At 40.9% G+C, this 210,757-nt stretch overlaps 2 protein-coding genes across 4 annotated transcripts in view; one reads left to right on the forward strand and one right to left on the reverse strand.

The window, feature by feature from the left end:
* Window positions 1-4,832: 4,832 nt before the first annotated feature.
* On the reverse strand, window positions 4,833-136,769 carry CERS6 (ceramide synthase 6). Of its 3 annotated transcripts, XM_075028528.1 has the most exons (12): window positions 136,666-136,769; window positions 136,036-136,305; window positions 93,182-93,287; window positions 90,524-90,654; window positions 67,184-67,241; window positions 43,466-43,516; window positions 39,259-39,351; window positions 32,294-32,422; window positions 28,009-28,115; window positions 11,119-11,275; window positions 10,074-10,097; window positions 4,833-6,921 (listed from the first exon to the last, which is right to left on the reverse strand). In XM_075028528.1, exons 2-12 carry the CDS (start codon window positions 136,203-136,205, stop codon window positions 6,760-6,762), a joined length of 1,188 nt encoding a protein of 395 aa, XP_074884629.1. In that variant the 5' UTR covers window positions 136,206-136,305; window positions 136,666-136,769; the 3' UTR covers window positions 4,833-6,759. The 3 variants fall into 3 exon arrangements, with proteins under 3 accessions (XP_074884629.1, XP_074884627.1, XP_074884630.1); XM_075028526.1 differs by lacking the exon at window positions 136,666-136,769 and having other exon boundaries at window positions 136,036-136,389; XM_075028529.1 differs by lacking the exons at window positions 10,074-10,097; window positions 136,666-136,769 and having other exon boundaries at window positions 136,036-136,389.
* A 42,595-nt stretch (window positions 136,770-179,364) lies between these two features.
* The window catches only part of STK39 (serine/threonine kinase 39), a 109,044-nt gene continuing 77,651 nt past the window's right edge, over window positions 179,365-210,757 (forward strand). Inside the window, exons 1-4 of the mRNA XM_075028530.1 lie at window positions 179,365-179,533; window positions 202,924-203,036; window positions 208,128-208,236; window positions 209,581-209,722. Coding sequence (XP_074884631.1) covers window positions 179,419-179,533; window positions 202,924-203,036; window positions 208,128-208,236; window positions 209,581-209,722 — 479 coding nt within the window. The 5' untranslated portion in view covers window positions 179,365-179,418. The remainder of the gene's footprint in view (window positions 179,534-202,923; window positions 203,037-208,127; window positions 208,237-209,580; window positions 209,723-210,757) is intronic.

Here is a 210,757-nt window from a genome sequence, read left to right on the forward strand (position 1 = left end):
CCAAATGACAACTATCCCAGATTCCTCTATACCTGAGCACAAACTGGCACCCTGCTTTACAAAATCCACTTAAGGTATCTCACTGACAAGGTTAGGCAGTATAAAATGTGACAAGGGGCAGGACTAGCATCCTGCAGAACAGAGCACAAAGACGACCAAAAATCCAGCATAAATTAGGGAAACAGCAACCCTCCACCCACACTAGCCGCGCTGTGACTAATGGCATGGAGTGGGAAGCCCCTCCACAGAAGCTCCCAGCCTCTGTTCATCACAGCATGATGAGCTATTGAGTCACGTGGCGATTTGCCCATCCGGCACAGTTACGCATTCGGATTCCTTCCACTCACCTTCTGTACCACAGAAGACTGTGTCACCGCCTTTTAGCTCTTCTAAAGCAGCACAGACCTCCTGTTGTCTTCTGAGAACCACTGTGTTTCTTGTACAGAAGGACCTTTACGGACTTATAGGCAGCACATCAAAAAATTCTTGTTCTTTTTCGCATTATCCTGAACTGTTTCTGTACACAATGGCTCTCCCTTGTGCTATGCAAGTTGAGGGATATACGTGGAATAGGAAGCAAAATGCATTAGACATACAACTGGACAAATTTCCACGTAATTAAATCTCTTCAATAACCAAGAATTTAAATGCCATATTAAATGCACTACAAGATTCTCGGTACGTATTATTATGGAGACATATTAATTAGTTCTTTAAACACAATGCAAATCACCAGGTTTACCTCTCTCCTGGAGGCAAAACTTCAACTGATGTGTGAAGACTCCTATATAATTGGTATTTGTGTTATGAGAACTGTTGCCTTAATTTTCTGCTGAAGTTGTAAGAATGTTTTCATGCATCCCATTTCTAAGTACTTCCTCATCATCTTTTAATACTGCACCAGAGTCTGCCTGACAATGGTATTTTGTAGGCTTTACTTTGGTGAGTGTATGAAAGCAAGTCCAGCTCAGTGCATTGCTACACATAGATAGCTCGTTTAAAAAAAAAAAAGCAAAATCCTTTACCACTCTTCCTTTTAACAGTGATGAAAAAACATAGAATCCTATCATAAATAAGCAAGCAGATTTGGTCTACTGTAATGGCAGGGGTCTGAAAGATGCAGCTTCCTTTGCAAAATCAAGGGCTGCAGCTTTTTCTCAGGAGAACCACTGTACAAGAGTGGCCCTCTTCTCTGACTTCCAGAAGTGGTTAGTAGGTGGCGCTTTGCTGACTGACAGTTTAGCCCGAAACATCTGAATGAACACCTACTTTCAAGAAACTCTGACTACCTAGACTGAAAAAGACAGTTTTTTCAAAGTGGGTCCAGCTAGACATTCAGAAATGATTAACAGGCAAAATTTTACTTTTGAAATCCTAGCAAAATGTCTTTTTTTTTTTTTTAATAAAAATATTTTAATTTGTATAGAGAGAACTTGTCCTTCTAACACTTACTGTTACAGTTTCATACAAGAAATAACATAAAATACCACAGTGACGAAATCAGCAAAGACATACTTGGATCTGCTCTAAAAGTGCTGCAGTCTGCAGCGTGGATAACAATCTTTGAGCTAAAACAAAGGAAAACATTGTTCGCATTTCATAGAAAAGAGAAGAAAACTGACACTACATTCCTAATACTTATGTTTATTATTAAAGTGTCTCCAAATTAAAATAGCCCACAATACTGATTGGTTCCAGAGATTTTATGAGGAATAATTATTTTCCATATTAAAAAAACCCCAAACCAACCGAGCTAAACACAAAATAACTCCCAAAGTTCTACACAACAGCTATACAAGAAAGGATTTCTAGCTAGCACATCACTGTGTCTGGGACAGTGGAGTTCCTACACATCACTGCATTTCTGAAAGTGTTGCTCAAGCACAGGATTGTCATGAAAACACAGGTGAAATAGTGTCATCTGCCTCACCCTGACTTGCGACAGGCAGCCAACATATACAGTATGGTATGAGAGCTTGTGTATAAAAGTTAAACCCCGGAACTGCAAGAAGCTGAAGCTCAACAGAAGCCAGAAAATGTGTTTGTTGCACAGGTCATTTCAGGTCATTTACGACAATCATTTTTGTCTTTTGTCTGACGTGTGATCAATTGTCATGGCTCCAAAACACCATTTCATAGTATCTCCTCCAGTTTTTTAATTGAAAGCAATTTCAAAGCCTGAGAATTCTGTACAGACACACTCAAACACTGTGTTTTCATTGCAACTACAATCAGAAATCTTTACAATTTAAAGGCTATACAGGTACACCACTCCAAACTTCCACTAGTGCTTTTTAAAAAGAAAAGAAAAAAAGAGGAAGGTTGTCTTACTGAAGTTCCCATTAGGTCCCTCTTCCAAATCAAAACCAGTCAAAACAAGTAATACAAACTGGTTTTGCTTTATGGTTTAAAGGCAACTGTAGTTTGCAGAACACTGAAGTTAGGCCTAATAGGGTCTACATTACAGGAAGGGTAAAAAGTATTCGATAGCTCCTCTCACACAAATGTCACAAGAAGTAGACAATAGAGAGACGTACAAAAATGAGTTGTAGCAAAGAGATTAAAAAAATACCAAAGCATCAACTGTAGAAAACCAATGGTAGCCCATATTTCTCTGAGAATATGGAAGGCTGCAGTAATGAGTAGATGAATGAAACAGGCATTAGGCTTCCTACTAGAATACTCTGCATAAAACAAACGTGGTGTCTATATCAACCAGTGTTGATCATCATTGACGTTTGCTGCAGGGTAACGGCTTTTGCCATCGTGTCCTGTTCAGAACCAGAAAGTGATTGTCACCTGAAACAGATACAGATTTAAGACAGGAATCACTTCACTGTAAGCAAAGCTTTAGTCCATGTACTTGGGTCTCAGAAAAAGGATTTGGTATTGTCAATCACACAGAATGGTCACAGGCTGAGACAAGGAACATATGAAGCTGTCACACCTGTTCCAATTCTGCTGGAATCATTAAATAAATAACACATAGAAAAAACTACAAAATGGCAACAAGGAAACAGCATGGGACACTTTGGTATTTTAGAACTAGCACTATTTAACATTGATCAAGATCCAAAAGACTCCAACGTCCACCCTTGTTACTCAATCACATATTTCTACCATTTTCTGCAGTGTTTGGTTTTAGTTCCTTATGAAAAAAAAAACCCCACCATATATTTTTCTTTTGGTACAAAATATGCCAATATGGGAAAAAGTAAACAAAGGGAGACCTGAATCTTATTTTACTATATTCTGGGCTGGCTAAGGAGAGAAGACAAATTCTTACTATTTACTAATAAACTCTACATATAATTTCCTCATTTTTCTACTTCAACATCTCAACCACTGTGTCATATACCATACTATAAAAAGGTAGCATAGAACTTGAAGACAAATTGGTTATAGAGTACAAACCATCATTTTTAAAATGACTAAAATGACAATTCTACAAAATGTACGAATATACGGAACATTTTAAGATCTCGCATTTACCACGAGCCATGCGAATCATTTCAATCAATTTCCTGGAATATACGCAATTATCCTCTAAATTCTTGATGGCCTCCAAAAGCACCTTGCAAAGCTCTTCGGCAGAGAAGCAAACAAATACAAATGAAAAAGGAAATAGTTGCATGACATTCTCTCTGCAGGGTGGAAGATGAAGCCAACGTTTTGACATCCACTGGTTAACGCAATGAATTAAAACATGCTGCCATGTATGGTCACTAGAACGCTTGGTCCCTCCCAAGAAAGACAGAAAGAATTGTGTGAATTTTTAATTTTCATAAAACAACTGTAGCTTGAAAGTTTAGTGATTGTTTAGCAAAATTTAGTGAAGTTCTCAGTGCTTCCTTACTCTTACCCCATTTCCCCAAATGTGTCATCTGAATCTCTCATCTCACCTATTTTCCAGACATATCTGTATTAAGTTTATTCTAGGCTGCTAAGAAAGGACTCCAAAACTCAGGTTTATAGGAGATAAGTAAGTCATTGGGAGTCAGCTGAACCATGGTAACTGTGTACATGCTTTAGCGCGTCAAAGATGCAACTGAATTTAAACCTTAAAGGAAGAGTTTCAATCCAAGTTGCATTATTTAAGAGTGGGGATACACTAAGAGCATATGTAGCCAGTGATGGTAAATCATTTCAAGGGTTGTAGCCTTGACTGTACATCTGAATCAACACTATAGAACACAACTGGGGAGGACCAACAGGGACCAAAGGTCTCCTGCCTCTTCCACAGGGATTGTTATTGGGAACCGCTCTCTGTCCTGGTATCAACAACATTACAGTACTATTGTATGTTGCCTATGTTGATAGTTCAGAGCAACATTCTGTCCCCATGTAAGACAAAATATTTTGCTAGAATGCCATTTTTGCAACCATCTTTGCAGATGGGAAATGGTCCAGTGGAGGTAGTAATCAACACCATGAGAGAGGTGTGTTTAAACTGCTATTCTCAATTATCATCCTAGCAGGTCATATTTCAGAAATTATAATGTTCATTGAAAAAGTCTCAGGATGGTTTTGTTTCAAAATCTTGGTATCATTTTGACAGTAATTATTAAACAACCACCAGTTCAAATACTGTGGATAGGATACTTTTTCTTGCAATCACTGTATTTTCACATGTATAACCTGCCCTGCAGATAACTGTATGAAATCAGAGGCACAGGAGACAGATGAGAAAAATTAGAGGCAGAGAAACTTCTGGGGGAGAAGGAGATTTAAATAAGATTTCCTTGCCCCCTCAGATATACTTGTGGACATAGAAGCTATGCAGCTTCTGAATTACAAGGTTACCTGGCTTTTTCAAAAGATGCTCTGTGGGTAGTAAAACTGACAGCTCTTCTATGATTTACAGTTTTTTGGTTTCCTTACCTTCATTGTCTACTAAGTGGAGGTATTATTTTCATTCATGCCATTCTGCCTTTACTTTTAGCACATTTTTTGCTAACACACAAGGGTCCCTATGGATAATAAAGGTTTCAGAAGTTTTCAAGAGTGACCAGTAGAATAGGACAAATCTCAGTTTTTCAAAAGAAAGAAGTGGCAACACAACTTTCTTCCATGGAGTCTGTATAAAATAGAGCCTTTAAACATGTTTTATGGCATCAGAAACCATCTATATTTTGCTATTTGCATAGGTGGAAGGAATCAGAAAGATCTCCTGGCTTAGAGTTCCAGCTGAACACGGCACTCCAATCTCTTTGTATATAGAAGACACACTGTTACATTTTTTCCTGGTTTGTTCCTTCCTTTTTTTTTTTTTCCTTTTTTTTTTTTAAATATATATATATAAGTCTTTGGTCTATAAGCACATTGGTTCTGTGTGCACATAAACAATACTGTTGAACAGTAGGTTGCATAGAGTCTGTTACCCAAGAACCTTGCCTACTTTTGGCACTGCTGTCAAAAAAAAAAAAGTGTCCTGCAAGAGTTGGTTGATCCTTAGCATCCTACATCAAACTTTGATCTAGAGACTGGAAGAAGTGTGTATATAATGTTTAAAAAGATGTTTATTTTGGGTGTTACTTTGTCTTCTTTGGGACAGTTTCTAAATCTTGGATGAAAAAGGAGTGCAAAATTATTTTACAGACACCCTTAATTTTATTTGTAGAGGTGATGAAATACTGCTGAGCATTCAAAGTTTGCTGTGAATTACATTAACTGAATTTTGCTTAAGTTTTCATGCATTTAAAATAAACTAATCCTAGTAATGTATGGCATTCTGCCTTCTCTCTCTTCACCCTACCAAGAAAGTGGCAATAATTATAAGAACGATACCTAGACTGAACTGTGTCCGAGGAAGCAATGAACTTTTCATCTGCTATTTTTTCCATTACACCCCTGCTCTGATCCATCTGAACGTGCAAGAACAGTTTCAGGAGTGATGTCTGGATTCACAATGGTGTACTTGAACAAACACCTTTCAACATGGAATCTCTGCAAAAAGCTAAAATCTGTAGAGGTCAAAAATTGCAAGGCAAAAAAAAAAAAGTGAGAATGACTTTATCCCAATCATTGACATCAATGCTTTTGGGTATTTGCACAACAAATCAAGTCTACTTCTAATGCAATTAACCACCAAATTGAATTTTAAATTATGCTAAAATAATATCCCACAATTACCACAGTTTTTTTCCCCAAATTGCTAATCGACCACATTACCTACTATTTAAAATATCAATCCAGTGTTTTAAAACTTTATGTTGGAGGAATGGCCACTGTGATTTGATAGGCAATTTCAAAACCAGCACTTTAAAACACAAAGATAGCAAAAATATCTGAAGCAGATCTAGAATCTATAAAGCTATGTTCTATCTTACTGTAAGTAACAAATCAAGCAACTATTACTTATAGCAGACTCAGCAAAAGCAACAGGGATGGACAGAAGAGATCTGAGCATGATGCTCTCTACCACTGAGAATCTGAAGAGATAAAGGTTGAGAATGGATATTCCCTTTTGTCCAGAAGTTCCCAAAAGAACACAAAATAAATAATATTTCAAAGACAGTACAAGTGAAAATACTGCTCCCATTGTGTCAGTTACATACACATACAGCATGCCTACGTATACAGAATGGTGTGTTGTCTTCATTCACAAACAGGAAATATGGCAGTGCGCTATCAGAATGCTTTGATACTCCTAATTTTTTCTGATGCTGAGATATATGAAGAAACCGCATTCACAACTTATAATTTACTTCCAGTAGCAAACAGTTCATTCTGTTCGTGTCTCATGATTGAACTCAAGGATTAATGCTCCTCTGAGCAAGTGCCACCAGTAAGATACCCATTTGTCCCATTGGCACCGCTAGTCCCATTAGTGGTGATAGTGCTGTGCAGGGTCTTTGAACGAGGTACTGTTTCTTCCTCATCTGAGCTTGACTCAATGTCACTTCGGTCATCCTTTGCTACCTGTAGAATTTGAAAAAGCAGCAAGCAGTAGGTGATTGTAAGAAAACAACTGAGCTTTTTGGTTCAAGAGAATCAGAGAATTCAAACATTTTTCAATTTGAGCTTTGAAGGTGGTCTCAGCTCTGGCACACTTCTCTGCCTTTGCCTGCCTGGACTCACTTCAAACACAGATGCCTGTACACATATATGCCATGTGCAAAGGCAGGTTGAGAACTTTGCACTGGTGTGTTGAAGGTAGTATGTTCAAGTGCAGGCACAGTGCTCAAAGCAAAGGGTTGTGCACAGACTAAAGGAACCAATAATTCAAGCTCCCAAGTTCAACCTAGCCTCAGTCCTCTCTGCCCTCCTACTACAACTTTATTTCCTTTGCTTCCTTTGGGGTGTTTCCCTTTGACCTGATAATACAAAATATTCAACCCAACTTCCTCCCCTCACCTCCCAACTCATCCTCTAGAGGCCACATGGCTCCAGGGAACAGTGCTACAGGCTGGCAGTAGGAGACAGGAGTACTGGCCAAAACGTAACTCACTGCACCAGGTAACTCCAGTCTCTGACGTCAGGCAAGTGGTGAGAACAAGGTTTGGAAACCGTAGACATAGTCCACTTCAGTCCCTACCACAGGAACCACAAACGTACTTCAACAGTTCAACTGCCTGCCCCATTGTGTCACTGGAAAGCTGTTTCAGAAACTGACCTTAATTGCTAGGGATTTCCTGCTAATTTCCAGCTGACTTCTTTCCTGCCAGTTTATACCCATTTCCTGGGTGAATGCTGTTCCTTATGTTAAGGAGTCCACTCTCCTCCTTTGTAGAGCTCTTTCACTAAGTTTGAGAACTGAGTCCCTTCAGAATCCCTGAGGTGACTTTGCTTCACCTTATTCAGTCAGGTGCACCCAAAACAAGTGAAAACATGTGGAAGCCAACAACAGGCAGGTAAAGGAGACCAAACAAGGACAACAGAAAAGAAAACCCTGCAAAGAAAAGGCCCTGCCTGCCCTGGTTTTAATGGGATGTTTTTCCCAGGCAGGTGACAATGGCACCTGCCAACATGTAGGATCGTAGGATAACTCGGGTCAGAAGGGACCTCAGGAAGTCTACGTCCAACCTTCTGCTGAAAGTAGGGTCAGCTGTAGAGCCAGGTAAGGTGACCCAGAGCTCTACCCAGTCTGACCTTGAACATCTCCAAAACTGGTAAGGGTGCCTCAGATGAAGTAAAAAAAAGCATCAATGGAAAGAGGTCTGAAGTCTAAGCTGCATGCAGCTTTAAAGATGCAGCTTTCCATGCTTGCTTCTACCTGTTTGTATAGCTGAGATTCCTAATTCCTTCAGAGTCTATCCATGCTGTGCTGGTTGCCACATCGGGCAATTACAATTGACTTTACTATAGCGAATTGAAATAAAGGGGGCAAAACACATGGCAAGTCTTTTTCCCCCCAAATCAAAACAATTTAAGAACAGGGCCACTGCGTGTAAATTTTTGCTTACAGTAATCCTCCTCTACACCAGAAAGCCCTCATGACAATTCTGTTCTCCAGCTGTTGCCTCAGAAACAGCCATTTGCCTTTGGGGCTCCCAGTGTTGCTACCATCCTTGCAATATCATAACACCTGACTGACACTTGCTTGGGAACAGAGAAAAAAGAAACACACAGTTCCCATATACCTCCTAATAAGTAAAGTTTTCAATGTCAATGTCTAGCAAGCCTGCAATTCTGACACCCATGAAACTGGACTTCAGCTGAGGTCAGAAATTTGATTCCATACTTACACAGCTTCAATTAACAGATTACTTCAGTCTCTTTTATATAAAGGGACTTTTATATTAAAGCTGTTGGGGATACAGAAATACACTTAGAATTATACTTTTATCAGACAGAAGAGAATGGGCCCAATACAGAGTACTGAGTACCTGTGATTGACGTGAGGGCAGACAGGATGATCAAAAAATTCCGTGTCATCTTAAATTCTCTTAATATATTATATTCACTGCCAATTCTTCTGCTAGGGTCCTGCCTTGAAGCCAAACAATCAAAAGAAGATTCTATGCTGCAGCCACTTCTGTTAAACTCTGCTTTCTTTATTTTTAAAATGCAGCAACATACCAGGGTCTCTGCACTTAAAATCTGATATGAATGCAACACATCCTGCAGTACTTCATTCTCTTTGTTTATTCCCAAAAGAACCCACTGGAGTAATTTCTACAGAAGTAGTCTAGAAAATATATATCTAGGTTTATAAAACTCCTAAGCAGAACAGTGAGTAAGAAATAGATGATCAGGATTAGTTACAAATTTAATGATAATAAATTGCTTTATCAGCTGAGCTGTTCCAAAGGTGGATAATAGTAGTACAAAAATAAAACAATAATTAAAGATGAAGATCAACTGTAAGATATCTGTAATGTGTTGTGAAAACACTGCTTATTTTACTGCAGAAACGGAAAGAATGGGGTTGTGAGTGAGGAAGTTAAGATCTGAAGGAAGAAGAATCCTCCGTGTATATGTCATATGTAGGGTTCGGCGTTCGGAAGATCTCGCGATGTCACGGAAAGATGGAGGGTTAGTCGCAGCCCTATGACGTATCTGTAATCCTGCCTACCCTTGTTAGTATAAAAGGAATTAACTGCACAATAAAAGGCGGAAGTTGGTGCTCACACTGTGTGTGTTATCTGTCTCTTTCCCTGGTCTGGGCCGACCAGTGATCTAAGCGTGGCACCTTGATATGTAGCGAACGCTACAGTCATACATGTGCATCTTTAACCTGGTCACTGTCTTACTGAGAATATCTAACTCTGCTCTCGTACAATCTAAATTTTCTCCTGTGCAATTGTGTGAACTACAAGGCAGAGGACTTAGGCTCTCAAGTATGCTTCCTGAATGGTGACAGAGCACCTGCTTATCCCGCTGTTACATATGTGTAAAAAAGGTTATAACATAATAGCACCCAGATACTACAGGCAGAAGTGGGTTTGCATGGTATTAGGCAATGCATAGCCAAGAAACAAAAATGGCCGTTAAAGGTAGACTTCATTTAAATATATAAACACAAACAATGGATAAAAATACCAAGCAGAAACCAGAAATTAAAAAACCACCCACAAACACCAATATTGTGCAGAATAAATCTTTTGCATAATAAATTGGAAGAAACTTACATGCAAGGGGTTCCACTTCCCAGCCTTCCAGCACAGCACAAGGGAAAGGATAAACAAGCAGAGTAAGAGACAGTATGAAGCGCTCTTTGAAGTCACTGGTGTGATTCAGACAGGACAGCTGAGGCTAATAATCACTAAAAGCAGAGGAGACTGAAGTGTGGCTTCCAGGCAAAATACAGTTCATGAATGCACTGTCTTTCATATAGAGCGAGTGGTAGATTCTGGGCTCCGTCCAGTGCAAGGCTAAGCTCTCCAGTACATTCATAGAAAGCAGTTTTCTGCAGAACAATCCCATTCACTTTGGGGGCGGTCACATGTCTAAAACATCCACTCATGCGCTCTACTTTTTAAGGGCAAAATGCCCTGTACCTTACATGATCTCTAAACATTAGTTCTACCATCTCAATGTGAGTGTTGTATCTGCACAGCAGGTATAATGGGGCTAGCATTTCTGTGAATTATATCTTCCTGTCAAAGGTAACAATGGCAGCGAGACACTAAATTTTATCCCAAGTGGTCTTGCTGTGGGAATCCTAGAAAGAAAGTACATAGCCCTTTGCCGAATGTCATTAAAATCAAAACCCAGAAGAGGCAGTGATTTGTAACTTTGCCACTAGCAAAAGTAGCAGAATTGCAATTTGTATTACTACTACTATCACTACCAGCTGTGAAATGAACACTTTGCTAACAACTACTATAAAGAAAAAAACCAGATCTGGCAGCCCCAAGAAAGCATTTTGCTTAGGTTTTTTTTTTTAATCCAATTTGCCTAATGTAGTTTGGTTCAGTGTACCAGATTATAAAAAAGAAGTGTGGAAGCACATATAAATACAGTCATTATAAAGAGTATATTAACTTATCTGACACGTGTTAGAAGGAGGGGAAAAAAGCTTCCATGAAAGGAGGGAAAAGTTTACATAAAACAACATGTGTCTTCAGTATGTGTTATGGGTTAGAAAGAAAAAGTAAGCAAAAAGTCAGTGACCCTGTATTGATACTGAAAACGTTAAAGTCCTAAACATGAAACAGAACTGTGCTGTCTTACCTTGCCCTTTGAAATTGCTTTGTAGGCTGCCTTTATGATTAGGTAAGACCAAAAACAGTGCAGAATTTGAAGAATCACAAGCAGTACATTGAAGATCCACAAGGCAGGAAAATTACCCAGAGCTTCATACAGTTCAAATAATGTTGTGTTTAATATCCTAGAAGAGAAAGGGACAGAAAAATAATAACACTTTCCTTAAGCCAACAACCTGAAAAAAGCCCTTTTTTAAATCAAGATGACAAGTACTTGATTAGATGGGATCCACATGGATAGTTGGTTCTCAGAGTAATAGTGTCTCGGACTGAATTACACAGGTGTCTCCAGAGAGAAACCACATCAAAATGTTGCTTTCAGTGTTTAACTTCATTTTGCAAACATCACATATAGAAAAAAAAGATCCTAAGTGTGCATTTCTTCTCTTCTTTTATAAAGCTGGCAGGTGTTGGTTGTCTCAAATAATTCCTTCCCTGATTAATAACAAAGATAATTTTATTCCATTTTTTTAAATAAAGCTTTTCCAACTCAACTGCCTCCAGTAGGGGTTTGGTGCCCCCACATCAGCTCAGGATAAGTGCATGTATGAGGCTGTTATACTACAGTGCAACCCACATGTTCTTCAAACCGTGTTCCCAGGCCATGACAGCGAGCTGCAACCTCTCCCATGTTACACGAGACAAATCTGTATCATGAGCTGGGCAACGCTCCCTATGTACTCCCATGTGAAGCCCTCTTTCCCAACCCCAATCTCAAAGCCGATGGGTTTGTTTCATTGTAAACAGCTATGGATGTCTTTGCCCTCTTGGTATCAGCAAGGTGAGTGATGTGCTATGTGGAACTGAAAACAGTCTGAGACCATTCAATTAAAGTGAGATTTCAGTGGCATGTGGAACAATGGCACATCTGTGGCAGGATTCAGCCTCTTATGGGGTTTTCTAAGAATGGGGACGGGGGGCTTTGGCTGAGTGCCCCAACATAAACACTTATTCAGTGGAAACCTCAGCACCAACAGGAATCCAAAGTCAAAATAATCAACCAGTCAAGGGGCTTAACCCTGGGTCTTGAACATCCTGGGTGCCTGCGCTAACCGCTGAGGTACTGGGTAGCTCTGGCGGCCACTTTTTTCACAAAATCCAATTTGCACACCGCTTATGTACAAGCAAGTGCAAGGTTTAGCAGTTACATAAAGGACAGGTGGACAACAGGGATACTTGGGTGCGGCAAGGGCTAGGAGACCTTATTGCAGCTTTTCAATACTCATGGGGGCTTATAAGAAAGATGGGGACAAACTTTTTAATAAGGCCTGTTGTGATAGGACAAGGGGTAATGGTTTTAAACTAGAACAGGGTAGATTTAGACTAGATATAAGGAAGAAATATTTTATGATGAGGGTGGTAAAACACTGGAACAGGTTGCCCAGAGAGGTGGTAGATTTCCCATCCCTGGAAACATTCCAGGTCAGGTTGGATGGGGCTCTGAGCAACCTGATCTAGTTGAAGATGTCCCTGCTCATTGCAGGGGGAGTTGGACTACATGACATTTAAAGGTCCCTTCCAACCCAAACCATTCTATGATTCTATGAAATTTGGGAAGTTCTAGACATTTGAACCAATTTTTTGAGAATCAACATTTCAGATGCAGGCAGTAACAGAGATGTTACAATATGACTTCTGAAACTTTGTGAATACAGCACTAATTATTCCACCCAAGTACTCTGCCATAGCAGACAATTCAATGTGGACCTCAGCAAACAGCCTGAGAGCAGAGAGTGGACGACAGTAGAAACATCAGCATTTTTGGAAACAAATAATGATATATGAATGCTTGTTAATTAGGGGGAGAAAAAGAAGGCAATATAAGGATTTGTAAACCTGCATCCATTTTCCCTGCTGGTGTAAAAATTCATTAAGAAGTCCATTGGCTTTATGTTCTTTCTTTTTTTAAATTAACTATCACCTGCTAGCCACTAGATGGCACGTTTAATCAAGCAACCGACTGCCCAGGTCTTGGGCTGCACCAGCTTTGTCTGAAGGCAGATGTAACTGAGGTCCTGTAAGGGCTTCTGAACAGCACAGCTCTCATTTGAAAAGTTAGAGATACTGGGCTCAGCTTTTTAAGAAGCGATCACATTTGCCACAATCCTTTCCAACAACATAAAAATCAGCTCAAGTAGTATTAGTAAGAAGTATGCACAGACAGCAAACCCAGAATACAACATTTAGTGGTAATTTATGCATATAAACAGCATTGGTCAAAAATCAACCAGTGATTTCTAATACACTGGCCTTAATACTGTAGGGCATTTCATAATAAATTTTCTACCTTTTTATTTTTGCCTTCTTACACTAAACTGCGTGTTTGCTTCACAATTTATTGAGGAGTGGATGTTTTATAACCTTACTATACAGCTGTGTTTTTACACTCTTCTGTTTATGGAGTGAACATCAGAAAAAGGAACTGTTTTCCACTTTGCAAAAACCCCATCATAATATTGCTTCTGTCAGCTAAAACTCTTCAGTCTCAGCTTTGTGTAATTTGTTCTGCCAATGGTAGCTCTACACGGCACAGCAATACCCCACTTTATAATTCAAGGAGATGCTCTCACACATATCAAAACACAGCTGTAGTCAGCACTGTTTTACTTCACCAGTACTTATTTCAGTTCTAACCACTATATCAAATTCAAACTTGAAATCAACAACTCCTGTATGTAAAGCTACCATTGTTTACATCCAACTGTCTCTTTTATGTCTAAAATTTTATATGCTCCAGAATTATAAATGCAGTTTCTACAGGTTTCTGTTTGTATTTTCATTCACTGGACCAAATTCACCTCTGGGGACTTCCACAGGAGTCAAGTCAAAAAAGCAGCATTAGAGATGTAGATGGTCTGTTCTTGCACAAGTTCAAAATATCAGGAAGACAGCAAGGCCAAAAGGAGTGTTTCTGGTTCCAAAAGCAGTTTCACTGTGCAAATGAGTCATCTACTGTGTATTAGAGATGGGAAACAAGCCTTCATTGAAAAAGCAGACCTCTTTCTAACCTGCTCATGTCTGGCAAGCTAAGGACAGGACTGGAACTCTCCATTAAAGCTGCATAAAGGATCTCACTAATTGCTCAGCAATGCTAAGAGGGGTTAGTGACCTGATGTGCAGGCTAGGTGTGCAGATGGAGCTAAGGCTATATCTAAGCAGGTAGGGCTGAGGAGGAGCTGAATGAAAAATACAGGAAAGAAAAATACATGATAGAAAAAATGGAGGAAAGCAAATAAACTTTATCTCTGAGAATAAATCAATTATTCCATGTCACAAGTCTGAAACGGGGGGAAAAATCATACGGTTTGTGGGCAGAATACAGAGAGAAATTCTACTTGTAGAGACTGAGGAACAGAGGGAGGGAAGAAAGGTTAGACAACTTTCCACCAATTCCACTGCTGAAAGGATTCAACAGAAGCATTTTACCCAACTACACAAATAAGGGGGACTGGAAAAAGCAGCACGAGAATGGTTTATAATGAAGGAGAAAGTGCCTATAGGATGTATATGCAAATAATTCTTAGGTTCAAATACTCAAAAAGGCATTCAGGCACTTAAACCTGCAAACATGCTTGCTGGAATTTTTCAAAGCTCTCCAGTGGTTAAATCCGGGTTTTCATAATGAATGGTAGAAACTGATTCTTGGCTATCTGACTTGAAACAGCTAGACTTGATCTCACAGGGAGAAATTACTTTAAGCTGCAAGTGCTCTACTTCTCTGAAAACTTTGGTCAGCATTTCTCAGGTCTCTGCAATTTGAAACAAAATGTTAGCTTTTGCTTTTGAAAATACGTTCTGGACTGTAGCAATCTTTCTGAGGCCCTGAAAAATTCTGATAGCTGGATAAAACAACACAATCTCATGAAAGGTACTCTACCCTTGTTAAATGCATCCCAAGCAGGGCTGTGCACCTGGCCGCGGGAAGCTCTCAGTTTTGCATCTTGAATTAAGTAATGTGGCTGATGAAGGCAAATGAAAACAAATTCACCACTTAAGGTCCAATCTACTCTTACAGAAATCTGTGGTAGACTTTCAGGAATGCTGCCACAATATCTGAGCCACTGGGAGAGGTAATTCTGTACTTACTGTACTATTGCTCTAATTGAACACTCAGAATAAAATTAACACATTTTCAACAACTACTAAACAATCAGCTGCATCACATCAATGATAACAGAGGTTCTTCCTCTACTGTTTAACTCTTTATCTAGCCAGCAAAGCAGTACTTGGGAGGCTATCAGCAACAGGCCCATACACTGACTCAGACAAGTTTACACTCCCTCCCCTCAACTTAGTGGGCACAAGTCTAGGCTCTTGGATAACAGTTATTAATTCCTGGTAAGATGTTCACTTGTCTTGCACCAGGGATGGAAGGACAAAAGGGAGATAAAGCTTCAAAGAGAGATAAAGAAAGAGAGGGATGGGTGGAAGCATAAATGCTTATTTACATTTGTCTAAGAATTGCCAAAAATGTGCTGTGTTTGCTTCTGAAAGGATCCCGAGAGGAATGAAAAGAGGTGAGAAAGAAGGCCATGTGGAAAGAGCAGGCATTCTTCCAGACAGGCCCGAAATTCATGATAAACTCTGCAGAATGAAGCATAGCAAGGTGATGGGCGCTATTATCACATCCAAGGGGAGCAGAAACTGTGCAGCTGAAATGAATGCTACTGCAAGTTGGCTTAACTTCTGCAGCACTGACCAGTGACCAACATACTGTGCATGCAACATGCTGAATGAAAGGCATGTTGTTACCATAGTGCAATAGCCCGAAGTCTCAAAGTATATCCAAGGAAAGCGAAACATGATACCAGCTTGTCTAAATAATTCAGAATAAATGTCTTTATCTCCTTTACCAAGTGTATATTAGACAACAGTATTCTATACTGCACCATAACCAGCTGTACTGGGACATCCTTCAATACTGCATTCATTACAGAGCAAATAGATAATTACATCTATGTGGGCATTAATGAAATTCAGATCCTATTTAGTGCAAGTAATCTGACAATACTACTGACAGCAATGCTTCAAAGTTTCTGCTTTTTTGAAATTTTCCTTTAAAAAATAAACAATTGCACTTACTTCTGCCCAAAAACATATCAGTTTATTCTCCATTATACATGCTAAGAAATTACCAAGACCGGAGAACAGCCAGGAGTCCTAAATTCTGGATTTAGCTCTTCTATTAACTTATGTGATCCAAAAAATTTTCAAATTTCTTTACATAGTTTACTTTTTGTTAAAGTTGGGCAGAACGTATTCATACATCTTGTCTGCCACATAAAGATGCTGGGAAAGTGCATTCATTAGCTTGTTTATAAAACACCATGGACTACTTGCTTGAAAGATGTCATAAAACTGACAAGTAAAAAAAAAATATCACTGAGATTCACAGATAAATAAAGAGGCAGTGGAGTGCGAAAGCACACGTATGTGCACATGTTGATCAGCCACAGGATGATAAATCAGCTACATTTCATCAGCAGTCAAGATTTATGTCTGGGATTTAGTCCTTGACTGAAATCTAACAGTACTTCATATCCCAGGCTGTCCTAGTTACTTATAATGACAATGCTAAGCTAACTTTACACAAGTGACCTGACGTGCAGATGTTTCTGCATGAGAGACTTCAGATGAGTTACCCAACTTTTTACCTGAGAAGGGTATGAAATGATATGCAAAATAGTCATTAAATTGAAGAAACTTTGGCCAATAGCACTTGTATGTCCTGGAGCCCTCAAGCTGCAGCACAGCTAAATATTTAATTATAGCAAATCCAATACATAAAGGGCTGTACTGCCAACTTCTTCCTCTTCTGAGTTTCAGCCTGGCCAGCTGCTGTGTCTGTATCACTGCTCTGCTCTGAATAGATGCTTCTTGGTTCTTGCTGAGTGGAAGAACATGCTGGTTTCCCTTTTCAGATCCTGCTGTCTCTTAGGTTTTCAGTCCCCCAGAGTAGGATTTATGCTACTAATCAGTGAATGGCAAATATAAGGGGAGTAGCAGAGACCCACTGTGAACTGAGAAGAGCCAGATGAACCAGTCACCCACACAGCATCAATGAAACAGAGAAGGAAAGATGGGGGGGAGAGAGAGATGATCTTTCAGCAGCATCTCAAACTGATTCCTCAGATTTTTGGTTGGTGATGCTCATTACCCTCTTATTTTAGACAGTAAGTTGATGAAAGATCTCTACAAAATGCAGCAACAGAAGGGATATAAACTCTTGAGTCAGTATTCAGAGCAACATTAAATCCACACACTTCAGTTTTATCAGTGAGCTCAGCATCATGTGGAGTTCTGCTCACCCATACCAGCCCCTCATCAGAGGATTTCCTGACACAGTGCTAATACAAGCTCAGCTGCTGTAGAGATGGGTGGCTCCCGTCCTAATACTAATTAGGAACAATACCTCTTTGCAGAAATCACAGCCCTGCCACTGAGACTGTGTTATTTTAAGCCCTGCGTAGATCAATAGGATTTCCAATTATTTAATTAAAATGATGGAACAGGCAGGAAATTATTCATGTTTGATGTACTGTAAAAGAGACCATTCTGATCAAGCTGTCACTCTCCTGGGTTCAGCTGTGCTTTTCTCTTCACTCAATTCCTTCTCATCAACAGCTACTGCCCATTAACTGATTTTGCAGCCACTGGTATGAATAATAGTATTTCCACTCTTGTAGATAGAAAAAAACAAGAGTACAAGGTCAGAGACACCTTCACAATCCAAGCTCAAATCTCAGGAGAGTCTTTCAATAGACATTAGGATATGGAGAGAATTCAAATTTCCTAGCAGAATGTAATTATACTCAGCAAAATGTTGTATCAGTAATGTGTTCTGGCAAAATGCTTGTGTAAAGGCCTGTGATCATAAAACACAGGCACAGAGAAACTACATTATGCTAAGAATGACACTTCCAAATCTGAAAATCTCCAGGCACACTTAAAATTTTTATATGAACAACAGAGAATACATATCAAGATCCATTTGCCTGGAGTTCATGTTGTTCTCCAAATAGGAAAGGCATTTGTTGTAAACTGTAGGAGGCCAGTTTCCAATCTTTGCAAAATGGCGTATCAGGGAACAAAAGAGCCTTCCCCAGGCCTCTTTCTGTTGACTAAAAATAAGTGCAGTACCTCTGCTCAAGGAATATTTCTTCTTTTTGCTTTTGGACCACACACTGACACACTGCCTTGTGTTTAGCAATATGCCATGGCAGACATTTCAGGGGAAAAATACGCAAACTTTCTGTAAATGCAAGAATGAAACAGAACTAGTTCAAAAGCCCACAAAACATCCCAGAACAGCTGCAGCCAGCTCTCTGTCAGGTACCCAATGTCTTTCAGGTGGCTTACATACCATCAACAGTAGGGGTACCACACTTTGGGTTCATCAGTCTAGTCCTGAGAACATGTCCCTCGAGTAATGGAATAATTATAAAATCCATAAAAGTCATGCAGCTTAAGGAAGTGTGGTGGCACAGTGTCTGCCAGGGACTCACCTTTCAAACAACTGACTCAAGCATTATGGTCCAGTTGTGGAAGAAATGCCAAAAGATGTGGATGGGGAGAGAAAAAAACCAACACCAAAAACCCAATCAACTGTACCTTTGCCCCCACAAGCATCATAAGAATTTCCTCCACACCAAAGCCTGGGAAATCAGCCTTAAACTGTTTTCAGTTTAAATCCAATTTTCTTAATCATGATCTCTACTTTCATAGCTATTATGCATCAAACTCTGCCATCATGCAACACTGATGAAATCAACAGAATGAGCTCACTTACATGGGTGCTGAGTTTCTCCCAAAGTGTTTAGCCACAGTGACCTCCTCCTAGCTGAGCACCAATGAGACCCTAGCTGCATCATGGCTGTTGATCATGGTGTTCAAAAGCCACTTACTATTTCAAGCTGGTAAGTTAACTGTCATACTCCATGCTTTTGTACAGCTATGATTTTTATGTCCCGCATACATCAGCAGCTTACAGTCAAACAGTAGCATTATTCTACTTTTGTATCGACTCTGTAGCACTACAAAATATACTCCACTAACAGCAAAACCTGGTGCTACAGATACAGCCTCTAAGAGAAAAGGCATTGAGAAGAGGCAGAATGTTTGTGCGTGCTCAAACTACCTATAGCCACCTAGACTGTCAGCACTCGTATGGGCTGTCTGTAGTACTACTGTACCAGCACAACTCTCCTCTCCACAGAATGGGCAACGCTTAAAGATGTACTTTGGGGCTAAGTTTCCTCACAACCCTCTCTTTTAGGAAAAAAACCAGTCAAACTGCAAATTCCTATGGCCAGCCTCTTTTTTTCTCCCCTCCTTCCTTCAAGTGATGCAACTTCAGAGGATACTTGGACAACTTCAGCTGACTACAAAGCAGCTTATACGGGAAGCTGACTACCATGCCAGAAGCAACCCTCAATACAGTCTCAATTCGGTCATCCATACTCTCCAGTCACCATGCCTTGCTGAGCTGATTTCAAAGTGGCTAACATGTCTGGCCACAAGAAAAACACCAAAACCACCAACCCTTCCTCTGAGACATCTACACTCATGGGAATAATTCTGAGCAAAAGAAGTGCCACAGCACAGGTTTCTGTCCTGTTTTCAATCAGAGCACAGGTTTTAGAAAGGACATAATTCATAATAAAAGGAGGAAAGTGAGAACACTGACCGAACAGCCTACCCTTGAAAACAGAAAGCATTATTACAGCCACAAGGTACAGTCTGTAGAAACAAAAATGAGTATAAAAATCAGCTTTGGAAGTCTGATTAAATCCTTTTTCATATAATTTTTTCCTGTTGTGATCACATGAAAATCTTAAAAATGGAAACACTGAGCAAATGCCACTTTTTGTTATTTACACTGCAAACGCACAATGGTGAATGACACCTCTAACCTTTCCATTTCTTACAGCTTCCCTGTAAATAGCTGGATCAGTATTAACCTTGCACTCCAAAGACTTCAGCTTTGCTTCTTGTTGCACTCAGAGGCCTGAGTTCACAAGTGCTGTAAACAATTTGAGGAAATAAAATAACCAGGCATTAGAAAGGACATCAGATAATGTTTTGTCAAAAGCAAATGGGATGACCACATTATATATGCTCTGCTAAAGAGCTAAGACAAGAGTTGTGAGTAAAGTTATGGAGACTTAGTTAATTAAAACTTCTTTCTAATCCATAAATTGAAGTCTATGAGCTCTTCAAATATACTGTAGTTAGCTTGCCAAAAACTTTTTATTAAATGCTCTTGATAAACTGATGGGTTATAAGTTGCCTGCTGAAACTACAAACAGCCTGAAATATAAGCACATTAGATAATTTTTGTTAGTTCTACATTATCCACTCAGTGACAGCATCAGTAACATCAGGAATCAAGTATCAAAATCATAATTTATTCCTTCAGTATCTGCTACCCACAAACAACTTTGATTGTGCTCTGGTTTAGACAATATACTGAGAAAAATGAACTCAAAACAGTATCAGAAGAGATTTATTTTCTTAATAAAAAAGTAAGTTATTTTACTGTAGAAGAATCAGAGATGTTTGTCCAGCTCTATATATAATACTAGCCAGGCTAGAAAGGTTTTCACTGACTTCAGGATCCAGCGAGAGTAACTAAAACCATCACAAAACACTGTGTTCATTCAGAGTCCAGACAAGGTCTGGGCATTTGGGATTTATCTGGCTACCTAAATTCTTACCATGCCTTGTAACTGACCAGGATTCTTGCTTTAACTAGTGCCTACATGTTGCTCTGACATACTAGGATGCTTTTTAAGGGTAGTTTTGAGCTTTTTGTTTTATCAATATGTTCAGAGGAATGAAGCAGGGTGACTTTGCCAGGGTCCACATGCTGCCTTCCCACAATACACATGCTCCAAGGGCCAAACAGGAGAAAATGTGCCAGGAAAGAAAACCAGTATGAAAGACAACAACTCAAGTTCCCTGCATGTTAAGAGCTGTAAAAAACCAGTAAATATCAGCTAGAAAAAGAACAAAGCTAGGAAAAAGAGGCTCAGCAAATTTTTGCAGCAGCTGCTACTCAGGGAGACTCTGTGCTGCCCTATTCGTAACTCAAGCTGCAATATTGCCCAGAGAGAAGCTGGTTCCAGGATGAAAGAGAGAGAACAGTGCAAACTGGCATACTGGATCACTATTCGGAGACTCAGTGTGTGCATTAACAGCATGGCTATATCCCACGCTGTTGTTCAACCAGTGATGAAACTCGGGAACAGCTATTCAGCCAGTCATGCAGAGATGAGAGAAAGACTAGTAATAAGTAACTAGGGTTCATTAAAGCACACCATGGTGAACAGAACTTAATTTTAACCCAGCGAGGATCATGCCATGCTTGTCTGGTTCATGTAGATACTCATTGCCATGAAAAGGCAATTAGAAATCAGCCATGAACCAGACTGTGTGTATTCTCAGGAGCTTTAAAAATGAAAAAATAACAAGGAACAAAGTTGTTCTTCTGAGGACTGGCGGACCTATGCTTATACAGGATTTGTTGGCACAAAAATCCCATTTAGCAACCGTACATTGCAGTTGATGAGGAGACAAGCACCTGAAACAGCTTTGAGTTGTAACAGTGAGAATCATTTTTGCCATCTTTTTTTTTGACAGAACCTTTCCAAACAGACTCACAAATGGAATATCCAGTTAAGTCATACCTACCAACATTAAACAAGACCATACCAACTAAACAAAGTAGCTGATTGTCTGTCCTCACAGTTTTTAACATGGTACAGTAGACCCAGCACTGACAGTATCTGAAGAGATCAAGGACAAGAAGGCATACAGACTACCTGGATTATACCAAATTTGCCTAGATGAGAATTTCGGGGACAGCACATGCAGACCATAACCTGTGTTCTTTATAATCAGCTTAAATCAGGCTTTCATTTACATTTGTACAGTTAAGCCACTGTTTTACATTTGTCAAGGCATATATGTAATATGTGCATGCTGAGATGTCACAGGTTGTGTGAATGCCAATGCTGTTTCCCTGCTTCCTCGCCTTTTGACAGCAGTACTTGTCAGCAGCACTTCCCTGAAACCCACTGTGTTCTACCTCTCATACAATATAACTGATCATAAAAATAATTAGAAGTAGTGAAAAACAACTACATACTAATACTAGTCAGAGCAATCTAGAAGAACCTTAATTTACCCAGCTTGGTGCCTTTACCTGCTAAACATCAGCCTAGCTTTGCTGGAAGCCTTCTCCTTACTCTTTCAAATCCCAAAGTTACACCTTTACCTGCAGTTACCTTAAGCTATCTTTTGAAAGAATGAACAGGTTTAGTAACCTTGTATCTCCCTCCATGCCAACCACGTTTCTTCCATGGAAGCTCTTGGAAATACCCTGGTTCATGGTCACTCTGTGAAACCAGTTTCAGATACCAAACTCTTCACAGCATTAGATTTATTCAAACTGCCCTGTCAAAAAAAGTGTGTATTCCAGAAGAATAAGCAAAGCAAGTGAGTAGTCTTTTGCCTCCTATACAGCCTAGACTTGAGGAGTTTCACAGTTCTCACATGAACTCTGCAGCTAGCAATGAGCAAAGAAAGACTGGAAAATGCAGTGCATTACCTTCTTCACCCACGTCTCCTGGAATGGAAGATGCCTTTTTGTCCTCTGCACACCTCAAAAAATGATTAATAAATACTACAACCCTACTGAGTTTCCCTTCCTGGATATTGAAAGAAAAACAAAACACCAGCAAAAAGCAAACCATTCCTTTTATCAACAGAAAGAAGACTATGTCCATGTAACTACAGCAAAAACAAGCATTTGAAGTCTGTGGAAGAGGAATTGCAAGGCTTATTGAAATAAACGCTTGAGGTGACTGCTTTGCCCAGCCTGATTAGACTAGCCAAGGGTTCACATAATTTATATAAATTCTTTAGCTGAGATTGCTTTAATTCTCCCTACAATCCTGTATCACCTGAGAAGGCATCATGTTCCCCCTGACTCATGGAGAGTTGTGTTTTATGTTAGCGTTTTCTAGAACAGTGATTATGCGCAAGTGGGAGAATTTCACAAGCAAAATGTCTTGTCAGTGAAAATAGCAGCTTTACTCCTACATCCACTTAGCAGCAGGAGGCAGAAAGTGTCCTGGGGTTTTTGAATTATTGCTGAAATGAACTCCAGATGCCTGCAGAAAGGCTGCTAAATATATACCTAATTGCCAGTTTCTTTTGTCTTAGCCCCACTGCTAAACAACTTTCAAAAAACAGCATTTGATACATTCTGAATTCTTTATTAGCACCTTTATGCAAAATTAAATGGCACTTGTGCAAAGCCAGAGCACAACAGCATGCCAGTGCTTCATAAGCAACATCTCTGGAAGCCTGTCTTGGGTATTCGCCTTCCTGTGTGGGGGAAGTTTTCTTATAAATTATAGTCTTCCTTTTACATTACATGCACACCAATTTTATACCTCTCGGTTTTTATGCTAGAAAAATTTGCATATTTATGTAATATTAATCAGCCACTAAATTTTGCTATTTTGAATATTCAGCAAAGGAGAGCAAAACTATGCTTCCTGGCCTGCTGCCATGCCAATGACTCATCTTTGCTGACGTGCAAGCTAATGGGGGTGAAGATTTAGAATTGCTGTTTCATAGAGAAAAAGGATTTGGGAGAGACAAGCTCATACATCCCCATGTTTCATCCCTGCTAACCCTGAGTTCCACACACAGTGCCCACAGTACAGCTGAGAACTACGGAACTGCCTCCAGGCTCTGTAATTATAGGTGTATGTAAGGGTAACTGTTAGGAATACATACATCAAGGCTTTGGTCTGGAAGTAAGATGGTCTTAAAAATCAAAGATCATATACACCACATTGAACCGTTTGCATATTCAAATAAATAAATGTGTTCTTTCATTGATTAAGCGTCCTTTCCCAGAGAGGAAACAGAGAGGCAGAGGGATCGCCAGTGTAACCACTCCATCTGTGACATGGGAACACACAGCACACTGTTGGCTGCTGCATTCCTGTCATGCACAATCCTTCTGCCTTCACTGTCTTCAAGAGTCTATGCTGATCTTTTCCATCCCAGCAGCAAACCTCACCCACGGCTGTAACCTGCTGCCCTCATTAGCCCAATACTCAGTATCAAGGGAGCCAACATCAACAACAGAAGCTACTGTGCAGCCCTCGTCCCTTTCCCTCTTCCCCAGATCTACTTGCCTCGATTTTTACCCTGCTTTCAGCACACTGGGCCAGTGCTACTCTATTCAGACAAGGTTCAATCTAAAGTGGCATGGAAGTGCTGCTGTAACGTAATGTATATGGGAACGGATGGGCACATCCAGAACACCAGCACCAAATGCCACAGCTGTAAAGCAGGGCTCAAGTTTTCACGCTTGCTAGATAACTTATCACTGTGCTGGTAATCTCTTCTGGGACTCTGCCAGTCAGACAGCATGAATGTGTATTAGGGATACTTACACAGTCTTCAGCTCTATGATGCCTGATTCCCACTAGCCATGTCAATCTTTAATTTATAATTTGCGTAGTCCTTGCAAGGGTTTCCTGCACAGTGTGACACTTGGCTGCAACACTTCACAGAAATCACTTGGGACAGCATGAACCTCCAGTTTCTGAGCTTCAGTTCCAGTTATAAACACACAGCGTTATTTTAAACACTTCAGGTTGAAAGCGTGGACTTTCCAAAACTTGACTAGCATAGTAAGGATGTAAAGGATGGGAAAATCTGGACCTTGCTGATTTTCAGATGTCTCATGAGAAAAAGCATATTGGGCAGCTGTTTCTAGTTAAATGTGTGAAGACTAATGACCTCCTTCAAAATCATGCACTCTGGACAAGATTAATCTGGTCTTTGTTGACTATTCAGCAAAGCAAGCACATAGCAGTGATCTGGTAAAGTTTGTGTTTGAATAACAAAAAATTTCAAGTCAGCAGCTCCTTCTTTGTCATTTCAAATAATACAGAGTGAGATTTAAATGCTGGAGTCACAGCTAAACACATAAGGCAGCTCACAGAATCACAGAATGGCTGAGGTTGGAAGGGACCTCTGGATGTCATCCTGTCCAACAGCCCTGCTCAACTTGGGTCACCTCTAGTAGGCTGCCCAGGACCATGTCCACACGGCTTTTGAGTATCTCCAAGGATGGAGACTCCACATCCTCTCTGGGCAACCTGTGCCAGTGCTCAGTCACCCTCACAGTGAAAAAGTGTTTCCTGATGTTCAAATGGAACCTCCTATGTTTCAGTTCATGCTCATTGCCTCTGGTCCTGGCCCTGGGCACCACTGAAAGGAGCCTGTCTCAGTCTTCTTTACACTCTCCCTTCATATATTTATATATATTGATAGTATCTGTCCTGAGCTTTCTATTCTCTATGCTAAACAGTCCCACCTGTTTCAGCCTTTCCTCATGTGAGCAGTGCTCCAGTCCCTTAATCTTAGTGACCCTTTGCTGGACTCTCTCCAGTAGCTTTGTATCTCTCTGGTACTGGGGAGTCCAGAACTGGACACAGTACTCGAGGTGTGGCCTCACCAGTGCTGAGTAGAGGGGAAGAATCATGCTCCTCGATCTGCTGGCAACACCTCTCCTAATTGCAGTCCAGGATAGCATTAGCCTTCTTTGCCGCTAGGGCCCATTTCTGGCTCCTGTTCAATTTGGTGTCTACTGGGATCCCAGTTCCTTTTATGCAAACCTGCTTTCCAGCTGGTCAGCCTCCATCATACAGTGGTGCAGGACTTTGCACTTCCCTTTGCTGAACTTCATGAGGTTCCTGTCAGCCCACTTCTCCAGCCTGTTAAGGTTCCATGCCTCTGGATGGCTGCACAACCTTCTGGTGTATCAGCCACTCCTCCCAGGTTGGAATATGAGCAAACTTGGTGAGGGTGCGCTCTGCTACATCTTCCAGATCATTAATGAAGATGTTGAATGGGACTGGACTCAGTATTGACCCCTGGGGTACACTGCTAGTTAGTAGCCCCCAACTAGACTTCCTACTACTGATCACCACACTCTGGGTCTGGCTGCTCAGCCAGTTGTCAATCTGCCTCACTGTTTGCTCATCTAGCCCATATGTTATCAGCTCCCCTCTCAGGATCTTCTGGGAGGCAGTGTCAAAAGCCTTACTGAAATCAAGGTAGACTATAACCACTGCCCTCTCCTCATCTACCAAGCCAGTCATTTCATCATAGAAGGTTATCAGATTGGTCAAGTATGAATTGCTCTTTGTCTTCCCCTTTGTGAACCCATCCAGTCATCATCTGACTGAGCCTTCCCTGAAGCAGAGTCATGTACTGCAGTCTCCAGTGGCAGAACTGCACTGGTAGAATTGGGTCCTCCCTCCATTTCTCAATATAAACCAGAATGCAACAGGCAGATGAAATCCTATGAGCTGGAGTGCCACCGTTTTTCCTATCTGAGACCATTCTGAGATCATGTAAGTAGAAAAACTAGCTTCCTTCATTTACAGAAGTTCAGTGAATCGCCAAGTTAGCTTCAAGGAAGGACTGAGGAAAGGGAAGCAAAGCTGTTTAAGAAACAAATAATTCCTCCTTGGAAACAATAACAAGCATTTTTAAACACACAGTTTGTGTGTCTATCCATTTTCTCCTTTTGTCATGGTCGGTCACCAACTCAGTGCAGTAGGGACCACACATTATCACATTATCTTTGGAGTCATTAAATGCTAAATGAGACTTCTACATTGCACTGTTAAGCAGAGCTGATGACACAGCTCCCTAAGGGCACCTTGGTCTTATCCTGTTTGCATTAACAAAACCCCAAAGAGATATCATTACAGAGGATTTGAAAGGAAACTGTAGTGGAGATGTTGATATTGGCATCTGTAAATCCTTTGCTAAGGCGCTTGGTGGTAATCTCTCTAAATAAAACTAAAAAGGGTAGTGTTTCTGGCATTCTTCATGCTTCCCAAAACCAAAACTGTCACTGTTATCTTCTGATGCAATGACAGACCCCTCCTGCTCTCATAGGGATACAGAGATTTGGGTTATTTCTGTTCATATGAGAGAAAGGAAGGATCCAGAACACAAAAGAGTGAGGTCAACGCCTTCTCCCAGCCCTCCTCATATATAGGGCACAGGTTACAGAGAAACTTGAATGGGTTTCCACAGTGAAGTACATCAGTGTATTTCCTAACTAGCCAGCTGCCTTCTGGATGTTGAAGAGCCTAGCAAAAGAATCGAACATCTATGTCCTGTCTGTATGCATACCTAGAAGAAGAGTATGTGCACATGCAAGCATCTGCCTTTGTCTGGGAAGAGGTGAGATTACTGTATAACTACCTTATAGATGTATGTATTACACAGCTTCTCCAGGACCCTCAGTGCAAAGGAGGGGTGGGAAAAGAGTAGCCTGCAGTACTGCAACCTGCATGGCAATAACATCCTTATACCGATTTCAGCAGGCCAGACATTCCTTATCTCACTGTGTTTTTCTTTAAGATGAATACGTTCATAAAGCATGCACTGAAAGCTAATGAGAACATCCCAGCTTCAAGCTTAGCCTCTGGTCAGTGTCTTCAGTGACATTTTATTTCTCCTCTAACTTCTTGCCAACAGAGGTGACCAACTGCTAACTTGAAGCTATGTGGTCTCCAACCTACTTCTACCTTAAAACCAGCAGATGCCCCATATGTTTCTTGTCTAGCACACAGTAAACACAATGGCACTCTAGCAAATAGGCTATTTCAGCACCTAGTATTGTCTGAAACTCTCCTTGGTGCTTTGGGAAACAGAGTAATGTCAATGAATCATGTTCAATTACAACATAGTTATTTCCAAGCTTGTTTGATGCTTAGCATTTGAGGAAAATGATATGCTTACTCACCATAAGGGATATATGCCAAGCCTACTGACAATGAAGACAATGGCAAATGTAAGGAACAGAAGGTCACTCAGTTTTTGACACTTGCAATAGTTTGCCATTTTGGCAGCCTGTAAAAGAAAGAAATGTCTGTTTACTTCTGTGAGGACAACTGAGTTCTCTTGTATTGTGTATAAGCCGTAAGAAGAAGAAATCAAACTTTTATGAAATTGTTAACATTTTCATTGGGCCACCTTGCAGGGATCTTGTAACTCCTCTCCACCAAGCAGCTGGAAAATGTCTTCTCAGAAAAAAACCCAGACTGCATAAACCAGAGTACATCTCTCATTTTTTCCTTCCCCATTCAATTTCTTTTTTTAAATTCTACAATTTCAGATTCACAAAACTCTTCTAAACCTTTTATTGAACCCCACTGTGTTTATGTTGCCCTTGTCCCCAACCTCTTTACCTACCTGTCTCTCACCTTTCTAGTATGCTCCACTTGCATTTTCAGCATCCATCCATCTTCCACCTGTACCATGCTCTCTGACCTTCTAGTGTCTGCTATATATAAACTTTGTCTCAAATCCTCTACCATGCCCCATATCCTGCATTCCCCTACAGCATCTCTTCTTCCTCTCTGGCCTATACAGAACAGTTTCCACCTCAAAGATTATATCCCTTCCCCTCAAATCTTTTTCCAAGGCTTTCTTCCTCTCTCTTTCCAACTTTTGCTTTTCAACTTGTTGCCCTACGCCTATTTTTACATGCTTCTCTCATTTGTCTTCATGCAGTCTTTCCACTCCTCTTCAATGAAGAAGTCACTAATTACTCTTCACTTAAACTGCTCATTAAAACACTGATCTTCCCTGAAGTTTCTTTGCCGCCTTCTCCCTGAAGAAAACAGCACGTACAAGCAAGCTTGTTTTAAGACATCTCTGCTGCTTCCACAGCGTTCATGTGTACAAGCAGTTACTTATTTTCTAACATCTGCTTCAAGGCAGAGTCAGTCTTTCTTCATGCTTTCTGTCAAATGTATCCAGAGTCACTGCACAATGAAGTACATGAAAAGCCTGTTTTAATGTCCACTTAAGCCACTGGGAACCCTTTCAAAGCCCCCTTCTGAGGGGACCTGTATCCAGCTCCCATATTGAGAAGATGCTTACTTGTACAGACTTTCCAGAGGGCTAAGAGGGAGCAAAATTGCCACAACTATGCATACAGAATACTATTCTGAATGCAGAATTCAAACCAGGGAATTGCCTAAAATGGTGAGAGGGATTCTTGTATTCTGATTTTTTTGGTATGAATACACTGAATCTTAAAGTACTCAACGCTCATGTCGGACAATCTGGATGCCAAAACCAATTTGCACTTTCGGGTGTCACCTAACTTCCGCAATGTATCCACTCAAAACCTGAATATAAAGGATATTCCTCACTAACAGAAAACAAGTTAGGAAGCTCACAAAACATGAGGAAAGCCACCAGTGCTGCAAAGAAAACATAACCCTTCCGAATCAGCCCTATATTCTAGTGGACGCAAATGAGTTTCCTGGCAGTTTGTACTCAAAGTCTGGTTTAAGGAAAAGAGAACAGTCTGGTGCCAACATGCAAAACAGAAGAGTTACTAGCACCTTGATTTTCAGATGACTGAAAGTTCAGATAGGAATTTTGGATGTATTTCCATGGCGGCAGTCTAAAAAAGCTGGTTTCATAGTGTGTGGAGATGATATCGCTACAGCAACTTGTAGTAGTACCATGCCATTTCTCAAAAACAGTACAGCTGCTGGGTCATCAGTTCTCAAATAACAAATCTACAAATGATATCGATAAGGAAGGACTACAAAAAAAGCAAGAGAGTATGTTGTTGTTGGATGGAATCTGGCCACCTAAGACAATACAACACAATTTTCAAAGCTTAAAACTGTGACTACAACTGAATAACACAACTCTTCCAGATACTCTTGCTAGTCTATTTAAATCCATTTATTTTACAGCACAGCTATTTGCCTTGGTTTGAAATGTCCATTCCTTGCTTCTTTAGAGAAGTGTGTTAGGAGACAGCTGGAACCTGACAGAAAGGATTCAGGTTGAACTGTCAGCTACGTGAGGCTCATACACCAGAAGTATACCAAATTGGCAACTATTCACATCCATACACTGGCATCAAAACTGTCACAGTGTTCATTAATTGAAGTTGAAAAGCCTCAAGGTCCCCATATAGGTGGGATTTTAAGTGCTTCAGCTGGTTAGGTCACAGTGTTTCCAACCCACAGTCTGTAGTGCAGTACAAAGATACCCAAGATCCCATAAACAACTTAGCTGGGATTCTGAAAATTGCCTCTCAGTAGCCTAGTTTTCAGTTTAAGCTAATGTAATGGCTTCCTAGGCAAGCAAATTACTCTACATTTGGTCTGTCCTGCTATGGCTAGGCTGCTTTGAGTATCCAAGATAACTTTCCCTCAGATCTAAGTGAGCAGCTATGTATTCCTGAAAATCCTACTATGACTCTTTTGTATCTGCAGATGCCTTAAGACCTATGGAAAAAACCTCATCTCCAGTATTCCTACCAATATATAATACTTTCTGCAATGTGAATAGCAAAAACGTGTCATTCCAGTTTTCCACTGGACATGTTTCATTATGGTAGGTGAAAAGAGCCTAGTGGCCTCCGGAAATAGCTTTTCATTTTTTACAAATACAAAATACATAAAACAGTTGAGGTGCACAATTGACCTACCATGGTAAGGTATTTTACCATCTTCTTTTGCAGTTTGCTAATTTTCTTCCTCTGCACTGACTTTCCCCTCAGTAATGTCAGCAGTGTGTAAGAGTCCATCTTCTCTCATATGGCACCGGGGCTGTGACCCACTGGCTTAGCAGAAGAAAGCCTGTTGAGTGAGGCCCTCCTAGTAAATGCTGCTTGGGGCTTGTGATTCACTTACACTTCAGAGTAGCTTTAGTATTTCCAGCCAGAACAGACTGAACTAATTGACTAGAAAGACCACTAAAGTATATGCCTCATGGGGAAGTGTATTTGCTGAATGTTTGCAAATCATGCGATAATACCAGCAATTTCTCTTTGTCTTAGCCAGTGAATGAACAGAGGAATTGAGCAAAAATATGCATCTAACTGTGTTCAAGCTAAGGTTTTAGCTAGCCTATTACAGCTGCTCTCCAGTGGTTTTAGAGTCCGACAGACACTGATCTGGAATGAACAACTTCAAGCACGTCCTTCTGGTGGTGAGAAAAGATGAATGAAGAAAGTTTGGGTGAACCCACAGCTAGCAGAATAGATCTACACACATTGCTAAAACAGAAGAATAAACTTGTAAAGATGTAATTATTTCTAACAGGATAAATCCAGATTCTTTGTTGCTTTCTATCTCAGGCAGTCATGTGCATTCTAGATTAAAAAATAAGCCCAGGTTTACAGCACTACCGAATCTGAATGGCAGGATTTTGATTCTGCAGTAGATGACTCACACAGTGAGATTATATTCTTGCATAACAGGATCCTTGCAACTGTCTTAATAAAAAATAATTTCAGACAAAATAGTTATTAACTTTAGTTTGATCCTGATGGGGTGTTCACAGACAGCCCAATCCCAGCATCACCCAGAGCTGTCTAAAAACTGATGCAGATACAGGATAACAATATCTCTAAATTGCCACTAGGGAAGTTACAGACCATCTTGACTTAAAAGAATTTTAATCGCCCCTTCTTCTCCAAAGCCAACTCCTTAATACTGGCATCTGGATGCGGAGGCACAGGAACCTGGAAAATCCTGGGGACCAGAGGCCAGCTCACTGCCCATGCACAAACAGCCACTGAATTGTCCAGCACCCTCTGCCCAGCCAAGCACAGCAGAAACAAACCGTGACATCTTGATTCTTTCCAGAAACAGGGGTTTTGCCCCACACACCACATCAGAGGGGTCAAGAACCAGGAACTTCTATCCCACAGTCACCACTTTCCAGATTTTGCAACTTTGAGCTTTTGACTTTACCACGTTACATCTAAAACCAGTGTGTAACCCTCCCTGGCATGCAATGCATTACCAGTGCTCTGTACAAGCAACTTATCAATGGATAAACCAGCCTGAAGTCACAAACATACACTGCTACAGGTGTAAGATATTTCAGCAAGGAAATACACTATATTAATCACCATTACCATCTTGAACTGGACTCTTTGCTTAGGAAATCCTTCTTCTGCGTAGCAAATAGGTTCTACCTACTGACATGCTAGCTCTCTGAATAGTGAACACCATGTACAGACACTAATGACATATGTATTATCTCACCTCTAGGACAACATCAGCCGCATCATGGAGACATAAGGTCAAGGTTCCCACTCTTGTCAAATTGGTTACATATGAGAAGGTTATCAGGGTGACTGTTACAATGTGATGTGTAAACATGATGCCAAAATCCTAGAGCAGCAAGAAGCAAGGAAAAAAACAAAAAACGATGAAGCAAACAGTGATACTCAGTACTCTTATACAAAAATGGATGGATGTTTTTTAAACCCAGAATTATGGTTATGTTACATAAAGATCCTACTATATAAATGCATTAAATAGTCTGCTATATATTTCACTTAGACTGAATACAATAATCATCGTATGTTAACAAAATGCAAAAATATTACTGAAAGCTAGGCAATATCTACACTTCTCAATTCATAGTAATTTAACGTAATGAAGTAAACATTGGTGGCTGAAGTTACTTTGAAAAGGCATATGTACATACAAATCAAATTACATCATATTTTTTATACACCAAGCAACATACAATAGGCAAAATAACGCATCATTCACAAGAGTTCAAATAGCTGCAAAGGAACGGGAAACACATTTCCACCGCACTTGAAGTTATCAACAGTCACCTGCCAAGCACAACTGAGAGCTTTCACAGAGCTGAGAATCCCAGTTCCAGTTCTTTATTTGTTTGTTTTTAATGAAGCTGCTTTGCCTTCTCACTGTAACAGGGTCAGAAAAGTCTGCAAATGAGCTGGTGCAGCTCCTCCTACTCAGATCTAATCTGCTGCCTCCCAAATGATGCAGGTTAGCTGGTCTCCAGATCAGTAACTCTGAGTTATTTGGCCAGCAAGTAACTGTTACTACTCAAAAATACTGGAAGTCGTGAAGCTCCTGTAACATCACATTCCCAGATACATGCCAAGGGGCAGGCAACGCAGAGGGAACGAACGACCTGTCTGCCTGGCCTAGACTCCCAGATTGATTACTGAGAGAAGAGGACCCACAGAGATGAGGCTCTTGTCTGCAAGGCACCAGGTCAGTCAAAAAGAAGTCTTGCTGGAGTTTGCTGAACGACCCGCACAGCTTTGAGAAAGTGGTATCAAAACCCTGAAGAAAAGATCACAGGCATCATTTGCCTGGAGAGTTTTTCCATGCACCGGGTGTAAAGTTAGTACCACAGCTCTCAGCAGATTTAGCAGCTCTCATGCAGGGCTGTCTGAAGGGAGAGAGATGCAGGCAGTCAGAAGCAGCAGCTCTTCCAGGCAGCCTGCTTGCCAAGCATTTTGGGAGGTGGAATTTGGCTTTCCGGCAGCTTTCGTGGGTCAGTCCTGCTGAGCTGTGGTAGTCTTCAGCTAAGCGGCCCACAGCAGAGAAACCAAAACTGAGACCCTGCAGTCTTTAGAGAGGCAGCACCTGGTGTGCAAAGGGACTGAAGGTACACGTCGGGCAGGAGGGCCCTACGGAAAGTGCTGGTGAGCTCCCACTAACACAGGGTCAACTCCAGAAAAGCAGCAGCTACAGCTACTGACTGCTCTGTCTCTCCAATACTGGGAAGAGTAACTGCCTGGTGTCACTGTACCTCTCTCTGGGAATGCAGTGGGCACATAGCAGGCACCACTGTATTCAAGGACATGCGGTGCCACTGCCTCTCAGTACCAGCACTTGGCTTCACTGCAATGTACACCTGGAGTCCGTGGAAAAACCTGCAGCTTGAGCAGTCTCATTAACCGAATAGGGACAGGACCAGCTCCCTGCCTATCACTTTATGCTTAATGCTATCAGGTGCTATAAGGACCTATTTCCTACCCATCAATGGGCATTGCCAGTTTATCACCACAAAGCTGAGGGGGATGGGGGAAGGGAGAAAAGAAAGAAAAAGACTAAAAGCAGAGAACCATACCCTAGCCTGGTATACACTCGAGATTTCTCAGCCAGGTTATGTGGTCCCCAGCAGTGTGGAGCACAATCAAATACATTTAGCAGTCATACCAAGCCATTGCTTTAAATTCATTTTCTTAAAGCAGACTGAACAAAAAGAGAATTAAAGGCTGTTTCCCTTTCTAATGGTCTTAAGGGAAAGCAGGGGTACAGCATCTTAGTCATTTCAGTAACTACAAACCCCCACATGGGGACCATTTCACCATGCCATAATCAAAACAGCAAAGCACCTACCTTGGTCCCTGGGATTAGAAGAAAGCTACTAGCATTGCCATATGGCCATACTGCAGCCTAACTCTTTACCTGCTTCAGCTGCAAATGCTATGGCACTGTTCTTCATTTTCCTTCTAACAGCAATTATGTTAGCACATAGGCAGTCCAAACAGGGGAAGAAGCCAAGCAGAAAATCTCCTCTGTTTTTATAGCTGACACATTCATGTTCTACAAATATGAGATTTCTAGTCCCTCTTGGGAATTCTTCAAGGCATTCCTGACAATATGGATTATTCCTAAGCAGCCCTAATGCTCTTGGGCAGCAGTCTTCTGCACTTCTGCATGAGTCTACTTACAGAAATGCTGTCCAGGGAACTCCTTCTCTAATAATGTTTCTTAAAAGAGACAGTTATCTGACTCTGCCAGCTCTGAAACAGAGATGCTGGACTGACCTACTGAAAATTGTTAGAAAAAAGTAGCAGTGATATAAATAAGACTACTTATTTCAGTCCTTTCTTTCCTTTTGTGACATTTCTTTACATCAGTAATTAATACTATACTTTGAAGATGCTACCTGTTAGATTTTAATTATACATAAGGGTAATGAATACATAGAAACTAATGGTACAAGTCCCCATAGTGTCAAGTGGTACTTGCAGAAAAGCAGCTGTACAGGAATGGGCTGCTTCTTTTTTTAAATGTATTTCAAACTGCATATATGTTTGTGCAAGATGCATTTATTTACAGCAGATATGTAGCCTCCAGTTGTAACTGCTGAAAGATGTCATGTGCCTGTGTCATGAAAATATGTGGCTAAGAACAGGAGAAAGAACGTACTCCTGACACCATCAGTGAGAAGAACATAGGTCAGACAACAGAGAGACCCCATGGGTCTCAACTTGTAGACAAGCCCTCTGGAATCAAGGCTTCTGCTACCCATGTTTGTTTAACATGTCACGCTCATTGACTAAACTGCCAAGTGGCTATGGAGCATTAGTGCCACTAAAGGGCAAAACATCATCTTCATTAGTCACCCCAGCTTCTGGAAATGGGCTATGTTATAGATCACTAAGGAAAGGGAATATCACCAGCTAAAGGTTTCAACCATTACAATTCTAGTAAAGGTCTGCAAAATGTACACAATCTACATTCCTTTCCTCTGAAACAAAATAAATCAGCTCTATGACTTTTTTTACTGAGTTTGAAGAAAGAGATGTAGGATCCAGATTTAGTGAAATATAGCATAAATTTTCTAGAATCAAAATGGAATATTCAGGAAAATTAGCAGCTACAGACTATTTTATTTTGGGAATGAGTGAACTGTCATTTTTTTAAAAAAGTAAAACACAGAAGCTCTAGGAATTGCCAACTGCTTGGAACTAAAAGGTGTGAATACACAGAAAGGTCTCCTCGATCTTCTATAAGCCTGTTAAAACACTGAGTAGAAATTTTGTACATTCCCTTAAATACACCTGTCAAATATTTTTCTATTAAACAATACTTCAGGTATCCAGAAAGCATGTAAATAAGCCTCACTGCTATTAAAACTCATCAGGGGCTTGAGAGAGTAACAAAGTTCCCTGATCTAGTTTTTTTAGTCTATGTTTTACAAAAGAGGGGTATCGGAAGCTGGAGAGAGATGATAAGAAACCAGATCATACTAGGTTGCAGTCTTTGCAAATGAAAACCCTTAAGGGTAGAACATCATTACAGCAACATAGTAGATACTTATGAAGCAAACAACATGCCATTTTAAAACCGTAAAAGTTAATCTACTCGGTTTGCTGCCTTAATGCCAATAGTAGGTATGTGCAACAGCCTAAACAGTTTGCTCACACCTCTTCAGCCAGGCAAAGATAATCTGGTGGAATTTATAACACCTAAATAAAGATAAAAAGGTATTTGAAAGTCAGCAAACCATTTGGAAGTCACTTTAGAGTCAGGAATTCGCTATTAGAGAAGAATAAAATGGAGATGGAAAGCAGCAAGTACATTTCTCTTGAGCTACAGTGAGTAAAAGACCAGTGCTGGAGTTAGGCCAGTGCTGAGTGCTGGTGCTTTCAGAGAACACCTACTGCACCTCACCTTGAGAGAAACCTGGCTACATAAAAGCGGTTGGCTGAATCACCGCAGTGCAGGAGGCTGCCAGGGCACTTTTGATCATCCCAGACTACAACACAGTCACTGCTGAATTTAAAGTAACTAAAATGATAATGAAGACTTGGATAAAAGTATTCCTCTCACTGTAACATAAAAACATCAACAGGTTTCTTAGGCTGAGAACTGTTAATCTGCTCTGTATAAGCTGTCATGAAATATTACAATAGTGTCTGGCATTAGCTGGCAAATTTCCTGCTTCTTCTAGTTAAACAGAGCCTTATTTCACATGGGCACCATTTCACACATTGCATGTTGGGTACATTAAGAGGTTTCCACATTTTTTAAACTAAACCTGCTCTTTAAAAGAGAACTATTATGGTGCTGCAAGAGCTGGGGTCTCTGTCAAGCTTGTACTACTTTTTGTCAAATACTGTACACTCCCAGTGCTAATATTTTTCAACTCACGGGTTTTCTTGACAGCTTGCACTCACCCCTGGCCACAGAACAGTTTTACTGTGTGACACCAGCGCATGGCCACATTTCTCCAGTCTGACCTTCTTAGTTATCAATTTTGCTTACACTACAAGGAGAACTGTCTCTACAGTCCAAACTGGTCAGTGATCTAGTAAGTTATTTGTAAACACGGCATCTTCACTGCCTCCTGCAGGGTGCTTATAATGAAAGGCTTTTGACTTGCTATCATCGCATTGCAGATATTGTGCTCCTGCTCTCTGCTGAACACAGGACATTCTCAGACGCAGCAGATGCACGGGACACTGCTTTGATCTGGTGCTCTGGGTTCAAGCACTGCAAATCTGCCGCAGGGGTGTTACTTAGCTGTTAGTGATCCACTTCCCCACCTCCATCTCCCATTCTGTTTCCACAGTAGGCTGCTGCAAAGTCTTCCTGATAACAAGTACAAGTCATTTATATATAACTGAGAAACAGACTTGCAAAAGATTGGTTACTTGCACCTGTACTATGGACAGGATGAGGCTTTAGCTCTGTGCCCAGCTTACCAATGGGAACAAACTCTCCAAGTCACGAGGGAAAAAGCTACAGCATTTGCTCATGAGATACTTAAATGAGAAAGGTATTACTGACCCTCCCAATGGCCCTTTTCAGAAGTGTACATCAGTGCTGAACCTAGATGCTGTTCAGGTAGCCTCCAATTACTTTTCACATGAGCAAAGCAACTAGTCAGGAATCAATTAAATATTCTTTAAAGATGTATTGTACGGCAAAATTGCAGTACTGTTGCAATTGCAATGCTGTTACATTTTCCTCTCCCTCAGGAGGTACCCAAAGAAAATAAAATATAACCAATGGCACAGTGCAGAGGGCTGAATATGAATGTAGGGGGACTGATTAGACACACTACATTTCTGCAGCAATAACCTGAACAATTCTGTAACATTGCTGCAGAGATTTGGTTTTAGTTGATATATTGACAAATGGCTATTCAGCATTGCTGGCACCTGCAGCTTACATATATTAGTCAATCTTACTCATGATTTAAATTCATCTCCACTATCATACAGCTCCATTGAGCACTGTTTTTCTACATCTCTGTTTTTTGAAACAGTAAAGTTGTACTCATTTCAAGCTCATGATTAATAGAATGTTTAGAATCTACAGACAATGCAAGCAAGGGATTTACACATATTCATCCTAAATTGGTTGTTTTGCTTACAATTTACCTTCAAATATGGATTTAAAACTTGTGGATGTTTTCTTGAGATTTCTACTTCTGGAAAAATTTGGAAATTCAAATAGAGGGGTGTTTTTCTACATACATAGCTCTGACACAAGACTCGCAGTAGCATACTGTGGTTCCAAATAGCAGATAAATTTATTCAGGACATACTGGATCCTTCACTTATTCTTTTCAGAATTATGCTTCTGCTAAAATTCTAGTAAACAGGGATTTTTCCATTAACATAGCCTACAATGATTTAATTAAATGACAGCAGAAGGAGGCACATAAAAATATTATAAAATCCTTCCAAATGTTTTAAACAAGTAGTTTTGCAACATTAAAAAACACTGCAAGAATAGCTCAATGGACTGTTATTATAGAATGACTGTTGTGCTGCCTGTTCTGCTATGGACTAGCACGTTCCTTGGAGGACAGAATTTGCATGAAGGAATATGCAACAGGTTGCTACTGATACTGGAAAAATGTTTTTATCTGTCCAGAGTTTTATTTTCTTGATTAATAGCTCCTTAATAGCAATGCTCAGCTACTTGAAATTTCATAACCATAAAGGTAAGATTAAACGTAACATTGTTTTTTAATATTAAATGTATCCCTGTTTTTACCATCCTTTTGTAGAATTAATTGAAAGCCCTCATAGAACTTACCAAAGTGATACTGTGAATTTGTTTGCTCTGTCATTGATATTTCATCATTTAACTCTTAGAAGAAACAGTACATCTACTAGCTACTACGTGTTCAATTCCTTGCAAATCACTGTATGAGAGCAGAAGGTTTTTCTGGCTGATGCTATTTCCCCTTGAATATTTGATTACTCCAGGTTCTTCTTCCCACGTGCAGAAAAAACTCACATCATAGTAACAAGTAACAGAGTAAGACAAGCACTTCAATACCAGTTTCTCAGTGACAAATATCTGCAAGAGGTGGTGACTAGAAAGAACTGTATTTCCAGTTCAGGGCACAGGTAATACAGGTATTCCTCAAGTCAAGAATGATATGTGCTTAAAGCTTTCAGTGTTTTTAGTCTCATTGTTCTTACCTTTCTTTTGATGTCAATGAATTGAGAAAACATTAAGGACCAGTAGAATGACAATTCAACTATGTAGTAATAATGAAGGTCAGGCAGCAGTGGCTGAAAGATGGAGATGAGAAAAGGTTAATAGAGTCTAACTGACATTATATGCAGCTGAGGTCTATAGGAGACATCTTTAATCATGGGGGGATTACTGAATTATACATAAGCATCCCATGTAAGAAAAATTATGACGGTTGCCTCTTTCAAACTTTGATGGCTCTGGAAAAAAAAAGCTCCCCAACCTACCCTCCTCTTATGTTTTAATCTTGACAGTATTGTAATATTGTAATACCCCAGAACTATGATGTTGTCTGTTTGGAACGTAGAACAAACTGAAGTCTGAGTAGTCCTACATCTATTTTGAAAGATACTTGAAACATCTTGCTGTACGTCAGTAATGTGGGTTTCAAGCACAGCAAAAGAAACAATGCTAGAGCAGATTAGAGAAAAGTAATGCTAGTATATAATCTCATCTGCTCATGATGAAAATGTTGTGAGCTTTAAACAGGGCTCTTTCTAATATAAAAGCCTACTTTTAAAGAATTTAACCATTTTCTGGGAACATGTTAACATTTGGAAAGAAGAAAATAAATTTATTGAGGCATCTTGTTTGATATACAACATGGTTACACAGACGTTTAAAAGTAAAAGAAATAAAAAACCCAAGACACAGGAACTGATGCACAACCAAAACCAACCTGGGGTTACTTCAAAGAAGGTAACTGTTGGCACACATAAGCTGTTTACGCCCCAGCCTCAGAGAGCCAGTCCTAGGAACTACTCTAATTTCCATGCTATTGTGCCTCCCTGCTAGTCATGTCTTCCATCACAGTGATAGAGAGGAGCACTGGCACAGGAGAAGCTCCTGAGGGCATCTCCTGAGGGATTAGATGAACCATCTCTAGAGCAGTTTGCACTGGCACAACCATGCACTGAAGCAGGGCATGAGCAATTTCCATCGGCAAGAAGCATTTCAGTTGCCTCTTTTATTCCCATTCCTTTTTGCAGACCAATTCTTTGCAGCTGAAGAACAGTCCTTAGGTGCCCACTGAAGGCTCTATGTGGGTTATTTAAATATAGACATATGCTTATGCTTTATGAAAAATGTGTATGCTCAAAATTTATGTTCTAAAGCCATTTCTTGGGCCCATATAATCTGTTTTTTGATTTAGTGAGACTGCCAGTAAGCTTTTAATTAGGTGTAATTAAAAAAAGGGAAGAGAACATGAGTTAGCAATGAACCGCGACTATTATACTCATTATTGCAAGAAAACTCACTGGGGAAAATTTCTAGTAAGACAATTAAGATTGTCAGCTGCTTCATTAACAATAGCATTAGTATTTCTAAACCCATACATACTAATGTAGGGGGATTCTAAAGATATCATGGTTTCCCTCCATGAAAGGATCAATAGTGTGTGTTTAACTTAGTTTAAATGTCAGGTTTCAGCTCTCCATAGACTTAACTTCAACAGGACTATTCTCTGCTTATAGGTAAATTGTCACCTAAATGATCCATCTGACTGTATCTACAGTAAGTCCAGCTGGATTTCTGCAATGCTGTGTTGAGTAACTTACAAAGGATTTGTAGCAAATGAGATTAGAAATTTTATCTAGTTAAGGAAAAAAAAATTGAAAACCCAGTATTTAATCCTCATTAGCACCCAACAGACATTTTAATCTCTGAGACAAAGACTTTGATAATGACTTTTATTTGATGATTTGCTTTCTGTTGGACCCTCTCTACTAGTAGCATGATTTTAGATACAGTAAACTTGGTTGCCACCCTCTAAAAGTTGTAACTAACTTTCTGAATGACCTTGTTCTTCTCTTAAGTCTGGTAAATATATGTTCTTTAACCAGTAAGATTCATGGTCTTTTGTCATAAGTAAATATCTTCTTGCATGCAATAACACAAAAATAGTAGAAAAGAGGACTGAAAGGCACCAGTGACTGCAGCTGTACAAATTCTGACAAACAATTGTTCCTAAAATCTCTGAGGGATGAAGATTCAACACTTCCCGCATTCAATTTCTTCTGCTGCTTCCCTAATGTTATTCAGTTCACCCTCCAGTCCTTGGGTGGAATTTAAGTCATTATTTCTTCTGAGGCTAAATGACCAAACTCATTCAATCTCTCTCAGATCAAGATTTCTGGTCATTCATGCTGAACTATCTCCACTGAACTATTTCCAACTGGTACACAACCTTCAAGAACAGTAGCACCTAAACCTAAACACGGTTCTCCTGTTCAGCCTGTCCAGGGCTGTTCACTGTTATAGGGAATTCATGCGTCTTTCAGACAATACCCTTCTTCATCCTTTCCAGTCTGGCTATTTTTTTTTCCCTCCCTGCCCTTAAGGGAAAAAAAAAAAGGCAAAAAAAAAAAAAAAAAAAAGCAATATGCCCTAGACAGGTTAGGCTCGTTAAATTGCAAACTCTTCGCAGGAGCTTTTAGAATTCAATGTAAACTATATTTGGATAACAGCTAGTACACTGCCTCTCTCTCTATTGAGACTCCTGGATGCTGAATTAACCCCCCCCACCCCACCCCCCCCAGCATTTTAAAGAAGCTCAGGTTTAGAATTAGAATTCAGACTAATTAAAAGAGCTACCAAAAGTTAGCCTCAAAAGTTATTAAAAATTTTGAAGACAATCTTACTAGCTCACATTTGAAACTTTTGTTACCTCTGATTTATAGCAAAAGGAAAAATTATACTTCACAACTTTAATCTCTTGTTGCCTCCTGTTATACAAAGGTTATTAAGGAAACAGGTGTCCCTTAGCTTTCCCAAAAGGGTTTCCAAAGTCCATTCCTAGCCCACATACATGATGATACTTTTTCCTCTAAAGGGCTACCTTACTGTTATTGTTAATAATAAAAGGGAACACTTAATTGATTCACCGATCCTCACAACATCCATGTTGTAAGCTACTTCTATCAGACCAGGAGGCAAAATGAGGTAGTGGTACAGCAAAGGCAGAATTCAGGAGTTATCTTTTCTGAAAAATACTTTGAATCCTTTACAGCAGGTTGACTGCTCTGTTTAAATACATCCCATACTTTTAACAACTATCTCCAGTAGCACAAACTAATGGAAAGCACAGGAGAGGTTTCTCAAAGCTTTTTGGGTATGCAAACTCTAGAAGCCCCTGTTCAACCAGATAATGGTAAATAAAATTTCTACCCTTCTCCTTTCACTTGTCCTGCTCCTTCTCCCCTTGGCAGAGAATAGTTTCTGGAGTTGTAGGGCTACAGTTAACCCTGGTGTTATGCTGTTGGAGCAACTGTGCTGCTGTGAAAGATGGCCAGAAGTTGGACCTAGGAATTAAATATTCCTGGAACTAGTTAAAACCTTAGCAGTGCAGTGAGGAGTAAGTGTTATTTTTTTGAAGACTCTTTTAATGAACCAAATTTCAACCTTGAGCAAAATTTTTTCCGAGGACTGAAAGAGGGAATGAGTGCAGCAGGACACAAACTGAAAGGGCATTTTTACATTAACAGCGGCATTCTTCTCCTTAGCAAAGGAGATAAGTGACTTAAGTCCTTTCTTTGAAGTTATTTACTTTGACATAGAACAGAGAGAAACACTGACACTTTTTGAATTCATGAAAATACAGACATTGCTGAAAATAAAGACTTGAAATCAGTCTCAATTCTCTCAATTTTACCTTCTCTCGTTGTAAGCTTCCATGAGGTCAGGACTGGATAGCCCTATTTAACTACCTAAAGAGAAACCTACCTTCTCTCTTCAGTCTCCTCTTCAATCGCACCAACTGCCAGGGATTAACTCTTGCCCTGTATGCAGTGTAACAACTATGAGAACTATACTGGCTTTTTCCCAACTTGCTGAATCTGAGGCTTTGCTAAAACTTTCATTATCCTCAGAACTTTGTAAAAAATGACCATTCTACTTCCGTTGCAGATGTCTGCTTTCATGGTTAGATTTCCCAGATCTGTTTTCAGATCCTGTGCTTCATTTCAAAACAGGTGTGACAGCTATATTCATCTTTCCCATCTTGAACTCAAGCAAGATGGGGAGCATCTAGCAATGTTCTGAAACGCTGAGTAGCCCATTCACGCTAACATACTGACACAAAGCTCCACCATAATAAAAACGGAGCTCTGCAGAGGTGTCATGTTTGTTTTTAGGCACCACTGTGACTTTTACCTGATATGGATACCCGTTCCAGCACTGTCTGGTATTCCAGAGCCAGGGTGTCTGAGAGAGAAAGGAAAAAAAAAAGGTCTGTACACACCATTTTGGGCAATATAAATGTATATGGTTAATACAAGTGAAAGACAAAGCTACAGGAACAGCTTAAAATTTGCAATTTTTAATACAGGCTATGAAAACTGAATACAACAAGGAGATTCCTCAAAGTTTCACAGCATGAATTAGAGCAACCTGCCTGTTCACAAAGATTTTTGGTTGGTGCACCATGACCTTTCTTTTGCAAGAGTGCAGGCTGAATGTAATCAGCTTGTGCTCAGGTGGTCAGATCTCACATTACCTTCTCAATAGCACAGGAAATCTTGGCCTTAGGCTGCTCAAACATTTTAAAGAACATTCCTTTCATGTGCTGTTACATATAAGCATCCTTCCATACAGGATCCATCCTTTAGCCCAGCCACATCAGCTCATGATAGCAAATCATACCTTTTTCATTCCTGGCTGAAGACATGACCGTCCAGAAGTGATAGATCTTGCTACCACACAGAAAATACTCTGATATCTTAGGGCAACATGAAAGGTGCCAGAGACAAATTTATTGTAGTATGCATCTACAGATTGCATTGCAAAAAGCTGAGCAAACTAAAAGACTTGGGAACATGCAGCTCTGTTATGCTTCCTGTTTCTTTGCTGCTTGTACAAGATTTATGTGATTATTTGTCTTTCAATGCCGCAAGAGAGTCTTTTAAATCTTTTCTTGTAAGCAGGTTATTTCTTTCAGAGTTCTTTCGTTTTACCTCTTTTTCTGTGCAACTAAGTGGACTTGAGATAGAAAATACCATACAGACATGCTCTTCTACCTAACATACTCAACCATTAAGTATTTCCATATCGGCTAGTAAGAACATGATCAAATCAACAGCTACCAAGCAGCCACTCTTCCCTTTTTGTGCATGAGCAGGAACAACTCCTTTCAGATATGCATGTCTTGCAAAGCACAGCTGCATCTTAGGTTCTGGCAGCATCTGGACTTTGAGAAGCACATGTCTACAGTACAAGTACCCACGCACTGGGTATCTCACTAGAAACATGAGAGAAAACCATGGATGCAAGATCTTTGTGCAACTCCTTTACATAACCTTAACTGCTCTACATCCAAGTACAAAGGAGACAGAACATCATTAGTAAGTCTCTTGGATTAAGGCACAAATACCCTTACAGCATTAAATGCTTCCACTAGATTACATTTTTTCAAATAAATCCTCATTGCATGAGACGACATTTTCTTGTTTTTACCATCAGGTGGAGTAGTTCAGCTCAGGCAAAGCGTAACAACAAACTCATGCAAAAGACAATGGGTGAGTGTGAAACCAAATAAAATGAACACTAAGCAGAATGTTAAACCCCAGGCTGAGAATCAGGCTAGGTAGGAAGGATTTGTACCATATCAAAAGACAGGATAAATTCTAGCCAGAATTATAGCCCAATTCCCAACTGATACTTAAGTTCTAATTGCGATTGGTCTTACAGAAGGTCCTTATAGCCTTTGTTGGTTAACAGTGATGTAATATGATTACTAAAGGCTCTTCCTAGTTTTTTGAATGTGTCTTTCACATGGAAAATAAGATAAAATAAAACCTGCACACCCATACCCCCAGTGCTCCTGAAATGGCAAGGAATAATTCTTACTGTAACCTGAGCAGAATACCAATGTTAAAAGTAACAGACCTCCTAGAGTTTCTGATATGCCACTCACAAGGATGCTGTAAGAATGATTAAAGTCCATACAATCTTATTCTTCTATTAGGAATAATTATTTCATGCAATAATTTATTTGTTCAAACATCTCCACAGTAGTTACTGTGCTAAGTGAGTTCCCCTCATTTCACACAACAAAAAAGGTCTTTGGAAACAGCCACAGCCCCTCTGCAAGTGTTACTAACATACAGAACCTAAAATATTTCTGTCTGACAGCTGCCTAAGTTAGATCCATCCAAATATTGTAGGATAATTCATATTTTTAGCCAGGTTTGAAAAGCTGTAACTGTCTTTCATATCAGATTCAACAAGAGATAAGAGATGCTTTCTCCCCAATTATTTTGCTACCTAAATTACAGGTGCTATCAAAAAATGCACATTTTTCTCTTTCAAATATTATGACATCTTAAGGCTTCTTCAGAGAGATGCCTGCTGCAGGAGCTGCAGATACAATTAAAATGCTGAATCCTAAATAAAGTAGGAACCCATAACCACAGAGCCTGAAAGGATATCACAAACTAACAAACAATATAATATATGCATTAAACCTCAAAAGAGTAACACATTGCAGAACATCTGCCTCTTCTGAGCCACATAAGGCTCAGAAAACCATGCTGCCATCTCAGACAAAGTGCTTCTGAGTACCTGTTTGGAAACCTAATGGATCCTATGTGGGCAACAGTGGCTAAGACAGCAGGGCACCTACACCACCTTCTTTACCCCTCTTTCCATCCCAGTCTCCCCTCCCCCTGACTGGCCTTGGCATCCCTGAGTTGACTCTAACAGTTGCAGCAGCAGGGGACTTTGGTTATGCTTGCCCTGGAGGGTTTTAGGGAAAAGGTAGAGAAAGAGCTTGGTTTAAGCACAGCTTTCCCCTCTGTAAATTCCTCTAGACTGAAACCTAAATTCTCCATGTAGACGATGGTTATAGTTGGAGCAAGAAGCATCTTGTTTAGTCCTCTGTGAACCTCACAACTGTGGGATACTCTGTGCAGGCTTCAGCAGGAAAGAGAGAATCCTAAAAAAGCCCACACAGTCCGCAGTGTGACACCTAGACAGACTAGTGAAGGGTGGATTAATCAGAAAGGACCTAATACCGTCATTCTCAGGGCTCACCTGAGCCCTGTGTGTTCTCACAGGATGCGTCTGTGAACTTCCTCACACCAGGCAAGCTCACCGTGGAGCAGAGCCCAGCTCTTCCTGAGAAGTGCCATGATGGATGGGGAGAAAAGGTCAGTGACTTGGCTTTGCAACAGATCTTTTTTTGATGAAATAAAAAGTGTGCTACTGTTTTCCACTGCCTGTTGAATTCCCAAATTTCCATTTTACTTCTTGTTCTTGGTATATAATCTCTGGGGAAGACAGGAACCTGAGGGTACTGGAGAAGAGAGGAAATGCAAAGATCCTGATAACAAAAAGGCATTCTTAAGCTGGAAACAGAATACTAAAAACATCAGTACCAATTATGTCAGGCACAAAGCACCAGCCCTACAATGCTGACACCCTCCCTTACAGAACATAAAGAAGTTCAGATAGAAACTTAAGCTTTACCACACTTCGGTGCAGTGCCTAATCAGTGCAGTATCATTGACAGAGGATGACGACAAACAGCTGTTGAATCTGCTGTAATTTATAGCATTAAGGAACAAATCTCTATTATTTTCATTTTGTTACAGGAATATCTTTCAGAACCCCTTCAGAAACAAAACTTCTCTTGAGACAAGGGAATGACTAAGGATTTAGGAAAAAAAAAAAAAAAAAAAGAACAAATGATCTGAGATGTCTGCATACTTAGTCAGAAGCCTCAGGTAGTTTGCATCCATTGTCCCATTCAGTTATATTTAAAGAGAGCTTATAATTGGGCCCTGGCTTTCAGAAGCCCCAGAGCAATGAAAATCCATGTCTTGCTCAAATTGCTGCTAGTACCTAGTATGTGAAAGGTCAGTTTTGGTAGTAAATGGAGGAAAAAAAAGTAGTACAATAAAAAATTTTCCATTTGTGATCAGTTCCCTAGACAGCTGATTTGGCTGAAAGGTATTTTTGTGTGTATTTTATCAGGGAGGCAGAAGATGCACCTGATGAAGTATTATTTTAAAGTAACAAGGTAAATTTTAGTTCATTATACAGTAATAAAAATAACTAAGAATACTTCCCTCTCATCCATATGTACCCAGCAAAACCCACTGAGTATGGGAAACACACAAAGGCCACAGGGTAGGCTCTCAAAGGGATGGATGAGAGCCATACATGTCACCAGCAAGTACTTTCCCATATTGTCAGCAAGCCAGCCATCAAATGTGTGTGTATCAGGCATGTCATGGGTGTAAGTGAATTCCACACACATTTTATAGAATCAGCTTGTGTCTGTAAGTATAAATATATATACACATAGGTCACATAAATTTGCAAGTAACTGCTTTTGGGCAGCTAAAGTTATTTCCACAGTTCGTCTCACTGCAAGTTGCTGTATCAGCAACTGAGACATTTTTCCTTGTACCCAGCACAACTAGTAACCCCAGTATGCAAGTTGTACCCACAAGCATTAATGTTGCTTTGCCCTTGGAAGTGTGAGCCTATAGATAAATAAGAGATGTGCAAAAAATGAATACAGAGTTGCTGGCACTCTTTTTTTCTTTTTGTAGTCCATAAACTTGAAACAAGTAACATATTGAAGATACAGTTCCATAAGTTTATCACTAGGTCTCATGACAGCAAAACCCAGCTCTCCACAGAGCAGCTTCTGCCCTAGCAGTTTGGAGTATTAGAAAGAGCTGTTACGCACCTGGTTTACGCCTGACCACACAGGCATGTTGTAACTCCCAAAGGGTTCTTCCTAAATTCCCAGATGAGTAAGAAAAATCTTCTGGCTTTTCCAGCAGATAAAGAAATACAATCTGCCTGCTGTTTTTATCAGAACGCAGCAAGTAAAAATCCAGGAACAGCATGACAGATTCCCCACATCTCACAAAAGCCTATTTATGCTCAAAACCATATTTCAAATCAAAATGAGACATCCTCAGTCCCCCAAAAGATTTTAAGTTGCTTTTGAAATTAGAAAACTTTTGACCTCGTAAAACAGAACCAGCACAATAAGAAAACCTGAGCATTCACTGTGTATATGCTTACTACTCTGCAGTCTCAAAAGGCCAAGATTTTATCTGGCTTGGTTAATGTATTTGGATACAGCTTTACATAATTTGTCTCCAACAGCTACAAGCAATATTAAGTGGAACAGAAATTAGCAGTATTAATTAAAGTCAAGATAATACATACTTCTGGCAAAGTTCTACCCCCCTCATTTATTTTGGGCTGATAGGGGCAAACACGTCTCACAGCATTTGTATCACTACTTTCATCAAGCTAGAGCATGTCCTTGCTCTTCACAGAAACAAGTGGTACAACTGAGGCGAGAAGATTTCTTCTTGGTTAGGGTTTACTTAGCCCCCCAAATGCTGTGTGCAATTTGCTCTTAACCCTAGACCTAATGTTCGTTGTCTGATGCAGACATATGACATACACATATTTTTTTCCTCAACAGCAGCTGCCTTCTCCCACTGCAGGCAGAACACCATCTCCTGCTCCTGTGGACCGATGCCTCGCCATATTCTGAGCTTTACAGCTTATCTACCTAAGAGCGCAATTGTAACAGCAGGGGACAAGGAGACTACAATCTTTCTGTTGACTGCAAAACATAGAAATATTTAACACTTTCCACCTCTTTTTATTATCCAGGAACTTAAAGTTACAGGCTTTTAGTGAACAGCACCTTTCACAACATCAGCAGATGGACAATTATTCATAATTAACAGTTGTTTGGGGGTGTTGGGTTGTGGGGGTTTTTTTTGCATTTGATCTTCTATGTGCTTAAATTAAATAGTATCTCAATGTTCACTTTTTTCCCAATTACAGCTAGGGATTATAGCAATTTTTTCTTTTTCAGTATATTATTAAGCATTCCTCTTGCACATCACTTGGTTGAATAAGCACTTGCTTAGAGGGGAATTACTTAAATTACTTGCTTTCTTTTTCTTTCTGCAACACCTGCATCCTCTTGGCATGGTATGCTGAATGACTGCTGACATTAGAGAGAAAATCAGATTACCAGGCAGCACAAAAAGCATTCTTCTGTAGTTTCCCATGCCAGGGGCTCTATGTTCTAGTGTAAAAATTAATCTCTTAGATGCAAATTCCACAGTAATCCTGGGTTTCCTTCCCCATCTTAATTGGCTCAATGGTGATCAATGTAAGTGTAGACTACTGCAGCCTCTCTCTCTTAAGGAGAGTATACATCCATTAAAACATCTGCTTCTGCATATAATGTACAAACTAATACACTTTTTTCTTTTTTTCTTCTCCACTTTTTACAGAAAAACTCCTTGGTATTAATTGTTGTAAAACAAGTCACAGTTTTACAAGTCACAGAAAGTGACCTTGCTTTTTTCACAAGTATCAATATTTTACAGTGTTTTTCTCTCCAGCAGAAAGAAAATGAAACTCTTCCTCATTTTCCTTGATTTTTAGAAGAAGATTTATAAAGGAACAACCAGAACGTTCTGAGTCAACTTTTCAACATTTCTATCATCTTCCACTAAGTTTGCCTGGCCTTCAAGGACTTCAGATTTATGATGTCTTGGAAGCTTTCTCTGATTACCTACACATGTGTTTTTTTCTTGTTATCCTCTGAAAAATTACCCTGGGTAAGACAGGATCTGAAGCATGTTAACATCATCCCTTGCTATTGTTGTATCTGGTTTGCTCCTACTTAAGCATTTCTCATACTAAAGTCTCACTGATTTAAAAAATACATCAGACAGTTTCCAGTCTCTACTGGCCACCTGGGACGGGCATAGAGGGCACAACCTCAGCAGCAAACGATGCCAATAGCACTGGCTGGTATTATTTATGGCACGCTGAACTGTGGAATAAACTTACTCTCTGCAAGCACCAGTGTTTACTCACCTACACATCAAAATTAAGTATACTTCCCTCTACCCACAAAATCACTAAGTTCTGACAGAACACCATGCTGGGAACAAAGAGAACTCAGCAAAACAACAAAATCCATGGCTACTATTTTGCATCAACTTCTGTGTGTTCTTCCTTCCAGTGACTGGTGATTTAGTTTGGGATGCAGTTGCTTCTCACACCAGGAATAGCATTTTCATAAATTCTTCACAGACCCAGGCAGTCATTCATATTTCTTGGCACAGCTGACAATAGAAGTGAAGACAATGTGACACATTGCCAATGGACCTCCTGAGGTTCTCTTATATATTGTGACTAAGCAAGCTATTACAAGTTTCTGAAGAACTGTTTTTTTCTCTAGAGCTTAGTGCTTTGTGTCTGCAGAAAAAAGGTGTTAGGAGGGAAAAATGCTTTTGCAACGAAGAGTGCTCAGCCTTTCAGCAATCTGCACTGCTGATTTCCAAACATAATTAAAAATTATACTTCTACTAATCAGAAACTATAAAATATATGGAAGGACGCATAAAAAGCCAAGATTAACAACAATCACTGGAAGGTGCACTTGACATTTCAAATGCAAATATATGTGTGGGCACAAAAATATTTTTAGAAAAAATATGAATTCAAGTTTGGATTTATTTAAATAAAATGATCTCCGGAAAGGCAGAGTAAGCTCCATGCACCACATACATCCACTTTGCCCTTTAAAAATATGATGTACAGAGATCTGGTGTTTACATCTTGTGCTGATAAGCATGTAATTTCAACTTCCAAATGATGTGGAAAATGAAGATGGCAAAAGGAACAGATAATCCTAGAGAATCTGGAAGGGTCATTATATTGAGGCAATGCATTCATTGAACAGAAGTGAAGAACACTCCAGCTGGAGAAGCTGGTGCCTGTAGCATCTCCTCCCCCTGCTCTGACCAGCCAGCCACCAGTCCCCTTACCAGGCCTAGACATCAAAATATTTGCTCTCATGTGAGTACCTTCCTCCTCTGGCACTTTCTCTGCTAGTTGCTTTGTAGTAAGCAAAACTTGTTAAAACTTTTGCCTTCATATGTAATAGTAACATTTTCAAGGACTCTTTTGTCATGAGCAGTTTGGGCAGCCAGTAGTGCTATGACAGTTTAGAGCAGCTGAGGGTCTATATAAATATTGTAGAAGCCAGGCTAAAGTTCCTATTCATTTGCAGGTAACAGCTTTCCCAGCAACACTACTCAGTGTATTTTGTAGTCACTATCTGCACAGTAAGAAGTGTGCCTAAAAAGTAGTGGACACATTCAGCTGAGCACTCCAGATGCCTGAAAACACTCTGGTGAAGCAAAGCAGCGGTAAATCCATTAGCTTTAAAGCTGCCTTGTATTTTTTGATCACAGAGCCAGACCACATCAATTAGTTTACAATTTGTATCTAAGAGGATATTTATGAATTTATTTTATTAAAACAGACAACACACAACTGTAGGTCTGGAATTAGTTTGTAAAGAGAGAGTGCTGAGGTTTACACTTGGCAAACCATGCCTTGGTAGGAGGGTGACTTGTATAAAATCATACCTTTAAGAGACCAGCAAAAATCCCAAGAGCAAATTATTAAAAAAATAAATAGGGCAGTTCACCCCTGGTACATCACTGCAGAGCTGCATGATTTCAGTGTACTTCTGGTTTTCCTACAGGATGCAGCTTCAACAAAGCTCCAGGGTTTCCAGCGCTCTGTGCTCTGATACTACAGTTACTCAAAAGGCATACAGGAAAGTGGTTAATAACTAAACTCATCATTACATATCTACTTTCTGTAATTATAGCTCCTATTTGTGGCTGCTCTGCTGGAAGAGTGCATCTGTCTGACTTTGGCCAGCCACTGACTTCCATACCATGTGCTGATGGGAAGCGTTTACCACGTCCTTCACTGTACTCCTGATGCTGACTTTTGGAAATTCCCAGGGAGCTGCTTTCTTTTGCAGGATTCATCATGTGCCATAAGGGCTTGCTTCACTGACATATGCTCCATAACTGCATGCAGCCCACAAAGGGAAACAAAGCCAATTTTTAATAATAACAAACCAACAACTCCTTACTAAGTGAGCACTGAGGTACAACTTCACGCACAAAACCAGATGTTTAAGATTGTGTTATTTATGAACCTACATACATACATTCCCTACTGGAAAAAAGTTGTATAGAGAAAAAACAAACAAAAGCCCCCTCCACCTTCTACTCCTTCAACTGTTGTGTTTTGGTGTACCTTTGTATAGGCACTTTGCAGCAAGGTCTCAAAATCATCCCTGACAGTCTGAAAATTAGAAAGTTATTGCAACTGCAGAATTTTTGATAAGAAATATAGGATTTCTGTAGCTCACAGGGCCAGAATTTATCCCCAGAGAGGCAAGAGTGTGTTTGAATCACACAGTGCCACTACAGGCAGTGAACTCCTCGCTCTCAGTGCTGCCACTAAAACCTTGACAGAAGAGCTGACTGCTGCTAAACACAGAGACACCACCAAGTCCCACCTGATGACCGAGGGAGCAGAGCTCCTTCAGACAGGTTGCTGGAACAGGTGAGCCAAAAGCACCCCATCTCCATCCACACCAGTGCGATGGTCACTAGATAGGGACCCATTTCTAAGCACTTCAGTCACTAGGCGCAGCTAAAACGAGGCATAAGCCTAAGCAACCATGAGTAAGGACAGACTAAAGTAACCTCTTCCCCTCCCACTCCTGCAACCATTGCATTTTTCTGAGGTTAGTGCATATATACTGCATCAAGGCAATTCACCTGTGGGGCTGTAAGTGTCTTTACTACTCAACTACTTCTTTGGTGTACTTAATAATGCCACAAGTACTAAGTACTGCCTGGAAAAAGCCCAGTGAGAAAATCTCTCTCATATTGTATTTTCCTCTAACAGAATGAGAGTGGGGGGAAATGTTAATCAATTGTAATATAAAAACACAGTTTGCATGGAATTCTTTCCTGCTCAGTTCTGAGTCAGTGGCCATGATAACTTTTACTTCACTAGAGCAAAGGAAGACAGCCAAAATAATTTCCCAAACTTTTAAAAATGTCTACATCTACATAAAATGTTACATCCATTTCCTCTTTGTTTTTCGTCTTCCCCTCCCGCTGAGGAAGTGCACAGATACAAATCTTTAGTTGTTTCCATTTGTCATCCTCCCAGTATCTATTCAGACATAACTCGTGGTGTTCTGCAACTGATCTATTAAAACAACTAGCAATAAGAGTGACCAGTAAGAGATGAGAACAGAGGAACTATGCTTATGTTTTATAACTGCTAAATTTGTATTAAATTTAGTATAAAACCATAAACAGTAAATTTTGGGCACAGCAAAAAACTAGAGTAACTGGGCAAGAGGAGAGAGTTTGCTCTCCCCAAGTTTCTTGAGTCTACAAATCCTGGGGACGGGACAACAACAAACAAAACCCAGAAATACATGTGAAACTCCTTAAGTCACATATGAGATAATAGCAGTTAAAAAACAGCAGTAAAACTCTGAATTAGATTTGAACTTAAAGCAGTATTTCCCCATGCTAACTTCTGTCATTGTTCAATAGCCAGTAGCCAAGACCATCAATAAGCAGGAGAAATGTGAGAAAGCTCCAAGAGGTGTAACAGGGCAACACTGGAAGGGAATAGAATATGAAAGAAAAAAAAAAAAAGCTTACCAATAATATATTTATTTAACTGGCAAGCTTCTTTTCCCTACTACTTTAAGTGTAAAGTGAAGCAGCTTTATGACTTGAATCCCTTATTGTGTAAAAATTCGTACTGTTCTACAGGTTATACTAGCTTAAATGAGGACACAGCTATCCTGCTCCAAGTCAGTGCCTCAGTAGTGAGTTCAACTCAATAATGGCAACTTAAAGCACCAGTCAGGTTATTAATAACCTGCTCTTATATCCAAACATGTACTCTTTGCTCAGGTTTAATTAGCTGTGCAAAATAGGATTGCTTCATTCATCTGAACAGCAAAACATGAAAAGCTCCTGGCAATAGAGGTTTGCCAAAAATACTTCGCTACAGGTATGAATGAGCCACCTTACTTTCCAGATGAATTAAAACTATTTTTATCATAAAATTGCCCAAATAAAACACTTCGGGAAGTACTTCCTCTAGATCTGCCATTTTTATGTATAGGACACTGAAAAATTTGTATCTTTCAGAAAGCTGGGCTGCCAAGAAGATGAATACTGTGCTGAAGTCAAAATTGGCAACCAGTCCACAGGGGGACACAAGGTCTGGTGGCCCCTCTTTCACTGCCCTGAACAACAGTGCAATGTACAAGTAGTAAAGACACTGTGAATGGCTGAGTACCAGCTTAACTCTCCAAATTGCTGATTACAGAGCATTTACTTATTACTCTGATGTTATTGAATACCTCCAGCTGGATTCCAAGCAGATAAAGTGAAATTCAATTCTAGATATATTTTCTAAATTAGCGCGTTGCTTTTCCTCCCCATGCTTATGTCAAATTTGTCCCCGTTGTCTATATTTGAAAGTCCTATTGCCATCAGTGTCCTATTACTGAATTAGGATATCATTGATACTCTCCTTTTGCTTGTTTCTTTCAAAAACCTTCTGTTTCCTTTCAGCCACAAATAAATTCTGCCAGCTAGCTTAGCCTTACACAATAAATTATCTCTTATGCTGACTGGCCTTCTCTTATGAATCCCCACTGTCCAAAATGCATTCATTTTCCTTGATGATGTACACTGAAGTGTTGGAATCATTTAGAACTAAGTTTCTCCACTGACTTTGAACTTTCTCACAGCATGACTCATGATTTATATCTCAGATATCCAAAGCACTCTACTAATCTCTCTTAAATACCCTCAACAATTTTTATGCCCTTTTGAAGAGACATCTGAAACAAATTCCTTTTCCATTAGACGCGATCTAACTTTGGTCTTACTGGAAACCTTTTCCACTCATGATGCTTATTTAAAAATGTAATAAGGCATTTCCCCTTTTTTCACAACAGCATCCTTCAGGAGACTCTGGCACGAATGCTCTTTTCTGCTCACGCAATTAGAAATTGTTTTATTTAGCACCTAGTGCTCAGCCCTACTTTCACGGAAAGGAATAAGAGTATGATTGGATTTTAACATCCAAAATTATTTTAACTTAACAATTTTCATCACTTACAGATACTCAGCAATTTGTTTTCTGATTAAAAAAAAAAAGTAATCAAAAAAACCAGAGTGTCCAAATCAATTTCATAGCAAGTACAATCTGCCAAAGGCAGGCTTCCTTTCCTCCCTGAGTGGCATACGTATCACATTATCCCTCTGTTAATAGCACAGTAAAATATCAAATATCAACATTGTGTTAAAAGGGCTCCACAGTGGCCTCTGACATTCTTCATTTAAATGAGAGTATTTATCCAGTATCGGGCAGATAAGCTCACTGAACAAAAGTAATTACAACGTTTCAGTAATAGATAATATAACAACCCTTCAGGTATCACATGGGAAGGAAACATCACAACAGATGCAGAATAGACTAGAAAACTGGACAGCTGAGAAAGACCAGTTGGCTTCAAAGCCTCTGCACCCTGGCTTGCTTCCCCTGCACCTCCAGAGCCGATCGATCACAATCCTGGCTGCCCTCTGTCTTACTGAACCGCCAGGTGACAGGGCATGGTATCAGCAAGGAGGTCAGAGACACCCTGTTCTCACTAGCACTGTGGAAATTGCAACGTACTAAGATAAAACTCCTTATTTATTCTCTTCATATTTTAGAGAACCGAGAGGAACAAATAACCTCCAGAAAGATGAAAGACCCTGATGCAAGCCTGCTGAACCACAATTGACCCTGAGAGCTAAATTAAGGTCATTGCTATCTGTTTCTTTGGGAAAATGTGTTGATACTGGATAAAATGATCATGGTAAAAAGGTGGCAACAAGAGAGGAATGAAACAAGGCAGCCTTTCTGTAGTCCACAGGAACACGTCAAACCTGCAGACTTACAGGATTCCCAAATCCACTCCCCAAAATAATAAAGTCAGCTTAAGAAGTGGGGAGAAGCAGTGTAGCGATCTGACAAAGATAGAAGTAGAAAATATTGACAAAAGAGGTAGCTGAGGACTATATAGAATTTTATAAAATTTAGTTTCTCCCCAGAACGGTCCTGCCACTCCCAGTGCCAACAAGCCTTGGACTGCACAAAACAGAAGAACTGACCTCAGGGAAATGGGCCACTATGACAAACCAGCCTTTCCAAGAGAACTGCAAGGATAAAGTTGTACCTCCTCCCAACTACTCATCTTCAGATAATCCGTGAGATTTCCATAGTCATTCTTGAGACAGAGAGGCCAAAACACAAATGCTGTACAGCTGGTAGAAAACTACCAGTGATCTCACTCATGTCGGGCTTTCCAAGGTCAGGTCATTCTTTGCAAGGCTACACAAACCATGTCAGGAAAAAAGAGAAAGAAACAAGTAATCAACCAAACCTGTAACCTCCATTGCTCCATGGAGATAGAACTCAGCTCTTCAGAAGAACAATTAAGAAAAAAACGTACCGATCTCAAAAAAGCCTCATGTACAGCTGTGAAATTAGAACCTTCCTTGTCTATTAGACAAAGTAATTTGTGACTGAATTATGCTGCTTTATTGAGTGTGTAGGGAAGTGTTTATAATGTATGCTCAGCCTGCTGAGACCCTGTATGGCTGAGAAAGAAACAGGTGAACAGAGTACAATGAAGTATGCCTTTCATAATAGAGAAAACATATATTTGCTCTTTAAAATAGTAAGAGTCACTCAATTCAACCTTAATTTTCCAACACTGGAAATAACTTTGGGATAATACCAGCAGTGTGTGGTTTTCATCCATTTGTCTTTTAAGAAAAGCTTCCATTTAAAGGAAATAAGATTAAATCGTATAAATGCACACAGAAGTGCTGTAGTGATTTCACACTAATAGTAACTCCTCACTTTTCTGGGAGCATCTGAGTGATAATATTACTTTGGCCAAAAGTAAGATTCCACCACCTCTTGGAGGTCCTTCAAAACATCTTGCCATGACTAACCAGAGCAAACGGTGACAGCAGTTGCATTTTATTAGGTCCTGAACCTGACTAAAATAAGCCATTACCAACTTACCAGCTTAGTGACCAGAAACTGAGACACATTTCCTTTAAGGAGGAAGTGTATGCTAGTGTTTCCAAAATTGTTTTATTTAACAGCTAGAATAAATGGAAATGTATTTGATGACATCTGAACACATGATTGCATCCAGAACAGACCTCAGGATGTTCTGAAGAAAACTGAAGATGAAGTATCAGTCATAGAAGTGATGCAAGACACAGCATACAGTGAAGCTATTAAATAGTTTAATACCAAAATAGCCACAAAATTGATAGAAAGATAAATAGCAGGAAACTTCCAATACCTGAATGGCACATGAGACATCACTCCAGGTAAACATCCCATATTCCTGCATCCCAGTCTTATTTCCCACAGGGATATGAACTCACAGTCTTCATCACAGAGATGCCTGTTTCCCCAAATATAACAATTCTATGAGTTGTTGTGCATATCAACAACTAATTACTTCCTCTAAGGTTAACAATCTCAATAATCAAGAAATACAGGTGAACTGTAATACAGAAACTATGTAAAAAAACAGTCACCAAACCATGAAGTGACAAGTTCTTTCTTTGTATTTCAAATGAAGGTAGTCTGACTTTAGGCTCTAAAATTCTTGAATGTAAGCAATCCAAAATGTCATTTACAAATGCTATACTACTCTCCCAGGGCTGTGAACATCTGCATGTATTGCTGTTGCTATTTTACTCCAAAAAGAGGCAAAGAACATGCCAACTCAGCTGAGCAGCAGAATGAAGCATCCTCACTCACAAAAAGCATTAGGAAGCCAGGTTCTCTGTATTGGCTTTGTGTGGCAAGGTTTTGGTAGCGGGGGAGGTTTCAGGGGTGGCTTGTCTAAGAAGCTGCTGGAAGCTTCCCCTATGTCCGACAGAGCCCATACCAGCCGGCTCTAAGACGGACCCGCCGTCGGCCAAGGCCGAGCCAATCAGCGATAGTGGTAACGCCTCTGGGATAACATATTTAAGAAGGGAAAAAAAGTGGGGACAGACGAAAACAGCTGCCGGAGAGAGGAGTGAGAACATGTAAGAGAAACACCCTGAGGACACCCAGGTCAGTGCAGAAGGAGGGGGAGGAGATGCTCCAGGCACCGGAGCAGAGATTCCCCGGCAGCCTATGATGAAGACCATGGTGAGGCAGGCTGTCGCCCTGCAGCCCATGGAGGTCCATGGTGGAGCAGATCTCCACCTGCAGCCCGGGGAGGACCCCACACCGGAGCAGGTGGGTGCCCAAAGGAGGCTGTGACCCCGTGGGAAGCCCGCACTGGACCAGGCTCCTGGCAGGACCTGCGGATCTGTGGAGAGAGGAGCCCCCGGAGCAGGTTTTCTGGCAGGACTTATGACCCCATGGGGGACCCACGCTGGAGCAGTTGCTCCTGAAGGACTGCAGCCTGTGGAAGGGACCCACGCTGGAGCAGTTCATGAAGAACTGCAGCCTGTGGGAAGGACCCACATTGGAGAAGTTTGTGGAGGACTGTCTCCCATGGGAGGGACCCCACGCTGGAGCAGGGGAAGAGTGTGATGAGGCCTGCCCCTGAAGAGGATGAAGCGGCAGAGACAACATGCGATGAACTGACCATAACCCCCATTCCCCATCCCCCTGTGCCGCTGTGCAGGTAGGTAGAGAATGTGGGAGTGCTGCTGTGCCCAGGAAGAAGGGAGGGCTGGAGGGAAGGTGTTCTGAGATTTGGGTTTATTTCTCATTACCTTACTCTGGTTGATTTGTAATAAATTGAGTTAATTTTCCCCAATTTGAGTCTGTTTCGCCCGTGACGGTAATTGGTGAGTGATCTCTCCTGTCTTTATCTCGACCCACAAGCTCTTTGTTATGTTTTCTCTCCCCTGTCCAGCTGAGGAGGGGGAGTGATAGAACGGCTTTGGTGGGCACCTGGTGTCCAGCCAGGGTTAACCCATCACATTCTCTCTAAGTGCGCATAGAAATTGTAGGTCACTAACAGAGCATCTCCTGCTGTCACACAGTAATTGGCTAGCTCAGTGGTTAGTGCACACATGAGGATAAGCACTTCATTTTCTTCTTTTGAAACATCCTATAGTTTCAAGAAAGAGGAACTTTCATAACTGTGGAAGTGGAGCTATACCTGTTGGTGGTTTTTTTTCCTCCATACTACACCGCTATTTTTCTAGCTGCCTTCCATACGTTTATGTCACTTGACTAGGTTTTTGCAGTCAAATGTACACTTCAGTATGGCATTCCTGTTGTTTTGCAATCTATCTGCACCACTAGCAGTTGCAATTACATGGCAGACAGTTCTGTTGTAGGGGATGACTCCTTAAAAAGGGAGATGCAGAACTAACACTCAGTCAGCTGCATACATACAGAAGCTTGTTGCACCTGGCATTTTTTAAACATAGCCACAGCATCCTTGTATCATCAGCCTTACTTCAACACTAAATTTGAAAAAGAGCAAGTCAAGTTATTTGTTTATCCAGGCAGATGGTCCTTTTCCCAGCAGGATACCTACATGCAACTTCAGGTTCCTAAGTCTCAATATAGACTTCACAAGACTCTTACTGCAGGGAATTCGTGCTCTTTTGTGAGTTTGTAATTCTCGTGGGCAATTAAAGGAAGGAAACTGAATGTGAAAAGTCACCATATGTCACCTGGAAGCTTTGCTTCCAGATGTTTGTAAAGGTTTTTCATTCTACAGCATTATACAGATACTGCTTAGCACCAAGGATCAGCAAGCAAGTAACAAGCCAATCCTGAATTCCTCACGCTGTTTCTTTATCAGTGAAGCTAATGCTCATTTTTCCATTTAATGGGATCACAATCAGACCATTGACTCTTAATGAACCAAGCCACCATTGATTTAATTTCCAATATTACAGAAGAAAACAAAAATGTTATCCTGCTCCTATATTAGTGAAAAGCAATGCAGTTGGTTTAATGTCAATGGAACTTAATGTCTTGTTGGCATCAATACTGGTGTGGTGCTCTGCAAGGAATTGTTTTGTTGACATGCAAATGAAACAAATAGTAGTGCTGAAAAATCTCACCTGCAGTCAGAAAGGGGAAGAATTTGCATATACATGATCAGAGTGGAAATATAATTGGATAGTTATCTTTTATGCTTCAAATCTTAGGGATTTATAAAGATACAAAGAATGCTGTAGTATATTTATTACCCGGGTAAAGCAACATGCTTCTGGGCATGCAGGTTACTACGCCAACTCCTAGGAAGACCTAGGACCAGATCATATTTTCATAATCATACTTCATAGTGATGATGGCATTTGAGGCCAAATACCTCTGTGTAAGAGTCAATGTCATTACATCACAGATCAACTTGGACATAGGTCTTCTAAGCCACTAACTAGCACTATCTCATCATATATTCATGAAGATGAGAATCTTTCCAACACTACTAGGGCTCTGGTACCACCCACACAAGAATGCTAGATTTGCATTAGATAATTTCTTATCATTGTCTTTACTCTGGATTACTGTTAGGCTAACAAAAGAGTAAATACAGAACTTGTAAGATCTACATTTAAGATATTTATGTTCTATATCTTGTACGTATATATCTAAACACCACATGAAACAAAAAAAAAATCACCTTTTTCACCACTTAATTTAAAAACAAGAACCATGGAAATGAGTTAAAAAAGTAAAACTAAAAGCAAACCCCACACTCTGGTTTCATATGTATAAATTACAGGAAAAGTGTGAAATAGGCAAATAAAAAAAAAAGTAAACATTTACTTAGGGGAGAGTCTGTTGGTGTTCTAAAAGAAATACAAAGCTATTTTAATTTGGGCTTCGCTTCACCTAAGTGCTTCAGTGCTTCATCTGAAAGGACTGGCTTCGGTCCATACATAGTGAGGCTTGACCTAACATCTGTTTCAGAAGCTGGAAAACTAAGATGGGATAGTCACATCTAGCATTTGCCATTTTGCCAAGAATGGGGGCAATGAGAAGTAGCAAGGAAAGTGAATGCTTTGCATTAAAGGACTTTATGTGCCACTCACTCTAGCCCCAAATCATTCAAATCTGCTGTGGAAAGCAGTTGAGTAATGGAGTTGGCAGGGTGTAATGAAAGAAAGCTTTACCTTCTCTTTGAAGGTTGGCATCTCAGTCTGTTTCCTTGCATAGAAGAATGTTCATCACCAAGTCTACCCTTGGAAATGGTAATATTTGAGGTAGAAAGTAAACTGGCTTGAACTCTAACCTACTTTTACATCAATGCCCTCTTCTCATAAAGTTATCAGAAATGACAGAGGTGACTTCAAATCCTAATTATGATGACCTATTTCACCCCCTCAGTGCATTAGCCACCATGCTGAGAAGAAGGACGGAGCTCCCTGCACCACTGACTCTGTGGGAGATGGGAGTTCAGCCTGGAGCAGTGCGTGCTCCTGACAGTCAGGCATGTCCTGAAACACACAATGCTACGGGGTGCTGGAGTGGAGTAACAAACCCATCAGTATCCCAACATCTGCTTTATACTCATTACCTAGAAAGTTAACAGTTCATTTTCATCAAATAGAAGGTTCTAGTTTGGAAGAACAGAGACAAACATACATTTCACTTCAACTATGAGAGACTCTTTGGGAAGCAGAAAGTCTCACCCCACTATTACGCTACTTGGCAATATAAATAAGATAGCTACAATTGAAAGTGTTAAGTTAGAGAGGACTTTAAGAAGAAGCAAAAATTTATAAGGAACATTTTAAAAAGAAACCGAGACGAAGAAAATGATTTCATCTTTGAGATGCTTTGACATTGAAATGTCATTAATTACTTCGCTAGTTACAGACAATGACAGCAAAACACCTAATAAAATTAAACCTTGCAGCTCTGTAATATTCATTTACTTATTTTGATGCAAAGGAGAGTAAAAAAAAAAAAAAACAACAAAAAACCCAGCTGAAGGCACACAGGAGCTGGGGAAGGGAGGAATGTCTAATATGATTATTAAATACTAATAATTCTACTGTAAAAATTTTACTGAAGTCTGTTAGTCTTTTATGCATACATATTAAGACACAATTTCTAGGTGATGCAATGGTTTGGCTGAGTATCTGGAAGGCTGTGAGCTATTCCTTTACATGTTGTCCATTTGTGAGTAAGAAAGCAACTGCCTTGCCTTGTCTACTCTCTTACCAAAGACTTAATTCTCTCACTTCACTGTAACTCTTGAAAGGGGTCGTATTTCCTTGATATTGCAAACATTTGTATGACATACCAATCACACAGGTGCACCCTGCAGTTAAAATCACCTCTTGACTGAAGAAGGCAGACACCAATGGTAGAAGTTGCACTTTTACTGTTTCTTTAGGCCCATGAAAAGGGAAACGATCAAAGCAGCTGGATATGGCGTATGCTGTCAACAGTACACGTTATAGGAAAGAAGTTCATTCACACAATGCCACTTCATGAGCGACATGTTATCACAACAAAGGCAAAGTTGACAACATATGCCCATTTGAGTTAGGAGGCACTGAGGACAAGACCAGTGCAAACTCCATAAAGGTCTCCTGCCTTGAGAGTTCAGCGGTGGAGCTGGCAGGAGGCAGGGGAGTGTGCTGTGAAGCAGCTGTTGTATGACCCAGAGGCGGTGGAAAGCAGATGTCCATATGGATAGAGGGAGGAAGAGAGGGTGGAAGCATAACTTCTCGTGCATTTTAAATTGCTAAAAACCATCATGTACAATATCAGCTCCTGATCATGATACCATGGCCTACAGAAACAGCCACATGCAGGACACCCTAGTGCCAATCCTCTGCCTTCCCAGCCTAAAGGATTTTCCTAAGTTCATGGTGAACTTTATTCAGCAAAATTGCCCAATCCAAGCATCCTGCAGACACCCCTAAGACAAAAACTTATTTAAAACACATAGGTTGATAGGTTCTGTTGCAACAGAGCAAACTGAAGACAAAGCTTTATGTCAGACATTTTTTCCCTATGAATTGAGATTTTTTGAAAATACTGTTCAACACAAGTAAGATTTTTTTTTTTTTACTTTATTTATGACTTAACAACAAACTTCTGTCACTGGAAAAAGACAAAACCAAAGAGAACAGTTCGATAAAGAGACACAGCTTCTAAATCTCCAGCAAGGTACTCAGCAATTATAGCATGGCAAAAGAATTGATATATCATAACATGTGCAGTTGTTACTACAAAGACTTACAGGTTGCTTTAGTGGGTGCAGAAATTTTTTTATCTAGATCAGCTATTAACTGCCATCATGAACAGTAACAAAGACAAGCTTGCCATGGCATTTTAGAGTGAGCTATGATTGCTCCGAATGGCAGCTTTATTAGCTTTCATGTGCTTCTGTAGGGAAGTGAAAATCAAAGCTGAAACCCCAGGCCTCTTTCTCCTTGTGAGATGCTCTAACCAGGCAAATGTAAAACTTTAATGCAGTTAGTTACTACCATTCTAAAAATTAAACTAACACCAGCATGTGTGCCACACTGACAGTATCACGCTTTCAGAACGAAACCAGAGTTGATAAGTCTGCTAATACTGCTTACTAAGCTTGGGCACGTCTTCCCAAAAAGCCAGATAAGCTTGTCAGCTCTACAAAGCCACCAAAGACCTAATGACATTCTTTGCAAGAACAGTGTTTTGCCAGAGTATCCTGGTTAGATCTTCCTCAGGCAGTCTGGTATGTGCAAGGAAACACAGCCCCTTCTGCTGATACTGCACTGATGCAGTAATATTGCTTTATGCAGCAAATAGGGAAGGTGACAGTAGAAGACAAAGTAGCAATGATTCATATGCTGTGGGATTACGAGAAAGGTGTTTTCGGAAAGAATCCAAAAGATGAAAATCACCTCCAGGCAAAGGGCCAGCACAAAGCAAAGGACCTCAAAACTAGCTCAACATGGTACTTTAGTAATTGAAGGGCTCCACGCCAGTATTGTAGGTAAAGATGAATTTTGCCCTCAAACTAAGGAAGGAACATTTAAGAGAGCCAAATGTGAACAAAAACCCCATCAGGTCAGCAACATATGCAGCCAAGCAAAGGAGTGGCATGTTGCAAGAAGACTAGGTCAAGTCGGGAGGGAAGGACAACGATATAGACGTCAGAGTGTTTTGTTGCCTGGCAATTCAAAAGCAACAAAGAAACTATAAAAAAGACTGCATTGGGCATAGTGTTTTATGGAGAGCCTTTTGTACAATTGACTCTGTTCACTTTTCTAAGGGGGGTACCTTGTAGAAGTCATAAGACCAATTAATGAGCACTTCCCACTCAAGATGGCAAAACTAGCTTTCTCAAATCAGGGTTTAACTATCCAGAAATGGACAAACCTTGAATGATTCTGCTCCTTTGAAAAGCACTAAAATGCAGTTTCCCTTTAAAAAATGTATTCTTATTACATTTGGATGTTTGAAAGACATACTGTATCAAAACGTTTTATTGAAGTATCCAAAGTTATGTATTAACTAAGCATTAGTTTGGGTTTTAAAAGTCAAAATGAGTATTTCCAATGTGGTCTTATGCTGGTGGCATATTCCGTTCTTCAGAACAGGAATGTCTGTAGCATTTACTCTTTCTCACCCTCTCCCAGTAAAGCAGCATGTGTTGCTGTGATGGAACTGCACCTGTTGGGACTGCTGTTGCAGCTAGGGTCGCTCACCACACTTATCAGTCTTCCAGACTAGGTATCTTAGGGATGGTCTTAAGCAGACCTTGTTATTTGAAAGGATGCAGATCTCTACTATAGCATTAGCTCAGCAAGACACTGCTGACTATGACATGAAGTTTCTCTCCAGGCAAAACAGCTTTTTGAAGGAAAGACCTTTCTACCAAATTTTTAAGAGAATTTATTATGCTTAACTTTTTTCATTAGCTTCCTAAGGAAGCAATTAAGTGTTTCTTTACAATTATTCTATTAAGAAAACCAAGACAAATTAAAAAGCATTATCCACTTTAGTACTGTAGTGAAGCTCTGAAAAAAGTGTCTCCCTCCAGATTTTGGGGTCTGAATTTTATTTCTTGCAAATCTAGATTTCCCCCCTAAGTGGACACCGCAAAATCTTTGGTGTTTGATGAACAGCAAAAAGCCTGTACTTTCTTTTAGTTACACAATGTTACTAGGGAGATGGTGTAAATATAAATACAATCATGATTGTAATTGTTAATTTACAGACATTTCCACGTGAAAGACCTGAGTATACAAAGCAGCATACTGGAATAATGACAATAGCATAAAATGTTGCAAGACTCATTACAACACTGTGTAAAACTGAGTAATTAAAAATACATACACAATTACATAATGAACAAATTCTCTTTGTAAAAATTAAACATGTTTAAAGTTAAAATTACAGCAAAATTACAAAACTGATCCTTGTTAAGCAAGCAATGGTACACCTTGTTCAAACAACCATGCTATGTCAGCCAGCTCTTCTCAAACTGCAGTGATACACTGAATTGGGAGGATGACATCCTGCACTTTACCTGTCAACTCAGCCTTTAGAAACAGCTCACAATGGCTTCTAATGAAGCATGCGTTTACTGTATTCTCCTTAGTCTTTAGAAATGCTGGTATTCAGAGATTTTCCTAGAACAGACACTTTCTTTGTGCTGAGACAGATTTGCTTTATTAATCATAGCTATGCTTTCTAGCAGTGATTTTGTGATACTTGCTAATGGTGATTTTTGTGGTATTTGTGGTAATCTGTAATAGAGAAATTCAGAGGACAAAGCCTCCATGTCCTTGTGTATTACAGAATCCTATGAACCCATGGTCACAATCTCTACACACCCACAGGCCAAGAAACCTTTTAGGTTGTGACAATTGCTTATTAAAACTGTTCTCATATTTCATACCACAGACATGGACAGAATCAAAGGCAGAAAACTGAGTAACAGATCATGACCATACAGCATGTTAATGGATAAAGTACACACAAAGTATAAGTGTTCAAGGAGGCAGGGAGAGGTTGCACATTACATGCTGCTCTGGTCTGTTTGGAGGACTGGTGCATGCACTTCCTCTGGGTCTGACTACTGCTAAATAGCTTAGAACAGCTCTGATGTCCCCTCTCCACACAGGCACATCATCAGTCCTGCTGGCACCAAGTTGCCTGGCACCTGGACAGCCTCCAGAATTACAAACATAAAAATGATGAAGATTTTTTTTAATAGCTACTTTTACTTACAAAGCACCAGAAACATTTAGAATAATTTTCTTGTGTCAATTTTTTGTCCAAAACAAAGAAGATAAGATTACACGAATGCACTGAGACCACATATTCCCCTAATTTTGTCTCTCAGGATTACACAAATATGGCCCAACTTGCACAAAAGCTCTAAGAACTAGTCACACTGGAAAAACAATTTGCACCATAAATCCATATTACCGTGTATGGCAGAGTTAATAGACTTAAGCCAGGGCGTTTAGAATCTATCATTACCCTTCTCTGCTTAAATCACCAGAAATGCAGCATTGATGGGAAACTCCATGGAAACTTCTCTCCACAATACATCAAACAAAGAACTGGCAAAAAATAGCATTTTATAGAACACTAATGGATTTTGTTTGTTAATAAAAAAAACCTCTGCCAGAGGCATTTAAACAAGGATGATGCAGAAATTGAGATGAATAATTTGGTAAGTATTACAGCCAGCTTAATGCCTATAATGAAAAGTAATAAAGTGAACTAGGCATGTTGGTATACCAATTTATTTTTTTTCTACTCCATTAAATATTGATAAGAACTTATATTCCTTACCAATGCCAGTAGCAACTCATTTTATGAATATAAATTAAATTTTAATTTTTATTCTTTGTGAACATAAGTTTTATGCCTGTGCTTTATATTATACCTATACAAGATTTCAAACAAATCTGTGATGTAGTATGAAAGCATAATAACGTAAGTGCCTACCTTTTTCAGGAACCGTATTCCATAGGTAAATATATAAAGGTAAAATGTAAATCTCCACCTGCAAAAGGTACAACAGATTAATTCTAGGATACCAGGTTTACACACTTTACAGATCAACACATGATTTCTTATAGCACTGCCAAACCACCACACCCTGGTCACATTAACAGAAGATGAAGCAAAATTTTCATCTGGTTTTCTACAACATTTGTTATTAAGCATTGTGCTCATCTGCCTGCTTTTCCTGGCCTCCCATTAGCCCTCTGAAAATACTGGCTAATTTCACCTAAATATGACAGGAAAAAACAAATTTTCAAGGATAATTAAGTTTTTAAAAGTTTTCATGAAAACTAGCAGGACAAAGGAGGACAGAGGACAATTTGCATGCCTATTGCAGGGAAGTTCACTTGTTATTAGACACCAGGACAATGATACTAAGAAATTTTATTAAGCTTTCAATAGGTGACTTTAGAGTGCTGCACATCAAATACAGTCTTTAGTAATGAAAAGCATCATCCGCAATGAGCTGGAATTTTGCTTAGCAGATGCCAGCATTTCAGTCTTGGTTTTAGGGAGTGCATTTGTGTCAGACAGATAGGCTGGATACAGATATATATCCAGAATTTACATCCGCTTCCAAAGAGTTTCCTTGGTAAAGATTATTCTACATTTTCCCAAGTACACATGAAATAATTGCTGAGCATCTAGTTTTTCTTTTCAGATAGAGGCAAACTAGAAGGTAGGATCAAGATGCCACAGAAAATAAGAGAGAAACCAGCTGGAGATTTAATACAAAATCATCCTCTCCTCTATGTCTTTCTCCCTTCCTCAATAAAAGAAGACACACAGAATATCTTCCTATCTTTTGGACCCATTACTGGCTTAGGAAAGAAGAGTCAATGGAAGTATAAGGAAATAAAATCAAAACCTCATGCAGTTAGACGAATTCCTGGGTTTTTTTTCCAAGGGTTGGAATGACTACACAAACGTGCTTGACATAAACACCAGTGAGGTACTATTCATAACATTTATAGCAGGATGAGATTTAGCTTCCTTACTGTGAAGCAATACTGCAGCATGATTCATGTTAATTACATATTTTACAGCACTTACAACTTCCTCTCCACTGGCAAAACTATTAGCTTACAGTTAATTGGCATTGAAGTGTGTTCAGACGTTACTGGAATGGTTTCAAAACTGAAAATCGTCCTACGTAAAAGAAGGTTAATCCAAACCTTTCTCTTCAAAGCTACTTTTACAAGTATTTAGAAAGTCATTTGTGTCATACATATATAACCCTCTGACGAGTTGAGTACAGAAGAGTGTAAGAACATCAATGAGATTTAAAGTGTGATACTTCAGCTGAACAGAAACTCTCTTCTCCTGTAGTCTGCATAGGACTGCAGAGATTAATTTATTTAATTGAGATGATACAAATGTCAATCCCTTCAAGGTTTCAGTCACACTAGCAACATGGCTCACAGCTTTTGTGTCAGCAGTTTCCTCAAGATACTGCAAAAATAGAGTACTTGGAGGAAAGATGTTAGTTGTGCTGGTAGAAACCTTCAGATCATGCACATGGAAGAAACAGCAAGGACTGCAATATGAAGGAAGGTTTTATTTGGGTAACAATTTTCTCATTAGGCTGGTCCTACGGTTAGGAAACCTGCCATGTAACTCCAAGGTTACATATCTCATTAGTGAAAGTTTGAAGGTTGTCACTGAAAATAAAAATATTAGGAGGGAAAAACTCTCTAACAATCTCACTGCTGAGCACTCCCAGTGTCCTTCTTTTGTTCCTAAGTGTGAGCAGTTATGATAAATTCCTCACAAAGTTTTCTTGTTTTAAAAATGAAATCCATCATTCACAATGTACAGTATATACTTCTTTATCCCTCTATTTGGGTCTCACTGCAGCCCCCCGATGAAGAGATGCAAGTGGAGGGAAACAGTTACGAGCAGGAATCACATCCACTCACAGTATAGTCCAGTGTCCAAAGCACCTTAGAATTTTGGGAACTTAGGCAAAATGTTCTTTCTCTCTGCAGAGGACATTATAGAAGAGAAGAACATCTTTCATAAATGTGAGGTTATCAAGTGTCATTCCCAACTGAATTCACAAAGTGGTAGTTGATTAAGAAAGGCCTTTAATTTGTCCTAGGTAATAGTCCCAACTCTAATGGTTGGAAAAAGCCCTTAGCCTGAGCACTGAATAGTTACTGACCCAAGGGAAGGGAAGATGTCTGGCCAGTGGCATAAACCCTCCCTAGTACCCTTTCTGATATCCTGCTCAAGGTCCTTCTTAAGCATCAGCAGCTTATGCTGAACATCACCAGGTCACTGGGGACAGTTGTTGTTGGGGTCACAGCTGGTTGTCTGCACCAGGGAAAGTAAAAACTCTTCTAGCTAGCAGCAGTAGCAGAGCCCAACAGACTAAGAAAAGCAAGGCAAGATCTGTACTAAGGTTTCTTTTGTTCCCCTTTCCCCCCCAGCAATACTTGCTGCCCTATTAAAGCAATACAATGGAGGCCACTAGGTGAAGCACTCCATTGTGGGCAACTGCCACATCGATTCACATTTAACTGAAAGATGATGACAGATGAAGCTGCTCTGCTTTGTGAGAATTTGCTCTGGCCCTCAGACTTGAAACATTCCTCCAGTTAGTTGTATAGAAACACAAAATTTGAATGACCCACATACACACAAAGCCTGCTGCTTGGAAGACTTTTTAGGTTAATTTAAATCCAGCAAACCCAGATGAAAGCGCTCAAGGAACATGTATTCTGGAAGACTTGATCTGTCTGCTCGCAATAGGGTTTATGAGGTTCACTTTAGTCCTGCACTAACATGCCTACAAGACCTCCAGATTGAACCAGGCTTGTGTGTGGTCTGCTCAAGCTCAGAATGAGGGATGTCAAACCTGTTTACATATGGCCCTTCTGGCAAATCCTTTAGGTTGTGCTGGTGCTTACCAGGTCAGTGTTCCAAATACAGAAGTGACACACTGCAGTGAAGAGTCAAGCTAAAAAGTGACTCTTCAGTAACAAAAAAAGGAATTATTTTCTAATGTAGTCTTAAAATGAATACTCTAGAGCCCCTCAAGAGTTCAGCAACAGATCTGACTGCTCTTGTTCAACAAGCGAGTATATTCCTGATCCAGAGGAGAGACAGTTTCTTAACCTCTCAATCCTTTTAACTCTGAGTTGCTAATGAAATTTGAAAGATGCTTCAGCATGATACAGAACACTAAGAAGATGGAAAAGTTGGAGAGCCTCTGCCAACTAATCTGGTGTACCCCACCGTGTGTCAGAAAGATGCCATCCTCCCCACAGACCTGCTGTCCAGCAGAGCAAGCTCGACGTGGCTGCTCTCCCAGGAAAAGGGCCACTTCTCCCAAGAATAAGGCTGAAGAGGCACAAGGCCTCTCTGCTCCTGCAGTTTTCCCTTTCTTCTATTTCTTCTGCAGGAAGACCGGCCAGCTGGGCTGTGAACACAGGCACTCCTGCAGAGCCCCCAGCTTAGCAGCACACCCCCGGCAGTGCACAGCCCTCCCCACTGTAAGCGCACACCCCTTACAGCTCTGATGTCAAACCAGTGCCTGCTGCCCAGCAATGGCAGGCAAGGATCCAAAGTTAGCCAACTGACTTTTGACAAGCAAACATGAAACACAATAAACGCACAAAGTTAAAAATGTAACAGCTATTTTGCTTCCAGAATTGTAGCTGTTATTTACAGAGATGCTTTTGCCACTGATTTGCTAGTCAGGGCCACCAACAGCAATGTAAGAATGCCACACTTCAAAACAGTTGACATTAAACTCCCCCTCATATTTAGCAACTAGCCATAAGCTCACCACATTGCCTGCAAAGAAACTGGCTTTCTGGCTCTGAAAACTATTTTCAGAGAAACTGCAGTCTCCTGAAGTTTTTCCTATGGAAATTCACTTCAGAAGAATTTCAGATTTGGTGTTCCCAGTCACCCACTGGTCAACTCCTGGCAGTAGTTGACAGACTTCTAGGCTCGGGCTTTGGGCTGAAAGCTAAACCAAGCCTAACACAAACTCCACAGATGCAGGCCTTGGTTCTGGAGATGAGAAGGCTTGAATTGCCATCATGCAGCTTGTTCTCCATTTTAATCCCCACCATCTGACTGAACTGGGCAAGCACATAGCTAAGCTACTGCAATTGTTAGCTGAGGCTGAAAACTATTTTTGCTGCAATGATTTCCTGTGGCTGTGAAGAGTATGTTCACTGTGAGAGTGCTCAAAGGAGCATTTCTGAGGCCAAGTTTAAACAATACTGAATGTTTAATTCTTTTAAATGGGAAGCATTGCTAAGTTCCCCACATACCCACTGTGACTTAAAGCAGTCCATGTTTTATCCTCACATTGCATTTTTCTGCTCCCCAAACACAGTATCAGAGCCTTCACCTTTGATTCACTCAAGGCAACTTAATCCAATTAATGCTGTTCCTGACATAGCCAGAGGTATGCATTCCTCCTAGATGGTTACGTCTAAGGAGAGATCCCAAACCAATGGACTCTGAACATTTGGATCAACTTAGTATTTGTGACATTGTCTACCAACCTATTATAGCTCCCATTTTAGGGCAAAGACAAAAACAAACACCAAGAAACAAACAGCAGCTCTTCTCCCCTAAACCAACAAAAAATCCCCACAAAGATAGTAAAAATACAAGACAGAGCACAGAAAAATAACACTTAATCCATCCAAAGCCTGGGAGGACTACTAGCACCTCAAACATTTAATGGTCTCACAAATTCAAACTTAAGACCTTTTGTATTGTACCACAAGTGTTGATCTTACAGTATTAAGACTTCAATCTTACAGTTGTTAAGTCGCACAAAACTGTGCTTTTATATCAGGCACATGATAATTCAGGTGTTACTGTGTTTTACTCTGAGCAATCTTTTTGGATGGTTTGCCTTCCCTGATCAAAGCCCTAACACACACTGGCAGTGAGCAATGCTATCTCACAGGATTGTTAGGGAATCGTGGTAGATGACTATTAATACTTCACAGCCTGTGTCACTATCTAGAAGAGTAAAGCAACAAATTGCCACCTTCTTTTGAGACATAAGCTTTTTAAGATATTTGGAAAATCAGAGTTCCAACTCTTTTCCAAGCAGAACTCAAAATAAGACAGGGTGAAGGTGGCACACTCTCAGCATTCAGCCTGGTACACATGGACATGTTTTCATTTGCAAATTTTCAGAGATCCTCTAAAGAATTCCTATTCTAAGTTCCAATCTCACAATCTCCTTCACATAATAAAGCTCTTTTAAAATAAAATAAGAGCTTTATTAAATCCTACATCTGTATGTGTGTAGATCATGACAGACCTATACACTGAAAACCCAAACATAGAGCAGATGAGAAGCACGATTAGCGCGTAGGACAGCCCCATGGCATACCTTTGATTGGTTCAGAAACCAAACAGAAGTGCAGCTCTGCTTCAGTCTGTACACTCCACTAAATCTTTACTTACCTTCATTCCTGATAACTAGTCTCATACAAAGCTGCAAGTGTGACAATACGGTTGACAGCAGTAGCCCCACTGCTCCAATTTGGTGCCTCCCAAGATTTCTGTAACGATAATTTGCTGCATTTCTGCAAAGCCTGGCAGATGCAAGTGGATATAAAGAATGTTAATTTAAATAAGTAAATAAATACAAAATCTCCTTGCTCTTTTTGGCATGGTACTGCTGTTGAGTTAGACTGGAGCAACCATGCAAATGGTAGATAGCTCCTGCACTATGGTTAAGCAGAAGTTATTTGAGGAAGGAGACTGTTATGCACAGCTCACTAAGATGTGCAAAACAGCAGGTATGATAAAATGAGAAATCTTTATTGCTTTCCTCTTCAATTTTCTGGCTTAAGATTTGACTGTCATCTGATTTTCCTCTTGGTTGCAGTTTGAATCAGTTATTTAATATTTAATGTTACAGTGCCACTTGAGACCAGTCCTGTCCTAAATCCATATGCTCAAAATGCAGCTTTGAAAGTCTTAAGAGCAAAATTTAGTAGTACAGAAAAAAGGAAAGGAAACACAGTACTAAATTTTGAAGTGATGCAGTTTTATAAATAATAAAGCATGTTTATATAATTAGATCAGAAAAGATGCATAATACAATAGGTGTTTTGGTAATTCCTTCTAGGTTACATAGCTTCTGTTTTATGGTTATACAACTGTTCTCTTCTGAGTGCTTCAAGGACTACATAAAATAAAGCTCTGACAAGACCTCAGAGCATTGCCAAATTTTGCCCTACGAAGAGGTACTACTATCTGGAAAGCTCATGGGAAGAGCACACAGAAAAAACAGATATCACTGCCATGCACCCTCCCCTGTGGTCTGATCAACAGAACTGGTTTCTCATTAGTGATGTTCAATGCACACAGCTGACAAGTTTTGGAGAGAAAAACTGATCCAAAGCGTTTCCAACCTGGACCTCTAGTCTCCATTCTTACTAGTGATCTGACAAGTCACCTGTTTCCAAACACAGTCTTTCAGCTCCCCTGTGGATATCACAACAGCCACTCGCTGTCCCACTCTTTTACAGCTCTAGAGGAACAAAAACTTAAAATCTTCCAGATGGCATTTGCTTTTCACCTAGCAATGGTGTCCTAGCCATGATAGCCAACATATATGCATAAGGCAACTTTTGTGACAGGTAATTATCTTCTTAGACCAACTTGTATTAGCTGTTTCCATTTTTTCTCATGCTGATGTTACTTTCTGGTAGCATTAAGTCATCTGCCTTAGATTGGTTTTTGGCCTGCTAAAGCAGATGCTGATCCCTTACAGGTATTGATCTTTCCAGAAGTAGGCTAGGTGTTAGGGTTGTTTCTCCTTTTCCCTGAAGAAACCGCCCAGCTGTGTAGCATACTTCAATCTGTGCAGCACACACCGAGTTTGTGCACAGCAACCACACCCACTCTCTTGATATTACATGGTTATAGATCAGTCTTCTGAGGCTGCTGTTTCTTCGCGTTCTGTACTTCTATTTCAGATGATAAACCTCACCATCTTCTAAGCAGGAGTTGCAGTGCTGTCATACTTGAGATAGGAGGATAAGCAAAGTTTGTAGCAGTACATTCAAACCTCGCCTTGTCCTTAATTTTATTTTCCCTTTTGCATCCTGAAGAAGTACAGTTACTTAGTAATTTATGTTCTTGCCTTTTCCCTACCTCCCGGTCATTGTTTGTTGCATCACTGAAACTTTAGAAAAACCGATACAAGATGCTGATTACAATGAAGGTTGGTTTTTGGTGTGTGTTTTATTTTTAAAGAATTAATATATTATCCTTCAGTATTCCAAGCACACTACAAAGAAACAGGGACAGGAAATTTTTATACTATTTTTCATGCAAAAGTGCTGTTATCAGAGTCAGGAAGAATAAAACTAAAGAAGCCAGAAACCCAAATTTACCAAGAAGCACCATCTAACCAAACTATACTCATTAGTCTGAAAATATTTAAATAACTAACCATAAGGGATAGCATTAAATATTTCAAAGCACAGATTCTGCAGCATCTTATACTGACTATTTCCCGTCTGATAGTCACAATTTCAACCTGTTTCAGGGCCTGGTCCTAGAAGATTTAACCTGCAAGTAACCAGGACTACATAAGCTGATGCATTGCTTGACTCCCCTAGAGAAATCCATGACAAAATTTAACTTTCACATACTCATGTTTTTTTCATCTGCCAGTTTCTTGAACGTCAGGGAAGTGAAAAACAAAGCGTCCCTGAAAGAGCAAATGCTGGTCACCAGTCAATACAAACAGAAGGGCCTGTGACACTACGATATCAGTAAAACAGAATGAGTGGAATTACATGGATGTACATGAAGTGCAAAATGTGTAGCGTACAGATGAAGTTACCAGAAAGGTCTCCATTGTAGCCTGGGCTCTGTATTCTGCCACAGCAAGTCTGTGTATACCCACCCTGGTGAGATACCAAAGAAGACAGAGGCTATACTGAACAATGGGTTCTCTGTATTGGCTTTGTGTGGCAAGGTTTTGGTAGCGGGGGGGTTACAGGGGTGGTTTCTCTAAGAAGCTGCTGGAAGCTTCCCCTATGTCCGACAAAGCCAATACCAGCCGGCTCTAAGACGGACCCACTGTCGGCCAAGGCCAAGCCCATCAGCGATAGTGGTAACGCCTCTGGGATAACATATTTAAGAAGGGAAAAAAAGTTGCAGGGGACAGAAACAGCAGCTGGGAGAGAGGAGTGAGAATATGTGAGAGGAACAACTGTGCAGACCCCCAGGTCAGTGAAGAAGGAGGGGGAGGAGGTGCTCCAGGTGCCAGAGCAGAGATTCCCTGGCAGCCCATGGTGAAGACCGTGGTGAGGCAGGCTGTCCCCCTGCGGCCCAGGGAGGTCCACGGTGGAGCAGATCTCCACCTGCAGCCCGGGGAGGACCCCACGCCAGAGCAGGTGGGTTTCCAAAGGAGGCTGTGACCCCGTGGGAAGCCCGCACTGGACCAGGCTCCTGGCAGGACCTGCGGATCTGTGGAGAGAGGAGCCCAGGAGCAGGTTTTCTGGCAGGACTTATGACCCCATGGGGGACCCACGCTGGAGCAGTTGCTCCTGAAGGACTGCAGCCTGTGGAAGGGACCCACGCTGGAGCAGTTCATGAAGAACTGCAGCCTGTGGGAAGGACCCACATTGGAGAAGTTTGTGGAGGACTGTCTCCCATGGGAGGGACCCCACGCTGGAGCAGGGAAAGAGTGTGATGAGGCCTGCCCCTGAAGAGGATGAAGCGGCAGAGACAACATGTGATGAACTGACCATAACCCTGATTCCCTGTCTCCCTGCGCCACTGGTGGGGCTAGGTAGAGAATGTGGGAGGTGAAGCTGTGCCCGGGAAGAAGGGAGGAGTGGAGGGAAGGTGTTCTGAGATTTGGTTTTATTTCTCATTACCCTACTCTGGTTGATTGGCAATAAATTAAGTTAATTTTCCCTAAGTTGAGTCTGTTTTGCCTGTGACGGTAACTGGTTGAGTGATCTCTCCCTGTCCCACGAGCCCTTTGTTATATTTTCTCTCCCCTGTCCAGCTGAGGAGGGGGGAGTGATAGAACAGCTTTGGTGGGCACCTGGCATCCAGCCAGGGTTAACCCCCCCCAGTTATCATATGCCTATGGCTACACTAACAACTACCATAGCATCATCCCAAAAAGCATTAGGGGAACTAGCGAGTTTCTCACCTCCACCAGCACTGCGTGCGTGTTCTTGCTGAGGCCACTACCAACATCTATTTAGCCACAGGCCAGCGCTTGCCTCTTTTGAGCCTAGCAATACTCCAGTGATGCCTGCCTTGCTGTCCTGGACATACATATTATGTTATGCCCAAATATCACAAAAACTATTCTGCCAATCAAAAATCTGTTTCCATGTAGGTACAGGGGAAATCTTTCCACAAAAGCATTTTGATAGACAGCCATACAAATACAGTATTATGCAGGCATCATCTTGACCCAGGTTAGTTTACAGCTTTCAGCTCTCAGCAAAGAACATGAAGGAGGAAAAAAAAAATAATCAGAACAGCATATGACAAGCTGCCACATCAGCTTACAAAATATTTACATCTGAAGAAAACACTCAGTTCGGCTTTCTCTAAAAAGCATGAAAGTACATTATCGGACAACTTACTAATGTAGAAACCAATGTAGTTAAATGCCTGTAAGGGAAAAATATTAAACAATGTGGAAGGTAATTCTCCTCTAACTCTGTGTCTCCATGAACAGACACACAGAGTCGATGTACCTATAAAATGAAAGGTAATGAAATGTAACATAAAACTGTGTAACAACATAAATACAAGGGAGGAGAGAGGGACTAAGGACTTGCATGTCAATTCATTCATTGCTGTGTATAAAATAAAACCTTAGTACCACTACCCTTCCGTGAGTCAGGTATTTTGATACAAGTTGATTGTGACTAGCAACTTGTAGAGAACAAGTCATACTCAAATCTCTTTCTTTTGGTAGAGACTGAAATAGGCAAAGATACCAAATAGTTTTGACTACTAAGTCTGCGTAGTTTGCAGTCTTCTGTGGAAGACAACAACCTGCTACAAAAGGCATCCCTAAGGAGCCCCTATTGGACCAAATCTGTATGGATTCAGTGTGAATTTGGCAAACACCATTTGCTAGTGGTACACATGCAAAACAGCTAACAACTTTGAAGACAGCAGCAATGGGAATAAGAAGGGTATCATTCTAAATTAGCATTTTGTTCACATTTGTCTTTCTTTTTTGAATGAAAATAAGAGTAGAACTTGGTGGATATCTGCATTTACTGAAGAATCAAAAATTTGCATCCAAATAAGAATGGAGAGTTTATTCTGAATCTGACAGTATGTCTTCATGAATAAATACTTGCTTGCAATGCATTTCATAAAGTTATTACAGCCTAAGTAAACATTGCTCATGTTGCTTTCATATTGCAAACACATAACAGGTCAAACAAAAGCACAGTTTGGATTGGTAACAAAGTTAACATCTTAGAAAAAGAAAAGAGAACTTTGTAGGAAAAGACAAAGCAATAAGAAGGTAAAAAGTACAAGGCAAAAATCACACAAGTAACCACTAAGGCATATAAAGGAAGCAAACATCAAATCTACAGGATAAAAGCAATGAAAAGAACAGAATGTGTTGTGAAATAGAGGAAGAGAAAGTTTTTGCTGTCTTCCCCCTCTTCTGCTCAGCTTTTAAAACTAATATCACAGATGAAATAAAGAACTGACATTACAGATTTGAGAAGTAAATGCAATCTTCACTATTAACAGATCGTAACTATTTTACACTATTTGCTATTCTACTTGGACAAGAATGGTTTTATTATTGGAAAGTTTCATTGAAAAGAAATTTTAAAAGCCCTCAAATTTTGGCAGCAATAAAATATTTTTGACAAGAGAACAAGAGATATCAATACCTGAAATCTACTACTAAGGAGAGATCAGTATCACAGACAAACACACTAACAAATGGTAAAGAAGCAGCAGCCCAATGGTTCAAGTAGAACAAGAGAGATAAACTGGGAGAAAACCCTGTGCTGAATTCACAGAAGATCCTCCCCAAACCATCAAAAGTCAGTTTTTAAGCCCTGTGAATCCCATCTACTACACATCAAAAGTAGTCTTGAAATCTGTAGCATCCCAGACTGAGCCCTTACTTTCTTGGCTGTATATTCCCTATGGCTCTTTTGAAAAATCCCAGCTGTGTCTCCATGTTCCTCCACTTTCAGGCCACTTGTCTGCAGTGTTTGGCAACTTCAATGCTTCATCTGCAGTATTTGGCAACTCAACTTCAGCTGAGGCTGACCGAAGAAGGCAGTGAGTCTCTTCCATAATTAAGAACTAGACAATTCAAGGTGCATGGAACATAAGAAAGCAGCAGCTACTGCAGTCTTTGCAGTTTTCCTTTAGTTGTCTTTAATTGTTATATTGTGACTGTAACTTTGAACTACTGTTCACATTAACTAGAACTTAGAGAAGAATTATTTAATTTCCATAACATAAAATAACGATGAGCACACAGAAACCACAAGAGAATGGAAACCTAGTTAATTTATTCTAACCTTGCTTAATGTGCAATGATAATGGTAAGTGATCGTGTCTTTGCAGGACCAGCATATGAGTTAATTTAAATTTATTAATTGTGTTAAAAACTGTGTCACAGAAGGCAGTAAGGGCAGGGAATTCAAAGTTTTAAGTAATCCAATTTGACGGAAGAGGGGAATTTCCTAAGATACAAAATGAAAAGTGCTTACAGCACAGTCTAAAGATATGGTGAACACAGTCTGAGGATGCAGCATGGACATCTTTGCCTGTCTGCTCCAGCAGAACAGCGTGGGAAGAGGGCTGGCGATTCCTGACAACCAATGTTTTCATTTCCCCCAATCCCATGTTTGGGCACAGAGATGTCCTGAGGCCCAGCTTAAAAAGAGGAAACAGATCATAGACCAGATTCACAGGTGAGCATGGCAGATAAGGTAGGAAAGGAATCACGAGTGAAACTACCAACCTTGCCCAATTCTGGAGTCTGTTTCATACCAGTCTCAAACCAACTGGAGTAAGTCTCTTGAGCAGCATACTACAGAGTTGCAAGACGTCTACTCCCACCTTCCCCTTCACCAGACAGTTCAGCTTTCTAATGCAGTGGCATAGCAGGGCAACAAGAACAGAGCCAGATCCAGTATTTTACTATTCAAAATTGAGAAATAATGATAGGAAGACTTCGATAAAGGGTGTAAACACAGCCACAGAAGCTGCTGTTGAGCGGAAAAGCATTCATTCTCTCAGCCAGTGTTAATCTAAGCACTCGTATAGAGCTGGCAGCAGGAAGAGCTGCACTTAGAGCACTGCATGGCACACCATGCTGTGCTCCACCACACCATGTCCTCCCACCCAGCCACATCAGAAGGGGCCAGGTGGCTGCAGCAATTTCCCCCCCTTCTCCCCTCTGCCACACCAAAACCTGAGTTTTCACATTGGATGCAAGTACTGCCCATGCCTCCCTGGTTTCCCTTCTGTTACTCAGATGCATGCATACACCACACAAGCACAAGCAACAGTACTCCAGCATGCTTATGTGACCACCTTGTGACCCACAACAGGAAAATCTGACTGACAAGCATCCCATGTTTTTATGCAGGGTGACCTTTAAGCCCCATAAGTATAGTGTGCTGCCTTATGAAACCACTGTACAGCCAGCTGTTTGGCACAGGGCAAGGCAAGTGGGAGGGCAAGGACACAGAGGTCAGGGAGGTGGCCTCTACTGTTCACTAGAGCTTCAACAGCAGCCTGTGCTGCTGAACTACAGCCTGAGCCAGCCTGTGCAAGTACGCCACAGAACAAAAGTACATAATAAAGTCATAAAAGGGTGTATAATTAAGTTGCTTATCCAGCCTGGACACCAAAGAAATGTGAATAGTCCAGAGCCTAATACAGAAGCTCCAAAAGGCAAAGCTGAAGGCGTAAACCTACAGCAAACCACACTGTAACAGCTGGGTGTCATTGCCCAGACTCTGCCTTTGGAAGTGCAAGTTCTGAGCAAGCTGTGCGTTGGAGAGGAGGTATGTTCAAGATGTCTCATCCTGATTCATCAGAGAGCAAGTGTTAGGGCAGAATTAAAATTGCTGTCAGTGACTGCACTGTGTTCTCACAACTTTAAAATTAGGACAGCTTGCCAGCCATTAACTTATTCATGTGTCCAGGGACTCAGGCTACAAATTACATTTTATGTAACTCAAGGCAACCAGTACTGTCTTACTCTCTTTCTCTTGGAGCAGGGAAGCCATCGGTGAACCAGCTCTCAATGACAACATACAAAAAAACACATTTACACTAAATAAAAAGCTTTATCAATACTCTTCTGCACTGACTTCACATGTGGCTTAGAGAGAAATATAAATTCAACTCAGCCTACCCTGGTATCAGACAAAGGAATCAGTAATGTACAAAGCTATTGAGTGCTAGCCTCAAGGAGCAACATCTCGCCCTGATGTATAACAGAGCAGGATTTTGTCTTAGCTTTATATACCCAAACATGACTCCAGGCCTTTTTGCACAGCACTAGTTTCCCTGACATGAGTCTCAGTATAAATGCCTCATTCTCTTTTACCTTCTATTGAGGCCTTGCATTCAAGCACATCTCTCTTCCTTTTCTGTGATGTTATTAGATATAATACTCTTAAGAGAATAATAGGTCCTTGAATGTACCAATCCCAGAGTCTAGATGTAAGTCTTACAGTACTGTGACAAAAATCGCAGTATTTTACATGCTTACTATAGATAACGACTGCCAGACTCTCTTTGCTACTCTCTACACTTTAGTTGCCACTTGCTAGATGACTTCAATTAGAGTCTCCTTTTTGGCATCCGTGACTCATCTCAACTTCCCTACTACCTGCAGCTATAATAAACTCTTGTTGCACTCAGTGAAGGTCACATCATCCCTCTTCTGGAACAATTTCACAGACTCCAACTCCCTCCACATCTCATTGAAAACCTACGTCCTCCCTCGCCAAGCCGTCTCACAAATCTGACTCTGCCAACACCTGAGCCTCTACTCCCTGCTACGCCCTTCGTGCCACAAACGCTGTTTGGTCACATGGCTCTTCTCTTCCTTACCTCTGTACTCCAGTTTCAGCATGCATGATACTTTACAAAGACTTAAGATTAGTCTTCATAAGTTTTCTAAGCAAACTATGGATACAGTCTATTTATCAGCACAATACTAAATACTCTGGTTGCCCAAGTAAATAAAATAATCTGTTTAATTACAAATTACTGCTGAATTATTGCCTCAGGAGAGCAATGAATTCCATGACAGAAACATGAAATCCTGTTTAATTTCTCAGAGTGTGAAAAACTATTCAATTTTCACTATTCAATTTTGAATATGCTCCTTTTCTTTTTCATTTGATACCTGCTGGTTCTTGCACAATGAGATAGGCAGTTGCTGTACTCCATTTATTTTCTTTATAGAAGTCATCATTTCCATATGCTTTTATCTTGTACTAAGGTGACCCTCTCTCTTCTTCCGTTGTCTCTCTGATCTCCTGCACAATCCCTGTAGCATCTACAGTCACAGTGCTGCTATTTGCATCTGCAAAGTACCATACTCTCACATTACATTTAATGACAATTTGAATTCAAAATGGCAATGAACAGTTTGTTTGCTCACACCAACCTAGCAGCACGATGGGAAATAGAGACAGGCAACCCAGCTCTATAGGTTTCACCAGTAACAGTTCTATTCCCTTCAAAGACAGTTTTGCCTGAGTAGTGTAAGAGCTAGCCTTTGTTGTTCCACCTTGCCTTACACTAACACCATCATTAAATCTGTATTACCTGATGTATGAATCTTTATCCAGATATTTCACAGAGTTCACAGTTGCAAGAGACCCAACTAGTTTGGATGGGCTCATATCCACACTGCTCTGGGCTGGAACACTGGATGGCATGTGCCCAGGATCTAACTTTACATTCACATGAAATACAGCTCAAACACCATGAGGATTTGTGGGTTTGTGGTTATTTTTGTGTCATCGTCCCCCCCCCCCCTTTCTTTTCTTCCATCCCTGCAAGAAGGATCCACATTTCTGAAATACTAAGACTGTTGTATTGCACTTTGCCAGAATAGTGTTTTTATAGCCTGACGCCAAGCATGTGCTGCTTGCCCTATGGCACAATGTGGAGGCACTAGCCCTGCTTGGATAACAAGACTATGCCAGCTGGAAGAGTCAGATGTGGCAAATTTTATATCCATATCATCTGTCTGGAGGAAACCGTAGAGTGAATTATCTTTTCAGTGAACTATCCTTTCAATAGTGCCTGCATTCCCTTTTGGCAAGAGGTAGCAGCATCACCACAGAAGGGAGTCCAGTAGCAAATCAGTATTCATGATGTGCAGCCCATGGGAGATGTGACTGCCTGAGGCAAAATGGAGTGAAGGCACACCCTTATTTTCCAGCTTTCATTCCATTGTGAAGGCAAAGGTGACTTTTTTAGACACTATTTTGTTTCAAGTAAATGAGAGACGAGATCTTCAAGCTGCTGTTTTTAGAGACACACTTAACATAATGAAAACAGTAATAGAACCTCACAAGTCTGATAATACCAAGAATCCATTTTTGTTATTAGTTGTTGTCTCTCTAGCATTTCTACTGTAGAAATCACACAGCAGGTTTATGACTCCCTTCTTTTAGTGGTTAAAAACCAAATCAAACAGGAACACACTTCTTGCTTTACAAGCAATTTATGGCTATTTAAGAGCCACCAATTTACTTTCACCAGCATTTTTATGACATACTTCTATCAGGATTCATCGACATGAATTTCCCCTATCTTTTAATGGAAAGATACACATTACTTAGTTACATGACATTAAGTAAAGAAAAAATAAATAAATAAAAAAGTAATCAATAAAGACTTTCAGAAAACACCATTGAAGTGGTCTTTCCTTCTGATGAAGGCTGTCAGATTCAACCTTTACTCATTCTTCAAGTGCAAGTAGTACAAACCAACAAGGACTTCACGTGAAAAAAAAAAATCAAAACTGTGGACAGGGCTCTGTATGTGTTATAATAAAAAATAAAATTGTTGGTTCCAACAACAAAAAATTCTGCCAGCCATGAAGATTTATGCTAAGTGAGAGTAATTTCTCAGATAATTTTAAAAGGGCACGTTGTTTTACAAAGACAGATCACATAGCAGTTGCTCCTCTTTCCTTTTGATCTAATAAACTTGGCACAGCTGGAGCATACAGACAGCAGCAGCAAACAGTGACACAGAAAAACTTCTTCAAAGTAAAGTAGGATGCCTCAAAATTTATTTTGCAAAGGGCTACACTTTGCTGAGTGGATTTAAAGAAAAATCTCTGTTCACACCATTTAGGCTCGATCTGAGGCTCCAGTTGGTTAAAAGAAGTTAGCTTGGGCAACTTAGCTTGACACTGGCACTCAGAGAAACTGGGTCAATCACAGCAGCTGACAGCTTCCCTGGCTTTCCCTTTACAGGTCTGTTTTAACATGGTGGTGTTTTGAGTTAGCAGCTTTGGGGAAACCACCTTGTTGCCTGACCTGAGCCAAGCAGTCTCTTGGCTATAAACCCAGCTATTGTGTTTGAAGGAATACTCCTCCTCTTATTCTTCCTGTCCAACTCCTTTTGTTTTAAGGCCATAGTGGGGAGAAAGGGAAAAAAAAAACCCAACTACATCCAGACACAGAGAGGTGTACACAAATATACACTCCCTACTCCTCCATGATATCGCACAATACTGTGTTCTACAGACACCACTAACAGGAATACAAAGTAGCTGCTCCAGTATCATAACACCTTCTGAGAAACACCAATGAATATTTCACTCAAGGTCACAGAAAGCTAATTGAAATACTGAAAAGAAGTAAAGTTAAGGATCAGCAAGAAAAATATGCAAATGACTCACTTTTTTCACCTGTATAAACATTTATCAGTCCTATTAACTGTTTCAGTACAAAGTGTTCCAGAAGAAATAAATCAGTAATTAGAGGCTTCCAATACTATGCCTCATTGCAGATTTTGCTGCTATTTCACAGTGACTTCCAGAAATTTTAGATTGTCCTTGATGCTTTCTCTTTCAGGCGAGACTGCTGTCCTATGATCATATGTCAATAGAAGCACCTCTCCCAGAAGCACACAGCCCACTGCAGGACGTTACAAGAAGGAGCAGCAGAACTAAGTATCTGCCCAGTTTAAAAAAAAATAAAAAATCCAGAGTTATAATAGCAAGGAAAACGTCTAACTTTTCATCAGCATACTAGTTCGGTGTGCAGTTTCCCTTTCACCAAGCAGCTGGTTGAGTTACCAGTGCTTTAGATTTCCTGAACAGACCAGAGCAGCAGGGGAGAGGTTATGCCTCACACCTGTGAGAGAGCGAGAAGGAACAGCCATTCCTGCCCCATGGAAAACAGCAGAGGAAAATGAGGGAGATTTGGTAATTCTATGGCCATTGAACAGTAATTATCACGCTCGCCCCAGAGCACATAGCATGGCATGACAGACCCATCCCCTTGTTCTCTTTTCTGGTTGTGAAACACTAGTTAGTCCTCAGTTGCATGTACCACTGAGGCAGCTGAAAACCTGTATTCACAAATCAGAATTAAATGGACCCATAACACCATTTACCGCATATTTTTGCTTGCATCTCAAAGATCATTGTATTCAGCAGTGTTTTAGAAGCTGACTTAAGAGGGCCTGAGGCTATTAAAAATTCAGAGCTAGAAGCTTTTTGACGCCTATTTATTTTCTAGTGCTTTACTGCTACACACAAAGCACAGACTGATGAATTCTTTTATGCGCTTTGTTAAGATTTGTATCAGCACAGTTCAGAATTTCAACAACCAAGCAGCTGTCTCAATTTCTTTCCCTTGCATAGTTATTTTTCCAGTACAATTTTGTAGGAGAGAATTACTCTGCTAGTCGAGAAAAGCAATATGGCCAAGAAGTTGCAAACTGCCCATAAAATTTTCACACAAATGTGCATGACGAGAAAAAAGTATTCTGTATATATCTGTCTCTATACACACACACGTGCACACACATATATATACAGCTATAGATAGATAAAATCTCCCCAAAAGCAATGTACATAAACACAGTTTCAATTCCTTAGGAAAAAGAGTATGTTCTGACTCAGAGATGAGACAGAGACTGTTCTGACCCCTACGTCAAAACTAAAAGACACCCCACTTACAGATACTTTAGTATCCAAGCTTTTTCTGGAGAAGAATGAGGAGAAAAAAAATCTTTGGCCTTTCAGTCTGCACGTTTCCATGTTTGCACATGCAGACTGTTGCATAAATGCAAAAAATTCTCTTGGCCATATGTTTCCGCCAACCACTCCTTGGAAACCATGTAAATGTGCCTAATAAACAGCTTGTTTAAATGTACATAGCTGTAGGACAGACAAGTCATGAGCCTGATGACGTTCCCAAGTCCCAGGCTAATAACTTAGGGCATCATGGGTTCTCTCCCTTTGCTCCGGACAGCAAGGGAGGCCAGATGCTTGCTCTTTCTATACCATTTATTCTTTGAGAAAAGCAAACATGCCTACGCACTGGTAGTGTGAGCAGCAGCGCAATACACTGAAACTGGGAAGAAACTGGAAGTGGTTTGGGAATCACTACTGCATTGGCCTTCTGACATGTCAGACATTAACAAACACATTCCTGGATCCTATATTCTGTCTGGCAATCAGCAAAGTCCCCATTCATGGTCTTCCAAGAGTTACATCGTCCCAGGGGTCCCCAGCATACCTTGAAGCCCTTTCCCCAGTAGCTTATTCCATGCCTGGAATTCCCATTCCACTATATTCAGATGCAACATTCTTCATTAAGATGTTTTTGGGAACATATTTCTGGTCAGACACCTTTTTTTTTTTTTAAATACATTTCTGTGCTAGAACTATGTTCCAGCAGAGTTGTTAGACCAATTGATCCAATTTATACCACTATAAAAAGTCCTCTGCAGAAACAACTTTTAGCCTTGTAAAGTACTGCAGGTACTCTCCATGAATAACACAGAAACCACATGAGCTTCAGAAAAGACTCAAGGCAATCCACTTCCTTGTGTTTTCTCATGCGCTGCATACTCCAAGTGCAGAGCACAAGGTCCTTACCCTACTCTTGATGAGGAGAAAGCTTGTTTTTCCTTGATGTTAGGCAGTGCCATGGGGACAGAGAGAAAGGAATAAAAATCAACAGAAATGCACAGCAATAGAAAAGTCTACTTTGCTCAGTTCACCACTTTTTCTTCTCCTTTATGCAACTTTGATCTATCAAGTTGAGGAAAGAAGCAAAACTGCCTAAATTCCCACAAGAGAAAGAAAAGCTATGGACAGACTCTCCCCAGAAGCTAAAATAGCAAGCTAAGTGCCTGAGGTTTACAATCTGAGGTTATACTAGGTGGATGCCTTTCCTAGTGACTACAAATACTCTGCTGTTAACTCCAAGTTTCATGTCAGAATCACCAAATCCTTAAGAAACAACCCATTGACTTGCTAGTAAAATAATCATCAGCACCCCATTTATTACTGTCTTTCTGACTAATACTGGATCATGAATCATCACCTGGTGAAATTATCTACTTCATATTTCATATAGGTACTTATCACCATAGCATCTGAAATCTTAAGCAGGTACGTGATGCCACTGAACTCTCACCATTAGCAGACTTCACAGCTCAGACAATCAAATGGCACCTTCTCTTTCAGATTGACACACAAAACTCTATGGGGTGATTGCTGGCTAAGGTCCCTGAAAAGTAATTTATTTTCGCTACAACGCTGTGGCACAAACAGTGTCTATAGACAAGAGATTTTATTACTGTCTTTTTCTTCCTATAACCACCATCTGCTAATGCCCAGGACATCTGATGAAGGCTGGCAGCAAAGGAATTATTCCATTTTTGGGAAAGGAAAAAAAAAAGTGTATATTTTGGAGTTTCTCTGCACTCTGTTTAGGACCAGAATGGAATTTGCTTGAAAAGAAACAGAAGGGAAGGGGTAGAGAAAGTGAGAAATCTGGGACAAGAAGAATCTGATCAAGTTACTGTTTTAGTCTGTTTGGGCCTGGATCTTGGGTGTCATTCATCCCAGCCAAGCATGTTTATCATTGAGTTTCACTCTCAGCCTTTGTCCTATTGAAGCTCCTCTACCTTAGATAGTACCCACACTACTCAATGGCAAGAAAGATAAGGCAGTCAAGAATGGCCTATGGCCCTTTTGGCACAGCTGCCTTCTCCTTTGCATCATGGAAAAGCCACTCTGGGCCCAAGGAACATTTTTTCTAGTAGTAAATTGAATTATCTCCATGTAAAAAGAGTCAGAGCTCTTTTTAAGCAGCTCCACATTTGCTGTGGGTTCTGTCACTTTTCTTCCCAAGTCACAGTCAATCAATGCAGTTGCCAGCAAAACTGAAGTCTTCTCTGGAAGGACAACAGCAGTTCAACAATTGAAGGTGTAGGTGGGGATCACTGTCATTTTGCTTGCTCTGTGCCTGCTTATTACATAAAGGCGCACTTTGTTCTCTGTCAGGGTTACAAAACTCTCCACTGGTGCCCCAGTTACTGAAGACTTGGAATGCTCCCCTTCCCATGACTGTCACGGGAACATGTGCTTTATGCAGCCTGGAGCTCCAAAGCAGCCACCAGACATGGACTCTTCATCCAAAAACCACCTCATTAACTCAATAGCTGTGAAAAGGCTACAGAGCTCATGCAGAAGGATTTCTTTGCTGAAATGAAGCACCTTGCTTAGTGGCCTGATGGATAATTTAACTAGACAACCGTTTAACACCCATACTGAGGGGAAAAAAGGGTAACCCTGGCTTCTCGGTGCTATTCTGACTACCCGCCAACAACTCCATCCAGCACGTGTGACGGGACAGCTGGTGGCACACACTGCACCACTGGAAATGTTATCAAGGCAATGCACACACAGTCGGTTGGATAACACCACATTCTCACAGCAGAATGTATGTATAGAGATGGAGAGGCAACTCCCACTGCACCATCTGCAAACCACGAGCAAAGAGAACCTGAACTATCCACTTATTATTATTTAGGCCACTTTGCTTCTTTAGGACAAGTATTATCACTGCTATTAAGTACACATATTGTAGTAATGCCCAACGGCTCTCTCTAAATGAAGCTAGCACTTAATTCTGTCAGTGTAAGTTAATGACATTCATTACAGCTTGACCTTATCTTCCAGTTTGCATTCATAGCTCTCATCTGCATGCTTTTTCCATAACGTATACAACAAAGGAGCAAGTTCAGCACCCATAACTTTCCTATCCGTGCCTGTATTTCATGGTATGTTTAAGTTTTTTCTACCTCTAGTTCAGCCCAAATGTGCTGGCACTAATGCAAGAGAGTGAAGTCTTTGACCCGACTTACAGAAGCAGCCAAATACACCACCCAAATACGCTAGCTCTAACAGTAATACAGTTTTAATTTTTCTCCAAGATTCCACAGCCATTCCTACAAGTTAAGCAGACAAGTGTGTACATTAACAGCTACAACCCTTGTAGAAAAATGGTTGTTGTTCACTGATCTCAAAACTTAGTAACTCTAAGACCACCAAATGCTGGCAACAGGATGACCAGGCTTATCCATAATCTCACCCTGCCTGGCTTTATTAAATATTATGTAGGGTGGATTTTAGCTGTAAATGCCAAGGAAAGGACTTAAGCACTCTGACAGTTAAGTTCATCTGTTTATTAAAGGGCAATCATTTTCAGACAATTTATCGTTCTTCTAAAATAAAAAAAAGGACTCTTTGAGCTAGAGAGACAATATGCTTAACAGTAACTCTTCTAATTTCTCTCCTATTCAGTCCTTAGTTGAAAGTAAGTATCAGTTGCTACTCAAATAACATTTCATCTATGGTTTGGCTTTAGAAAAAAATGCCTTAATACATTATTTATTCAGGACCATATTATGGATCTTCCTGTATGTTGCCACAGGAAACTAAGGTTCAAGGAAAATACTAAGGAAACCTACAAAAGGAAATAGTATGAAATATATTTAGGAAATCTGCATGAATGATACAACAGTATATTCCACAAGTTGTTTTTTTTAAACACACACACTCCTCCCCTCTCACTCTGGCTGGTCTGCAGTGTTTTTGTGATTTCTTTACTTGCAATTTCTTAAAGAAATCATTTAAGAATTATCAGGAATAAAAACCAACCCCAAAACTTGGAAAACAATATTAACTAAGATTTGCTTTCTAGCTTAAATAGACTTCCTCTATTTCTGCTGACATTTCTACCTAACACTTCTTTACCAGCTAACAAAAAGTATAACTAGAATTTTAAGCCAGCAATAACACAACTACTTGACCAACAGGGTATAAGAAAGCCAATACTTGTTTATGGCCTCAGCAATATTTGCCAAGTCTCTTGATTTGGAGCATGTAAAATTTGCCTTAAATGCATAACCTTCCACATCAAAGGAACAACATCCAGCAGTGCTAGAGGGCTAAGTCTTGGAATTAATGATTCTTTCAAATAAACTAGTGTTGTTCTTTGTATTTTGTTATGAATTCAATGTCTATCAGTCTCCCTTTAAGAAAAACATGTAAATATTAAGTAGATTTAATTTTCCATGCTCTTTCAATGCAGATTAAGTATTAATATGTTACATCCAGCTGGTATGGAAATGTAACTCAGATACTAAAAACAATGGAGTCCAATTAGAAAATGACCTTTATATAGATAACCAGTTTGAAAAGCAGCTGAGTGCTGGGAAAGATTCCTTAGAAGTAAACCCTGGCAGGTGAAAAATAACTTCCTAAACAAAGTGTAGGAACCTTTAGCTTCTCAGAGTTCAGTGCACCCAGGGAAATGGGCTAGTAAAGGGGACAAGCCTGGGATGAGAAAAAACAAAGAAAGGGTTTAACAACCCAACTGGTTTTTAACTTTACTCCTCCATCTCAGATGTCTGTCAGGTTGTATAGCTAAAGGATGTGCTGTTAAGACAGCTTCCCACCCTAACATCAGGCGATTTGTCTGAAAGGGTCAGGCTGGCACCCTGACAGTAAGAATCACAACCACCTGATTTCTGAAAGCTTTTCACCGTTGAAAGCACACAAAAAGTACAATCTGACTCCTTCAGGAGAAAGGAAATTGTTTTTCTCATTCAAGAAGTTACATTCTATCAATTTGAATAATTTTCTACCTGTCTACAAAAATACACATGAAGAACAAAGGGGAAAACTCATGAGGACACAGGCTCAACAAGACTAAAGAGAACACGCATCCTTACATGCTCTCACAGAACTTTGTAAGAGTGCTGGGCTTTTCCTGGTTGCGTCTTTGTCGAAACCAGCGTTGAATGCTGCGTACATCCCAGTCCAGCTGCTTGGAGAGGCCCTCCAGCCTCTTCTCATCTGGATGCTACAGAACAGAGAAGGATAAAAATTGTTTCTTTGCCCAACTGCAGTAAGTCCACTTTAAATTTAGAACCACCGTAATTGCCTCTTGATGTCTTAGAGGCTGCCTGTCAAACACTTGGATACATAGAAATAAAATCACTTTCACAGAAATCTCTGCTGGCAGATCCACATCAAAATACATTTACAGTAACTATTATTAATCTAGAAGGACATATGCTGTAATATTGCATGCAGGTTATGACTAATAAGAAAGTTAAAGGGGAAAATTGGATGAAAACTTGCTTGAAACTTGAAAGTGATGATAAATAGAGATAAAATGCCATGCATTTCTCGAGCAGTGGGGCTTACAAACACCCCCCTGCCAGCCACATGCTATGCCTGTCCCACCCTCCTGTATCATGATCTTTGTCCTATCAACTGTTGCAGTAGAGAGTAGAGACTGACTGACATGGAAAGAAGACATATCCCATGTTTGTGCATATTAATGTTAAAAAATGAGGTCATTAAACAAAGTGACAACTTCTAAAGGAAAATCACCTTGACCACAGGGAGACAGAATTTTTTTCTGTAAAATTAGCTACACACAATTATTCTCCAAAGCAGCAAATGTGGAACTCTCATTTCATTAGAGCAGCTGCAAGACGGTGCAGAGGTAAGGCAAAAGCAAAATGAGTCTGTCCTCAATTTGACTATTATACGGAGAAGAGGAGTACAGGCCATGTTTCTAATCATGCAGCAAATCTACCTGTACAGTACTGCATGAGGACTATTTATATATTTCTCCTGATCCCATTCTTTTTTAAAGAAACAGAAAAAGCTTTTGGACAATTTGTTTTCTGGAGCTTTAGCTTTATTTCTGCAAGCCACTTACATACATTGAATGAGATGCAAGAGCTGCCACGATAAAGACTTTTTTAAATGTTGCAAGAGGTAAAACAGCAAAGCTTCCATCAGGCTGAAATTTCATCTGTCAGCCTCTAGGAAAAGACATGAAGGAAAGGGATAGGAAAGGATGAGACAAGAGAAGGGTAAAGTATTTGCCATCCATCTCAAAAAAAAAAGAAAAAAAAGTTTTTAGTCAACCAAAGTAGCCACTAGTTTTTCAATGGAAGGTTAAGAAAAGCCATTCTCTGTGACTTTAGAGAAATCAAATGACTGATGCAGCTCATGGGAGTTTGACCAGAGAGAACTGCTGCACATAACTCAAAAAAGACGGCTAGCTAAATCTGACAGTTTCTCTGAGAGCAGCTACTGGAAGCCCTACCAAACACTTGCAGGAGAGTAGATACTTTCCTTTGGAGCTCTTCCCACTTGTCTCCATGCACTGGGTGCTGGCAGCGGTGTGTGCCAGCTCGTACCATGGCTCACAGGCACTAGTTAGATTACTTCACACCCTCAGGCCCTGTGTTGGACTAGCAGATACTGCAAGGTAAAATTAAAAAAAAAAAAAAAAAAATCATCCCATTCTTCCTCCAGCTGAGTCTGTTCTTCCTCCAGCTGAGTCTGGGCAAGAGCACATGTGCTGCAGCTTTTAGAAACAAAGTATGTGCGTTTCCCTCCCTGAAAACAGGACAAAAAACACACCAAGTGCCATGGTGATCTTGGGAGACGGTAGGACACACAAGCAAGACAGATCCATGGCATATTGTGCTGTCCCTGACACTGAACCCAATTTTGCCCTCTATGACCCTAATACACTCTGAAGTTTAGGCTGATGCCTTTGCTGTGGCATGCCTAGCTGCAGCCTGGAGCCGAGGTGGGACTGAGAAGTTCCTGCAGCACAGTGACTTTGTCCTTCAGGCCTCCACAGGCCTTCCTGCTACAAAGCAGCTGACCACTGAGGTCTTCAGGAGATGCTAAAGGACACCTGCTCACTGCTACAGGAAAGCTCAGGGTGCTTCAAAAGCACGGACAGGAGGACATAGGGGTTTAGTTGAGATGTTATACAGTGAGAGCTGTAGAGACAGAGACATAAGTGGTAGGGGAAAAACTTGTATTGTACAAAAAAAAATAATCTGTAAGCTCTAAAACATTATTCAGTCAGTTCCCCCCACTTTTCTAGCTGTGGACATTGAAGGACATTCATCACAATGTAAACAGCTGGGACACCAGCAAGCCACCAGCGTCCTGTGTTTAGGCAGTTCCCCTAGAAGGAGTAGCTTTGAAGTTTCATGGAAAACACAGTAAGGCCAATCTTACTGGCTCACAATTTGCTCTTTTTTCAAAAAAACCTGATGATTTTGTGGAAATTTCTAAGAGACAAGAAGCAAAAAGAAGTGGGTGGCCATATGGCACCTACAAAGTGTTTCTGTAACAATTTTTTTTGATTAAAAGCTTACAGGAGACGTCACGAAGGGATCCACAACTGCACAAGCTGGCATACCAATGACAACCTTGACATTTGCATGTTCTGGTTTTAGCTGTAAAAATGTAGAACTGCGTTTAGCAGTTAGCTTTGTTTTGTTCAAACATAGTTTATAGTGCCATATCCCACTTTATAAGGTAAATATTTTTTTAAAATACTCTACCTTTGTAATAGCTGTGAAAACTTTTTCCAGGATAGCATTAGGTTGAGCTTTCTGTGGTCCGTTGGCTTGGACTTTAAGGCCTAAGGCACATGGTTTAGCAATGAACCTGTGAGAAACAGAAGAATGAAAAAAGAAAACAAGTTAAATCCTTCAGTTATTTACTTCATTACTGTTATTAATCAATGACATGTGGTAAATGCACAAACATTATAACCCTGCCAACAAAAACAATACTTAGCCTTACAGCTCAAATGCAAGCTCATACAGGCAATTACATCGCAAAATAAGTAACATCACTTTGAAGGATGAAAGGAACTCCATGGAGCACATGAAACAAAGGATTTTCTTTCATGTTGTGAAAAAAAAAGGATAGAACAAAAGCACAAGAGGAATGCCTCCTAGAGAAGCACCAACTAATGAAAGCAGGGCAGCTTGCAGAGATGAGGAGCACATAATATTCTCCTCCAAACAGAGCCTTTTTCATAAATCAGTTACTGCCTCAGGACTCCTTTTGCACAGTGGATATTCAAACAAAGTCATTAAAGGCAGCAAGCACTTAAGCTGCCCAGTCAATACAATTTTCTAAACCATAAAGTTTAAATGGTGTTGAGCCATGCCTCAAAGACTTTGCTCTTCCTTCAAACTCTTCTGCTAAAATACGAAGCTGTTACAGATCCAAACACCAATCCATAAGTTCATCCAGTTTATAAACTGGGTGTCTCAGATACATTTTAGAGATTAATTACATAGCTTACATTACATACATTCAAAGACCACCATTCCACTCCCTGAAAGCTAAATTATTTGTAACTATGAGTCCAACTCTGGAACCCCATGAAAGCTACAAAGTCTGTATAGGAATCACATTCATATATGAAGAGTATGAACTTCTGCCATCTTTGAGCTATGTAACTCTCAATTTCACTTTAAGTGAAGACTTCCGTTTCCTAAGACTTCATTTGCCAGCAGGGACCAAAACAACATACTCCATAGTTAAGAAGTAGTTCCACGTTTATCCAGCTGAATGACCACAAGCTCTTAAGAATCATGGAATTCTTATCCACATGCAACCCCCATTTTAAGCACTGTTTTGAGCTACAGCTGCTGGTTCTGCTATGTTTAAGACCACACAGCTGATTAAAGAGAATTAAGTCCTAAGCAATGTTACAGTGCTTACAGCAATAGCATTTGGTAAAGAAAGACGGGTGATGAAAACCCACCTTGTTTTCCTTGTTTTTCCAAGGAAAAATTCTTGACACATTGATACCATTCCCATATGAAAGTCAATTCTAATAGCCTGAAATCATTTTGGTGACTATTTGTGAAAGGGGTAAGAAGTCATATATCCAAAGACACATGCAGTGTGTCAACGAACTCACTATTTGATCCTTGTATGTTATAAAAGGGAAAAAAAATATCCCAACACCTTATTAGACTCTGTAAAAAGTTTGGTTGCAATCTGGATCGGCTGCAGATTGCAACCATACTGCTAGCTCCACAGCGTCAACCAAATCAATGGCACTGTAGCACTGTAAATTCCCTGCTTTAGGGTTAACAGCTTGGATGATACCAGTTTCACTGCTGAGCTTGAGAAGAAAGCAGTTTTCCACTCATGAAACAGAAGCATATAAGCTCTGTATATGTTGTATGTAAATACAGTGTAGTCTAGCTACACTGGAGACTTGTACATTACTTAAAGTATAAGGTGACAAAAGAAGAAGAAATAATTATATTCTCTAGTCCAACATGGACGTAACTAAACCAGTGCTGGCCATTGCTGTTAGCTGATAGCCAAAAAGGTAGCTGAAGAAGCTAAGAGAATGCTCATAGAGTTTGATTTCAGAAATTTACTTTTATAATTTTAGGGAGTTGTAAAACACTTCTAGCCATGTAACAGAGGGGCTGAGAATCTTAGCATCCATGTCCATGGTTTGTACTAAAAAGCTGAACTCCCCCCCCCAAATTCCAGTCTTTGCTATTCAAACAGTTTCCTGAAGAGAAAGCAATAGAGTCAAGCCTAGGTAAGACAGTAAAGACGATGTCAAGCAATGTTCAATCTAATTTCACAAAGCCCTACAAGGAAACACAAGTAGAGACAGGGCAGAGGAGTGCGGTAGGTAGAATAAAAGCAAATAAATGAAAGACAACTTCTTCATCAGCTTCATGCATTCAGAGAGGAACCCAAGCTCAGCCTTTACCATCAACAGCAAGAGCAAGAAACTCACTAAATAAGCACAAAAATAAAAATTGCTTCAGATGGATTTTCTGGCCACTGGCAAAGTCAGTCTCCTCTGAAGTAAGACGTGATTTGGGTTTTTTTGTTTGTCAGTTTGGAGGGTGTGGGGTTTTGTTTGGTTGGGATTTTGGTGGTTGTGGGGGGGTTTTTGGGGGGAGGGAGGTGTTGGTTTGGGGTTTTTTTGTTGGGTTTTTTTTGTTTTGTTTTGTTTTACACACATACATCTTTCAACTTCTGTTCTGCTTTTCTCCTGCTGAGTGAAGTAATGAGATAGCCATGATATAACTCCAACAGAAAGGCAGGTCCCTAAACATGCTAATTTAAAAGAAAAAAAAAATTAATTTGGTAAAGTCAAAAGCAGATTAAAAAGCCCCAGTTAGAAAAATTCCACAAGGAGCAATTCCAACAAGCATCATGCTGAGCTGATCTTCATTTAAATCTAAGCAAACCAGCTGGGTTTGCTTAAATGCTATTCCTAAAATGACATATCTTGCTAATGAACAGCCTAGACAAATCCAGGACAAAGCACAGATACAGCATTTGTGTAGATTTTAAAGAAAGAAGAGAATTGTAATATCGATGTTATACCCATTACCTAAAATGAAACACATTTTCTGCTTCAATCTGCTATTTTCTAAACAGGAACATAAATTTTTCTTCCTTTGCTGCTTATGTTTTTCACATGCACTGGAGGAATGGGCACATGACCAGAACAAGGGTCCACAACGACAGCAAAGCACAGTAAGGATGTGTGCAGGGTACACCGCTGCAAGACACAGGATGATCTTGGCCAGCTATGTCAGGGAGGAAGGGACATGGAAAGCTTCAAAAAAACCACAAAGGTCTCTCTCCTGATATGCTCTTGTGGTCTTTCTCCACTTTTGAAAAAAAAGCTTTAAAAAAATCCCCTCAAGGGATTGTTAATTCCTATTAGGACACTCAAGGGAAAGAAAGCATTTTTAACAGAAACATTTTACATGCCTTCAATACTGAGCAGGTCTGACCACCAATTCAAGAGTGCAGGAGCCATGTCCATGTGATTACGTTTGGTGGAACTGGTAAAATTTAAGAGATATTTTTTACTTTTCATAAAAAACCTTAACAAATTCAAGCTATACTTTGTAGTATAAAAATTGCTTTTCAAGGTTAAGATAGAATTTAAAAATAGAATTTAATCAATAGGATCCCAAATGCCACACCAGGTACCATAAAAAGCATCGTTAACATAATTCTCACCAACAGTTTTCCATAATAATTTAAATAGATCCATAAGTAAACAAAACAATTAATGTTTGATACATGTACAAACTATGAGCATTTTGCCAAATGTTGCACTTCTTAAAAGCACTATTCATTTTTTCCATTTCTGCTAACGCTGTGGTATTCAATTCCCTAAGCAGTCTTACTGAAGCCCATGGGACTATTTATCACATAAGGTACTGCAATTAAGAGTGAAGAAGTATTGTGAAAGAGTAAGAAGAGCAGAATTGAATATATTGCCAGCTTTTCTCTTTAAAACACGTAAATCTGAACAAATGCCACACTAATAACTCTTTTTCAATGGATTCCAGTACAGCTGACTTGAAAGCTGGTATTCAATTACACGGAAATTAAAGGACAAGCATTTTTTGCCCAATGCAGCCCCATCTATTCTGGAACTAAAAGTGAAAGACCAACATAAACAAGGGAATTAAACTCAGAATTCAAGAACCTTTTTAAAGGCAGCTTCCTCATTCACAGACTAAAGCCACATTTAAAAACAAAACCAACCCAAAAAGCCCACAGCCAGCTAGTTCAGGTAATGTCTGCAGAGCATCGGAGTTGAAAGCACTCAGCCTTTGCAGGCCCATAAATACTGCACCATCTGCCTGAAGAAGACAAGCATTTCCGAGTGTCCTGTACCCCTAAAGGCAGGCGCTGGTTTGCATTTTGGATCCTGTCTGTTTTTCTCAAAATTATTATTTACAACAGTGACAACAAGGCCTTATACTCCACCCCAAACTCAGAAATCAGTTTTTCTCTAGCAAGGGGTCAAGAAACCCTTTGCAAAATGATCTCTCGCCTCTCCTAGCGCATAAAAAACCCCACCATTTCACCAGAATTATGTAAATTTGATCAAGAACAAGTGCCATGTGGGTTTCCCACTTGCCCTTTAACAAATGCCAACTAGACAAAGACAGCCACTATTACAACAGATGAGTAAGTAGAAAAAGGAGAAGTAAAAAAACAAACAACCCCCCCCACCCCAAACCAAAGCCAAACCCCCCCCCTAAAAATTAACTTTGCCCTGGTGGAAGAAGATAAATGCCAGTTGGCCACCACTTGCTCTTTGCAGTGATCGCAGTGGGCACAGTGCTACTTAGAGGGAGACGAGGATCCCACCTCGCCATCAACCCCGGGGGGAGACAAAACCCCAAACCCACAGCCTCTTCAGAAGCCATTGCCACCACTCCACACTAGACATATAATTCCTCACACTCAGAAAATTACAGCTTAAAAATATGCTGGCTCCACTTCCTGGGCACTCCATACTCTGTAAAAGTTTCTCTTTAGAAATACAAACAGATCACATCTGTCATGAGCACAAATCATCCTGGACACATCAACTAGAAATATAACTGCAGTATCACTGATAAAATAACCTCTAATAAAAGAGTAAGGAAAATGCCCCCACTGGCTCACAGAGCTCTTTCTGTTCTCCTTCACTGGCTATTTGAACCTTACTAATTAATTACCATCTAACCTTTTTAGTTTACTGCTTTTCGTCTTGACAAATTACATTGTTTTAATCCCAGAATTAACTAGAAATGTTAGCGTTGACCCACATAATCCTTGGAGGCTGATGTACATTAGCACTAGCAAAGTCTGCATTGAATAAATATTTTTTTTTTTTCAAAGTGTCACGAGGGAGGAGGAAAAAAAGTAAAAAAGATCTTCTTTTTTTGTGATTCTCTGGATTTTACTACAAATCAAACAGCCCTATTTGCAACATGTATCTTTGCCCTGAATTTTGTCAGAAACTAATATATAGCAACTCTGTAGTCATCTGGGACACTGGAAATATGCCTGTAGGGCCTTGCTATACCACATGAACATAGTGTTTCCATACCAGCAGGTTACCTGCCATTTCTGAGCTGACCACAGTGGCTACCCTTTAGCAAAACCACGTTTGACAGTTTCTCAGCAGCTTTGAAGACGCTCAAACCACCACAGAGCCCACAACAGGTAAAGAGGGATTACAGGTTTTTTAAACAGCCTAAAAGATCTGCAAGAATTAAGGCTTTCCAAACAGGGCCACAAAAAAAAAAAAAAAAACCACAACAAAAACAAACCAAAAGCCAAAACACCACAAACCCCAAAACAAACCATTAAGCTAACAGGGCTAATGAATATTTGATTCATGTAATTAAATATGCTTTTTTAAAAAAAAATGTATGAGGAGATATAAAGAAAATACTCAACGGTTCGTTCTTAACTTTCAATTTAAGAAATATCAGTCTTAAAATAATTGACAATGTTAGCTGGCAAGTGATACATGTTAACCAGTTCAAAGCAGGTTTGGTTTCTTTCCCATGCCCTTTGAAGTGATAAAATTGTACTACTTTGCAATGCTTATTTGTCAAATGTTTCTGCTTTATTTAGAAACTTGCTTCATTTCACCAAAATCCTCTCTAGAACAAGACAGCAAGAATCCAGAAATTGAAAACCATAAACCCTTCTCCATTTTTACTGAGGTAAAAAATGCAAAAGAAAGGGGGGCGGGGCAGAAACCAAAACAAAAAAACAACCAAAACCAATCTCCACAACTCTCTCCCCTCACAAGCTGATAAGAAAGGGGCCCAGGAATGAGGAAGCAATAGACTGAATAACAAAAAAGTCTGCTATAGATTCCCCCCACTGCGGAAGGATAACAACTTACTACCTGATCCTTGATTTTATTATACTGTCTTAATATAGTCTGCAATAAAGGCTATTGAACTCATGTCCAATTATTTTTACAAAAGGATAAGGACAAGATTATCCATTCAAGAGAACCCCAATCAAGACCAAGTTCTTTGATGTAGATGAAAAAGGGTGGTTTACACTTCTGCATTTAAAAGTGGCATATCTAAAATAAGTCACCATCACAAGGGATGGAGCTGCAAGAAGTCTTACTAGGCCCCAAACCCAGGAATAACTGCCAACAAAATAAGCTTAGATTAATTTTTTATTATTTATGGACTTCCCCCACCAGATTTAATAAGCTGTCCTGCCATTCACATGCGATGTTTTAAATGTTATTGTACATCAAGAAGGTTTCTGAAATTTGTTAAATTTTTCATTTAAAACTTTCAAACTATGTGCACTGAGACAAGTGACCTGTCTGGTCCTTGACCTTGAAACCTCTCCTAAAGATTGCAAGCAAAAACTGAATTTGTTTCAGTTTCTGCTCCATTACTGTCATTTCTTAGTTTTGCATCAACCTTCTTGTTCCTCCTGAGTCTTGTTAAAGCAATGACTTTTTCTATCTAGGTGTTACGCATTTTAATGGCTAACAGGCTCTGGAAAATCTTCTTCCCACGAATTAGAAAACCTTTTTTCCTTTATGTGTTTCAAGCACAGAAAGCTTCTTCCTTCACTTAAACAACTTGATTTCTTGGCCAACTTCAATATGGAAGCCCACTCACTTGGTGGCTTTCATCAGTGCAAGAGAGAAAAACTAAGCCAGTGCATATTTCACATTTTGTTTTTAAATGTTTGTTCATCACAGCTTGAATCATTCCCTTTTGTCTTTCATTTTTATCAAAAGTAGGTCATATTGTGGACCAACAGACAAGACTAATGGTCTCTTATTAGAGCCCAAAACTTAAGGAGCCCATCCATCCCCTGACCAACGATCCATCTTCTGGGAAGGTACCTCAGTCTGACACAAAGCATCTTCATAAAATCACCCTGGACACTGCTCCTACATGATCTGTGCTGACATTAAAAATTTCATGAAGCCATCAGGCAGAACCCTGGCTACAAAGTCCCCATGAACACTGAGAATAGGCATTTTTGCTTTAGCCTTCCATGTCCACAAAGACATTTGAGTCAATTGCTTGCCAGTGCACAATGAGAGTTTGAATCTCTCCTTCCTGAGCATGCTGAGCATGCATCTACATGGAGAAATTTGAGAAAACTACAGTCAACATGAAGTGTGCAGAGCATCTCTGAGTCATCTCCAAGTATAACGAACTCTAGTTTGAGCTAAGTGGTATACTCTGATTACATACATACAGCACCTCTGTGAACCTGGTAAAAACTCTCACTTGGATGCAGGCATAGTTCAAGTGGTACTTGCATAAAAGACTGCTCATGTTGCTAACACCAGCCACCTGTGAGCTCCAAATTATGTCCATCAAATCTTCCCGTTTCCTATCAATGTATTTACAAATACCAGGGAAGGTAGTTACAACCAGCAAAAATTCCCCTCTGTGCTAAAGAGGTACCCAAATCTGTTTTGAAGAGTCTGGCTCCCTTTTTGAAAGGCTGATGGAGAACAAATTTTCCCAGCTTATCTACTTTATGGTCTCTAAACACAGATTGTTCCAGGAATTTATGATTACAATTGTCTGACTTGTTGAACGTTGCTTGCTGGTTTTAAACAGAAACAATCTAAATTTGCTCTAACTACAAGGATGAGTGAAAGCAGAAGAGGCTTGTTTCTGAGCAGATGCTCAACAGATTTACTGCCATGACATACAAAAACAATTGCTGAATTTGTTTTATTATTTTTGTACGACTGACCTACTTAATTCAGAAGTTACTTGTATCACTAATTTAAAAAAGCAGAAAAATCTTAATAGTCCTAGGACAAATTCAGTAGATAAGAGTACTCACTTCAGTATACCTATCCCAGCACTGATTTTGGCTTTATGTTTCCCAACACCTTCTGCTGCAGAATGCCCACCAGCATGCAATGTCTGAAGCACAGGCAGGGGTCTTAACCCAGTTAACCTCATCCAGTAGCTATAGAGGAAAGTTAACTTCACTAAAATTTGTTGGGTGTGCTGGGAAATGGGTCACAACTCCTGCAATGAAACCTTTTCAGAGGTAAGAACCTGTCTGTTCATGCAAGAAGCCCAGCACACAACTCAGTATGTCAGCAAGAGCCTTCTGCTGCTGAGCATCACAAGTGCTGCCTCAGAGGGCAGTGCACAGGAGAGCTCAGAGCCAACTTTTTCAGGGGGACCTATTCCCAACCCTCCTCAAATGACTTCAGAAAAGCACACATACACATCTGCCTTTCATCTGAGATGCTTTTCCTTCTCTTCTTTTTAGAGATGCATTAGCCATTATTTTCACACGAGCATCATTATCCCACACCTCCCATCAAATTATACAAACTAAGCACTATACTGCAGAACCCACGTGTGTTTAGAAAAAAACAGCTAAGCAGCTTGCGGGAGAATTCAGCTTACTGAACTAATGAGGTTTTGTCTTTCTCTGGCACAAATTATTAGACAGCATTTACACTCACTAGAGGGGAAAAAAGACTGCTGGAAAATCAGTACTTTGGGGTTTGGGGGTTTTTTTCAAGGTTTTGAAAGTTTCTTGTTAATGTTTTGACCTGAGAAACCTTTCCAACAAGGAAACACGTTTCTGACCTCAGGATTTCTACAAAGTATTCTAAGTTTCATTAAAAGGCTTTAAAAAAAACCCTAAACCCCAAAACAACCAGCTGAAAAAAACCCAAACCAACCTGCACATCGATCACCAATGTCCTGCTACTTCTTAAACACAGAGCTGGGAAGCTATTTGAAATCCTTCCTAACAAAGGGCATTGCTCTTCCCTCATAATAAAAATCAAAGTACTCATCAAACTGACAGTAGAAAATGCATCTATTACAATACTTGGACCTCAGGGACCATGGCTGGAAGCAGCCTGCAGTGCCACTGAGGGCTGGTGAAACTAATGGTGTGGAATGAGAAACTGCTCATCTAAAATAAGGAAGTGCAATCCAATACTTTATTGAGTGCAGGTATTTGCTAGGATATAGCATGGACAGAGTCCTAGAAGCCAGTGGTGGCAGAAGCCAATGCATCGCTACACATGGGCTCTATCGGGCTTGCTCCATTGGCTAGATACCCCTCTGGAATACCAGTCACGGGTACTGAAGTACCGCCACAGCCCCTGTAATGCTACAGCACCACTCCCATGCATTTTTCTGCCTTTTGACAGAAAATATTCTTTCTTTTAATATTGAAGATGGGTATAAAAGGCAGGCTAAAGAATAGCACTACAACTGTAACACTTGATGCAATAGGAGTACTGACATGTACACACATTAGCTGTATAAAACTACTCTATCTCTGCTTGCAAGAGCAATGCTTCACCTTCAAAAAGATTTTAGTAATTTTTCAGCTGTGAAAAAAAGTGCCCTATAAATTCAGCATCAAGTGTTTTTTCATACTTTGGATGCTGCGTAAGTGACAAATGGTTTTATACAGACCAGCTTTAGAGAAGAAAATTTGGTCACAGTAATCTGCTTGGGGGCAATAAGGGACCGAAGGGCTTCCGTCCAAGAGTACTTTCACATAATAGAAAGTTTCACTTTACTCAACAGTCTGTAAAAGGTAGCTGTGTTAAAAAAGGGATTTGGTAGTCGTATTTCAGCTTGCAGGCTTACCGGTTAGTGCAGTGCTAATACACACCATTTTAAGTAAATAACTTATCCTCATCACTCAACAGATTATGAAATGCTTTGTCCTACAGAGCTACTCTTAAGGAACGCAACTGATATGACTGACCCATACCATTAAATTACTGTAAAACTGTTTCTTTTTTGCAGCTGGATTTCTCACATTTATATGGTCCTGCCTTTTTTGTTTTGACTGAACATACACATCTAATTTACAATCTCCCCATTGCACAAAGTTAAAAAGATCCCCTTTTTCCTGAGATTTTTTGTGATAACAAAAAACATGACCAGTAACATCTGTTTGGCTTGAGCTACCCTTGCACACTTGCTAGCTCCCATCACAAACTGCAGGCCAGACCCAGCTGATCATGGCCCCAATTCCAGCCACTGTTCACACATGCTGCTAAAGTGTTTTGCCTCACTGATTAAAACCTATTTAATCCTTTTTCTCACAAGTGGAAAGGTTAGTAGGAGTCTCTCTCAAGTTGTAGGTCAGTTCATAACAGGACTGACTGGAGCAGAGGATGTTCAGCCACCAATAAGGGAATACCCCAGTGCAGCCCCTACCAGCAGTGCTCCAGTTGCTTGTCCAGTTAGTAAGTTACTAAGAAAATGAGACGCAAACAAGGCCAGCAGCTTACAAACAGAAGTAGCCATATCTTCCAAACATGGAAGCAATTTATTTTATTTTTTTTTTAATATATGCATGCATAAAATTATAAGCATTTTGGTTTCTCCTAAAACTCTGTAAGACCAAACACTGAAGTGGGGAGGAACTGCATGCTCTCCAGAATAGCAACAAGAACTGCACAAACGTAGAGAAAGGTCACAAACAAATATTTTTGCAGCCAGCTGCCTAATGCCTTCTTTCTTTGTAATGTCTAAAAATAAAAGAGTTTAGTCACTCTGTAACTTTCCAGGCGCAGATGAAGCAGAGGGAGAAGGGAACAGAAGAGGAGATGTACTCCAGTCCCCCCCACCTCTCACACACAGTGCCTCCTCTCAGCTGCCCTCCACCAGCATCACCACAGCTGTAGAAGGTATGGATGATACAGTGCTGAAGGTATCACTCTCACACTTTTTGCCCACAGTAAAATCAGGATACATGAGTCAGGGTCAGTGGTAAAATTCAGGTCTCCAAAATTCTAGCCCACTGCTAAAGGTCAGCGGAGATAAAAATATTCTCCCAACTTTTAAAAAGCTGCGCCTTAGGGGCCTTCTAGACCAAAAAAGGCATCTTTGCATGCAGCAGTCCCCAAAGAGCTGCCCCTCCCCAAGCCAGCCGCTGAGTCCACGCAAACTTTCGACACTCTGTGGCAGAGCTTCCCAGTGTAAATTCAGACTGTGCAAAGACAACCATTTCCCTTCGTTTGGAATTTGTCACTTGCCAGTTTCATTTCTGGTCCTTTACTTCTTACACTGAGTAAAAATGAACAGTCAATCCCAATGTATCCTTTCCATGCCACTCCTGACCCTATAGATTTGTCTCCTACTCCACTCTGCCACCTCCTAAAATACAGAGCTGATAAGTCTCTTTATTTCAGCAAGTCTGGGACAACCAAAGCAATGAGCCAGTCATAAAACATCTACATATGAAAAGACACATGGCCCAAATGGGATTAAATGATGGACAGAGAAAAGGGCAGGAAGAAGCACAGATGGAAAGGGAAGATCGACAATTTCATTTTTAAATTGCAGTAGGTCACCCTAATACAATGGCTCTGTTCTAACCCACCAGGCACTGCAGCATTACTTTATCTTTTATTTGGTCACATTGTCAGTACATGAGCAAGGAAAAAAAAAATATTGTGAGCAATACCTGTGTCTACATTAAAGCTGTAGCCAAGGCATAGCATCATCCACCAGCCCCTTGGCACGTACACACAATTTTAATGCAGCTCTGCTTCATTCACCAAGGCAGCTTCCAAGATGCAAAAAGAAGCTGCAGTTACCTGCCACTTGGACATGACCCAAAAGTTGCTAAGTGGCTCAGAGCAACTGTCTAAAGAAGTAAAAGCCTCAGCAATCATTTTGATAAATAACAACTCTGCCCACTAGAAAGCCAATGCTACTCCTCCAGGTTCCTCTGTGGTAGTTCTTAGCCTGGTCATTAAGTGATAGCTTATCTCATCAATGTCCTCTTACATTCCAATTTATTTTCCTTACTCTATTCTATTTACTACCAGGAGGCAAAATAATGAAGGATGTAGTTAAAAATCTGTAGGGATCATTCTAACAACAATCAGTCCATCTGATATTATTACAAAAGACTGTAGCAAGTCACAGAACAGAACTGGACAGCTCAGCAATGCCTTCCTGGAAAATATTAAAAGGTGTCTGAAACATTGAGAAATTATATTGTTCACCTAGAACAGGAACTCATTAAGTTACATCGAGTTAGCATGCATTTTTTGAAAGCAAAGAAGATAGAAGGTGCTTTATATTCAATGGAACATTAAAAAAAAATTAAGTGCTCAAAATGTTTCAGTGCTTGTCTGGCTCAAGGATCCCACCCTGCTGCCTTCCTCCACGGGTTCTGCAACAAGTCTCCCTGAGCAAGGGCAGGTGCTGCATGACTGGCAATGCCCAAACCTCTGCCTGTCTGCTACAAGTGTGCATTTGCACTTGAGCATATAGGCATGTCCTATTCCTGAACATTATCATCACACTACCTGGGAGAGGCACAAACTTCAGGTCTTGAAAGAAGAGGACACACGCCACAAAGTATTTAAATATTTGTAAGCTTCCTCTTTGTCCCCTTGGGAGTTTGGCTCCTCCACTGCGGGTGGGCTGTCATGGCATATGACAGAGAGGATTTAAATATGTGCCTCATTCTTACTGACAAACCAGTACCTCTGGTGGAAATCCCTCCCTACATGTAGGGGAAATTTCTCCCTACATCAGAAGGTAGGATGTGTTTCAGGAACCTTCCTGCTCTGAGATGAAAGCTCACACAAAATCTTTCTTTTGGTGAAGACGGTTCCCTTTGAAGAGGGAATAGGTCATGGATACCTCACAGTAGGATGGTTGTATTTCTGTAAGTACTTAGAATCATAGAAACGTAGAATCATTTAGGTTGGAAAAGACCTTCAAGATCATCAAGTCCAACCATCATCCATGCGCACTAAACCATGTTCTGGAGTACCCCGTCTACTCACTTTTTGAATACCTCCAGGGATGGTGACTCAACCACTTCCCTGGGCAGCCTGTTCCAGTGCTTGACAACCCTTTCGGTGAAGAAATTTTTCCTAATATCCAACCTAAATCTCCCCTGTTGCAACCTGAGGCCATTTCCTCTCGTCCTATCACTTGTTACTTGATAGAAGAGACCAGCACCCACCTCGTTACAACCTCCTTTCAGGTAGTTGTAGGGAGCGGTAAGGTCTCCCCTCAGCCTCCTCTTCTCCAGACTAAACAGCCCCAGTTCCCTCAGCCGCTCCTCATAAGACTTGTGCTCCAGGCCCCTCACCAACTTGGTTGCCCTTCTCTGGACACGCTCCAGCACCTCACTGTCGTTCCTGTAGTAAGGGGCCCAAAACTGAACACAGGACTCGAGGTGCGGCCTCACCAGTGCCGAGTACAGGGGAACGATCACCTCCCTGCTCCTGCTGGCCACGCTATTTCTGACACAGGCCAGGATGCCGTTGGCCTTCTTGGCCACCTGGGCACACTGCTGGCTCATATTCAGCCGGCTGTCAACCAGCACCCCCAGGTCCTTTTCCACCGGGCAGCTTTCCAGCCACTCTTCCCCAAGCCTGTAGCTCTGCATGGGGTTGTTGTGACCCAAGTGCAGGACCCGGCACTTGGCCTTGTTGAACCTCATACGATTGGCCTCAGCCCATCGATCCAGCCTGTCCAGATCCCTCTGTAGAGCCTTCCCACCCTTGAGCAGATCAACCCTCCCTCCCAACTTGGTGTCATCCGCAGACTTACTGAGGGTGCACTTGATCCCCTCATCCAGATCATTGATAAAGATATTAAAGACAACTGGCCCCAATACTGAGCCCTGGGGAACACCATTTGTGACCTGCCGCCAACTGGATTTAACTCCATTCACCACAACCCTCTGGGCTCGTCCATCCAGCCAGTTTTTCACCCAGCAAAGAGCACACTTGTCTAAGCCATGAGACGCCAGCTTCTCAAGGAGTATGCCATGAGAGACAGTGTCAAAGGCCTTGCTGAAGTCAAGGTAGGCAACATGCACAGCCTTTCCCTCATCCACTGGGCGGGTCACCTGGTCATAGAAGGAGATCAGGTTGGTCAAGCAGGACCTGCCTTTCGTAAACCCATGCTGACTGGGCCTGATCCCCTGTTTGCCCTGCACATGCCATGTGAGCACACTCAAGACAAACTGTTCCATAATCTTCCCCAGTACCGAGTTCAAGCTGACAGGCCTGCAGTTCCCCAGATCCTCCCTCCGACCCTTCTTGTAAATGGGTGTCACATTAGCAAGCCTCTAGTCCTCTGGGACCTCCCCTGTTGACCAGGATTGCTGATAGATGATGGAGAGTGGCTTGGCAAGCACGTCCGCCAGCTCCCTCAGTACTCTTGGATGGATCCCATCTGGTCCCATAGATTTGTGAGTGTCCAGACAGCGTAGTAGGTCACTAACTATTTCCTCCTGGATTATGGGGGGGTATATTCTGCTCTTCATCCTGGCTTCCAGCTCAGGGGGCTGAGTACCCTGAGGATAACTGGTCTCTCTATTAAAGACTGAGGCAAAGAAGGCATTAAGTACCTCAGCCTTTTCCTCATCTCTGGTGTCCATTAAAGGACAGATATTCTCCTTGGCTTTCTTTTTATTGTTAACGTATTTGTAAAAATATTTTTTGTTGTCCCTTACGATAGTGGCCAGACTGAGTTCTAGCTGAGCTTTTGCCCTTCTAATTTCCTCTTCCTCTACTTGAAATAGGGATGGTTGGTTTGACTTGGAGGTTAAGCTTTCATTCCAAGAGCTACATCACAAAATCATCAAACTTTTTCAGGGAACTTCCAGATGAACCTATTTTCATCCTGGCTGGCAGGTATTAGTCACACAAGATGATCACAATGATATTAATTCACTATAGTTTTTATATGTATGTGAGCACATGTATATATCTACACAGAAACACACATACATATATAAAGCATATGTAATGGCACATATATTTATATATTTGTGTATAGGTATACATTATATATGTGTATGTATACACAATCAAATTTCAGCATACTGTCTGACTACTCAACTACAAGAGTCAGAGCCTTATTTCTTTCCAGACACTTTGCACAAACTCAGAACAAAACCCTGTCCCTAACTGGTACAAAAATCTAGTTTCAGTTTATTTCTAATTAGTTTCCAATACAAAAAGATAACAGATACATGTAGATATTCAGGAAACCTATTTCTGAAGAAGCATGCAGCCAAACTACACAATAAATTGTTTTGCCTATTTTATCCTTACAATGAGATGACTTAAGAAGATAAGGACTGTTCAAAATTCACAGCTGGAATTTCCAGCTAGATTCAACTAAGCTGGGACAGGGAAGGCCCCCCCAAGCTGTCTCCACCTGCCCAGGCACAGTACTCTGAGCAGGGGCAGGCAGCTGAAGAGCTCAGGCTTCCTTACCCACACTTGTGCCACCCTGCCACCTTTACTGCAGCCACAGAAGCAGCAGATTACAGCTTTGAGAAACTGAAGACTACCCCTGCCCACCTCCCCAGAAAAGCATCAAGTTTTCAGCTGGATCAGCAACCCAATCCAACTCACTCCAGCAGAGCATCACTAAACTGAGACATAAGCAAACCCAAGTGTGAACTCTCTAGAAGCTCTCATTAAGCCATCACAGGACCACATTCAGATTCTGCTTTGGAAACCTGACTTTAGTATTGTCGCGTCCCAAAGTTGGAGCGACTCAGGTTCGTGAATTTCCTTTGTCAGAATTAAGGTGAAAGGACACCAGGGGAGTTCAAACAACAATCAACATTTATTCAACCTAGCTAACCTTGCCCAAGTATAAGTGAACTTATCAATATGAACCTTGCAACATGTTGTTAAGCCGCTGTTTGAGAAGAGAAGGGAGGTGTAGAAAAAGAAATGGAAAAAGGAACATGAAATGTATCAGAAGGAGAGCCCTCCCATTGAGTCACGAGGTTCAGAGCAGACCCCCTTGCTTTCTGGACTCCTTGTCAAAGAGGAGCCCAGGGATGGCTAGATCCGCTCCTAGTCTCAGACTTGGTCAACAATTTATGTTTAAAGGGGGGGGGGGGGGGGGGTAGACAAAAAGGGTTTCACCAGTCCAGGGTCCAGCTTAGAGATCCAGTTCCGGAGGGCACGCACTAAGAACTTGTTCTCCCTTCTTTTATAGTGTGTTAGTCGATGGTCTCAACATGCTCAGTCCCACTCCCGGGGTTCTCTGGAATCGGTTGGTGAGCTTGGGGGGGGGGTGGGTTCACTGCGGAGTTGCCTCTCTTTTTCTGCTGGCATGACCGCTTAAGATAGAAGCACAGTCCCATCCTCCGCGGGGCCTCCTCCTCCAGGCACATATGCTGTGCTTCTTCTCCTGGTCACTTAATTTAAGGAATTGCAGCTTTGGAGAAGTGCGGTCCCATCCTCCGTGGGGCCCTCTCCTCCGGCCACATTGTCCTGTTCACAAAACTCCAGCATTTTTACAGAGGCTGTTTTCTCCATCAAAGTTCTTTAATGAATGTTTGAGACATTGACTATAATTTGTCAGACTGTCACAAGTATTTCTTAAAAAGTATTCTCTCCTGAGAAAAGGGATTTAAAAAGCATATTAGGATACCTATAATTCAAAAGAAATATTATGAATTAGTTTTTTCTGAAAGAAGAGTTTCAGTAAGAGATTTGTAAAAATACCTATATGAATGCTTACACCTGAAACCTCAAAAACCAGCTCAGATGGACCCCTTTTGAGAAATAGTTTCTACCTGCATTGTATGATAATTAAATACCATGCAGACTGATCAAAACATTCAATAAAGAAAAAAAAAGCAACTAGATCTCACTAGCTCCTGAGCCTCTTTTGGAAAGGCAGAGAGGCAATCTGGAAAGCAGCTGCAGCTTTGCATCCACAAGCTCAGAGCAGCCCTCCAGATGAGTTTACTGACCCTCTATGTGCCCCACCATCTATTGGGGAGCCAGTGAAACTAGCAGCTACTGGAGTGCAGGACATACTGCAGTGTTTGAAATGCAGAGCCTTTGTTTTCTGCCTTCCATACTGAGGCCTTCCCAAAGCAAAACCCGCCATCGCCGGGAAACCGGGAAACAATGAGTCTTGCACACAAAATGCTCATAACACAGCTGACATTGTACTCCTAATAGGCAACAAACAATTAGTGATTGGACAAAGCAGCACAAGAACAAATCCTATTAACAAATAATAGGATTTGTTAGTGGATCACCCAAATGCCACTTTGGAAATGACTCCCTGGGCTGCTGCAGCCAGAAACTGCAGCCAGGGAAGGGAGCCTTGTGGCACAACGTGGTGAGCCGGTGAGCTACACGCACAGCTACCGGCCAGCCATAGGAGCTCACCGCGTGAAAACAATGCTGGCACGTCAGCTTTGACAGCAATTGAAAATGCTGCAGCGTGTCTCAAACAAAAGAAGTAATCTCATAACTTGGGTATTTGTGAATCATTTACACCTTGGATCCATTAGCAAGTGTATTTTGTACACCAAAACACACAAAAAACTGTTACGATCCTATTTTCTTTTAGCTCATTACAAGATTTTTGTCAGCAACTTCCACGCTCCAACTTCAAATGATCCCACAGAGGACACCTCACTGAAATGTGATTCCCTTCTAGTATTGGTATGTAACTGCCCACCCCTACCAGCAAAGGGTTTAAAAAAAAAAATAATATATATATGTTTGGGCGGGTGGGTATTTGAGGGAGCCTGACACTGTAACATTGTCCCCCAGTGGTTGCTATTAGATGCCACAAGTATGAGATGGTAACACAAGAGGTGTCTCTTTTTCTGTTAGAGTTTGAAAAAGGGAGGAGACAAATTCCCAGTGCTAAATACCAGGCAGAGCACTTACCTGCCCTGGCAGGTCACAAAATACTTGTAAGATAATAGTTACTTAAAGCTTTTAAAGGCAAGTATTTGTTACACTTTGTATTTCTGTTTAGGGGTTCTATATGCCTTCTCATCTCCTTGGGATCATTAGAATTGTCTTGCTTATTTATTTGTTTTTAAACACAACACAGTGCATGCTATTTGGGATAAAATCAGCTGCTTCTGCACTCCACGACCACCATCACATTACAGAGGAACTGGACCCTGCTCTGAATTGGTTTAGTACCTCCTATTAGAATATAAAACTAGAAACTAATAACCAAAATTGGGAACACACATGAGGTATAATCATGTCATTATAGAAGATTTTTACACAATTGTAGACAATTATTTTTTAAATGGGAATAAACATGGTTCCTAATATTGGTCATCAAGTAGTTCTTACTTAGGAGTATAACTAAAGAGTCAAAAGGAAAAACATTCTGCCTTTAAAATAAACTGTGACCGAGCTATGTGAGGGTGCGGCTTGAACAAAACAGCAACATGGAGACTGCTGAAAGCACAGGTTAACCTAGCCCAACCACCAAAACCCACCCAGCAGAATTTAGACACAAACATGCTGCCTTGTTGGAGATCCCCTCTTCCGTAGGTCTTTAGAGCTTGTCCCATTGCTCCAGGTACCACAGTAAACTGAGCATCCTGGTGTGTATGGAGAATTAGGAGACAGCTTGGTGGAAAAAGCACAAAAGCTGTTTAGTATGGTATTTAGTACCTTGGTCTGTCAACTCAAATGAAGCGACAGCCAGTCTCTCACCCAGCTGGATTAGAGATTAGCGGTGTCTAATATTGCTGCACTTGAACTGTGGAGTGCTGTAGGCTTAGCAAGAGGAGGAAGAAAGGAGGAGATGGAACAGAGCAGGGAAACACCTAGGTAGGAATCACTGCAGGAGTAATTTTGAAGACCCATACAGCCTGTTTGCCCAGGCAAATACAAGCATTTATAGCCCACCATGTGCACTCAGCCAGTGTGCTGCCAAGACCCTCACACTTCCCCACTGCATACACTCCAAAACATACAGCATGCATATCAGTGAAGTATCTGCACACTGCTTGAACTGCAGCAAGGCTCTGCAAGTATTGAGAGCACTTGATAATTACCAACTTTACACAGAATTATAGATCAAACTGCCTTCCCTTGAGAACAAATTAGACATGACATCTATATCCAGGATACAGGAGGAAATATCACAGCCCAAGACCATAGCTCACTTAGAGTGGGACTGGAAATGTCAGGCCAGCAGATATAATGCCTCAGAAGGATACTCGGAGCAGCTCCTGCGAGTGGGCACCTCCTTTCAGCTCCTGGGCTGACAGTCACCTTCTTGACATACATGTCAGTCATTGTCCTCTAGAGAAATGTTACTGACACTGCCTGGCTCTCAAAGAGTGTGATTGCTGCCTCCACGCCTACAGCCAGGAACACAAAGAAAAGCAAAAGTCTTCAGAATACCCAGAACTACAGCATAATCACAAATTTTACTTTGGAAGAGGAAACAGTGACAAATTTACTCCACTGCAATATCAGCTTCTACCTACAGAGATACCTTTTCAGCTTCAGAAAGAAGCACTTGCAAAACTAAAGAGGGATGGAAGAAGGAGGGCTGGGAAATGCTGTTACCCCAAGGTCACAGCAGCATGCAGAAACTATTCTTTTCCAGGCCTAAAGCAGGTGAGTATTGTTGACTGACACATACAGGCCAACTAAAGAGAGAGACAATCTCTGAGGAATTCCCATGAAGCCTACAGAACCTTCCCTGGTCCAAGCACCACCTTTGCTTTGCTCTTTCCCCATCACTGCGCCCCCCCCCCCCCCCCTTGCCAACTGAGAGCTGGAAACTCTTGCCCTCTTCAAGAGCCTCTCCAGCTGGCAAGAACCAACATCGGAGCCACAGCCAGTGCTATAGGGGAGCAGAGATCACGAGTAAATAGTGAGAAACTGCAAAGCTGCATGAAGCTGTGCTCCAGCACCGCTAACTCCAGCACAATGAAAGAGAGCCTCATGGCAGGGCGGGTAGGAAGCCAAGGTGTAACCAGCAAGGATGTGTTTATGCAGTCTCCTGATGCAGTTCCAGCTACATCTCAAAGCAGCTTCAGAAACAGAAGTCAGTTCCCTGGCTTTCAGTTGGGCATGGTTTTCCTGTAGCAGATGCAAGCGGTTCAGGAACAAAACCAGCTATTGAAGAACACAGAACAGCTAAAACCCTCGTTGCTCAACAACAGAGCCCTGTGCTTCAGTTAACAAATGGTTCTAGAAGGAAACCTCTCTGTGATCAAATGTCAGAAGACAAACATTATACACATACCTACTCAGCGACTGAATATTCCCCTTCAGATGTCTGTTGTAATGCTTATCCAGAGCATCTGGAGTGTCAAAGCACTGGGTCAGCCTATCATGAATCCCCATGCTGTTAGAGTATTTAGTACTAATCCCTGGTCCTTCACTGCTAAATAAGGGAAGAAAAATAAACAAACAAACAAACCAAGCACAGGCCAGGACCACTTGATATAAATAGAAACAAGAAGACAAAACGATTAGCTTAGAGATGTTATCAAAAACTTAAAAAAAAAAAAAAAGAAAAAGAAAAGGTCTTTCAGACTTGTTTAGCTTTGTGTGCAAAGCAGCATCACGACTACTCCTGCACAAAGTGAAGACTGTATTTCACACACTTTGTAATACTGCAGGCAGGATGAAAAACCAAGTGTGTAATGTCACACAGCTATCAAATACACAGAAAGGAAAACAATGGAGGGGCAGGGCAGAAAGCAGAAAACCCCACAGCAATCCAGCAGAAGTAGGTGCCTTCCCTTACTTCCTCACCATACATGCACATTTCCATGACACTATACAATGACGACAAAATTTTATGTTTTAACCCACCAAATTTGAACATTCAAAACAAATGCAGTTGTTTATGCAGGGAACAAAAATAAATAAATAACAGCTCTTCTAAGGAGGCAGATTTATAACTGAATCTGTCTGCAGAGCCATGCAGATTGAAAAAACTAGGTCAAATCTTTTGCTAGTCAACCTCACTGCTATTCATCCCCAGCCCTCCTCCACTTTAGCTTTCAGTAGTCATTGAAGAAATCAATTAATGAGAATGCAACAGACCTGCCATGCAGGTCTCAAATTACTCTGGCCTTGTATGTATCAGAGGGGTCACATATGCAACTACAGATGAAAGGGAAAAAAAAAAAATCATTATAGTCTTTCTAGTTCACAAATCCTAATCCTAGAGCATATGTACTCAATGCTACTAGGGTCCATTAGCAGCCAAACAACAAAGCATGTTAAAAAATAAAAGGGGAGGGAGGGGGGCAAGAGGCAGACAAAGATAGCCTATAAAGAGGCAAAAAAAAAGGAACTGCTGTGCTTTCGCTTTTGCTGTGCTTGCAGCAAAAACACTATAGCATCCGCTGCTTTTAATGACATCTTGCTAGTGTATTTTCTACAGCTCCGTGAGTGAACAGTTTTAGAAACCTCATAAATATCTCCATTTTGACACTAGATTTCCAAAGAGTAACTGTAATACTTGGGTTTTATATCTATTAGTCACCCTATGTATGTTTTAAATAATTATCTTTTAGGAAAAAAGGACTCACGTACTGTAAATCATATATTCATTGTCATAAAGGCATTAAGTGTTTTTTTTTTTAATCTTCACAAAATGTAGCAACCGAGTCAGTCCAATTTCAGTTTACTCGTTTTTATTCATTTCTCTCCTTCTGTTGCACAGACAGAAGGCACTCTGTTTCATCATTTAAGAAAAAAAAAAACCAACAAAACCAAACCCCCCAAAAATGCACTTCTGTATCAGCCGAATACTAAAACAAATCACTCTCAAACTCCATTTCCACCACACACAATATGTTGCCTGACAAGATACTGCAAGAAGGCAAAGAAATCAACTTCCTGACTTACTGCAGTGATGGCCAACCTAACTGGTTTGACAAGCCGCATACAGCAACCTTCATATGGTTGACTGCCACAGGATGTTATGCTGAGAGGTGAAGGCTGGGGGAATGCTGCTGTGCCCCATGGGCTGGGTGGGGGAACCAGTCCCAATTCTTAATGTCAAGCACCTCCTCTAACGATGCGGTGACAGCAGCCTCAGACACTGCTTGGTTGCTGCCTCCCCTGTGAGGAGGACTGGGATACCCTGCTTACAGGCAGCTGAGGGATTTCAGTGGTGGGAAAGTGAGTGTTGGAGGCAGGGGGGAGTATGCTACTGTTAAGCAGAACTGTCTCATTCATTTGCTTTGATGGAAGATAAAAGCCATTGTGGAATGTGACACTTGCAGATCTGGCTGGCAAAATATGCAACCATTTTAGCCCAAATTAATGGAAATTGCCATAATTTCTCTTTCTGCACAGGTGCTCAGCAGTTTCTATTATGCTACTAAAGCCTTTTTCTTTCACCAGTAAACTCAGGACTATCACAGACCACCCAGAAAAGCCATTTGGAGCACAGTACACAGCTGAGCAGCAGACTACACAGAATGCATCCTAAATCCAGGAATGTGCAGGGGGAGTCTTTGTCTTTGATGTTTCTTTACCTTTATGCTTCCTGCCTTTGGCTAAATTCCTTTGAAGCCAAGGCTATGCTACACATAACTCATATAAATCAGCCCCATCTGGCCTTTGTTTCTGAGCTGCATCTTATCTATAGCAGTCACTGTTGAACTTTCATGGTCTTGGATGATTTTTCACCCTTAACTCAGCAAGCCATAAACAATTATTGCCTCAGTACCTTAGATAAACAGCTATGGAAATCCAGAGGAAAAGGTTTGGGGGGGTTCTTCTTGGTTGATTAGTTGGTTTTTGTTTGTTTCATTTGGTTTTTTGACAGTTACACATTAAGAGGGGGGAGGCGTCTTGGACCTGAACCCAGGAGGACACTTGGAATCTGGACCAAATGAGATGCAAAACACAATCTAACAAGCTCTGCTTAACATTAATTAATTAATGCTTAATTGGGGGTTGGAACTAGATGATCTTTAAGGTCCTGTCCAATGCAAACCATTCTACGATTCTATGATTCTGCCTACTTCATTGGAAGGTAAGTAAAGAAATGGCAGTGCTGGGATTATTGAGGCGAGTATGAGGAGCTGGACAAAGCAGGGCAGGGAAAACAAGCATTTGTGAGAAAATTGCCAAGGTAAAAACATTCTGGAACCACTAAACCATCAGGTAGTAGCATCCAGCATACTTTGACTCACTCCAAGCAAAGCCAATACCCGGTTTTGAAGTCTGGACCTTAATGCTCAATCCTTCTCCTTGAGCACTGCTCATGCATGATGGTCTAATACAGATCTCTTGCTTCTATAAAAATTCAAAGCTTCATTTTATATTAATCCTTTTAACACAGGTCAGATAGAATGCCTGCATTTACCTAAACATACCTCCTTTATTCATCTTTAATTTTTAAAATATTGCCCCAGAATGAGAAATAGTCTGAGATTTAAAAGGGGGTTTTTTCCCCATCCTGTTCAATAGATAAGTTGTACAATAATTTGATCAGCTTCATTTGCAGAAGTTTGATTTCTTGTTCCACAATTCAATCAGTGTCATGGTTTAACCCCAGCAAGCAACTAAGCACCATGCAGCTGCTCGCTCACTTCCCCCCACCCAGTGGGATGGGGGAGAGAGTTGGAATGAAAAAAGTAAAACTCGTAGGTTGAGATAGGAACAGTTTAATATAACAGAAAGGAAGAAACTAATAATGATAATATAACAATAATAAAATGACAATAATAAGAGGATTGGAATATACAAAACAAGTGATGCACAAAGCAATTGCTCACCATTCGCTGACCAATGCCCAGTTAGCTCCTGAGCAGTGATCTCCACCAAGGCCAACTCCCCCCAGTTTATATACTGGGCATGATGTCACATGGTATGGAATATTCCTTTGGCCAGTTTGGGTCAGTTGTCCTGGCTGTGTCCCCTTCCAACTTCTTGTGCCCCTCCAGCCTTCTTGCTGGCTGGGCATGAGAAGCTGAAAAATCCTTGAATTGGTATAAACACTACTTAGCAACAACTGAAAACATCAAGTGTTATCAACACTCTTCTGGTACTGAATCCAAGACATAACACTACACCAGCTAACAGAAAGAAAATTAACTCTATCCCAGCCAAAACCAGGACAATCAGAAACTGGTATTGGTCTTTAAAGATGTCTAGAACAGCAGCATTGTCAACTAGGTTTGCCTTCTATATGAAACAATGTTTATTATTAAACTACCTGCTGAAATTATAGTGTACTCAAAAATCAAGCTGGAAATTACTTTTTCCTTAATTTATTTAAAAAGCTACCCAAACCAATGTTTTATGCAATTCAACAGCAGCTCTCAAGAACAGTCCAACTGTATTGAGTAAAGAAAGCAAAATTTTTCAGTTGTTTAAATTCCTTCTGTTGGATCATTAAAGCATCTTATGACTGATATTCTAATTAGAAACTTAACAGAAGATCTCCTTTATGAAATAGGTGTTTCTCAATAAGGAAATAAAAGTTTGTGGATTTCTTTCTTAAGCCTCAGTTATCGGGAAAACATACTACCAGTCTTCCAGAGAACAACTCTTGTCCTTTATTGGGTTCTTGCCATAACGAACATCTGCTAAGTCTATAAATTAATTGCTGAAAACATCTTGTGCTTCTAGATGATCCAGGCAATCATAGCTGTTCTGGGTTACTAGAGAACATTACCATTTTTCTCTTTCACCAGGCACACATACACACACACGTCCCCCTTTACAATATAGCATGAAGCAAGAACAATTATTTGGCATTATTTTTAATGTCATAAAATAAATCTTTAGTGCTATTCAAGTCATCAGAGCAGCACTCTGTTTCACTAGATGATTTAAGCAGTACTTTTTGTACCGTGACAGCCTAAGGATATGAAGGGCGCCTCATCTAGCTGACTGAAAATGCTCTCTATCTTGAAATCAGGAATTCTTCTATCAATCTTCTTGGTGGGTCAACAGCAGAATTTGGCAGGCAGTTGCAATGTGCTCTTTCCAGTTCAAAGAAAAGGCTAGAGTCCACTTTAGAAAATTCTTTGCATGTAACAGTATTTCTCTTATTTCCCCACAAAAAGGTTCATCAGACTAAAATTTCACCTACTTGCTCCATCTTCAAAATCTCCCATTCTTCCTGGCTATATTGACATACTATGGTACATCATCTCATCTCATGGCCAGCTGTGATTGCTCTGTGCTTGGACCTCACAGTTCAGCAATGAGAAATTGGCTTGGTTTAATACTAGTAACTTCTACAGATGGAAATCACCTACCTAATGAATATTTTATACAAATCTCCTGTATTTCCTTTTGGTGTTCCTGGTCTCACTGACCATTCAGGGCTCTGATGAATGATAAGGAACCAATCTCTTACCAAGACCTGCCAGACATATTTTCCAAGCAAACCTGGAAGTTTATTATTGACTTAATTTGGAAAGAGTAGCAAGGATGCTGTCTCTCCCAAATGGCAGATTTCTGGATGCCAACAGCAGAGATAAGCAGATACCAGACTGTAATCATTTTGGGTCACATTAGCCAGCTGGCATCTCTTTTCTTTCTTATTTGTAATCTGTGTTCATTAAAGATGCTGCAAGAAGGTGGGGGTGGTGCCTGGGCATGCAACACCCTTCCATGTAGGAGGGGATTGCAATGATACAAACACTATGGCTTTCTATTGCCTACTTAAAAAACAACAACAACAAAAGGTAAAATTTTAATTCTTCTTAAGAATTTTCAGATCTGTCCCATGCACAACTTGAGGGAGACAAATTACACATACAAGTCTTCTCCTTTCCTCAGGTGGAAGCATTCTCATATACCTTTGAATTTAAAAGTGTATCTGAAGGGAACAGTTGCAAATGCACATTGTTTCTGGTGAGAACAAACAAATGGGCATGCCTGGTTACACCGCATTCCTCCCAGGTGCACACACACGTCATGGTCATGTTTTCCCCCCCGTCACACCATATCGTTAGTCTCACTCCCTTCTCCCATGCTCCAGAAAACACCTGTGTGCTCCTTCCAATTCTACCATTCTATTCATTCCCACTTCTGGACCTCAACCTCTCCATTAATACGTAGCAAGTACAGGAGGAGTTTGTGGAGTAATTGGTTCCCTAAACTTTAAGTTCCAAGTAAGCAACAGAATTGTCAAGATACTGAAGAGCAGCAGATTGTCACAGCACAAGCTATGTGGTTGCTTTGTATCTCCACAAAAATTATTTGCATTACTCACACATATGAGGAGGTTGACTTGTCGTGATCTGTCATTTGAGATGCAAATATTTATTGATGGCACAGAAGTATTCCTACTTTGGGGTTTTTTACTCATTATTGTAACACCGTTAGTTAAGAGGCTTTGGAGCACCAAAAATCACTCAGCCTGTTCTGTAGCAGGACCAAAAGAACTTACATTTTATCACTATTTCATTTATACCATAAATAATCCAACTGCAGGATCAAGATCTAAACCTAAAACTATGAGCTGAGAGCTGAAGTACACTGCAGTAGTGTGTCATAAATAAAGCCTGAGAGTAAATCAAGTCCTTAATTAAAATTACAATTATAGGGCAATAACTTTGTAAATACTAACTTTTTATATCCTGTCCTAAATAGCATTCAGGTGTCGAAAAGCAATACTAAAATATAGATTTTTATGCATTCCAAAATTTATTTCTTCTTAGCTGAATAAAGAGGACACGTCCCTTTGGCATAGAGCACTGCCACACACAGGAGCCCTCCTCTACTGACAGATCTTCATGCCAAGCGCTATACTGCGCTTCCATAGAAAAGCATCAGCATTTCCTTCTGCCAGTTTTCCAGCTTTACACAGCCTTATTACACACAGCCAGCTACACAGCCATCATATTATTACTCAGACCTTTTTCAACTGTTCTTATGCATTAAGTCCCCTTTACAGACCTGCATCTCAAAACACTCTTTTGGAACAGGCAAATATTATATCATCATCATCATCACTATTATTATTATATTTTCAATACAATTTTAGAGGTAAGGAATGAGGAAGGAAGAAAACCCAACCCTGTGTATGATTTCTGGACACACTGTAAATGGATGGCAAAACAAGGCGATACCATTAAAAATAAGATAGTCTGACCGTTTAGACTTTACTAACGTGAAGAGTATTTCTTTTGTTTCTTTTAAGTAATATGCTGGAAAATTTCCCAGCAAGACAATATTTAAGAAGCTATGGAGAAGTAAAAAGAGCGAACTCTCCAGTGGCTGCTAGAGCTTGCAGCTGCAATGCCTTTTTTCAAGATTTGGGTTCTCCAAAACAGATTTCTTTTAAGGACTCGCACAAGTTCTGTATGTTTTGTAGTTAATTTCATCTTGTTTCAGGTCTCTCCTTGTCAAAGCAGGAATGAGACTGATCAATGGTATTTCTTTGGAAGCGGATGCTTTATACAGTTGATGGCAATTGTCGTTCACTGGAACTTTATACTTAGTCTTATTTAAGAGATGGAGAGAAAAATATCCTAGAAAACTCAAGTGTGAAGATGAAATTTTCCATCTTCCTTCTTCCCCTCTATCTTCATTTATCCCAGCCACATTTTGAAGTTATTCCAGACCAGAAGTAACTGCACCTATAAGACTGTAAACTGTCCAAGGGGAAGGGGGTTTAGGAGTTCAGCAGAATGGCTCACCTTGCAGTAAGTTCTGGAAACTTTTTGCTATTTTTGATAGTTCTCATTAAACAATGTGAAAACACTTTAGAAGCAAGAAGCAGTTACTGTTCTTACGCTCATATTATAAAAAAGGATCCCAGGCCCCAAGACTACACAACAGATCACTCAAAATAATCAGCAGAGAACATGAGCATGCTAATTTTCAGTCCTCTGCTTTACTGTTAACGCTCAAAGTTAGACCTCCTGAGACCAGGAACCTTGCTCTTTCAATGTGAACAGCAAGACCAGACCAGGATACTTCCAATCGCTGTCCCACAGGCTTGTGGAGGCTCTGGAGGATGCAGAGCCCACTTCTGTGATTAAGCTTTCTGGTTGGTAACTGCTCTTCTGTGAGCAAAGCTCAGGGGGGACATTTGCCAAGCCTTCACTTTGAGTTTGGTTAAAGGGGAACTGTAAGAAAATACAGGGTGGATCCAGTGTGCTCCATTTTCTTATTCATTATGCAAGTGTACTCATTCAGAGGCCTCTTTATGTCATTCAATATAAATAAATACCTGCAGCACTACCAGGCAAGGCAAAAAGAGCACCCTGTTGTGAAGCAGAGTGGGAGACTTGTTAAGACAGTTTTGGAGGTCATTATTATAACCTATTTAAAATCCACGTGTACACACACACCCAGTTGTACTCTCTGAATCACAAAATCACCACATCTGGAACAAACATAATCATCATTAAGGATGACACTTTTCTTTTTCTGTTTGTGTGTAATCAACAGAGCTCTTAATAGATGCTTACATTGTAACTCGGGCAGTGAGTATAGTTTACATAGAACACCTGGGTTGGCATTAAGCTGCTTGCCACTCAGACTGACAGCAACACAGTTGCAGCACAGTACCTGTTAGGGCAACCCCAAGATACTCCTTCCAGGCCACCCTACACTTGTTGACAGGCGCTACAACCACTGCACAGATGTATCAGACCTTCTTCTCTACCACGAAGTAGCTTTGTGCAAGAGCAGACCCAGGGCAAGACACAAGAAAGCTGTCTACAAGGTGCTTACTAGTAGCCTGTCACCGAGTTGCAGACCTGATGCCTTAAGTCAGTACTAGAGATGCTCTTGTTCAGAAGGGACTGAGGGAAGGAGTAGCAAGGCTATCAAGTGATCCCCTTGACTGATCGATCACCTTACACCATGCAGAAGCAGAGGCCCACATCCTACTCTGTCAAAAAAAGGATAAGTCTTTCTAGTTAACATCAAATGTTAACTAACCTTCTATGATCAAGATTTTCAGACAGAACAATACTGCATGGGTACATACATACTACTAGTCCTGAAAAAAATGGGGGAGGGAGAAAATGTGGCACTTAATCAAGGAAAGAAAAATGCAATTTAAAAAAAAATTAATTTTTATATATATATATATATATATCTCTTCTTGATTTCTACCTAGGTGTACAGATTGAATGGCTTCTGCTTCTTAATTACTAAAACAGTAATCAGATGGCTACATATGACCATTCATAATGACATACAATTTCTGGTCTTTCATACAAGTTTTATGCTGATATAACACCAGAACTCAGCAGAAGCTATTTTGTAATTTATATTGGCAGAAGATCAGATTCAGGACTTTTGTGAGTAAATAAATCATATTCAAGAGTAATATAGACCCTCAACTGGTATAAATCAGTCTGACCACCCTCAAACAAACTGTGATTTATACCACCAGCAGACCTTACTATATGCAAATAATCAAATAAGACTGTGTGACAAAGCTGTCTTTATGCATGTAATACAGTTTCACAAAATTAATGCACTCTTTACATTAAAATTCATGTAGGAAAGCAAATGTTAATATTACGAGAGAGACAGCTCATCTGATGTAAGGACTCCAGGATGTTTCATAGGAAACTGTAGGAAGTCATTGGTTAGGGAGCATGAAAAACCCTGACCACTGTAATCTTATTTTTTCCATGTATGACTTAAGATTTACTGGTCCATGTGCAGCAGGCAGGCCTAAAGCTTTGGAAGAGATTCACAGGATCCCCAGATGAAGTTAATACAAGTCTGAAAGAGAAGACCAGATGCAAGTGGTAACACCTGGATTCCAAAGACCATTTTTATATATGAAGATGAACTAATCTAGCATTTTATCTGGAATCTCTACATGGAGCTATATCAACGAGAAGAAAAGTTAAGATGCTGGAAACTACTGCCTTGGATTTTCATTCCAACAACCCTTCCCCAAGACAGCAGGCCACCAACATGAACAAACAAAAATAAAATCAAACAACAATCCATAATAACACCTTCCTATTCTGGTCAAGAACTAAAGTCAGCCACAGTTATTCAAGGGAAGCAAAGGTCCTTTGGAGATTGCACACAAAGCACTGGATATGGAGGACTGAAATTAAGGTTACCTTCTCCTTGTTCTGTGAATCACTTTATGGACCACATCGCTGGCAACATCCTTGCTTTGATAGCTACCTCCTTCCCTGTATATGGTGTCTGTTCATGTTGTGCTCCAGTCTGAGAGCTGAGAGAGGATGACAGATTATATAGCAGATAACGTCATTTTCTTAGTCAATGCACTTGGTTTATTTCCAAACCATTTTTCAGGGAATATTTCCTTGTATGGATACAGGACTTTGTAGAAAGAAAATGTGAAAGAAGCTATGATTTTTCCTAATAAACACTTTGAGGGTTTTGTGATTAAGATGACCAATGTATTCTTTTTCCACCAAACTAAGAAAGATCCTTGATAAAATTATGATCAGCTTGAAACCCTTCCGCAGCCCAAACACGTCGTCCTACATACCAATGCACTCAGCGGGCCTTCCTCTATGGCTGCTTTTACAATTAAATGCCATTTTAAAAGCTAAGTTAGGAGTCTGTAATACTCTTACCACTGCTCTTCAATAAAGGTGCAATGGAAGAGCAGCTCACCTGAATGACAGAGTCACTACACGCTCCAACAGCACTGAAGAGGGGCAAAAGACTTTGCTTCCTCTCCATTTCAGTTGCTGCCTCTTCCATACACAAGAGCTGGGCAGCGATGGACAAACCTCAAGACAGAAACTCCAGATTTCCCTTTGCCACCAGCAGCTCTGCAAAACATCATGCATGAATAGACAGCTTTTGTTCAAAGGGGGGAAAAATAATCAACAAAATGGCAAATAAAAAGAAAAAAATAAGATGGGAGCAGATGCAGGACAAGAAAACATTTCTGGGGCATAATGCATAGCAAGAAATACTGGAATAAACCTTAATTTTAATCTAAATATGAGACATGTGAGGGAAATTTATTCTGAGATGAGGGCACAGCTATAAGATGTGAAATGAGAGAGTTAAATGTCATAAATCATATGCTTTGCCCCCCCAAAATGTATTCTTTTTGAATCATTAATAGGGAGCTTCCATAGCAGATGTGAAACAATTAGAATCCTAAATTCTACCTGTATATTCATACAGACCTGGTGCTTCAAAGATGTGATGGCTGTCATGTTTTGAGTTATAAGTGAAAGCATGGTAATAAAATAAAAACAAACAAAAAAACCCTGTACCACCACTAAATCCACCCTCCAGAATAGGGAAAATGATTTAACTACAATGCACTTAGAAGTAAGTGTAAAAGCAAATGCTTCAGGGTAACTTTGCAGTTTTCTATTCTTTAAGGCACCTCACTTGAGAGATTTGTTATTAGTATCTAAAGCTCTAAGCCACTCTGGTATTATGCCTAAAGTATTCCAATCAGGAAACAAGGCAAAACACAAGTAATACTATGGTGATGGATACAAAGTGCTACTTTCTCTTCAAACCTTGAAGTCAGCTCTCAATTGAAGAGTAAGCAAGATGAAGTAGTGTTCTTCCATTTCTGCTAGTGCACTTTTCATCCTGACAACTGAAGGTAAATGCCAGACTACAGGTTTGAGCTTGTGCCATAATTCTAGCAAACCGTCAGCCTATTTTCAAGAAAATCGACCTGTTCAGAGATTTTTTTTTTTTGTTAAATAAAATAAAATACAAAACAAAAAACACAACAAAACCTTCTGCACGCCATGCGTACAGATACAAACTGAGTAACTCTTAAGAACTGGTCAAGAATGTATGCTTCTGGAGGCTGATAATGCTACAGAGATTTATTTTTTATCTCTACATAGTTGTCTTGTAACCAGACCCATTTATCAGTGCTGGCTGAAAGTCAGGACATCTGTTCCTGACGAAATTTTGACATTTCTAATTTCCATTTCATTCCAAACCGGAAGAAAAGCAAATATTTTTCACATTTCCTGTAAATGCTCTAGAAAATAACAATTCCAGGTTAGGACACACACGAGTTCCTCTAATTAGGATCAAGAGTTCCTCCAATTAGGATACAGGGTGCATTTCTTCTGTCAAATATCAAACTGTTTCATTATCACACTAACAACTGACATTTTGAAATATCTCATTTTCTAGACCAGTCTATATTTTAGAGCTGCTGTTAAAGATTTTCTTTTTATTTAATAATTTGATGTGATGCCACTGTGATATACAAATTACTCTGTCACACACATGTATATATATATTTACAACTATACATATATTACCTATATAAACAATTAGTGAATGTGGAACTAAAGATTGGCTTCTCTTGGTTTTTTTCTAAGACTGATTTGCTCTTATTATCTTGAACACAAAGGGAATAAAAGCTTTTCCAGTAAGGCATGTGATCACTGTTCCCCATCTTCTAAGCACCTCTTTCTGTGAATTTTTTTCAAAAACAAAATTATCTTGAAGATATTGCAGTGTGGAGAAGAATCAACTTAAGGGGAACAAAACTAAAATTATCCTCAAAATTGCCTGGTATAATCAAATTTAATGCTGTAGGAGACTCAAAGTATTGATCCTAGAAGGGAACAGAATGTGTTTATACCACAGCAACTCAGACTTCATTTTGGGTACCCACAAGGTAATTCCTGTCTTAGGTAGAGGAGGTCCACGTCTATTTCTTGATTTACGTCCCGTCTGCTCACATGCCAGACTACAATAAAATCAAAAGACCCATTCTACAGCAAATGGAAAATCCAGATGTCTATTCAATCAAGTGTTATGTGTCCTGCACTAATTAAGTTTCTCCTGCAGGCTTACAGAGAACATCAGCCTAATCCTCACCTATTCAGGTTTCCAATACAGTTTACAAACTTCATACAGACGTAGGATCCCGTGAGCCCCTTGGAGCCCTGCATTGGGAAAGCATGCCATTTAGTGAGGTTTATGATTTCACAGAATCACTGAGGTTGGAAAAGACCTCTGGAAATCACCTAGTCCAGCCCGCTACTCACAGCACAGTCAACTAGAGCAGGACCATGCCCAGCTGGTTTTTGAGTATCTCCACAATCTCTCTGAGTAACCTGTCCTAGTGTTTCACCACCATCCCAGGAAAAAGTTTAAACATGTTTAAACAGAATTTCCTGCATATCAATTACTTGTTGCCTCTTGTCTTTTCACTGGACACCACTAAGAAGAGTCTGGCTCTGTCTTCTTTACTCTCCCTATCAGGTATTTGTACACACCGGTAAGAACAGTCCTAGCTCTCTCAGCTTCTCCTTGTATGTCAGATGCTCCAAATCCTTAATCACCTTAGTGGCCCTTCACTGCCCTCACTCCAGTATATTCATGTCTTGTAGATGGGAGACCAAAACTGGACTCATCACTCCAGACATGGCCTCACCAGTACCAAGTACAGGGAATAATCCTTTCCCTCGACCTGCTGGCAACACTCTCCCCAATACTGCTGGTACATTTCTGGCTCATGTTCAACCTGTTGTCCACCAGCACTCTCAGGACTCCATTTGCAGTTCAATTTGTCATAATCATGTCTGTGCAATCACTGCAAAGTTAATTTAGTACAAAGGGTGTTGTAATCCTGGGGAGCGTTTGGCGCTGGAACTGTTTATATTTTCAGGCTACTCTCTTATCATATCAGTTCTCTCCCTTCTCTCACACTAGGTGTGTGGGAAAAGTTGACAGATAAGTATCAACCACCCAATTACCACCCAATTATTGCTTCAATACATACAAAACACGCTCCTGCTTGTGGTCTAACCACTTGCTTTTCTTTTTCTCAACGGCTTCTTTCCAACATGATGCTGGTAAGAGGAATAAGTACTCCCAACTGGACCTGATCATCTTGTCCAGCAGCATGCTTTGGACAACCACAAGTAGTAAACAGCAGGACATTCAAGAAAATCTGATGGACAACTACAGAAAAGCTTGTCAACAGGCATGTTCCCACTCATGACCCACTCATTACCTAAAACTTTGTTTTCAACAGAAGCAACTGGTCTCACCAGTTGCAAGGGGGATTCCGGTCTTGATGACTCACTGGTCTCATCTGCTACAGCAGTGCCCAAGAAAGCCACAGCCCTGACAGTCAGCTGGTGAGACGCTGGAGCCCTCCAAGCTCCCCAACTGAGCAGGTCTCGTCCTGGTTGAGAAGTGCGTCAGAGGAGCTCACCATCACCTGAGTTCACCCACCACTCCCAAAATGTCTCAGCTCACTTTTCATTTCACATAGATGTAATTTTGTCTGCTTTATCACACTGTAATTTAGACTAACGTTCCATGTTTATGCTGCCCACCTACAAAGTTTCAGCAGTTGCCATGTCAAGGCTAACTTCTGTACTTCTTAAGGAACATATCTTGTTCAGACTGACCCCTTCACGATGGCACACCAGACAGTTTGTCTCCAGCTATGTGGACCACTGCATTTCTCAGCAACAGATACATCACACAGTCACAACAGACACAGGCAAAAGCAAGCACCAGGGATATTACAGTGTACCACTCTAATCTTTTCACATTACTCACTTTTGTGATCAACTGCTTTTGAGTAAGCAGGGTCTCTCTACTTTGCACTGTACAACACACACTTATTTCCAAATAAGCAATTCCCTGCCACCACATGAAAGCGTCTCTCACTAGCCTAGGCAGTTATGCTCGTTCGTACCATTTGTCCAGGTAGACAGTATTGGTGCAAAAGCAGCTTTCATAGTTCAAAGTTCTATATAACTACAGGATGCCAAACATCATAGCAAAGTAGAAGCTGAGAGTAGCCTCTGCTTCCACTCTCTTCTCAGTAAGGATGAGAGTCCGAGAGACATAGTACATGACAGTCCTAGTGAAAGTTCAGGTATCTATACAATGTCATATAGAACTGAATTCAGTCAGCAACAGAGGCGAAAAGGGAGTGAAGAGATCCCAATTCCAAAGTGAGGATTTCAGCATCATTTCTATCAAGCCCTCTTCTCCTTCTGCTTAAAGAACTAAAAAACATTAAGTTTATCTCGGAGGATGGCATGTGATGACACCACTTGTAATAAATAAAAGAGCCACTTTTTCCTCTGGGTCACCCCATTACTGTTAAAAATAGAGCAACTAGCCTGTTACAAAGTATAGGCAAATACTACTGCATGCACAAATACTTGTACGGCCTCAGGAATAGAAGATTTTATGCCAGTGAACACCCTCTGGACTCTAACCTCTGGTTTTTTGCACCAGTGTTAACTATGTCAGCTAGATTATTTTTTTTTATATATATAGTACTATAGATATTCCCCTCCATCCCTACAGGAGAAACCAAGACAGGGAAGATACTATTAAAAGGAGGCTTTTACCACACTCATACTGAGAAAAAATGCAAGTGATTTAGATATATTGCTTTAACCATCCTAGTGTGACCTGCAAGTACAAAGAAGGCTTTTCATTGTTTCAGATCAAACTTTAAAGGGCATGATTTATAATATTAAAATGAGGTTTAGGTTAGTGAACTTGAAAGATACTTCATTAATATCAGGTAGCCTGGAAAACTTTAGCATTCTATTCCTCCCCGTGCAAAAGGTAACTTGGATTAATAGCTGATATACAAATATATATATATCTATCTTACATATTATAAAATACACAACATGGCTAACTGGATGTTATGCTTCTTTATGGCTCTTAGACATTCTTAGTAACTGTACAGACAATTACCTTGAGAGTTAAAATTTGATTATGCTACATCAGTAACAGTTACATGAGGCTTCACAATTGCTCAGCAGCATGAAAGCTTACCAACAGCAAAATTTGTGACTATGAGAGGTATTAACTACATAGGAGAAAAATCATTACAGTTTACCCTCTGCTTTTGGTACAGAAGTTACAGCTTTGTGTTACAGGCATTATGAAAACCATCTCTAAGATTATAACTGGCTATGCTAAATACTCCAGCTTTCCCACCTACACCACAATTTGACTACTTCAGAATAACCAGAAAGGTATCATCCTTGCGAGAAATTGATAGATGCCTGATGGTGTAGAGTTAGTCTTCTGTAAGGACCATGTGCTAAAAAGACTTCCTCACAGAGAATGAAAGTTCTCAGCCCATCTGATTGTCAGAAACTTTGCTCGCTTTAAAGCAAGACATCAGTGATTCCTCCTCTTTCAAGTGACCAGAGATCCACACATTTCTCTCCCTTTCCCTTGACCTGGATGCCCATCTCTTCTGCACCCCCAAAACCCATAAGTGCTCAATGAGTGAAGGGAGTCACTGGTGTGGGAGACCACAGAGCAATCAAGGTGTTAGATAAACACCTCCAAGGAACTGTTGATACACATCATATGCATCTGACTGTCCATAAGATGCCAACTACAGTCTTAAGCATACTACTGAATATTATATAAGGTTACATCACTTAATGAAACCTACATACTTTTATGCTGTAATTTTAACTTTCTTTTCAAAACTCCAAGACCACTTTGAGACAGGCACAGAAACCCCAAATACTAATTAACTGTCAAACTACTGTAGGCATGGAATATTTAACAATTGGGGAAAAAAAGAAACAAACCGACAAAACACAAATATGGTCAAGTAAGCACCGTTCAGCTTAGGCATCCCCTTCCTCTCTACCCTGTTGACAGATAACAGAGATAGAGTCAAGGGAACAGATTTCCCCAAATGTTAATTTACTAAATACTTTGTATGGACTAATAAGACACTGGTCTGCAGATGTGTAGAAAGAGGCAGCATACCAGAAGCTCTTCCTTTTCTGAGAACAAATTCTTAGCAAATGCCTGTTAATCAGAGGCAGAAGTAGGAGCAACCAAAAGAGCCAAAGGCAATTTGGATCCAACCGCGCAATTACAGGAATACAGGCAGGAACCAAATAGGAGTTTCTAACAGTAACTGGAACCTGCACTCAGACAAAACCCCACTAATGGCAGCTCTGCCCCAGTAATAAGCTCCCAGTACCCACTAGTGACCTAGTACCCACTGAAACCTTTTCCTCAGCTGAGCTGTGGTTTGGCTGTCATAATTCCGTCACCTGGATATTTTTGAAATCAGTTTTAATGGCATTCTCTACTGGAACTCAACACATATTTCCCATTTAACTCCCAATTTTAAGATTGGCACTAATGTGCACCTATAAATGGTCCTTTATGAAGGACTTTTAAATAGTATGTATTTTATCCACTCTTACCTTCTTTTAAAGGAATGCTCTCAGCTTACATCTGAACATACAACTACATTACAAAATAGAGATGTGTACCAGCCAACACAGACACCATCAAGGTGGGTGAGTGTACACCACATTGGTCAGGGCTAGTGAGAAGGAGCTCCATCCATGCCAAGGCAGACAATGGCTCTCCAGGTAAAAAAAATCATTTTGTTGTCAGATATTGAATTGTGTTAGTGGCTGAAGCTCAAACACTGCAACCCTAGGAAACAAAAACTGGTTACATAAAGGAAAATATAAATGACAGAAAATTAATAACTAATGAAAAGAAACACAGATAAATGGATACTACAATCAGCGAGAGAGAAATTTATTTTAAAGCTATTTACTGCTAATGCTCTATTGATACTATTTTAAAAAGAAATTGGCTTAAAGTTTAAAAAAAAAATTGCTTTTTTGGTTATTTTCTTTATATCGCCTGTGTCTTTTCATAGGAAGTTACCAATTCCAGTGTCCTATTCCATTTCAACTGAATTAAGCATTTATTAAATAGTAATCAAGCCAAAAAAGACATTAGAGGCCATCTTATGAAAAAAAGAAATTATAAAAAAAATAAAGAAAAAAAACGGAGAAAGTTATTGCCAGTGAACACATGCATCTACTTACACACAAATGACTTATACCTGAACAATCAGATTTTGCTTAACACACAGGGAACTAAGCAAGAAATCTACAAATATCACAGCCTACAAACAGGTTTTGATAGAAATAACAATCATTGCCCCACCCAACATCCCCAGATGAGGTTCTGGGCTGCTGGAAATGCACCAAGTTTGTACAGCCTCTTCCAACTACTGTACCCTGTCTAGCCTCCTTATTGTTGTAAGGAAGCACCGATACTAGATATCTTAGGGATTACGAAAATCAAATTTATATGTATACACCACATACCAGAAACACTTGCAAGACTTTAATGTATTGTCACCTGAATTACTTTTTACAGTTAGCAAAATATATATATATACACACGTGCACACACAGAGTCATTGTATTATGTCACCCTGATCCACTAGGAATTCCCTGATCCACTGTGTCATACTAAATGAGAGTCAGTTGAGGTTACCTTTGAGGCTGAATTATCATTATAAAAGCAAAATGTCATACAAAAGCCATGAATTTCCATACGCTCAATGTCTAGAGTATCTTGATCTGACTGATAGTAAATGATGAGGCCGGCTCAGTTTAAATCAGCACAGCTGGAAGGCTGTTCCTATACATAATCAAGCAATCCGTGACCATATGAGCCATTCCATCAACTGAGGAATATCAGCTTCACCTCTGAGAACTGCGGCCACCCCCCACCCCGTCAAGGCCAGAGAACAATAAAGGCATTTTAAGCCTGATTTGCAGATTTATGGAGCAATCTCATTAGATTTGAGCCCAAACTGCTGCTTACAAGGTGAGGGAAATGAAGTATACTGCAACTACAATGCAAAGATGAGATATGAGAAATTTCAGTAGATGAGCCAAGTGTAAAGAAAGCAGTAATATCAGATTACTTGACTCAGAAGATTGCTGGACCATATCAGAAATCTGTGTAGTTAGCACTTCTTTTGGAGGATTCAGCCAACTTGTCGCTTGAGAGAAGTCCCTAAAGCAGAGGTGTATTATCCTCTTGTTTTGTGTCCAACAAGCACACCGACTGCTGAGCAAACATTGTTTTCATATAACCACAGGCCCCTCACAGAGGATGTGCTTGGGAGGATAGGAAAGGATGCTGTTACTGAGCAGCGAGGTCTAGCACAGAGGGTGAAGAGCTACGTGATCCCATAAAAGAAAAAATTTATTTGCCCAGAATAACAGATGTTTCTTTATCTTTTTAGGCCAACCAATCAGAACTACAACACCCTGCTATTAGCAAGACTATTTTCAATTCAGCTTTAACCTGTCTTGCCCACACTAGAACTGGAAAGGATCCGGGGAGAAAGACGCTGGTATTATTGAGAACTTATGTTATCTCCTTAAAGCTGAAGGTGTTGTATAGTACAGGAGGGGATCCTTAATTGCTTACATGCCTTTAAAAAAATAGTAAGTCACAAAAAACGAATGGATACTATGAAGAAGTATGTCCCCACATTACCACTGCATTGCTAAACTCCTGCCATCTTCCAAATTACTAGGTAACACTATCTTTGCACTTAGTTATTATAGTTTTCTAAAATGTACTTTGTGTTTAAAGAAAGAGATGAATGAGAAGGAAGGGAAAAGAGAAAAGGCTGTTAAGGTATTTTAGCACTTCATCCATAACCATGATGGCCTCAGCAGACAGATCCACTAAATCTCATGTTTACGAGATTATACCTCAGAGCAAAGCTTACTTCAAGAGCACCCATCATCAGATCCAACTGCTGAAGTGATTCAGCGTACACTTAATGTTCTAATCTACTTTTTTCCTTTCATTCAAGAGTGCTGGTCAGGGATGGCAGGACAAGAAAATCAACAAAAAGTATTTTATTTGGAAGGAAAAAAAAAAAGAAAAAATATTTCAGAAGGATCTAGATTCTCTTCTTGACTTGGTTAATTGATTTGTCAAACCAGTAACAAAAAAAATCCCAATAGGATTAACTGTTAATAATAGGTGAATATGTATAGAACAAAATTCCCAAGTTCCATCTTTTCAATTGCACCTGCAAATACGTACGTACAAATATATATGTATATACAATATAAATATATATATAAATGAAGTCAACTTTAAACCCTTAGCATGACAAGTTTTATTCCTCAGACATATCAAGAACTTTGTAAGCAAAGACACATGAAGTCCAAATCACAGCTCCCCCTGAACCACATTTCTTACTATTGTGAAGATCCATGGAGTTAGTCACCCTTGATAGCAAGGGAAGCAAACCCATACTGCTTCAGCAGCCTAGCAGTCAGCTGCTGTGAAGGAGTCTGAAAATAATGGATATAAAATACTTAATCAGGTCTTAACACCTTGTGGCTGCTTACCTACCAGTATAAACAATTACAAGGGCACCTGTATTATGTATCTTACAAAACAAAATAGAGAATAAACTGATGTTACAAATATTGCACTACAACCACGGGTTTAACCTGGTTGGTTTTTTTTTAGTGTATTACAGCACCTATTTTTATTCTTTTCTTCAGTTGCTACCATCTGCAAAAGCTTGTTCCATGATGTAGCACGTACAACATCAGTCATCCACAACTTGAGTTTTGAAAGGAAAAAGTGTAGCTGTTTTAATACACAGAAGAATGAAAAATTATCAGTTTAACAGATATTCCTCTCTTTTCCCTTCTAGATCTTGTATAGCTTTATCAATTGAAATAATTGCAAGCCTTCAATTAATTATGAGCATGAGACATTTCTGCGGCTCCCAAACAAAGCAGAGGTCTGACAAAATACATTACTAATGAGCAATAATAAAGTCAAAGACAATCCCATGATTTGATCTGTGGAAGTGGGTCCAGTCACTTTTGCTCAGCCTGCTTTAATAAAATGCCCTACATGAAAAATCACAATTGTACCATGCCATGTGGATTAACCCCACACAAAACAGCCTGATCCTACTCTCACAGTGGAGTTTTGCAATTGATTTGAAATTAAAAAGGAAAAAACACATACCTAAGTAATTGTTAATAAAACCTCTTTGGGGGTCTCTCACCTACTATCAGGCTAGCAGAACACATTTCCAGATCTAAATTTCAAAAGTAGCCCAATGAATATAAGAGAATTATGAAAACGTATTGATTTTCTCATCTGTATAACTAACACTTAAAAATATAATGTACTGCAAAATTAAAAATTACTTTAATTGAATGAAGAAAAATAACCAGAGGAAGTGGATACAAACTACTAAATAATCAGAGTAGCTTCTATAACGCTAACAACAGCCACATCAGAACTAGCAGAAACACGATTGTAAGTTTAGGCTGAAATTGTCTGACTAACTGTTCCTTCATCTAAACACAGCCCTGCTGAGATACATATTGCAGTTCAGATGGCAAGGGATGCAACATCACATACCCACTTTCAGCGCTTGAAAGTACACATTGTACAGACTGCAAATGAGAAGAAAAAAACCCTAGTCACTAATGATTTGACATTATCTAAATAATACTTGGCACTCAAATTGTAACTATATTGCAGTATTTAACTTAGCATAAGTGTTTAAATTAACTTTTGATAACCTCAGATTTTCAGGCAGACCATAAGTTTTGCTGTCTTTTTCAGTAAATCTGTAGAGCAACACAGAAGTTAACAACAGCCCACGACAGCTCATTTTTCAAAACAAATAAGGTCCTCTCAACTGAGTCATGAAAACAGCCAAGTTTTTCACAAACCAACATCCCAGGTGCCATATTCTAACCAGGGTGAGGGAATGCTTAGGAGATGTGGAGTGCTAACCTGACAGATCGGCTGTTTCATCATTTTTAAAGCATCTTTATAGCCTTTCTCAGGCGTGTGGTAACTACTGGTCTTCCTTTATCTTCCTCGACTACCCTAATAGCATTGCCTACGAAGACAGCACTGAAAACACGTAGGTGTTGGCATAGGGAATCATTCTTTTGTTCTCTGCAGACGGAGGGAACACCACCTTTGTCAGGCAGCACAGAAGCGCGCGCAAGCGAGCAACCCACTTCGCTTCAGCTGCCTCCCCGTGACGGGCGGCCTCTGTTAAATACCCGTCAGGAAACACAGACAATAAATAAATAGCCATCGCTGACCAATCACTGGTTTGACGTCTTGTGTTTAAATACACATATGTACCTATCCGTATGTTTGTGAAACGTGCATTCAGCAATCTCAAAGAACGGCGAGTTTGGTTCGGCAACGAACAGCGTCCGGAGCGCTTCTTCCCTGAGATCCTACCTCCTGGCAGCGCCCGGGGAGGGCTTCCGACGCGAGGCACGGACCGGTCGCGCCGCTACCACAGACGCCGGCCGAGCAAAACTCTGCTCAGCCACACGACAGCGCCTTCCCCTCAGGCCGGTGCCCGCCATCCACCTCCCGTGCCGACCCGACGCCCGGCCGTAACGGCCGCCAGCGCTTCGCGCCGCCGGCGGGAGCCAGGCCGAGTCCTGCCCCGCGGCCCCGCAGAGGGAGGGCAGCGCGGGCTTCGCCCCTGTTGACTCTCCGGAGAGCGGCCCTGCGGCGGGGGCGCGGGCGAACTCTCCAGCCGGCACAGTTTCTCGCCCCGGCCCAGCCCCACAGCGCTTCTTGCGGGGCTTTCCTGAGGGGGGCGGCCACGACCCCCGCCGCAGCCCGTGGGTCGCGGCCGGCCGGCCGGCGGGCGGGCAGGCCCCGGCCCGCAGAGGTGCCGGAGGGCCCTTCTCCCCCGCGCCACCGGCGCCGGGGCAGGGCGCCGCGGGCCGCCGCAGGTGGAGGGAGGGCTGCGCCCATCGCCGGGGAGACCTCGCCTCCTAGCGCCCGCGCCAGGCCGCGCTGCGAGCAGCGGGAGAGGAGCGCCGGCTGCCTCCCGAAGCCCCTCCACCTTCCTGCATCGGGCCCGCTACGTGACCGACCGAGGGGCGAGGGAAAACGTGAGAGCCCGGCAAGGCCGCGAGAGAAGCGCCGGCGGAGGAGGCCGCCGGGCAGCCGAGGTTTCCCGGCTGCCCCTCAGCGAGCGGGCGCCGCAAGCCGCACGGCCCGCCCAGCCCCGCCGAGCCCCGGGCGGTGCGGCGTTACCTTTCGAAGAGCAGCCGGATCATGAAGATGCAGAAGGCCAGGGGGAAGGCGAGGTAGAGGTCCTCCGCCTGCGGGAAGGCGGCTTCCTCTGTGCTCTGCAGGTCCGCCCAGGTGACGTTGTGCGGCAGCCAGAACCGCTCGTTCCAGAACCAGGCGAGGATCCCTGCCATCTTTGCTTTGTCTGCCGCGGCGCCCCCCGTTCCGCTCAGCTCCGCTCCGCTCCGCTCCGCCCGCCGGCCTCCCTCGCCGCGGCGAGGCGTGTGCGAGCGGCTGCCGGAGGAGAGGAGGATGGAGGCGTGTGTCAGCCCCGCAGCCGCGGATGATGCTGCCGAGCGGCGCGGCGCTCTCTGCCGCCTCCCCGCCCCGGCCGCCCGGCGGGGGCAGCGGCCGCCCCGCCTGTCACACGGCCGCGGCGGCCCCCATTGGCTCCCGCCCGCGCCCCGCCGCCCGCCTGCTCGGCTGCCCCGGGGCGCGCCGTGCAGGTCCTCAGGCGGCCACCGGGCTGGCCCCGCCGGGCGGCCGGGAGCGGCCTTACCCCGCCCCCCTTCACCTTCCGAAAAGCCTCACCGAACCCTGCACCAGAAGCTACGCGGCCCGAGCGAGCGGGGACCCCGTCCTGGGGCCACTCACCGCGGCCGAGGCTGCCGGCAGCGGCGCGCTGCACCCGGCCGGGACGCAGCCTCCGCTTCAGCGCCGGCTCGCCGGCCGGCCGGCCGGCCTGGCGGCGACGCGGCTCCGCGCCTCGTCCCCCCGCCCGGCCGCCGCGGCCCTCCCTCCCTCCCTTCCTCCCGCCGCTCGGCCGGGCCGGGCCCGGCCGGGCCGGGCCGGGCCGACCCGCGGCGCGGTACTGCCGGGCTCCCGGCGAGCCTGGAAAGGCTGTCGCCCGATTGAAACGGGCAGATGGCAGCGACCAAAAAGCCCTCCTCTCCTGAACTCTGCACAGCCGCACGGACCGGCATGGGCTGCCTCCGGCTGGTCCCCGCGCCAGTGACCCCTGCCAGGAGCGCTGCTCTCTGCCCTCTCCTGCTGAGGCGTTTACATGGGAGCCGGACTGTGCTGGGCGAGAGGGCCCTCTGCAACACTTGGTGACTTAACATGTCCAGCAAGCGGGCGTAAACGAGGCACGAAAAGCGTCTGAGAGCAGACCTCTGGTCCGCGACAAAACTGAGGTTAGGACCGTGGCTTTGCACCGCAGCTAAAGAAAATATTTTTGTGTTTATGTACGTTTTTATTTTCAGTTCATTATCTCGTTGCACAGTCCCGCTAGAGGCAAGCTGCAAGAGGAAAACTGTAACTGTCTCCACCAGACTTTACAGCAAAGGCTTTAGCGTAGCTGTAGCCGCTGGTCTATACGCATGGTGGTCCGAGCACACACACAAAATTACTTGAAGTAGTGGGTATACCGCTGCTGTAACATCACTATTTTGTCTGCCCTGCCTCATGTTATTTTAGCGGGCCTCAGTTTTCTCCCCTGTATCATTGCGCTGTCCAGCTGGCTACTGAATACCAAGAGACGCTGACTTCTGCACATGGCATACTCCAGAGTTTTATCATCCTGCCTTTAGATTTTCTGCTAGCTTGCTCTTTTCCCCCACTTGCCCTTCCTGAAAAACTAATTGCACAGCTCCTCACGTCTGTGCTGAAGAAAATTCTAAGTTAAACACATGACCCTGATGCTGTGAAAAATGCTATACCTAAACAAAACAAGCCATTTCTGTATATGGAGAGAATTTCCGTCTAGGTTGTTTCAGGGAAGTTTCAGAGAATGCTTTGGCAGGATGGCTGAGGAGCCTGGATATTTGTTTTATTGCTGAGCCAACATCCTAAGTGTCTGCAAATACTCAGATTCAGTTCTTGTGGTTGCTTCCTGGGGAGAGACTAAAGAGCTGGTAGCTGGAGGCTGCTCCATGGACACCTAGTCCTTCAAATTGTCTGAAAAAAATTGTGGGCTCTAGCACCACTGCCAGATCTGCCTGCCCCCACCTCTTCCTTCACTGCAGTTAGCACGGCGCTCACTGCCTGTGTCCATCTGAGCCCTCGGCTCCCCACTGGTTCCAGCCCTGTGCGTAATCATCTCAGGATCCTACTATGGGTCTGACATGAGCTATCTGTCAAAACCCAGGGCTTTGCTTTGATTTCAGCTCAGAGGGAAAACGGACCATGGGAGTTGCACACCTCTAATGCAGCCTTCTTCACTTACAAATGATTTTCTGAGCAGAAGAAAACATTTCTTTGCTCAAATCAGCACGACCTTTTTTAGCCAGTGCCAAAATGGCTAATACCTCCCTTCTTCATTCCAACCTTTCTGCCTTGTTCTCACAGCCAGATTTCACCCCTCTGACCTAGAACCCTCCTAGAACTTCCCCTGGGAGTTCATCTTCCAGCACTGTCACACAAACACCTGAGCTGGCTCCTGCACATAGACATATGCCTCTCTTCAGTTACAATCATCCAGATCACTCCATTTTCTGAATGGACTTGCATAAGCCAGTCTCAAATGGAGATATGAGTGTGTGTCCTCAGAATGACCTCAAAAGCATAAACTTTGAAATCTATTGATGAAAAGCTCTTTAGATACCACTTTAATAGCTGCTAATATACAGATAACCATTTGCTTCATTAAAGATAATTGTTTAAGGCAAAGTTAATTTTAATCAGAAAATTGGTATCATTATTCTGCACCTGAAGGTGACCCATCTTTTTTGCAGCATATTTCAATATTCCAATCAGTTTAGAAGTATATTGAATATTTATGTCTGTTTCCAATACAATTAAGTAGTTCTTTCCCAGCCAGTACCTCAGCTCCCTAAGGCTTACAGGCGCTGGTGCTTGGCATTGCTTATGTACAGATATAGGAAAGGAACAGATCTTTGCAAAGTGAACCTAGCAGCAGAAATAATCTGATGATGCATAAGAGGTTAATTCCTGCTGAACAATTAGTGTAATTGACTTTTGTGTCAGACTAAAATTATGTTAGGATGACAGATCTCTAAGCATATCTGAAAATGAATGACATTTCTGAAATGTTTGGGAGGATGACCAATTAAAAGCTTTTAATTGAATTCAAATTGTAGCAGCAATTATGTAGATGTAGCCAAGACAGGACTATGGAATGAGGATGCCTGAATCTTGTGCTTTGGAGGGAGATATTACCAGGATTTGTTTTTCTGCCTCCTAAAACTGTTATATCACAAAAGTGAGCCCAACAGAACTTTAAAAACTATGGTTTCACATGTGGTCTCATATCCTGAAGCAACTTATTCCAAGATAGTCCTAGAACTTGGCCAAAAAAAAAAAAAAAGTAAAGGAGCGGAAGTGAGTCTGTTTCCTTAAAAGCCCCAAATCCCAGCCTGGGCACTCTTTGTAATATGCAAGAGTTAGTAATAACTAAACAAACACATATACACAAACTCCCCCAAAGTTACTAAACTTCTGTTTCTACTCCAAAAAGGAAAAGAGAAGACTGACAGACTGCGCATTGCTAGGTCAAGACCTTGAGCATCCAGCAGAGTTGCCACTCTACAATGAAGGACTTCATCATTTATGTCTTGTTTGTTTAGTATCAAGAAGCCAGGTTAGATCTCAGGTGCAAAATAAAAGATTCCTTAGCTTTAGGAATAAAATTATTGTTCTTAGTCTAATGAAGTTCCTCCTTCACACTTAGAACAAGTGTATTAAATGCATTTTCACACAGCAGAAGACATCCTTTGCCCACCAGCCTCACTTCTCCCCATGGCCACAAACCTCCAGTAGCCTCTTCACATCAGATTAGGAGATTGCTAGTACTTACTTCCTCACAGATCAGAATAAACCACGTGATACTTTCCAGTGTAGATATGTTTTAATACATGAAATTTCAGAAAGTTTTCTGGAAAATTTAAATTTGTTTTCTATCAATATTAAAGTGCTTAAAATAGGCCGTGGTTTTTGCTGGTTTAGGCTTCCACACAGATATAAACACACACACACACACAAAGCAAAGATTAAAAATAAAAATGAGCAGTATTTAGACATCACTCTAAGTTAAGAGAGTCCCTTTAGGTAATGGGACACATAAGATACCAGTTGATCAGGACAGTGTTCCAACAGGTACTGCAAAAATTGCATAGAAAAGCAGCATGCTGTTTAAATTCGGCTGTTTAGCACAGAAATGCCATCTAAAGTTTTCAAGCACTACATTCGTGCTGCAAATGTGGCTCAAGTTACAAGCTCATAACAAAACCTCAGAGGCTTCCTTGAAGGATATTGACAGCAATCTTTCCTACTGGGGGGATGTCTCAAAAGCAGCTTTACTAGTTTACAGTGGGTAATAGCCCACTATTTTTATTTACCTGTCATGGTTTATTTATCCATCTGCAGCCAACAGGAGCATGTATCGCACCTTTAAAGTGCTTTGAGTAAGTTTGGTAACGTGTATTTGGTAATGTGTATAGTACCAATGCGTCTGTGCCGTACTGCTGCCCACCTGGAGGAGTTCCTCCACCAAAACAGGAAAAGCTGCAGCAAAACCTCTTGATTTTAAAGGAATGCTGAAGAATTGAAAGGAACCAGCCAAATTTTTTATCTCATTTAGTCTGCTGTAATTCTGGAGTAGCGCCAGGCTCACATGCAAGGAACTGTGATCAGACTCTGGGCCAGTCTATTTAATGGACCGGATAGTACAGGTGCCAATAACACAATCCACTGAGACTTTTTGTTATCCAAATCTGAACCGGGTTGTTCCTGAGCAGAAGACATGGCTATGGCTGACCCGTGTAAAAGCAGTGGTGCCAGTCCCATTTCCATAGGTCCATATCATTAGGCCACTAATGATGCACCTAGCAGAAGGGCAAGAACTGCCCGAGTGTTGCACGACTGTTCTGTGCCCTCCTGGGAAGGGTGGAGGACCACGGGCACAGGGGAAGCAGCAGTGTGAGGCATGGCCCTGAGCTGTCATTATTCTAATATGCCATCTACCTGCTGGTCCCAGAAGCTGTGGGGACCTCCAGTTTCTTGTGCTGCTAGTTTTGCCAGCTTCTCTAATAATTTCACCTAAGAAGTAAAATCACACTAACAGAGCACCAGTCTTCCTTACAAAAGCTATGCTGGGCCAGTCAAATCAGTCCTGACTCCTGCACAGGGTTGTATTTTTCTGAAGACACCCATCTGACTTCACCTAATTACCAAATGATGTACCCTGAATTCAAATCACTAGCAGAGCTCTGTGTAATAGTGCTTAAAATACATCAATACAGTGGGTGTCCCCAGGTTATATCACTTCACAGCCTTCCAAATTTTTTATCTTGGCAGGCAAGCAACTTTTGTCACTTGGGAAGACATGCAATGGTAATTAATTTGGCTGTTGCGAAAAGACGCGTAGACAAGTAGCTCTAGCTGAAAGAGAGGTTTACAAGCCTCAGGAGGGTTTGTGCTTTGTGCTGGGCTCCAATTAAAGTCAAGACCTGAAGCAGAACTGCTCCACGAGGACTGGTCAGAAGGAGGGGAGGAAGCAGGGATCACCTGAGTCACTGCATGTCTCCATGATTCATTTGTCTCCATTGTTCACTTAGGTTTGGCTTCCTGCTCTAGATTTAAAGAAAGCGTGGCAAAGTGTACATCCTAATTATGATACGGTCATAGTTCACTTGATTTCAATGTTGCTTAACTACCTGAGCTTATGCTAAACTGAACTAGACCCTATTCAAACTACAGTTAAGAGTACTCAGAATCTTCTGCACCAATTTTAACTAAATTATCCTGAAAGAAAACTTCTAATGAGGTTTTGCACAGCTCTTAGCATAGGCAGACGGCTGGAAAAAGTGCTGGTTTTATCTCAGACTGGATACACTGCATCACACTTCATCTGGCATTTCAGAAATATCTACTTCACACCTATTCATGTGGCCAGGTTTGGACTATAGAGTCACGTTATAATTTACTTAGCAAAGGGACTTTTCAAAGCGGTTCAAGCGGTCAAAATTTACTGTTCAGGGTATCAGCCAGCGTGGAGCTGTATGGATCTTGTCTCCCCAGCATCCAGACATGCTCTGGGGGACTGCAGGCTTTCAGTAGCCAGGCCTTGTTTCCACACTCAATAAAGTCTGGGCACTGACCAACTTCATCATTGTGCCTGACTCAACAATCAACATGCAATCTGGAGTCTCTGCCAGCTTTGTGTCAGCTGCTGAGGGGACAGACAATACCTGACCCTCCATGCAATGAGCGCGCTAATCTGGCATAAAAAGTCAGCTACTACAGCACTGACCCGTCACACTGTTCACAGGACATTTGCATTGCCAGTGTGAGCTTCTGCAAGATCAGTACCTCCCATCTCATGGCTGCAAGCTGTGCCCCAGTCCTGGCAGCCTGGGAGTTATTCACTGTCCTATCAAACCACAGTCCTGAGAACTCCAGAAATTACTGTCAGAACTAAACTCAGTTATTTACCAATCATCTTCAGACAGCTTCCAAGGTAATTATATTCTGCCCAGAAGAATGTTCGCCTGGATGTCTCACCTTTTTCTTCAAAGCTCTTTTAATATTACTGTCACGATGTCCTCTGTTAGTCATCTGGTAACACTTTGTGTTCACACATGAATGAAGCCAATGCTATTTGGTATTTGGTTTAAAGACCCCACATAGATGTAAATTATTATTTGCCTAGGAGCTAGAGGACAGGTAACTTGTTGGCAATCGATTTTTGTTTTCTTATTACATAGTTTTAAGCATCCTCCTTATAAATTTCACAGTAATTACTTCACAGCTGTGCAGGGAAATCTGAGCAGAATCTTTTTTTTTTCACCAAAACTGTACATTTGACTTGACTGAAACTATCACTGAGTTCATAGTGAATTTATCAAATTAGCATTTTCATTTCCCTAAATCATCAAATATATTATTGTAACATTTTCAAACCAAAGAATCCGTTTTTTTAATTTTGTAATGACATTGCAAGAGTAAGGTTATTTCACTTTTTAAGTGAATTGGAAGTAAAATATAAATCAGAGGATTGGGTAAAATCAGACACATCATAATTGTATGATAGAAGTATATCTTTAAAGCTCTAAATAGTAATTAAAGATTCCCTATAGCTATACTGACAGTGTCAAGGCTCTCAAGATTATAGGTTGTGTATTATTGCACTTAAATCGGTTAAGTGGAAAAGGTACCAGAAAACTGAACTGATAACAAAATGGGCCACAGTCCCTGCTGGGGTAACTCTGGCACTGCTTATGCTCTGTAGTGAACATAACTCCCTGCGTCCTGTAAATACAGTCATAACTCCGCAAAAGGAAGCTGACACACCATCTTTTTCTCCTTCCTCTGTTACAGACCATAGCTATTATGGGCACTGACACAGTAAATTAGTTAGGTATGCCTTTAAGCATTTTCTGAATTGGAGGTACAATACTCTCTTTCTCTGGAGTTGTGGAGAGGCAAAACCAGAGAACAACACTTCAAGCTTTCCCGGCTTTATTTCTGCCCCAGTGTGTGTTCTCTCTTTCGCAAGTTGATGCTGGATAACTAACCAACAGAAAAATAAGAGGATTTTCTTCACCCCAGTTAAGAAAAGGGGATTGCTTTTATTCCTCTATGAAAACAAAAAGCACCAACATACTTTGTCTGCCAGATCGTGTACATAGGTACTTTATTATTATATAAAACATTTAAATACCTTGATTTAAATGTTATCTTTAATCTTTGGCCAGTGTCATCATTTTACCTTTCCTAGTGGGCTACACTCTTATTCAAATTAGTGGCCGCAGCCCATTTGTATTCCCCAGAGCCTTTGTCTCCCTCTTGACACCCAAAGCTGCCACCTGCCCTGCCAAGTCAGCCGGTCAGCCCAGGCTAATTGCTGCTTTGTGTCCAGGCAAAGTAACATGGACACAGCAGCAAAATCTATCCAGGGATTTATCATTCCTTCAATTTATTCTCATCCACAGTCCCTTTTGGGATAAATAGTGGCTTGTTTAGCAACTGTCTTTTTGATTAAAAAGTGTAAAGATTTCTAAATATCAGTCCAAGCATCCAGAAGAGGAGACGAGGGGGTTTGTTCACCCACACATCAATCTTGCCTTATACAGAAACAGGAAGCCTGCACAAATAATGTAATGCAAATACAGAGTAAGAATGAGTACATTGGTTTGTGGAGTAGACCGGTAAGCCTCCTCATCTGGGAGTAGAGATGTAGAGGAATCCAGGTGAATTTGTCCCCAGCTGTGCTAGTAAAAGAGGGAACAACCTCAACCATCCCTCCTGTGCCCACCAAACATGACAGGTGTGATTTGCAGAGTGTCAGAGCTGACCTCACTGTTCTTTTGTTTGCAGTAAGGGACAGAATTTCACAGAATTTAGTGTAATTGGAATAATTAATGTTGGACATGCCTGAAAAACCCATGCAGTAGCTACTACCTCACTCTTTGATGTATAAACTGAATACTGAGGAACTAAATGAGTACAGAAGGTCCTCAGCCAGAAGAGCTGAATTGCCAATTTGTTACTAGACTATAAAAATTCCAGCAAATAAGCTGGTATGCTGATACTGCACGACATCTCAACACTAGTCATATATCTCCAAAGACTCAAGGAAAAATACCATAATGCTGTTTTGGTGGATATTTACCAGAAGGACAAGGCAAACTTACAGAAGTTTTTTCAAGGATTTTATATTTCACAGGGCTCCAAATGAATCACTAAAATTGTTTTATGGCAACTTCACTATGAATTAATTTATCAAAAACTTATTTGCTGGCATTATGCTGGCTTTTTATATGCTCGAAACATCAATTCATAAAAAAGATGCAGAGAACATCAACCAACAGGAATGATTTTTCCTGGACCTTTGTTACTAAAAGTTTTCTTATTTGTAAGAAAGACTATATTTTCTGAAGTAATACTTAGTCTTGAAAAGGTTGAATTGGCTCCATTACTTGGTGATTATTTTGAGGGGTTTTCCCCATTACATTTCACACCAAGAGAAAGAAAGAGATCCTGGCAATTTTGCCTTGATTGCTTACTTCTCTCTTGTGTAGGGGAGAACCGTGGTGTGATCAATGCTCCTCCTGCTCTGTAAAGTGAGGCCATTTGTAAAGCCGCTGCATCACAGACAGACATCCTCAGGGAATGGCACAGAAGATTGCAAAATCTGTAAGTGAACTCAGTGAACCCCACAAGAAGTACTTGCAAAGACATACAGCTCTAAGCTTATAATCTGCATACCATGATCTAACTATATAAGCATTCTACCAAACAGGATTAAAAGTGGTTATTAGAAATATATTTTTAGCATAACTGATTGTATTCTACACATATATGTAGAGTTGAGATAATTTTTTTTTTTAGAAAAGATTCCAAACCTGTAAGGCCTTTGTCTCTCTCGACCTAGAAGCCAGAGTTCCTAAAAGCATACAGTGTTGAGATGAGAAAAAAACACTAGGCTTTTGTTACAGTGCTGAGGAAGCCTTCTGCACAATGAAGGGGGGCAGGCTATAATCTGGGAACTTTACAAACATAAATTGTACATTGGAAACTACTTTTTGTTAGCTAACCCACTTCATAAAAAAAACAGAATAAATACAGCTGCAAAAGCTCAGGAGCTTCCCTGGTGGGTGAGGTCTATATCAAGACAACTAAATTAAATAGGAGAACACCGAACCAAGCAAATGAGGGTAGCTGAATAATATCAATTAACATTGGCAGGCTTTAAAAAAAAAAAAAAAGTTTCAGTCTAAACAATGGCTTTTACTTGGAAAGGATACTCCATGGGAAAAAATAAAATTGGTATCACTTAATGTTAAACATATTCTTTTAACTAACATGCTTATCACTGTCATTATTTGCTATTGTTTATCAATAAAAGAGGTTTTCATTTACTAAAACCCCAAGTAATTAAACCTCAGGAAGAAAATGCTGCTTCTAGAAATAAGAACTCATCACAGAAACAAGCAAATGAAATAATGCAAACCACAATGCACTCATTTCTAACTATGCATTTTGGATATCAACAGAGGATGATGATCCAGCTGGCTGGGGCCCAAAGTGTTGGTGGGGGGAGTAGGAAAGGGAGTTAAAGGGACATAGTTTAAAGTAAGGAAAGGATTATCTTTCTTTATCCTGTTGCACCTTCCAGTGGATTTGATCACCAAGTACAACATATTTTTGTTCTGCCCTCAGGGGCAGACAGGGGGTGGAGAGAAATGCTCTGACATGATTCCAGCTGAATCCAAATCACTTGGATGAGGCCAGTGCTTTCTGGTCTCGCCACAACAAGTTCTAGTTCTTCAGTCTTTTTCTTTGGAGCTCAGTTTCTGCTCCTCATGAAATCTCACAGCTGTGGTTCAGGGCAGAAGAAAAGCTGCAGCCCTTAGGAATGGGGAATGGAGCTGGGGTGGGTTATACCCCACTGCCTCAATTATGGAGTGAAATTTTCCTGCACCAAAGCAGCACCATAACAAGCTTTTTCAGGAAACAATAGGGGAAGGCAGGCAGCATGCTGTAGCTGCACAATTTCAAACACACAAAACTCTTCACGGAAGCTGTGGTTAAGCAGACACACACAGCTGCATTGCATATCAAAATACAACCCCACCCTCCAATTTGCCTGTCTTCAAATAAATGCCACTTCTTTAAAACACATTGTCCCCTGTGTATATGAAAATGTTGTGTAGTTTCTACTTTGAATTTCCACTTTAAGGCAAAAAAACCCACTCCCCAGTATGTTATTTTGGGTCATATGTTGTACTTCCTGCTACCTGGGTGTTTAGATCCCATTCGAAGTCAGTCAGCAGATGAAGTCACGATACAATGGCTATAACCTTCTGCTTGCTGCAATACGTATGTAAGACTTTCCTTGTGCCATAATAGCATGCTTGATGTATTTATTTCACTACAATAATATTTTATAAGTCAGTCTGAAAGCAGAGGGAGTCCAAACAAAGTCTTGGGATTAAATCTTTAACACACATCTTGTAAGGTTTTACACTCTACAGTATATTGACTCAGGCCCTGTAGCATTATAAAAAGTAGAAAAACTCCACTTCATAAATACTAACATTTTGTCAATATTAGAAGTGGTCAGCATCTATACACTTAAGTTTTAATGACTTTTAAAATTAAAGTTAGGAAAATAGTTTACTGCTTTCCCTTTAGTAAATTTAGTTTATTGTGTTGAATTGTGTTTTACCAAATCCATTACATGACATAGAACAAACAGAGGAGGAATTAAGAATCGTAACACTCCAGCGCTGAACAAAGTACAAGCATCTGCAAGGATGGGCTGAGTTAATAACAGTGTGGATAGTCACCATGTGAGGGAGCACTTAGTGTCAATTTGTCAACCCCTTTTAACTGCAGTTGGCAGTAGCAATTTTCTCCTTTTTTTGTCTTCTACCAATCAATAACTGTAAAAAGACACAGTAGTCAATGCTTTGCAGGTGTTCTTTTGTAACAAGATAATATTAATTAGGTATTTAAATCCCTAATTGCTGTTTATTTCTTTGACTTTCTGCATCAACAGTTTTTTAATGCTTTCCTTTTGCAGACTTTTTACTGTGCTCTAAGCCATTTTTTTCCTCACTTGACTGCCTCTCTTCTGTCCTTTCCTGTGTATGTGGTCATTTTTCCACTCACTTCTTATTCAAACTCAATGTTCACTACATTTAAGCTGTGAAAATGTGTATATTTTTACTGCAGTATTATTTGAGATAGTTAATGTGTTTATTAGTGCACTCACAGAATTATGATGTTCTGTTTGGTTTCATGCTGATTTGATTACAAAATCAGTCTAGGAACTGAGAGAAACTAGCAAAGAGTGTATAGGCAGGGGCTGTTTCAAATAGGAATTAGGAGGGTGCTAAAATATGCTTTAAAAATCACTCACCCACAAATATTGAAGATAGTCGGCATGTTTACCATAACATTCTCAGCATGTTTAGTCATCTAGTAAAACACAGCATGGAGCCAGGCAAATACAAGCACTAGCAAGGATTTCACCAGTACCAATTGGATTTGGAACAACACTGCCAGATTTTCAGCTTTAGGATGGAAAAAAGTACCAGTCATAAGGAGTGAATATTGCTAAGGAGATAAATGGATTTGTGTTTTAAAAAAACCCTCATCTTTCATTCTTCATCTACCTCAGCACTTACTGCTTATTCTGCAAAAGGCTCAGGTAACAGGAAAAAGAGTGACAGAAAGGGCTGTCAGAAAGGCTACCAGCAGCAGAACTCTGTAGCTGCTGACTTCAGAGGAGCAAGAAGCAGTAGTCGTGGAAGTCTGAGCTCTGCTGGCACTTCTGACTGACTCAGGGATCAGGTGAAGCAGCTATGAAGGGAACTGCACCTGGCAATGGATGATTTAAGGATGATTTATGGTCTCCCTGGAAGGAGTAGAGATCAGTGTCTTGTCCACAGCACATCACTTACATTAAGGGCCACTTCATATGGTATTTTCCAATCCAGTAGCTCAAAACAACAGAAAAGTATCTTACTTAACCACCAGTCATGAGTGAGATTTGCTAGTAGACTGACTACAAGTTACCCCTTCTCAGGCTGGCCATGCCATAACATTGGGTTGGAGGCACAACATTGTGACAGGGAACTCCTATGCTAATAGAAACTGGAACCCAAAGGTTGCTGGAGAGACCAAAACCAATCTGCTCCCACCTCCACCTCTCTATGCCAAGACTACATAGATCCAGTTACGTCTATGTTACCTGTATGGAAGTACTGTAATCAGAAACAAGATCCACCTTAGATTAGCAGTTAATTATTCCCCTGTCATTGCATAAACGATAAAGTTTCAGGCGAGTACCATGGCATTTTCCAGCAATCTTTTAACAGCAAATTCTGGTTTCTTCTCAGCTTGTCTGTTTCTGATGACACTTATCAGGATGGATGTTGAGAAGAAGATTCTTTAACAGTATTTGCTTTCCCAGGCTAGATATTAAAAGCCTTTAAAAAAATTTTTGTATGTATAATTTGAAGATACTTTGGTGGTTTTACAAGTAGAACAAACACATCTCCGTACGTGGCTCAAACTACAAACTACATACCTATGCCAATCACATGCCACTATTCTTCCCCTGCTGTAGTAACTGATAGTGTGCCAAAGACGACTGTCTAGCAGCTTTAACTTCTGAGTTTGCTATTTTTCTAAGCTTAATATGCCTAATCATTAAATCCCATGACCTTCTACTTTTAACGTCATTCCATCTTAAACAGATGACTCTAATCAACTGCTTCACAGCACCCCTCTAATCCTATCAATTTTGCCCATTAAGTCACTAGATGTATTTCCTTCCATAGACCTCCTATAGCATTGTCAGCTGGTGACTCCTAGAGATCCTTTTGTCACCATGACTCACGGCCTTATTTCCCAGCACATTGATTCTTGCCTTCTCCATCATTTCACTTAGCTGTAGGTTTCTAGCTCTCCTTGATGTCAGAACTTAAGGGAATGTTTTACTAATTTTAAGACACCTCCTGCTTAACAAATGGGCTACATTCAAAGAGGTGCACAAGGGAGCATAGCATTATAAATATCCCAGCTGGTGGGACAAGATTTCCAAGCCAAAACACAGCTTAGTCTTCCTGTAACTCTGAGCAGCAGCATAAGCATCCTATTACTTTTGAAGTTTTCCTGTTGCCTCAGTGAAGCCCTACTGCCTCCCTTAAACTTAATTTTTACACTTTTAAAAATACCGGAAATAGTATACTGCATTTTTTTTGTTTTCAAGGACACACAAAGTTCTACCTTCCTCTTTATTTTGAGACTAAACCTTAAGTAATTTGACAGAGAAAAAAACCCCATTGTAACGAGCTTCTTCACTAACCTGAATCCTGCATTACTCACAGCATTTGCCACAGCCACCTAATGCTGGCTCTGAAGTCTCTCAAAGCCTCCATTAAACACCCTTTTCTCCCTGATAGTCTTGAGCTGTGTGGTAATGCTGGTAGCTCCAGCAGGACTTGAGCAGTTTCAAATATCCTCCTAGTCAGCTAACCACATGCATCTGGAGCTCTGCTCAGTTGCCTGGCTCCAGTGACAGCTGTGTGGCCCTGGAATACATACCAGAAGCAAAAGGTGCCTGAAAATTTACGCTAATCAACAGCAAGTGGAGTCAGAACAGTAGATTCTTACTTTCACTTATGTGCCTCTGGAAACAAGGGGGGCATCATTGAAGCAATCACTTCTGTTCCCTATTAAAGTATTTTGGTCATCCTACCCTGAGCCATGTCTCTGTTACTGCAGACGAGGCTGTGAGCCCTTCCTTCTCAGCTTCTGCTCCACACACATCGGGGTGTTCTCCATAGTCCTGCACTGCATCTTGTACTTGTGGGCCAGCAGGCGTCAAAGAGCAAAACAAAGTGTGGAAGGGGTGACACTAAGAAGAGGAGACATAATTCATGTTCAGAAATGTGCAATGAAAACAAATGTATGAGAAATACGAGCTGGAGACCTGGTTGGTTACGTGCCTTGGCATTTTCTGCATAACTGGAAATTTATTGCACTTATGCAGGATGGTCGTATCCCGTCCCCCATGCCCCCCAGCTCATCAAGCCTTGTCAGGCAGCCCTTGCAAATCTGAAGTCAGATCTGAAAGAATCAAGAAAGCACAAGCTATCTGTCCTAATTGCTTGAGCAACAGAGATCCAGGACTGGAGATAAGGGATTAATAAAAAGAGAAAAGGCACTCTACTGGTGAATTTATGTTAATTACAGGCAAAGGAGCTAATGATACAATTTTCAGGTCATCGCATGTCTGCTATTCCCATGGCTGTAGGGACTTAATCCTCATCTATCTTGACTGCACATTGTGTGGGTTAATTGGCATTTCTGCATAAACTATAAGATATGAAGTGTGCTAATAAATTATAAGAGTCCTTAAAAAGTATTAACTGCTTAGAAAATTAGTAATGTATGAATAACTTAGTTCTGAAACTCATACTACGTTTAAGCATTCATTTTAAATCACTTCAAATTTCAGCAATAAACACCTACAAATCACCCTTTCTCAGAATCAGCAAAAAGACAGGCCAGAAGCTAAGGAAGATTAGCAGTTGGAGGAAAAAATAATTGCCTTGCCACTCCATTATGCTTCAGGCTCCTAACACTGGGATTTACTTAGAGAAAAAAATCTGTTTAATGCTGCTTTTGAATTCTTTGTCTTCTGATGCCATAACCCAGGGGAGAGCAGGCCACGGCTCACTGGGCAGCTGGGACGCACAGAAAGAGTCTCCTGAATGACTTCCACCTGGCACTGCCGCAAGGGTGCCCAGTCCTCCACAGCGGGGGTGGCCCTGGTGGAGCACCCGGTAAGATGGCTTCGGTGAGGGGCTGCCCACACTGCCGTGTCCTCCAGGCTACCCCTGGGCTCCCGTGGGTGCTGCCTTGTTGCCTTCCGCGCTAATGGCAGATACGCCAGCAGGCGCAAGGTGCAAGGTGCGGGGGGTCCACTTGCTTTTGCAACTGATGACAAAAGAGGAATACAGCAATTAGACGTAAACAATTAGTCACACCCTTCCAAAGAAAACTGCAGACTGCAATGCCACCTGTGCGAACACGCCAGGAGGGAAATGCGCCACAGGGATGAGCAATGGCTGCAGCCCACGTGCTGCCACCATGCCCTGTGGTTCTGGAAGGCGCAGTGGGAGCGTCCCACGGTCATTCACTCGGGTGGACTCTTGGACGTGTCATTACACGTGTAAGTTCCTTTCTGAGCCAGATTCTCCAGGGGAGAAGCTGTTTTGCTCCAAATGCTTTGCATACATTCACTTAGCAAAGACACACACAGTCTTCTCCTGGGGCACTCCTCCTGGCTTCACACTAGCAGACAATTTACCAAGGAATGTGCAACATCTACCATATGTTAAAAGTTAATCCAAGGGCCAGATGTCTAGGAGTGCATTATGCAAAATTGAGGCCACAATTAAAATAAAGCCAAACCATCATCCCTAGGGAGTCTGGTGACCATGTTCTGGTGGGAAGGTAGCAAGCTGGTAATGAATCCTTGACACTGCATAACCCCCTGGAAGTCTGAGTGATGCGGCCCCACCTGTGAGACAAACTCTGCTCTTTGGAAATCTGGCCTCCTTGCACACATGCTGTGTGGAAACTGGGTGCTGCAAATAGTCAGCTTTCTGGCATGCAAAAGTTTCAGGCAGTGGCACATGCTGGCAGCCAGATCATACCCATCTTGCCAGGCTGGGAACTGGGAGAAAGGGATATCCCACCATGAAATATCTTTCAGCTTGCTTGGCAGCTGTTATCCTTATGTACCCTGTGGCTGTGCTTACTCCACTGAGACTCTGCTAGAAAAAACTTTAATTTAACAGGCACTGTTTACTAACACCTTTTCAAATCCTAGTGTAAACCAAGCTGTTAAAAGTTTGCAGTCATGAGGTGGTTAAAGTTAACCCTAGCATAAAGCCCAGGGACTAGCTTGAGAAGCTAACAGGTGATAAACCACAGACTGTCATCGCACCAGAACAAAAGCAGTTACTGGGTGACTGTTCACCATTTAAATGCCACATTAGGAATATTATATCTGGATGAAGTGTATTTGTTTTTAAATAACTGCTTTGTTTTGAAATATTATTGTAAGCAGAGCAATTTGTATTCTGATGGGTTTTAATCCGAGACAACCCAAACAGAAATGGTTTCAAACTGCTTCCTTCTACCCTCAGCTAGCCTGCTCCTCACTAAAATGGACTTTCCCAGCACCCTGCCTTTGTCCCAAATATGAAGCAATCTCCCTGTGGAAAAAGAGCAAAGATACCTCAAAAATTCAAGCACCTACAGCCAGAGGACACTTCCCTTTGACAAGGTTTTACAGAGGCCTCTCCTGTTTGAGGCTTCAAGACATTTACCGCACAACAAATCCTTTTTGCTGGGAGAACCTCCTGTAATCCTTATGCTCACTGTACTGCAGGGCCTGGAGGAGGACAGAGCGGAGGCTCTGGATCAGAGCTGATGACTGCAGGAGGCTGAAGAAACATAGGTTGAGTCAGACCCGCTGAGAATCCTGTCCAGAGGTTTTGGGGCAGGTACAGCCTTTGCGGGTGGCCTGGGAGGAGGCTCTGCAGCTCTTCCTCTTCTCCTGACACATAGTGCAGGTCATAGCAAGCAGGGCTTGAAGGAGAGTTCTAGCCTTGTAAAATCATGCCTGAAACTCATCATCAGGCACATGCTACTTTAGTATTTTGCATTACAACGATTGCCAATGCATTTGAGGCAATTAATTCATGTGCAAAAGGTAAGGTCAAGAACTTAGTATTTTGATGTGTCCCAGAACAAACCAAGAACTTGGCAGCCTAATCAGATACAGGATTCAATCTCCCTGTCAGCAGTCAGTACAAGGTATTTCTGAAGAACATGTTAAGACCTCTGCAGACCGCAGGTGAGGGAAACATTGTGTCTTCCACTGTCCCCCTACACATGTTTAAATTTCTTCCTGATCTAATGCAGATTTTGTGAATCCCCCAAAAGTACCTTTCAGAGAGCTTTGTCCATAGTTACAACTCTGGCTATTTGTTATCCAGTGAAACTCTGACTATCACATGTCAGCCTTCATCATTTTCCTCATGTTGGTGAATACAAAGGTTATATTAGCTGTCCAGTGTAGAGACTTATTACTTTTGTATGCCCGTCCTTTAATTTAATTGAATGTTGCCTTGTTTTTGTCTATAAAAGTAGTGCAGACAGAAAGGTTGAAGCTAGTTCATAATAATATTTTTATCTACCATGCTCTTATTTATCTCTGCATTAAAGCAAAACATTCTTGTCTTTTTAATTTGCCTCCATGGGAGTGTTTTTTCCATTGCCTTGATTGATCATCTTTTTCTGATTCACCCCTTTTCCTGAAACCACTCTAATTAGCTCTGTGGTATCCTTTTTGACATGGAATTACCAAGACCACGCAGCTGATGCTGCAGTGTCAATACAAACAATGACTTTTCTTTTTTTTCCATCCCAGTGTAGCTGCTATTCTTTTCTTTCCCTTTAATAACTTGTTTGCTCTTTTGGCCACCGATGCCCATTGAGAAACCTGTAGCGATACTTCACTTTAAGTTTTAAATTAGTTTGGACTCCTGTGAGACATATGATTAGTTTAATTTTTCCCTTCCAATCTACAGTAGATTGCATACCTCAGCACTGACAAAATCTGTTCTATCTAATCTGGGGAACTTCAAGGAGACCATTTGTAAAAATTCCCCTCTCTCTTCATAAACTGTGCTTTATTCTCCTAGATAATTTCCTAAATGACAGCCTCCTAGATAATCTCAGCTTCTTTTCTATTGCGGAAGTAAACTGGGATGGTAAAAAGCAAACATCAGGTTTTTTAATACTTCTCTATTCACCCTTATGCTGCAGTTTCACAGTATAAAAAGTGCAAGAAAATTGTAAGTTTGGAGGGAATGTCAGATAAGTTTTTAAAGCCATTTTAATACAGTCTTTTCTGGCAACTACCAAACAAGCCTGTTTGCTGTAAGTTTTTTAAAACCTTACATAAAAATGTATTTAGGGACCCCAGCAAGTCAAGTATATTCGATTAAGTGAAGGTACTTCAGCCTTTCTTTAAAAGCATATGGCAAATAACTCTTTATTAGTTACCTAAATTAAACATAATGATGTTGCTTTATTAATATATTAATGGGAAGATTCTGATGATTTCAGTAACACCAGATCATCTGTGCATACCCTCCTTGTTTGATCCTTCCTGGACATATCAGCCATGATGAGTCTTCAGTAGCACTTATATGAACAACCCGATCAAAGATTTCTTTGAAGTCGAGAATTAAGTTCTTTGCTTTACACAAAATGAACCATTCAGCAGCACTTCTCATCATGAATACACTATGAAATACTTCTGTGAAATAGGGTTAGCAGGGCTGCCTAACAACTGGCCACATAAGTACTTGTATCAGAAGAGTGAGTTCCTTCTTTATGTTCACTTTGGCTTTCAAAAAATGACTTTGGCTTTTATTTCAAGTACATTCCACTGGCATCTCAAATCTGAATATTACTGAGCTACATAAATGCTTGCACCCATTTATTGCTATGTCAGGAGGAAAATCTGTAAAAACATAGAAAAATAGTCACTTGACTAAGGTGTGAGAATAAGAATGGGCACAAGAACTAGCTTGAGAGTCAAGAAATAAGAATTCATATCCTTAGGTCTGCAAAAGAAACACAACATGGCCTTAGGCAAATCATTTCACATTGCTGTAGTCTGCTTCCTCTCCAGCTGTTAAATGGGGATAATTTTAGTCTGCAGGACAGGAAAAAATAATGAAAATACAGTCATTTCCACAGTAAATAGATAGTGTGGTAGTGTATAGAATTACAAAACTGGCAGAGTCCTTCAATTGTCACCAGGATTCTTGGTAATTAGACCTGAACTTTGGATCTCATGTGCATCCAAACCATCTTGGTCTGGGCAGAGTTCAGGCACTGTTTCTAGCTCAGTCTCTGTCATTTTCAGAGGAGACGGGACCTGGCAGCTCAGGTCTTCCATGTTCTTAAACCACCCCTGGGACCTGCTAGGACAGTCCTTAGACATCTTTCTCCGACTGGCAAGCTGCTTGATAGATTTGACCTCCTGCAATATTAGTCCCACATAGTAACTTGTAACCCTCAGTCATACCAGATTCATTGATCATGGAGAATAGGAGCCCCCCAGGACACTTGTTAGAAGGACCATTACACCAAGTGAAATTGTTTCTAATAAAGCCCACACGCTTCTCCAGAAGCATATAGTCTGGTCAGTCTGTGCTTACCTTCCTTGTGAGCTGGGTCTACTGATTGTCTTAGATGAGCAAACTCCAAATACTGCCCAGCAGCAATCAGCTACTGAGAAGAAATATATCTCTGAGAATGTATCCTTATGTAAGCCAGTTATCACCTGCTCTACACCAGCTAAAGAAGGGAGTTTTAGCTTCCTGCAGCCTAATTTAGTACATGTTTGTGCATGTCTTAAGTGCTCAGACCAAGGGTGAAATAAAAGCAGCTGTGTGTGTGTGTGTGTGTGTGCGTCTGTCTCATTTTCCTGCACTTCTCTTGCACGGTTTTAGGGGAGGAGAGCTCTGCAGAGATCTCTAGAAAGGTGGCATTGGTCCTGCTGCCACTGCTGAGCCTTCCAGGTGTGCGGCACATTCCTGTCCACCAATTGATGCTTGTTGGAACTGACACCAAACAAAGTGAGTTTGAATCAAAAATAATTCCTTCAGAAGGAGCTGTTTCACATCCTTCCCTTTTTTCTTTCTCACAGTCCTCCTACAGCAGCTGCAGGCAATGTAGTTTTTGGTGTTGCTGCCAAAAGTCACTCAGAAGCCTAATCATTGATTTGCAAAAATTGCTGTTTGACTGTAAGATGTCAAATACTCATCAACAAGCTGTAGCTTGTCTGCAGTGATCAGCACTGTGACTTGGAGCACCATTCATGCCAGCCATGGTGTTAAAATGGTATCATTGAATTAAAAAGAAGGGTAATGGGATGGTAATGGAGTAGTTGCTCTTTATAAGGTTGAGCAGTCATTCCAGGGTTTTGGAATATTAACTCAACTAATAGGAAGACAATTCCTCTTATGAGGAAGCAATGTTTTCTATAGTAATATGGAGGGGCTGGATGTATGGAGTCAACTGCAAGATAACTACAGCTTGTTGCAAACGAAGGTCTTTCAAACAGGCAGCCTCCCAAAACCAGCTTCTTTCTGGACACTGACGAGTGCAGGGAAGACTGCCCATTAACGTGCAGGATGTATCTCTGAAAGCTGGACTGCCAAAAAAACCCAACCCAAAACAAACACATGAGACTTCCATCTGGCTGATGATACTTATTTTCTTTGAAGCTTTCTTGCTTATCTTGTTTTATTCTCCTTTTTAAAATGCATTTGAACAGGAAAAGTTTGACTTTGAATTCCACTTGCTACACTGTCTTTGGATCATGCACCAGTGGTATACCACATGCAGATGAAAGTGACTTCAGTGATGATTCTTTATCAGTAATGTGGTCATACCAAATTTACAGCTATATATACTATTTTCTAAGTATCTTAGCAGGAAGCAACACTGACGTTTTGCAACCTATTAACATGGGAAGCCAATTATAGTTAGTTTTTCCTTCCTTCATACGCTACAGGAGAAATACACTTCAGGTGACTTTTAGCATCCCTTTAACTTCTTGTTTGTTCATTTGGTTTGTTTATTTGTATGAAGAGTGCTTGCTTTTCATGTGTAATAAAACTGTCTCAGGTTTGATCATCACGTTGAAAAGTCAAGAACTCCAGAGATACAATACTGGTATCAGATGCAGTTTTTGATTGTCAGTAATTTGAAAGAAAGCTGTTATTAAAAATAAGACTCAAGTACAAATTGATGAGATAGTACATCAGCCCATATCCGTGTGTTTCCATGTAATGCTTTATGGCAACCTGGACAGTTCCTCATAAGTCACAGTACAGAAGACATGTGAGCACTAATAATTCAGGATTCTATTAGCTTTTTTCACCCAGACATAACGTGCTGCAAATACTAATTAGGTCTCACTGTACCCCTTTAGGATAGCTCAGTACTATGAAATCAATTCCAATGTACCATAAGAGATGTTTATAAGGAAGTATCTTCAGCCACTATTGTTTTAATATTTTGTTGTAGCCGTCAGTTAGCACTTCCACTCTGAAGTATTCATGTACTGACGTGCATCCACTTATACTAATGCTCATACATCAAGGCGAAAATAGACTCTGAGATTAAAACTGAATAGTTAACCTTGAATACTTGAGGCAGACACCCTCCATATTTTCCAATGTGTGAATTTCTCCTATTTACTGGCAGATTCTTACAGATATATTTTATTGTCCATGTTAAAATGCATATTCAGGGTCCTTTTAAAATGCACATTACTGATAATCTAATTTGGTAGCTCATGTGCTTTATTACTTTTCCAAGAGCTAGGGAGGGTGTCTATGCTCTCATGGCCAAATATAAACGTTCATCCAGAGCTGACACAGGTTCTTTCATTTGCAACCAATAAGAGATACTGGACTGCCATATTGGTCAAACACTTCATGTATAAATATGTACCGAGGACACCTATGTTAATTCATGTGTGCACTAAAAGCTGTATTTTCCTGATGACAGAAACATCTTGTCATCTTCCATAGATGCAAGACTAAGCCTTATCTATGCATTAAAAATCTAATGGGTTTTGCTGCATACATATCTGAGTAAGAGCTTGAACTTAATGTCATTTGGGTCAAATGAAAAAAATCTCCCACTAACTTGAATGTTCAAGGTTATTACGTTCTACAATGGCAAACTACTGTTTAAGAAAAATGAGTCTTTTTTTCCCAGTATAAAATAAGCTCATTGATCTCAGTACAGATATATAGCCTAAAAATGTATTTGATTTGAAAATCACTTAACATAATGTTGGAAAATTCTCTATATTGTCTTATCTGTGGCATTTCAATATTGGATCTATATTCAATATTTAATATTTTTAATTAGGATCTAATTTCACCTGGATAGGTCCTAATCTAGATATGAAATGGAGCATACTGCTGGGAAGAGCTAGTAAAAACACAGAAGTGTAAATGGTGCTGCCTCATAGCTGTAGGTGAGTTCTTCTTGTATCTATTCTGTTGAATTAGCTTTCATAATGAGTAGCTTCTGCAGGGTGCTGAGAAGCCCATGTGCACATGGAAGGGGAACTTAACACCTTGTTATGAGCAGCTGGTTATTCTGAAGGAATAGCATCTTCCAGCATATTTGAGATGGAACCTACAATGTGACGTGTTTGACTTCACTCATTTAGAAAAAGTTGTGGGGAGAAGATTTTCTATTCTTTTCATATTCAAACCTTTGAAATTACTGCTTGCCAGGTCTGACCTATGGTCAGCAGCACTACTTGCATTTGGCTGCCCATCTGGAACGTCTGTGTTTATCTTAGTCTCTCTCTAGCAAATAACTTTCGAGCAGAGCGGGTACCAAACCTCACTCTCCCTCCCACCAAATATTGTCTTCGTATAGGAGGACTTGGTGACTTACACCTGGAAGACTGAAGTACATGGGAAGTTAAAGCTGCATTCACACAGACTTTTCCTGGGAGCTGGCATTTTCTGGCCACCTTAGGAACAGTGTGAGGTATCAGCTAGTTTCCTTCTATTTTGTAGTGTAAGAGGACTGTGTAAGGGAGTAAGACATCTTGCATCAGTTTCCTTTCATGGAAATCAAGACACAATAAACCATTGATTACTTTCTGTAATAGACACATTTTCTAATACAGAAATATTTTCTTGCCAAGACAGAGAATTTGACTTTTTCACAAATACTGTTCTAATCTCATTGATACAAACTCCTTCATAACATCAACTTTACACAATAGAATCAACAGTACAGAGACAGACAGGAGGCTAATTTTGTTTCTTTAGCTGCTGGTGTGCTGCTGTTACTGCTTATCAAGAATTAGTTGTCTTTTCATTTCTTGGTGCCACTGTACAGTTTGGGAAGTCACCACTAAGATGTTTATACACCAAGACATATGGAATGCCTGAAAAATGTAGGGCAAGAAATCAGCAGATTTAACTTCTCTTGCTTGGAGCAGAGTTTTGAAAACAAGGTGGGAAAGGGATGAGAGGGCAGATGATCACAGGCTGGGCTGCTAAGGAGAACTAGCAACAGAGGTGGCTAAATCATCTTTAGTGAAGTGTACTTTTACATCTCACTGGCAAATTTCCTGGAGAACTTTACTTCACTAAATCACTAACAAAAACTACACAACAAGTAAATAACAGTCCTACACCTTAGATGCTGTCTCAGGTAGAGTTTTACATTATATGGTCTAAAGGAGTAGTTCTTGCAAATAATTCTTTACATAATAATTAAGTAGAATTTGGAAATCCACCACAAAACACCGAATGCTGCTTTTACCTGAGTTTACTCACTGTAAACTCTGTTTTCAGCTATAGTTTGGGCACAAGATGGAGCCTCCAATTCCTTCCAAAATAATTTAAAAAACCTTAAGAAATCTGCATTCAGATATTCACTCTCTTGTTTTTTTTGGTTCTTCCTATAGAAATGAGGCATCGATTCAAGTTGTTGTCTCAAACCTGGAGGACAGCATTTTCTGCTGTCTCTCTGTCTTTACATGATTATTAGCCGACATTTTCTGAACTAGGATAACCTTTTCTATTGGTATTGAGGCATATAAAGTTGATAATCATAGCAGAGGGAGACAGAAAAAATCTATTTGGTAAGCAAGTCCATTCTCCATTAAGGACAGACTGCAGTCCAAATGACTGATGTATCAGATTAAATTGTCACTATAATTTGATTTTGCCAGGCATCTGCAAAAATTATTTATTTATGTAAGGGAGACCTTCAAGTGTAGAAATGGGAGTAACAGCTCTCAAAAAAAATCAACTCTCTTAAAATTGTTTTTTTTCTTGTGGATGTTTTCATTCTTCCCTGAAACAGTTAAAATATTTTAATTATTAGTGAAACTGCAGAGGTTCAGTGTCTCTGTATAGCCACCACAGTATGTACCCAATCAAGAGCAGGAAGACAAGAGATAGAAATAACAGTGAATCAGGGCATAGACAATTAAGAATCCAGTAGCACCACTTAATTTTTCTAGGCTGGTTGATCACTTTTCACTATGAGGGAAGAGAAAAATTTCCATCTTTTAAATTTGAGTGATGTTTTCTAGGAAAAGCAAAAGCTCACTTAATCTGTGAATTCATTACCAGAGACATAAAGGTTGATCAAAGCATAGAAAAGGAGGACATTTGAGACAGAGTGAAAAAGCATACCAGTGTCTCCTTAGCATGTTACCATGGATCAAATAGGAGTAAATCAGTTAAAACAATAGGACTATACGGCCAAAAGCTTGCCCAAGCGATCACACAGGTAATGATGTTAACCAACAGGAAATAAGTGATGTGCAGTATGTGATGGCTGTATCAGTTGGTGAACTACCTGCTATTATGTAATGCAAGAAAAATATTTACTGAATTTTCCCTCTGTGATTTCAAAGATCACGCATTAAAAAAATCTGTATGTTTTGCACATAGGAACTCTTGTGATAAAGTATCCTATCCACTACGCTGCAGGAACTGATATTTTGCCAGTATCCAAATAAGAGGTCTTATTGATTGTAGATTTGTCTCAAAGAGTTTTGCACTGCTATTGCTTTGAGACCACTACTTTTAACTGCAGAGAGCCATCATCTGAACATAGAGCTGGGAATCATGCTTCAGCTCCAGCCTCAGCATCAACTCTGTAAATTTTAGCACTTCATTTTTAGTCAAAGCCTGAAGAACTCACTGAAGAAAACAAGTATTCATTCCACAAAGATTGTAATACAAGTGCGATAGGAGTTTTTAATGGCTGGAATAGGGTTAGTAGAATACAAGAAGGAGTGTTAGTGGGTTTTGCAGAAAAAGACCAGGATCAAAGATCAATTAAAAAAAAAAGTTGCTTCAATAAGGGATTCTGAAATGCAATCTGAAAGTACTTCAACAAGAGATTGGGTAGATTCTTCTTCCCTTCCTTCCGTGCAGCTATAGAGGTTTGTTAAAATTGCAGTGCTTATGAAAAGTACTATGGTATATCTGCTCACCAAAGAGACTACAGCATCCTTTTAAAAATCCAGTTTTATGGAAAAGTTAGGAGGAGAGGTGGCTACCCTACTGCCTGTTTCTTTGTGTGCCTTAGCCACTGTGTCATTGTACCTCCCTAAATTCCCTCTGCAATTTCAACATCAAAATGCAAAGTTCATACATAAAATTGCTTTACTGGATACTTTCATCCACAAAATATAAATCTTATATACTTAGAAATCTAATTTAATACATCAAGATCATACAAGCAATTATCTCTCCAGTACCATAGGAAAAAGGTCAGGAAAAATGACAGAGATCAACCCTTACACATCTTGATTGCCCAGAGGAGTGGAGAAGGAGGGAGGGAACTACTTGCTTGAGTTCCCAGGAGGTCCTTCTCCATTGCTGTGGAGGTCAGGCAGGTGACAGCCACCTGATTGCTACCTTCAGCCTTCCTCTAACGAATCAGCTGATTGGCTCCCAATGATTTGATTTTCATTGCAGAGGTAAAATGAGCATTGGTCTTAAAAGTAATCTGTGGCCTTGGATTAGTCTGGCAGAAGAATAGCTGAAAAAGACTGTTGTGACATGATAGATTTCAGGTGAGAAGAGCATCTGGAGGCATTCTGGTGCCATCTGAACCAAAGATGACTAGACTGAGGTTTGGAAGGGGTAAGAGGCTGGGGAGATACAGATACCGAAGTGGCAATGGGGGGAAGGAGTGTTTAGGCAGCAGGAATCGGGTCTCAGGATTTTAATGTGAAATTCAATAGCTGAAAGCTTGACTGTCCCTGTACAGGACATAGAGAGGTTAGAAAAGTGCAACTAGAACTATTAATTGAGTTAGAGACCTTTTTTCTGTTACCTGGGTGTTGAGAAGGGGAATTACATTATCCCTGAAGGAGGCTCATTTGCATCTTGTATAAGAGCCTCACTCTGGTATCACGCTTTGATCTAGTGTGATCCTATCTGCCTTTTTAAAATAACTGTGTGGTGCAGAGCAGTGTCCATACCCAGGGTTACTTCCTGTTTGCCTTCCCAAATGGGGCCAGTGGTGGTCGGGAACAAAAGAATTGGTTCGGGACATGAGTAAAGTCCAGGATTCCCTCAACAAATTCCTGGGACATCCCACCCCGAAAAATTGTATTCCAAAACCAAAATGCAGACAAATGGCAAGAGACAGGTTTTAGATAACCTTGGTGGAAGTTACAGTAATGCTGATTAAAATAAATACATGTCTTCAACTCTATGGTTTTGGAAAAGGAAGTGATTTCCATTTTCTCTTCTTTCCCTCACTCTCTCTAAGACTTGAATCATAATAATCATGATTGGAACAGAAAAGGAAGTCTTTTTTCTTTTTAAATTTTATGGCAGTCACTTAAGTTGCCATAATGACATTGCAGAGAGATTACCTGGTTGATCCTAAGATTTGTGGCATATGATAACTATGTCAAGGCACTTCTTACAGTAAAAGACGTAAAGAGACTTAAAACATAGACCACAAAGAAAAACTGGAGACATACTTCTCAGAGCTGGTATTTCATTAAAAGTTGTTACTTCATTCTCAGCTCCTATTTCAATAGTTTATCACTTCAAGTGTTACATGGTCCACAATTTCTGCTTTCTGATAGAGGATTTTATTAAGTCACTTAATAATGAAATAGATATAAATTTCAGCTCCATCATCCTAATTTAACCAGTTGCTTTGCCAAGGGACTGTCGGTACAATCAGAGGAAATCACAGCCCTGCTCTGTTTGATAGTGCCAGGTTGGAAGACTTTCCCGCTCGTGGCAGTGCCTGGTGCAGTGGTGATGCCCCTGTCTCAAAGAGACTGAACAAACTGCCTCTAGGCAAGGGCATTCAATGGGAGCAACATCCAGCCTCCCAACGCCCCAAGCAGTAGCTCCCACAACCATTGGCATATCTCAGCAAGCATACCATAGGACAGTGTTAATGGAAGGACGTGTATTTTTTGTGAATCTGTTTTATATTTGTCTCACATGCCTGTGCCTCAGCTTGCCCCTTCCCCACAAAGGCAGGAGGAGTGGGCTCTTCTGGGAAGACCTGGGTCTCTGTTCTCCAGCTCTCTGGGCTCTGGGGAGGGTTTGAAGTCTGAGGGTAGGCTCTAGACATCTTTTTCAAGGTATCTTTTTCAAGGGAAAATCAAAGCATTAGAAATAGTTTAAACGAATCACTCTTATGCCAAATATTGTATTTGAAGAAAGCTAAACTGTGGAAGGTTTTATCTTTTTGGTATGCCAGCATGATAGTGGCGTGGCTTTTTTTACACTTCCAAGGAGCTGTGCAAAACAACTATTTAACCCTCCAAAGTGAACGTTAGGAACAGAAGGTGATAGGATAATTCCAGTAACTTGCAACTTCTTTGAGTGCCTTCACATTAGCAGTCCATCTGTTTTTGCAGTTCTCTTACAAAGAGCTTTGTTTACTGCACTGTATACCAACCAAAATATGTTGCACGTTCATTACGCAAGCACATACACACCAGGGAATAAAGCTGGTGTGAACGAATACACTGAAAACTTCCTTGAACAAGCAAACCTTCAGTGATTCTCTCTCCCTTTGTTCTCTCTTCCTGTCCATCTGAATAAAAACTTTTATACGAATTGTTTAAAAGACACATACAATTTAGATGTCCTTTCTGATTAAAGGAAAATGTTTTAGTTGGTAGTTCTCAGCACTCAGATTCTGCTGTTAATGTCTAATTTTTTTTTAAGACAAAGAAAAGACAAGGAAAGATAGCTTAAAAAACAGGTAACACGATGAAATAAGATAAAGACTACAAATAAATAAAACAGCATTGGAGAGGATACAGATTAGGAGAAACATTATATTGACACACAATTTCTGGCCACCCTTCCTGTCATATCTGGTCATGTTTCAGAGCTAGGAAGAGCCAGGTACAGCTGTGAACTGACTGGATCCTTGTGTGTGATGAAAATTTTGAAAAAATTCACTATAATTACACAAATGACAACTGAATTTTTCAGTTTGATCACCGTTAAGCCCAACAACATAATTCGTACAAACTGTTAACATGCATCAGCTTCTCTTCAACTACTACAGCACTTGTGAGGTTCTGGTCCTAAACTTTAGAGCTCTGGTAGGCGTGATGGACCCATGTCAAGGAGCACTGCATCTCCTTTGACTACGGGTTGTGTCAGCGGTCCCTATCCTTTGCAAAGCTGAACTCCTAATGGACAAAACTGAGTTAAAACAAAGCCATAGGACTGTCAGGGCCCTGAATGCATCAGGAGGCAATGTCTCCTTGCAGAGGTTTCGCTGCCCGTGCTCGAGGCTCGCTCCCAAGCAGCGTGGCTTGGTGACCTGGACCAGCCTGCTGTGAGCGTGCGTCGCCTCACCTAGGGCCTCTGGTCCTCGGTTGGAGCCTGCGCCTAACCCCAGGCCCTTGCCTAAGCTGCGGATTTGCCTGTGCCAGGCTTGCTCCTTCCCCATCCTGACCCTGCCTTGCAGCCTGGACTTCCTGACTCAACCTTTGACCTGCTCCATCCCCGCTGATTCACCTGGCCGTCACTGGACTGTCACCCACCCTGGCTGCCATCCCGGGGCCAGCCCCCCCGCCTGGCTGGGGTCCTGCCAGGATGCCCCCTCCTCGGTGCGGCCGCTGGCCCTGCGGCCTCGCTGGCACCAGTGGCTCCCGGCCCACCTGCCCTCGCAGGGCAGCCCAGCCCTCGCTGCTCCCTGACAGACACAGCTTGTACACAGTCACCTCCAGAAAGCTCCAAGTCTGGGAATACAGCCAATGCTAAAGCCAAACACAAGATGTATTCTCCCTTGCAGGCACCTAGCTGCATGTGCATTCCCCCCCCCCCGCCCCGCCCCGGTCTGTGATAAATCTCAGAAATAGCCCATGGGGAAAAGTAATCAAGGTATATGGAAGAGTAAGGAGTGGTATCGTGAAGCTATGGTGCAATAAAGATGAGAGATCACATCTTCTATAGAGCGCCGATACTGCTGGGGAGAATAAACGAGTGCTTGAACACATGGACATTCTTCAGTCCTGGAAAAGAATCACTAAACCTCAGGCAAAATACAGGTAGGGAGCAACTACTCAGAGTTTAAACCCTTTAAACAAATTGAGGGATAAGGGTAACTGGCACCTGTAAGGCACAGGTGCCTGACAGAAAGGAGGGAGGCAGAGAAGCTGTCAGGGCTGTAGGATGTAGTCAGCAGCTTTGGAACAACAGCAGGCATGGTATGGCAAAAATTGTCTGTACTGAATTTATGATTTTTAATAGGCAGTGAAATTATGTTTTGCTCTTCCTAGACTCATCTCTGGAAAGCAGCCCGAGATGAGACTGAGAGGCCAGAGCTGCAGTGGCTGTTCCCTAGAAACTTTCTCCTGAAGGCAAGGGGCATTTCTGTCCTCGCCAGCTGTCTCCAGCTCTGACCTGCACCCATCTCCAAGCTTGCTGCTTCTGCTTCAGAACTGAAGAACTTGTGACCTAAAAACTCGCCTTTCATTTTCATACCGCCAACAGTATCAATTAGAATGATAAGAGATTACTCCCTCCCACAACCTTGTTTCTGAGAGTATAAAGACACATATAAGCTATAGTCTAACAAAGCCTCTCTGACTCTGAACAGACTGTAAGTAGCAGAAGGATGTACACATCCACCTGCTAAAAATAATTCAAGCTTCTGCAAATTGCTTAGATAGCTGAACTTAGAAGCAAACTGCAGGCAAGAGTGGGAATTAAAAATTAAGCTAAGAATCTAGAAACTGATGGTGCATTTGTCTCTGACTACAGTGTACTTGGCCCTGTCACCTGGGTGAGTGAGTGGCAGCTGCTTTGAAATCAGTTAATTGTCTCCTTGCAGTTTGGGGCTGTTGCTAAGTGGTGCTTGGTGGCATCCTCTGCAGAGAGACTGAAGACTGATGGGGTGGTGGAGTTTGAGACTGTGTTGACTCTGCAGATGGAGGAAGCCTGTCTGCCTACCTGTGGTATTACTCTTCTTCTGTTAAGCAAGTGGTTCTAGCATCCAGGCTAGCCAGCTTGGCAACTTTCAGGGGCACAAGGTTAAAATATTTCAAAACTTGAGAAAACATAGGCTCTTTCTGTTATAAAATCTCTCATTTGAAAGTAATAGTTCTTTGGGTTTGTCTGGCTTGCCTCTGCAAATGATAGGAACTCACCATTCATCAAGAGAGTGGAAATGGCACCTGAACCTCGCTGAGGAATATGAGATCAGCACTAATACAAATCAATGCAGGTTACTTTCCTGATTCATAATGCATGTGTCAGGTTGCAATTCCCCTGGCTGAAGGCAGTCTGCCTGATATATTTATCTAATACTTGAATCAGTGCCCAGCTCTGCAGAATATAAGATTTAAATTTAAAAATAATAGTGAGTTTTGAACCTTGGGTCTTGTTCAGAGACCTCGCATTGCCATCGGGGTGCACAGGTGTTTAAGTATGGTTGGATATGTGCCCTAAGAAAAAAATGCTAATGGTGGTGGTGAGTGAGCAGCTCTATTTCCAGCTCAGGGTCCATCACAGTCACAGCAGGGGTAGTTTCCTGAAGGATCTCAGCATTCATATGCTGACGCTTCACTTGTACTAATGCCAGAGAGCCTTAGACACTAGGGATGAGTCCTGCACCTCTTGTGAATTGTCTTTATGTTCTCTGCAAAAATACCTGGCAAATGTTTTCTTTTTTTTTTTTTTTAAATCTGAAATATTGGTCAGTTGGGGGTAAAAAACATTTAAACTGATTTAAATTCTTCCCCCTGCTTTTGGACTAGTTCATATACCAATGCTTCACAGAAGTTACAGAGTTGGATACTTTGCCAGAATTCCAAAGCAGCTTTGAAGAGGACTAGTCCTATCTCCAGTGCAAATGCTAATTTAAGCAAACAAACCACAAACTATTTTATTCATATTGCGGGAGAATCTTGTGTAAGCCTAGAGTAGTTACTTTACAGCCCAGAACTAAGGCACTAATTAAAAGTATAAGTCTTTATTATTTCATTTAAGACATTTGGCGGACAAGTTCTGAATTGAAAAAGTAAATACCTTTTCTAATTCCTCTCTGTCTCTACGTATACTGTTGTTTAATTGTTCAATACAGCATTCATACAGTGAACTGTATCAGAGAATATCAATAAACATGCACACAATTAATGTAAAAAGAAACCTTTCCTGTAGTTTGCTTAATTAAAAATAGTAGCATTTTACTGCAGTAGAAGAAACATGTCTTGCAAATGTTATAACTCCTACATATTTTGAGTTTACATATTGCACCATTTCAAGCAGTGAAAAATACCCTTATATAACTTCAGAAGTACAACAAAGAGAAAACATAAATTTGCTCCTTTAAGGGAGAGACAACAAAAAGCCCTTTATGTATTGTCACTTGCTGGGAATCTTGGGAGAATTAACAAAAAAGAACTCGTACTTTATTCCTTGTCTGACAAAGCAGCAGAGGAAATATTCACTTCCTTTCCCATTATTAAAGGCTACCATGTTTCTGCCTATTAGGGAAAAACTATCAGATGTAAAAGCAAGTGCAAAATCTGTTTGGTCTTCCTTAACCACAGTATTAATAGATTTTTGGAATACATTCAGACATCTGCTTGCTAAAAATCTTGTAGCAGAGAAATGAGTTCCTGCCCTTCAGTTGAGGTGGTGTAAATGACCATAGGAAAGTCCTTAGCCGATTTTAGTTCTTCAACTTTTTTTCTGGACAACATTTAAAAATATATGGGTATTTTAAAAATTTCCACGTGATAAATGGAGCCTATTTAGATGGCTTACAACTTAGAAATGACAGTGATTCTCCGTTGAAATATTACTGTCACTGTTGATATGAAAAATTCATTTGTTCCCTTGTTGTATATCAGGGGATTTGGTGGTCTTGCCTCAGTTCTCCAGCAAACCATCACTCTTACATCTCATTCTGTACGTGTCTGGTCTTCCTCCTTTCTGGGAGCTGGGTAAGGTGCCATATGTTCCTTTCACTGTCTCTGGCTGGAAATGACCTTATCTGTCATCTCTGGTATCTGTGATGACTTATTTCCATTTTTGTCTTTTTTCAAAGCGGCATTAATTCCTAGGTACTCACCACCTTTGCTATTTGAGGTTTTCTACTTCTTTACAGGTTTGCACATCCCACCTTTTTTTCTGCCTCCAGCTTCTTCCATTATTAGTATCCTAGTTTGGAGTTTTCTATCAAAAATGTCCGCAGGTTAACAACAATGATGCATTGTTGGAACTGTTAAATTATACTTTGCACTATTAAATAAAAGGATATGGCATCAATGAAACTGAATCTGAAACTGTTTCATTACAATCCCTTTCAGTATGGATGGTATTACTTTAGAATGACTTTCAGCTGTCCCACTGAATTAAGGGAAAAAGATGACCAACTTTATTGTGACCTGCTCAAACTTGTGCCATGTTAACTGCAACCTAGAATATTTATCTAGCTGAACAAGTCTGACTTTGTCAATCAGCTGCTTAGCTGAGATACTCCTTTTGCATATCTGTTCCAGCAAATTGAGAATATTAAATCATATATTTTTGCCACCAACATAAACAAGTCTGTGAAAGATTTTACCCATGGCCCTTTTTTTTTGTCACCAGGACATACTCTTGTCTCCACTGAAGTTGTGCCCCTGGCATATCACAAACCTCCACAGTTAATCTGATATCACAGAAGCTACAATGAGACAATACAAAATTTTCCTAACTGTTTTGTTTGCTTTTTAAATCCACACATAGCCTATAATTTTTAATACATTTTCCTCTAACATCTAAAAATCAGTGCTCTGCTGTCTTTTAAAAAAATGTTGACATAGGCGTGGGATCTTGCTCCAGAATCGGTAAGCGGAGCTGCACACCTCCTGTCCCAACCTGTGCTAATGGCATTAACTTTGCAGGCTCTGCTCTTCAGATATATTTTTGGCAATCACAGTCCATGTTTTGTTTAAGTCAATAATCTGGGTTTTTTTAATCTAATTATTTATCTGCCTGCCTTTTGCTTTTGTTCATTCACGGAAGCAAAGGCTTTCATGGCATTTCTTTGGTTTCGGTATGTTAGGTATTGCCCTCATTTGTGCTGCTGTTGTTAGAACCACCTGCAGGTCTTGCTGGATTTTGAGCTGTGCCACCTTTCTCCCCTCAGGGCGGTGCTGGTTCTCAGTCCCATGTGGAACATCAGGGCGTTTTCCACCCTCTGCAGATTTCTTCATGGAGAGGACAACTTCAGTTGTCTCAGCATGTCAGCAGGCTAGCCAAGATTTTGGACTACTGAAAGACTGGGAATTAAGTTTTTGTTCACAGTTCCAGCCACAACCCAATCCACTGTAGGAAACCAGAGCAAGCTCCTAAAGGCGCACAGCTTAGGCTGCATATTGCCTTTTAGTTCCACTTTCCTTTAGTTAAAAGACATCGCACTCCTGCATTTCAAATATGTGTGTAGCACATTGCTCAAGTCTTCATAATACAACTTTGTAGCAAACTTATTCTAAGTAATCAGTGTCCGATGCGCATGATGTGTTGAAGAGTTCTTAGTTACTATAGGAAATGAGGTGATACTTCAAGCGGGTTTTTTTTTCACTGACACTGCAGATTGAGATGAAAGGTCTGTTTAAGTATCTTCCTGTTGTCTTTTGTACTGTCAGGTATTCCGTCGTCCCAGAGCTTCCAGCTGCCCCATTCTTCCCATCAAATACTATTCTTGCCCTTTGGCTGGTACCCAGCAACACGCACCCCGGGCGCTAGGCAGCCCAGAGCGAGCGGTGCCTGCTGCCCTGGTTTGCAGCATCCTCTTCCCGTACGGCTCCCTCTGGTGCCACTCCAGGGTCACATCCCAGAACTACACCGCTTCAGCTGCTGCTTTGGGTAAGTGGTATGACCTGTATCAGTGAGTACTTTCATAGCAGCGCTATGCCACGTGTTGGTGTAATCACTGGTAAGACAAAGCTGTGCCCAAGCCAGGGCTTCTTTACCAACAGAGGAAAAACTGCATTTTATTGGCACCATTTCCAAATACGTTTTCCTGTATATTGGCAAAATTAGGCTTTTATTTTAGTAGAATAAGCACCCTTACATACGCACAGCAAACAGAACTAGTCCAAGTATGGTATCTGCTGCTATAACTGGTTTTGTAGGTGCAATCATACTGGCCGGAGTACCAGGTCAGAGCTCTGACTTTGATCACTGTATTTGCGGAGGACACATTACACACTGTAACAGCAAAACCTGCTTATACCAGGGTATCTCATTTTCACGCACAGTCGATTCTACTATTGGTAATGATTGAAACAAAATTAGGAGTGCTTTCTTGGCATGTTACACCTAGTGGTATATACTAAATGTAGGGCTTTTATGGGTACAGCTTCTGTGAATAATGATGTGTGCTGGGGGGGTCTTTCGTTTATTTTAATGATATACCCATAAAACTTAAAAATAGGTTGTGCCTAAACTGCCTAATTTCTGTTTCTTGTCTATTAAAAGCACAGTATTGATGAGTTCAAGTTTCTGTCATTCATGGATAAATTAGAATTTTAAAAACAAAAAGGGATGCATTGGAAATATTAGAAAATAATGTTGTTTATATTGCTCCATTTAAATCGCTCCATTTAAAGCCTCCTTTTCTTCAATTAGACAATTGGTGTGAGACCCAAAGCAATTGTTAAAGGTCTTTTAAAGAAGACTAAAATCTAAATATTTGAGTCAACAAATGTTTTTTTAATACTGTGAACATTCGAGGAGATTATTACTGTATGCTTTAGCTTTTCTTACAGATAGGAGAGAAAGGAATTAGAGTGTTTAGGAATTTTAAAGCACCTCATTGTTCTGAGGAAGAGAGATTTTTCTTTAGATTTGAGTTTTATTTTTAATGCCTTAACAGGCATTTTAATCTTTCTAGAGTGTAGGCTACTCACTTGTTACGACATTTTTGTTTCAGACATTATTCCATAGCTTGTCTTGGTACCAGGAAGCTTTGTGAGCTTTAATTGATAAATAGGAAAGGATGGCAACTTCTGACCTTTCCCCTTTGGGTAGATTGCCATGTTTCAGCACATTATTAGAGTAGAGGGAATTAGAGCAATAGGCAGTTTTCTGAATCCACATCTGAAGCTATGCTGACATTACTTTTCCTCTGTCCTGTGACTCTGGAAATTAATGGTGGCTATGGCAAGCGCTCCCAACGAGAGAAGCACTTGAGTCTTCTTGATGCTAAGCCCATGTTGCCAGGGCTCTGAGCACACCAGCTGGATTTACAACCTCTTTCCTTACTCCTAGGGGTTTCGCTGCCTGTATTCAAGGCCAGCTCGGTCATGGTGCTGCTCTGTAACCTTGGATCAGGGTGCTGTGAAAACAGCCAAGTTGCAAGAAAGAGCTATGAGAAGCCTTACCTGGGCCCTCTGCTGTGTTCAAGCTCAGGCCGTTGCCCATGGTCCTTGCCTGAGCCTGCTGTGCTGTAGTAGAGCCCAGTCTTGCGCCCCGCTGATCCTGACCTTGCCTTGCTGACAGAGCTTTCTAGCTGCAGCCTGGACCTGCCCTGTCCCTACAGACTCACCTGGCCGTCACTGGACTGTCACCCCCCCGGCTGCCATCCCTGGGCCAGCCCCCCCGCCTGGCTGGGGTCCTGCCAGGATGCCCCCTCCTCGGTGCGGCCGCTGGCCCTGCGGCCTCGCTGGCACCGGTGGCTCCCGGCCCACCTGCCCTCGCAGGGCAGCCCAGCCCTCGCTGCTCCCTGACAGACACAGCTTGTTCAACCAGGAGCTCTTCATTAACCAGCTTTCTTCCTCAAGGATGACCTAGGCTGAGGAGCTCTGCCAGTGCTGTGAAAGCGGAGCAAGCTGCCCTGAGAGACAGGAGCCTAAGCTTTTTATAATGCTCAAGCTGGACTGGGAATCTTGTTGAATTACTTGAGGGGAAATTTAGGCAGCAGCTCTGGACAGTTTAATTTCTCATGTGATAATCATAATGCTGGAAATAGAGCATAAAGTATGAGTGAGGTTTATTTTGTTTTTAACTGCCATTTTGATTTCCCAGGAAGTGCTGCCCATCAGACCCCAGGTTTTCTAGCAGAAAAAAAAAAAAAAATTGAAAATTTTAAATGTAATCACAAATTTTTGTTTAATGGTTGGGTTTCACATACAGGCACACTTATGGCATTTAGATTACAAAATCATTTCAGCTTACATCCCCCAAAATAAAAGGAAAACATTTAAAGTGTCTCTATCCCAAGAACTCAAGCACTTTATAAATATTGCTGAATTGAAGTTTGTAGCTTGCCAGTAAAGTATGAACCATTCCTTCCCTGATCCTATAAATAGAAAACAAGGAAAGGCTAGGGTCATTTACTCAAATGATGAATAGCCTTTTATAATTAAGGTATTTGTTTTGGACTTCGTGTCATTTCAACACCATCTAACAAAGCTAAAACCGTGCTCCTGCTTAAATGGTGGCATATCCCACTCCCCGCTATTGGCAATATTTTTCTCCTGTCTCTCCTGTTTATCCTCTCTATCAGTTGTTTGGCTGCCTGGTGAACTAGCTAATGTTTTCAGCTGAACCAAACAAGGAATTAGATGTCAGCCACGTTTGGTCCCTGATCTTGCTGAGAGGCTGTGTGAAATCTCATCCTTAGAAAATATGTGTTACATTCCCAGTTTTGCTACAGACTTCTTTTATGACCTTTAGCAAATCCCTTAAGCTTCCTCTATTTCCAGTTGTGAAATTGAGGTAACTATATTCCCCAGCTTTTTGGTATGTGAAGATTAATTTATTAATATGCATGAGATGTTCATATCCTACAGTGATGAAACTGATGGAAGTTCCTAGATCAACTTTTTTATATGTTTGAGTTTTATTCATTCACAGCTACAGAGAGTTCATTCCTGCTAAAAGCTTCAGTAAGCCAGACACCTTCACAACATTGTAATGATATTAAACTGGAGTTCAAAACCAATAATAATCTTTAGTCCATTGTCATCTTCATGGTGACTATATCTGAAATTCATTCAAATCATCATAGCAGAAATTGTGATTTCTGGAGGTGCCAAAAGGCATTTGTTGCAAAAGGGCTGTTGTTGCCAATACATGAATGGCTAGTGTGTAAATATTCTAAACGTATGAACAGTTCTGAATTTTGAATGTTTGAAATGTATAATCATTGGTGTGTCATCATGATTTAGGTAATGAGCCACTGGTGCTTATGGTGCTGGAATGAGCTAGCCAATTTTGAGCTGCTGACTTTTGAGTTTTGGCTGGTTTGGTAGCAACAGCAAGTTAACTGCAAAATGTGTTCTCGTGGTCTCATCTGAAAAACTGGATGGGGAGGATGGGAAGACTTAACTACCTGTGGTGGGTTAACCCTGGCTGGACACCAGGTGCCCACCAAAGCCGTTCTATCACTCCCCCTCCTCAGCTGGACGGGGGAGAGAAAATATAACAAAGGGCTCATGGGTCGAGATAAGGACAGTAGAGATCACTCATGTCACAGGCAAAACAGACTCAACTTGGGGAAAATTAACTTAATTTATTGCCAATCAATCAGAGTAGGATAATAAGAAATAAACCCAAATCTCAGAACACCTTCCCTCCACTCCTCCCTTCTTCCTGGGCACAGCATCACTCCCGCATTCTCTACCTACCTGCACAGCGGCACAGGGGGATGGGGAATGGGGGTTATGGTCAGTTCATCGCATGTTGTCTCTGCCGCTTCATCCTCTACAAGGGCAGGCCTCATCACACTCTTCCCCTGCTCCAGCGTGGGGTCCCTCCCACGGGAGACAGTCCTCCACAAACTTCTCCAACATGGGTCCTTCCCACGGGCTGCAGTTCTTCACGAACTGCTCCAGCGTGGGTCCTTTCCACGGTGTGCAGTCCTTCAGGAGCACACTGCTCCAGCGTGGGTCCCCCACAGGGTCACAAGTCCTGCCAGAAAACCTGCTCCGTGGGCTCCTCTCTCCACAGATCCGCAGGTCCTGCCAGGAGCCTGCTCTGGCGTGGGCTTCCCATGGGGTCACAGCCTCCTTTGGGCACCCACCTGCTCCGGTGTGGGGTCCTCCATGGGCTGCAGCTGGATACCTGCTCCACCGTGGACCTCCATGGGCCGCAGGGGGACAGCCTGCCTCACCATGGTCTTCATCATAGGCTGCTGGGCAAACTCTGCTCCGGCGCCTGGAGCACCTCCACCCCCTCCTTCTTCACTGACCTTAGTGTCTGCAGGGTTGTTTCTCTTACATGTTCTCACTCCTCTTTCCAGCTGCCATTTCTGTGTGCCCTGCAACTTTTTTCCTTCTTAGATATGTTATCCCAGAGGCGCTACCACTATCACTGATCGGCTTGGCCTTGGCCAGCAGCAGGTCCGTCTTAGAGCTGGCTGGTATTGGCTCTACTGAATATAGGGGAAGCTTCTAGCAGCTTCTCACAGAAGCCACCCCTGTAACAGCCCCGCTACCAAAACCTTGCCACCACAAACCCAATACAGTACCTTAACGGTGGTTCCTACCATGCAATGCTAGCTGTGATGTTGAAGAACGAGCTCTATTGAGACTGAGGCTGTGTCTGCTCTCCACCTCTGCAGAGAAGTTCACATAGGCTCCATTATTCTTTCGAGTGATGTCTTCAAAATGCCTGTCAGGGCCCCTCACATTCGGAGTGGTTGAGACAAAGATGTGAGCATTTCTGATATCTGTGGCCTTAAAAATAGAATGGTCAAATAAGAAAATACTTTAGAAAAAGGTTTGGTGCTTACATGAAAGAGAACAGTACTTCATTCTGTTTCTAATAGAAAGAGTCACTAATTACAGTGGCACGTATTGTGGCACTGGCTCTACTTACCAGAAAGGCAATGGAAGTTTCTATTGCAAGGACCAGCAACAGCTTGGGGTATGGCATAAAAGGAAATAATTAAAAGGCGCATTGGACTATATAACAATAAACTCTAGTTTAATGGTTACTGGTTCAACAAGCATTAATATCCAGAACACAAAATCTTCCTACCTGAGTTTAAGGAGTAAATTTTCTGAATGGAACAGTTTGCAAAAGTTTACAAGGAGGGGGGGAAGAAAAGAGAGAAAAGCATCAAGGCCTTCAACCTAGGGGGAAAAAAAAAAGTGGTTTATTTTGTAAGGTCAGTATGCTCTGATAGACATTAACTTCAGTGAGACTTAGTAAGAACACAGCTGACCATGACTTCTGAATCAAAGGTTTTCCAGTGTATTAAGAAAGATGCTTTTTGTAATGTGAATTGCCAAGAAGATTCTCCTGTCTCCTGTGTGAGCAGAAACTAACCTAAGCTGCAAGCGCTGATGAAAGCAAGCATTCTAGTGACAATAATGGGCATATTACCTATTTATCTATACATTCACTAGAAGAGAATGGGAGGTTGAAAGCATTTAGTCCACTCTCATCAGCACCAGCTGCTGTTGTGTCAGCCTTCACATCTCATGATGTCATTTAAAGCACAGCCGTCCCTCACTGCTACCAAATTACAGGCTTTCAAACTTTACATACATAACTGTGGAGAGCTGTGCTACACCATGTGATAGCAATAACAGGCCATTTTTGGGGAGAGAGGATGGTTTTACTTCACTTGCTTCTCTGAGGTATAAGTGACGGTAGAGAGAATAGTTCTTTCTTACTCTGGTTTAGTCTATGCTAGGTTATATGGGTGTTTAGGTTGCATCTGCTGCCTTGCTACTCAGAATAGAAGGACTGGGTGGATGCTATCCCTTGTGCATGCTACTAGTGTATGTACCCCACTGCTCATGCTTGTCTTTGATTTTATATAGGTATGTTTAAAGCTAATTAATTGGTCTGAGATGTTATTGTAAGCAAGTGTTATTCTTGTCTAAATCCTTCAAACCTAGAAATGAAGTCTGGGTTACTTTGTGCTAAACTTTTTTTTTTTTCCTTCGATCTGCAGAGGGTACTGCTGGGGACTGTCAAAAGATCTGAGCATTGGCTTAACTCTTTGCCCATGGTGGCCTACAGACTTTTAAGTATTGCCAGTTTTGATTGTAGCCTGGCTACGTAAAGCCTTTTTTCACTTTGGAATCAATCATTTGGTGACTGGACTCAGTAATGCAGACAATTTCTTGGAGTTGTATATCTTCAAGCACTAGGCAAGGCCAAACCAGGTTCAGACAGGACCGTTCTGAACTGTCTTCTATCGGACAATAGTGTGATTCTAAGCGAGCCCTAGCTCTTTCTCTGGAATCTCCAAAATCTGCAGATTGCTGTTCTTTTCGGCATCTGAAAAGTCTTGTGGAAGAACTACTTGCTGCCCGTAATGCTTTGAGCAGCAGAGCCTTCGGTACTGCAGGGCTCTTCTCTATGTCTCCAGCAGGGGACCTGCTTTCCAAAGGCAGCTTGGCCCACCGGCACCGACCAACGCTGCAAGGTCTTGCTGTTGCTTCCTTCTCTCTTATCCGACTCGGACGCTGTGACACTTTTTTTGAGTTGTACTCTGAATGCACGGAACATTTCCCACCGGTCCCACTGTTTATAAAAACGCTGTCCTGGAAAGTTCTTCCTATAAAAGCTGCTCATTTCAACATATTGCAGAGTGCAAGTGCGCTCTAGAAATTCCCAAAGTGGTAGGATTAGTGGGAAAAATTGGGACAATAACCAGGACAAAAATTACTACGATGGTATCAGATGTAAACCAGCAGTTTAGATAGTGATATGGCAGGAGCATCATAGAAATTCATGGCTGGGGAACTAACCACCCTCTACCCCCCTGCCACCACCCGCAACAACCAAGTATAGATGGAGAAATTGGCTGTTTTCCATCAATAGTGAGTAACCCATTTTTCTGTGCTGATTGATTTGGCCTGTGCTGTTGCTGTCTTACTCAATTTTTTTTCATGCTATTGCTGGCAGGAAGGTCTTCTCTACTAACAACAAGTTTGTCTAGTCTTGGCGTTAAGCTTAATATTGAATGACAATTTAATACTTCCTCTTCCAAGTCTTGCTGACCTGTAGTTTTGCGGCAGATAATTTCTCATGTGAGTATATGAAAATATTTTAATCACCCAGCTTTTAAAAATGAGACTGAGAGGAATCATTAGTTTAGCACAAAAAAAGCGCAACATTTTTCTTCTATTACTAGGAGCCTCCATACTGAGCTCAACTGTTGCTTGTGAGAAAATGGAAGTTCAGCGCACAAATGATTCCGTATTTGCAAGCTGTCAATATACTTTCTCATGAGATGTGAAGCAGTAGTGAGTTTATTCTTCCTTCAGCTTTTTCAGCAACACAGGAAAACAGAATTAACTTGCTTTCCTTTTTGGAATAACTTTCTATCGACTGAAATTCTTCACTGAATAAAAAGAGGGTTATCCTGAACTGAACTAGGACTGAACAAAGTATCTAACAGGTTGTGTTATGTGTATCTTTTCATAACTTTAAATCACACTTCCTTATACTTCCTAACAATTTATGAGATTCAGTTCTGCTTTTGACTTTGAAAGATTTCCTGCACATGTATTTTCATTATTAGTTCTAATTACCTTAAATTCCTGCTGTAGTAGGAAGTAAGATTTTAAAATCTATGGAAATCTTTTATTGCCACTCTTCCAGACTGCCATACATCTTAAAATACAAAGCATTCAAAGTAGGAGTGAGATTGCAGACTGCACAAACAGCTGTATTCTGAATTATCTCACAGTAAGTAAAATCCTGCTGATATTACACAAACACCGACACTACTAGGAAGGTGGAAAGAAAATAAAATTACTGTACTAATATTAACAGCAGAGTTTCCTCTAACCACAGATTTTTTTTAATCTCATCTTGTATAGTGGGAAGCAGTAGAGAAGTTTAACAATGATTCTTGTCTTGACTATTTGTTTGAATCACTTGGTTCTGGTTAGCCAAGGGGAACGTTTCTCAGCTGCGCACTGGCCGCCTTGGTGGCGTGAGCGGAGGCAGCGTCCACGCTGAGGTGACGTGGCACAGCTCCGCTACCCTCCCTGGAAAGGGCCACTCATGTCAAGTGGCAACTTTAGTGCTTTGCAGGACTACGGCCCTCATCGCTGGTGAAAACGAGCGTTTTGGGTTTTTTTTTCCCCCCACATCCTCAAACTAAAATACAAGTACTCTTGCAGCAGCAGCGCTCTCGGCACTAACAGCTGTAGTCTCGGGAGCCGTGCTCCGGCGAGGCCCGTGTGCTTGGGCTGCCGGCCTAACAGGTGCTTTCCAGCATCCCCGCCGCGCCACGCAGCTTCCTTCAAGCCCCGGCCCCCACGCTCAGCGCTGGCGGCGTCCGGAGGGGCGCCGGGGGTCTGCCGGCAGGGCCGCGGCCTGCACACGCTCAGCCCCGCCGCCCTCTGCGGGACCACCGCCGCGGAGAGCCTCGCACGGAGCCGCGGGACGAGCGGGGAAGGAAGATGGCCGGAGCCGCGGCCAGCCGGCAGGCGGGTTACGACGCGCTGGGGGGGAGGCGGCGAGCCCCCGGCGTTAGCGGGGCCGCCCCCCCCGCCTCCCGCGGGGCGCCTCCGCCGGAGAGCCCGCGCTTCTCCCTCGGGCGGAGGCGGGTGAGGGGGGCGGCCGCCGCCGGCCGGGGGCCGCCGGGCCCAGCCGCCGCTCTCCCTCTCCCCTCAGCCGCGCGGGGCGAGCGGCCGGCGGCGGCGGCGGCGGCGCCCGCCTCTGCCTCCTCCCCCTCGGTGCCCTGCCCCCTCCCTCCGCCGGGCGGCCGGCTGCGCGGGGAGGGAGCGCGGCCGAAAGGTGTTGCTGGAAGGGGAAGTTTGAAGAAGGTCGTCGGGTGCCTGGGCGCTCCGGCAGCATCATGGCGGAGCAGGGCGAGTCGCCGGTCCACGTCCAGCAGCCGCAGCCGGCGCCCGCCGCCCCGGCCGTCGGCTGGCCCATCTGCAGGGACGCCTACGAGCTGCAGGAGGTTATCGGTCAGTGGAGCGGGAGGGCGGGCGGCGGGGGGGGGGGCGCCGCGGGGCGGAGGCAGGGGATGCCACGGCGGGATGCCGCGGCCGGCCGGCCCCGGGCCTACCGGCGTTCATCCTCCCGCAGGCTGGGGCTCGCTCACTGCGGCGGATGCGCCCGGCACTGCAGTGGCGCCGCCGCCGGCTGCTGCAAACTTTATCCGCCCGGCAGCGGGCGGGCGGCGCGGCCCCGGGGGGCGGCGGCTCCTTCTAGAACCCGCCGCGCCCCGCCCGGTGCGGCCCGGCCCGGCCCAGCCCGGCCGAGGGTGCTGCCGCCCCGGGGTGCATCGTCAGCCGCCACACCGGTGGCTGCCGCCTCAGCCCTGACCCGCCGCTCTGCGCTGGGACCTCGACAACTCTGCAAATGCGCTCTCTGTGCTTTGTGTGTGTGTCTGTGGATGCACACGTGTGCATGCATCCGCTTAGATTACTCTGCATTTTTCCGGTGGTTTCATGGGGGAGGTAAATCTCACCCCTAGATCTGCTACTATCGTGGTGACTTCCTTTTAATTTTATTTTTATATACATATATATTTAAACCCTTTCCTCTTCTCCCTCACTGTTTAATCTTGCTCCCGTCTCCTTGTGCCCCTCGGCCCAGCTCCCTGTGTCCGTCGGTGGCACATAAGGCCAGGGGGGGATTAGAGCTTCGTTTCACCCCAGCCAACCTGCTTTTCTCCCGGTTTGCCGTGTGAGGTTTAACCCGTCTGCCGCCTCCCTTCCTGAGTCCCTGTAGGTAGGGCGCTTTCTGGTAGTGTGCTTCAATGCTTTGTTCATGTGTCCAGCTAATGCAGATCAGATGTGTTCGGTCTCCATCCCCTATATTTGGATTGGATTATTTTGAATTTTGCTGTGTGAAAAGGTGACTGTTGTTAACAGTATGTGTGATGGAAAGTTTTTCATCTCCTGACCTAGATGTTGCTTGTTGCTAATGAACTACTTTGGGAAAACTCGCTTTTATTTGTATGTAGCATTCTAAACCTCCAGCAAATACTGCAGATGGTAAAGGCCAGCTCTAAGACTGTGATTGCTATTGCTTATGAATGAGGCCACTTAAATGCAAAAAATCCAGAAGTCTTGCCTGCTCGTGCTGTTGGTTGTCTTCAGCATTACACACCAATTGCTAATTGTCGTCAGGCTGATGACAACCAGAACTGCGTGTTATTGGTCTGGGTTGCAAGTTGGGTGTACTCAGCTTCTTCATTAAGCTTTTTATTTTCCACAGACAGAAACGAAATAGCTGAGAAAAGTACTTCTTCCTTAAAATGGGATGGCTTGCTGTTGACCCAGGTGGTGCCTTTGCGTTTCTGTTTGCACTTCCTAGGCTGTGAAAAGGGGCTGAGGAGGGATGAGGGTTCAGGTCTCTGGAGGTGGCTGGCATGGACCAGACTGGTGCTCAATGTCAAGCGAGTGCTGCCAGCGGAGGCCCCCCACGGGTGTGGGTTTACTGGCCACAGGACTTTGTCTTACTTGGTCTGGGGAATGGATCAAATTTAGCCAAGTGGAAGTGATTCTACTAGCATAAGCTATATCTTTGCTGAGGAGTAAATTCCTCTTCTAAGGTAAAAAAGGCCTCAAAAGTGTTGGATTAATCCTGGTCTAGGGTGTGATATGAATCATATGAGTTTTTAAAGTAGTAGTTATTTTCTATTGCAGTACCTGTAGGATGCCTGGGTGAGAGTTTAATTTGGAAACTCCCCCCCCCCCCCCCCAAGCTTGTATCTTTTGATATGTAAAATGTATTTCTAAATATTTATGTATAAGCATACATCCATTGTACAGGTGGATGCTAAATCAGAGTAGCAAATAACTATCTTTAGAGAAACTTTATGGCTAGTTACCTACTGGTGCTATTAAATGTTGATACTATTTCTTTAACTGAAGTGAATGCCTAGTGAGGAAATTGAGGTCAGGTTATATTGAATCAGCTTCTTGGACACACTGAACTTGTCTGACTTCAGTTGAGCTTTCACTAAGCTTAGGTTGCTTATATGATTTTCAAACTCACTGAGATTTATTTTGTACCACTTAAAAATCTTTGTGCTTAGTCAAATATGTATTTTTTCTTTAAGACCTTGTATTTGGTGTCTTAACTGATAGGAGACCTACTATGAGATTAAATTTAGTCTTGATACTATTAAAATTAGTAAAAAAACCAACCAAACACACCCTACCCCACTTCCTCCCTCAAAACCCTCTATACATTCTATGTATTTCACCAAACGTGGACATGTTGGATGAATGTTGTTGGTTTTAATGAACCTAGTGAGGGACTCTTAAAGCATCTTTTTTTATACCTGAGGGAGGAGAGAATGATACAGTCTGAACTTGGTTCAGCAGCAATTTATATCGCTTTGCATTGGCCATGCCAGGGTTAATTGCATTGTGAACATGAGTAGTTACCACTTGCTGAAACAGAGCCGTTCACCTCTGGAAAATGATACAGCTTTTTTTCCTTTTCTGTCCATTGCTTCCTTCATGATGGTTGGAGGTTCAAGTGCCTGTTAAAGACAAAATGCTGGCTTTAAGCACTGCTTCTTATGAGATGTTATTCCAAGTTTGCTTTATTTTTGAGATGGCTAGCCAGTTCTCTGTAAGCTCTTGATGTGCAGTTTCATGATAAATTTAATCTGCTTTAACAGGCTGCTGTTGAAAGGATCGCATTGATCTGACAGAGAACTGGTTCTTCTGCTGGGTCAGTTTTCTGTTGGATCAGGTTCCCTATTTGACTTGCTGCATGGCTGCCTGACTGATAGGTCTGAAGCAAGGAAGAGGGTCTTCCATTAATGCCTATATACAAATCTTTTCTGGAGCAGGAAGAAACCATTCTGATTGCTATTTGTAAATGTATAGGGTAGAGTTAAGAGAACAGGAAATTCTTACACTAATTCAGATTGATGCAAGCTGTCCCTACACCAACCCATTTCGAAGTTAGAAGGGGATTCCTAACTGTTAGGACAGGAGGATCCAAAGCAACCTTCTGGTAGGAGTTACGGAGTTACAGAGATAAGAACTGTAATTGCTATTAAGGGAGAGCCAGATTTAATTTAGTAAAGACCTGGGAGATCTCTTTCTGTGATTTCAGTGCATTAAGTTAAAATGTGCAGTGGATTTTAATGTATGCGCTGGGTTTTTTTTGTAAGCTGTGTGTAACATTAAAAAAAAGCTAATAAAGGCATTACTGAGAGAGATGTTCTTATTCAGTTTGGGTTTATAACCAAGTTTTCTGAATAAAATAACTGAAACAGATTTCTCTGAATTTGTCACTTACACGTGTGAGGTTTTTTCCTCTTCAGAAGCAATATAAATCTTCACAGAACAAATGTTTAAATGGTAATCAACGTAAAAACCTGAAAATTGGATAGTGTTAAAATTGTATTTGTACCTTTCAAATTGTAATGAGCCTTACATCACATGGATGAGACAAAGCAGCATTAAATTTCAGTTTTTTTTTTTTTTTGTGTTGTTTTGGGTTTTTTTGGTTTTGTCTTGTTTTTAAAAAGTTTTCTTAAATTGATGTGAACAAGTGGCTTTGCCTTGTTTTTGGAAAACTACGTTGGAGTTGATGTTCTTCTGCTGGATGTAACTTAACGTTTGTCAGCCTGCACTGGTAATTGTGGAAGGAAGGTTCTGTTATGGAGAAGACATGGATTATTTTGTGATTAGGCTGGGTGCTAGCTTTCATTATAAAATTATATTTTTATCTCTTCTGCTGCAACTGACATGGAAAATTAATTTGACTAGAAACCAGCCAGAATTAGTTGGAAAATAAAGGGTTACTTCCATGTGATGGATTATTTATATTGGCTGCAACTCATTAAAAAAGTTACCTTAGTTGAACTGAAGCTTTCATGTAGTTTTGCCTTTCTAACTTTGAGCTCAAAATTATCTTGTGGTTTGTTGCCTTATAAGGTGCAGTGTTGCCAGGTCAAATGTGTTGGGGTTTTGAGTAGAACAAGTTATCATTTGAGACTGTTCTGCTGATTTTATAGTTCTTATTTTAAGTGGCCTGTGAGCCACTCTTGCGTTAATAGCTCTGGGGTCTTTGTTGGTGTTTCTATGGTATGTTATTTACTTTTTTTCTTTCCTCCCCTGCTGCATGTGTATTGCTAATGGCTCTTTGTCTGACAGAGAATAGACTCTCCTATATTTGTTGTTATCAGACATCTTTGTAGGGAGGTCTCTGATTTTGATGCTCAGGAACTGATGTTCAAGTTTGTAAGCATGGTGTATGCTGTTTTAGAAAGCCTCTCTATAGTTAGAGGTGACATTACAGTTCTGTGTTCTGTTAATTAGACACTTGTGTCTCATTCACACTTTCCAAAATTTCTTACCCCTATGTGTAATCAGGATTGTTTTTTGAGTGGAAAAAAAAAATAGTTGAAGGGTTTTGTTTTGCAGTAGTTTTTATGTATATGCTGCAAATTAGATCAGACTGTGCTCAGTGAAATATCACACAATAGCAGCTAAAGCTGTGGAAAACTATGATACTTGCTCTTGCAGAGATTTATTTCCAAAACCCCTATAATTCTTGCATAAGAAGCTGCATAATTTCATAAGTAATACTTAACACTACTGAAGAACTTTATACTAAAAACTAAAAAGAAAGATGTACCTGCCTTAATCCTGCTCCAAAGCAAATTCTATTCTTTCTCAATAAATCTTAAAAGTTACCACAGTAGCTAACCATATTGTACACGCGCTTATTAAATATATCCTTCATAACATTAATCATAACTCAGTACAACTGTAGCTTGACAGCAAGAGTTTATTATTTTGTAAATTAAAATTTTATGTTTTGAGAAGTAATTGGTCAAGATTTTCTGACAGCTAATAACCATTTGAAGAAACTGTAGAATTGTTAAATCCCCATTTAGTATTTTAATAAGGAGTGGCTTTTAATTCAGTCGTCAGAGTAAAGATGGTCATGGTGCAATTTAAAAATACCTTGTAGAACACTCACAGTGCTGTGCTGCTAATGAGGCTATGCAGAGCTCATAGTTGTTAATTATTTGCCTTGTCTCCACATGACAGTGATAGTGTTGGGAAAGGGAGCTCTGTCTTGGCTTTTTTGAATGAAAATTAACTTTATGCATTAGAAATAACCAGACTGGAGACAAGGCTGTAGTTTTCATTGCTTCAAAGAGGTTGGACTTTGTAAGTGATTCAGTGATCAAACTTTGTTATATAATTTAGTGACTTTTTGAAAAAAATTTAACTCATGCAATTGGAATTCAGACTTGTCGGGAAGAAAATTAATTATATTTTACAAGAACCTGAATGGTGTGAAAATACCCCCCCCCTCCAAAAAAAAAAAAAATTATGCATAACTTGCTTTGGGTTTCTTGTAATTGCAAGTAACTAGCAAATAAAGCTTATTTTAAGGTTAATTTGTTAACTGGAAGGGTAAAGGAGCATAATCAACACATCAGGCAGTTGGCTGGTGCTATGTAAGGGTAATTTACAGAAAGTATGCTATGCTTTCCTGCTCTTGGAATCTGCCTAGCTCTTTTATGCTTGGCCTTCTTGTGCCTATGCTTTCTCTCTCCCTCCATCCAAGTTCTTCCTACAGATAAGGTCCAAAAGCTCTGAGACCTGGAAAGTCCTGGCTCCACAGGAGTTGCTTGAGTGCTAGAAGAGGAGCAGTTCTGCTGGTGAGCGTTTGGGAATTTGAAGGGATTGCATGATTTTCATTCTCACTAAGCCTTACAACAGCAAGGCTTTGTGTCTTCAAAGTGGAATCACCGCTTGTAACCAGCATTGTAGTTTGATAGCAGGGGCCAAGTTCAGACCTGGGAGAGCAATTTTAGGTTGGGTAATGTGTTGCTCTGAAACAATATTAGAACTGTTTTACTTTTTTTTTTCTTTCTTTCAGTGAAGAATCATTTTTCCTTAGGTTAGAGACCAGTTGTTCTTTTCCAGAATATGCTTGTCAAATGGAGCTTCTCTTTGTTAAATGGAAACAAAACGACATCTGTTCTGATTGGCTTGAGGGTAAAAAACAGTGAGCTCTTCATGCAAAGGAGATGTGGGTGGCTCATATCGTGGCTACATATGTAGGCCATACTTCATTTTTTATGTGACCCTTTTGGTTCTCTCTCTCTTCCCCCTTCGCCCCTTCCAAAATAATTCAGAACTATAAGGCGCCAGTAGGTAGAAACTGGTTTTATATCCGATAATAATAGCAATTCTTGGCTGGCATTTAAAGAATGGACCTTAAAAATGAAGTTAAGTGAGTTACTCTTGTTAACTTGGGTTTGCTGAAGTCATTGGGATACTGCTCAGCAGCAGCAGCAGAGGAGCAATCTACTTGCAGAACTTGGAAGATAAATATGTCACTAAGAAATTTACTGGTGCTCAAAATTAAAATTGAGATTTCCACCCCCCCCCCCAAAGGAAATCACACATGACAGAAGTTGATTCTGCTTACCCTGTGTAAATAAATAATTAGGTTTTTGAATGAGTGGATTTTTATTTATTTCTGCCTTTTGCAGCACAGCCTTGCTGCTGGGGTGAAATCCTGACAGCTCTGCTAGATTTCACTGTTTCTTGCTATGTTTGAAGGTCTTTGGGTGTGTGTAAGGGTAGCATGGTTGAAGCTGGTGGGTGTAATCTTATCATCAAGCAGTGGCAGAATGAAGCAATGCTGGTATGAAATCCCTGAGAGAAGAATTTGCTTTAAAACTTTTCTTTTTACTCCTTACATCAGCCTCTATATGCATTGTACTAGGTTCTGTGTGGTTGTGCGATCAACTCCATAATGGAAGCAACCAGTACATGTTGAATGGTTGTCTCTTGCCTTCTTTTGTGGGGTTTGGCTGCTGGGTTGTGTGGCGGTGGTGCAGCTCTTCTTTCTACCACCTGCTTCCTCCTTCATAGTGTTTCTGGCTGGAGACCATGCCGTGGTATTTAACAAGTGCCTGGGGGACTAGGAGTGCTAGACTAAAAAGATGTGGAAAAAAACCCCACACGCTGCCCTGGGACAGAAAAAGTAGTAATGAGAAAAAACAGGGAGAGGATACAGGGAGAAACAAGAAATCATGTGGTACCTGACAGTGCAGGAGGAACCTAATTTTTCCTGGAACTGCTGTCAAGTCAGAGTTACTTTATGAGAGTTGGTTGCCTTCCAGGAGAGATAGTTGGGGGATGGCAGTAAAGGGGAAGAAGCTTAATCTTCATGGAGAAGCGTGCATGCTTCCTGGCAGTTAGGTAGACTTCAGCTGGCTGGTGACTGTTTTGTAGAAAGTTTCCACGGCAGTGGTAAGATGCTGACAGTGCTGATGAAGGTGGTGGGTTTTTAAAGAGTCCCTCTGAACAACTCCCAGGTGCTATTTTCCAGGGCTGCTGTTTGTGACAGTCTTGCTGCTTGCTCCCGAGAGAAGCTCAGTGAAAAGTTTGAACACTGTTCTTTGTTTGTTAGCTGAAGTATTAAGTTTGTGGCATTGGTGGAGTTAATATTTCCAGTCCTTTGCCCCTAGGTATTTGACTAGGTATGCAACTTTACTCAACAGTTTGGTGAAACCCCAGTATGATAAATTAGCTGTCTCCATTAATCCTTTGTCTTTATGATTAAGAATTTCTGAATAATTTTATTAGCCTAATTATTCCTGTGGATGTCTAACTGCCTCTGAGGTATTCTTATCAGAAGTAAAATATAGGTGAAATATGAGGATGTCCTATAAGGCTGATGTAATTATTATGTTACATAGCTTTTAAGCTGAGCTATGCTAACACAGTTAAAGAGAAAAGAGGTCTAGAAGCAGACTGAGAATTGGAAGCTTTTCTGTGTTCCTAGTCATTCTTTCAGTAGTGTGAACTTATTGATCTTGACCTTCGAGACCTTTGTCGAATGTCTGAGGGTTTTCTTAATAGGAACAAATAATTATTATAGATGTAAGTAAACTATGTGCCAAGTATACCTGCTTCAGGGTAGTGGTACAAAAATAGTTAATTTAACTGACCAGAAAAATATTGTGTATTTACTTATTGATCATGGTTTCTGTCCTGTAGGAGTAAGATGGACAAGATCGTAAGCTTGAGCTATTGCTTTAGACTTCTGAGAAGAAACATACTCAGATTCAGAAGGATCACAATTCAGTTATAAAGTTGCTTTTCCCTTCTCACTTCTTTGCTTCAAAGGCATTTTATTACAGGGACTGAATTTAAACTTATAATTTATTCCTGTTAGTGTCTTTTGCTTCCAGCCCCTGAGCCACTTCAGACTAGTAGTAGGAACTTCATTAGAATTAAATTAGAACCACCTGATGAAAATTTGATTACATGATAGCATTTTTATTGCTCCAACTCTTCCATTGTTTCATGAGAAGCAGGATGAGAAAAAAGCTAAGTTTTTTGCTTATAGTGTGTGGCCATGATGGATTCAAATTCTAGCAGGCACATTCTGTTGGGGTGAACTAGCTGAAGATGCTTTGTAGCTCAACACTGCAGTATTAATTAGAGATCTTCATGACAGTGCAGTAGCAATACTGCCTTTGTTTTGGTAGATTGCTGTTCTTCATTCTCGGAAGAGAATGATGCACTATGTGGCGACATCCGGAAGACTTGGAAAATATTGCATTCATGGTATTAGAATTGTTCCAAGTGTTTACTTTCAAACTAAATGAGAAACAATAAAATATGCCAGCTAAATCAACACCAGCATTTGTTTATAGTGCTACTTCAGAAACGAACAGTAATTCTCTTTTAACAGCTTTTTTTCTAGGCAGGAAATCTGGTTCAGCGTAGTAAACCTTCAACTTATCCTGCTTGTATAAGGTGGAGTGAAGCAGAATTCTTTGGAGTTCATATGATACCCTGGTGGTGTGGTTTAACCCCAGCCAGCAACTAAGTGCTATGCAGCTGCTCGTTCACTCCTTCCCACTTGCAGTGAGATGGGGAGGAGAATTGGGGGGGGGGGAGGGGGAGTAAAACTTGTGGGTTGAGATAAGAATGATTTAATAACTAAAGTAAAATAAAATATAATAATAACAATCATAATAAAATATAGTAATAATTGTAGTGAAAAGGAATATAACAAAAAGAAGAATAAAACTCAGAAAAGACAAGTGATGCACAATGCAATTGCTCACCACCTGCTGACTGATGCCCAAGCAGTCATCTGCCCCCAGCCAACTCCCCCCATTTATATACTGGGCATGATGTTCTATGGTACGGAATATCCCTTTGGCTAGTTCTGGTCAGCTGTGCTGGCTATGATCCCTCCCAGCTTCTTGTATACCTGCTTGCTGACAGAGCATGGGAAACTGAAAAATCCTTAGCTTAGGATAAGTGCTACTTAGCAACAACTAAAACATCAGTGTGTTGTCAAGGTTGTTCTCACACTAAATCCAAAACACAGCACTGTACCAGCTACTAGGAAGAAAATTAACTCTATCCCAGCCAAAACCAGGACACCTGGTAAGGTAACTTTTGGTCCCACAGTGAATACCAGATATCAAGTTCTTGTGTAGTTGTGCAGAGCCATTTCCAGTGTGAGTTTTGCCTTCCAGGTGTCAAGATTTGTATGTATATTGAATAATGGTTTCTGTACTGATGATGAAACAACAGGGAGAATGAAATTATCACAATCCATGTTTCTTTTCTGAAAATATTTTAACTAAAAATTAGATCTTTCAGTTCATCTGAGGGGGAAAAATATCTGGCCGTGTAACGTAATAGAGTATTTAAAGACTGTAGTAGAACATAAGATAGGAAAGGGGTTTTGTTTTTATTTTGCATTTCATTAGGAAGAACTGGTTCTGTATTAGAAGAGTGCTGGAGAAAGAAGTAGTTTCCTTACATCTGTGAACTTTGAAGGAAAAGCTTTATTTCTGAGGCAGTGTCATGCACCTGTATTTGGTATAAGATGCCATTGCTATTGTAGAATAGGGTTCAAATTAACTGCTAGGTTAACTTTTTTCTTCCTTAATACAAAAAGGTAATTTACTTTGATTCTGTGTCCCCCTTCCCCCCCTTATAGATCTTTGTTACATAGGCAGCTGTAGCTCAAAATAGCTGTTTCTTCCAGATATGTTATTCAGAGTATGTTACTCTAGGGCTTTTCTTTGTGGTGTTCTGAAAACTCACAGCTGAATGAGGTTCGGACAGGCAGGTAAGAAGGAGACAGGAAACAGCAGAATCCTTAGTCCTGCTGGTCATGTCTCAACTTGGACAAACTAAACCTGTTCAGGGAGTCTCTCTTAACAGAGATTTTCCTCGTCTTTGTGCTTCAGGCGTGAGCCTGCAAAACTTCAGCTGTCTGTGGCCACAGACTTGATTAAGGGATTGGAGCATCTTTCATTTGAGGCCGAGAGCTGGGACTATGCAGTCTGGAGAAAAGAAGGCTCAGGGGGATCTTACCAAGATGTATAAATACATGATGGGAGGGAATGAAGAAGTGGGAGCCAGACTCTTCTCAGTAGTGCCCACAGACAGGACAAGAGGCAATGGACACAAATTAAAAATGATGAATCTCAATCTTAACACAAGAAAACATACTGTGAGGGTGATCAAACACGACAACAGGTTGTCTGGAGAGGTTGTGGAGCTTCCATCTGTGGAGACACTGAAAACCTGGCTGGGCAACCTGCTTTAGCTGACCCTGTTGGAGCAGGGGGGTTGGACTAGATGATTTCTAGAGGATACTTTCAACCTAAATGATTCTGTGGTTCCATGGTTTGAAACAATTTTATTGGTGGTCTGAAACAGCAGAAAAATACTTGGTTGGGGCTTTGTTCTTTAAAAGATCATCTTAAATTTAGGAAGCAAATCTGACAAAAGTGTCCTTGCTAACAGAAAGGCAGATTTGGAGAATGTTTGTGGATTACAAATTGTTCCCACATTGGAATTTCATTAGTGTCTTAGTTATGTCTATGTCTGTAAATTTCTGGTGAAATGGGAGCAGATAAGGGGAGTGAATCAGTTAATGTTGAGGCCTCTACAATGTATTTGGGTTTAGAGTTTTACTTTGAACAAGATACACACTAGTTCCTTGGACAAAACATCCTAGCTGTCCTTGTTTTGTGAAAATATCCGAAGACTAGTCTGAACCATTACATCTTTCAGGGGTTAGAACATGTTTCTGCTGGAGCAGAACTTCCAATTCAGGTTCCTCCAAAAGGAGTTTATTTTGCACACACAAGAGCTGCTCTGCAAAGCAAACTAAAGCTCTGTGAGGAAGATCAAGTAGAGGGTATTTGCTTCAAAACTGCCGTGTTTGCTCTAAACCAAAATGCAAATGTACAGGCAACCAAGTAGTACTAAGTGCAGGTTGATGCTCTTCTTTGAATTTCCCTCTGAGTTCAATTACTTTATCCTCTGTCAGTTGTTTCTCTGTTTTTTCTACTGTCCTGAAATTTTTAATTTCTCTTGTGTCTGACGGGAGGCTTTGCCCTTGAGTAAGAACTGCATCCTGATACATGTATTTTTAAATTGTATTGTTGGTCTTATAACAGTAATACTTCCAAGTATTAAAGACATTCCTGTGAAACTCTTGTGTTGACTGTTCGCTGTAGGATAAAACTCTAGACCCTTGAAACAACAAATTTGGGTACAAAATTTTTAAGGAAAGAATGATTTCAGCTTTCCCTTTATCTTCTAGATAAGCTGCTTTGGTTTAAATTGAGATTTATTACCTGATGTTCTTTTGTTGTGCAGCTGAGTGAATGGTGAGGAAGTTTATTTTAGCAACTTTTCAAATGAATGTAGGAAAAAAGCTACTTTTTGATGGTGCACGTGTCTGAGTGAAGTGTTTATGCTTCTTCAGATCAATGAAGGAAAAATGAAATGCCCCTGCTGATATGCTTTCTGGAGGGCTAATTAGGTAGAGGCGGATCTCTCGGATTTCTTGTAAAAACCCCCTCTTCTACAAAAGCCCTGGAGATTTTGCTTTTTCTTTTTGATAATGGATAGTTTGAAGTGATGTGAATGATGTGAAAAATAAACTTTTGGATTAACCTGGTAAGAATAAATTTATAATTCTCCTAAAACCAAGCAAAATTCACCTAGCTTTATGAAACCCTGTAAAAACAGAAACTGTCGAGACCTCTTACACATACTTCAAGGTTTTTTCTTCCGTGTAACTATGAATGATGAGGAAAAGTTTAAAATAAAAAAAAAAGAAAAAGCGAGACCTGTTAGGTCACTTATGTAGTCTTTCACCTAACCACAGCATATTAAAACAGCAACAAACTGTCTTTGTTTTACACAGGTGTTCTTCTGTATGGCTTTTGGGTCTGTGAATTTGATTGCAAGTTTTTGGTACAACTGTAACTAACAAAAAAAAAAAATCTGAATAAAGAGGTTTACATTATTATCTGAAAATCTGACCTACATTGTGAGGATGAATGGATAATAACATGACAGACAAAACCCATTTCAGTGTTTGTAGTAAATTCTTAAACCAAGTTGTATCCTTCCCTTCAACTGTTTTTCATGCCTTCTGTTGGGAAAATGCAGAATGAATAGGGATTTGTTGAATTCATTAACATGGAGTACAGTACATCCACATTTCTCCTTATCACACAACAGCACCAATGTGATTGTACAACAGGAGCTGACTCCTGCCTGCAGTGTGCCAGCAGGGTGGCTGTGCAGCACAGCTGTGCTGCTGACCATGCTGCAAGAGCAGTGGAAGCGTGGGTGAAAAAGCCTACTGCAAGTTCTTTGGCTGTTACTTTTTCTGTTTCTTCTTCCCTGACAAATTTGCAGTGTGAGTGAAGTTGGATTCTTTTTTGTTTTGCAGAAAGCCAGTACAGATCTGATTACAAAACTAATGTTAACTGGAGAAGGGCTCAGTTGCCTCAGAGCTTTTCTCCCCCCACCACCTGTAAGCTAGTTTAATACCTCTTACACATGTGCCATTATTACCTGTGGGTCAGTTCTTTGTTTTGGTCTTCTCAAGAGTCCTTTCAGAGAACCTTTAAAGACGATCCATGCTCCTGCCAGCGTATTCTTTTATATCATCTAACCTAATGACAACCTAACAGAGAAGATCTTCCTTTTTTTTCCCCTAGGTGCTGTGCTCAAATTTATTTATTTATTTAGTTATTTATTTTTTTTGTCATGCCCAAAGAAAGGTGTTCCTTTAAATCTCTTTAAGTAACGAACTGTTATGTGTGATGGTACTCATTGTTCAATGGCACATGTATCTTCTAGCCCATAAGTTTGGTGAATTCACAAGTTACTTTTATATATTGATATGAAAGTGGAGGCATTTTAGGTGTTCATTAGGTGAGTACAGCTAAGCAACCTCTTTGCTCTCTGACGTGATATATGCTGTTTCTTGATGGCATTGAATTCCTAATTCCTGTTCTGCAACTTTTGTGAATTATAGTAAAATTAATATTGAAACATTGTATATTTTATTTTACTCTTACGCATAACACCTTGTTTCACTTTTTTTTTTTTAACAATGGCAGCTCATACGGAAGGTAACGTGATTGAGAGGAGAGATCATTCCAGGTATAGAACTTGACTTTTCACTGCTAAGTTCAGTTTCATACTCTTTAGTTCATTAAGCTCTTAAAACGCCGTGTTTTAGATTACTTCATAATCACAATCTTGGAAAAATGATAGTGAAGGGAGTATAAGTGGACTAGGTATATAGTGATGATAAGATACCCCAAGCAGACCTGAAAGCCAGGGGACTTGTGAGGAAGATGTTAAGTTCTGCAAACTGGAACAGAGATACTTTGTTTCCATGTCACATTTGATGCCCATTCAAATTGATATAGGGTAGGTTTTAAGTAGCATATTTTAGGAGAGATTTGATGCGGTTTGGGGTCAGAACTGAATGTTTTTAGCTTGTTCACTTGTTTGTTTTAGGTTCAGCTGTATTTCTTAAGTTGTCTCTGTGTGTTGGTTCTCCCCCCATACCCTTCTTTTTTAGCACACATGAGCAGGATAATTTTGTGGTGTGTGAGAAGTGAATTCTGCATCAGAGGATAATATCTATTTACTCCCAAGAATCTGTTAGTCAGGCTTATCAGCCTTTAGGGATCCTTGGCAGAGTGATGCTGGCACTAAAATGTAGTTACAATTAAAGCTTTATTTTCTTAACAAGATATTATGATTAATATAGCACAGAACTTATGATTAGAATGGCACAGGATTTCTACAAGCAGAATCAATATAGTACAATTTATAAGCGGTGTAATACAGAATTTATAATATGACTTAAGTTACGATTTCTAATCACCTAAGTAATACAGAATTTATAATACAACTTATTATTTCTAATCACCTGGACCCTCTGCAGATTGGGTCAAATCTTAGTACGTGGTTTGCTGTATCAATATAACAGTCATAATCTAGACTCAAAAATAATATGAAAGCATATGAGTCACTCAATCCTTGGAGGAAGCAGATGACAGTGGAGGCATCCCTGGCCACAAGGGTCATGGGTCTCCCTGTCCAGCAGCAGCTCCAGTCCAAGTTCCCCACTCAGGACTTGTAACTGCTTGATTTTATGGACAGTGCTCTGTGTGCTGTTATGCCTCCCTTTTCTGTGACAAGGTCATCACCACCACTGGGTTGACTGGGTGCCTGGGACCTTCAAGGCTTGTTAAGGAAGGGAGTAGTCAGGCTGGTGCCCAGGAATCTTGAGGCTGGTAGGGAGGGGAAGAAAAAAATCTGTTTTGTTTGTCTACTTGGTTCATGGGATCTTCAGGGCCTGATAATAAGGGGAAAGGGAATGAATATGTGACCCGCTTAGTCGTAGAGAATGGCTGCTTGCCTTATAAAATGGTGTTAGTTATGCTAACCACGTTACCAGGGGTCGGGAGCAATGGGTACCAGTCACACCAGTCTTACCCTGACACTTCCGCAAGGCAAATTTCAGTACTGATGACTGCAAATTCTGAAATAGTGGTGATTGTGGATTTTTTTTATATAAATGTTTTTCACTTATAAATAACACTTCTTGTGAAGATATTGAGATGTGCAGCATTGCAAAAGGAATTTAATCTTGGGTAGTGTTTATAATACAGGGTTTGCCTAGACAATCTTATTTGAGTTGCTATAGTTCCCTTTCAACTTCTTTATTTAGACAACTCATATATTTTAAATGACAAGTCAGGGAGAAGATAACACCTGCTGAAAGTGGACTGCTTTTGTTTAGGTTTTCCTTACCTGCTGTGGTGCTGACATTTCCTTGGCATGGATTGCTAATGAATGGGAAGATGCTCTCATACCAGTTCTGGAAATGTACCAAGCTCCCTGTGAGCTCCAGGACTAGCATGTAAGAGGACTCAAGGCCATGGAGTACTTAGTTAAAAGATCATTTTGGTGATGACGCACGCAGATGGACATTAAACTGCCTGGGTGTTTGGCATCACTCCACTTTCCTTTGCAACACATCTACACTTTTCTTTCAGTGTGTGTGTATATGCTGCTTCCTGTTCAAAGACAGGCAAAAGTAGAAGCATTGTGGTTGCTCTCTGTTTCTGATGCACTTCTCAGAGTTGATCCTCAACTTTGTTAGCACCTTATTTTACCCAAAAGAGTTGAATTCCTTTCTAGGTACCTTCTTAAAAAAAGGCCAGGAACTGTGTTTTTGTTATGTGCCTTATCTTATTTTTGTGATTGATAGGGCTAAAAGTTTTCCAGTGTTGAAATGTGGGGCTGTCAGGTAGGTTGCTAACTGTGTCTCCTGCTGTGTTGTTGTCACTTTAAACACTAATAATGATAGCACAGCGGGATAAAACCATGTTCTGCACTAAATATAGTATATTGGATTGGAAAACTGGGAAGGCAACTGGGATACTGACTGTCTTACTCCTGTTGCTTCAAACGCAACACTGTGTGCAATATATGACATGACTGTATGGGGTAACAGGATGTATTTCTCTAGTAGTGAGGTATGGCTTTATTTCTACTGAACTTCAACAGAATGTGTGTTCTTGATCCACCTGTAAGTTACTGTTTCTCCCATGTGCTTAACAAACACAGTGGCTATATTTTTAGTGGTTCATTTATTTTACTTGTTCCAATAGAGTTGCACTAAATAAAGCCCCTCTGATGAACAAACAAACAAAAAAAGAGTCTCTCAGGCTGGGTTTTAACATCAGCAGTTGTCAGTCTCTGTTGTGAGAGCTGGGATGGGAACAGAGGGAGGGGGCAGTCGTGAGGTAGAAGGAGGTAGTGGGCATAGTCTCTGTTTTTAATTTCCTCCCTTTCCAAGCTGTGTGTTTATTGCTAAGTTTGCTTGAATCCCCCAAACATAGTTAATGGTCATCCTTGGACTTTCCAATCTGATCTTAGTGTGTTGACAGCATTGTACAAAGCTGACAAGTGCTGAGCTCTGTATGATCCTAGGCAGAATTCTCCTTACCAAGAAAGTGTCTGAAAGAAAAAGCCATCATTTAGGCTGATACTTTATTTAAAAGCTGAACACAGTCACTATTAAATAAACCTATGTCTAATCTAAATATATCTGGTTTCACTTTCTAGCCACAGATTTCTTTAATGCCTTTGTCAGAGTAGAGCTCTTATAAAATTCTTTTAACCATAACTGGTGGTGATAGCTGATTATTCTTCAGATAAGACAGACATCTCAGAAGAGTTCCTGCAATATAGTGTGTCTGGGCTTACTAGTGGAGGGAAGGAAGACTTTTATGTTTTCCAGATCATCAGTATAGGTACTTCACTTTCTTATACAGTATTGATTTGTCTTATTTCCTGAATAATTAGTTCATGATTGATAGCTATTTGCTGTACTCTGATGCCAGAAGCCTCTGTGTTCAAGAAAGTAGATTCCTGTTCTCATGTGCTTTTGGCAGAAGAATTTCTTTATTCTGTTCTGCAGATTTGACAGGGAGTTGTAACATAAGAACATAGGAAACCTCAAACTACTTCCTATAATTTGTAAAGTCAAACCACCTGATACAACTAGTCCTTTTACTATTTCAGCAAAGGTGGTGGGTAATAAAGAGAATTGTTCAAAAAGCCTAGTCATTGCCACCTGCACCTGTTTTTCTTTTATGTGTGGTTTTATTGCTAATTGTGAATCCCCTTGCCTTTTTTTTTCCTGCATGGAGAATATGATATCTGGTTAATGCTCGAGCTTGGTGTACCTTAGCTTTAATACAGGTTGGCTCAACGCTTGCATAGAAATTCTCTTGTAGATTTTCTATAACACATTATAATTTTGACATGGACATTTAGGCTACTTCTCTAAGACTTCAGTGGGATCGCAGAAGTATTTGTAGACCTTTATCATCTTTGGAGAGGTTTTTCTGGATTATTTATGCAGCGTGCTTTTGAAAAGTAGTATGGGATAAGCTAGACCTCAGAGACTTTGTCTAAGCTACTCTCCCACAAAAAGGTAAATGCATGTCCTGGTTTCAGCTGGGATAGGGTTAATTGTCTTCCTAGTAGCTGGTGCAGTGTTGTGTTTTGGATTTAGTATGAGAATAATGTTGATAACACACTGATGTTTTAGTTGTTGCTAAGTAGTGTTTATACTAAGTCAAGGGTTTTTGAGCTTCTCATGCCCAGCCAGCAAGAAGGCTGGAGAGGCACAAGAAGTTGGGAGGGCACACAGCCAGGACAGCTGACCCAAACTGGCCAAAGCGGCATTCCATACCAGGTGATGTGATGCCCAGTATATAAACTGGGGGGAGTTGGCCTTGGGAGGGTGGATCACTGCTTGGGAACTGACTGGGCATCTTTTGGCAAGTGGTGAGCAATTGCATTGTGCATCACTTGTTTTGTATGTTCCAATTCTTTTATTATTATTATTGTCATTTTTTATTATTATCATTATTATTTTCTTCCTTTCTGACCTATTAAACAGTCTTTAACTCAACCCATGAATTTTACTTTTTTTTCTGATTCTCTCCCCCATCCCACTGGGTGGGAGGAGTGAGCAAGCAGCTGTGTGGTGCTTAGTTGTCGGTTGGGGTTAAACCATGACAATACAGAACCCAGTGATTCTATAGCCATAATGATGATGTTTTTAAATGTCCAACTGCAGAACAAATTCATTTTGTATAGCTCCATGAAGAGCTAATGAGATTAATTGTTGAATGATGAAAATACGGAAGTTCTATGTATGGGCATAGATTTCATGGAACAACACTTCGTGTATTTTTAGTGAATTATGTCATAAGCCTAATGGATAGGATAAACAAACTAGTATCCAAGTGAGTTATAAGGGGAGAGATTTGATCCCAGCATGAATTAAGAACACTAAGTGGGCAGGAATTGTTAGTAAATGTATTTACGTGATTATTGTGAAGTTCTTAAGAACACAAGCATTTATGTTGTGTGAAGATGGAGAGAGAAATCATGAGTTCATTTTCTGTGAAGAAGTTCAGTTTCAGAAAGATTTAGAGTTTAGTATGGTGGTCTAAATGAGCTTTAACGAGCAGATTTATAGCTTACTTTGAATCAATGGAAGTAATACGACAGAAAATGAGTAATACTGAAAGAAATCTGGAGTATTGTGGGGTAAAAAGCTAGAAACCGAAAGAAATTAAAGGTTCTTTTTTCTCTGTTTCTTTACCAAAAGTGTTGCTTTGCCGCCAACAGAATTGATTCTTTCAAGACTAAAGAGACTAGTTCTGCACATTGCCGCCATAGAATATGTTTAAGTACTGATCAGTTCATAACACTTATGTAGTAATGCTGGAAATATGCTACACAGTATTGCATGCAATATACAACATAGCTTTCAAGCTTGCATATAAGCACAGATGCTTTGTATGTTACGTAAAAAACCCCACATGTTTTTATGAGTGGAAACCTAAGCTAGATTGCATTTGTGCAGGCACGGTTTATGTGTACTAGTGCATTCTGCTCTATGCAAAAGGAATCCCGCAGTTACGTTGGGTATGAGCTGCATTACCTAGGGGACTCTGTTCTTCAGAACTGGACTGTCTGAGAGATTAAATAAAAATACTTTTGTAGCTGCTTCATCCATTTTCATAGATTTTATTCTATTTGGTACTGGCTTCTTTTATGGACAGTTACAATTTAGTCCTGGATTTGAGGCTGACTTAAAATTTGTGTGCCGTAATCATCTACATTTAATAGGAGGTTTCTATATGTCGGGGGAGCAGAAGAGGTATGTAAAAACACAGATTATACAGGTTGGTGTCTAACACTTCAGATACCTAGTCAACACGTAAACTTACCATTACCAACAAATTACATCCTCCTCTTCAGAGATTAGGTAGAACCACCATGGCGTTGGGGAAGGTGTCTTTGGGTAGAGCGTCTGAAGGGACCTAATGAGTGCAGAAATCTTTAAAATAAGTTCTTGTTGGAATACTGTAGAGTAACACTGAGCTACTAAAAAAATACTTGGTATTATGGGGTAATGAGGTTACTGTCTTGTTTTTGAGGAGAAAATTTAAAGGCATAGTTCTAGATCTATTTTGAATAGAGTTACTGTGCAGTGATGAAAGAGTGGAAAGTGTCAGATGTTTATACATAACAGGGAATAAATGAAGTGTCACATGCTTGTATGAAGAAGGGTGTGTACATGTGAGATGCGCAAGTGATATGGTCCAGCCATCTCACCTCATTGTCTTTTTGAGACTTGACTAGTGGAGGGTAGATAAAACTAAAATGTTAATGTCAGCTGTTGATCACACTTGTTAAAACATCCTTCTCTTTGCCAGCTGGAGAGAGGTTCTATGAGGGTTACATTCCTGTAATTAAAAAAAAAAAGAGAGAGAGAGAAAAAATACCTTTATGTCAGATTTAGAACAACTTGAAGGAACTTACTTAGATAAGCTTAAATCCTGGATGAGTATTTGTGTTTGTGGGGTTTTCATATGCTTTCTGTGAAGCATGTGCGAAGTGGAATGCAGAAAACTGCATCTAGGTTTTATCCTTCAGATGAAGTGAAATGTGGCCATATGTAAATAGCTCTTAAGAAGGTTTCTATTGCATGAACCCAGATAGTTAAAAGCAATTCTAATGGCTTTGCTGCTCTGAGGGCAGGATGGTAGGGAGTGCATGGTTCATAGCATGAAGAAATAGGTTTGCTGTAAGGGAATGCTTACACTGGAGAGGATAGCAGCAAAAATGTGAGGACAAGATGAAACTCCTGACTTGTTTTATATTGTGAAATGGGAGTAGTAGGCATCTTGATGTGGACTGAAATTGCATTATTTCACTGCTAACTTTTGAAATGGGCAAAGAGAACTTGTCTGTAGCAGGAGAACAACTTTTCCAGTAGTGGAAAAACCCCATCATTCTTACAAAGCTGCTTTTTGAGTCTTACCACTGGTAATCCTTTGTTTTGTTCTTCTGCAGGAGACAGCTGGATGTAAAGGCTTCATGGTTTGTCCAACCTGAGCTTTTATTATACTAGATCAGTTTTCTAAATAGAGACTGGATGCTAAAACCAGTCTGTGCTTTGGTTGTGGTGTAGTTACTATGTTCTCCACTGTGAGGGTTTTGGAGGACTCGTAAGGCTCAGCATACCTGAAGAGGTCATGCCTTCTAACAGTGAATGGTTGACTGTAATCTATTCTATGCAATCATTTTCTGTGACCCTAATTTGTTATGTTAAATAGTTGTCTGTGATAATTTTGTTTCACTGTATGATAGTGCATTACTCATGTAGTCTGTTATCTCTCGCCTGAAACGATTATCTGGGTAGTCCTGTTTGTAACAGCTACTCCTCTGGAACACTTCACACTTCTACTTGTTTAGTAGGCTAGAGAAGGGCATCTCTTTATTGACACAAAAAGAGTCTTCTGACCAGATGGAAAAGCTGCAGATTTTTCTCGTCTTTATTGCCAGTTGCTTACCTGTGAGCCAGAGGAGGAGAGGGGAACATCTTTTAAGAGGAAGGAGGCATATAGCCCCTAAGTGCCTGGCTCCCACTTCAGTACCTGAAACTCCTTTTTCAAACCGGTTTTATACGTAGGTCCCACTGAGAATGCAGGCTGCACAGATTGCCTTTACTATCAAAATACTTTATTGTGTAAGAGTATTCAAAAGGCAGGAGAAAGAAGAAACCAAGTAGATTGGCTTTATACTAAACATAGAAAGCTTTTTACATTGTCAGTGCATCATATTCTTGTGGTGAAGAATATCCCATTGCATGTCTGTCTGAGGAGGAAACACAGGAAAATGCACTGAAAGACTTTTCATATAAATAAACTTCAAACTCTGGTTTATGTCCTAAAATCTTGCATCTCTTCCTCTTTCAGTAGGCAAAAGAGGAACAGATCTTCAGCTTGTGCATAATGATAGCTCAGGATTAATTTTGCAATCAAGAGGTTTGAAATAGTAGCAAGCACATAGTCTTTGGTTTGGGGTCTCACAGAACTTAAGCAAGTGATATAGTGGGCTGGGGTCAGGGATGTGACAGGACTATTTTTTTTGTAATCTAATTTTTCCAAAATGTTTTGAAGTGTTACTTACTGTCATTTTACTTTAACTTGAGGAAGCAGCCAGATTTCATCCTGGCATTGGCTGAATAATTTTTCTGTGTGCTTTTTCTGTTTGTCCTTTATGTGGTCTTTGTATATGAATCTATTTTGAAAGTGAAGATCTGGTTGTTTCCTACAAGTAGATAAAACTACTGGCATAGATGAAAAAAGATACATCAAGGAAAATCTTGGTCTTTGTTCCTGTATCGTTAATAGCAAAAAAAATTGGTTTCTTCCCCTTGCCTCAACCTACAGTTGTGTAGCCAGTGTAACGAGAGGATTTGTGTCTTGATGGCTACCGAATAAGGACTTCATTAAAGTGATGTAGATAAGTTTTAGCTGAGCTGAATTATGCTGACTTGGTGGTTCTTTCCTTGGGATGTCTTATTTAATTTTTAAAATTCCTTTTAATTCTTTTGTTACTTATATTATTGGAATTTTCAAAGGCTTTGTTCTGTAAGCAGACAGAACAGGACATGTCAATATTTGTCTGTGACCACATCCTGCAAATACATGACTAATTAGTCCTGTTGAGACTTTTTTTTTTGAGATGAGCTCAGAATTTTGTAATGAAATTCATACACTGAGTTAAAAAGCTTTGTGATTTGAGTGAAAACATCATGTGAACAAACAATACATGAATATAGCTAAGCAAATAGCAATTAAAACATGGACAATAACTTTCAGTCATGAGGTATTGTCGGTGCTGTTTTCAGATGTGCAGAGGGAAAAGCTCTCAATTGTTCTTAAGTCGGCTGGTAACTGAATCCACGTTTGTAGAGCTTGACAACAAAAGGCTTTTTGTTCACAATTTGTATTCATCTAGGACGTGCCAATTACCGAGCATAAATAGAACATAGTGTATGAGCAGGCCAATATAACATGTTGCTCAATTTATGACTTACCAGAAATCCATAATTTATATTAAAATATTTAGTATTACAGGTAGAAGCTACTTGTCGGGGGATTTTAGATTTCTGCATGAATGAGCACGATGTGATTACTTTGAGGAAGCACACACTGCTGTATTTGGTGTGACAGCAAGATGTGCAACCCCGTCAAAACTCTTTCTGAATATTACTAGCAATCATTTCACTAATTTAGTGAGGTAATACTGACTGGGGCAGTCAGTGGGTGCTTGATAAAGGAAGCAACAAGACCTTATACTCCCACTGTTTGCAAATAAAGCATACTAAAGAAAATCATTCTAATGTTTTCCGCCGAATTTGTTCAGTTCTACCAAACTTTGTTATCAGTGTAGTTGTATGACCACATGTGATTTGCATGTCAAGTAAGCATGACTGACTTTCTCTGCTGGGCCATTCAACAGCGTGCATCTTCTTACTGTTGGTGTGATACTTGCGCCTTCCATGCTCTTTACAAGAATTAGCATGCTTTTTGTAGGATGTTACCCTAATCACGATGAATGAGCAGGAACATAGGTGAAACTGTAGAAGTTTGGCATGTACAATTTTACTTGTATTTTTCTGTTCATTGCATACTGGGAAAAAAAACCTGCTTAAACAGGGTCTGACCTGGAAGAACAGAAAGAAATAACGTTTGATAAAGCACACACTCCCCACCCCTCTTCGTAATGTTTTAAATTGTGTTAACTGTGCAAGTCATGTTCTTGATTAAAACAGATGTGTCCAAAGACAAAAGTGTAAAGGTTCCCAAACTATGAAATGCATTGAGGTGATGGGCGTGACTTGATAAATGAGCACATCATTTTAAGTTGTTGGCTTGGGAAGTTTTTGTGGCATATGGAACAGAAACTTTGAGGTTTTTCTCCATTTGAGAAGTGTGAAAGCTGTCTTGCTAGTAGAAAGGTATGCATGTGGGAAAAGCACCGAAAAAGGATAAACAGCAGATTTTAAGTTCTTCGTCAGTGTGGGGTTCTTATGTTGGTCACTGGTTTAAACTCCTGTTATATTAAGACTGTGTTCCTTTTCTGCCCTTTTTCAGGTAGCGGTGCTACAGCAGTTGTCCAGGCAGCGCTATGCAAACCCAGACAAGAACGTGTAGCAATAAAGAGAATCAACTTAGAAAAATGCCAAACCAGTATGGATGAATTACTTGTAAGTAAATCAGAGGGTAACATATTACATGGAGACTATCTTCTGTTTTGATTTTGGTTTTTGCTTGGTCTAAGAGTGAGGGTAGAATTTTATGAAGGATAACAGTGAGAAAAGGATTTGAAAATAATCTGAAAGAAGCATGCCCTTCCGCTAAAAATGTATTTTACTAATGTGTATTTTCTAATGCCACAAAAACAAGAAGTGCAAATTTGAATCTTGGGATAACCAGCTGTTGAGAACTGTGGGAAGAACCTCACCCCTTGCTTTCTGGAGACTCAATTTTCAAGAGATTACTGTCTGGTTGTCTGTCTTTTCTTAATACCAAGGAAAGATACATTTTCGTTTGGTTAAACACTGATTAAAAAGAAAAAGGTAAAATTTAGTAGGTCTCCTTAAAATGTCTAAAGCACCAAAACATGGCAAAAACTAGTTGTTGGATCATTTTGTAATGATAACATTTGAGGGGAGAAGTAGGAATGGCTACGCTGCCATCTACACAAGGAAACTCTTGTTAAAGATAATAACATGCATCTATCTGATAGGCCGTAACAAGCCATTTGAGGAATGCTGTTTGTTTGGGTCACTGATTAGAGGAGGAAGGGACCTGTAAGAGGGCCTTTGTAAAAGGGACTGCAAGAGTTTTTCATCTGCACTGGTTATGGCAATCCAGATGAAGTTGCAAAGAACTGTTAAAAACCAAAACCTGTTACTTTCTAATGCTCCTAGTCACGTGCTTATGACTGATGCGTATTTATATATAAGCAGCATAACAAGGGTTGAAGGACACAAAACCATTCTAAAAGTGAGAACACTCTCTTCTGTTCCACAGGTTATACTACTGCCTAGAGACTGTGGGCTTTTTCTAATGCAGAAATTCCTGCCTCTGAAGGAAATGATCTCCTCAGCAGGGAATTGCCAGTGCAAAAGATATCTTGAATTTGATACAGAGGGTATGGTCCATCCAGTTTCTTCAGATAAAATGGCTTGTTTACAGTGGAGGACCCAAAATGTTCTTCCCCTGGTGATTGATGGCATTTGCCTTCAGTTTATGTAATAGCTTGTATGGGACACTGTTGTGTTTTTTAAAAGAGGATTGTGGAAGTGGAAGTTACCTCTGAGGTAGGGAGACTTCTGTCAACTGAAAACCCCCCAAAATTCTGAGCTGTGTTTAGAAAGAGAACAGCCTGAGGTGAGATGTTGTGCATGATGTATTAACATCTACAGTCCATAAAGAACATTTGTATAAAACCAGAAATACAAAATCATTGTAATATAAAATGGTCAAACTTTGATCTTTTTTTATTAGAATTTGAACAAATAATTGGAATTAAGAGTTAAAAAGTTACAACAAATGAAAACAGACAAAACTACCAAAAAGCTGAAAGAGGTATTCAGGTGATCTAGAGATTAGTTACCAGCTTGTACAAAGTTATCTTAGCAAGTGCTTGAGTATCTTTACTGCTGACATATCTTTACTGTCTGCCAAATGAGGCAATAGGTCTTGAATTTTTGGTCCCATATTGCTTTCTTTTGGTACAAAGACCACTGTCCATACCATCTTTTTTATTTTTTAACATAAGTCGATTTCTGCTTTTCTGTGTTCAGATTTTGTGCTTCTTTTATTTGTTGATCTGTTTTGATCTGAACATAAATTCTGGCTGTCCGAATTCCTGGTTAGGAGGGTAAAAAAAAAAAAATAAAAAAAAATGCCATGCATGATTCCTTTTAGTTTTATATGTGCATACACACATGTGTATGCACACACATATGTAATTTTTTTTTTTTTTTCTGTGAGGGGAAGGATACTTACTCTGACTCAGCTGTAATAGATTTTTAAATTTTGTTTAAAAAATAGAGATGTTATTCTGGAAAAGGGCATCATCGACCTTCAAAACTTTTTACAACTGTACTAACATTTTTCTTTCAGTTGATAACACTTAAAACATTCTTGCATTTTGTGTTTTTTAATACCGTTTTTGAGTCTGCTCAGTTTTCAGTCACTTATTTTTCTGATCAAACAGTTTCCATTGGCACAGGAATGTTCTAAAACTTCCCTCTGAACATGCTGTTTTGTAAAATACTTCTGCTGGGTGCTTATGGATGTTGTGCAAAGGCAACCTTCACAAATTCTCAGCTGTGTGGCCTTCAGAGAGCTAGAAAATGCAGCAAGCCTGGTGCCCATGTAAGTGGACTTAGGATTTGGGCCAGTGTCAATTAAAATAGAAAGGCAGTGTAGGAGGGAGTTTAAATAATACTAAGGTTACACAAACTGCCAAACTCCTGAAATTCAATACTCTGTTTCCTGCAGTGTCCGGTGTTCTCACTATTGTAAGCTAAATGTAAATTAACCCCATGAGCCAAGGAAAAAGTTCCTGTCCTTAGTATTGTCCTGACTGGGTATCATCCCCTTACCTCCAGTTCTTTAAAACAAACAAAAACCTCAACACTACAAACCAAAGAATATTCTATAGAATGTCTTATTTGATCAAATAGATTTTCTAAACTGTTTGCATTTCTGCTCTGGATAGCCCTTCGAGCAGGCTCTCTGGAGGTGACCCTCGCATGTTGTACCCAGCCCCTCAAACAGCTGTACCCAGGGTGTCTGTGGAGGAGGCCCTGGGGAAGCACCCACAGAGCTGTGGCACCTGCCTGGTCACTGGGAGCTGGACCTGGCCCCGTGGGTGCTGCAGCTGAGCACCGAAAGGAGCTGTCTCGCAGTTGCTTATTAACCATGTCACCCACCTGCCCTTAGGCCGACACACATTTTTGTGCAGCTGCTCAGAGAAACTGCATCAGAAATAACCTGGCCAAAAAGAAGTTAGCTTTTAACCTGGACATATTTCCTGATGTAGTGCACAAACACTTGTGCTAGCACAAGGGAGGGAGAAGCAGAGGGATGAGGGAGAGACTTAAAAGCTAAAGTGTTGTTACAGCTTTGGTGTTGTCAAATGTCTAAAGTGACGTGAATGTGAAGAAGGTTCTGGGGCATTCTGCTGAATGTCCTGCTGCAAGCTTTTCCTCTGACAGTGTATTTTAAGTGAATGCTTTTCTCTCTCACCTGTGCATATTGTGGGCCTCAGCCAAATAACTGAAGTTTGTGGAGGCTTTCCATTCTGTGTGTGATGGGGGCTCTCCAGAACTGCAAGTGTGAAATTAATACTTTCCTGACTAAAATTCAATCCCTTATCTCTCACAGGCTGCTTTCTGTTTTTTTGGGTTTTTTTTAATTTATTTTTGTTTTACAAAGACTCTCTTTGGAAAAAGTTACCAAAGCTGAGGCACAAGGTGCCTTTGGCCATGGTTAGTGCGATACCTCAATTTTTGCCAATGAGTTGTTGCGGGCAGACAAAATATTCAAAGCACTTTTCAGTTAAAGATAGTGAAGATTACCACAGTCAGTTAGTTACATTTCTGCACTATTAATGTGTGAGTAAAATAGATGACGTGTATTTTTGCCCAGCAGTGGCAGGTAGACTTTTTGAGCTGTTATTATATTACCAGCATAGGAAAACAATTAAACAATATAAGAAATGAAATAGTAATCAAGAGTGGGAGAGTTACAGTTAAGATTTAGTATGGTTAGCTGAATTAAGAACCTGAGGCAGTAATTTGACTTGTGTTTAAGCTGACACGTCTTCTGGGAAAGGGAAATGTGCCCCACATATTTCTTCTGTTTTCCACCTACTGTCTCCCAGGGAGGCAGGGAGCTATTTTGCAAATTGCTCAGTTATTCAGGTTCCTTGCATGACTATCCAGGCATTCATCCTTCTGTGATTCACAGCTCAGAAGTTGTCTAGGGAGGAGGACTTTTGACAACAGGACTAGCTGAAATGTATGTCAAACTATGGCCTGACTTAACAGTCACCAACAGGCATCATGAGATTAAATCACAGTCTTTAATACATATAATTAGCTTTTTATTATAAAGCGGCTGTGATCTTGAGTGCATTGCAAATAACAACAATACCCCCGTCCCCTTTCAAACACTTGCTGCATTGAGGTTGAAAGTTGAAAATGGCATCTGTGGCAGCTTTAATCAATCTAAGTGGGACCACCATAGTGCCTGCCTTGCACCGATGCTGGTGAGTCAGCATGTAACATGGGTCCACCTGAAAGCAGTTGCTTTTCATGGCAGGAGGGGAGGTGGAAGAGTTTGGGTTTTAGCTGGATTGGCTCCCTGCCTGGCTCACCCTCCAGGAGCATGTCTTTAGCACCAGGGATGGATTAGGGCTCTGTGGCTGGAGGTGGAGAGGGAGAAGGAATAGGGTTGTGGGAGCTTAAGTTGGTATGAGCCAAACCCTCCAGTACAGAGGAGGCCTGAATGCTCCTATGTAAAGGATTGACAGGATAATGAGAGCTGCCAGAAAGGTGTGAAAGAGCAATTATGTGAAAGAGTGAATAGAAAAAGGGCTCTGCTAGAAATAACAGGTACAAGACAGTCATTCTTAATGTGTATAGCTGTGATGCGTCATAGATGGTGTTACTTGGTAGTGCCACATCGTGAATCCATTGGTGATGACTGTGTGCTCCTCTAAATTGTTTCCTCTGACTTTTGGTCCGTAACATTGCTTTTTCCTCTTCCACTTCTGTTTGATTGCGTGGCTCTGGTGTCTACCTGTCCATCCCACAGTAGCTGACGATGTCCGTTGTCCGACAGCTTCCTTCCTCCTTTCCCACCTGCTCCCATTCTACACTTTTCATATCTCTTTTGAACAGGAAAGGCAGTAGGTTTTGGTCTTCACTTGCCTTTTGTTGTCCAGCCTGTACCCACACCTTCAGCTCTTGGAGGCTGCTCATTCTTCATTACTCACTCTGAACTGGGACTTTAACAGTAATTTCTTTGCTGCTGTCAGAAGAAAATTGATGTAGTTATGCCTATATCTCCTGGCCAAACCTCCCTCGTGTTCTTTGCAATAATGTGTTGTCTTGCATGCAGATCTATAGGTAAATTGAAATGTTTTGGTGCCTTGATGCATATTCTGTGCATACTTCAGTTCTGTTATAGTATTTCACTTTGGAAATTAAACTTTCTTTCTATAGAAGCAGAACTGATAGCTGGCTGTGTTATGTTGGGCTTTGTATTTCTTACAGAAAGAAATTCAAGCAATGAGTCAATGCAATCACCCCAATGTGGTGACTTATTATACATCTTTTGTGGTGAAGGATGAACTTTGGCTCGTTATGAAGCTGTTAAGTGGGGGTAAGTTACTGGTTTTACTTGTTTAGCAGCAAGGAAATGGTATGATTTTTTTCTAATGTACCTTCTTTGAGTTAATTGACCTAAACCAAGTAAAAAGGGGGGAGAGAGACTACATAGGATGAACCTTGAGACATAGGTGTGTTATAGCAGAAATGTGCAAGCTCAAAAAGTTTGCATATTCAGATTGATAGTACAGGCCAAGAATTACTGAAATAAATTCTGTTGATCTAACTACTGTAATTTTTTATTCTGAATCAGTTCTCTGTAAAGGCTATGTAGGGAAAACTGATGAGAATTAAGTCAGTTCTGTGAGTGTGGCCTTGTTTTGAGTTTCTCTGAATCCACTCTATTTTTGTAAAAATGCATATATTTCTGATTTCATAATGAATGTTTCTCATTCCTTATTCAAGGAAGATTCTTCCTAGGACAGGCATTATACATGTTGCATCCTTTTGCATTATACATGTTGCATCCTTTTTATTGCTTAAACTGACTAAACACTCATTACAGTTTTTATGATGATGGTTAATGGTATAAAAATCTTACTTGGTTCTGGGAGAGGAAAAAGAGGCTGAACTGAATGTGCTTTTAGCTTAGAAAAGTGAGGCTCCAAAATAAGATGTGGTGGTACTGATTGCTACACGATGTTCTTCAAGATCAGTCTTGATGGCAGCAGACTACTGCACCCTCATGCTGGAAAGCAAGGATGGGAAGTGCTCATGAAATAACACTTGTTAATGTCACATTTGGTTGAACTGTTCTGTTCCATCAAAAGCAAGCATAGATGCTGAGAGAAACCAGTGATTCATGACAGGAATTTACTGTGAGCTGTTGAAAAATGCTTGGATAAAAACAAAATTTTGCTATTAAATTCCTTGAAATTTATAATAGCTTAAGTTCAGTGTCAAACTAGGTGTCACTAGAAATGTTGTCATCGTTTGTTTGCAGAGAATATCTCCTTCCAGTCTTGAAGCTGCATGTTTTATGTGAACCATAATCTAAGCTGGATAATAAACTAAAACCTTTGCTGTGCATGTCTGTTTAAATGTGGGATATTCCTGAGTTTTCAATAAATGGTAGCTTAGCAAGCTGTTAGTGGATCTTTCTAATGGATCATTAAGTGTTACAGTATTCTTGACAAAAAGACGGCACACAGTGCTGTTTCTCATTTGAATGAGGTAGCAGTGTGCTTTATTGTGAGAGCTAGTTACGTGAGGCCTTTACACATACATGCAAAGATTTTAAATTGCAGTAGCCTAGAAAGAATGAAGAAATATAACTTTCTCAAGAATCTGATATAATGCTGTATATATGCTTTTTTCCTTTCCTGGATCTGCAATATAGGTTCAATGCTTGATATAATAAAGTATATTGTCAACAGAGGAGAGCACAAAAATGGTGTCCTTGAAGAACCCATAATAGCAACAATTCTTAAAGAAGTTTTGGAGGGCTTAGACTATCTACACAGGAATGGGCAAATTCACAGGTAAAAGCATTTTCGAAGTTGTGTGTATAGTTCGTTGATACTAGTCAGCTGCAGTTGCTTGGCTAAGCAAATTGTATTGCCTCTTTCATCTACTGTAAATGCGATCAGTAATTATCAAATGATAATGCTTGGGCAGATGCTGTAATCTTGACTGCAGTTTGTCACAAATACTTAGTCCTTGCCTGGTCTTTATTCTGTCCATCTGTCTTATATTTAGGATAGGTCTGTGCTGCTCTAAGTATGCCAGAACTGTGGTCTATACACCTGTGCCTACTGGTACTCCAAATATATAATCTGAATCTAGTTTATGCAATATGGTCTGTGACTTCGTTGTTGTGTTGCACAGTAAACCTGTAATCTTGGGCACTCAGGCACTGCTGTAGAAATGTGAAATTTATATATTCCTGGTAATCAGTAATGTCTCTTACAACTCTACAGACCTGTTTATGACCACACATGAAGCTGGGATTAATACTATGGAACTGCATCTTGGTGTATATGCATCTAATGATTGTTCTCTTGTATATAATCTCTCTCCACTGACTTCCTCAGTGTAAACTGTGCAGGTGCCCCAGGGTGGTCTATATATATCTGCTGTAGCAACCCACAGGTTGCTTCCGCTGTTTGGATGTTGGAAGTGCTGTACTCTGACCTCCCTAATTAATTTTACTGAGGTGAATTTGCCTTTTAAGGAAGGTGCCTACAATAGGCTCTCTGTCTGTTTCAAGCATTAGCCTTTCATAAGGGAATCTTTTAAACAAAAACCAGATTTGCTGCAGACGGAACTTTGGAGAATGGAGGTACTGCAGATGTAGCACAGTAATTGTTCTTTATGTGTACTTCTTATGTCTCATCTTATAAATGAACTGCCTCTGATGTAGATCAAGAACTATTTTCTCCTTTTGCAGAGAGAAAGTTGAGATAAATGGAGAAATAAAGAACAATTATCTTGACTTCTGGTCTGGAATGCCAAAGATCTGCCTCAAACCTTAATTCATAGTCTTCTGTTAAGCTGATATTGTTGCAGAAGGAACA

This window comes from Buteo buteo, chromosome 5 (genome assembly GCF_964188355.1).
Source record: "Buteo buteo chromosome 5, bButBut1.hap1.1, whole genome shotgun sequence".
Classification (NCBI taxonomy): domain Eukaryota; kingdom Metazoa; phylum Chordata; class Aves; order Accipitriformes; family Accipitridae; genus Buteo; species Buteo buteo.

What these genes read in the sequence shown, in the direction of transcription:
- CERS6 (XM_075028528.1), bottom strand. Translation starts at nt 136,205, where the DNA reads ATGGCAGGGATCCTCGCCTGGTTCTGGAACGAGCGGTTCTGGCTGCCG. An exon ending in GGAACGGGTATCCATATCAG is followed by an intron (nt 39,352 to 43,465) that starts GTAAAAGTCACA and finishes TCCATCTTTCAG; the next exon opens with CCACTGCTGCCTGACCTTCA. An exon ending in TCATTGACATCAAAAGAAAG is followed by an intron (nt 32,423 to 39,258) that starts GTAAGAACAATG and finishes TTGCTGCTCTAG; the next exon opens with GATTTTGGCATCATGTTTAC.